This window comes from Ochotona curzoniae, unplaced genomic scaffold (genome assembly GCF_017591425.1).
Source record: "Ochotona curzoniae isolate NIBS_2020 unplaced genomic scaffold, NIBS_Ocur_1.0 contig_3520, whole genome shotgun sequence".
NCBI lineage: Eukaryota > Metazoa > Chordata > Mammalia > Lagomorpha > Ochotonidae > Ochotona > Ochotona curzoniae.
This window is the reverse complement of record NW_024465894.1, coordinates 4,348,604-4,628,791: the sequence shown is the minus strand read 5'-3', so window position 1 is coordinate 4,628,791 and position 280,188 is coordinate 4,348,604. Positions and strand designations below refer to the sequence as shown.

The window sequence follows — 280,188 nt, the reverse complement described above, 5'->3', positions numbered from 1 at the left end:
TGAGCACCTCTAGACATCTCCTGAGGACTTCTCAACAACCTTCCTCCTCCCTGTGTACCACCTCTTCTGCTCCAGGCACTACTGTGGGAGGGTATGATGGGGGTTGGGCTGGTGGTGCCCCAGGGAAGGCTGGGAAAAGTAGAGAGAGCTGCAGTGACCAGTCCTGGCCCAGGAGCTCCAACAGGATCCAGCAGAGGTTGGGACTGGTGGAGGTTCCCCCAAGGCTGAACTTACTCTGACCCATGGGAAGAAGGCTGGGGTACACTGGAGAGTCAAGTTCAAATGTGACTGTTGATGCCTCATTTCCACATAACCCCAAGCAAGTCACTTCATTTTTCTGGGCCTCAGTCATTGCATCTGGGAAAGGGACACATTGCTGGCGGTGGTGATGGGAGGGACACCCGGTGAGGTTCCAATGAGAGTATCTACACCTCCGTTTGGAGAATGGACCCTCACATTGGATAGCCTAATTGGAGAGAGGCTGCTGCTGGAGGATGCTGGGGTATCCAGATGGGTACAGCCCAGCAAAGATAGAATCTGTGGAGCTTGCCCACTCCATCCAACCTCTGCTCCCTCATCAGGGCTGTAGTGGGGTCAGAACCCAGGGATTTGGCCTAGAAAGTGCAGTCCTGTCCACCCCTGCCCTCCAGGGCTCAGGCTGGCTTTGGGTCTTCGTCCCACAGGCTACGGTTGAAAAGCAAGATGTGATGAGTGTTTAAATGTTTTTTTTTTTTTTTTTTGTAATTTTAGCTCTAACTTTAGCTGACAACGTAAACCACTTAGAACTTTATCAGAATAATTTTTAAAATTTGTGCTAAGACTGTAGAATGGGTTTCATATTAGTCCCAGTGGTGAAACTGTGGCCCAGAAAAGGATCAGTAGTTCGCTCGAGGCTCAAGGTCACGAGGCTCTAGGCTGACGCCTGGAATGTGGTATGCCCTTGTGCTACAAGAACATCCAAGCCTGGCTAGGCAGCGGCGTAGACCCCAGGAGGCAGTGGTGATGGCTCAAGGAACTACCCACAACACGGGAGCCCTGAATTGATTGCCAGCTCCGAGTTTTGATGTGGTTCAGCCCCTCGCACCACCAGCCCTTGGGAAGTAAGGCGGTGGATGTAAGTTCTGTCTCTTTCTGTCTCTTCTCTGCCTCTGTCTCTGAAATTGACTTCAACAACATTACTTCTTCCAAAATGAGCCCATTGTAATCAGTGATGTATGATCCTGGGGTTTGATGCACTGGGCATGTGTACAATAGACATGTTACTCTGGTAACCCCTAAGCATTCAGGACAAGCTGCTGCCACAGCAAAGGGTTAGCTCCCCTTGGTTTGCACAGACTTCCCTGGGCTCAGCACCAAAGGTCCCATGACCCAGGAAGGTTGGTCACCCTGTCCAGGCACACCTGCCACCTGCTATGTGCAAGAGGCTGAGGCTGGCCAGAGACTGGATCAGAGCTGGGGGACAGCGAGGGGAGGCTACCCTGTCAGAATCCCACAAGAGTCATGGCTGAGTTGCACGACGCTGTGGGAGGTTGGCTCAGGGTCTCTGATTCCCACGACCCCCTGTAGTGGGACTGGGTGGGGCACTCTGTCACATGACCACAAGGCTGCCCAGCATGGCCAGCAAGTGTCTGCCCAGCACAGCCATGGTAGACAAGGGGATGTTCCTTGATTAGCCTGTGGATCTTGAAGTCATGAACAAATGCCGCGATTGCAAGGGAAGCTCATTGCTGTGGCTTGAACGAATCCTCCGAAGTGCAGATGCTGCCAATGAGGTGGCATCGAGTGGTGGGATCTGCAGGAAGTGCCCAGGTCCCATGGCTCTTCTCGTCCCTAAAGGTTCAAGGCCCTTATCAAGGAGGCTGAGCCTCTCCTGGCTTTCTGCCTTCTGCCACATGGGCACACAGCAAGGAGGTCCTCGCTGGACCCACCTTCCTGGCACCTTGACCTTGGACTCCAGGGCACCCATAACTGTGACGAAGCACATCCCTTGTACTTTGTTAACTTCCGGGTCTCAGGTGTCTGTTCCAACAATACAGAATAGACCAGGAAACAGGTTCCTTGCTGACCCTCTGGGTTTCTACTGTGAGCCCTGATAGAACCTGAACTCCACAGGCAGCCCAGAACAGCCAACCCCACCTGGACCAAGGCCTCAGAGCAGGGAGGATGTGGGTTTAGCAGTTAGGAGCTAAGAGGATGGGGAGAATCTGCTAATGCAGCTGAAACGGCTGGTGGGGAGTCCTTCTGGGCTGGATATACTTTGCACAGGCCAAGGGTGGCACAGGCACAGCCCCCTTCTACTTTGAAAGTCTCAATATTCTCATCTCCTGTGTGAGAGGAGAATGACATGACACCTTGCCCATGGCAACGGGGGGATGGGAAGGCCCAAGAGGTCATGTGCCTAGAACATGCAGTGGACGCTTTTCTCAGCACACTGGCCAGGTACTTCCTTAAGGGTACCGGGCTAACCACTCGGTTGAGGATTTATAAGCAGGAGAAAATAGATAGCGCTTCTCCCTTGGTGACAAGAGCATGCCGGGGTCGGGCAGCGGGGAGCTCCTGGGTGGCCCCAAGGCCTTGGTGCTGCTGTTGGGCTCTGTGCACAGGGACACAGCTGGGTGCTGGGACGGCCAAGAGCTTTCCTGACTGAGGACTTCAGCCACAGCCTCCTCCCAGAAGAGCTGGATTATGCAGGGATTGTGGTCGGCCTGGAGCCCAGAGCCTGGGGCAGCTACCCAAAATGCACACAGGCTTGGGCTGGGCAGCCTTTGGCTCCACTTTTCCAGGCTAATTCCACTCAGGCCAGGCCAGCGGGTGATATGTGGGAGTGCGCTTTCTCCTCTTTCCAGGCTACCTGCCGGGGACGAGGGTGGGGTGGCAGGGTTTGGAACATATAGGAGCTCTGCTAAGTCTCCCTGTCTTGATTTTCCCGGGACTGGAGGTGCCCCAGCTAAAGGGCCCCCAACCAGCTGCCTTGGCACCATGGAGTGGAAAAAATGAGACAGCTGGACCTCAGGCTTCTGAAGTGCCTGCTGTCCCAGCCTGGCACAGAGGGCATGGAGAGAAGAGATCTGTGCCCCAGACAGACTTCGGTGCCCACCTTCCTGTTGCCATGCTGCATCTGAGAACCAAACAGCCACTGTCTTCTTGTGGAAGAAATGAGGGCAAAATGTGCAGGTGATGCAGGTTAGGCCATTGCTTGAGGTGCTGGCATCTCACGTGCATGCTAGTTCAAGTCCCAGCTGTTCTGCTTCTGATTTGGCTCCTTCTAATAATGTGCTTGAGAAGGCAGTGGAAGATGGCGCAAGTGGGAGACCCAGGACGGAGTTCCCGGTTCCTGCCATCAGCCTGGCCCAGCCCTGGCTGTTACAGCATTTTGGGGAGATGAAAGATCTTTTCCTATCTCTCTGTTGGCTGCTTTTTTGGAAAACTTCGTGCCTGTTGTAAAGGCTACACGCCGGCTCGCAAGCCTGGCTTTGTCGACAAGGGATCTGGTGGTTTTCTTCTGCTCCTGGACATCTCTTCTTGGCTTATTTCTAGAAGGATGAGGGCAAAACATTGCCTTCACATCTCTTTCCCTGCCCTTCTTATCTTGGGGGGCTTTCTGCTTCTTTGAGCCCTGAGCAGCTGTTGTTTCCTCTTTTTTATGAAGATTTTTAAAATTAGTTTATTGAAAAGGCAAATGTACAGAGAGAAGGAGATACAGAGAGAAATATGTTCCATCCACTGGTTCGCTCCCTGAGTGGCCGCAATGGCTGCAGCTGAGCCGATTCAAAGCCAGGAGACAGGAGCTTCTTTTGGGTCTTCCAAGCAGATGCAAGGTCCCAAGGCTTTGCACCATCTTCTGCTTTCCCTGGCCACAAGCAGGGAGCTGGATGGAAAGTGGAGCAGCCGGGACACAAAGCGGCACTCCTATGGGATCCCACTGTGTTCAAGGCAAATGAAAATTATAGCTGAATTATCTTTACATGAATTTTTAATTCATGTCATTAAAGAATCACCTCCGTGTAGAAAGGCCATATGGAGTTGGTGTGCAGATTAAGCCACTGTCTGAGATGCCGGGATTGTATAAGCATTCTAGTTCAAGTCCTAGCAGCTCTACTTCTGAACCAGCTCCCTGCTAACACACCTGGGAGAAAGCAGTAGGCGGTGACTCCAAGTATCTGGTCTCCTGCACACGTGGGAGACCCAGTTGGAGTCCCAGGCTTGTATCTACAGCACTGACCGTTGTGGCTGCTGGGGGAGTGAATCAGAGGGTGGAACATCTGTAACTGTGTTTCAAATGAATAAATACTCTTAAAAAAAAAAAAAGAACAGAAATGGAAGAACTTGAACTCTGAAAGAGTGGGAGTCAACAGGAGATAATGAACATGAAATGGTGGCACTTGGGAAGGAAATAGAAGGAAAACAAACAGGCCTGGTGCGTTAGCAAAGTGCCTAAATCCTCACCTTCACGCACTAGAATCCCATAGGGTGCCACTTTGGGTCCCGGCTGCTCCACTTCGCATTCAGCCCCCTGCTTGTGGGCCTGGGAAAGCAGCAGAGGATGGACCAGAACCTTGGGACCCTGCACCCATGTGGGAGACCTGGAGGAAGCTCCTGACTTCAGATTGGCTCAGCTCCAGCCATTGCAGCTACGTGAACCAGCGGATGGAAGATCTTTCTGTCTCTCCTTCCTTCTGTAAATCTGCCTTTCCAATAAAAATAAAATAAATCTTTAACAAACAATAAAAGACATTAGGGGAAAATGATAAGGAGACAAATGTAAAACAATGCATAATTGGAGACCTCAAAAAGAAACACAAAGTTAAAGGAGCAAGTATTCAGAGATAAAGGTCTTTACACTGCACATTTTGTCCTTCTAGATTCAAAGCGCTCCCTAGAGCTGCGTGTTCTTCCAGGCTGCCTCCGCAGCTTCAAATCAGCAGTGGCACAGGTTCGCCTTCTGTGCCTGGAACATGCTTGGCTCCTGCTTCTGCCTTGTCTCGCTTCTGGCCAGAGCAAGGCTCTGCTCTGAAGGATGCATGTGGGGACCTGGACTCACCTTCAGACCCCCCAGGGCAGCATCCCTGCCCACATTCCCACAGCCCCAAGCCCATGGGCTCCGGTCCATGCAATGTTGCACCCTCACAGATGTCCTAGGGCGGTGGACATCTCAGGAGGCATTCTACCCACCAGATTTCCGGGAGCACTGACAACACCTTTAAAACCAAGGCTAGAATGGAGCTGGGCACCGAGGAGTAGCATGTTGCTAGGATATGGTTGGATAGTTGCACAGAGATTATGGAAGCAAGAAAAAACTGGAGGAAGTGGAGAAATGGCGAGGCCCCCAGGATAAATGTATAGGTGAGTGCACCTGCGGTCCCTGGGGGTTAGAGTGCACCATTCCAACCTGACACATCGCGTCATTCAGCTGTCAGCAAAAGCAAACATTGGGGGTGGGGAGAGGGATTGTGTTGTGGCACAGCAGGTTAATCCGCATGCAGCTTGGGACACCTGTATCCCGAGTTGGACGGCTGCTTTAAGTTCAGGCTACTCTACTTCAGAGCCAGCTTCCTGCTACTGTGCCTGGCAGGCAGCGGATGAGGGCTCACCTGCTTGGGTCCCTGCTATCCACGTGGGAGACCCATGTCATGGTGTCCCTGGATCCTGGCTTCAGCCTAGCCCAGCTCGGTCGCTGAGGGAATTGGAAAATGAACTAGTGGATGAAACATGTTTCTCTTCCCATCTCCCGCCCTGTAACTCTCCCTTTCACATAAATAAATCAATCTTCAAACATTTAATTATTTAAAAAAGAAACAAGTACGAATGAATTGCTGATGAAAACTGACATGAGGAAGATGTTAATTCTGTCAAAGGAAAGTAGTCATCATTGTCTGGAGAAATAATGGATTAAAGATGTTACGTGACAGAGATAAAGCAAACCATCAAAACAACACTCCAAACTTTCCTAAGTCCTGGAAGGAATATGCGCAAAAACAGGAGGAAAGAGTAGACGTCATTGTGAAAAAATTTTAACTCTTCCAATGCACACCAAAAAAAATGACATAATTAAGAACAAGCCTGTTATACAAATAGATACAGGGCCTGCTGGCGTATCGGGTGCCGAGTTTGTGAACGCCAGGAGTGGAAGGGCCAGCACAGCCCAAGTTGCCTGGCCCATGGGTACTGGTCCTCCTCAGTGGCAAAGATGAGCAGTGGACGGCTGGCCTAGATACACATGGAGGATATGGCACATGGTTGGATATGGCTGGGGCCTGCAGAGGACAGCTGGTACCAGCTGGGCCTTAGGCAAACTAACTTAGACATTGCACTGTGGAGTGGGCATTGGTCCAGCCATAAGATACTGCTGGAGATGTCCGTGTTCCATATCAGCACACCTGGCTCTACTTCCCATTTACCTTTCAAATAAATAAATGTATCTTTAAAAAAAAAAAAAAAAAGGCCTGGTGTGGTGGCCTCGCAGCTAAAGTCAACAAGCTGGAATCCCATATGGGCACAGGTTCTAATCTCAGAACCCGCTTCCCATCCAACTCCCTGCTTTTGGCCTGGCAAAGCAGGCAAGGACAGCCCAAAGCTTTGGGACTCTGCACCCGTATGGGAGACCTGGAGGACGTTCCTGGCTCCTGGCTTCGGATTGGCGCAGCTCTGGCCATTGTGGTCACTTGGGAAGTGAATCTCCGGACTAAAGATTTTCCTTTCTGTCTCTCCTCCTCTCTGTATATCTGACTTTGCAATAAAAAGTAAAACAAAATCTCTTTCTCTCTCTTTTTTTTAAGATTTATATAGCCTTCACGGTATGGGAGACCTGGAAAAGCTCCTGGTTCCTGGCTTCAGATCAGCTTAGCTCTTTACACTGGGGCCACTTGAAAGTGAACCAGCAGATAGAAGATCTTCCTGTCTCTCCTGCTCTCTGTATATCTGTGTTTCCAATAAAAATAAATAAATCTTCAAAAAAAACATGTATCAGAAATATCTTTGTGGTTACTTAAAAAAAAAGATTTATTTTATTTTTATTACAAAGTCAGATATACAGAGAGGAGGAGAGACAGAGAGGAAGATCTTCCATCCGATGATTCACTCCCCAAGTGACTGCAATGGCCGGTGCTGTGCCAATCCGAAGCCAAGATCCAGGAACTTCTTCCGGGTATCCCACATGGGTGCAGGGTCCCAAAGCCTTGGGCCGTCCTCCACTGCTTTCCCAGGCCACAAGCAGGGAGCTGGATGGGAAGTGGAGCTGCTGGGATTAGAACCTGCGCCCATATGGGATCGTGGCACATTCAAGGCGAGGACACTAGGCCACGCCACCGGGCACCTGTGGTTACTTTTTGATACATGATCTGCTACGTCATCATCATCATTATTATTTATTTGAGAGGCGGGGAGAAAGGGAAAGACACAGTTGGGAAAAACAGACTGCCCTGTACTGCCTCAGGTCCCAATTCCTGCAACAGCCAGGACTGGGCCAGACTGAAGGCAGGAGCCTGGAGCTCCATCCGGGTCTCTCATGGGGGTGTCAGGGATCTGAGCCATCACCCGTAGCAATGCAGGGAGCCCCTGAGTGGGAACCTGGCTCAGGAGCAGAGCCACCGAGGCTTGAACCTGGGATTGCTCTATGGAGCGACAATGCCCCTAGTGGTGGCTTCATCCAAGCATCGCAGCACCGTCCCCAGATGTTCCTCTAGACCCAGGCCCTGGAGGGAAGACTTGGATGAAATGGTGCCACTGAACTTCCAAGGCTAGAGCCAGCGTGGTACCCCCTGCTTTGTGTGTGGCACACCTGCTCAGGGAATCTGCCCACCATTCTGTCGGGAAGCCTGAAGCTTGTGGAGGCAACTTTGTGGGGATGAATCAAAGTCCCTAAACTTCAAGCCCAACGCAGAGCTCAGCCCATCCCCACAACAGGAGTGCGGCAGCTGGCAGCTGGCTTCGTGAGTCATCCTGGGAGTGGCTCCTACAGCCTCAGGGCTCGTGCTGAGTGGCGGGAGACTTGCCACAGACGCCTACACGGAAGAAGGGCTTTTGCTTAGGGTAACTTTGGCGTGGCGGTGTGTAATTGCAACAATTAGCATCTCACATCAGAGATGGGAAACTGTTCTCTAGTTTTTCTATAAATACTATCAGGACTGCTGAGTCGTTGAATGAAAAAAGCCAACAGAAGACGCTCCCTTCACAGCTCCAGTCAAAGAACACACAAGCAGATCAAAACCTCTAAAACACTGGGGAATAACAGCAAAGAAAACTTGGTTGATACGGCAAATGTGTTTCTAGCCATCAAAGACAAGACAGAAATTTGATCACATGAAAGTTAATAATTGGTGCCCGGCCAAAATGATCACAGGCATTAAACGACAAAAAACTAGGGGGAAATATTCACAGCAGGCAAGAAACATAATAATATATAAAGAGCTCCTAGAAATCAATAAGAAAGGGACCGACTGTTGGATTAAATATTGTTGAATGACAAATCACTTGAAGATGTATTGGCTTTGAATAGCAAAAATCGGGGCCACTGCTATGGCATACTTGGCTAAGCCTCTTTCTGCAGTGCCAATGTCCCACACTGACACTCATGCCAAGTTTAGGAGCAAAACTGGTCACCTGACCAGACAAGGTCCTGGGTTTGGGGCAAAGCAAAAACCAACCTTGGCTAATTCAGATCCATGGAGGGTAAGAGCTGGGGACGGCGTCCTCCTTGTAGAGTCTCTTTACTGCCCACAGTCACCTGAGGGTCTTACAGGCTGGGATGCGATTGTGTGCCACCCACTGAGCTTGGTGGACAGCCACGCAAGGTGGGCAGGTCCTAGAGCTGGATTGAGGTTGGCTCAGGAAGGAGTCAGCAGGGTTTGGGAAGGATGGGGGGCTGGGTTCCCAAACTGCAGGAAACTGTCCCAGATGGAGCCGCATTCGGGGTTTCAAACCTGGTCCCCTCTCCCGTTGTTGGTGAGGCCCCCCCTCCACCTCTCGGTTCCAGTCCAGAGCTGTTTAGAGGCGCTGGAGAAAGCGAGGTGGTCCTGGAGGCAACTGGGGCGTGGCTCTCAGAAGGGCCGTGCTGGGCATCGTTTGCCAGGCTGCGGATCCGCTTGAGTGGATTCAGATCTGGGTTCAGTCTCAGCCCCCCTGTCGTGTGGCCTCAGGCCAGTCACTTAACCTCTCTGGGCCCCTTCTCGTTGGAGTGGGCCGGCTGTGGACAGCAATGCCCTCCACTGGGTTGGCTTCCAAGGATCCCAGCAGCCCCTCAGCACCAGGAGGAGCTCCTGTCTTTGCAGGCTTCATTCAAATTCTATGCAAATCGCTCTGCTGATTCCTATAGCCAGGGGAGAGGGTGCTCTTGGCTCCCTGGAGCTCCTGCTCCAGATGGCTTTCCTGCCCTAAGTAGTGACCTCCTTACCCACAAACCCCCTGCCGTGTGGATTTGTTCCCATGAGCTCCATGTCTGGGTGCCTGGGCAGACCGGGGCCCCTGCCCTGGCTATTGGACTGCCAGGGGAGTAGTACTGCACCTGTTCCCAGCCTGGGACGGTTCTCCTCTCAGATGCTGGGCGCCCTGAGAACCGGCCTGAGTTCGTCTCCTGCATGAGGAGAAGCCACCCACATAAAAAGCAGTGGACACTCCAGGACACCCACTGACCACCTGATGCTAGACCCACCTCTGCCCACAGCTGCACGGGGTCGGCCAACCAGAGTCAGTGCCGGGTCCACTGATGTGTGAGCAAAAAGCACTTAGTACTTGACGTCATCAGGGAGGGGGTTGATTTGTTAGGCAGCAAGCGCTGAAAGCTGCAGGTCAACCCTCGTAAACCATGTGACCTGCATGGGGAGGGATGCTCACTCTAACACAAGCTGGGTCCTGTAGCAAGATGGGCACCTGCAGGCTCCATGGCGAGGTGCCCATCAACCCCCATTTTGCAAGAAAGCTCAGAAGCTTCTGCAGCCAGTAAGAGAGAAAAAAAATATGAATCTTGACCCGTGGCACTGAATCTACAAGAACAATGGAAAACTTCGTGTCAGTGACCTCAATCCAGATAAGTATGTCACCATGTACCTGCTGGATGCATAAAGACTTCAGCTGAGCATCCTGGCAGCTATGGTGAAAAGGGAAATGAGTTGAGTTGACTTAAGCTGAAAGAACAAAGAAAGGAACAGAAAAAGAAGATATATTTAAAGTTGTTTCTGGGGACACAGAGGTTTTCCTGGCCTTGACCCTGGAGGATGAAAGCAAAGAAGTCTAATAGAGAAATGGTTGTTGAAATGGGTGCTTCTTAATTCCCTCCCATCATAACTAAGGCTCCTCCTACTCTTCATCCTCCCCTTCCTTCTTCCTAAAGAGCATGCAAGTTCATTGCCATCTTGAACCCACTACTCCAGGGCTGCTAGGACAGCCCAACCACTCCCCATGTGCACCCTCCATCCCCGGGCACAGGTGGCTGCTGTAGCTCCGGCCTTCAGACCTGCCTTCCAGATGGGGAGGAGAAGGGAAAGAGCAGAAGTTTGCGTCTGAGAGCTCTTGTCTACCTTCCAGGGTGGAAATGACGGGCTGTGTCAGTGCCTGCAGCTGGCGTCACAACCTAGCACCCACCGAGCGGCTTCAGACAGCAGAAGCTGGTTCCCTGGTTCTGCAGGCCACAAGGGCAGTGTCCACTGAAGGTTGAAGCCAAGGTGTCAGCTGGCCTGTCCTCCCTCGGCAGGCTGCCTCCTGGAGGAGCCGCCGGCATTCCTTCCCTTGCAGCCACATCTCTGTGGTCTCTTCTGGGTGTCCCCAGGGCCTCTCCTCTGCATGTCCCTCTGACTGTCCTCAGGCTCCCACGTACAGTGACACATGGCTGCCGCTGAGAACTGGCTCCAGAATCCTGCACAGTCACCTCCTTTTGAATCCCTCTGTTGAATCGCGTCCGTGGAGGCTTCCCCTGTGGGCGGCATTCACAGGCTGCAGGGGCAAGAGGCTGATGCGGGGAAGGCCACCGTCCCAACCCCCAACCCCAGCCATGCAGCCCATGCAAGGAGCTCAGCCTATCTGGGCCTAGGCTTCCTTCTCCACAAAGGAAGGCTCAATAAAGACATTGCATCCAGCGCTTGGAGCCAGAAGCCAGCATCTGGGAGAACCGTGTCTGTGGCAGTCTCTTGTGTGTTCCAGAACTCGCCCTCACAGATATCTCAGGGCGGGGCAGGCAGGGCAGGTCCCTTCTCCTTGAGATTGGTCCCTCCTCCCTCCCAGCACCTGCCACAGGACCTTGTGCACAGCAGGCACTTGGCTGTGATTTCATGCACTGCATTGGCTGGTCGTGTGGCTTTAGACAAGCTTTGCAAAGAGCTGCGGGGAGAGAGGGTCCGTCCGTCTTTCCGTCTGGGTGTGTCCCTGGCGGGGTTAGAAGCTCTGCGATGAGCAGCCTTTGCAGCTGTCCTGCCTCTGACTCACCAGATTCCCCGACTCCAAGCCAAGGTCTAAATATTAGGAGTGAGCCAGTTGGAGATAAGGTGGGGGAACATTGGTTTGGCCAAAATAACCACAGCCAAGGCTTTGGGGCTGGGACTTCTCAGCAGCATGAGTTAGCACCCTGCACCTGCCAGGAACACAGGCTGCTGACCCATGGCGCCTCGTTTGCATGACTGCAGCCTGCTCTTGGTGTTCCTGCGCACCAGACGAGCCAGTTGTCACTCAAATTCTCCTGGCCCAGGTGGAGGAGGCAGAGGCCCAAGCAGAGGGGAGCACAGGTCCAAGGTCACGCTGGGAGACCACTGTCTAGCAAGGCTGGACACACCCAGGACCCAAACTCCTGAAACTAGCACTTAAGGGTACCCTCCCTCACAAGCCAGCCCCTGTGCCTCTCCAGAGGCAGGGGGCACTGAACCCAGTCTGTGGAGATGGCATACGCAGGCCACATCGCTCCATCTTATCACCGCCTATTGCAGCCCGAGGGGGCTTTGGACAGCAGGGGAGTGGGCAGGGTCTGTGGGAACAGCCCCTATGTCTCACCTGCCTGGCCTAGGGGGCTCTGTGCATTCCAGGCCCTGGCTCATGGCAGCCTACAGCACGGATGTCACTTTATCCCCAGGTTGCTCACCCTCCTTGAGATTGCTGTTTATTCTGGAAAATTCCTCCCTCTGGGGGTTGCACTGTGTGCTGTCAGATACCTAGCAACTTCCCCGGGCTCTGACCTTCTAGGGTCCCATGGTGTCCCTCTTCCAATTGACAACCCGAGTGGCCCCTGGTTACCAGTGACAGTTTCCGTGTCATTTCACAGAGAAGGAGCTGCGAGGCTGTGAGGCTGCGAGGCTCAGGCCAGATGAGAAATGGCAGGACTGACCTCTGCATGGGAACCCGCATAGCTGTGGCCCAGCCTGTTCACGGGAGAGGGGTTGTCAGACGTTTTGAATGTGTGTTTTTCACTGTATTTGAAAGGTAGAGGCAGAGAGAGGAGCTCTTCCATCTGTGGGCTCACTCAGCCAGTGCATGCAGCAATTAAGGCTGGGCCAAGCCACAGGCAAGGACCTGCTACCCCATCCAGGTGTCCCCCAGTGCGTGGAAGTAGCCCGACTCATCAAGCCATCACTGCTGCCTTGCAGGGAGTGAAGCTGGAAGTGGGAACCGAGTGCAGGCACTACAATATGGGACACCAGTGTCCCCAAGGATGTCCCAGCCACTCTCCAGGTGTCTACCAAGGAGACTCGGAAGATGGAGAGCGGCCGAAAGGACCAAGATGGCGCTGGTGGAAGAAGCCACATGAGGTCAGCTGGGCCTGGCCTCCTGCTACAGGGAGCTTCCCCAGAACACTCTGCAAGCCTGCAGGCTAAATATTTACGCTGTGAGCACTCCTTCCTTCCTGCGTGGCCAGACGTAGAGAGACATCCAAGAAATCTGGGTGGAGTAAATGCAGGGAGAGAAGGGCAGGGCAGAGGTCAGGGTAACCCCCGTACTTTCCACTCGCCACTTACAGCCTGCCAAGGTGGAATTGAATACCCTCAGTCCCTTCAGGGAGGCAGGGGATTCAACATGGTTTTGTTTTCTTAAGAGATGGGTCAGATAAAATGATATGTTTCTGCTGCCCAGTCTTGGCTCTTTTCAGGCGAGGGAGTTGGAGGTGTGGACACAATGAAAGTCAAAAAGCCAAAACACTTGGTTGATGCAAATGGTTGCTATAACGGGCCTGATTTGGAGCTGGCAACCAAGGAGGGTTGGTGATGGGGCAGTGCCCAGGGAGTTTAGGAGAGCAGAGACAGGGCTCCCAGGTTGAACCCTAGGGTGTGCACCCCCAATCCCAGTGACAAGTACCCAGCCTCTTGGGTGAGAGCCCCTTCCCCTGGATAGTGGGAACAAGAGGGGTCTTCACTGCCCCTATCTCACTGCCAAGACCGAGGCCACAGCGTCAGCTGCGTCACCCCAAGAGTCTGGGCCATGGTGACCCCAGAGCTTGCGTGTGGTGGTGGGAGGGCTACAGGAATGCGCTGTTTATCTGGGAGGAAATGATGGGACGCCTGGAAACCATCACTCAGACTGCAAGCCATATCATCCTGGCTGTGTGCTGTCGCAGTTTCTTTCCCGTCTTTGTTCTTCCAGTCAAGTGGAAAGTGCTATAAAGTGCTGGAAATTGCTGGAAAGTGCTGGATGGGGATGTGGAAACAGCAAGAAGCAGCAGCCCAGTTTACCCCTCCCCTGGCAGATGAGCACTCAACTTTGGGTGGTTTTGAGTTGGAGTAGATTCTTCTCCATGTGCAAGCACAAGAGGGTCTCTCTGACAGGCAGGCTGGGACTCGGTGAGTCTGGGGGCTGGCTCGGAAAGCCTGCTTTTCTGGGTCACTTCTGGGCATCGCTGTTGCTGCTCCCTTGAGCACCACCCTTAGGGGCAAGGGTCTTGGGTCTCTGGTCCCTGGAGGCAGAGCCTGTCCTTCTCCTCCTGCACCCTGCTCACCTGTTCCCTGCTCTGAGGAGGCTCTGGACAGCCTTGCATTTGAGGGAGCCAGAACAGAGGGGAGGAGGTGTTGGCCTGGATGACTCTTAGATCAATACAATAGGGACCCAGTAATATCCCTCCAAGATGAGTACGCTCAGGAGTAAACTAATCACCTACTCATCCATCCATCCATACGTCACCTAATATCCATCCATCATCCTCTCTCCTATCCACCTAGCCATCAACTCATGTATCTGTCCATCCATTCATCCACCCTTCCATTCATCCACACATCTTCCATCCTCCCATCCACCCACCCATCTCTCCATCCGCCTGCCCAGCTCATCCCTCTTTCTATGTATCTATCCACCTATCAGCCATCGACTCACCCACCTATCCGTTCATCCACCCATCTATCGAACATTTATCAAGGTCCCACTATGCACCTGCACATGTAGGGGAGGGCCAGACTGGGGACCAGTGGGCCTCTGTCAGCCACACCCTCCCTCATTCTCACTTCCACCCTACCCTGATTGGAGAGCTCTATGACTAAGGGGAGCACAGGGCTGGGGTGAGGGAGAGGAGAGTCAGTCGAGGCACTGGGGACATCTCCGCGCTGGGCTGTGGCTCCTCCTCTGTGCAGCTAGTGGAAAGCTGTGGCTCCCCCGGGGACTGCAGCCGAGGTGCCCACGGCTGGGACCTGACTCCTGGGTATGTAGAAGCAGTGGATAGAGAAAGCATTGCCAGAGGCGTTTGTGCCAGGGAGGCATGGGGGCGGCAGGGTGTGCCTGTCTCAGACAGGCACACAGAAAATTCCATCCATGGGCCTGCCATTTGTCAGAGCGCTCGCTTGGAACTGGCCATGAATCCCTGATCCTCCTGCCAGGAGATCATGGGCTTGACCGTCTCCGCCCTCTCCTCTCCCTTCCTCCTCCTTGAATGCTTACCCTGGGACCCCCAGGCTGCCCGGGGTCAGCCAGCGGGCAGAGGCCACACACCATCCCGGCCTCCTCTTCCTGAAAGTCAACCTGGAACCTTCTGCTGGGTGAACAGTCCCCCCAGGCAGAGGCGGTCACAGGGGCATACAGCGCCCTACACACCTGCCACGTCCTCCGTATTGCCCCCTTTCCGGAACTACCGACTGGGTGTCCCAGGCTGGATGCTCTGTGGGCCATCACCTCCCTCCTCATCATCAGCAGAATTCTGTCCTGATGCCAGTCCCCATGGGCACGCCAGCATGACCCAGCTGAGTCACTCCAGCTCCTAATTCACTTCATCCGTCACAGACACGTGTGCCAGACACGCAGGTGGCTACTCTTTTACAGATCCGGAGACTGTTGAGCTCTGTGTCCAGCACGGCTCAATCTCCCATTTTCTCAACAGAAACCATGAACTTGGGGTTTTACAAGAACGCTCCCGGTGCCGAAGCTTTGGCAGTGGCTATGCTTTTAAGACTTGTGCTAACCACTCAGAACATAGGTAGGGAAGACTGAGCCCCAGAGAGGCTGAGCCACCAGCCCTGGGTGACCCAGCACAGGGCATGGAAAGCAAGTGAAGATCCTTGGGCCCTGGTGGCACGCAGGGGCCTGACCTCAAGGAGGCACTATAGCCTGGCAGCTCTGGGGCAAGAGGGAGGGCATTGATATCAAGTTCGAGCCGGGGGCAGGGCACGCTGTCTCCTCCCTTCAGTGACTTGGGGGGTACTGGTAGAAGGGTGGGGCCAAGCTGAGCAAGGGGCCATTCCTGGCCTGCTTCACGGGAGACATGCCCAGTCATTGCCACCAATACCGACCCTACCCCGCCCCCGGCCCATCTTGGGGCCCTGGGATGCATTCGCTCCAGGACCATCTCCTCTGGGGTCCTGCGGCTTATCGCCCAGCCATCTATGCCTTCAGTCCATCTCACGCACCCTGGCCAGCTGCAGTGGCTGCCCTGCTGGGTCCTAAACACACCAACCAGGCTCCCACCCCAAGCCCTTTGCATTGGCTACTCTTTTCCACCATCATCATTTCCCAGCAACCCCCACCTAGACCTGTGCCTAAATGTCAACTACCCCACGTCACTCCAAACCTCAGAGGAGGCTGTGGCACACAGCCACGGCTCGGCTGCAGACCGTAGCATGGACCTGCTGGGAGTCCACGTGGGTCTCCCTGGGCAGCCATCGGGTGAGGGCTGAACTATGCTGCTTTCTGGAAGTTTCAAGGGCAAATCTACTTTCTGACCTTTGCAGCTCCTAGAAGTTTCTGGCTTTCCTTGGAATGTGGCTCCTGTCTCCACTGCAGAGGCAGTAGTGGCCAGCTGAGCCTCTCATGCAGCCCCTCCTCCTGGCTCTGACTCCCTGTGCTCCTAAGGACCTGGGCCATGACCTTGACCTCTACCCCGAGGCATCATGGTCTCCCCAAGCATCAAGGATCCGGTCACCTCGACCAGGGTGTCTGCCACAAGTACAGGGTGGTTGCAGCACCCAGCACAGTGTGTCCCTGGAAAGAACCACAACTTTTTTTTTAAAGACTTATTTTATCTGCATTGGAAAGGCAGATATACAAAGAGGAGGAGAGACAGAGAAGATCTTCCATCCGATGATTCACTCCCCAAGTGACCACATTGGTCGGAGCTGAGCTGATCCGAACCCAGGAGCCAGGAGCTTCTTCTGGGTCTCCCATGTGGATACAGAATCCCAAGACTTTGGCCCATCCTCGACTGCCTTCCCAGGCCACAAGCAGGGAGCTGGATGGGAAGTGGGGCTGTCAGGATTAGAACCGGCATCCATGTGGGATCCTGACACGTTCAAGGCGAGGACTTTAGCCGCTAGGCCACCATGCTGGGCTGGAACCTCACCCAGGCCCTGAGGGGCTGTGTGTGTGTTGTGGGGGAGGGGGTACCCAGAAGGCAGGCCTGAAACCAGGGCCTTAAGAGAGGCCTGGCCCCTCCCTTTCTCTCTGAGCACTGGCAGGTGGGCAGACAGCTGCCCATGCCGGGCACACAGACAGGCAGCCTGGGCATTGGTCACGGAGCAGCTGATGCCTTCTCGCTCCGGCTCCCCAGCCCCTCACCCATGGCAGCTGACAGGCTCAATGTCAGGTCTTTCTCACCGCTGAAGAATGTGGCTGCCCCAAGTGAGCAGCTGCAGTGTGTAGGACGGGAGGGATGCTATGCAGCATGGTCAGGGCTGCTTGGCACATGCCAAGCACATGCTGCTTGGCACATGCTGCTTGGCACATCCTTGGGACCGGAAGAGCAGGCACAGGCGGAAGCCAGGAGAACTTGGTGGTACTTGAGAGACACCAAGCATCCGATCAGGGGTCTGCACGTAGGAGAGAATAAGACAAAACATGGGATGGCGGCGGCTGAGGGGTGGGGAACATCTGGCACAGGACTAAAGGCACTGCCCGGGACCCTAGGCTGGAATGCCCGTGCCGAGTCCTGGCTCCCTGCTCAGGCACACCCTGGCAGGCAGCAGCGGTCACTCAAGCACCCGGTCCTCCTTGGCACGTGCATGGGAGAACTTGGTGGAGCTCCTGGGGCCTGGCCCGGCCGCAGCTCATGTGGGCTTTTGAGGAAAGAAGCAGTGCACGGAAATCTCCAGCTTTTTGTCTCTTTCTGCCTCTGTCTTTCAAAAAAAAAAAAAAAATTAGACTTTTTTTTTTAAATGCAAACACAATAAAATAAATCAGTGAGAGTGGACACTTAGTGTTGGTTCAGCTGCTTGAATTGCATATGAGAGTACGCAGCCCTGCTGGAAGTGGGAGCAAACTCCACCCCGTCAGTCCTGGGAGTAATGACCCCTGGGAGTTGCCCTTACTTTTCCCTCAAGTTGTCTGCAAGCTGAGCTCAGCGACCAGAAAATGGAATCAGTACACACCAATTTATTCCTGTGTGAAATCCACTCACAAAAAGCTCATTAAAAACATGTGTAATGGACCTGCGTGATGGCTCAGTGGCCAGACCCTCGCCTTGCACATCCTGGGATCCCATATGGGCACTGGTTTGTGTCCTGGCTGCTCTACTTCCCATCTATCTCCCTGCTTGTGGCCTTGGAAAGCAGTGGAGAACGGCCGAAAGCCTTGGGACCCTGCACCCACACGGGAGACTCAGAAGAAGCTCCTGGCTTCAGATCAGCTCAACTCCAGCCATTTGGAACATGAATCAGTAGATGAAAGATCTTTCTCTCTAAAACTGCCTTTCCAATGAAAACAAACTTTTTAATGTAATGAATATTTTAAAAAAGAAAACAGATGCAGAGATGCATAATTGTGTGTCTTAATGGCTTACCAGTAAGGCAACTCGACAGCTTGTGACACCCCAGGTCAAACAACCCACCTTTGCCCTCTGCTGCCTGCCAGCCCCATTTCCATGGAAGTCCTCTTGCCTCACAGCCTCTCCCGCCCTCCAGAACTTGCCACAACTTCACTTCCATGAACTTCGTCTGTGTTCCTCCATCACTGCTGTATTAAATGTTTAAAAAACTCGATGTGTTTTTCAAAAGTCACTTTAAATTTCTGTTGATCAGGGCCAGTGTGATGGATGACTCAATGGCAAAATTCTCACCTTGCAAGCACCAGGATCCTATAAGAGTGCCAGTTCATGTTCCGGCTGCTCAACTCCCTTCCCAGCTCCCTGCTTGTGGCCTGGGAAAGCAGTAGAGGATGGCCCAATGCCTGGGGACCTGGCCAAACCCAAGAACCCAGAGCTCCATCCAGGTGGGAGGCGGGGGCCCTCACTGCTGCCTCCTGGGATCTGCACTGGCCAGAAGCCGAACTCAGGAGCTGGAGCTGGCCTCTGAGCCCCAGTCCTCGATTGTGAGTGGCCTCACAGCTGGGCCAGACACCTGTACCCCGCGTTTTGTTCCTTTTCTGGCTGGCTGGCTGCGCCAGAGCCCCGGTTACAGACTTGCCCTAGCGGCACAGTGTTACTGCCCGCACTGGCAGTGGGATTGGGCCCAGCGGCCCCCAGGGGGCTATTTCTAAGCTCCCACGTGCACAGGCTGTAGGAAAAATGGGATGGGCAAGGAGTTTCTTTTAAGATTTATTTATTTTTATTGGAAAGGTAGATTTATAGAGAGGAGAGTAAGAGAGGAAGATCTTCCGTCAGCTGGTTTACCCTCCAAACGACCACAGTGGTCAGGGTTGAGCCAATCTGAAGGCAGGAGGTCTCCCACACGGGGTGTAGGGCCCTAAGGCCCCAAGGCTTTGGGCCATCCTCCACTGCTTTCCCAAGTACTTTCCCAAGTAGGGAGCTGGATGGGAAGTGGAGCACTCAGGAGACAACGCAGCACACATATGGGATGCCCAGCTTACAAGGGGAGGATTTAGCCACTGAGCCATTGCCCCAGATTGAGTGCTTGACATGGGGGTTAGGGGAAGTTCCTAGCCCCATAGCCAAGTTTGTGAGGGTGAGGGGAGTTGTCACTGCCCGTGTGGCCCAGCTGGGTGGGCTCACCTCTCCGCCCCTCCCCACTTCTCTCCACCACTCAGACTCTGCGCCTGACCTAAGGGAAGTGTCCAGGCCGCCACCACCTTTGCCCCAGTGGGAGCTGGTGGCAGAATGGCCAGTAATTTTAGCTGGTTCTCTACCCTAAAATTATTTCTCATCTGGAAATGGTTCCCAAACCCTGCCCAGGAAAGAGTCAGTGGTGCAAGGAACATTCTGCTACTAAAAACAAAACAAAGTGAACCTAAAAACAAACAAACAAACAAAACCCCAAACCAGCCCCCAAATGCTAAATGTCTGCCACCTAGGCTCCGGAGGCCTGAATGAGCGCCCGCTGTATACCGTGCCTGGGATGGGCAGAGAGGGTGAGAAGGAGCAGTTGGGGCTCGGGGCTGGGGGTCCTCTATGCCACTCCATGCCCAGGCGAGGGGTCTGGATGCCAGGCTGGAGGGCCTGGTGAGGCCTGGGGCACAGGCAGCCCATCGGTCACTGGTGCTGGGGACCAGGATAGCAGTGGCGGGGCAGGCCATTGACCGGTTCCAGCTGCTTCTCCTGCAGCGCTCTGAGCCTCCCAGGAATAGGCACGCCCTTGCTGCCAGCACCTCGGGCTCACCTGCAGCTGGCTGCCGCTCATCTGCCATCCACAGCTGGGGCCAGCCTTGTCTGGCAAGACAACCGACTATTGCGTCCCACCCAGAGTATCTATTCTCCTAGTTGTCTTTGTGATAAAAATCAGATTTTCCTTGTTTTCTGAAGACACTGTTTCAAGTTGGAAACAGATTGAGTTAAAGGAGGAAAAAAAAGGTGAAGAAATCTACAATAGACACGCGGGCTGGGGAGAGCAGATGGCTCAGAGCTCGTGCCCTCCAGGGTGGGGGCATCTCGGGGACCAGACGCTGAAATCTGTGTCTGATGCCTGTTCACTGTGTGGCTTGCACAGCTCGCCCTTTCTGAGCTTCCTTTTCTGTCAAAAGCAATTCCAGTAGCTCCCTCCTTTCCTGTCTCTGGGGAACCCTGGGAAAGCCAGGCTCTCGGGGGACACCTCCCTCCAGATTCCCTCCCTGGGTCAGGGTCCCTGCACAACCCAGCTCCTGGGGTCCTCCTGATGGATGGTGCCTGGGCTGGGTTCGAATCCCAGCCTGACACGACTACTATCAGAGCACCAGTGTCTCCATCAGGAGAAGGGGCACATGGTGGCAAGAGGCGGGGGTGCCTGTGTGTCCTGCCTCCCCCACGCCCTGCATGGTGCTTCAGTCAGACTCAGTACCAGGGGTTCCTCAACGTGCCCCTTAGCCCAGGGCCTTGTATGCAGGCGTGCCCTCTGGCTTCCCCAGGCCAGGTAAGCACAGACGTTGGCGTAGCAGGTGCAGTGCTCCCATCCTGCAGCACAGTATCTGGGTGTGAATCCTAGCTCTGTTTCCAATTCCAGATTCCTGCTTGTGCACCCTGGGAAGTGGCATGACTTCCCCATGACTGTGCAGATCATCACTGAAACAAATCCTCATGCCCAGAGACCCTGCTTTCCCGTCTGTAGTCCACACAGCTCTGCCCAGACAAGACCCTCCCAGGCCTGGCGCCATTACAGCCACTAAGGCATGAGCTCTGCCTCCAAAGCGCGCACCAATGGGCAGTGTTGCCTCTGGCTGCTGATTCCCCCCAACCCCTACCTGGCCAGCCTCGATGACCACTTCCGAGTCCTGGGGCACTGTCTGGCGGTGCTGAAGCCAGCATGGTGCAGAGATGATCAGAAACCCGCGAGGCCAGGTGCTGGGGTTGTCAGGGGGAAAGTGGGGGAGAAGAGGGGCGGGAGCCTCCACCTCAGACCTGGACAGCGGGGTGCTGAAGGTGCTGACTGACTCTGCTGCCCTGGCCAGGTGAGCCAGAGGTCCAGGCGCTGCTTGCCCCCTGCTGGTCACTCTGCAGATGACACTAGAACTAGCCCCAAGGAGGGACTCCCTACGTGGCCAGGGAGAGGAACGCAGAGGAAGGCTCCCAGTTTGCACAGCCCACAGGAGGTATGCTCAGTCAGGCCCCCAAACCTCCCGCCCACGGCCAGCAAAGCCCTGAGTCCTTAGAGGGCAGAGAGGGGAGGGTGAGGCCGGGAACAGCAACGAATGTTAGCTACTGTCTGCAGAGCACCCACTGTTTGCCCCACCACAGTCATGGACTATGTTCAAAGTATGCATTTACTTTTTTTTTCCTTTAAAGATTTATTTATTTTTATTACATACAGAGAGGAGGAGATACAGAGAGAGAGGAAGATCTTCCGTGCTATGATTCACTCCCCAAGTGACTGCAACGGCCGGTGCTGCGCTGATCCAAAGCCAGGAACCAGGAACCTCTTCTGGATCTCCCACATGGGTGCAGGGTCCCAAGGCTTTGGACCGTCCTGGACTGCTTTCCCAGGCCACAAGCAGGAAGCTGGATGGGAAGTGGGGCTGCCGGGATTAGAACCAGCGCCCATATGGGATCCCAGCGTGTCCAAGGTGAGGACTTTAGCCGCTAGGCCACCCACCGCACTGGGCCCTGTATGCATTTACTAAACTCCCATTGTATGTCAGCCTGGACTGAGCTGGAGGCTGTGTGGAGGGATGCGTTTCTCCTATACAACCATCAGGTGTGTACTAATTCTATTCCTGTTAGGACAAAGACCCAAGAGATTAGTTAGTCCCCTGAGGTCATGCAACCTGGGTGGGGTGGGGGGAGGCAGGGCTGGAAACCACCAAGTTCTAGTGCAAGGCCAGGTTGTCCTCTTAAATCTTTGTGCTGTTGTTGTACCTGCCTGCCATACAACCACAAATCCATTCATCTATCCATCCATCCCCACTTAACAAATATTTGCTGTGCACCTACTGTGTGCTTGGCACGGTGCAAGTGTCATCATTACATTTCCTGTGACCGTGACCACCCAGATACCACCACTACACTGGGCGGAGGGATCGGCTCAACTCCACACTCCTCTGGGCGCTGCTGCCATGTCTCACGTAGCCACCAGGTGGCGCGAGCCCACCTGCTCTGAGGTTGACTCTTTCCTGGAGCCTGGGACGGTACCGGGACCCAAGCACTTGTGCTATCCTCCGCTGCTTTCCCAGGGAGCTGGGACCCAAATCAGCATCCACATGGCATGCAGGCATCACAGGCAGCAGCTCCCTTTGGCAGGCTGCATGGCCGGGGAGGCTCTGCGAAGTGGTGACTTCTGCAGCTGCAGAGGCTGCTGAGTATGACAGAACTGGAGGAAAGGCTCCCGCCCTCCCCCCCCCCCAAGAAGCGCAAGTGTGAGGACCCAGGGGCTACTCAAGCCCTGGAGCCCACGTGGAGGGGGTGCTGGGCTTCCTCCCAGCTACACGCAGCTGCTGGCCGGCATTCCTCAGCTCTCAGGAAGCTGAGCTGTTCAGGCAGGGGCTGGGCAAGCACAATGGCCCATTGATGGCCCTAAGGGAAGGGCCCCAGGGCAGTCCAAACATGGCTTCCTTCCTGTCTCCGCTCCCAGGAAGCCCTGGAGGGAGTCACTGAAGGGGCTGGAGCTTCCCAGGGGACTCAAGTTTCCTGGGGTAGGGCTGGGCAGTCTGGAGGCCCCTTGAGGCCCTCTCGTCCCCTCTGTGACCTGAAGTTCCCTCTTGTATAAAATGCGGTGAAGGCAAAAGCGGACTCACAGAGGTGTTGGTAGGCCGTGTGGGCTGGGCAGCCGGAAGCTGCCGGCGCGACACAGCAGGTGTTCTCAGTCACCAGGGGACAGCTGGGGTTTCTGCTTCAGACTGGCCAGCCACAATGGGACGCAATCTCCTGTTCGTGGCTTAGGGCAGGCATGAGTCCTATTGCGTGCCTTGGTTTCCCCATTTGTAAATGGAGATCATAGAAGCTGTACACTGGGTAGTGATGGTTGAAGTGACTGGGGTGTTACAAATGTCCAGGCCATGGCAGGGCAACCCCAGGAGGGCAGACCCCAGAGAACCCAGGCAGAGAGTGCGGGAACTGAGGCCGGGGCTGGACTGCTCCGTGCAGGTGGCTAACAATGTTGGGACAGGTGGAGTTGAATTCTAGGGCTGGGCTGCTGGGCTCAAGTTTCCCAACCCCGGCACCTGTGCCAGCTGGGGGCAGGGCAAGGCCGGCACTGGTGGTGGCGGTAGGTCCAGTGAAGAACCTCGGTGTTTGCTTTTGTGATTCCTGCCTTGCTTGCTTGGCTGGGGGCTGTGAACGCCAGGCCTGACAGCCCACGTGACACCTGGCGGGTCGTGTAGGCAGAGCACTTCTCAGGAAGGAGACCCCTGGTGTCTTAGATAAGTCCACAACTGCCCTATTGCCCACCAGCTTGTACTTTTTGAAAGTCGTTTGCTTCAGACCTGGCGCAATAGCATAACAATTAAAGTCCTCATCTTGAACGCGCCGGGATCCCATATGGGCGCTGATTCTAATCCCGGCAGCTCCACTTCCCCCAGCTCCCTGCTTGTGGCTTGGGAAAGCAGGACGGCCCAAAGCCTTGGGACCCTGAACCCGTGTGGGAGACCCAAAAGAGGTTCCTGGCTCCTGTCCCGGCTCGGCGCAGCACCAGCTGTTGCGATCACTTGGGGAGTGAATCATTGGATGGAAGATCTTCCTCTCTGTCTCTCCTCCTCTCTGTACATCTACCTTTCCAATAAAATAAATCTTAAAAAAAAAAGTTGCTTGCTTCAAACCCACCAATAGGAGCCCACCAACTTGCTCTTTTTGCAAGTTAACAGACCAATCGTAACTGTATAATTATGTGGAATTGGCCTGAAATGTATAAAAACCCTGTGCTGTTCAACCTCGCTCTCTTCTTCTTCCCCTTCTGCTGCAGCTTTTCCTGCTTCGGCCGCCGTGGCGGTGGAAGCTACTGCTCCCCTGTCCTGCTGGGTGGTGGCTGGGAGCCTCGTCTGAATAAACCGCCTTTATGCGTCTGCATCAACTTCTGACTTCTGATGATTTTCTGCAGATTGCAAAATCTGGGCACAACACCAGTACAGGCGAAAGTCAGGGCCCAGGCAGCACTGCGGTGGTCTCTGCAGCTAGTTCCGCCGGTCAGGAACATCAGATTAATACAGAGATGAGTAAGCAGGTGTTTGAGGGAGGGGGAAGTGGCCTCCTGGTAACCCAGGAAACTGGCCACTGAGAAGCTTCACACCCAGAGTTGAACCCGTGAGAGCAACCCCAGTGTTTCAGGTCACTGCTCCTGGACCACTGGCCTCCCAGGAAGCAGAACACGGAGCGTCCTCAGGAGGAGCTGATCTGACTTGACAATGACCCATCCTCCTATTGTAAAAGCCGCATGGTGCCAGACACATCAGTAACAACACTCCCCACGCAGTGTCCACTGAGGGTGTGGTGGCTGCCTGGGCTCCCCGCCCTGCCCACAGGCTTTCTCAAACTCTCGGTTTACAGGTGGGGCAGAGAGAAGCTGGGCCACCTGCTGGCAGCTCTGTGACCTCAGGGTGGGTCCACCTGAGTCATCACTTCTGGTACTTCCTCTGATTGGTCACTGACCTGGGCTGGGTTCTCTGAGAGATCTGTAGAGCGAGCTGTGCACAGGGGGTGCCCAGAGCGAGTGTGGGGCCATGCGTGGGGCCATAGAAACCTCAGCAGAGCTCAGATGCCCTTGGAGCAAGTACACGGGGACTTGAGATGCAGCAGGGGCTGCCCCTGCGGAAGGAGCACTGCCCTTGGTAGTGCAGGGGTGACTCTGGACACCCCCAGGAGTCTGGAGTCCTGCCTGGGTGCTTCAGCTGATCGTCTTGGCCCTCAGCTCAGTCAGGGTTCCAGCCCCTCACCAGCAGCCTGAAGACAGAGTGGCTCTTCCAAGTTAAACCCTCAATGGGCAACCAGAACAGACTCCAGATAAAATCCCCATTCTGCACCACAGCCCACGAGCTGAGTCCACCTCTACCCATGGCACACATTAACCTTGCTTGCTTTCTCCTCAAATGCCTTCAACAGTCAGGCTGGTCTAGATTGAGACCAGGAGCCAGGCACTCGATCGGGGTCTCCCACCTGGGTAACAGGTTTCAGGTGTTTGCCCCATCATTTGCCACCTTCCCAAGGACGTTAGCAGGATGCTGGGTGGGAAGTGGGGTGAGGCCACAGGACTCAAACAGGTACTCAAATATGGTATCCAGGTGTCCCACTCTTTAACCCGCTGTGCCCCAGTGCCCTTCCAGGATTTATTTCTCAGCGTTTCTTCTTTTGAAAGAATCCTTTTTCATTTTATTTCTAAGGAGTTTTTATTTCATCAACTGCAGTTTATTTCATCTACCTTTTTGATGTTTAAATCATGGGATTAAATACTTAATCCTCTTAAAACAGCAAAAAAATTTTTTTTTAAGACTATGAATTTTCCTCTGTGGGCAACATTAGCTGTGTCTCATAGGCTTGGGTATGAATAGAACCTACTTTTTACTGCTCTCTAGCCAAACGTAGCTACAGCTTGACTTTTCTCTAAGTCAGAGACTATCTGAAGGGTGTCTCTTAATTTTTTAGGAATTGGGGTCTTTTTGGATGATTTAGTCTTTATTATGACACAGCATGGCTCAGAGACATCTCTGCCATGAATATTCACTTTGCCACTTAATTGACTCTGCTTTGACTGAGCAACTTGGTCACTGGGGACTGTGTCCTCACCTGTAGGGTAGGCACAGTCAACAGACTCTAGGGAGCTTCTGTCGAACAGGGCCATGGCCCGGTGGCCAAAGGTAGGGGCCTGGGGGACTGGTCGTGGGGCAGGCTCTGGGCGCATTCGAGTTATGAAGTAACTGAGGGTACCTCTCACAGCTGAGGAGGCACAGCACAAAGTCCTCTGCCCGTCACCCTAGGGTGCATCTTTCCTCCTTGCCACAATGTCTCACCTACCTCATCTCCCTCCTTACTATGACCAGACTCAGGACACAACTGATGCCTGGGACTTGGGTGGGAGGCTTAGGGAAGCAGCCATATTAGAAAGAAGCTCCGCTCCTCCTTTGCCACTTTGAGGGGCAGCTAGGGTAAGGAATGGGTGGGAGGAACATGTTTATCTTGTGCTCTAAGTCGTAGGAGGAACAGGGGAGGGTGGTCTGTCCTGGGTTTCATTTTCATATCTGAATCCTCTTGGCTGGGCAGGTATTTGGCCTGGTGGTAAAGAAGCCCACACCCCATGTTGGAGCACCCAGATGGAGGGCTGAGCGCTGGGTTTGCTCCTGATTCCAGCTTTAGGCACATTCTGGGAGGCAGTAGCTGCTAGGTCAGGTACTTTGGTCCCTGTCACCTATGTGGGAGAACTTGACTGCTTCTAGCTCCTGGCTTCAGCATGGCTCAGCTCTGGCTCCTGCAGGCATTTGGGAAGTGAGCTGGTACATGGAAACTCTGTGTATGTATGTCTTTCAAATAAAACATAAAGAAGCAAATCAGCAGAAACTCCACGTTCTGGAAAAGCTACTCCTCATCTCAGGAATCTCATTTCTTCAGTCACGTGGGAGAGTAGAAAGCCAAATTAAAAAGCAGAGAAAGCTGGAGACCACATTTCATTCATTCACCAGAACTTTCAGCCCTGGTTCATAGGGAAAGATGAGATTCCCAAGCCTAAGTTGGTGGGAACTTAGAGGAACAATGGATGTGAAGCCAGTGGCTGGATGAGTGGGCAGGTGTGCCCAGGGGAGAGTGGTGGGAAGGACCAGAGGCTCTGAGCAGGTGATTTCTAAAATCCTAACAGAAGGAAGGACAGTGGAAAGTCCTCCAGAGCTGACATCCCCAGTGACCGACACAGCGTTCAACTTCCTAGCCTGCGCCAGAAGTGTGAGAGTTCAACATAAGCTCTCAGACCTGCCAACTTCCAATCTTGGTGCCACATGAGTTCCCCAACCAATCAAGTTGGAGATAATCTAAATAAAATGGGCTGGGTTGAGCTCTGATATACCTGGTTCTGGCCTAAGTAGAGGATTGCTGACCCCAGCTGGCCAGCTCTGAGTCAGGCAGAGGAGCCACACAGGCAACCCTTGAGGGAAAGAGGATCCCAGAGCCAGGACCAGAGTCTAAGCAGAGAGAGCAAGGCCCCTGGGGCTGTCCCATGGCCAGGCAACCCAGAGGAGCAACCATGCAAAGGCACTGCGCTGTCAGTGCCAGGGAGAAGGAAGGGACCCTGAGGACGACCTTATGGAAAACAGGCAGCAGCAGCAAGCTGCGACAAAGGGGCACACAGAGTGTGGCCACTCACAATGGGAGGCAGCTGGAGACTCCAGAGGACGACTGTCTTAGTGCCTGTCAGTGGCCTGAACAGCAAATCCAAATCCAACCTGAAGCAGCACAGCGCAGGACTGCACCTGTCACTCCGCAGCACACCGTGTGTATGTGAAGGGCCATGGGCCATTGCCCAGCTTTGCCTTTGTTTTTCTCTCTTGCTGGAACAAGGAAGAGGACTTGGTTTTTTTCAGCCCAGCACCTGGGTGTCAGGATAGGTGCCCACATGTCTGCTGAGGGGATGAAAGAATGAGCCTTGGACCCAGTGTGATGAATCAGTGGCTAAATCCTTGCCTTGCACACACAGGGATTCCACGTGGGTGCTGGTTTGTGTCCCAGCTGCTCTGCTCCACTTTCCATCTAGCTTCCTGCTTTATGGCCTGGGAGAGAAGGAGACGATGGCCCAAAGCCTTGGGACCCTGCACCTGTGTGGGCGTGGGAAACCCAGAAGTAGCTTCTGGCTCCTGGTTTTTGGACTGGATCAGCTCCGGCTGTTGTTATCCTTTGGGGAAGTGAGCCAGTAGATGGAAGATGTTTCTCTTGGTTTTCCCTCTTCATAAATCTGATGTGCCTTTCCAATAAAAAATTTTTAAAAATCTTTTAAAAAACTAAGACATTATTTTTAAAAAGCAAACAAAACCTGGTACACAATAGAAAGATGTCTGCCTATCCTTGAGGGATTTTTCAGACTATTTGAGTTGTAAACCCACTGATAAAAGTGGGATTGCATGTTGGGATGGGGGCACTGGACAGCTGTACCCCTTATCAGAAGGTGTGGGTTCACATCCAGGTTGTGCGTCCAGTTCCCACTTCCAGAACGCAGGCCCTAGAAGGTAATGGTGATGGCTCAAGCACGTAGGCTCTGCTACCCCAGTGGAGATCTGCACCTGGCTTTCGCCTGGCCCAGCACTTGGGGCGTGAACCATTTGGACAAATCTCCCTCTGCCTTCCAAAAAGAAAAAAAGCAATGAGCGAAAGTTGACAAACATTTTGAGTAGGGAAGAGGTGCTTCTGCCAGGGACTGACTCTGCTGAACCCCCAGGCTGGTGTCACTGGAGGGGTCCCCATCCTTGGTGGCAGCCTGGGCTCCCCAGCGCTCTGCCAGTTAAGTGGGCACACCAATATTCCCTGCTCCCTCCTGCTGGACATTTCTTTTAACAGCGTCATTCCTACTTCCGGGCCATCTTGCCCTCCGCCTCCCCGACATCCCACTTCCCTCCTGCCACCCTGCACTGCCCACTGCCTGCTCCCCTTCACCACCTGGATTCATCGTGAGTGGTTCTTGGAAGGGGCTGCCTGAACTGTGCACTGGGGTCAGGAAGTGTTCATGTGGGGGACCCTGGGGGTCGGCCAAGTTCTGGAATCTGAACTTCCCTGAGAAACCACATGGGCCTGAACAAACAGAGCCAACCACTGAGGCTTGGTTCTTGAATATGTATTTTTTTACTGAAAAAATCATTCATAAATTAACATACAAAAATGTACAAACATATGAGTAAACAAAGGTAATGACAAAGGACTATTTTTGTGAAAAGTGTTTTTTCTTAAAACCTCTTTAGATTTCAGTGCAAAAATGTACCCCTGGCACCTCTTAAAACTTAAGAGCAAGCTCAGACAGACTTAGTGGTGGGAGCAAGCTGGCCTCCCGCAGGGCCACCAGCCGCCCCAAGGCTCTGACCGGAGTTCCTGTGACGTCACAGCAGAGTTCCTGCGCCTCCCCAGCACGACCCCGACTGATGCGGAAGGAGGAACCATTCTCACAGCACGCAAGGGTGAGCGCCTGGCCAGGTCCAGCAGCCGACAGACATGCAGCTCACCACACACACGCAGCTTGCGTGAGCGCTGAGCCTTCCATGCAGCACGCCCCGCAGCGGGACGAGGGCGCTGGAAGAGACGCCACACCACAAAGAGCAGAGGCCCTTCCCAGCGCCCCCTGCCCCCCTTGCCTGGCACAGCTGGCACATAGTGGAGCTCTGGACAGGATGGTGCTGGAGGACTCCCCCGGTTCTACACGACACAGGGTGGCCCCTCACCAGACCAGTCTGTGCCGGCTGATCCTATCGCCACAAGCTAGCGACTCACAGCCTTCACAGAAGCAGGGTGGGGACAGCCCAGTGCTGGCCCGGGCTGGGCGGCAGGGGAGGGGCCTTTATTGCTCTGTGCACCAAGAAACAGGAGAGCCGAATGGACTTGTGTGTGTCACACACAAAGGCGGGTGTCGCACTCCCGGGAGAGGGCTTCTGAAAGCAAGGAGAGTGCTTCGGCTTGTCTTAAAATGTAGGCTACAGCTTACCAGCACGTTCAAGGGCAGACGCCTGCTCTCTCATATGAGCCGATAAGAGCTTCACAAAAGGCATTTGTTTTCTAAATGCCATTCTACTTTTTCCAAAGAATGAGAATGTGAACAAAAACAAAAACCAAAAACAAACAGGCCTGGCCAATCTCTCCCACAGCGTGTGGGGATCATATGTCCATGGTCCCAATACATGCAACGGGAAAAAACCCACACATACACACCCACACACACACACAGCCATGTAAACCATGAAAAGTAAGGAAGTCGAAGGCAAACAAGGCAATTAAACAAAATACGCAGTCCTCTTCGGAAACCGCTCTGGATCACAAGACCTACGCACGCTCTGTGGGGAGAGGGGTGGGGGCTGCCATTTTCCAGAACTGCGCAGAAGCCCTCAGGGGAACATGATTTTCAGGGCTTCCAGCTCGGGGCAAAACAGGCACACTTTCAAATGCAATTGAGAATGGGCTTCCAGAAGCTGGTGGGGTGGGAGGGAGGCCACTCTGTGTCCCAGGGTTTTATGGTCTCATTAATACCTTTGATTTCTCAGGTGACCTATAATACACTGCGGGTGGCACCTGCTCCCTGGGGGAATCCTTCTGCATCCACCTATTCCGAGGGAACCGCCCCAGACACCAGAGGTGGCCCAGGCACAGCCAAGGTCCCTAAGGGGCACAAGCGGCAGTGCTAAGAGCCAGGGGCCCCCGGCTCGTGCAGGGAGACCCCAGGGGCCTGCTTTGAGCAGGCGGTGGAGGAGGAGGGGTGGATCCACACACACGACACTGATTCCCAGCAGGCCGGTGGGAGCGCAGGCTGGGTGACTTGGGACCCAAGTCAGTTACAGCACAGCACGCCCACTCACTGCCTGCCAGGGCGCCAGATGTTGGGTGAGGAATCTCCTTCAGTCGTGATTTAGTTCCTGAACCTGCTAACCAAGGAAGTGATCTAGGGTATAAAACCTCACTTGGGATTGGAGCCAGCTATAAAATTAAATCTTAAAAAGGCATTTTTCATGGCTTATTTACAATTACACTTCTTCAAGAAGTGACTGTTATATAGTTAGGTTCATTTCCCTTCCCCAGCTCCCACCCCTCCCCCCACAACCCCCACTCAAAGCAGGTAAACCAACAAACAAAAAACCTGAAACCAAACAGAACACCACAGACACAGAGGGTGTGATGTGCAGTGCCACCTGCTCTTCCTGGCTCACACCTGCCTTGTGTGGGGGGCTGCCTCTAGCTTCCAAGGCTGAACGGAGCGGTGCTGAAGGTCATTGGTGAGACAGCTTGCTGTAGACGGACGCTGGAGGAAAAGACGGTGGGGGTTGGAGCAGCAGCAGGACAGGCGTCCGTCTGTCACGTGGGAAGGGGATGCCGGTACCGACACGGGGCCTGGAACCGACTCCCCGGATTCCGGCGGTCAGGACGGCGAAGGCGTTTGTGCGTGTGCTCAGTCATGTGAGCTCCTTGACCCTGTGTGCCTGCGGCGCCCCACTGTGTCTCTGCACTCCTCCTGGGTGGACCCCAGAACGTGTCACCAGGGAGACTTTTGCAGGGCAGGGTCAGTGGGGGAAGCAAACGTGTGTCCCTTCTCCTCATCTCAGTACTCGCTCACCTGAGCCAGCTCAGGTGTCAAGTTGACGGTTATATTTTTATACAAGGCGTCGTATGTGATGTTCGCAAAGTAGTTCAGGTTGTTGAGGCCATCCAGGGCCTGCCGTTCTTTTGACTTCCTCAGTAGTGCGTACCTGTGCAGAGAACAGAGAGCTGGTTTGCAGGAGGACAGCAACTTCCTCCCAGTTTGGAGGGAAGAGCGAGTGACTCCCGAGACAGGGCACAGGGCATAGGGCACAACCCAGCCTGCTGCCTGTGCATCAGGGGCAGGGCAGGTGCTTGGCCAGCCTGCAGGTCCAGGCTACCCAGGGGCTGCTGTTACTAAAAAACACTTGCTGTGTGCCAGGCGCTTTCCTTGTTCTGTCATTCAATGCTCACCCAGCACCCCCTTCCTCTCTCTGCACCTGAGCCAAACAAGGAAACCTAGGCTAAGTGATGCTAAGTATTCTCCTTCTCCAACATTGCTATCCAGGCAAGACAGTAAATCTCTTAGATGAGCAGGTCACAGTCTCGTTCAGGGCCTCTGGCTGCCCAGTGAGCAGTCCTGCCTCCCCACAACCCCTGGACGCCCAAGTAAGGCCACTGCTAAGGCTACACCAATACATCCCTGTGTCCTGGAGCGAAGTAACTGGCTGAAGGACATAGGAAGATGGTGACAGTGACCTCAGGCCAGGGCTTCGCACACCAGCCCTGCAAGATAGCTGCATACAGACAGCGATGCTGCTGGGGCCCCGCAGTCTGGTGTTCAAAAGCACTTGGGAAGGAAAGCAATGGGTGTTCTAGAAATTCCAACGTTTTGTCCCTGCTTCTCCCAGAAAGCTGCTTCCAAGTTCAAGAAGGTGTGTTTGGCAAGGATAGGATGAACCCAGTGTCAGAACAGGATGTGGGCAGGGCTGTGGTGGGGCTGGGGGGCATGTGCCAGCTGGAAACTCAGGAAGGTGGTAGACCTGAGAGAGGACAAACCCAATCACACGTACCTTCCTAGAAACTGGACTTCCCCGCGGTGGTGGTGGGGAATGGACTTGTACTTGCCCGTGTCCCCTTCTGGCCGGCTCACTGAGTAGCCTGCATTCTGTACCCTGTCCAGGAGCAAGAGATAGAAGGGTGGTCACATCTCAGCAGTGACCACAAGTCCGACTCACACCAGGCTTTTTTATTTTTCTTTAAAGATTTATCCATTTTTATTGGAAAGTCAGATTTCCAGAGAGAAAGGTCCTCCATGATGGTGATGGTTCACTCCCCAGGTGGCTGCAATGGCTGCAGCTGAGTTGAACCGAAACCAGGAGCATCTTCTGGGTTTCCCACATAAGTGAATCCCAAAGCTTTGGGCCATCCTCCCAAAGCTTTGGGCCATCCTCTACTGCTTCCCTAGGCCACAAGCAGGGAGCTGGATGGGAAGTGGAACAGCTGGGATATGCTCATATGGGATTCTGGCATGTGCAAGGCGAAAGTGTAGCCACTGCACCATTGCACTGGGCTCATGGCAAGGGCTTCGGCATGCACCTCCATGTAACCCATTTATTGGGTCAGCTTAAAAAAAAAATAAATGAATTTTAAACTCCATTTTAGTTTCTGGCAGGGGATCTCCCAGTAGACATGGCTAGCCATCCCCTTGTTCCACCATTGTTTTTGTAATTCTCTGGATAGCGCTGGTATTGCGGCTTAGTGGCTAAGCCACCAGATGCAACAATGATATTTCACATGAACACTGGTTTAAGCTTTGGCTGCTCTGCACCTGATCCAGCTGCCTGTTAACGTGTTTGGAAAGTGGCAGTAGATGGCCCAAATACTTAGGCCTCTGTCTTCTGCAGAAACTTAATGCAGGAGCGACATGTTCGTTTCTCCTGTAGTTCCTTCTCTTAGCACTCAGGGGTGCTCGCTGCAGCACCCACTGACACAGCTGGATGTCAGATCTCGGCAGCTCAAGGGCACAGCGGCCTGCTGCTCAGCTCCCCGTGACGCACAAGTCCAGGGCCCCAGCAGCAGCCACACACGATTGGGCCACTCCCCCTCACCTTCTGGGTAAGCCAGGGTTGTAGAAAAGGAACCCATGATGCACAGGTCTGAAGACAAAACTGAACTCTCGGCAGTGAGGCCTGACTCCAGGACGGCCTAAAGCCTGGGGCCCCTGAATCCACAGGGAAGACCTAGAAGGAGCTCCTGGCTTCGAACTGGCTCAGCTCCAGCTGCTGCGGCCATTTGGGGAGTGAACCAGTGGATGAAAGATCTTTCTGTCTTTCCTTCTCTCTGTAAACCTGCCTTCTCTGAATCTTCACCAGTAAACTGTCACTGATAACAAACCTTGTGATTTAAGGCTGAGCTAGAAAGTAGATACAGAACGGGATGTTGCCATGGTGTTGCTGGTAAAGCCACCACCCATGAAACCTGCATTCCATATAGAAGAGCCAGTTCAAGCCTGGCTGCTCCACTTCCAATCCAGTTCCCTGCTTAATGCGCCTGAGAAAACGGCAGAGGATGGCCCAAGTGTTGGGCCCCTGCCTACCAGATAGAATTTCTGGCCCCTGCTTTAATCTGGCCCAGCCCTTGGCTGTTGTGCAGCCATCTGCGAATGAACCAGTGTATGGATAATCTCTATCTCTCCTTCTCTGTCACTCGGACTTTTAAATAAAATAAGCTAAAAAGAAAGAAAGGAAGGAATCAAGCAGAGTGGACATTCTCTGCCACTTGTTCTTTCCTAGGTCATGTTTACCTGCTTTACAATCATTTTAATCACTCACACAGATATCCCCAAGAGAGCCTGCCGTACCTCCCACCCCTGGCTTCACTGCCACAGGTGCCTTGGTCACAGGGTGCTGGGATGCACACATTCCTGGCAGAACTGCCTGATGGGGTTCTAGGAATCTGTCCTGAAGAGTAAGAAACAGGCTTATAGACTAGGTCATGTTCTAACTTGTGTTCAAGGAAAACTGAAAAGACTCCTAACACAACAGGAAATAACTATGTAATTTATAGTGCATTTCTGTAATGGAATTAAATGAAGCCATCCCAGTTTCAGAACAGTGTAATGTTGATATAATAAAAGCAAAAAACATTTGTTGAGACCTTATCACATATCAGACACTATGAAAGACCTTTATATCCACGATCTCACTCCATCCTCACAACCTGGAAATGGGCATACCTGGTATGCTGGGATTTTAAATTACTGCCAAGCACTTTCTAAAAATAAACTCACTAAAATAGTAGCACATACTGTTTCTGGGTGTTCAGAGTATGGGTAATTCAATTTTATGCTCATCTAAGTTTATTTTTGCATATCAAAGGAGAAAAAAAAAAGAAAATGGTTGCTTTGGAGGGATACAGACGTTTTAAATGTCTGCTTATTTCATCTACTTGAAAGGCAGGGAGCCAGGGGGACACAGTGAGAGTGAGGGAGGCACCAAGACATCTTCCTACTGCTAGTTGTCCCCAGGTGTCCACATGGCCAGGCTCGGACCAGCCAGAAGCAGGAGGCCAAAACCTCGTCCAGGTCTCCCGACTTCTGGGTCATCGTGCACTGGCAGGAAGCTTGAATGGAAGCCGAGTGCCATAGTGGAGGCAAACATCTCAAGAAGTGGCTTAACCCACAGCACCACAATGCCTGGTCCTAACAGTATACTTTTGAAAAAGAAAAATCATCTTGGGTGACTCCACATAGTCTAATTTTTGTCCTAAAGGAAACCACTGAGGCTGCCTTTAAGTCTCATCAGAGGGAGAAGGGACTGGCATTGCTCCATCCTGCACGGTGGCCACAGTCACAGGCCCAATGTGCGATGTGCTTTACGTACAAATGGAATCCTCCTGATGTCAGAGATCTCCAAGGGAAAGAGGAAGGTGAGCTGTCCCAACACTCGTTTCGTCACAACCTGTTTCACTTGTTCTCTTCCTCTCAACCTTCAGCCCGGCCGCAGCGGCTTACACCATGCCCATCTGCGTTCAGGTGGCTCTGTGACTTAGACAGATGTGTGTTTACATGCATGTACCTGTTCCAGAGGTCGTCGTCCTCTCCACCCCAGCCCCAGAAAGCATTAGGGAAGCCGTTGATCTTCCGGAACTGATCCACCGTTAAGCCGCTCACGCCACCAAAGAACTCTGCATAAGGAAGTCTGCAACAGCATGCGGGATGTTACAGGTCAGTGCGGGGAAAGGGTAACCGTGTTCTAGAACAGGCCCCTCACCAAACAGCCATGAGTGAATCACTCTGTATCCCTGCCCCAGTGTGCTTCCGTGTGCTTCTGTGTGTCAATCAGGGGGGCGGGTCAAATCCTTCCCAACTGACTCCGCCCATTACACTGAGGTCTCAATGAACACACCATGGAATTCCCTCCACGTGTTGCGTGCAGCCCAGTATAACCACAATCTGTATCAGGACACCCCACCATCTCCCCCAGAAGCCTGTGACTGCTCCCTAAGCAACCACCAATCTACTCTCTCTCCGCAGATCTGTCTGCTTGGGACATGCTACCCGTAGGGAACCACACAATGTGAGCCTCACCCCCTGCAGGCGGGGTCTCCTGGGTCCCTCTGTGCCGGGGTGTGTGTCCTTTCTCTCTTTCCCCTTTCCTGCCACGTAGGCCCCACTGTGTGCCAGGCCATGCTCCGTGTGTCTATTCCGGCTCCCACTGACGGGACGTCACCACCTTTCCCTCTGTCGCCCTCCCTACATTGTCCCTCTTTCACAGAGATGACGAGATGACACTCACATATACATGTACTTGTCCAGTTTAGTTGCAAAGTGCCGCGGCATCTGCCCACAGCCGTAATAGTTGCGATCGCTCTCTGGTATGTGATCCACATCATGGAATATCAGGCAGTCCCAATCCATGTCCTTCATGGCTTCTTGAAAGCCGACGTTGAAAAGCATGGCTCGGTTAAAGGGCTGGGTGCCCACCTGAAACGAGTGGAACTTGCTTAGGTTTCTTAATTTAGAAAAAAATATACATGTACAAGAGAAAGAAAAACTTTCCATCTGCTGGTTCACTCCCCAAATGGGCTGGGCCAGGCCAAAGCAGAAAGCCAAGAACCCCATCAGGGTCTCCCAAGTCAGTGGTAGCAGCCCAAGTATTTTATTCACTTCCCAGGTGGATTAACAGGGAGCTGGGTCAGAAATGGAGCAGCAGGGACTTGAACTCAGGTCCATATGGAATGCCAGTGCCAGCAGTGATAGCTTAACCAGCTGAGGCACAGTGCCAACCCTAGAAGTTTATTTTAAAAGGACTGGATACAAAATCTTTAGCACTTCTGACCTGCCCAAAGAGCTTATTAGAATCTACTGAGCTCCCTGTGTTCAACTAAGTCCAGCACCACTCACCAATGACACAGTGTGATCCCTGTCACCTGACCTTCAGCCTTGACTGCTTTAAAAATCAAAGTGAGGCTGGTACAATGGCTCAACTGGCTATTCTTACACCTCCAAGCACAGCATCCCACATGTGCATTGGTTCATGTGTCCACTGTCATACTTCTGATCCAGCTCTCTTCCTATGGCCTGGGAAAGCAGTGGCGGATGGCTCAAGGCCTTGGGACCCTGCACCCACATGGGAGACCTGGAGGAAGTTCCTGGATCCTAGCTTCAGATTGGCTCAGCTGAGCCCATTGTGGCCATTTGGAGAAGTAAATCAGTGGAAGGAAGATCTTTCTCTCTGTCTCTCCTTCTCTCTGTAAAATCTCCCTTTCCAATAAAAATAAATTAATCTTTAAACAAACAAAAAGAAGTCAAAGTGCTAAGGATCCTTAGCCCTTCTCTTCCACAGCTTCTGGAAGCAGAGTCCATCAAGTGTCCTGAGACCAGCCTCTGGCCTAGTGTTCCAATGCTCACTCCCCACACCAATGCTGGGCTTTGCTCCCAGGCTCCTGACTCCAGCTTTCTGCTATGGAAGGGCCTGGGAAAATGCAGAGATGGCTCCACTAATTAGGTTCCTGCCACTCTCAACTTGGTCCAACTTCTGCTCACAGGTGATTGGAAAGAACCAGTACCTGCCAGCACAGTCTCTTTCCTTCCCTCCTCTCTGCCTCTTGAGTAAATGAATTTGACAAGTCCAAGATAAGCATACCCATCTCCATCAAGGTAAAAGAAAATGACTATGATCCTTTGCTTCTTGTCACCAGGCTACTGCCACTGGCTGATCACTGCATTCCAATGGCTGCCCATCTGTAATTATTCTACTTCTGCTTTTGTTGTTCTTGAGTTGTTTGTTTTGAAGAAGCAACTAAGATGAGTCACTTAGCTCACCAGGGACTTATGGTGATAAAGAGTTGGGCAACCCATAGGGACACCAGCTCAAGTCGGTCACAGGCAAGCTTAGTGTGAATGCTGGCGCCGAATCAGCCTCCCAGGCCACCACTCCCAACCTGGGCCAACCTGTGAGCCCCAAAGAACCTTCTGCTCTGCTATTTGATCAACAGAAAGGCCAGGCGGAGATGCAATTTCAGTAAGAAATAGAAATTGTCTTAGAGAGCTCTGGGCTATTTCCTCCAATCCCAGATGCCTCCCCCTGCCCTGCTGAGAAGGGTGGCATCTGGCCCTTGCCCCTTGGTCCTGCAGAAGGCAAGACACACTGTGCCCACAGGGGCTCACCCAGGTTGTGAGTCTCAGAGGGCTCACAAGGCAGGGCTGCTGGTCAAAGTCTTCAGGGTTGAGAACCACTGTCCTGAGGGGAATCAGTCACAGAGCTCTGGTTCAGAGAGGCCCAGGCACTCGAGAGACACTGACAGCAGCCAGGCCAGTGATGTGGATGTGTCATGTGAACCCAGCCAAGCAGGAGCAGGCCATAGCACACACTCATCCCATTCAAAGGCCCCCCCCCAAAAAAAGGCGGGGGGGCTATGCAAGACCAGAAAAAAAAAATCCCACATTCTGAATTTGCTAAATGGTTGCCACTCCCAATCTTTTCATCTGATCTGACGCTGATACTGCTAGAATGAAAACGAATCCAATCTTAGTGGAAGCTCATAGGCACCCTGGGCAACCAACGGCAGAGTGCAAGGCCGCGACCTCTGAGCCTCAGTTTCTGGGGTCTGGAGCTTGAAGATGCTACCCGAGGTGGACAGCAGAGACCTCCACAGAGCAGTGAATACGGTTCCGTGCTGGACTCAGCTTTGCAGGTGCTAGCCAACCTTTCCCTCGAGGGGTGCAGAGTCCAGGCATCCTAGCGGTCCCAGCTTCTCCTGCTCAGGATGGATTGGCTCACAGCACTGTCCACTGCTGTCTCAGAGCAGGGAGAACAAACACTCACTTGTTCAACAACATAGAATGCAAACTGCAGACGCTGGCGTTGAAGCATGGGGATCAGGTGTCTGAGCAGGACCGGCAGGTGCTCGTGGCGGTTCCGGAAGGGGATGAGGATGGCCACCTACAGGGACCACAGCAGAAGAAGCCATCGGTCAGCTCGTACCCAGAACGGGGGTCTTTAAACCAGACCCCTTGCAGAGCAGGTGACTGACCCCTGGAGCACTAGGGGACGCTGGTTGCCCTGTTCTCCACTTTTTCTAAGTACAGAAGGTTGATGAGTCACTTTTGGGTACGGAACGGATCTTATCTTCACTTACATCACACCTAATACACGGAGGACTGCTGCGTCAATGCATCCCGGAGTGCACACACATCCTGCCCTGTGCCAATGTATACAACTACATCTACAGATGCATAAACATGCAGGTAAAATGGGCTTGTTCAGTCTGCACACGGCAGTGCTGACAGGGCTGTCGAATGTGATGTAGTTACACACACTCACACCCATACAAGTACTGAACACTGGTCATGAGACTGCCCACTTCTGGGATGGATGGCAAAGCACAGACGTACGGCTGCTCTGTCACCCACAGGGCCAGCAAGTTAGCTCCTGAGCCCTTCACCACCTGCTGAAAGCATGGACGTGAGCGATGTCCTGAACTGAAGCTCCTGATCGCTCTCCTCTCTTGACAGCAGCCAGGCAGAAAACCACTAAAACCATGTCTCAGGGACTGCACTTTTCACTTCTCACTTTGCTAGGAGACATATGGCACACCAACCCACCAGGTCATTGCTTTGCTAATGCTCCCGCTGAGAAGAGAACAGGGTCTTGCTTGGTCTTTACAAGGACACACATTTCTGTGGCTATGCAAGTGGTAGATGTCTTCCAAAGCATTTCTGTGCAATGGGGGGTGGGGGGGAGAGGGGTGATGTGGACACCATGTCATGTGACGGGGAGCAGGTGCCCCCACGCACGGACACCCTTGGGTCCTACCTTCCACCGGGGCAGGCAGTCAGAAGGCTTCCAGTGACCTCCGAGCTTGATGGTAGGGTCTTGGGAGAAGAGCTCATGGATGTCCTCCATTGCAATTTCACTCATGTTTATGTCTATGGGGCCCTCTGAACAAAGAGGGAAGGAGAGAAAGGATTAAGAGGCCAGGAGATGATGGGCAGAGTCTTTCTTGCTCTATGCTCCACAGACGTCCAACGCTTTTCCAGCTGCCTGCGGTTGTAGCAGCGACGGGACTTCCTCCCCTGCGTGCCATTTCCCTACATGTTAAGTTCCTCATCAATATTTGGGTAAAGGAGCAAATACAGAAGGATGATAGCCTGAGAGGTCTGTTGCAGCCAAGACTGTAGGAAAAATAACATTCAGACTAGGCAGAACAGCAGGTGAACCTGTCAAAGAAGGAGAAGGCACCAAGCGGCTAAAGTTGGACCCAAGTCGCTTTCTCAGTCATTCACCAGTGAGTAGGGGACCCTGACTACCCAGACTCAAATGCAGAAATCTGACCCAAGTCAAGCAGCAGATGGGACTGGTGCTGTGGCTCAGCACATTAAACTACCACTTGCTATACCAGCATCCCATATTAGAGCACTCGTCCAAGTCTGGGCTGCTCCACTTCTGATTCGGTTCCTCGCTAATGTGCCTAGAAACCAGTAGGTAACGGTCCATGTCAGAGACCTGGATGGAGGTCCTGGTTTCTGGCTTCTACCTGGCCCAGTTTTAACTACTGCAGGCATTAGGAGACCTCTTTTTCTGAAACTCTGTTTTTCAAATAAACATATCTTTAATAAAGTCAAGATAGCTTCATTAATAAGTAATCATTTCAATGCAAAGCAATAAAGATAATTTTTAAAAAAATTTTAATGCAGAATATTGGGTCTGCAACTGTGGTATAGTGAGTGAAGTCTCCACCTGCAGTGCCAGAATTCTACGTGGCCACTAGTTTGAGGCCTGGATGCTCCAGCTCTCTGCTAATGTGCTTGGGAAGAGCAGCAGAGTTTGGCCTAATTCTTTATGACTCTGCACCTGCATGGGAGATCTGGAAGAAGCTCCTGACTGCTGCCTTCAGATTGGCCCAGCTCTGGCTGTCGTGCCCACTTGGGGAGTTAACCAGCAGAAATGGAAGATCTCCCCATCTCTTTCTCTCTCTCCCTCTCTGTAGCTCTGCCTTTCAAACAAACAAACAAACAAACAATCAAATCTCTTCTTTAAAGCAGAATATTAACAACTAGTAAATACTGGTTCCCTTTCCCCGCCACACGCACGCCCCCCTCCAAAAGATGGGACATTAGATTCAGGTCTGTCTATAAAAAGCCTGCTTCTTTTGAGCCACAGTCTTGGTCTGCTCCTAACCTTGAGTGTAAACACAGACAAACACAGCTTTTCTTGACCTAAAGGATGAGACACACAAATCGAACCACAAGGTTTCCCACACATCTATAACCCATAATTAATCATGCATGTGTGGATGAAAGTATGTGTAAATATCATGCTTTTTCCAACATGGCTTCTACATCACACTGTTTAAATCAACTGCAAAACTAAGGTTTCCCCTTTGTCTTAAAAACAGCAATTTAAAAAACAAAGGCAGAACCATCTTGGGAGCCCCCAAGTACAGAGTGTGAGAACTGACCACAAGTACTTTAGCTCACACATGGGATTCCAGAAAAAAAATAAAATAACCCGAGGTTTTTAAGCAGTACTTTGTTCAGAAAGTAAGTTCCCCAGTATCAATCAAGCCAGTTATAACTGGTAGGAGAGTCATACTAAAAATAAAACAAAAACTGGCAGCTTCTATTGTCCATGGGACATTTTAACAGATTCCAAGTTAGAAGCATGGGCATATGGCAAGGCAAAGAGAAGGTGCAGAAGACGATAGCCCAGCCACAGGCCCCCTTATGGCAAGCCTGGCTGATGGGAGCCAGGGGCAGCCTCTGCTCCCACAGGTAGGGAGGCTGACACCACAGTGCACAGGGACAGGCAGCAGGAAGGAAGCCAGAGCTCTACTCACTCATGGAAGGGAGCCTTTCAGGGCAGGTGTGGTTTGCAAAGTAGGTGAAGTCTTCGGGAAGAAACGTGGTGGTCTGTAGAAAGGTTTCACTGTGGTTCAAGTCCAGAGGATAATCTGGAGAGGTAAGGAAGACAGGCCACTGAGGCAGGGACACACGAGTCCTGTGACTCAGGCACACTGATCGCAGAAGCCCGCATGGCATCTCAACACGACCAGGATACCTGTGCTAGTTCTTGCTGCAACTAAAACCTTTGGGGAATGAGGGGTGGGCCATGGGGGGTTGCCTGCATCCCAAATCCCACACTGCCTCCACTTTGAATCCAGTTTCCTAATATGCAGCAGGGAGGCAGCAGGTGACGGTTCAAGTCCTTGGGTCCCTGCCACCTGTGTGGGAGACCAAGATGGCTGCAGGCTTTGGCCAGGCCCAGCTCAAGTTAATTCAAGCATTTGGGGAATAAAACAATGAATAGAAGTTCTCTTTCAAAGTTAAAGATTAGAAGACAACACACTGATCAATGAGATGGCAGCTGCATGATACTGTTTCTGCCAGAGTTCCTGGTATGCTTGGACTGCAGGTGTGTGTGCCGTCAGTTCATGGTCAATGGCAATGAAACCAAAGAGCCCTCTCCTCCCATTATTCACTCAAGGAGCTCTTCCAGCCTTTCCCAGTCAGTGTGATGAACACTGCCACTTGCTGTCCACCTCTGGCAGGTCTCCCCACTCCAGCCTCCCACCATGGAGTTTTCATGTCTGCCCACCCTACACCTGCTGGCACAGCAGGGTTAGGACAATCATTGGTGGTGCTATGTTGCTGCTGCTGTGTTAGTCATAGCTGAGAAATGTGGGAAGTCCCGTATGCCTTTACCCTGTTGGCCAACTGCACAGGGGACGACTGCTAATGCCATGACATGCCATGTCCTCCCTACCACTCTCCTCCAAAACACCCCTGGGTACCAGGTGGTCTCTCACAACTTCATCCTTCCTGGAGAGGCTGCAGCCCCCTCTGGCCCCTCCGTCTGCTCCTGTAACTGTTTACTTTTTCCATCCCATTTTCTCTACTTCCTAAGAGCTTTGCTCTGTTCCACCCAGCCCTTCTTTTAATCAGTTGTGCTGCCATATTTCTACATTCTTTGTTTTATTCACTCTTTACAATATAATGCTCTTTAAAACACTTTTATTGAAATTTATTTAGTTTAAAGTTACACATATATACACACATGTAACTGCATGAGCTGACTGTTGATTTCCCCATCAGGCCCATCTGCCCTCCAACCTTCCCAACAGTCTTGCTGTGGTCTCCATGGCTGTTCTCTTTGTTCTTAAGAGTTTATATCCTCACAAAAACACCACATGAGTATCCTGGTGTGGTCACTTCAGTGGGATTTTAACAGTGTGAAGACAGATGCCTCTGCCTAGGGGACTGTAATGGTGTGAAATGTGACCTCACATTTCACACACGGACTCACTGGAGCAGCGCAGACATGAGGCTCGGGGTAGGGACCTTCCTGGGCAGCTGCTCCATCACACCAAGCCATTCTGCGGTTGCTGACTCTACGAAAATCAAAACTGCCCATTCAAATTCACTTTCACCTAAGAATTCTAGAGTCTTCACGTTAGCCATGTTTTTTAAAGCACCATGAGAAGGTTTCCAGGAATCAATGACAAACAGCCTAGATGCCTTTTACAATGGAACATGGCTGCCAACTTGGTGGGCAAAATCCAACAGGAGGCCACTCAGGGAGAACTTTAATAGTTTCTTCAGTCAGGGGAGAAGGCAGCAAATCGCTGTTGTCCTGCTAGTGGCAGTTTCCTGGAAAACATTACACTTCCACTCCCAGAGGCCAGCAGTGATGATTTTCCATCAAAGCCAGCAAAGGAAAAACTGCCCCAAAGAAACCGGCTCCAAGCTTTTACCTTGCTTCCTACAGGCAAACCTGCCTGAAGCAGAACCTTCTTCTAAGCGGAGGAAAACTCTGGGAAGAAGTTCCAATGTTAATTATAACTCCACATTAAATCTCATACACACACATATAAAATGACTGTCTTTGAGAAGACAAATTAAAGGTCCCCCGTGTACGACTTGACCTGTGCCTGTGATCTGCCTGTGTGTGGCAGGAGAAGCTGCTTAAACAGCACAGTAATTACACGGCCTGGAGGCACAAGATTGGTGGTGGGATGAGGAGGTCGTGCTGGGCCTGTTCAAAAGCAAATCAAGGGAATCAGAAGAAAATGATTCTGGACGATGGAAGACACAAGCGTTAGAGCTACAACCTAAGTAGAAAACAGAAAACTTAAAAATTAAACCCAAAAAATCCTATAGAAGAGACAAGACCTTTGCCGCCTTCCTGGTCATACGCTTAGCTTTTTTTTTTTTAAAACGTTTTATTTTTTATTGAAAATGCAGTTATAAAGAGAAAGAGAGACAGAAAGATCTTCCATCTACTAGTTCAACCCAGATGGCCACAACAGCCGGAGCTGAGCTGATCTGAAACCAGGAGTCAGGAGTCTTCGCGGTCTCTCATGTGGGTGCAGGGCCCCAAGGCTTTGGGCTGTCCTCCACTGCTTTCCCAGGCCACAAGCAGGAAGCTGGATGGGAAGTGGAGCATCCAGGACATAAAGCAGTGCCCATATGGGATCCCAGTACTTGCAAGGGGAGGATTAGCCAATTGAGCCATCACGCTGGGCCTCCACTTTCAGGTTTGTTTCACAGTCTGAAAAAAGCCCTGCCCACCGTCTGCACACAGACAGCAAGCATAAGGGTCACCAGCAGCAGACACAGCAAATGGGGCTGATGTTTTCATCTGACTACGAATCAGTAACATGTCGCCACTGAGACCCTCTAGCACTCCAGGGTCCCCTCCAACCCCACGCTATACCTCCAAAACCCCCAACTTCCCCATTTCTAATTTTGAGTTCTTTAAACAGCGACTTAGGTTAAATGAAACCTACTTTCTCGGTGGCTGCAGAAGTCTTTTCAAGAAGTGAAAAGAGCCAGAGGATATTGGTCACCCAGGCCCTGGGGACTCTGCATGGTCACCACAGGGAGTCCTCCCACCTGGCCAGCTGCTCAGGGATGGAGCAAGGTACACCCTGGGGGCTCCAGCGCACCTCCCCCCTCATCCATCACTCAAAACCCACGACAGGAGAGGACTGCTGAGAGCGAAGCAAGTGTTCTGGCTTTCGAAGGTTTCACTTTTCAGTTCACATCTGACCTAGCAGGAGGGTTAGAAGGGCAAGAAGGTGGCAGCCCCCTGTACACCAGAGAGGCCAGCAGCAGACACCCCAACTGCAGGGGCTCAGCCCCGTGCTCTGTCTGCCACCTCCAGCTGTTGCTGACATCTGGAGAGTGAAGCACTGCACAGGAATACACGTCCTACTTTCTCAACCTCCCTCAGAAGAAAAACAAAAAAAGAAGAAGAAAGCCAACGTTAATTGTCACGCTAAGCTTTGACCCAGAGAAAGCTTTTCAAAGTGAGCATATGCCTGAACGTCACATCTGAAGGGAGGTGGGCCGAGTACCAGCTGGGTCCCCATCATGTCTGGTGTCCCAAGAAGGAGTGGCCAGGCAAGGTGGAAGCCTTCCACCTCTAAGGGTATCCTAAGCCCAGCATGATCCCTCCAACACAGATGTAAATGGTTGGTTTTGATTGGCCATGCTGCGATTGAATTTTCAACACAATTACTCTCCCAGAGTGTTGGAAGCAGGTCCTGTGGCACAGGGGGTTAGCTTGCCCCGTGAGATGCCCACACCTGCCGGTTAAAATCCCCAACACTTTGCTCCTGCCCCAGCTTCCTGTTGAAGTGCCTGGATGATGGCTCAAGTACTTGGGTTCCTGGTTTTAGCTCTCACCACCTTTTGGGGAGTGAACCATCAGACAGAACATTCATGTCTCTCTCTGCTGCTCTGCCTTTCAATGGGATAAATAAATCTTAAAAACACAACATTAGGGGCCGGTGCGGTGGCGCAAGTGGTTAAGGTCCTCGCCTTACACACCCGGGATCCCATATGGGCGCCGGTTCTAATCCCGGCAGCCCCGCTTCCCTTCCAGCTCCCTGCTTGTGGCCCGGGAGAGCAGTCGAGGACGGCCCAAAGCTTTGGGACCCTGCACCCGTGTGGGAGACCCGGAAGAGGCTCCTGGCTTCGGATCGGCATAGTATCGGCCGTTGCGCTCACTTGGGGAGTGAATCATTGGACGGAAGATCTTCCTCTCTCTCTGTATCTCCTCTCTGTATATCCGCCTTTCCAATGAAAAAATAATAAAAAAAATAAATCTTTAAAAAAATAATAATAAAAAAACACAACATTAAAATGTCAGTAATAATAATAATAAAATCAAGATAGCAACTTCCTAGAAATGGATCGTAACATAGTAAGTGTTGTCTTGGGCCTGGCACAGTAGCCTAGCGGCTAAAGCCCTTGCCTTGCCTGCGCCAGTTCGTGTCCTGAGAAAGCCTCAAACAGGAACTTGGGAAAGCAGTCAAGCATGACCCAAAGCCTTGAGATCTTGCAGCCACGTGGGAGACCCAGAAGTGGCCACTGGCTCCTGGCTTTGGATCAGCTCAGCTCTGGCTGCTGCAGCCACTTGGGAAGTGAACCAGCAACTGGGAATTGTCCATTTGTTTCTGTGTGTCTGTCTCTTCCTCTAGAAAACCATCCCTTCTTGGACTGTTTAACTAAACCATGTGGAAAATTTATGTTCTAGTAAGAGTCGAGGGAAAAGCAGTACCTTCCAGGTGAAGAACTCCTCACACAGTCTCTGATCAAAACAGCTATTTGGGGACAAGTTGTTACAATGCAGTGTTGGGCAGGCCAGCTAACATCACCCAGTTAGTGCTTTTAAGAGCCATGGGTAAAAGCTGCAAAGACCCAGGAGGCCGGGACATTTGTTCTGGAGTCTGTCATCGCTGTGTTCAGCTGAGCGATCTGAAAAGTTCTCTTCAAAGCCACCAGGCTCAGCCTGGAGCTGGGATTAAAGCACAGGATGGACGCCTGGCAACCTCGGGGGAGACATGGGTGGAGTTTCTGGTTCCAGGCTTACTCTTTGGTTGTTATGGGCAGTTGGGGGAGTAAACCAATGGACAGAAAAACTGTGTGTCTCTACTCCCTTGCTTCCACAACTTTGACTTTTAAATAATTAAATCAGACAAGAAACAAAAAAAGGTTTGCCCAACAAAGTCCTCCTGGGCTGCACACACTCATGTGGAGGATACCTCCCCTAGTGGCGTCAACCAGGACCAGATCATGATGGAATAAAACCTTGTGGCCATAACCCCATCTACAGTGTGTGACTCAATACCAACTTCTTTCTGAGTTGGCTCTCGGTGCTCCCAATCTGCTGCTGTCCCAGGTGTGTACTTCATCTGCTACTGGTGAGACCCTGGCAGCAGCACAACTGATACGGGGTCATCTCACGAAAATATTTTGAAGGATGCTCTTGACTTCCCTGAAAAGTATTACAAGGAAAACACACCCTCCATCCTGCTACCCTGAATAGGTTGTGAGCAAAAGTGAACACAGCGCTTGGTGGCATATTAAGCCACCACCTGGGATACTGGTATCCCATAAAACAGGCACTGGTTCAAGTCCCGGCTGCTCCACTTTGGTTCCCTGCTAATGTCTGGGAAAAGTAGCTAATGTCTGGCCCAAGTTGCTTCAGTCCCTGATATTCACATGGGCAATGCAGATGGAGTTCCAGGCTCCTGGCTTGAGCCTGAGCCCAGCCCCAGCCACTGCAGATATCTGGGGCAGGAACCAGTGGACGGAAGCTCACTATGTTTTCTTGTTAACTCTGCCTTTCCAATAAATACACAACCCTTAAGTGAAAGCAGAGATCTCGATGAAAGATTCTGACCACAACCTTGTGTACCAGAGACATACCTGAGTCATTTACACTGCTGTTCCTCTTGGCATAGGCGCTCCGGACCACCTGCTCATACACTTGAGCACCGATGGTCCTCACGTTGTCACGGATCAGAATGCCTTGCGCTTGCATCATGAAGAGGTAGGTGTTTACTGAAAAGATAGAAAGGGACAGAGAGGTGACTCCACAGGTTGCCAGAGCTTGCGGTCTCTTTTCTGGACTTCAAAACCTGTTTCAGTCCTAAAACGCTATGAGACTCCAACTCCATTCTTTGAATTGCATTCAGTGTTTTAGGGATGCCAACATTCCCCGCCCACAGGCAGCTGGCAGAGCTCCAGGAGACATCTATTCATAGTGAACAGTTTTAGAAAAACTACCAACTTAAACACTGGTACCCCACCTCGTCTCTGAGAACCTGATCAGTGATGTAGCACCAGAAAAGTTCAGAGAGACCTCAAGACTTCAGAAGTAAAACCTTTCTTTATGCCCAACTTTACAACCCCTCACGGCCACACAGAAAGGATGGGACTGACTGCTCTCTTCCTGGGCACACACGGAGCTGGGTCTGCTCCCAGCCACCTTTCCAAGTGCTGGGCTGTGACCACTGTCCTTTGCGAGATTTGCAGTGGGACAAAGCTGATGAAAGAATGCCAGCAGTTCTCACAACCCACCCAGCCCAGATGTCCAGAGCAATGGGGCCACAGCAGCCAGCAAAAGGCCTGTGTTTACCCAGGAACATTGAACAAACGAGTTTTCACAACAACCAGGCCATGGCCATCACCTGTAGAGAATGGGCTCTACCTGGACATCCCGGAAGTCTCTAAGACACAAAGCTAGGGATTGCAAGGGTGCACACGTATACACACTCCCCAGCCTAAGGCCTCACTGCCTTCTATTTTCATGAACTCGTAATGGCTCTTAACCAGCCATCACCATCCATCCCCTCTACTTCGTCCCTGTGAAGGGGATGACCTGTGTCTTACAGAGGTGGCAGGGGGTCACTCATCTCAATTCTGAGCATCTGAGAGGGCTGCCATAAAACAGCTGGCTGATGCCTGCTGAGGCCCAGGCAGTCCTGGAGCTGGTGTGGACCACATTGAGCCCATGACGCCTTGGGCTGGCCATTCTGGCCCTTCAACAAGGCATCCTTTGCTGTCTCTGAGTCATCATCACTTCCACAGTGTCCTGAGCATGATGAGCGGTCAGTGATGACCATATGGAGGAAATGTGGACGTCAGTTCACTCGGCTTCAGGCTCTCGTGTTCAGTGCTTATTCTAGTCTCACAACTGGGACCAAACAAGCCACCCGAGTCTTAATACAGAAAACCCCAGGTGGGTAGTGCTCAGCGGGGACATGGAACCTTTCCCAATAGTTCCAATCACCTCTCAGGTGTATATAATCACAGTAATAAAATGGCAATCAGAACAAGTCAATGACCAGAAATGCTTCCAGAAATGAGGTAACGGTAGGGGGGGCCTTCAGCTTGGGCCTTGCACGGATGGGAAAGATGGCAGTGTTCTAACTTCTGGCAGTGGCAGTGAAGAGCCCAGGACTGTGCATTGTCGTGTAGCTGGAAAAAAACAAACTTAAAAGTCCTTGCCTTGCACGTGCCAGTATCCCATATGGGCACTGGTTCTAATTCTGGCAGCCCTACTTCCCATCCAGCTCCCTGCTTGTGGTCTGGGAAGGCAGTCGAGGACGGCCCAAAGCCTTGGGACCCTGTACCTGTATGGGAGAACCAGAAGAGGCTCTGCTCCTTGCTTCGGATTGGCGCAGCTCTGGCCATTGCAGCCACTTAGGGAGTGAATCATAGAGTGGAAGATCTTTCTCTCTCTGCCTCTCTGTATATCTGACTTTCCAATGCAAATAAAATACATCTTAAAAAAAAAGTGAGCGAGAGAGACACCTTCAGGCACTCTTCAGTGTGGAGTTCTGCAATTCTGTGGGAAGAGCATTTGATTTTCTAATTATTCATTTATTGTTTTTAATGGAAAGGCAGATTTACAAAGAGAAAGATCTCCGTCCACTGGCTTACTTCCCAGTGGCCACAATGACCAGAGCTGAGCAGATCCAAAGCCAAGAGCCAGGTCGCCCATGCAGGTGCAGGGTCCCAAGACTTTGGGTCACCCTCTGCTGCTTTCCCAGGCTACAGCAGGGAGCTAGACGGTAAACAGCAGCCTCGACATGAACTGGAATCCTTACGGAATCCGTGCATTTGCAAGGTGAAGGCTTAGCCACTGAGTCACTGCGTCTGGCCCTTGATTTTTATTTCCAGCACACGGCACAGAGTCAGCTCCCAGAAGGCAGGCAGGTGCGAGACCTCAGCTTTAACGCTCACCCAACCCTCAGGTGCCCAGGCGGCTACAGGTGCTGACTCTGGGCTACATGGCATGTTCCCACTGCCCAGAACTTTTTCCTCTTCAACATCCCCAGAACCAGCTGTCTTCAGTAAATGCAAGAAGACAGGTTCACTGGGTGCTATGTGCACAGTTTTAGTTAATTATGGCTAAGAATCCACCCCCACTCCGTTCTTGTGTGGGGGGAAGAATACAGTTGCTCAGTCCCTCCTTTAAATAGCTTCCTGTTCCCTTGGGGGAATCCCAGTGGAATCCCAACTGCAGGATTCCTCAGGGCTGTCATCTCCCCATCCTGAGGGAACATGGTTCCACTTGGATGGGGGCCTGGGAGGCAGGGGGTGTCGTGAATCTGCACCTGTGACTAGCTCCCAGGGACCCTGATGCTGTTGGTTTGAGAACCACACCGCTGCTCTAGGGAGCTTCAGATAGGCGGTCAGAATAGTAAACCACGTTTTGGGGGGGCACTGGGGTCCAAACCAGGGGTGCCCCTGCTCTGACCTTGACCCCTTCACAGAGGCGGAGCCCCTGGCCAGGCACCTGATGCCACATCCTCTCCCTCAGTTCTCAAGCACCTATGTAGCTTAACTGATTACTCATAAGCAGACAGCTCTCAGCTCTCTCCATTGCACAAAGGTACCACCTGGAGCACTCCTAAGGATAGCTTTGTCCACCCTGGCCCAGCCAGCATCCCTGGGCAGCTACCAACCTGTAGCAGCTGGCCTGTGCTTCTCCCACAAGACCCATCTGATCCTCCCCACACCAGCTCACACCCTCCTCAAGGACACTGGTCTTTCTCTAATTCCCAAGAGGGTCTGATAATCAAACACACTCCAGTGTCATCGAGCATGGCCACCACACCCAAAAACACAGCCACATACAGATAAACTCTACTCTGGGATGGGTCCTAAACATCTCCCAGTCACTTTGGTTCTTGCTCAGCCTCTTCCCTACCCATGCACCTGTGCCTCCCGTCCCCAGCACCAAGCAAGCCCCATTTCTAGGTGTGCGTCCTCCATGGTATAGGCACTTGCCTCCCCACCCAGTTCCTCTTCCAACCTGCACTGGATAAGGGCTGTGCTGGCACCCAGGCAAACAGAGACCCATGTGTGAGCTGGAAAAGGACAGACACAAGCCAGCCCACCAGGAGCCCCAGTCCATGTGTTAGCCAAACACCTGTCACCTGGGAGCCCCTTAGAGAGTCACAACACTCAGTAACTTGAGGCCCAGAAACTTCCAGAATAGAGATGTTGCATCATATAACCTACCCCCTTCCTAAATCAGCACTCTGATTCATCTGCCCCAATAACCAGTAACATCAACTCAATCTCCATAGAGTCCACTCTGGAAAATGCTGTTCTGGACACTTCCATGAATGGACTGTAAAACTTTTACTACCTGGTTAGGTAATGGATCGATATTCGCTGCTCACTGTTGGAAAACAGTGATGACGCTGTACTATTGATTCCTATGAAGCCTGCTGGAAGCTGATCCCCTGATGTCATCAGAGCTTTGCCATGAAACTCTGGGTCCTGTGCTCACACAGCTGGTTCTGCGGATGGCAGGGTCGGGCCCTCTGAGTGTCCCAGTTGAAACTCATTCAGGCAGTGGCCCAAAGCAGGAAGTGTGTATACACACACACAATGAAGTGGGGGAGGGTGCTGCTTAGGGCACCCCCCCCCATCCCATAACTGAGTGCCTGAGCACCAGTCCTGGCACTGCAGCTTCCCGGTAATGTGTCCCCCCTACCCCCAGGCAGCAGTGATGGCAAGTACCCTACCACTCACATGGGAGCCCCAAACTGAGTTCCCTAGTTCTGGCTTTGGCTTGCCTCAGCCCCAGCTGTTATAGGAATCTGGATAAAAGAGTTCTAATGTCTCTAAAAATCAGATGTGGGGCTCATGTTATGGTGTAGCAACTTAAGCCTCAATCTGCAATGCCAGCATCCCATGTGAGTGCCAGTTTGAGTCTCTGCTATTTCACCCTCTCTGCAGCTCTGCCTTTCAAATAAAAATAAATGAACCTCAAAAAAAACAAACAAAAGTGGTGCAAACTATGAAATCTACCACTGTTTAACAAGGATCTGTTGACACCCACTGTGCTGTGTGCAGTGCTGAGCCAAGGATGTACAAAGGCAAGCTGGAAAAGAGGGCACAGGTGCAACCGCCCAGAGATGATATTACGATTCTCCCCCCACTTCAGGGATACCTTCTCAGCCATAATTTGGGAGGAGAACAAGCCCCATTTAAGGTGTGCAGTCAGAAATTTCCACCTAGAGCCAGCATGCAGTAGCCTGGGACAGTGGATTTCAGTGGAAGCTTCCGGGAACTCAGCCCAGGGCATCCCAAGCCTGTGCCTTCTTCCGCTCTGTCCTTCATCCTAATGGACAGACTCTCCTCGCTCCACAGGAATGCCAGCCAGTCTCAGGTCTCCACGAATTCATGTGACCAGGTTTGCAGTTGAATGCCCAGTTTAATGACTGTGACTCACAAAAATCCACCCTGCCCCCATGGGGTACTGAAACCTGACTCCCCAGATGACAGGATGAATCCAGGAGAGGAGAAAGGTGTGGTTCCACCTGCTCAGGAAGGGCTTCACTACCTTCTCTTCCCTTCCCTTCTGGCTTCCAGAGGCAGGGAGGCAGGAGGAAGCAGACCTATAGCCTGAGGTCAGCCCCCTCAACGGCCCTTCCCTGTCTCATTACAGTGCTCAACATCTTTCTGAATGTATTCCCCACCCCAATACCCACCACCACTAGACTGAGCGGCATGAGGACAAGGATGGGGGTCTTAACCCTTCCATGCCTACAGCAGCTGTGGGTCAGGGCAGGTGCAAGGCAAGCATGAAGAAAGCAAGTCCAGAAACCACAGGTGTGGGGGTTCAAGGTTTTCTTGGCATTGTCTGTCCCTCCTCCCTCCCTGACAAGAGCCCCTGAGATGCTGGCAGTTACCCAGCACCTACCTGTCCCCCAGCAAGCCTCAGCAGTGCCCAGTCACCACTTGACCAGACCTGCCAGTTCTGTGGGTTTTTCTTTCAAAACGTGCCGGGTTATTCTCACAGCCCATATGTTTGCCTTTTTGTTTTGCATTATTTTTAAGTTTCACTTATTTATTTGAAAGGCAGAGTGACGAGAGAGGGGGAGGAGAGGCCAGGAAGACCCCAGAGGGCCTCAAACATCACATTGGGGTCAACAAGCAGGAAGTGAAGAGCAAATCAAGCCGATTCACCACATTCTCAGCCCAGGACAATGAATCCTGCAGAAGTGAGCTGCCGGGGTGGAGTGCGGACGCGCATGTCAAGGAGGAAACAACTGTGCAAACCAGGGAGAACCACTGGGGCCTGGGACTCGACAGGAAGCCAAAGCCCTATGTGACAGTCAGGGTGGACCTGGAAGGTCAGGACTCTTGTCCCGGGACCTACCCACAATGTCCACCTTATTCTCAGCACGCCCTATGCTCAGGTAGATCCCAGGAAAACCCTGGACCCAATTTGCGAGTGAGGGTTTTAGCTCATGCCTGTGTCAGGAGAGAAAAAAGAGGAATAAACAGAAAGCAGGAAGTCTCTTCTTCCCTCCTGCTCTTCCTCTCCCCATAGACAAGATGCTTATATAAGATACAGTAGTAAAAATAAAGAAAAATCAAAGAACCAGATGTGCCCAAGGAATGCAGGTTCAATGTTTACCTTGCTATGGCATGACCCGCACCACTCCTTTTGACAAACTGGAAAAATCCAGAACATGAAAAATAACTGCACATCAGTTATCCCAACAATGAGATTACCGTTGTCCAGCTCAGCACAGCACAGCAGGTGTTCTATCAACCATCAACCTGCTTCTTCCTCTTAGGAAGTGAGGGGGGCTAAGGTCTGAATAAGAAACCTAGCCACGAGGAGCCAGGATTTCACAAGAAGCTCTGTCTCCTTAGCCTTAACAAACAGGCCCCCCTCCTCTGGGGCATTCAGCGCTGTGAACACACACAGCTCTTGCCTTCTGCTTTGCTGACGCACGCCTTTGCCTGGATCTTCAGTGTTTCCTATGTAACTACCCGGCTTCCAACATGCCATTGCAACAGCAGGGACCAGTGTTGTTAGCACCCACACTGAGAATTCTGGGCCCTACAAAACCTTAGGGTTCAAAACGGGATGCCTGCTTGATTCCTGTAGCTTCCTACTAATGCACGCCTTGGGAGGTGACAGGTGCTGTGATGGCTCAATCATCGATCCCTGTCACCATGTGGGAGACCCGAAGGCTCCACTGTGAACAGCACGGGAGTGACCCAGTCACAGGAGCTCGCAGTCTGATGGCCTTGCAAATAAACCAAACCTGAAGCCTTCTGCAAGCTCGATGATCCAGTGGTAATTAGTAATTCTTGCATTTTGAATCTACTTAAAACAATGTTGGATATTCATACTATCCAACGTTCTTAAGTCAAAAGGAATGTTTGGCTCACAAAATTTACACCCATTGTCACATATAATTAAACTTTCACACAAACACACACAAAATGTTTTTAAAAACCAGAGTAAAATACACGCAGACAGAATACTGAATCCAAAAAATTATTTTGGGCAAAAAAAAAAAATCTCAATTTGACGAATCTTTTGCTTTTCTAGTTCTGTCCACTTGAGGCAGAAAGCCACCAAGTTGACAACAGGTTATATTTTCAAACCACTCCCCGATAAGTGGTAAAAATTAACAGCTCTTAAGTATGCTATAAACATTTCCGCTGACTTGCTAGTCGGCTATTGGTTAAATGATTAAGCTGTACATGAGATTAGACATGAAAATGTTATCTTAACATATATTAACTAGCTAAGTAGGCTGTGGCGCTTACTTAACTGATAGAAAAACTTCAGCTTTTAGCATCTTCATAGACGAAAGCATAAATTATTTTCTACCATAAAAGCTTACTATGCAACTTTTTTTTAAAAAGAGACTTCTTGATTTGAAAGGTTACAAATACAGAGAGAAGGAGAAAGAAAGACCTTCCATCCACTGGTACACTCCCCCAATGGCCAGGGCTGAACCAAGCAGAAGTCAGGAGTTAGAATTCCGTCCAGGTCTCCCACCAGAGAGCCAGACTGGAAAGTGAAGCAGCTAGGATTCAAAAACCAGAACTCTACACAGGTGGAGGTTTAATCCACAGCTATAATTCTGGACAGTGTGAAGCTCTTCACAGCATAATCAATGATCAACATGAGCACATGCGCACGGACACACACACACTCACTTCCATACGAGGGGCTCAGCAACAACAGCATCCAAATCTGACACCAACGTACCCTGCATCTGGAGAATAACGCACTCAACCCTGGGTCAAGCACACTCAGGCTACACCACAGACAGACATGGGGGCAGGGAGGTAAGAAACTCCCAGTGCAAAAACCATTCTCTTAAAGGAGAGAGGGAATCCCTAGACTTAGGACGCCAATGGCCCCAAAGTGAGTCCTGGGCCTGCCTCCCTGGACCTGGCTTCAATCTGCACAGCAGCAACGTGAACTGGTGAAGGGAAGGAGTCAGCTTTTTCACCCACGCTCTGATGGCACAGGACATCTGCAGGTGCCTGTGGAGCTCACTTGCTGCGTCACAAGACTTATCCTAATTATCCACTTACTGGTTCCTGAACACAAAATCACATGCCAGCGAACAGGCCTTCACACATTTCATCAACTCCCTGGTAACTTGGGCTTGTCTCCCTCTTCCTGGACCTTGACACCCACTAGATGGTCAAGTTCCTTTCAACTCAAAACACCCAGTCAGGCATTGTTTTTACCTCTGTCTTCGTTTTGGGGAAACTGGCTGACACACACTCCAGGTTTGCCATCCCTTGCCTCACTGTCACTCACTGCCGGCCTTCCTACCCAGAGTACTACCATGCCAGGGAGTAGAACCTGAACTGGCCAGATAAGCACCAGCTGGGCGCCACGCCTTCTCCTCCCCCTCTGATCTGGAAGTTGTGTTGGACTCCCTACGGGTGACCAGGGGCTCCTGTTTCTTTTCTTCCTCTCTAAAACTGCATTTGATAGTTTGCCCCAGGTCTAGTTCTAAGTTTGATATCCCCTTAAACTCACAGTGGAGTTATATTTGCACTGTGAGTTACCAAGAGGGTGGAAACTTAATCTGACCATGACTCTGCCTATGGTGCTTGGAGATGGGGCGTCGGCAGGTGATTAGAGTGAAGAAAAGTCATCAGGGCATCGCCTCCAGAATGGAATCCTGGAGGTTTTATAAGAAGAGGGAGAGGGACCAGAACACACAGACACGCGAACGATTCTCAGCATGGATTCAGGACTCTGTCAGCAGGCGTCTTCACCAGCTGCGGAACCTTGCCCTTGGACCAGAACTGTGAGCCAAAACACCTTTCTTTTTAACTTACCCAGTCTGTGCTACTGTGTTATTAGCAACTGAAGTGGACCAAGGCAGCTGCTCTGGTCTCCTGCTCACTTCCTCCTGGTCAGTGACGCAGCAGACAGATGCTGTCTGTACAGCTCAAAACCCTCTGTAAGAGGTAACCGAGCCTCTGGAGAAGGATGCCAGAAGCCGTCTGCCGACACGATTCAAACGGCTGGGGAGGACAGGTGTTGTGGACGGGAAGTAAAATCAGTGTAACTTCTGGCAATATCAAAGATCAAAGGGAATGTTCATACTCTGACCCAGGGCAGGGAATGTCCAGCAGACAGCCCCTGAGAGCACCTGGTCTGGCTGAGGCAAGCAAGGGCAGGACTCAAAATGTGATACACCCTCCGGCAGGGATACTTTGAAATGAATCACTTCACATGACCCTCGAATGATGTTAGAAATATTCAAACGGCTACTGGCAGAAAAATGGTACCTCACCCTGATTGAACCCAATAGCTCCTACCTTCAGGAATTTATCTTAAATAACAGAGTGTGTTCAAGAAGGTTTATCTCAGTACCGGTAAAGGTGACTTACCTAAATGTGCAGGAAAAGGGACTATGAGAAAGAGATGAGGGCAAAGTCATTCTGTGACAAATGAGGTAATCATTTTAAAGGTTACTGTTATAGAAGTTCCAGCCATTTCTTAAATTTAAAAACTCACAATGTACAACAATGTGAAATATCACACTGTCTTAGAGACAGGACAGTCTATGCACAAAGCAGCTTTAGACGGGCACCAAGATGCCCACAGACCTCATCCCTGCTCAGAATCACAATTGTTGGCACTTTCTTTGTTTCCTGTTATAATACAGCATGTTCATCATCAGAAATACTCTTGTATAACAGAGTTCGTTTGATTTATCTGAAAAGCAAAGTTAGAGAGACAGAGGGAGACCAGAGAAACAGACATGCTGCACCCACAGGTCCATTCCTCCAATGGCCACACCGGCTGGAGCTAGGCCAGTCCAAACCAGGAGCTCCTTCTGGGATTCCCGTGTGTGTAGGAGTCCAAGGACTGGGTCCTACTCTGCTACTTTTCCAAGTCTATTATCAGAGAGCTGCATCAGAAGTGGAACATCCAGGACTCGAACTGGTGCCCATATGGGATGCCGCTGCTGTAAGCGAAGGGTTAAACTGCTACACCACAGACCCAGCCCCAGATTAAGGAGTTGTAACAGTAAAAATTATTGTAGTAGCCAAATCTGACTGAACTGACCCAAAAGTCCAGTCTCCAGTGTTACTGAGAATTCTGTTTCACACAGCATCCACATATTTAATATCTATGAGCATACTTCACAAATGATGCCTTTGGGCACAGCCTTTCTCTTGCATATTAAAACCACTATCCTACACAATCCTACATTTTTTTGTGTGTTGGGAGAGACACAAAACACAACAAGGTTTCTATGTTGTTAGAGTCACTGCTGCAAAGCGCCCCTCAACCCCACCAGGATCCCTCCTTTCCCTACCACCTCCCCGTGATGCACAACTGCCCTGGAACCCCCGTCTCGGGCGTCAGCTTCCTGGAGACTGCCCGACACCTCAGCAGGCCCACACTGCACCGCCTGGCCTCCAGTCTCCCTCCTGATCCTCTTTGGGAAAGGAGATTATTTTAATGCTGTGTGGGGATGATATATTATAATCCTATTACTGATAGCCTGGAAGATTGTAACACACTATTGAGGTTATCTCCTTGTTGGGAATTTAAGGATTTCCAAGAAGGCATCGTTCCAGCTGACATGAATACCCCAACTGTCTAATGCGTGCAGTTGGAACCATGTGTTCCCAGAGGAAGCACTTAAACACACACAGGCTGAGAGGCAGACACTCAGCCAGCCCAGACCTTCCCCTGGCCCTGAGAGTGAACAGGACCTAATCCAGGCGGATAGCTGCTCTCTGGTATGCACCACAATGCAGTCCTACAAGACAGGTTTATATCAGCCATGCAGAATACTGAGCCACTTTTCTGTCACTGACTCATACTGTCTTCTACTTGATCTGGAAATATGAAGCATTAACTTTCCATTCTTCTGCTAAGTGAGGATGGTAAACATGTTAAGCAACTGTAGACCCACCAAGTCCTCACTCCACACTAGGAGGGGGAGTGTGGCCGTGTCTGGATGGGTCAGAACTCCTAGGACTGCTCAGCCTGCAATAGCACAACTTCTTCCCACAGACTTTTTCCTTTTTTTCTTTAAAGAGTTATTTATTTGAAAGTCAAAGTTACAGATTATAGCAGAAGAGAGAGAGAGAATCATGCATCTACTAGGTCATGCCAAAATGGCCACAATGCTGGGGCTGGTCCATTCTGAAACCAGCTACCACATGAGAAGCAGGGACCCAAGCACTGAGTTACCTTCTACAGCTTTTCCCAGGCCGTTAGCAGGGAAATGGATGGGAAGTGGAGCAGCTGGGACTCAAAGTGAAGCCCACAGGGCATGCCCAGCATTGTAAGCAGTAGCCTTACCTGCCATATCACAACGCTGGCCCCTCCCAGGGATTACTTGCTTGCAATGGGGAAATTTGTGCATTTACAATGCAGAGATGGGGACTGGGAATCAAACTGGATATCATTAACATTACAAAGAGCTAATATCACCTTCATAGTACTCCTGTCAAAAATTTTTAAACAATTGGGCCCAGCAGCGTGGCCTAGCAGCTAAAGTCCTTGCCTTGAATGCGCCGGAATCCCATATGGGTACCGATTCTAATCCTGGCAGCTCCACTTCCCATCCAGCTCCCTGCTTGTGGCCTGGGAAAGCAGTAGAGGATGGCCGAAAGCCTTGGGACCCTGCACCCGTGTGGGAGACCCGGAAGAAGAGTTCCTGGATCCTGGCTTCGGATCGGCATAGCATTGGCCCTTGCACTCACTTGGGGAGTAAATGATCAGATGGAAGATTTTCCTCTCTGTCTCCTCCTCTCTGTATATCTGACTTCGTAATAAATAAATAAATCTTTAAAAAAAACTTTTTTAAACAATCTAACAGAGCTTGCAAAACTATCTTCCAGTTTATCATGCAACTATACACATAGTATCTTAAGTTATACATAGTTTATAAACCAATAAACTATATATAGTTTGCTACACAGGTATTTATAGTGTTGTACAAACACAGAAAATTTTGGGGGGTTTAAGATCACCAGGGTGAGGCGAAGGTATTCTTCAGCCAAAGAACCACTGGAGACAGGCTGGTGAGGAAAACTTTACAAGTTTTAAAGGTTATAAGGAAGGGGAGGGCAGGAGGCATCTTCTGGCAGACCTGCACCCACCAAAGACACTTAAAATTGGCTATAAGGCACATTTACCTCCCTTGACCTTCTGGTCATGTCAGAGGTCATGTTCCACACCTAGAGCTAGAAGCCGGAAGCCGTGCCTCACATCATGGGCAGGTAAGCAGTGAGCCACTCCCACCCGATAGCAGGCAGGGCCCAGAGGCAACTGCCCACACAGAGTAAGGAACACATTGAACTGACATTAGACAATTCTAGAATGTAGGTGTTTACAATATGAAACTAGTCACCTGGCCTCTTTAGAAAGTTACTGCGATGGAGAGTATGGAGTCAGGGTTGAGGGGCTACTTCTGACTGGGCCAGAGAGACACAATCAAATGCAATACGTGACTTGGCAGGAGCAGGCAGTGGTCAATGACATTTTGAACCCCACTGTAAAAATCTAGATATGGAATAGATATTAGAAGATACTACGAAATTGTAATTAATTTTCAGAGCTGAAGTCGTAGCACTTAGGATACAAAGGAGAACATCATTTTATGAAGACACGCATACTGCTTGATCTGGCAATAATTTCATGTGGCTTAGGGAAAAAGGAGACAGGGTGACAACAGAAGCAAAACGGGAACAATGTTAGTTCTAGATGGAAAGTGGCATGTTCATGATGTCATCCTTTAACTCCTGCTACTGTTTCATAATAAACAGCTGTGGGAGGAGTGTGATTCTGGATGCACCTACATTGCGTAAATCTAACACTGAGAACTCGGTGAGTTGGCTCGGTCATGATATGAGGAATACAGATTCTGGGAATATTCATGTAAGTGAGAGCAGGCAGGCTACTCTATGGTTTTTAAAAAAAATCACTATTTGATTGCCAGAGCCAAAAATGTCATTTACTCTTTCCCTCTAAGCTCACAGGAGAACAAAAGAAAATGACAGACAAATCCTCCTGGCACTCCCTCACTCCATGTCTTTGGCTTTCCAAGGACTTCAAGTCCAAGCTCCTCATCTGTAGTTGGCCTTGCCCATAATTCTGGTTCATGCTCCTCCCCACCCCAGCCACCAGGGGACTACTAGCCGCTTTTGCAATGAGCCAAGGTCTCAGACAGCACAGTACCTACTGTCTCCATGCAAAGATACAAAACCTGGAACAATTTGGGTGGTGTTTGGTACAGCAAAATAAGCTGCCACCTGGGTATGGTTCAGGTCTGGGCTGATCCCAGTCTGACACTTCTCCCTGCTACTGTGTCTAGAAGATGGCAGGTGATTGGTCAAGAAGTTGACACCCTGCTACCCGCATAGGAGGCATCAAATGTAGTTCTTTCGGGGCTCCTGCCTTCAGCCCTTGATTGTGTTGGGCAATTGAAGTACAAACCAGCAGAGGGAAGAGCTGTCTATTCTCTCTCTGTTACTCTGCCTTTCAAATGAATAAACAAACTTTTTTAATGAGCAAGAGCCAGACAGCACAAGTGAGTCCAGGAGGAACTAACAGAAGGGAAGAAATGAGAAGAAAGATGGAAAGATTTCAAGGAAGACCACACCCTAGTGTCTGCACAACTACCTTTCCAGTCACAACAAAGACGAGGCGTAAATTCCTGAGAGATACTCTTGGGCAAAAATAGGGACAGACTGAAAATTAAACTCACCAAGCTCCTATCCTGTGCTACTGCTGCTGCTACTTCGTAGCTCTGAAATGTAACAATTAAATTAGAGTGTTCCGTAATAGATTTAACATTTTATTTTTAAATATTAACAAGATCGCCACAGGGACTAAGTTTATCAAGGGATAACAAACCTAACGGCACCTCCCTAGCTTACTTGGAGGCCAATTAACATTTCCCAGCACACCCAACAACCAGGCTCTCCCGGGTAAAGTTGCTTAACATCCTGCAGATTTCTCAGCAGGCGCCTCTGCCCCAGAATCCATTACAGTGAAGGCACAAGGGCTTCAGGTGTGCAGGTGGCCATCACCTGCACTTTCCTAGCTACCAGAGTAGCTCTGGCAGCTTCTCACTTCACTTTGTTTTGCAGTTTGCAAGATCCAAAATCTAACGTGCTATTTGATTTTTAGTCTCTCTTCTCTCCTTGGTTTTCCTTCTCACAGTTATTTTTAAAACGAGCACATGCCTAATATTTGAAAGCTGTCAGTAGCCATCTGTGCCTTTTCACATTTACATCACTGTTTTAAAAAGAGCCACATTTTGAGTTTGTGACTTTCTTTCATCGATCTGGCAGACCCTTTTCACTGCCAGAGCAGAGGCACTGCACTGTGAGGTCACTCTAAAACACATCTAGCTGGAGTTAAAGCACAGACTGAGTTTTTTTACCGTCATCTCAATTCCAGTCCTGAACCCAAATCCACAATTCCCAAAAGCCAGCCTGGTATCCCCTTGATTCTTCTCCATGACTCAGTTCCCTGATGCAGTAACTGGGAAACCCTAAGGATCAGAATTCTAAAATCAGGTAAAAAATGGACCCTTCAGGTATATGTTCCTATTGTTACAGGAAAGCTTTTAGCTGATGCTAATTCCAAAAGAAGGATGCAAGAAAAAATTCAAACAAATGGCTCAGCATGCAGCCTTCCACCCAAATCTTCCCCCAATTAATCCACAGAGATTTCCTGAAAACCCCTCCTGCTCACTTGCGGTTGCCACAGAACCAACTCCACAAAACTATGCTCATAGCAGGACACTAACACTAAGTAATTGCCTGCATTTGCACTCAATATGCTGGGAGTAGTAATACAAGCAGAGATGAAGTTAAGCTATCAGCAGAAGAGCAACCCCAAGGAGGAGTAAGGAGGGGTGAGCTCCTTCAACCCACACCAGCCAAGAGGGTGCCTCCTTCTTCTAGGGATCAGAGCTGTCCTAGGCTGCTGTGACAGAACAATGCACCTGCAGCCTGAAGCACAGGCTTGGCCTCAATGAGTAGTCCTGGCCTCCAGGCTTGAGCGCTGAGCCTGACAAGGTGTCTACAGCTCCTCCTCCTGAGCACACTGCCCACTCTGGCACTGGCCAAGGCGTACAACTTCTGTTTTCTCTCCCATTTCACACAGTGTAGACAGCAAGCACACCATGCATTAGCGCAGGGCCCCAGTGCTAGGTGCAACTGTGCATTGGAAATAACGTGAAAGCAATATTTCCCGAGAGCAAGACCACTCGATCTATTCCCGAAACATGACTTTGCGCCTTGGAAGAGTACAAACTGTGTCTTCCTATGCAACTGAGCACACAGGAAGTGTCCACCACCGGAGCCACAATATAAAATAAGGGCCATGCTCTCCAGACTAAGCTACATTTGCATTTGGCATACATGACAGATGCAGCATCTCTTAAATCATATACCTGCAGGTGCTGGTCAACCATTTCATGGTAGACAACGGCAAGGTAGACAACTAGAAGACACGGGAGGAAGCCTCAGTTTGTCCCACCCTACCCCCAATCCCAATGTGCCAATCAAATACAGCACACTGGTGCTCAGCAATTCGAAAAGATGAAGGCCAGCTTCATTATAAACTTCCCAAACAGAGCCCGATTACATCAAAACAGAAAAACAAAATCAACCCTGGAAACTCAGGCTCGTGACACCATTTGTAGTCTTAGACAGGTGAGTACCAATAATTCGGCTGGACAAGTGCAGAGGCCTTTTCCTGAGTTTGCTCACCCTCTGTTCCAAGAACACACTTGCTTGCCTAGGGTAGCCATAAGACAGGTCCCCGCTGCTGGCATGCCTGCACCTCTCCTAATCTGTTAGCCAGCAGATCTTGAGAAAAGCCAACCAGGGCTTGCTTTAGACACACAGTCACTGCCCCTGGAAGTCCTCCAGGAGCTCACAAGGACCCTAGGACAAAGTGAGAACAATGATAAAGACCTGGTTTCCTCAAACTTCCTCCATGTGTACGCCTCAGGCCAGAAGAAAATAGAGAATTAGCAGGCTTCAGGAACTTTGATAATAGAAGTACTATGTTCTTCCTATTTTGTAGAAAAGGAAGGTGGGGACTGGCCAAGGCTTTGAGAGTTCAAAGCCGAAGCTTCCTGCACAGACCTTGGACAGCCTTAGCTTCCATTCCCTTCCATGAACACTGGTATCTTTAAGGGTTGGGGTTCCTGGAGTCAACCTCCTGGATGCATTAATCCTTTGATCCCATGAAGCAGGGGTGAGGTGGTAAAGCCAAGATCCAAAGCAACCAATACAAAAGGAGAGAACAGTAGATACTTTCATCTTTTTCAGCTTTTGTCATGGCTGTTACCAGAACGGCTGGCATGGCTCAAAGATTCGAGGTCAATGACCTGGAAATCTACTGAGGCTGCACCTTAAAGGTAACCATGTTCTCTGATTTTCTCCTTCTCCAACCTTTTTAGCATTCAAGGCTTTCTTTGGCCATGGCTAGTGCTAAAACAAACGTAAAAATTTCCGTTCCGTCCTTGGCCATGCTCGGCCTCTGCAGAGCCCTCCCTGCCTGTGATTCTGATGTTGACTCAGTAAGCCATGCCTGTTGGCACATTATCTGAGGTTTCTGTAGACTTGATTCCTGAAACCCAAAGGGAAACCAGGTTTTCCAACGCATGTCACTGCCCACAATCCTGCTGTTATCAGGCCAAAGAGCAACATGTCATTTAGGAGATATGGTCAATAATGTTCTTTCCCAGCATCTGCCCTACAGTAATGGGGAAATGTGCTTAGATCTCAGCCATCCGTCAGTTGAGCAAACTTAAGAGACTACTGTCCAAAACACTTCCCGTTCAAGACATTTCTCCCATTTTCAGAAGAGGAGACCTGTTCTGACTTGATGGCTATCTTCAAGTGGCCACTTTTTGGAACCTTTCTGTTGTAATTGATGAGAGCTGATCTCCCACCTCCCCTGAATAAAAGCACCACATATTTCACACAAAATGCACTAAGTCACATGAGCCAGAAAGTAAACCACCTGGCTGCTTCCTACCATGGCCATTAGTGTACCAGCAGTACAAGGAAAGGGGCCATTCGAACAAATGCTCCCAACTTCCTGCACACCTATCTGGGAACCTAAGCCTGAGTTAAGGAGAAATAAAACTCAGTACAAGAAGGTCTTCTTAGGAGTTCTTAAAATCATACAAAAAACACCAAGACATACCATAACTAAAGATTGCCATTGGAAACCTCTCTGTGCAGCTAGGTACAAAAGCATAAATCTTGTGTGGCCAAGTTCTGGTGGTGGACAGTGGTGAGGGTCATGTGCAACGGCCTGGAAATGCACACTTGGTCTGCTCCAAGTGATGTGTTCTGCGCACTTTGTCATGTAAAGACTAGGATTTTAAAATTTTAGGTGGTGAGGCTGGCATCATGGCACAGTGACTTAAGCCACCACCTGAAACACTGGCATCTGTAGAATCACTAGTTTGAGCCCCAGCTGCTCTGCTTCTAACCCAGCTCCCTGCTGATGTTTCTGGAAATATAAGAGAAGATGGCCCAAGTCCTTGGGCCCCTGCCAGCCATGTGGGAGGCCCGGAAGAGGCTCCTGGCTTCGGACTGGCATAGCATCGGCCCTTGCGCTCACTTGGGGATGGAAGATCTTCCTCTCTGTCTCTCCTCTCTGTATATCCACCTTTCCAATAAAAATAAAATAAATCTTTAAAAAAAAAAGACAAAAAACAAGTCAAATGACCTCCCTCACATCTCTCTGCTTGAAGCCTCCAGGGGACGCCCACCTCACTCAGGAGAAATGTAAAACTACAAGGCTCTAGATCAAGAGCCAGAAATCCGAGGGACTGAATCCTGCCCACAGCCTGTCTGTCCTGTGCCCTTGCCCCTCTGTACTAACAGAACGAGTGCTGAAGTCTCTTCTAAGAAATGGGCTATGGGCAGGCATTGTGGCATAACCGGTTAAGCTGCAGTCTACAGTGCCCACATCTCATACTGGCTGTTCTGCTTCCCATCCAGCTTCCTGCAAATGTACCCTGGGAAGGAGTGATGCTCCAATTACTTGGGCCTCTGCCATTGGTGCGAGAGGAAGAGATGAGGTTCTAAGCACGTGACCCAGTCCTGGTTGTTGCAGCCATTTGGGGAGTGAATCCATGGACACTACTTCCCCAACCCCCATCCCCTGAGACACTTCCATGATCTGCCACACCTCCCCCAAGTCCTCCTTCCACTGTTAGTGAAACCCTCCCTACCCGTATACTAGTTACAAATGCAATGTCTCCTGTCCCCACCACTATCCACACTTCTGCCCCTTCTCTGACCATTATCCACAGTGTGAACCACCTAAGTGATACAGTTTTCATTTTACTTCATAAAATAACAACAGGGAGTCAAGCCCTGTGACACAGCCACAGCTCTGGTCCCAACACAGGTTCGTGACTCCAGCTTCCTGCCAGTGCAGACCCTGGCAGGCAGCCATGCTGGCCGAGGTACCTGGGTCCAGGCTGCATTTCCAGGAGCCCTGGCCTGCAGCCCCATCTCCCAGACTCTGGCCCCAGGCCAGCCCCAGGCTGCAGGCATGGGGAGGAGCTGATCCAACTCTCTCTCTCTGTCCAACACAAGTTTTTCAACAAACCACGACAACCACGAATAGTCATTATCCCAGGGAATGTCTGATTCAAGCATTTGAAATACACTACGGCATGCTAGGTGAAGTAATCCAACAATTTTGTGTTGATGCGTCAGAGCTTCGAGGCAGACATGAATAAGATGTTCCTCACAGACCTAGAAAGACGGTTTTCAGGTCACTGCCTTCAAAAGGAACATTAGCAGGTGCAGGCGGCTCCTCTCAATTCAGGCCACAAACATTCTGCAGGTGAAGGCATATCCCTTCCACGGTCCCCCTCAAGGGCCCACCAGGGAAAACCTCAGGGGCAGACAGAACTGCACTTGAAAAGTATATCTGCCTTTGCAATAAAAATAAACTAATTTCTTTAAATTTTTTTTAATTTGTGTCTATATTTGAGAGCTTGTTTAGAGGTTCTAGCACGAGAGTAGCTACTTGTATACCCTCGACCAAAGACTGGTCTTCCTCTAGCGGGGACGCACATGGAGCGGTGAGGGCATACCTGCCTAGTCAGCCAGATCAACCAAATGAACCCTGGAGATCAATGCAGTGACAGATGTCACAGCCACATCTCCCTTACATTCTATATTTATATTTGAAAGGCAGATTTTTTTTACAGAAAGAGGAGAGACAAAGAGGTCTTCCATCCACTGCTTCGTCGCAATGGCCAGAGCAGAGCTAATCTGAAGCCAGGAGATAGGAGCTTCTTCCAGGTCTCCCATGTGGGTGCAGGGGCCCAAGGATCCAAGACATTGTCCACTGTTTTTCCAGGCCATAAACAGGGAGCTGGATCAGAAGTAGAGTAGCCGGGACACGAACTGGCACCCATATGGGATGCAACCACCACAGGTGAAAGATGAGCTTGCCATGACACTGTGCCGACTCTCCAGGCCCCCTTCAACGGTGCCTCAAAGCTTCATGCCCTGAGGTGGTCTCCAACACTTTGTCAAGTATGATTCTTGAAGTGCGAGGAAAAGGCATCCTCTAAACAGAGGCTGTGAGGCACTTCAGGAGCAAAGCCTGCCAGGAGGCGTGTGCACAAGCAGCTCCTAGTTGGATCTCGGCTGCCGCACTAACAAGCTGTTCTGACTCAGCATCTGGCAGACAGGACGGGAGGGGAGGACCAGAAAAAGCCATGCATTATTAATAAGACCTCTGGCATCACAGCAGAATGACTTGGAAATCCGGAAAATGTCTGCTGACGAGGAGCCAGAGTAGCTAACGGCTCCAGTCACTGTGGTGGTGCCAGCTCCCATAACATGCTCACTCCGCTGCTGTTGCTCCTCCAAGCCTTCTCTTTTTGGATCCTCATCAGTGTCAGCCCTAATTCTGATATATCTCCAGCCTGCCCTACATCCCTAATGGTTCCCCGCATGGTCTAAGCACACTTTTTATATCAATTGCCCCTGCTATCAGGTGACAGTACAGACACCCTGCAACACCCACTCTGCAGAAACCCCAGGAAATGCCATCTACCAGCTGTCACAGCCACCGTCACCTAGAAATCAAAATCAACTTGAGAAGATCCCAACCCTAGAGCCAGCAACCAAGTGACCTAAGCTCCCAATCCACAGCAGGCAAGTCATTTTTCCATCAAGAACAAAGCTGGGGGAAATGCTGGGAGGCAGGGATTAAGCCATGGCCTGCAATGTTAGTGCCCATACTGGAGTATTGGTTCTAGGCCGGGATGCTCTGCTTCCAACCCAGCTGCCTGTGTGCATACCTGGAAAGGCAGCAGATGGTGGCCCAGTACGAGGTTCCCTGCTCCTGGCTCCTAGCTTCAGCCTGGCCCAGCCCTGGCTATTGTTGGCATTTGGGGAGTTAAACAGCAGATAGGAGTCTATCAATCTCACTGCCCTGTGTCCAGTCAACCCCTGTCACTTCTATCTTTCAAATAAATACATGAATATTTTAAAATGAGGACACATTCTGAGAAATGAGTCATTAGGTGATTTTGTATATGTGAACATCATGAAGTACCCACACAAGCTAAGATGGCTATTGCACGGCTTGACGTATCATTGTACAGGACCAAACCTTTAGACCACACTGAGCCAAAATACTATTTATTAGTATTTCCTTCTTTAAACAGACACTTTTTAAAGAAAGATCTATTTTTTTTTAAAGATTTATTTTTATTATTTTTTCATTGGAAAGGTGGATATACAGAGAGGAGAGACAGAGAGGAAGATCTTCCGTCCGATGATTCACTCCCCAAGTGAGCGCAACGGGCCGATACTATGCCGATCCAAAGCCAGGAGCCTCTTCTGGGTCTCCCACGTGGGTGCAGGTTCCCAAGGCTTTGGGCCGTCCTCGACTGCCTTCCCAGGCCACAGGCAGGGAGCTGGAAGGGAAGCGGGGCTGCCGGGATTAGAACCGGCGCCCATATGGGATCCCGGGCGTGCAAGGTGAGGACCTTTAACCACTTGCGCCACCGCGCCGGGCCCAAAGAAAGATCTATTTTTAAAAATTTATTTCAAAGAACATTATAGACAGAAGAGGAGAGACACAGAGGGAGATCTTCCATCTGCCATCTGCTGGTTCTCTCCCCAAATGCCTACAATGGCTGATACTGGGTCTGGTTGGAGCCAGGAACCAGAAGCCTCCTTCAGGTCTCCCATATAGTTCCAAAAGCCCAAGCACTTAAACCACCTCCCATTGCCTTCCCAAGTGCATTAGCAGGGAGCTGGATCAGAAGTGAAGCAGCTGGGACTCAAATTGGGATGCTGGAGTCACGGATGGAAGTGTAACTTGCCTGTGCTATAACACCAACATTGGTCAAAATTCTTTAAAAAAAAAATGATTTATTTTTATTGGAAAAATGGATTTACAGAGAGGAGAGACAGAGAGGAAGGGCTTCCTTCCACTGGTTCATTCCCCAAATGGCCACAATGGCCAGAGCTGAGCCAATTCAAGGCCAGGAGACAGGAGCTTCCTCAGGGCCTCCTACTCGGTGCAGGTTCCGATGCTTTGGACCATCCTCCGCTACTTTATTTGCTTTTTTCTTTTCCTGCTGAAGTCCTAAGATTTATTGAATGCATGATCATGCCCAGCCCCAAACCAGGTCCACCAAAGTGGACGGGACCCAGACAGGATTCCACAATCCTCCACTACTTTCTCAGACCATAAGCAGGAAGCTGGATGGGAAATGGAGTAGCTGGACACGAACCACTGCCCACATGGGATACCGGACGCCTAAACACTTTTACGGAGCATTTGACAGTGCATCAGTGAGGACCAGCCATGCTCCCCAGGGGACATTTCTTGTCGTCACAGCTAGAGGGGGTGTTATTGGCATGCAGATAAGCTATAAGGCACAAAACACAGCAACAACAAAGATTCAGCCCCTGATGTCAACAGTGCCTCACAGTACGTTTAAGTTCTTCTGTTGGCCCTGAGTTTTCAGGCAACCATGGATACCACTGAATTAAAATGGACATAGAGATGCACAAAGTGTACGCTAGCCAGCCCACTTTATAGTAACAAACACCATACTTTTTTTGGATTCTTTATAAATGATTTCTTCCTACACAGAGCACAGACTGACAGCCTTTTCTGCTATATAAGGAAATATATTTTCAAGAACCATGTGAGATCTGCATGAAACAGTTTCAGTTTTGCATTAACAGAAAAGAGTTTGTGGCAGTCCAGAAAATCTTCTGGGAACAACCAGAGAAGGTGGACTGTACAAATAATAATAAAACTCGGACAACTTCTGCAGAGCTGAGGCGCCCAGGACTTGAGAAGGCGCAAGTCTAAATGAGGGTGAATCCTTGGGGGCATACAAACACACTGCAGCTGTGCCACCCTTGCACCTGCCAATTCTAGGCTCCAGGAAGACACTGGGGAATTAGATAAATGAAGCTCCTGGACACAGGCTTGGGGCCAAGCCTGACAGGCAGAGAAACAAGCAGAGCTTACTGCAAACCTATCAACTCTGAGGAAGCAAGAAATGGAGATAAGGGCCAGCATGTAGGCAGCAGGAACTGAGCCTTGGAAACCAAGCAGGAAACCTCTTAGGGGCACACACAGCAGAGTTTTTTTGCCAGTTCCATGTGCTGGGGACCACAGCTGGGAAGAAGGGCCCCAGGAACACCAGGTTCTTGCATAAGACTCCCCCAGGTCCAGATTCAGGGACAGGTGGATGCTGACCCAAACAGCGCCCTGCCTGTGGACACCTCAGTGGCCAGGACAGGAGACGGGATCAGTCCCCACTCTACTTCCTTTGCAAACAGAGCAAGCCCTCTGGAGAAAGACAGAACCTGAGCGCTGTCGCACCTTTTTAAAACACTCAATGCCCAGTTTTCCACCAAAACTACTTTATTCCCCTACCCCTATCAGGCCAAGAGAAACAGGCTAGACAAAATGATTGAACATGGAAAAGAAAAACCAGCTAACAGCACAATTTCCAAAAGGTGATACACATCTAGGGCAGGATCAATCATGGGTCTCAAAAGGAAGATGTGAAAAGGGCATTTCACTTGAAAATTGGAATCTAGTTTAGAAAGCATCAAGTAAAAATTCCAGCGATTAAGAATGGAATAGGTGGATTTGATGTTGGACTAGACACAGCAGAGAGAGGAAAGGAAGAGGGGTAAAGGAGAGAGGAGGGGTGAAGGAGAGAGGGAGAGAGAGAAAAACTAGTGAACTAAATGGAAACCAAGTCAGCAGACACTCCCTAGGCTGGAGCTAGGGCTCGGTGGGTTGGGGACTGAACTCTACTAAGAGGTGGGCTTTAGCAAGCATGTTTAGGGCCTGTTGGCTATGTCGCATGGCAATAACCCAGGAGCGAACTCCTTGACAATTACACAGGGCAGCTGTCACTTCCTTGTTTCCAAGACAGTGCACTGATTGGAAAAACAACCTTTAGATCCTGCAAGGAGGACACTGTGAGATCTTCAAACCTGACAATGCCTGGCTCCTGCTCTTCCAGTCTCCAAGTCAGAAAGTTCAAGGCAGTCTCGGGTTTAAATGGTTCCCCTCCTACCCTGTGATAACTGAAACCTTCAAACACAAAGAGCGTTTGAAACACACGTTATTAGGAACGCTTTCAAGCATAAAGCTGAAAGGATTGCACAGTGAATGGCCACACATCCGCCACTTTGATATCAGTCACGCACTCCTCACAAGTATATTTACCTACTCATCCATCGCTTCATCCTACTTTCTAATGTGCTTCACTGGTTAAGTTTCAGCGTGCCTATTATTAATGAGAAATCAATAGGTGCCTTATTCCCCTTCACTGCAGGATTAGTGAGAAGTCAGTCATCTTCCCCTCTCCTGGTGTAACCTTCACACAACAGACAGGCGCACATCTGCTCGGTGTTGACAAACACATTCACTTGTGTAACCCAAGTTCCTCAACGCACTGTTAAGCCTCTTCCTAATCAATTCCTTCCCTTCCTCCTTCCTAAAGAAGATTTTTTAAAAAGTGATTTTCGTTTTATGTAGAAGAGACATTGAGCTCCCTTCTGCTGGTACACTCCCCAAATGCCTGCAACACCCAGCTAATGCACTCAGAGAAGGCAGCACTTTCCATCACTATCTCATGTCCATCTTCAAAAAGTTTAAAAGCAGTAATATTAAGTGAAAACACAGTTCTGAAACTAAATTTAATATTTATAGATGTAAAGCAGGAAAAAGGCTACGCTCCTAAGTTCCCACCCATCGCTGAACTGATCTAATGCAGCTTACTGTCAGTATCCATTAATAGTGCAGAATTCAGTTATAAACACAACATTCCAATGGACAGTTCACCATAGTTTCCCTTTAGCCAATAACTACTCTTGTTGTCCTTATAAACTTGTGGATGCACAAACTAGGCACAGGCAAGGGGACAGCAGAAGGCAACAGCGCCAAAAAAACACAGTATGCACAATATATATATATATTTTTTTAAAGATTTATTTTATTTTTATTGAAAAGGCGGATATACAGAGAGAAGAGACGGAGAGGAAGATCTTCCATCCAATGATTCACTCCTCAGGCAGCCGCAATGGCTGGAACTGAACCAGTCCGAAGCCAGGAGCCTCTTCCGGGTCTCCCACGCAGGTGCAGGGTCCCAAAGCTTTGGGTCATCCTCAACTGCTTTCCCAGGCCACAGGCAGGGAGGCAGATGGGAAGCAGGGCCGGCGGGATTAGAGCCGGCGCCAATATGGGATCCCGGGTGTGCAAGGTGAGGACCTTAACCACTGTGCCATTGCGCTGGGCCCGCACAATATATTTTTATACTAAGTAAAAGTTACTGGGGAAGAAGCAAAACCTTCAGTAGGAGCTGGCCCACGTGCAATGCTCCCCAAGTGACTAAGCTTGTGATACTCTGATCACACTGTGCTCTTTGCACCTGCCTCATGCTTACTGCTACTCCTGGCCCTCCCAGTAGACAAACCCCTTGCCATCCAACTTGTCCATCAAAACAAATGCACCTGTCTTCAAACTCTGACCACCCCCATCACCCCAGGCTTTCTCACTCTAGCCAGTGCATTCTCACCTGCCAAGCTTTCTTTTTGTTTTAAAGTCATTGTTGTCTGCATTATTAAAACAAAACAAAAAAAAAGGTATGTTGAGTGTGCTGTTTCTATTATTCATATGCAAGCCTCCCTGCTTTATTTCCAACCACCAAAAAAAAAAAAAAAAAACACCCTTATCTCCTCACCCAGATCCAGCACTTGGTATACGAGGCTCTCTGGCAGCACCTTCGCGTACCACCTAGACTATCACTCAGTTCCAGACTTAGAGATGCCTGGGAGGCTAAGTGGACTTTCATTCTCTATGATTCCACTTCCACTTTTGTAAAGCACAGGGGCAGGCTCAGGCACCTTGAGGATCCTCTCCCAGATGATGCCTGCAAGCCCTTTGTCTGAGCAGTGACCCAGAATCCCACAATGTGCTTTAAGCGCTTCTGCAGGCCTGTGAGCCCCACAACTCCGCTTTCTGAACTCTGACCTCTGGACTGCTCGGAGAACAGCCTTCCTGTTATCAAGCTTGACATTACCAAAAAGCAGGCTGATTTCCTCACCGCTTCTTACAGGACTTTTAAAAGGCCTGAATTTGTGCTCAGATCAGATGAGCCAGGCTGTTAGGGCCTAAAGGAGGGCAAGAAGCAGGGTCTGTGGGTTTGCCGCTGGGGCAAGCAGCTCTGCAGAAGAACAACCCTCTGCAGGAGGGATAATCTAACCCAGCAGCCTGGGGACAGACACAAAACTGCTCATCGAGGCACCTGGAAACCCACAGGAGGGCCACTCCACCTGTAACAATTCACCACACTGCACAGGCACACACACCAAAAGGAATACCACTTTCAAGTCAAGGGACTTCCAAAAACAATGTCACTTCTGCAAGCCCTGTAATCTCATTTTCAAACAACTGTCTCAAGGAGCCCTAAGACACAAGTAGATACTAACGGGAAATGCCCAACAAAGGGTCCTGTGCCTGCTGCTACTGCCTCAAGGGAAACAGAAGACAGGCTGGAAGAAAAGAGGTCGGGATGGGGAGAAACGCAAACTCCAGATGGAAATCCTCAGAAAGGAGGTCTCTTTGACTGTAGTGCCCACTTGCCATAGCAAAGACTGCAGTTGCAGAGAGGGAGACTCATGGTAGCAACGGGGACTCAGACTGTCACTCTGCCACCTCTATTAGAAGAAATCAGGACTGTCAAGAGATTTTCAGACAGGTGCAGGGACAACAAGGTTTTTCAAGCTGCAAAGCCAGATGACATGGTCAAGTCAAAAAAAAATTTTTCCCCTAAAATATAAATGTGTTCATTCAAAAGTTTTACGGAGCCTCTTCTACTTTTCTTTTTTCTTCAGCAGTTCAGTCCTACGGTCTTTGAAGCAGGGAGTTGGGGGGACAAGCCAGCTAGCTAGGTGGCAGGGGAGAGGTAGGAGAGAGAGTAAGCAGGCTGGCTGGCCGTAAGGGAGATGCCAGGGTAGGATGTCAGAGCCCAGGTGGGGTGAAGAGGGCACTCGTGTTGGTGAGTGGCCTGGAGTAGGTGTTGGGCCCAAGGAGGAAGAGAGAACAGCCCAGCAGAGAAGACAGAAGCTAGAAAACGGGACCTGGAATTCTAGTTGGCTGATGAAGGATGCAAACACGGGAAGGGAGAGAACTGGAGAGCACAATCAGGTGTTGAATGAAAACTGGATATTGCTGTGGCTTCCTAATCTTCAACATGGAGAAATAAACTCAGGAGTCATGTGTACGTGTGCACGAGCAGACACGCGTCCCACATTCCACAGGCTGAAAAGGGCGAAGCGAAACCATCCCAATAGCAACGAGCACCCCTTCTGCACTGAAAAGCCTCAGTCCTTTGGAGAAACCGGCAATTCCAAGCCTGGGAGAGAAAAAGCAGGAAGTGTTCCGTGTGGCTGCTTTCCCAGCCTCATCAGTAGCAAGCCAGTGCTGCAGGTGATGGCTGTATCAGCTGAGGTATGCCACAGGACTGGCCCGTTATCTAGCTTTTATTGAATGACTGCAAGGCATGGGTGCCTGGGAATGCTGAATACAATCACCTTCACAGGAAAAAAGGGCTTGCATCAGCAATGTTCTTCCCTTTCTATACCTGCAGATATTTAAAAGGAAGATGGAAAAAGAAAGCATGCCATTTAGCTTCACCCTGATCACTGAGAAACACCCCAAGATTTTGTCTAAGACTTCCAGGTGGGATCTTCCAAAGGGCTGAAAGATCCAGGTCATGTTAGTGGAAGCCACACAAATTAACTTCAACTACATATTTATGTCGTATTCCAAGTGCAGACTCAAAGGCTCAGTGTCTCACGCAGCGGTGTGTAGAGAAGCCAAGGACTTAAGGGCAGAAATGCAGGAGTTTAATGCGATGCATGTAATCCAGCCCTTTGCTGGACTTGGTTCATCTCTGGATTGCTTCTCAAGCCTTCAGAGTTTCCTTACTCTTGAAAAACTAGAGAAATAGCACCAGTCTGGGGGAAATAACCCTTGAGCCCAAACAGATCTCTAAGACTTTATCTCTGCTCTATTCCAGTCAAAGGAAGAAACAGAATATCGCACCACCTTGGTAAAAAAAGCCGTAGTGACATCAGAAATTCTACTTCATTTCATCAGTATTATTCAGGAGTGAGATATAAGAGACTTGATCCCCAAGGGGTCAAGAACTTCCTATCAGGCTTTTCACAGATCAGTAAACAGCAAGTAGTCTTCTTTCAAGAATCCCTGGTTAGAAAAAATCTTAAGTCAGGACACTAAGTTTCATTATACTGAGGGGAAACAGAATTACCCAAGACTGTGTGGCCTGGATACTGTAACAGGTGATTCTAGCACAAACAGCACTGATTCAATGGCTCCCTTTCCTTTTTCTATAGCAAGTTCTCAAGGTGCAAAATTTCCAAATATCTGAGTGTAAACATGATAAGAAAACAAAGAAATGAAAGATTATGAGTAAATTCTTACAATTTCTTCTTACCTTAAAGTTGGTTTGGTAGTATTAGCAAAAGCAAGGTGGGTAACATTTGTCAGTTCCTAATTAACATTTCTCATTCTGGAATGTCTCTGAGGACATGGTTTACATGACCAATCAATGCTAAGCGTTCAAAATGCACAGGGAAATCAATGTATCTGTCACCCATACAATACAACCTCCAATCTTTGCAGACTATTTCCACTACTTTAAGTGCAGAAATAACAGTAAAAACAGTAACACTAAGACCAGTGGTGGTGTTTAATTCTTGATACTGGGGAATATTACTAGAATGCAAACTACAAAATTATTGCCAACACAACTCCTAAAATAAGATTATTTTCCCTATTTTTTTTTCTATGCAAGCTCTGTGCTTAGAATTGGTCAAAGCAGACATAAATAGCTGCCAAACTGGCAACAAGAGTCTCAGAAGAAAAATGCCAAGGGAGTAAGGACACAGCTGCCATGCACAAGCCAGAGTAGCCTGCTCCCAGAGCACCTGAAACCCTGGTGCCGCTGCACCTGCTCCTGCAGCACCTCGGGGGAGTGGGGGAGGCAGCCAACTCTACATTCTCCAGGTTCCAGTGAGGATGGGGCAATGGAAAGCAATAAAATCCTCTGGAAGCTTCCCTACAATCATTTCAAAACCCTTTCTGCCAAGTATTGGTTCACTTTCACAGCTGAGTGACAGGCAGTTTTTCTTCGCCAGCCTCTATATTCCAAGCTATCAGCGGAATTGAAAGGATAGAGACATCCACCTGCTGAATACCACACTGCCACAGGCCTTGCCCATGTGTGACAAATCCTCTCTCCTCTCCATCCATGTGGCAATCTGACAGTCTATTTACTGGTTGTTTCCACTACTCACAAATGAATAGTTGCTTCCTTGAGCACCTACATTAGCAAAACATCTGATCAAGAATGAAATCCTATAACCCAACAGCCATTCCAGCGCAGGCTAGCCCTGAGCCTACATCTGAGCCTCTACTCTGTGTCTAATGCAGGGGAAGACACAGCCTTTCGGCTCTTTCACCTTCCTCATTTTCACAAGTCCCTGGTCACATCAAATCATTGCTTTCGTTTGGGGGAGAGGGGCCCATTATATTGCTCACTTTAGTTTGAAACTTTCTATCATAGAAAAGTGATACAGAAAACATGATCTAAACAAGTCAACCCAAACAGTAGCTATGAACCTGCAGTTGGAGTTGTCTCCTAACGCCCAGTGAAATGCGAAGAAGCCTAATGCTTCCAATTCATGCACATCTCAAGATCTTTAATACTGTCCACCGCAAGGAAAAGCCAGCTATGCCGAGAATGGGACAGGGAAGCCGCCTAATCCCAAAGCTGAGATGCTTCATAAACACACACAAGTCAACAGCACAGGAAGAATCGGCTGCCCCTCCCAGACACGGCAACCAAGGGGCAGCGGCTTAGTCTTTATTCAAAAAATTAACAAGTTTAGCAATAGAAGCAAAGCTGTTTCCTCTTTCCCTTCAGTGGTTTGGAGTACGGAAGATCAGCTGATTCACTTTCTGAATCATCTGCATGGACTTCCAACTTCGTGGAGTGGTTTTTTTTCTTTTTTTTTGGAAGTTATTTTATTTTTATTGAAAGAATTACAGAGAGGAGGAGAGACAGAACAGAAGATCCTCTGTCCAATGATTCACTCCCCAAGTGGCTGCAACAGGCAATCTGAAGCCAGGAGCCAGGAACCCTTCCAGGTCTCCCACACAGGTCAGGGTCCCAAGGCTTTGGGCCATCCTCAACTGCTTTCCCAGACCACAAGCATGGAGCTGGATGGGAAGCAGGGCCGCCAGGACCAGAACCAGAGCCCATTTGGGATCCCAGCACATGCAAGGCAAGGACTTTAGCCAGTAGGCTACTGTGCCAGGCCGCCATGGAGTGTTTCTTCCTCATTTCTCCCACCCCCAACCCCAGCCCTTAATGGATATAAAAGACGAACCAATTTCTTACATCCTAAGCAAAATTTACCTCTCAAAGGGAAGACTGGCAAGCATATTTCAGACTTATAGATATATGGGATTAGGGTTTTGGTGTAGCAGTTAAACTACTGTCCAAGATACCAGGTTTCCATCTGGGTGTCAGCTGTGTCCCAGCAGCTCTGCTTCCCATTCAGTTCCTTGCTAATGCATTTGGGAAAGAAGCAGGAAGCCCTGTGCCCAGACTCACGGAGGAGACCTCTGAAGCTACAGTTAACAAGCTTGTAACAGATCCTAAGAGCAATGGCAGTCATCACAGGGTCGGGGACACATTCGCTGTGTCTGCCTATATTTACTGAGCACCTCCTATGCCCGTTTTCTATTCTCACACTCTAGAGGGTGGAAGAAAGAGGTCCCAGTCCAGACAACAGCTGTGGTGTTGAGAAGTGCAGACCACTTGCATTTCCATCACCGCGGTCCTGTCCAGAATTGCTTCCAATAAATACCAACACCAACACCACCACTGGACAGTCAACATGCCCAAGGGGATTAACATAGTCAGTGACTTCTAGAAAAGAATTTAAAATTCTTTGGTCATTGTGGCACCTGTTGGTGTATGTGTGAAGACTGGATCTGTGGCAGGCTGGGTTGGGCTGGACTGAGCATCTGTCAGTTCTGATGAGGGTGGAGGAGAAACTGACCAGGCAGTTTCATCCATCAGATAAGTGTGCTGGCTGGTGTGGGTGATGGACCATACCTGACCCTGCACTGGCTGGTACACACAGTGTGAAGTTTAAGGACTCTACATGTGAGGTTTCTTGGGGGACTCCCCCAATTAGATGGTTGGACTCAAACCCTAGCCACAGGGAAAAAGCACAGTGTACATGGTCCAACCTTCATGTGCATTTGTAAGGACTGGCCTTCCTCAGTTACTGATACCAGTGCAGTGGTCATCGTGCCCAGATGCAGATGGGAGATTTGACAGCCAGCTCTTCTAGGCCTGCAGAGGACATTGAGTGCCTCATCAGATGGAAAGCAGAACAGGTTGGATCACTCTGCTGGCCAAGCTTTGCAACACACTCCTGAGCCTGTGGATGCACTAACATGAACTTCGTCAGACGACAGACTCTGGTAAGATTTTCTCCACCCTGGTGCAACAAAGCTGAGGACATCTCACAACTGTCGAAACCACTTACATAACACCTTGAAACACTCTTCCCCACATCACGGTCTCTACGGCATGCCCCCATCCCCAGGTGCTGATGTGGTGTGACATCAGTGGCCCATTCCCTTCCTTCCCTGTGAACACAGGAGAAGAAAAAAACTGAAACAATTGCCCCACCCACCTTCCTCCAGAGGCCCACAGCGGAGTGTATCCCTCTCAGCTATGTAAACAATGTCAAAAATAAAATGATACAAAAAATCTTAATTCTTTGTTTAACACATGATGTCTCCTATAAGAATAAACTCAAAATTAGTATTCATGGCGATTAAGGAACATTAATCCCAACTGAACATCAGTTGATCTGACTCTCAATGAAAAATAACCGTCCAGGTGTACAAAATCACTCGGGACTCAGAGCTCTGAAAATTTACTCAAGACAATATATGCTGCTTAGCCAAGACCTATTTATTTATTTATTTATTTATTTATTTATTTATTTATTTATTTTAGAGATAATGCAATGCCTCAACTGACTACTCTTCTACCTACAAGGGCTGGCATCTCTTGGCCTAGGAAAGCAGTTAAGAATAGCCCAAAACCTTGGGATCTTGCACCCATGGAGAGACTCGGAAGAAGCTCTTGGCTTTGGATCGGCTCAGCTTCAGTCATTGCAGCCATTTGGAAAGTGGTCTGGCATATGGAAGATCTGTCTCTCTGTAAATTTGCCTTTCCAATATATATATATTGAGAGCAGAGCTACAGAGAGAGGAACACACACACACACGCAGTATGTTCCGTTCACTTGTTCACTCCCTAAATGTCTCAACAGCCAGGGCTGGGGAATCAGGTGCTTCATCCTGGTCTCCCTCATAGGTGCAAAGGCCTAAGCACTTGCACATCTTGCACTGATTTCCCCTGCGCAGGCGTCAACACAGGAGGTGGCACAACCCACATTGTGTGTTCCAATGCCAGGACACACAGCCCAGTCTCTGTTCCCTGAGCCCAGAGATCCTGTTGCTCCAAGGACTCAGAATCCCAGGTTTCTCTGCAACACCAAAGGGCATCAACGGGGTCCCCATCTCCATAGGCTCTCGTCCTCGGGCCCATGGCCTAGTTGTGACCACCCAGGAACCATCAGGGTCCTGCCCTGTCCTTCCCAAACCACCACAGTGCAGTATCATGCAGAGGCCACAGCCTGGTCAGGACCTGTCAGGTCCCCCATCTGCCAAAGGCCATCAGTGTCCCTGTCCCCAAGAGAACCTGGCCTCATGCCCCTGGCCAGTGTTTCACTGAGGATGAGGCCTGCTTAGGACACCACGATCAGGACCCTGGTCTGCCACTCCCACCCCAGTGCTGTGCCGCACTATGGACACAGCCAGTCAGAGCCTTAACCACCAAGATGTAGTATGTGCTTTGTTCATCGCTGTACCCACACACCCCGTGCCCTGAACAGGCCCAACACAGAGAGGGTAAACAGATGAACCTCAATGAGGAAAAAAAAACATTCCAATCAGGCCAAGCTGATTTTCGTTATCATAGATCACAAAACAGAAGACTTGGTTCTAAGTACAGACCTGTCTGGGATCACTCTCATTTTTCTGATGTTTAGATACACACATCAGCAGCTCAGTGGCTACCAGGAAAAACCCAACAAACAGCCACATTCTGCCACGTCAGAGTGTCGGGAGTCTGCCAGGTTTCACATGTAGGATTTTTTCTATTTCCTCATTCTTTAGCACTCTCAGCGGTCTCTGATGATGTGATGACGGAAATGACAAGGGGAAAAACCCTGTGTTTACATCACACTCATTCAGTCATTCAGGGACTGCCCAGACAGGCCTGGTCCCATCACCACCCGCCTCCCCATGCCTGGGTCATGGAAGGCCTGGGGGAAGCAGAACATTCCCATGAATGAAGAATTACTACCGGGCCCAGCACAATCGTGTAATGATTAAAGTCCTCACCTTGCACGTGCCAGGATCCCATGTGGTCGTTGGTTCTAATCCCGGCAGCCCTGCTTCCCATCAGATCCCTGCTTGTGGCCTGGGAAAGCGGTCAAGAACAGTCCAAAGCCTTGGGACCCTGCACCTGCGTTGGAGACCTGGAAGAGCTCCTGGCTCCTGGCTTCGGACTGGCGCAGCTCCAACCATTGTGGTCAATGGGGAGTGAACCATTGGACAGAAGATCTTCCTCTCTATCTCTCCTCCTCCTCTCTGTATTTCTGACTTTATAATAATAATAAATAAATCTTTTATAAAAAAAAAAGAATCCACACTTAATACTGAAATCATGCCTTGGGGTCTTTATTACAACTGACCATGGACTACTAAATCGCAAACTATATAAGGAGGGGGTGCAGGGTAGGCTGATCCTCTGTCTATGGTGCCAGCATCCCATAGAGGCAGCAGTTCGAATCCCAGCTGCTGTACTTCCAACCCAGTTCCATGCTAACAGTCTGGGAAATCAGCAAAGGATGTGTCAAGTGCTTGGAGCCCAGCCAGGAGGAAGACCCCGAAGACACTTCTGCTTCCTGGCTTTGGACTGATTCCACTGCAGCGGTTGCAGCCAACTGGGGAGTGAACCAGCACATGGAAGATCTTCCTCTCTGTCTCTGTTCCTCTCTATATTTGACTTTCCAATAAAAATAAATAAATCTTTTTTTTTTTATTTTTATTATTATTTTTTTTTTATTGGAAAGGCGATATACAGAGAGGAGAGACAGAGAGAAAGATCTTCCGTCCGATGATTCACTCCCCAAGTGAGCGCAACGGGTCGATACTATGCCGATCCGAAGCCAGGAGCCTCTTCTGGGTCTCCCGCACGGGTGCAGGTTCCCAAAGCTTTGGGCCGTCCTCAACTGCTTTCCCAGGCCACAGGCAGGGAGCTGGAAGGGAAGCGGGGCTGCCGGGATTAGAACCGGCGCCCATAAATAAATCTTTTTTAAAAAGTTAGAAACTTTTGGGCCTGGCATGGTAGCTGGAGACTAAAGTCATCATCTTGCACACACCAGAATCCCATATGGGCACCAGTTCGTGTCCTGGTGGCTCAGCTTCCCATCCAGCTCCCCTGCTTGTGGTCTGGGAAAGCAATCAAGGACGGCCCAAAGCCTTGGGACCCTGCACCTGTGTGGGAGACCTGAAAGGGTTCCTGGCTCCTGGCTTCAGATCGGTATAGCTCCAGAATGTGCAGCTGCTTGGGGAGTGAATCAACAGACAGAAGATCTTCTGTTCTGTCTCTCCTCTCTGTATATCTGACTTTCCAGTAAAAATAATAAAATAAATACTTTAAACAAACTAGAAATTTTTGTACATCAAAGGATAACATAAAGAAACTGAGAGGGCCAGCGCAATGGCTCAGGGGCTAAATCCTCACCTTGCATGCACCAAACCCCATATGGGCACTAACCAGTTCATGTCCCAGCTGCTCCACTTCCCATCCAGTTCCCTGGGAGAGCAGTAGAGGATGGCTCAAAGCCTTGGGACCCTGAACCGGCATGTGAGACCCAGAAGAAGCTCCTAGCTTCGGCTCAACTCAAGCCATTGTGACCACTTGGGGAATAAACCAGCAGACAGATCTTTCTCTCTGTCTCTCCTCTCTGTAAATTTACCTTTCCAATAGAAATAAATAAATCAAGAAGAAGAAAAAAGAAAAAGAAGAAAAAGGAAGGAAGGAAGGAATGAACGAACCAACCAGCCAACCAACGAATTGAGAGATGGGACATCAAGCCCAGCAGCCTGGGATGTCACATCCCCTACTGATATCCGGGTTGAGTCCCAGCCCTGCTCCCATCGCCACACACCATCATGGACAGTGAGTGGCAGTTCCATTGGCTGGGTCCCTGTCGCCTGTCCAGAAGACCTGGATCGAGTTCCCCCAGCTTCCAAGTCACTGTGGAGTGAATCCGCGAATGGGAGATCTCTGTTTCTCGAGTAAATGAAATAAATAGGATTTCTGAAAGAAGTCAGAGAAAAAAAAAAGAGAGAGACAACACACAGAATGGAGAAAATCATAACTGACAAGAACATATTATTATTCAAAATACATAAAGAACTCACAACTACTTAAGAACAAAGAGTCAATGGACTCAGTGTGAGGCTGGGCAGAGCAGGGTGGTCACTTCTCCAAATAAGGCACACGAGGGGCCTACAGGCACAGAACAGCGGCCTGGCTGTGTGCCCTGCTCCACGACAAGCCCAATGGACCATGTCCCACCTCCTAGGAATGGCTGACACCCAAGGTACTAAGAAAGTTACAAGCCTTGGGAGCTTTTGCTTAAAGGGAACAAAGTTTCTGCTTGAGGCAATTAAAAATTGTGTAGAAGAGAAACATTACAAAATAAGAGCAAAAAAGAAAATACCTTAAAAAAAAAAAAAGAAAAAGAAGAACTCCAAAGACTGATGAGGACTTTGGTAATAATTAGATGGCAATTAAGGCCACTCAACCATGCCCGGAAATGACCAAAATGCAGGTCATGTTTTATCTTGTATTTTACCAGTTAAGAAAAGTCAATTTGGGCAGAATGAATTCAGTCATTTCAACATCATTAATTGATTCCTTCATCCAGAGTAGAGCAATGCAGCAATGAAGAGACTGGCTTCCCCACACCGGTGTGCATCACTCATTGCACCGCATACTTAAATGCCTCCACCATGCCACACACTTGCAGACACAACAAAATTACAAATCTGATTCTACAGGGAAAATGAGTTTTTCTGGGAAAAAAAAAAAAAGCAAATGCTTTTATTAAAAATACAGCTTCAAAATATCTCTTATCCTTCAAGCCGGACTACCACGTTTGCAGTTTCTCCAGTTTTTCCTGGACAGAAGTACAGGACTTCTCCCCTTAGTTTAATTATGCAACATGACTACAATACAGTATTTCCAAAACTCAACTTTCAGACCTTCACAAGTCCAACATCAATCAACATGTGAGGGTGTACACTCATCTCCCTACACATTACATATCTGTATATCCCAGCAATCCACACATGTATCCCTACATGTTGCATTCACATCACTATGTTACATATTTGTATCCAATAATCCATGCTACGTGTACATCCCAATGTTACATAGTTATAGCCCAGTGATGGACATAATTTAGACTTGGTATCACTCAAAGCAGACTCGTCAGAAAGGGATCATCAGCATTTCTCTGAGGGGAAAAACAAACTCCTGCTTTCTCTTTCGGAGTTTATGGTAAATCCAAAAAGTTCACATATTGCTAATCAAGCTCTGAAGACAACCTACCAATGACAAAAAGTTCTTTCTCTTCCTGACATTTAACTACCTCAGAAGGTTTGCACCAAAAAAAAAAAAAAAATCCCACAGCTGAGCATGCAGACCGCCTTCTGTTTTACCACATAACAGGGTGGTTTCTCTCAACCTTCCTGTCCCTGGACCTCTTGCTGCACCCCATTCTTCATCATCACAGCATCACCAGGTCACCCACCGCCTGGGAGAGAAGGTGGTAACACACAGATCACTGAGGTCTCTCCAAAGCCATGGCCAGGCTCCTCCCGCGGCCTCACAAAGCCTCGGTATCTGTGTCACTTGGAAAGCAGAAGGAACCTGACCCTGGTCACCGCTGACTCAGACTGACAAAAGCCTGGAGAAAGGGAGGAATGCGAGAAGACTCGGGAGCCCTGAATTATTGAACATGGATCCCATGCTTGGGAAAACACCAAGGGCATGTGATCAGCAGGAGGTCGCTGTGCGGCAGAACTGCAGGCCCACTCGTAGGTAACATCTGCCTGCCCAGAGGTTGTGGGTCATAGCCCAGGGCTCTGTTTCATGCCTCAAAGCTGAGTGCAGGGGCAGCACAGTGGCTCATAGGCTAATCCTCCACTTGCAAGTGCCAACATCCCATATGGGTAGCCGTTCCTGTCCTGGCTCTCCACTTCCCAGGCAGCTCCCTGCTTGTGTCCTGGGAAAGTAGCAGAGGATGGTTTAAGTCCTTGGGGTCCTGCACACCTGACTTCAGATTGGCCCAGCTCTGTCTACTGTGGCCATTTGGGTTGTAAACTAGCAAATGGAAGATCAATCTCTCTCTCTCTCTCTGTAAATGTGCCTTTCAGGGCCCAGCTCCATAGCCTAAAAGTGAAGGAACCAGCTGAAGGTCTGCCTCTGCCCCTATGCCTTTTAAATAGATGTCATTTAGATACCATCCTTTTTAAAGAGCATCTTCACTTGACAAGTCATTCTTCCTGAACTCACATCTGCTCAGAACCACATACTCTTGGGTCGCTAAGAGACCTTAGGACCTGCGCTAGACAGTCTGCTCACTCCACGGACAAGAAACCTGCAGTACAGCCTCCTAACCATGTGTTTGTATGCTTGGGCAAGAACCCAACCCTAACCCTCACTTTAATACACACATTACACCCAGAAAACAGCTCTCTCAGCGTGGAAATTTCTATCAAGCTCTGTGCACAAAGGCCCTGCACATTCTACTCCAACAACCCCGAGAACAGTGAAAACAGCTGGTCCATTCGGGGCTGATCCCAACCAAGGTCTCACGAACTAAGTGGGACGGACCATCCTTGGCCTGACCCGCCTCATCTTCCCCACCCCCTTCTCCTCCCCACTCTCCCCTCACTCACAAAAATCTAGCCACACTCATCCTTCCAGATGTGCTGGGAAACCCCCCACACCTGAGTGACAGGTCCTTGAGACAAATATCATCTCTCCAAAGGGGCATTCCTAACAAGCCAATCTCTAACAGACCTCAGCCACCTCTACTGTCCAGATTTCTCTAACACAAGGATGTCTTACAAGCAAATAAAAGCCCAAGAGCAAACCCCATCATCACCAGCAGCAGCACTGAGTGAGCACACCACGAGGGCGGAATGTCTGTGCCCTATGCACCTGTGGATTACCCACAACCCAACAGCCCCTCTGACCAGGTCTCCCCAGGAGATGCTTGTCCAACATACAAACACACACTGCTCTCCTGGGTTTGACCCCACCAATCACCCAGTCACTGCACACTTTTGCTTTCCTCAAATTACATCTTGCAGCCAGTCTTTTGTAACCACGCTATACCTGCCTCAGGCTGTCTTGACGATTCTCAACTTTGGACAAGTTAACCACTCAAGCCAGGATGATTCCATCACAGGCAGTGAATCGCACTCAGCAAAAGTCGCCGAAAGCCTGGAATTCAATGATCCCCCAGAGCCACTTACATGGCAGACACTGAAATGCTAGGTGATTATCAACCCACAAAACTTAAACTTCCCCGATCTTCTCATAGTTTTACACCACTACACAACATGGGTGCAGGGGTGCATGCCATTACGGGACTGCTTCCAGTCCCTAAAGAACTGCGCTTTGACTGACCCTACATGCAGGCCTGCCCCTCCTTTCCAGAGCCCACCCCACATCAGCTGGCCCCCAGTTAACTGTGTCCTTCCCACAGCTCTCACCAACAGGTCACCCCTCATCTCTGCCTTGTTGCGAGGTTTGTGTTTTAGGGCTGGAGCTGCCCAACACACTGTCCTTGGTCTAAAAGCCACAAAATGGAGTGTGTAAGCCAGTCAGCGGCAGCAGCAAGCTGGCCTTCTCCTGCTTTAGAACACATATTCTCTCCAGGAGCTTGACGAGTCCCCGGCAAACCAAGGGCCACCTTCCCGGTGACTGCCACGTTGGGTTCCCACTGTCCTACCTGGCTCAGGAGGGGAATGTCAGGGTCGGAGCAGAATCATCACCTGGCAAGAGCCCCATGTCTGGGTACCATAACTGATATTGCTGGAACAGCAGCCTCCCAAAACAGCCCAGGATGAGCATGTTTTCACGATTAAAAACGAAAGTTCAACTCCAGAACTCACAGCTTTGCTTCTCCAGTCCAGCAGAAGTTCTGCAGAGGCCACGAACACTAGCAGCGTCCTGTCACCTGAGGGGCTTGAGCGGGTTTTGTTTCCTCAACCTGCTCTCCGAAAAAGGACTCTTCCCAAGGAGGAATGCATGATGTTCAAAGAAACATGGTAGGGATTCCGTGTGAGAGGGAAAGAAAGGGTCTTCACTGGGATCAGTCTTTTTCATTTTTAAAAATGTGTAACCCACATCTCCCCATATCTAGAGAAGCTCAGATATGGGCCAGCATTGTGGCACAGTAGCTTAGGCCTCACCTACAATGCCAGCATGCCGTATGGGCACCTGCTGAGTCCTGGCTGCTCCACTTCTGATCTAGCTCCCTGTTACTATACCCAGGAAAGCAGTGCAAGATGAGACCCTGACACTCCTCCGGGGAGATGCAGATACAGCTGCTGCCTTCCGGCTTGGCCCAGCCCCAACTGCTGTAGCCATGTGGGGAATGAGCCAGCAGATGGAAGGTCAATCTCCTTCTCTCCCTATGTAACAACGCCTCAAATACACAAATCTAAAAGGATATTAAGTACACTGAGGCGATGGAGGACATGGAGGACGTTTCCCACGGAGCACAAGGGCTGACTTCATACCATTCTTTCCCTTTGTTTTTCTGGGGTTTTTTGGTTTGTTTAATATGGAACGCTTCACAAATTTGTGTGTCATCCTTGCACAGGGGCCATGCTAATCTTATCTGTATCGTTCCAATTTGAGTATATGTGCTGCTGAAGCAAGCACTCCCTTTATTTTTGCAAGAATTACAGACCAAGCAGGGAGACAGAGAGACCTTCCATCCACTGGTTTTCTTCCCACATGGACACAACTACTGGGCCCAGGCACATTAGCAAGGAGCTGGATGAGAAATGAATCAGCTGGGACTTGAACCAGCACCTCTAAAGGATGCTGCCATTACAGGACGGAAGTTAACCTGCTATACTACAATACTTTCAAATACTGTTCTTGATGAAGGAAATCTGAAAAGTTCTTGTAATGACGATATGAAGCATATACCTCCTCTAAAATCTTAACTATAATATCTGTAAAGAATGCAACTGAATGATTAACTTTTCAAATAACTCACAAGTTTTATTGAGATATAGCTACTTTTTAAAAACATTTTTTCATTTTTATTGGAAAGTCAGATTTACAGAAAGAGAGACAGAAAGATCTTTCATCGGCTAGTTCACTCCCCAGGTGGCTACAACGGCAGGAGCTAAGCCAATCTGAAGCCAGGCGCCAGGAGTTTCTTCTGGGTCTCCTATGTGGGTGCGGGATCCCAAGGCTTCCCCAGGACACAAGCAGGGAGCTGAAAGGAAAGTGGAGCAGCCGGGACATAAACCAGCACCCATATGGGATGCAGCACAGGCAAGGCAAGGACTTCAGCTACTAGGCTACTGTGCCAGGCCCAAATAACTAATTTTTTTAAATTCATTAAAAGTTTAAGTTACAGTTACACTTTTTCAAAGAGCTTTATGCTTTGAAAATTATCAGACCAAAGAAAGCAAGTGACTTGTTCAAGGTCATATGGTCAAATCAGGTGGGAGCTAGAGGTCTGAGAGATGGCTCAACTGGCTAATCCACTACCTGCAAGCGCCGGCATCCTATATGGACACTGATTCAAGTTCTGGCTGCTTTACTTCCCATCCAGCTCCCTGCTGTGGCCTGGGAAAGCAGCAGAGGATGGTCCAAAGTCTTGGGACCCTGTACCCACACTGGAGAACCGGAAGAAGCTCCTGGCTCCAGATCAGTTCAGTTCTGGATGTTGCAATCACATCGGGAGTGAACCAGTGGTTTAAAGATCTTTTTCTCAGTCTCTCCTTCTCTCTGTAAATCTGCCTTTCCAATTAAAAAAATAAATAAATCTTGGGCCCGGCACAATAGTCTAGCAGCTAAAGTCCTTGCCTTGCATGTGCTGGGATCCCATAGGGGCGCTGGTTCTAATCCTGGCAACCCTGCTTCCCATCCAGTTCCCTGCTTATGGCCTGGGAAAGCAGTTCTGGGCAGCTCAAAGCCTTGGGACCCTGCACCTGTGTGGGAGACCCGGAAGAGGCTCCTGGCTATGGATCGGCTAACCTCCAGCCATTGCAGCTGCTTGAGGAGTCAATTATCAGATGGAAGATCTTCCTCTCAGTCTTTCCTCTTCTCTTTATATCTGCTTTGCAATAAAAATAAACAAATCTTTAAATAAATAAATACATCTTTAAAAAAAAGTTGTTCAAGTTTTGAAGAAAACTTGAGTGGGGACACCCCAACACTGCAGAGAGAAATAGTGACTAAGTCAGTGAGCAGTGCATGGTGGGCAAGAGGACAGCCACAGTGTCACCCATAGTCACCACCTTGTCTTCCTGCCTCACCTCCAACCACTTCTCTCACACTTCAGCCCATCCTTTTCACTCCTTTCAGTGGCTGATAAAATACCACTTCTAAGTTCATGACAAAAACATAGCCCTATTTTCTTTCATTTATTGGACAGACAGACAATGAGCACCCATCTACTGGCTTCCTCCCCAGCCCATGGTGGGACTGACCAAAGCCTGGAGCCCAGAATTCCATCCAGGTCTCCACAGAGCCGACAGGAACCCAACTATGTAAGCCATCACTATGACCTGTCGGGGTGCATATTTGTGAGAAGCTGCAGATGGCAACAGTGTTGAGATCCAAGCCCAGACACTTCACAATGGGATGCAGACCTCACAAGCTGCATTTCTATTGCCAAGCTCAACACCTGCCCTGGTCATATTTCTTAAATCTAACTGTATTGGGATAGAGACATCCCAGCAAAGCACCTTTTGTATTTGAAGCAAATGCTTGTATTATGTAAATCTCATCACCCCCACTCCCCTAGGTGGTGCCACTATGCCCAGTCCACAGATGAACCTCAGGAGGGGCTGACTACCAACAGGAACAAGTGGCATTAGAGCTTATTAAAGGTTAGCCTCAACTTTGTTCTTCCTGTTTTTCACCTCTAATATTCTATTTTGTGAAGTTTACTGAAATGGTGAGGCACTCCCACATGGGATAGGGAAGGCCAGGAGACAAGGAAGACAGCACTGCAGCTGCCCTCCATCCTGCCCCTGGGGATAGGCTCCACTTCAAAAGTTCAAGGACAAACAGAGTGAAAAGATAAGCTAACTAATTTGACCTGGTACTTCCGGGGACACCTGCTGCAGGGATCAAAGAGGCAGCCATCTCCCTTGTGTTATGGAATCATAAGCCAATGAGTTTTCTCTTACCACCAACCCAATTTCTGAACATAGTTGAAATACACTCTTGGAGGAATGATTTCTCTTTGGTTCTTGAGAACACAGGACATACAACACCTTCAAAAACCAGGACTGGGGGCAAAAAAAATATCCTGGAAGAAAACACAAGACCAACACTTTCCACTGAGCCAGAATTCTAACAGACATGTCATGCTCTGGGGCTGTATCCGACAGAGGACCACGAAAATCCCTCTGTACAACTGTTTTCGACCCTCAGGAGCAGAAACTTCATCTGGTTCACCTGATAGCATTTTCTAAAATTATTTTAATACCAGCTCCTAAGAAAACTCACATACCCTAAAGCACAGAAAACCTCACCTCTCCCCAGACTGCTTTAGCCTTTGGGAAAACACAAACACTCTACACAGCCTCAAGCCAGGCACATGAAATGTTAAGTTTGCTGAGTGCAACTCTGCCTTAGTGATCCCCAAAACGACTCCACATCCTTTGTTCCCCTCTTCTGGAGAGCAGAATTTGAACTCTTTAGAAGTAGGTGTGCCCCTTAGAACATCTGAGGAAATGCTACCAGAAATGAAAGTTCCCATCCTTTCTCCGCAGGCTCTCAGGCGCCACAGTAAAACATCATTTGACACTGGGTTCCACGGCCCCAAAAACCCACCAGAGAAATGAGGGGTGCAGGCTTGAGGCTGCCTAGAGCCCCAACCCATCCTTCCACATCCACAGGGAGAAGTCTAAGACCTAACCCGCTAATGAATTCCTCTCAGTTAATTCCACTAATTAGCTACCTATTCTTGCTCTGCTATCCTTTCACTATCTACTCATCAAAGCCAGCAGGCCCTGCCCCATGTCCTCCCCAGGGGTAGGCTCTCCCCTCCCCGCCTACACTGCACCCTTAGGAGAGCCTGAACTGGCCAACCTTCCTCCCCAGACACAGGGTGCAGCACCCAACATCAGTGTTGGCCATCAAGGGACAAGCGCCTGAAAATGCACCAGGAGGTAACCTCCTGCACTATCTAGAAATTTCTCTATTCAGCTAGTTCCGTGTGACAAGGCACTAGTTACCACCAGTCCTAAAAGGCAGTTCCCGACAACTAAACCACTCCCCTCCCCCAACTCCCAGATACCCCAGCGGGGTTAGAGCATTAGTTCCTGGCCAGCCCCAGCTCGGTCATCTGGTCATGCCTCATCCGACACTGAGGTTTCCCTCTTAGGGGCCCCATGGTAATGTCAGGTTGGGTTAGACCCAATCCTTAACCTTCTCTTTCTGCATGGAAGTTACAAGTAGCAGTTGCCATTTATTCGGCAAACTGTGCAGCAGGTGTCAACATCAAGGGCTTCCACCATCAAAACCAGAGGCTGGGACTGACACACCCATGTCACAGAGGAGAAAGCTTGAGGTTCAGCAACCTGCCCAAGGTCATACACACGGCAGAACTCAAGTTCCACTCGGACGCCCTCTGCCTTCAGCGCACATCCAGCCGTGTCTTCTCATCTCTGCCCCCCACTCCACCCCATCCCCGTGTCCAGCAACGCCGAGGGCTGCCGCCTGGCTCAGCCAAACCTCGGGCAAGAACCTGTTCCCTTTCCATTTCTTCCCACCCAGGTTCCCCCTTCCACTTGGCACCATTTCCCCAAGTTACCACTCCCAGGCCCTCCTCCAAGGCCAATTTAAACTTCTCCATCCCCAGAGCCCCTTCTGTCCCCAGGGCTCTGGGAGAAGCTCAGTGAGGAAGGAAGCGCCCCTTTCCGGAGGTCTTCCACAAGGGAGGAAACCGGGGGTGCTGGGGAGGGAAGGGGCGGAGCGGACAAGGTGTGCCCTTGAGGGGAGGCAGGGAGCAGGGGGTGTGGGACGCTAAGGCTGGGATGGAGGCTGAATGGAGGCGTGGGGGCGACTATAGGGTGCACTCCGGGAAGCGGAGGGCCACCCGGCCACCTGCCGGGGCGCGCGTGCGGCGAGGAGCTGGAGTGAGGACGTCCCCCGGAGGGGGAAGCTGGGGCCGGGAGAGGGGGCTCCCGGAGCAGGAAACAGCGGAGGCTCCCGGAGGGCAGGATGGATGGGAAGCGGAGGGCGAGGGCGGGGAAGGCCGAGCTCCGGGACTGCAGGAGACCCTGGGGAGGGGACGCGGGAGCTCTCGGCGGGAAGACTGGGCAATGGAGGCAATGGGGGGTGGATCCCAGGTCCCGGAGAGAGAGAAGGGGGCCGCACGCCCGCTGGGCTACAGACGGCGGGAAGGTCTCCGCGCCTCCCCGGTAACCGCGCGAGGAGGCAAGGAGGGGAAGAGGGGGGTCCCCGAAGACCGAGCCGAGCGCCCCCACCCCCACCCCGGGGCATCTCCACAAGGGGCCAGGCTGCGTGGCCTCTGCAGGCCCGAGCGACGGCCGCGGGGGACCCTGAGCCCTACCTATGCCCGGCGCCACATAGACGAAGTAGAGCAGCGAGGACGACAGCGAGAAGAAGAAGAGCGCGGCGAGCAGCGAGCGGCGCGGCAGCCGCAGCAGCCCCCGGCGGGCGCGCATGCTGCAGCCGGACAGCCGCTCCGGGCCCGGGCCTGCTCCCGCCGCCGTCCGCCGCGTCCTGGGCCTCCCGGGCCTCGCGGGCCGCCGCCGCCGCCGCCTCGCCGCTCCCGGCCGCCCGCCGCCTCGCCGCTCCCAGCCGCCCGCCGCCGCGGGCCCGGCCACCACATGCAGCGGGCGGGGGCCCGAGCGGCCCGGCGCGAGCGCGGGCGCGGCGGCGGGGGCGGGGCGGGGGCGGGGCCGGCGCGGCAGGGCACCGTCGCAAAAGACCCGCGTCCGTGCGCTCGCTGCCCACCGCCAGCCGCGCGGCCGAGCAGCCCGCAGGGAGCGTCGCCAAATGGCGACAGCCCCTCTCTCGCGCCCGCTGTTTCAGGGCGCGGCCGCCGCCCAGGCGGCCAGGGGAGCGTCTCTCAAGTGCTAACCGGCTCCGCGCCCCGGCGTGCCCCCCACCGGGTGCCCAGGGGCTATCTGCAAAGTCTGATCCGTCTCTTGGCCCACTGCGGCAGAAGAGCGGAAATCGTAAGGGGGAAGGAGGGTGACGCTCGCTCGGCCTGGCACACACGCTCATTCATTCCTTCGTTCAGGAACTCCTTCATGTGTCGTTTGTCTATTGAATGGCAGACACAGTTTGTTGGCGCTGAGGATGCTAGAAACAATAAAATGGATAAAATCTCCACCTTCATGGAAACTGGCATTTGTGTGGGAGGAGAGAGAAATCAATTGCTTGGATCGCGAGCAAGATACAACAGGAGGGGGACACACTGGAGCGCAGGCCGCGGTGTTCCACAAGGCCTCCCTGGGCAGGGGATGGAGGCTGAGGCTCAAAAAGGAGGTGGGGGAGACCAAGGGCTCCCCTGGGAGAATGGCAGGTGCAGAAGCCCCTGAGATGGGAAAAGATCTGATCTGTACCAGCCAGGGTGGGTACAGGCCAGGACAGTAGGGAGAACGGGTGATGGAGCTCAGGCCAGCTGCACTTCCAGCCCAGGCCCCGCAACAGAAGCAGTTCAATGAGGCTGGTTGGGTGGGAACCTGGGCTTCCCTTGCCTGGTTCAATCCCTTGGGCAGCCCAGAGCCTGGTGCACTTCCTGTTCCTGTGGTGCAGAGGGGAACCGTGAGGTTGCAGCCATTGCCTAGAACAGTGAGGGCTTGCATCTCAGCTGCCCTTCTCCGTGGCAGACCCTGGGCCTCAGCATTCCAGCCGGATTCCCTAATTCTCATCTCCTAGGCAGATGGGTGCCCTAACCCACATGCACCCTGGAGTGCTCAGGGGATCTCAGCGACCAGGGAAGTGAGGTGGGGTGGTGGGGGGCAGCAGCAGACTTCTCCATTGCAGACACATCAAGGAACAAGGGGTGTCGGATACAGTGGGGTGAGCCAGCAGCAGTCCTGCTGTGTCCCTAACATGGTTGGTTCTTTGCAATGTGTTTCTGTCCCTTTATTGGAAGACTGTCTGACTTGCACAGGTCTTCTGTCTTAGTTATGTGGCCTGAAGCAAGCTACTCAGACCCCCTGAGCACCTACCACTGCACTAGGCTGGCCGTCTACCCACAGAGCCAGACACGCACAGTAAATGCACAACGTGGCTGCCAAACCCCTGGGAAGAGGCTCCAATAACATGGCAAGGGAAACAGCCTTTTGACACAGATGCGAGTTCCCATCTCAGCTTTGGCCTCTCCTGGCTGTGTGACCCTGGGCCCATAGCGCACCTCTCTCAGCGGCCTATTCTTTGTCACCTGTGAAATGGGCACAGTGCTGTCCACTCCACAGCAAAATGACACACAGTGGATGAGATCGTGCAGGGAGGGCCCATCCTGGACCAGAACTCCCTGTGAACCAGAAGTTGTGCCCTTCTGCCTTCCACACCGATGGAACCCACACATCTGGCCCTTGCAACCCCACGCTTAGAAAACAGTTTCTGTCACAACGAGAAGTGAAAGAACAGTGCCAAAGTTGTGGCGCAGTGGGTTAAGCCACCACCACCCACGCCAGCATCTCAAATCTAGTGCTGGTACTAGTTTACCCATTCTGCTTCCTGTCCAGCTCTGTGCTTATGCGCCTGGAAAAAGCAGCAGATAGGCTGAGGACCTGGGTATCTGCCACCCACAAAGGGAGACCAGGAAGGAATTCCAAGCTCCTGGTTTCAGCCTGACCAGCCCTGGCTGTCATGGTTATTTGGATTATGAAGTAGCCATGGACAATTTCTTTGTATCTCTTTCTCAGCATTACAATCACAAGAAAGTGAACGTGGTCCTGCGGTCTCTCATGCGTACTGACAGGCAGCAAGGCCTCACCCCGTCCGCAGAGCACTCCGTGATCACTCCTCTCCTCGTGTCCCATCTGAAATAACTAGGCATCAACATGAATCACCTGGTTTTTTTTAAATGACAGGAAACAGAAAGATGTTAGTCCTTACTTGCAAACCTCCGACTCTTTCGTTCCTCCATTCATTCATTCATTCGCCTTTCAGCGCCCCCAGCCAAACAAACTCGCCACATTCTGCCCCTCAAATGTCACTTCCTCCCAACTAACCCTCCCCTGCCCAGTACACCGCCCTCTCCTCCCCTCCCACTCTCTCCCCCAACTCACATTCCATCCACGCCCTTGTATCACACACTTGGGTTATTTGTGCATGTCTCTCCCCTGTGTCACAGTCTATGCTGCAAGAGGACACAGGTTTGGTTTCCCTCCCTGCCATGTCCTTCCTTGCAGGTGGTACAGCAACCAGTAGGTGCTCAATAATTGCTGCAGGAAGAACAGGTGTGTGTGTGTGTAGGTAGCAGGTGCCGGGCATGGTTGAGGCAGAGATGACTCAGTGGAGGTTCTCTCGTAGTCCAGTGTCAGGAACGACAGGAAGATGAGTAACTGTGGGAGCTGGTGACGAGGCTGGCTGTGGCGAAAGGCATTCTGGGAAATTCGGGACAGCCTCTGAAGGGCTATTGAGACACCTGTGCTCAAGAGGCCTATCTGACTGGAGCAGCTAGTCCCTCCAACGGGAGGGATGAGACTGCAGGAGCCCGGGCCGGTGGCTCAGCCACAGCCTGGAGTAAGATGGAGCCGGAACCTCACCAGGCCTGCTTCCTCTGTGCACCTGCATCATGACCATGATCATTGCCTCGCTGTCCTTTGCTTGCACACCTGTGAGCTGGAGATCAGACCGGGCCTTCCCCCTGGCCTGCTGCCAGGGCTCCAGATGGCGTCTGTGTCACACATCCGGCTGTGACAGGCAGGCTCCAACGGCAGGAGCTATTGCTGTCCGGCCCTTTCCTGCCAGTTGTAAAGAGCCCATAGAGGTTACAGAGCAGGGGCGTGGGCTAAAGAGAGGAAGGTTCCTGTGTTGGATTAAGCTGGGCCAGATCCAACACAGAATCCATAGCCTAGAGTTAAAATTCACCAATAATTCAGAGCCCTGCTTACTCTCTCAGAATCTCCTGGAGAATGATCCATGCACCTGCTAGGATGAGGCCATTGTGCAATTGACAAGCAAGGGTCATCTGTAGTGAGATAGCATCTGGGAGCAATGACTATCCCAGATGCTGCTCTCAGAGGGAGGTGTGCAACCACTTACAGAGGTTGGAAGCTCTGGCTTCCAGGGCTTCCAGCAACTCCTGCTCACTGACCCTTATAAGGTTCACCCTGGTGGCCCCCAGCTGAGCTGGAGTTACTCAGTACCTTTCAGGCCTACTTGGGAGTAGAAGCTGGCTGAAGTCACCTCCAGCCACTTTCAGAGCAAGTGCATCCTTCAACACTCCTTTCCCTCTACCAAGAAACCATCAAAGTTTGGCCAGGCAGCTGCTGTACCAGCTCATGGACTCAAGCACTTGAGCCCTCACTTGCTGCCTCCCAGGTGCAAATTAGCAGGAAGCTGGGGGCAGGAGCAGAGCTGAGACACACATCAGTCCCAGAACAAAAGGAAGCTTCCCCAGTGATGAGCATATAGAATTTTTAAGAGAGAAAATTCAGCGTCAAGCCTGAGACACAGGAGATCTTCTCTCAGCATATCCTTCTTACAGCATAACCTAGCTTGACCCAGCTGACCAGGGGTATATTGCAACTGTCTTTCTCTTGGAATTGGCTGCTGTGAGGTGTTTCCTTATGGGATGTGGAACTCAAAGAATTGCAACTTGCTTTCTCCTGCATTGTTTCTAGGTCTCCACATTGCTACACAGAGCTACAGTGTGTTCACTTTTTTCACTGCTATCTAGTGTTTCATCATGGAACTAGTCCACAGTTTAAAAAATTACTTTTCCCTGTGTTTTTTTTTTTCTCTTGCTAGCAGGTCTAACCCTAGCCACAATTCAAAAATCCAGAAAAATCTAAATTGTAACAGATTTTTAATAATTTCTTTAGCAGCAAGACTTGACTTGACCTGAACTTACTTAGTACCAAGAGTAAGAGACAGAATGTTCTTTATGAACTGTATCCTCTTCAGTGGAAATGCTCCACTGAGGAAACATACTGGACAAGCCAGCCCTCTCATGGGGTGTGATACAATATTCAACGGATGTAACCCTTTCTCTAATTTCCCACCCACTGGAATCTGAGTGGGATTGTGACACTATAACCCAGCGGTAAGAAGCAGAAATGACCGTGTGTGCATGGGCTGAGCTATTGCAGGGCATCTGACTTGGTGGTGACGCTCTCCTTTGGGACTGGAGCTCCTCCAGATTGGAAGGAAGCTCAGCCCGCATGGAGAAGCCGGGCAGCCAAGTTCCCATCAACAGAGTCACGGGAGGTCCCAGTGACAGCCCACATCAAGCCCCAGATGTGAGAAGCCACACTTTCAGCTATTCCAGCTGCCAGCTGTCAGTCATCTTGCCCAGCTGAAGGCCCAAGCTGGCCCACTTTATCCTCTCCAACTCTGTGGGCTGAACCTGAAATGGCTGTAGTCTGACAGCACCCAGCATGGGGGTTGTGGAGAGGTGGCGGCAATCAGGGCAACCACAACACCCTTGCACGCTATCTGATGCGGAGGAGCCAGGGTCGCTTCAGAACACAAACACACAAGGGGCTGGGCTGAGCTGTAGAGACAGGCACCTGTGCTGTCAAACTGTTTCTCAAGTGGTCTCCCACCCAAAGTATTGCCCCCGTTTGTATGCTGGGCAGAGATGCTACTTGCGATTGCATCCTCAGTTCCTGGGAATCTAGCAAACATTCCTTGATTCTGCCAAGAGGACAAAGAGCCTCCACCCATGTCTCCAAGGATATACCCAGAAGGGAGATTTGGAAGCAGTTTGTGATTTTAGACAGGAAGGTATTTGGCAAGTGCTTAGTGATTCTAGGGATTAGAGCAGGCATGGGAAATCTGTTCTGATGAAGGAAAGCTGGGGGCTGGCCAGGTTTAGCAGTAGACACTATAGGCCAGAGCCCAGAGCCTAGAAATGCATCAAGTGCATCTGAATATGTTTGAGACCTAAAAACTAATATTCACTCAAAACTAATCAACAATGAAAGAAAGCAGCCATGTAATCTTAGGCCAATTGGTTAACTGCCTCTGAACTTAGGTGATTCTATCTAATAAGACTTAGTGAGTTGCCAGGGGTGGCCTTTTCTTATACCCAATAGGATGCAGAAATGACCATAAAAGTAGTCATTAGAGGCCCATGAAGATCCTCAAATGGCCCTAGGTAGTGGAAGTTGCTGGAAAGTTCCCTTGGGAAGGTGTGAGGACCCACTGTGTCTGATACCTGCTATCCCTGCTCCAGCTCAGCTCCTGTACAAAGTCCTGACACTCCAATGCTGAGCTCAGCTGATTCACTTCTGGGTGAGAAAACCTCCTGATTCTCAAGACAGGGCCAGAGCTCCAAATATTCCTCACCAATTGGGGGCAAAGCCATCCGTGTCAGCAGCAGAGGAAGCCAATTAGCCAAGCACATTATGCTGTGGCAGGTGTCTGATGGAATCAGATATTGTCACGGACTCGGGATGGAACAGCAGCTGTTGCTGCTCCTCTCTCTCCCTCTGTCCACCCCCGAGTCTCCTCCAAGCCCCAGGCGCAGGCTCTGAGCCCACTGGAGCTGGGGTGATGCGAGCCAGAGGGACAAGCTGCAGGATCAAAGGCAAGGGGCAGGGATGCTGATCAAAGCTCAAGTCTGGGGTCTTAACATCCGAGAGCCCAGTCACAATCACTCACCCCCAAGTGACAGTAACTATTTCAGCCTTAGCCGAGTGCCTGCCTGTAGCGACGGAAATTTTTCTTCTTCTACTCATTTTAGGTTCCTCAGCTCGGGCTGTGTAAATTAGATTTGCCAAAAATGGGTTGACAAGAGAAAAGCAAGTGAAAATTTATTTCATGTACCTTGTGCATACCTTTTACAAATGAAAATTTTCATCATGAACCTAAATCTTTACAGAGGAGAAACTTACACCCTGTGGTTTGAGCATTTCTCCTGGTTCTCAATGGGCTTTTAGCTCAAAATAAGCCATACGTCAAAGAGGCGTATTCGAGGGTGGCATGGTCTGGTGTTCTTTGGGTCATGGGCTGTGTTTCTCAATTTTTAAAAATCTAAATCCCCTTTCAAGGAATGAAAGACCCTCTTATAGTCTCCTTTGGCATCCTTTAAGATTACAAAAGTCTTTGTTCTGAGAACTCTCAGATGATTAAAAGAAGGAAAATATGGAGGAAGAGATCAGAGAAAAAGCAATCTTCTGCATCGGGCAAAAAGCACGAACTCCAAAAGAAAAGCCACTAGTATTTGATACAGCAGAATTTTCTAAATATATTTTTATTTATTTTAAAGAGAGAATGAGACACAGAGAGAGAGAGAGGAGATTGAGAGAGAGGTCAGCTATCTGCAGGTTCACTCTCCAAATGAACATAGCATGAGCTGAGCCAAGCTCAAACCAGGAGACCAGAACCCAATCTGGGTATTCCACATGAATGGCAGGGACCCAACTACTTGATATCTCTTAGCATCACCCTAGCAGGAACCTGGAGTCAACATCTGGAGCTAGATATCACACTCCGAAGTAGTACTCCAACATGGACTGCAGATATCCTCACTGCTGGGCCAAGCACCTGCTCCTCACTCACCTGTCCTGTTTACACCCACCTGCTCCTCACTCACCTGTCCTTTCTCAGTACACTTATATTGACCTGATTCTCCCTTCATAGCCACAGTCTATTCAGTTTCATAGAGAAGTTGTTGATTAGCATAACTGGTCCACTGATGGAAATTGACCTTGTTTCAGATCTTTCTATCTTTACAGGGTTACAGTGTATACTTTTTTTTTTTTCAATTTCTGTTAGAAAATCAGATTTGCAGAAAGGAGAGACAGAGAGGAAGAGCTTCCATCTGTTGCTTTACTCCCCAAGTTACTACAATGGCCAGAGATGAGCTGGTCTGAATCCAGGAGCCAGGAGCTTCTTCTCGGTCTCCCACGCAGGTGCAGGGTCCCGTGGCTTTGGGACATCCTCTACTGCTTTCCCAGACCAGAAACAGGGAGCTGGAAAGGAAGTGGAGCAGCCAGGATACGAACAGGTGCACATGTGGGATCCTGGCACTTCAAGGCCATGACTTTAGCCACTAGGCTATAGTGCCAGGCCCTAGTGTACACTTTTGTCTACATCTGAGCAGTTCTGTCTATGGAACAGATGATTAGAAGTTGTCCTTGTGGTGACGCTGGAGGCTTGCCAGTGTGGCCAAGGAACTTGTGCCAGTTTGCATGCCCAGCAGCAGTTGGTAATGGCCCATGGCCCCTGCCAGCCAGCCCAGCAGAGTGGAAGGTTTATTACCACATCATTTAACTTCTATTTCTCCTCTGGTGAGAGTCCAAGCACCTTTGACTCTATTTGTGTTTTTCTGGTTGTTTTCTTTGGTATTTTCCCACGCATGTCTGTTTTGGTAAAGAAAGAACTGGGGGACGTTCATCCTTTATAAAGGCATAGAAGCCCCTGATCTGTCTTCTGATGTGTCATATGGTGCCCTCTTATCCCTGGACTATTCCATGTCTTGGCTGGCTAGGTTTCCCCTGATCTGTTCCCTGCACCTGCTCCTCCCATCCTCTGTCCTCTTCCCACTGCCTCATCTGCAATGAAGAAAGTGACTTCCCGTTGTGGGAGCTGGGAAGTCCCGGATCATGGCGCTGGTAGATCTGGTGTCTAAGGGAGACCTGCATTCTGGTGTGCAGATGGTGCCCTCTGCAGTGCCCCTACATGGTGTGAGAGAAGCAGAAAGCATTCTGGGACCTCTTTTAAGGGTTCACCTATCCCCTCTCAGAGAATTCTGTCCTGGGACCCCATCACTTCCAAGCTTCCAACCTTCTAATGCCATCACCTCCTTTGTCATTAGGTTTTGCTCTGGGCTCGGAAAAGGATGCACCAATCCCCCAGGACTGATGACTTTGAACTAAAGGAGCAACCTCAAGGTCTCTCTGTGCATCTTCCACACCTCACCTGCTTCTCCCGAACTGCAGACAGGGCCGTCCCTGGAGTATACCACGCAGGAGATGCAGTATCCCTCACTGGGGAAGATAAGCCAGAAAGGTGCACAGGGCACCTGATGGAGTATACATCATTTACACTTCTGAAAAAGTCAGGCAGGCCTCACCCACCTAACAAGACAAGCTTAGCCCAAAGCCAAGCCTCCCTGCCCCTCCCACTGCCCCCCAGAAGACCCAGGGCTCTTCCTGGCCATGGCTCAGGGAGTTGTTTAAGCATCTGGAGCCTTGCACGGTGGCCTAGTAGCTAAAGTCCTCATCTTACATGCCTTCCCTGCTTGTGGCTTGGGAAAGCAGTCAAGGATGGCCCAAAGTCTTTGGACCTGGCTTGTCTTCTGCTGCTTTGACTAGGGAGCTGGATTAGAAGTGTATCTGCCAGGACTTGAATTGGTGCCCATATGGAGTACCTGCATTGCAGGTGGCACCTTTACTTGTCACACCACAGTGCCAGGCACTGGTTGCCATACTTCTGAAGTTGTTAGGCTGAGATCCCATGTGGGTGCTAACTTAAATCCTGGCTGCTCCATTTCCAATCCAGCTCTCTGCTAATACCTTTGGAAAAGCAGCAGAAGGTGACTCAAGTGTCTGGTCCCTTACCAGCCTTTTGTGTGGGAGACCTGGATGAAGCTCTTGGCTTCTGACTTCAGGGTAGACATTTGGGGGTTGTCATAGACATTTGGGGGTTGAATCAGTGAAGGAACATTTCTCTCTCACTTGCTCTCTCTCCATACCTCTTTTCTTGCAACCCTGATTTTCAGAGGTGAAGACACTTGACTAAAGGACATGGTGAGTCAGAGTCTGGTTGGATTCCAGTCTGCTCTCTCCCAGGGTGGGGTGCTTTTCTTTCCTTTTATATGTTTTAATTGATGATGAGGAGGTCTCCTCATCTGAGAAAGCAACCCAGGTGAGTGGTGAAATATCTATGGTCGGGCCAACTCCCAGCGTTCTCCAGCCACGCCCTTGCCCTGGTCTTGACCAAGAGCTCCCTTCTTTCTGACGGCCCCACCTCGCATAGGGATTTCTGTTGGCCTTGTGCATGGCTGCAGCTCCAGGGCTGGAGACGGCACTGCTCTAGGGGCCAGCATCATGGCACAGCCACTTAAGCTGCCACTCGCATCCCTATGTGGGTACCACCTGACCCAGCCCTGGCCATCACAGCCATTTGGGGAGTAAACCCATTGATGGAAGAGCTCACTCTGACTCTTGCAGCTCTCTCTGCCTTTCCAACAAAGAAATACGTTTTAGAAAAAGGATAAATTATTTCCTGACAACTTCATTCTCCCCATGACAAGCTTATAATGTGACTTTCTCCAATTCCTAAAACAGTGGCGCCGGACAGAAGCCAGTGCTCTGTTGGAGCCGTTCTCCACCACATGGTCCAATCCAGGTACCACTGGCCACCCTGGAGGCATGGCTGACACCATGCAGGAAATAAACTTTACATTTAATCTCATTCTAATAATATTGCATTAAATATTGATAATTACATGAGGCTAGCAATAGCCATATCAGATGGTGCAGGTGCCGGTTCTAGTTTTTTTTCTGGGTATTTACATGTTACACACAGCTCATGGCTTAGTTTGCATTTTATGTTTTACTTAAATTTTCATGCTCCACGTATCCTTTTGGTACTTGATTTTGTTCCCTGAACACTAAACAGTATACTGGAAGACCTTACAGATTTGTCTTACTTTTCTATTAGCTACACAGAACTCTATCGCATGGAAATGGCATGCTCCATTGAGAGCCAGTCAGGTGGTTTTTAAGGTGCCTCAGGCACATGTGTAGCATTTTTAAAAATTTGTTTCCTTATCTATTTGTAAAGCAAAGTGAGAGAGACAGAAGGAACCAGAGAGAGAGAGAGAATCTTCCACCTGCTGGTTAATTCTCAAAACAGCCACAACACTAGGTCTAGCACAGATCAAAGCCAGGAGTCCAGAAGTGCATCCAGGCCTAAGCGCTTGAGTCATCCCTCAATGCCCCCACTAAGCACAGCAGCAGGGAGCTGGATTGGAAGTGGAGCAGCCAGGATTTGAACCAGCACTTCAATATGGGATGGTGTCGGCATCTCTAAGGCATCGTCAAATAACTCTCCCATCCCTGGTGCTGATGTAGGTTGACAGCCAAGGATTGGTCCCCTCCCCCTTCTCCCCTTTGGACATAGGAGAAAAAAAACCTGAAACGTTTGTCCCACCCCCCATTTCTTCCCTACCTGACCCTCCCCATCCAAATCAGAGGCCCACATGGGCATGCATTCCTCTCAATTATATAAACAATACTAAAAAAGAAAATTTTGTAAGTATTTAAAAAGTTGTGGGATGCTGATATCGCAAGCAGTGGCTTAATCCGTGGCACCGCAATACCCATTCCTTATGTATGATGTATACCATCTGGTGACCACTCAACAGCAATGGCTATGATTTTTAATGATAATAATAAATAGTAATAATAATAGCTTGTGCTTGCTGGGCTATGCTGTATTCTGGCTGTTTCTCTAAGTTCTTACCTAGTATTCTTGTCATGGTCAAATGATGGGGGCTTTCTTTCTGTTTTTTCAGCCCAGGCTCTGCTTCAGAAACTGGCCTCAAATCACTCAGCCAGTGAATAGCAGAGCCAGGATTTGAGCCCAGACATTGGCTTCCATTTCCCTGCTCATGGTGGGATCCTCTGCAGCCGGCTGGGCTGGTGTCAACCGCAGGGCCACATGGCCACCCCAGGTCAGGACTTAGGGGTCAGTGCCTAGTCTGGGTCATCCCCACAGGGCCAGGCAGACCTGCCGTAGGGAACCGTCCTGGAAGCCCCTCAGCCGGCCTGGCATGGGAGCCGCAGGCAGGCAGCCTTATGTAACATAGCGACGTGGGGCGACCTGGACAGAGTCGCTGGCTGAAAGTCAACAGAGGAGCCGACAGGCTGAGCTTCCCGGAATCCAGGTCTGGGAGTGCCGGCCACGCCCCCGGCCACGCCCCCGCGGGAACAATTGAATGTCACTGCTGTAACCCAACACTGCTGGGTCAGGGAGCTGCGCAGAGCCGGGTACGTGAGGCTGGCCAGGCTCCTGACAAGAAAGGACCTGGCTGGGTGCCCCCTGAGAGGCCATCTGAGGCGACTCCCCTTGCTAGGCGACCCACTGCACACAGAGTTGGGCTCCAGGGTTGCATCCCAACCAAGACCCCCAATTCCAACTGAAGTTGTTTTCTTGCTGTGGGACTCTGAGCCTGGCATGTCCTCAGAGGCTGCCTTTCATGAGTAGAAAGAGGATACACCGGGAGAAGAATCTAGCAAGATGGGGCTTGGCCAACCTTCAGCCACACGGGAACGATTTGACCCTCTGTGAGTCACACGGCCTCTGCCACAGTGAGGCAGCCCTGCTGTGCCCAGCCTGTGTGTTTGTGTGCCAATCAAATTTTATTTCTGGACTCTAAAGCTTGAATTCCATGCCCCATAAAATGCTGTTTTCTTCTAATTTTTAAAACTATTTTAAAATGGAAAAAGTATTGTTGGCTGTAGGATTATACAAAAAATAAATGCTCAGAGCCAACATTGAGGTACGGGAGGTAAAATCACTACATGTGCTGCCAGCTTTCCACGTGGGTGCCTCTTCAAGTCATGACTGCTGCACTTCCAATCCAGCTCCCGCTAAAGCCCAAGAAAAGCAGAGGAGGATGGTCCAAGTGCTTGGGCCCCTGCCACCCACGTGGGAGACTTGGATGCAGCCCCTGGCTTCTGCCTGGCCCAGACACAGCTGTTGCAGCCATCTGGGGAGTAATTCAGTGACTGAAAGAGCATGTGCTTTCTCTTTCTCTCTCTCTGTGTTAACGATCAATGATAATAAGTTAATATATTTTAAAAAGCCTATTATCAGAGCGTGGTGCAGTGGCCTAAGGACTAAATCCTTGCCTTGAACTCACCAGTATCCCATATGGGTGCCGATTCATGTACTGGCTCCCTCCCTTCCCATCCAGCTCCCTGCTTGTGGCCTGGGAAAGCAGTTGAGGAAGGCCCAAAGCCTTGGGACCCTGGACCCGTGTGGGAGACCCAGAAGAAACTCCTGGCTTCAGTTTGACTCAGCTTTGGCCGTTGCAGCCACTTGGGGAGTGAATCAGTGGACAGAAGATTTTTCTGCTTCTCTCTGTAAATCTTCCTTCCAAATAGAAATAAATGAATCTTTTTAAATCTTATTATCAGATACATTTTACCAGTGAGGAAAGAAGAGGCACAGTGCTTTTAGAAATATTGATTTACTTGAAAAGCAGAGTGATAGCACAAGAAAGAAAAAGAGAGCTCTTCCATCCACTGATTCACTCCCCCAAACAGTTACAATAGCCAAGGCTGAGCCAGACTGAAGCCAGGAGGTCAGAAACTTGGTGTGGGTCCCCTGCGCAACCAGAAGGGATTTAATTATTCAGATTATCACATGTTGCCTTCCCAGGCACATCAGCAGGAAGTTGAATCAGAAGCATGGTAGCTGGACTCAAACCAAGCACTTTGCTAATCAAGCAGCAGCTTATCCTGTGGCACCAGACAATAGTCCTTTACAGAAACGTGGAGGAAGGGCAAGGCTGGAAGCCAGAGTCGGCTGCTGCAGCTCATTCTTATCACGCTGTGTTTTCACCGCTTGGGTCTTCCCAAGACCCTCATCTTAGAAAAATGAAAACATGGAGCTTCGTGCTTGTGGCCTGGAAATGCAGTAAAAGGATGGCCCAAAGTCCTGGGACCCTGCATCCATGTGGGAGACCCAGAAGAAGCTCCTGGCTCCTCGCTTCGGTTCAGTTCAGTTCAGCTCTGCCCATTGTGGCCACATGAGGAATGAATTTGCAGATGGAAGATCTTCTTCTCTGTCTCTTCTTCTCTCTACAAATTTTCCTTCCAATAAGTATAAATAAATCCTTTTAAAAAATGAAAATGAGACTCTGAAAGGTGAGGTATGTGGGCCAAGGTCCTGTCACAGGTGAAGGACAAGGCTCAGATTTGAAGCTAGACAGTTTTATTCTGCAGCCTAGGGCCTTAACCACGGCCCTACAGTTTGGACAACACTCCCTGCATGGTAGATCATCTTCTTGTTCATGTCTCCTCCAGGCAAGGGTGTGTGGCTTGCCTTTAGGTATTCATACCCAGGGCTGTGAAACGCATTCTCTGTTATCCTTGTTTTATGAGATAAACGCCCAGACCAGGAATTTACAGGTCAAAGAACATGAACTAGGTGCATGCAGTGCGTATTTTCAAGGCCAGTGGTTGGTCATGGGAACGGTCTCATTGCTGGGCACGGTGGCTGGTGGTCAAAGGCCAGGCTTGGAGGCTTGTAAGTCAGGGTTGAAATCCCCACTTGGTGTTTGCTACTGGATGGCCCTGGGCACTTAGCCAACATTGGCCTCACGTCCTTGTCTGTACAGTCCTGCCTTTGCTGACTTTCACACCTCACTCTGGTGATCTGTAGGCCAAGATGAGGCTGGCGATATCTCCCTCATGGGGGTCATAATGATGGAGTGCCCACTTCTTTTTCCCACAGGAAAGTTCTCAATGAGAAAGTCAAGAAAAGGGACACAGAATCCCTGGACCCAGAGTGAATCAAATAGCCAATCAGAGGTTCCAACCCTTGTATAGGGTTTCTGGATACCCTGGAACAGAACCCACTTGAACCAGGTCAAGTGGAAAGAAGAAATTCACTGTAATGAATGTCAGTCAGGAGTGACAAAAGCACAGGAGAAAGTAGCTTTAGCAAGAACAGGTGTTTAGCTCAGCATGTGCTATATCTGAGTGCATAGGTTCAATTCCCAGCTCTGGCTCCTGACCGCACCTTCCCATTACCACACTGGCAGGAAGTAGGAGTCAGGAGCCAGAGTTGGGAAATTAACTCGGGTACTCTGATGTGGGACATGGGTGTCCTCATTTTCAGTGGACATGTTGAACTGTCACAATAACACGTGAGATAGCCATCCTTACCCTCATTTACAGAGCTCTTGGTATGTGAACTGGCATCGACATCACCAAGTCGCTGGATGAGCAACCAGCAAAATGCCACGCATGCATCAAACCCTGCATGCAGTGTGTGTTGGTAGAAAATCGGCCTCCTCTAAGACCCGTGAAGGTGATAGTCAAATGGCACAGGAAAGGAAGGGTGAATCATCACTAGTCACAGTAGAGAGGAGAAAGCTTCCCGGACAGAAGGCACAGCGTGCAGGCCTTGCAGGGCAGGAAGGTGTGGAGTGGGAGTGATGCCGGCGGACTACTGGCCAGGTAGGCAGAGAGCCTGGTAATGGACAGCTGCTGACTCACCAGCCTCTCACAGCTACTGACCAGCTTTATAGGTGTGGATACTGAAACACAGAGAAGGCAAGCCACTGCCTGAGGACACACAGTACCACCAGTGGTGACAGAGTCAAAACCCAGGCCTCCTGCCTGGAATTCCAAGCAGTGCTAGCCTCTAAGGGAATGAAGCAGGATGCATCCATCCACTGGGAGCAGGTGTGCAGTAGTGAAAACATCTAGGGTTGTTTCTCCTACAGCTACAGCCTTGGGCTTTGTGGTCTCTGTAATGGAGGGGGAGAAGTGGGCTTTCCTGACCATGGCCTTTCCTGACTGCGGCCTTTCCTGACCACAGTCAGGGGCTCTCAGGCTCTGACTGGTGCACAGCCCCAGGAGATGCCATAATCACACACAGAGGAGCTAGCCAGGTACGGGTCTTAAAGGGGTCCATTCCCTGACCCAGCTCCATGAACAACAGGGGTCTGCTAGAACAGAAAGAGCTTGAACCTAGGGGCAAGTCCAACGTCACTTCCAATGGCAGCCCTGGGATGGACATTGTGGTACAATGGGTTAGAGCCGCTGCTTGGTTTGCTGGTTTCCCCCTTAAAACAAGATTTATTTATTTTTATCGAAAAAGTAGATTTATAGAGAGAAGGAGAGGCACAGAAAGAAATATCTTCCATCTGCTAGTTCACTCCCCAAGTGACAACAATGGCTGGGGATGAGCTGACCTGAAGCTGGGTTACAGAGAGAGAGGGGGAGACACGGAAAGAGATCTTCCATCCAATTGATTTACTTTCCAAATGGACACAACAGGTGGGGCTGGGCCACCCTGAAGTCAGGAATCAGGACTCCATTCTGGTCTCCCACGTGGGTACAGGAATCCAAGCACTCAAGTGCTTTTTTCTGCTGCCTTCCCAAGTACATTCCTGGGAAGCTGGATCCAGAGAAGAGCAGCCTGGACTTGAACCGTGGTCACCACCACTACCTGGGATGCCCACAACTCAAGCAGTAGGTTAATCTGTTGCTCTGTTCCTCCTTCCCCCTACCCCGCCCAGTGCTCATCATGTGTGAGAACTTCTTGCTATATATTCAAAGAACAAGGTGGGCGAGGCTTGAGCAGTTTAGAACCAGAACCAATTCTGAGAAGCTCACTCACATTGAGCTAGGTTCACTGGGCTGCTTTGGGCTGCAGGTAGCCAGACAAGCATTAAGAAAGCCTAGAGCATGGATGCCTATTAGCTCCAGTAGCGAGCCTCATTTCCAGGAAATGACCCATTTTCCCACCAGACTTGTTCTTGGCAGCGTGCAGGGCTGGGAGCTGCTGGGTGTCATCCTGTTGTCAAGTGGAGACCAAGGCTGGAGCTAAATCCCTGGAGAATGAAGCCAAGAAAAGCCAAGAGAGGTGGCTTCACTGGAGCACCTGGATGCAAGTGGTAAGAAGCCTGAAGTCTCCCGTTACTTCAGGCAATAGGTCACCCTTTCTGCAGAAATGGATGGGGTTGGCACATTTGCAAAGGAAAGAACTCTTCACTTTTCCCTCTGTAGAGAGGCATGTTTGGGACACGAATCCTTGGGTCCTGTCCCCAGAGACTGAGACGGCACCTGGGTTGGGGTTCGCAACTCTGTCTTTGGAACAAGTTCTTTTAGGGTCTCAACACAGGTGGCCTGTCACAACCTGAGTCTGTGTGGCCTTGCTATTGGGAAGGATGATGGGGGGAGGAGAGGGAGGAGAAAGAAGCACAGACCCTTCTGAGCACAAAGCCCCAGAATCTTCTCAGCCAACAGAAAGGCAAATGCCTTGCATTCTTGCCTGGTAGCCTGGAATTGAGAAAACCAAAGGGAGTTGATTCCTCAGTCAGGCTATGCCACCAGCTGACTTTCCAGAACTCTCCTTGGGCCATGGTGTTGGTAAGGCAGTTCACAGAGCTCAGATAAGAGCTGCTTTCCAGCCTGATGGCGAGACAGCAACCCCATTGCTTCAGGGGCCAGGAGTGGAAGGGGAGGCTGTGAGAACCCCAGGGGATGGGGGTGGGAGGGTGGTGGCTGGTGGAGCTCAAGCCCCAGCCTAACATGGAAGTTCAAAATTACTTGTGTCCTGTGATATGATCAGGGTGCCTGGAAAAACTCAATTCCCAGGTGCTCCCCTCCTCCACCCCCTTCCACTACTGCTATGCTCTGATTTGGCTTCACTAGACAGCCTGCCGGTTTAGGAGCCCAACAGGAAAAGTTTCCTCTGTTCAGTCTCCAAAGAGAAAATTCCAGAAGAAGCTGTTTTCTGCCTAGTTTGGGCTCTCTTGACTGGACCAGCACTGTGGCTAGAGATTGGGTGGTGCAGCTGGCCAGACCCTGACTGTGTGCTGTCTCTGGAGCCAGGGGGTCAGGATCAGTCCTACCTCAGCTAAAGACACAGAGCTGGGGATGAGGAGGAGAGCTAATCCTTGGGTTGGAGCATCCCTATAAGCAAGGAACTGTAGTGCAGGTGGATTGTTTGGGAGTTGGGAGATGACCCCAGCAACACCACAGGGATTGAGGCGATGGAACAAGGAAGGAAAGGCAGCCTACGTAGGAGGTGTCACTGAGCCCGTGACTGTTAGAGACACCCAGAACAAGAACCTGTGAGGACCTGTGGATACCAGAGCACGAGTAGAACCACAGGATTCTCCCACTCTAGGGCCAACGGAGCCAAGGTCCTTGTCCACCAACTTCAAATCTGTTGTTGCTCAGGAGTGGTTCTCAGGAGTGCTCACAACCTCGGACTTTGGCCACCGGAGCAAAAGGACCCTGCTCACCTAAGAAAGTCCTCAACAGCACGATGACAACGGCCACACCCATGGAGAACCAAGGTTAGTTAGCATGGTGGCCAGGACACTGACATCTGCTAACATATCCTCGACACGAGGAGAAAAGACTGTATGAGATACACCAAGCAAGTGGCAATCATGGGAGACGCTAACCTGTGGTCCGCTCAGTCTCTGGGTTTGAGCAAAGCAGTGGCAGGCCCACACTCTCCCGAGCAGGCTTGCCCAGCTGTTTCTAGCTCTGAGTGTGGCCTTGTCCCTTGCCCTCTCTGGCCTTTGGATTTCTGGTATGTGAAATGGAAACAATATCTTCCACCTGCCACAGGCATCTGCCAGATAGATAGAAAAGAGCCAGAGAAGAATTGGATCACTCATAGAGCTGGAAGAACATCAGCAAATTCACAGTGGCCACAGGATTCTCAGCCGAGTTTAAAGTTTCTCAAGAGCTAAATGCCTCTTTGTAATGGAAAAGTCCACTGTGTGGAACGCCTTGCACACGCTCGTCACAGTCACACATGGCAGAATTATAGGAGCAAACAACATTAATCACCTTGTATACAGGAGGAGCTCAACAAGCAAGCAACAGTGAATTCTGGCCTGCTCTGCCAGGGACCCACTTTCCCATTCATTATCTTTTCTTTTTTTTTTTTACACCATGAAAAATAAGAATTCCAAGTTTAACTGGGCACTTGGCCACCTGGAACAGACAGAACATTTCTCAACCTGCTTGACAATGGCTGTGACTAGGGTCAAGCCAAAGGTGAGGTAAGCAGAGACAATGGTGTGCATAACCTTTAGGATGTAACCACTGAGGGGCCGTCAGGTAACTATGTCATGTGAGAGAGGAGGAAGAAGCCTTAAATAGCAACAGTGCCTTTGTTACCTCCATAAGGACTCCAGTGGCTGTGGGCTGGGTCACGCATCTGATGGCTCCCTGACTCATCTCTGCTCACCCGAGCTTTTGTGCAATGAGCCTCGGGTCTTTATTCAGTGTTGCCTTGAAATAAGTCATTCTCCAGCAGGAGCCTGATTGGCTCTGATGGATGCCAGAGCTAGCGGCAGGGGTTGGACGATGTCACTCGGGAGGACAAGGTGGACAGTAATGCTACTATGCTGTTTCTGGATTTTTAAGAGGACAATTGGACTGCACATGCTTTGTATCTAATGTCTTACATTGTAGGACACACAAGCTTGGGTCTGTTACTCAAGCTCCAAAATAACTATGACCTTAAAAAAAAGTTGATTTCTCTCTTGCCCAGTCATCTGAGTTAAGGAATCCAGGGATTAAGGTGGCCCTGCTGTGTCAGGGTCTCAGGTTACTTTTAGCAGTGATTTGACCACTTTTAACACACAACCTAAGTCTTTGGATTGCTAATGGCTGCTCTGGCTCCCACCTTCACATCCACATTCCAGCTGGCATGCAGGTCTTAACTGGGACCCATTACAACTGAGGACCATAGATCTAACAGAAACTGCTTCCCAGACAGCAGCAACCAGAAAGGATCCCTCATTCCTGACACCAACCGCCCCACCCCCTCCAGAGAATGCCTGGAGCTCATGGCTTGAGCACTAGGAGGCGAGCCCCCTGTCAGTGGGGACTCCTCATCCCCCCCAGGAATCCCATGAGTCATTCTTCAAGACTCTAAGGGAAAGGCCTCCCAGAAGAGGGACCCAGCCCAAATAGAGAGAAAACCTTGGCCAAAGTCCAGGCTTTCAGAGAACAGCCGCAGGGCTCGAGAGTGAGAAAGTCACCTTGAACCGAGGACACCGAGCAGGAATGCTTTCTTCTCCCATCACTCACTCACCAGCTATTTACAGGTGTGACACTTATTCCTTCCTTTGACAAGCATCTGCCTGTATCAGTTAATTTGTGCTTGTAACTACTGTAGGTCCTCCCTTATCTGCAGTTTTGTTTTGCTTGGTTTCTGTAGTCCGTGGCCAAGTGTGAGCTGGTAAGCTGAACAAACTGCAGAGAGAAATGATTCATACGCTTACTTGTATACCATGGGGTTGGCATTGAAAAGAAGGAAAGCTGCCACCTACAGCACCCTCAAAGGGGTGCCGGTTTGAAACCTGGCTGCTGCACTTTCAATCCAGCTTCCCACTAATGTGCCTGGGATCCACCCACATGGCTCCTAACTTCTGGCTAAGCCCTGGCAGTTACAACCATCAGGGAGCGATCCATTGTATGGAAGATTCTCTCTCTCCATCTCTCTGTAACGCTGATTTTCAAATAAATAAATATTTTAAAATGTTTTCAAACCGTTCTGAGCAGTGTGATATAAACTCGCACTGCCTGGCTCCCATCCTGTTTGGGTCCTGATTTTTCCGTTCCTTCAGTGCATCAGCACGGAGTCGGCTACCCGCCTGTCACTTCCTCAGCTCAGCAGACTGATCACCAAAACAATTGCCACAGCGTCTGTATATTGCTTTTCATTTTTATTGCTTGAATTTTTAAAATTGTGTTGTTATCTGCTTGAAAGGCAGAGTGATGAGAAAGACAGATCTTTCATCTGCTTGTTCATTCCCCAAATACCCTCAACAACCCAGTCTAGGAAGCTGAAGCCAGGAGCCAAGCATTCCATCCAGGTCTCCCACATGGGTGGCAGGGCCCCCAAGCACTTGAACTGCCACCTCCTACCTCCTAACATGCATTAGAAGGAAGCTGGATTGGAAGCGGAGTAGCTGGGACTTGAGAGAGAGACTGGAAGGGGATACAGACCTCGCAAGTGGTGGCCTCACTAGCATTTTTGTTACAATTGTTCCCTTTATCATTAGTTATTGTTGCTAATCTCTCGCTGTGTTTACTTTGTAAACTAAACTTTATCTTGGGTTTGTCTAGGAAACAACATCAGGCCTATAGGCTTCCATATTGTCTTTGGTATGTTGGGAATCTTGAAACTATCCTTCACAGATCATTTTTTCTCAGTGTCACATAGTTTTTCAAAGTCAAAGATTAGGAACTGGCCCCACATATCAGAATGTCAGTGGGAGCTTAATCTTCTTGGCTTTTGATCCAGCTCCCTGTTGACGTTCCTGGGAAGGTAGCAGATGATAGGTGAAGTCTTGGGGCCCCTGCCAACCACCTGGGAAACCTGCATGGAATTCTAGGCCCCTAGCACTGGCCTGGCCCAGCCCCAGCTGGTAAGGCTATTTGGAGAGAGTGAATCAGCAGATGGATGATGTCTCCTTATCTCTCTCTGTGCCTCCTCCCTTTTGTAAATAAATACATCTTCAGAATAAATACAGGTAAATAAATCTTCAGGGGGAAAAAAAAACAGAATGCTGAAGCAGTATTCCAGGCTGAACACTGGAGACAGAGTGGTAAGCAACATACCACTGCTCCAGGGGCCTGGCAGGAGAGCAGCCGATAGCAGAGGAGGCATGGTGGCAATTGGGAGCTACAGCTGTGTGCCAGTCAGCCAGCCCTGGGAGGACTGGAGAGTGGGACCAGGCAGTGCTCATGGTCCAAGCAACAGGACATCAACCAGATTGTAGCATCAGTGAAAGGGGAAGGGAGAATTCCCAAATGGGTATCTGGAGAAATGGAACTAAAGTGCTTTCAAGGTGAGCAGATCAAGGGACACCAACTAGCCCTTCTTTCTACTTAGCTCTCTCAGCTCTGGGTCTTTTGTCTGTAACTGAGTCCCAGCCTTTCTCCCTGGAACCAGCAGTGAGTCTGGGCTGGCGTTATTCATGCACAGAGCAACCTCAGTGCAGGAGAGCCCTGAGCTGTGACAATTTCGAAGCAAGTCCCAGCAGGACATGTCTCCCGGGGCCCAGACCTGGAACCTGGGGCTGGAATCCTGGTGGCTGGAGTGATGGCCTTGCCGATGGGCCAGGCTCCCTGTGGAGCTGGGGGTCTTACCTGAACCTCTCCTGACAGGAATTGGAGAGGCAATAGCTACCCAAAGGGACTAAGATGATTATGTCAGGTCCAGAGAATGCAAGTGTTGCCTAACGAGACGCAGGATCTACACCACACGAAGCTTCCTGGAAGAGCTGCCTTTCAAGCTAAAACCTCAAGGACAATGTGGACCTTGCCAGGTGACAAGCAGGAAATGACCACAAAGGGTGCTCTGGACAAAGGTAACAGCATGTACAAAGCTCTGAAGGCTGTGCCTGGTTCTGGAAAATGGGAGTGATTCAGACTAACCATGTGGGAGGGAGGGAAGAGGAGGAAGTGATGAGTTAGACAGAAAAGCCAACCAGGGGTATGGCAACTTCTCCCAGCCCCTCCCAGGCCTCCCCCACCTCCCCACCCTCACCCTACTCCTGGTCCCGTGACTCAGTCATGAGGTTTCCACACTGGGTGGCCTGCATTTTGGCCAATGTTTCACTCATCAGCAGGTCATGTCACCCTGGGGATACACACCATGCTTCCGAATGTCAGCTGATTCTCAGATTGGTCACTCATCAGCGGGTCTTGTCACCCTGGGGATACACACCATGCTTCCGGATGTCAGCTGATTCTCAGATTGGACCACAGACCTCTCTGAGTCTGTTGAGGTGAAGAAATGCCAACTGGACCATCATGGGAGCATGAACACATACTGCTAGGCATCTGGTCCCCAGATAGTCAGTCTGGTAAGTTGTAAGTGCAAAGAGGGGAAGCACATTACAATTAGGTCTGTGGTCACCATTCCCTATGCCTGGTGTCTGGAAAGCAAGGGTGTTTCCTGAGTAGAGGAAACTTGTAAGGGAAGAGCTCTGACAGGGTTCATTTCACAGACGATGAGTGAGCAAAGGGCAAGCCACTTCCCTTGAAGCCCACTTACATAATCTCTTTATAATCTTGTCTTTAAGGAGGGAGCATTCTCAGAACAGTCTCCATTGTGTAAGGAAAAGCAAAAATAAAATCGAGCACATGACTCTCCTCCTTGTGGGTGTGCTTTAGCCATGTAATGAATAACCTAGGGTGTAACTCTGCAACCAGTCAGTCATTTTACAGACATCTGGAATCTTTATTGTGCCTAAAGGCGGGTTTACCAGTGCTGGGAGATGCTAGCTCTTCCAACATCCATTTGTATTCAAGATATAAGAAGACAGAGTGGAGGCAACTTGCCAAAGACACAGCAGAAGTAAGGATGAGATGAGAGGGGAAATGGTGGCAGAGTAGGTTCAGCTGTAGATTGTGCCACTGGCATCTGCTATCACAGTGACAGTTTAAGTCCCAGCTGTTCCACTTCCAGTCTAGCTCCTTAACACACTGGGGAAAGCAGTAGAAGACCTGAGTGTTTGGGCCGCTGTCACTCAGGTGGCAGTCTTGGATAGAGTGCCTGGCTCCTCTCATCAGCCTGGCCCAAGCCGTGGCACTCATTAGGATGGAAGGTCTCATTTTCAGTTTCTCTGTCACTCTGCCTTGCAAATAAACAAGTAAGTAAAGAAATAAATTTTTACAAATATAAGCAGCTACCCAAGCACTGACGATGGAAACGTGAAGTGGTGCCACTACTTTGGGAAACAACCTAGCAGTTCCTTTACAGTGTAGACATCAGAGTCACATCACCCAGCAGTTCTGCTCCCGGGTGCATAGTCAAGAATGGAACATGTAGAGGTTGGTGTGGCATAGCAGCTCAAGTCAATGCTTGTGTTGCTGGCATTCATTATGGTCACTAGTTCAAGTCCCAGCTTCTCCATTTCTGATCCAGCTCCCTGAAGCTGGGAAAGCAACAGAGGATGGCCTACATGCTTTGGGCTCGTGCACCCACACGGGAGACTGGGAAGAAGCTTCTGGCTTCAGACTAGCCCAGGCCTAGACATTGCAGCCATTTAGGGATTACATCAGTGGATGCAAGATGTCTCTGGCTAGCTCTCTGTTACTCTGCCTTTCAAATAAATTCATCTTAACACTAAAATAAACTAAAGGATGGAAAGCATGGGTGCGCACAAATGAGTGCACACAGGTTTACAGGAATGTTATTCATTGGCACCCAAAGTGGAAACAACCCAAATGTCCCACATATGGCAAGCGAGCAAACAGAATGGGCTCCGTGTAATTTGAGTAAAAACAAAACAAAAAGCCATGAATAGGAAATAGGCAAGAAAGTATTTGTTGAGTGCGCCCGGGATCCCTTATGTGTGCCAGTTCTAATCCCAGCGGCCCCGCTTCCCATCCAGCTCCCTGCTTGTGGCTTGGGAAAGCAGTTCTGGGCAGCTCAAAGCCTTGGGACCCTACACCCACTTGGGAGACCCAGAAGAAGCCCCTTGACTCCTGGCTTTGGAGCGGCCATTGTGGCTACTTGGGGAGTGAATCACCGGATAGATGATCTTTTTTTCTACCTCTCTTCCTCTCTGTATATCTGACTTTGCAATAAAAATAAATAATCTTAAAAAAAAAAAAAGAAAGGAAGTATTTGTTGACCAAGAATTGCTCATGTTAAATTCAGAGAGCAAGAGCTCATTCTGATGAGAGTGTGTAGACAATTTACTGGCCATGCCAACACAGGGGAGTGGCCACCTCACCCTCAGCCCAGAACCCTTGAGAGCTCTCACTACCTCCCAGCACTGATAAATCGTGTTAACTATGTCTGAGAGCCCCATAAGATTTCCAAGTATCTGTTGTGAGAATCTGCCAAATGACTAATGATTTTATGGACTATTCTTTATCACGGACAGTCCACACCCACGAAACTTGGGTTTTGGTGTTTTTGTTATTATTATTTTTAAACAATGTTTTAAGAAAAATTCTTCTTCTGCCAAAAGACAAAAATCCTTCCCAACAGAGTGTAGAAGAGGTCTCTGTGGTGAGATGGGTCAGCACTCTACGGAAGAGGCAGAGTTCCACACTGAGTCCCGTTGTACAGGATCTACCTTCACCCAGCGCCTAGCCCTAGGACCTAACGGATACACTAGTATTTTCCATAGCTTACTTAGCCATTTATTTTGTACTTTGAAAAAGTCCAAAAGGGTTCTTATCTCTGTCCCAGGCTAATCCGCTCCCCAGATGCAGTTCTGCTTTCCCAATTTATAGGAATGCAAGAACTGTTCAGAGAATTTTGGTAATTTGCCCTGAATCACTCATGTTCAATATGTTACCATGCTTCTTCTTCTTCTTTTTTTTCTGTATGTGTGAGACAGACAGAGAGCTTCTATCTGCTGGGTCACTCCCCAAGTGACCACAGCAGCTGGTCAAAACAGGGAGCTGGGCATTCACATGAGTGGCAGGAACCCAAGTTTTTGGGCTTTCACCACAACCACTCTCCTTCCCCGCCTCCCTGCCCAGGGTCTGCATTAGCCGGGTGCTGCAGTCAGGAGCTGGGGTTGGGAATTGAACCCAAGTCCTCCCGTGTGGAAGGCAGTCCGTTTAAGCATTAGGTTCAAAACTTGCCCTGGTCAGTATTACAGAATGAAGCTTGTTCCTTTTTAGCCTTGTGCTTTCGAATGCGCCCTTCTCAGAGGAGCCTTTTCTGAACATACCTGTAAAATCGCAACCTCCTCACTTCCCTCTGCAGTGCTCACAACACTCAACACATTTGTTGATTTATAGCCTGCCCCCTTTACTAGCCAACTCTAGGGGAACAGAGACTGTGCCTGCTGTTGTCTACACAGAGGCCTAGCAGGTGTTTAGTAAACACTCATTGCACAAATGAATGAATGAATGAAACACCTTTGTATCAACCATGAGCCTTGCCGGGGCCGTGCTCACATTAGGTGCCCAAAAAAGTGTTGTCTGAGTTCACAGATAGAAAAAACAGCTACATCCCCACGTGCGAGTTCACTCCAGTTACTCTGAAGTCGCCCTGACAGTCACCTACTAAAATTTCCCTGTCTAAACAAGTCTCTGCCACAAGGTGCCCAGCTGATAACACAGGCAGCCAGGCCGGCTGGCACCAGTCTGGACCCGGATGTGGCATACAGGCCGCATTACTAAGGCAATGGGAACTTTGTGGTCAGAGGCTCCAGGAGCAAGTGCCAAGAGGAATATTTGGAGAGGAAGCTGACGCCTTGGAGCCTGGGTCAAAACAGAAACTGTGGTGGCTGGCGAGAAGAGGTGACCCCACATGGGCCCCACGGCCCCTGAGACACTGCCGGCCTCCACAGACCACAGAGCCTGCTGGGGGGAAGCTTTACCACCGGCGGGTGAACATGCGTGTGGCAAGGTGCACACGGGACAGTTCTGGGAGTATTCACAGGCAGCAGCCCCAAGAACACCAGGACACTCCCAGCCCTTCGCAGGGAGGGCTTTTTTTTTTTTTTTTTTAAAGATTTATTTATTTATTTACCTTTATTGGAAAGGTGGATATACAGAGAGGAGGAGAGACAGAGAGGAAGATCTTCCGTCCGATGATTCACTCCCCAAGTGAGCGCAACGGTCGATGCTATATCGATCCGAAGCCAGGATCCAGGAACTTCTTCCAGGTCTCCCACACGGGTGCAGGGTCCCAAGGCTTTGGGCTGTCCTCGACTGCTTTCCCAGGCCACAGGCAGGGAGCTGGATGGGAAGTGGGGCCACTGGGATTAGAACCGGCACCCAAATGGGATCCCGCACGTGCAAAGCGAGGACCTTAACCACTACACTATCGTGCTGAGCCTGCCGAGAGGGCTTTCTTCCCGTACTTTCTATCTTCAGGGACCCCCGGTATCCTGAGGCCAGGAGCAGGTGTTCTTTCTGCCCACTCTAGAAAAGCCATAGCATAGCATGTTTTCTCCGCAGGAGGACATTTTTTGCTGCAAACTTGGGATGTTTGTAGCAACAGCCTCTTCTCCCTACTCATCCTCCCTGAAGTCCAGGAGGGACTGGAGCCCACCTGGTTTCAAAGAGCAGCTGGTTTCAAAGAGCAGCTGTTCCTCCCGGCCTCAGCCTTCCGGGGGCTGCTGCTCTGCTGCACTCATGTCGCAGATGGAAGTGCCAAGAGGTCCAGGGAGGATCGAGAGTTCACCCAGCCAGGAGGTGCGAGGGCTGTAATTGAATGTGGTGTCTGATTCTCCCAGTTCATGCTGTGCTCCAGCAGCGAAGTGACCATTTACCAAACTTCCTCCCCTCGCCTGAGCTTTCTGCTCATCCTCTCATTTGTGTTTTCTACTCCTTATGAGAATAACACACCAGGACCTCTGCTCAGCCAACAGTGAAAGCACCCCACGCAGGGGCACACAGCACAGGCGTTTGGCACAGCCATTGAGCCACTTGGGAAGGCTGCATCCATCAAAGGGCCTGGTTTCAGTTCCAGCTCCGCTTCCAATCGCAGTCTCTCATGAACACGAACACTGGGAAGCAGCAAGACATGGCTCAAACACTTGGGTCCCTGTCGCCCATGTGATTAAATTCTGGGTTCCTAACTTTGGCCTGGCCTAGTGCCTGCTCTGATAAGCACTTGCAAGAAGAGCCAGCAAAAGGAAGACCTCTCTAGCTCTCTACCTTTCAAATAAAATAAAATAAAAAATAGAAGCAAATAAAATATGAAGCCTGTTGTATCAATCACCAAATGAGTGTGGGATGGCGCTAGTGGCTGGCAGTTATATGTATCTGCCAGCTATGTTTCCACAGCTTTCCAAAGAAGAGACAGTAAGGCCCTGTGTAATGGCTCAATTGGCTAAAATCCCCGTGCAAGGGCCAGAACCCCATATCAATGCTTGTTTGTGTCCTGGCTGCTCCACTTCCCATCCAGCTCTCTGCATGTAACCTGGGCAAGCAGGAGAGGACAGCCCAAAGCCTTGGGACCCTGCACCCACGTGGGAGACCTGGGCCTGGTATGGTAGCCTACTGGCTAAAGTCCTCACCTTGCATGTGCTGGGATCCCATATAGGCGCCCGTTCTAAGCTCTGCTGTCCCACTTCTCTTCTAGCTCCCTACCTGTGGCTTGGAAAAGCAGTGGAGGATGGGCCAAAGTCTTGGGACCCTGTACCCAAGTGGGAGACCCAGAAGAGGCTCCTGGCTTCTGGCTTTGGATCAGCTCCGTTCTGGCTGTTGCGACTACTTGGAGAGTGAATCAGCATATGGAAGATATTTCTCTCTATATAGCCTTCCCTCTGTAAATCTACCTTTACAAAATAAATAAATAAATATTAAAAAAAAAAAAAAGCTTCAGGAACCTGCGCCACATGGAAGACCCAGAAGAGCCTCCCAGCTCCTAGCTTCAGATCAGCTCAGCCATTACGGCCATTATGGCCATCTGGGGAGTAAACAAGCAGATGGAAGATCTTTGTCTCTACTTCTTTCTGTAAATCTGCCTTTTTTTTAAGATTATTTATTTTTATTGGAAATGTGGAAATGCAGATATACCAATAGGAAGAGAGACAGAGAGGAAGATCTTCCATCTCATGATTCACTCCGCAAGCAGCCACAATGGCTAGAGCTGAGCCAATTCAAAGCTAGGAGCCAGGAGTTTCTTCTAGGTCTCCCACATGGGTGCAGGGTCCCAAGGCTTTGGGCTGTCCTTGACTGATTTCCCAGGCCAGAAACAGGGAGCTGGATGAGAAGAAGAGCAGTTGGGACATGTACTGGCTCTCATGTAGGTCTCCCAGGTACAAGGTGAGAACTTCAGCCACTAGGCCACCATGCGGGCACAGATGTTTCGCTGATTTTTCTAAAATTATTTTTTTACATAATTTTTTACATTATTTTTTCCATATATGGGAGTACTGGTTTAAGTCCCGCTGTTGTACTTTCTATCCACCTCCTTGGTGATGCATCTGGGAGAGCAGTGGAAGATGGCCTGAGTACTTCAGCCCCTGCCACCCGTATGAGACCCAGATGATGAATTTCTGACTCGTGGTTTTTGCCTGGCCCTGTCCTGCATATTGTGGCCATTCGACAAGTAAGCCAGCTGGCAGGTTCCAGGATCCCATATGGGTACCAGTTCATGTCTGGCTCTACCAGTTCCCATCCAGCTTGCTGTATGTGACCTGGGAAAGCAGCAAAGGATGGCCCAAAGCCTTGGAAACCTACACGCACAGGGAAGATTCAGAAGAAGCTCCTGACTCCTGGCTTTAGAGTGAACCAGTGGAAGAAAGGTATTATGTCTCTTTCTCTTTGTAAATCTTCCTTTCCAAGAAAAATAAATCTTTTAAAATAATAGTCCCTGAAAGGGGGGTATCAGTGTTCTGGGGCTCCCCAGGAAGGCTGTTTAGGTTCCCTCGCTCTTGTCTCTGTTCCATCTCTGGAGAGGTATCTTTGTCCATGTGGTCCAGGACAGCTTGTAGCATCATGTCTGCCATTTTAGTCAGCAGGAAGGAGAACAGGACCAAGCAGTAGCTTATGGGGGAAGAGTTTTCCATTGGTTACAGTTTACTCACAGGGCTATGCTCAGCTGCAAGGGATGCTGGGATACATATAACACCCATGGGGAACCATAGGCCAAGATAAACATAAGTGAAGGCAAGTACAGAAACTGGAGCAGGTAGGCCACCTGCCACCTGCAAGGCTGGCATCCCATGTGGGCACTTGTTTGAGTCCCAGCTGCTCTGTTTCTGATCCAGCTCCCTGCTACTGACCTGAGCAAAGAGCAGAAGATCCCCTTACGTGGGAAACCTAGAAGAAATTCCCGGCTTTTGTCTCTCTCAGCCCTTAACCTTGCTGCCACCTGGGGAGCGAACCAGCAGATGAAAGATCTCTTTCTCTCTGTTTGCAACTCTGACTGTTCGGGATTAATAAGCAAAGGGCATGAGGTTGTGCAGAACTGAATGTTTTATTATGGCAGCATGGCAGCCATCATCTCACAGGATGACGTACTGGAACAAAGAAAATGAAGGTTTTTGTACTTTTACGAAAGCATAGTGCAAGTGGTGGGAAAGCAGGTGTGCAAAGTACAGACTAGTTTGGTTTACACAAGGTCAGAATAACCCATAACAGTTCCAAGCACAGGGTAGACAAGTAACTCCACTGTGGGAAAAAAGGAATGAGGCAACATTCCAAGGGACAACAAGTCATCAAACACCAGGGTCAGGCTTTCCACCATTCCAGACCTATGCACAGCTCTTGCACATTCACAGAAGGTCCTCTGCTTTATGTCTCTCTTGGAATGTCTGCCAGGCATCCGCATCACTGACTTTCAAATAGATTACGTTGGCTCAACTGGCTAATGCTCTACCTGGCTAATCCTAACACACTACACCAGAATGCCAGCCCCAACAGCAGCGACTCCTGGAGAAAGACCCTGCCCGGACACAGAAAGGTGGGTAGCTGATGTCGGATGGGTGGCCAGAGTTCTCCTGTGCGGAGTTTGGATACATCTGTCTTCTCAGTCTTGTCTATGCAGTGGAGTTCTCCTATCCTCTCATCATGGCACCCCAGTTTTCCCCAGGAGTCCCCTTCTTGATGGCCTGTGCATGTGAGGCAGGTAAGGCTGTGAGGCCAATCCCTCATGCTGGCCAATCAGCACACCTCATCCTTCTGTCCACAGAACTTGGACAGGCATGGGCACGTAGTTCATGTGCCCAGTGACTCTGCCCTGGGTTCTTACTGCAATGATTGGGGAAACACAGTTTTCTTTCTGTTGTGCTAGGCCGGTGTGCTTGGGACCTTAAACTCACAGGGGGCAGCTATTGGGAGAGTGAGAGAAGTCCCAGGCCCAGGAGTACTTGACCCTAGCTGTACTGGAAGCCCACAGTGGATTCCTGAACACGTGGGTCTCCATGGGCCAAGGTGACCTCTTGTTTGGTAGCAGTCAGTAGCAGATTATGGTGACTGGCCATCTGTATATCCCACCGGGTCTTCGTCATGGTCGTGCACAGTGACTTGATGGCTCCCAACTCCCAGCCTTGGGCCTCCCTGCCTGCTGGCTCACTTCCCCTGTAGAGTAAGAATCCATACAGACCAAGAGCAGGTGGAGGGCATGGCCCTCTGCTAGTAGCAGCCTGTAACCAATGACTGACTGGGGTGGGGCCCAAAAACCCCTTTCCACAATGAGCCCCCATCGCCCAGAGTGAGAACCTGCTCGGTGGCTTCCCTCATCCTGGCTTCTTTCCCTTCCTTGTCTCACTTTCTGCTTCCCCACCGTAGCTGCTTAGGATCGACTTCCAAACAAACCCCGTGCTCTCTAAGCCTGGTTTGCTGCAGGAAGCCAGCCTGGCTGTGCTCTAAGACTGGTCGTCTGTCATGCACAGGGAAAACTGCTCTGGCAACACCCAGTCCATGCATGTTCCAAAGACTTGCCTCACAGGGTGGTACAGCGGGTAAAGCCACCACTTACAATGCTGGCATCCCAAGTGGGTGCTGATTCTTGAACCAGCAGCTCCACTTCTGATCCAGCTCTCTGCTAATGTGCCTGGCAAAGCAACAGCAGATGGCCCAAATGCTTGAGTTCCTATACCCACATAGGAGACCTGGATGAAGCTCCTGGCTTTGGCCTGGTTCAATCCTGGCTGCTGCTGCCATTTGGGGAGTGAAGCCGCAGGGGGAAGACCTGCCTCTCTGTCTCTCCCTTTCTTTCTGTAACTCACTACCTTTGAAGTAAGTAAATAAATCTTTCAGAAAATATTTGCCTCACATTTTCCCAACCTGCTTTTCAGTAGACAAGCAGGGTATGCACTCTGCAAGATAACTTACTGGGGTGCTCAGCAGCAAGGGATGTCCCAAGGTGATCCACCCCTACCCCGTCACTTCCTTTTTCTCACACATCAGCTCTCCCCAAGTGCGTGCAGCCCGCGGCCCCACCAGCCCTGGGAGACAGCGGCAGGATTTGCCTCAGACTCTCTTTCATCTGCAAGATGTCCTGCCTGTGCTAAAGGCATCCACGTGGTCTTCCTGTCCCTGACCTTTGAAAGAACCCCTCCCACCCCCAGCTCGTGATACAGGCTCAGACCTACATGTTTCTTCTTGTGGGGTGAACACAGTGAAAACAGAGAGGTTCCTACGAGGTCACTGTTCACTCATCCCACAAATATGCGTCCAGTGCTTGGGCAAGGCCTGCTAACCAGTGCACAACAGCATCACCAAGAGGAAGCTGAAGCATACGGGGGTTTCTTAAAGGTATCAGGTGCAGCCCAGAGCATCCAGGCCAGGAGGCATGCTTGATGCCGCTTCTCAGCTGTTCCAACAGAAGCGTCCCTGTAACGCCACTGTCTGCCAAGGACCTACACAACCAGGGACCAATTGCTGGACCTTCCCAGCCTGCTCCCAGGAAGGACAAGTCGCTGCCACCATGGTGCTGGCTCATCAAGGCAGCCAGAGTCAGATTAGGCATGCATGTTGCAATGGAGTCTGGGAAATGTTTTTTTTCTTTCTTTCTAGCCTTATAGTAGAGGAAGCTCCCACTGAAGGGGTAGGCATCAAGCGAGCCCATGTGTGGTGCCTGCTGCAGGCTCACTTCAGTGATAGAGACGGGACAGTCCCCTGCTTCTTGAGATTTGACCATCGAGAGTGGGGAGAGCAGAGGCCTCTGCCGGACTTGGTGCATTCCATTGGGCCTGCAGAGGCCTCTGCACATGGCTTGCTAGTGTAGGTATGGAGAGGCCAGCAGGCTAAAGAAGAGCAGCAGGGAACAGCACTCCAGACTAGGGGAAATATCACACGCAAATAAGGTGTGCAGGAGGCATGGGCAGAAAGCAGGTTGGCTGCAGGAACAGGGGATCTGGGGAATAGGCAGCAGACAAGTGGGGAGGGCATAGGTCACAACCCTACAGTCTGTGTTGATGCAAGCTGTCTCCTACAAGCAATGGTGAACTACGGTTGGCTTGTACGTGGGGCAGTGACGTCACAGGAACTATCTGCGCTTATCAGGTACTCTGCACCTTGGTCTTGTCCTGTGGACTGTGGGAGTGACTCTAGAGGATAACTGTGTCATCTCGAGGACTGAAATGTGTGTGGTGAGCTTTGCTACCATCAGCCCCATCTTACAGAGGAGAAAGTTGAAATTCAGAGAGACAAACCAACTAGGCCAATGTCACCCAGCGAGAAACAACAAAAGGAGGCATGAACCCCAAGTAGACAGCTCCAGAGCCTGGGCTGTTAACCACTCTTTCTTTTTCTTTTTCTTTTAAAAATTTATTTTTGCTCTCTTGGCTTTAGCGCCACCATCGTGGACACCTCCATGCCATGAGAGCCAAGTGGAGAAAGAAGTGGATGCACAGGCTGAAGCGCAAGCAGAGGAAGATGCGACAGAGGTCCATGTAGATGGCCGCGACAGGAGGGAGCCGTCCCCGAGACCCCGGAGGCTCCGCCCGACCGAGACCCTGGAGACTGCCCAGCCGGCCCGTGACCCGCGGCACCCCCGCCCCGACCTGCTGTCCCGCCTGGTCCAGCCTAGCGCGTGTACAATAAAGCCTCCCAGCTGCTGTGTCGGACGGAGAAAAAAAAAGTTATTTATTTTTATTGTAAAGTCTCATATGCAGAGAGGAGAAGAGACAGAGAGGAAGATCTTTCATCCAATGAATGGTTCACTCCCCAAGTGGCTGCAACAGCTAGAGCTGAACTGATCCAAAGCCAGGAACCAAAAGCCTCTTCCAGGTCTCCCACGCAGGTGCAGGGTCCCAAGGCTTTGGGCCGTCCTCGACTGCTTTCCTAGGCCACAAGCAGGGAGCTGGATGGGAAGTGGAGCTGCCAGGGTTAGAACCGGCACCCATATGGAATCCCAGCGTGTTCAAGACGAGGACTTTAGCTGCTAGGCCACTGAGCCAGGCCCTAGCCACTCTTTTAGACCTTGACATTTTATGATTTTTAAGCCAACTCAGTGCTGGGAAACGTCTTCAAGGGCATTGCCTCTCAGTAGGGGCCTTGGGACTCTTCCCATCGTCAGCAGGTCAGGTGTCTGCTTTGGAAAAATGCGTCTTTGTCATCTTGACTGGCCCTGAACTTCTGATATTCAAAGCAAACACTACTAGAGGCCTAGGACCTGGGCCAGGGCCTGGCACAGAATGGACAGTTGGTCAAAACGAACCAGCCTGATGGGCAGTGTCTCACTTTCCCTTCCTTTCAAGAGCCTGAATCAGCTTAACAATCTGCTTACGGCTTGATCATCACACACAGCAGCTCCCTGGCTTCAGATCGGCCTTCCCCTCCAAAGTCTGCCTCACTGACCTGTCTCCCTCAAAGCCTTCTACCCGTCCTCCAGCACCCCCACTGCAGGGCTGTTGCATATGCGGTTCCCACTGCCTGGAGCATGCTTCCTGTGGTGGCTTCGACACTTTTTTGGGGGGGAAGTAACTCAAATGCCACATTCTCCAAAAGGCTTTCCTGGATGCTCTGGCTACAGGAAACAGGAAGAAAGAGACAGAGCATGAACGTCAAAAGTTCTGCAGTGAGCGGTGGTGATGGTGGTGGTAGGGGGTGTTGAAGATGTTATTTTGTTATGTTTCTATAGCTTGTTTTTTCTATACTGATGATGTAATCCCTTTGGAATTTCCTCTTTTTTTTTTCATTGTTTTAGAAGTATATTTCACAGAGCAGGGGGTGGTGAGGAGGAAGAAGGGGGAGAGAAAGGGAGAAAAATCACATCCACAAGTTCACCACCCAAATTCCCACATCAGCTGGGAACACAATCTGAATCTCCCATGTTGGAGACAATAACTCATGTATATATGAGTCACCATCGCTGCTTGCCGGGGCTGCACTAACAGGAAGCTGGAGCCAGAAATTGAACTTTGGATTCAGTGGTGAGACAACAGTGTCCCAATTGCTGAGCCAAACGCATGTCCCAGTGCTATGTTTAACAATTCAAACTTGAATTAGGAGCCAGCCCTGAGAAAGCACCAAGTGTGTATGTCTGTTTCTGGTTCTCCCAGGGTCAGGATAAGACCACAACATTTTGCAACCTCTAGGACTGTGCTGCCACCTCTCTCCCAAGCCCTTTCCAGCCACCGAACATCCACTCTGGGTTCTGAGTCTCTAGCCTGATGAACAGTCCACACAGCCACCACTGCCCACAAGTGTTCTCTGCAAAATGGGGACAATAGGGCCTGGCACGGTGGCCTGCCAGCTAAAAGTCCTTGCTTTGGACATGCTGGGATCCCATATGGGCACCAGTTCTAACCCCAGCTGCTCCACTTCCCATCCAGCTTCGTGCTTCTGGCCTGGGAAAGCAGTCAAGGACGGTCCAAAGCCTTGGACCTGTGTGGGAGACCTGGAGGAGATTCCTGGCTCCTGGCTTTGGATAGGCGCAGCACTGGTCGTTGCGCTCACTTGGGGAGTGAATCACCAGACAGAAGATCTTCCTGTCTGTCTCTTCTCCTCTCTGCATATGAGACTTTGCAATAAAAATAAATAAATCTTTAAAAAAAATTGGGACAACAAAAGATCTGCTTCCTGTAAGTCCAGTATCATGTCCGGCATCATGGATGCCTACAGAAGAAATCTGCTCCCTGTGGATGTGTAGGGAGTTTGTTGTGAAATCCAGTTCACATGCGGATCTATAGCAAATCACTTGGTCTCTCTGGGCCTCAGTTTCCCCAAGTGTGAAACAAACACCCTGGCCTCTACCAGGCTCTCTTATGTAGTTACACTTCACATCCCTAAACGAACTTATTTTCTTTTCTCCTGTGCCTTCTCTTCTACCAGACAGTCAGCTTGCCATGGATAGGAATTTTTCTTTGTTGTGTCTCAGTACCTTCAACAGACTGGCTAAACATTCCAGATGTATTTGTTGAATAAACACCATTCTGTTATTGGTTTGTTCTTTGAAGGGAGGGAGATCTTCCAACTGCTGGCTTACTTCCCAAATGCCTGCAACAGACAGGCTGAAGCCATGACCCTGAAACCCAATCTAGGTTTCTCCAGTAGGTGGCAAGGACCCAAGTACTTGGGCTGTAACACACCACCCCCTTAGATATGCAGTAGCAGAAAGTTGAATGGGAAGTGGAGCCAGGACTCAAATCCTGGCAGTCCCATGTGGACGGCAGGTGCTGCAGGCCATGACTTCATGGCACCGTGCATGGCTTGTTCTAACTGAACAGTGATCCAAGAACTCTTTCCAGGGTGCTGGATACGAATCTGCCTTGATCTTTGAGACAAATGAATGGAAATCTACTGCTTTGCGCAAGGCAGGTTTGGTTCCCCAACCTTCTTGCCTGACTATGGGTGCAGTATGTGGTCACACAAGCCAGGCCAAGAATGAGTCACACTTCCTCCCCCAAGACACAGGCCAGGATGGTGGGGAGCAGAACCTGCAGGGCAGCGGAGCTTTCCGGAAGGCTGCTACTCCTGATTGGAATCAGCTTAGGTTTCACCCATTATAAAAGTAACATTGGCTCTTTCTGATGGATCTTTTGCCTAATATGAAAGACACAGAAAAAAAGCCACAATTTTAGAGGACTTTGTAAACGAGTCCAGTTTCTTTCTCCCAATGTACAGGCATATATTTAAACTCAAAAGTGAATCTATACTCTAGTTTACAGTAACAGTTAAGATTCACTGAGTGTTGGTGTTGGCTATGTGGCATAGTGAGTTAATCCTCCACCTGCAATGCCAAACTCCCATATGGGTGCTGCTGGTACAAATTTTGGCTGCTCTACTTCTGATTCAGCTCCCTGCTAATGGCTTAGGAGAGAAGTGGAGATGGTCCAAGAATTGAGGCATCTGCACCCACCTGGGTGACCTGATTCAGCTCCTGGCTTTGGCCTGGCCCAACGCTGGCCATGTGGCCATTTGGGGAGTGGACCAGCTGATTGGAAAGTCTCTCTTTCTCTCTGTAATGGCCTTTCAATAAATAAATAAATCTTTAATAAAAATTCACTGAATACTTAAATGCATATACTAGTTATTTTCCATGTCTTACCAGAGTCTTGATTGATAAGTACTATAATTAACCCAGATTTTCTTTCTTTTTCCCTTAAAGATGTATTTTACTTGAATGGCAGAGTTACAAAAAGAGACAGAGATCTTCCAATGGCTGCAATGACCAGTGCTGGACCATACTCGAGCCAGGAGCTTCATCTAGGTCTCCCACATAGGTGCAGAGGCCAAAGGACTTGGGCCATTTTCTGCTGCTTTTCCCAGGCACATTAGCAGGGGGCTGATTTGGAAGTGGAACAGCTGGGTCTCAAACTGGTGGTGCCATTTGCAGGTGGTGGCTTAACCTAATGTGCCACAATGGTGTAACAGCAGCTTTTCTTTTTTCCCTTTCAGACATTTCCATTTACTATTTCTACAGGTCCTAAGTTCATGCAGACTTTGCTGAGCATGCCAAAGCAGCGGAGATCAGCCAATCAGAGTACTCATCCACAAGCTGTGGGAGGAGTCCACTTCCGCCTCATCCAGACCAAGGCAGCACTGTGTTCCCCACAGTTGTGGAAACATCCTTCCCTTGCTTACTTTCCAGGCCCTGGGGGCTGGGTGCTCTGCAACCAGAGGCTTCTGTCGCCCTTTCTTACTTTTTTAAAAAAATGAAGATTTGTAGAGTTGAAATAAAAATGAAGTAAACAGGCTGGAGTCCCAGACAGAGAAGAGCCAGGCAGGGGCTGCCCAGCCGAGATAAGCAGGGAGTGTGTGGCCTTTCCTTCCTTACCCTACAAGCTGTTGTAAATTGCCCTTTTGGAGCTATTTTAAACGACCCCTATAAAAACCCTGTGAATGTGCCGTTTGGGCTGCATTCTGGTAAGGGTTGTCGGTCCTGGCCCGCCAGTCAACCACCAATCAGTTGTCTTGCCTCTCGTTGTAATAAAACTTGGTTGTGACTATCACTGGTGAATGTTACACTCTGTTTTCGTCGTCAAGTAGATGCACCAGGTTCTTGTCTTAACTGTTCTACAGATTCATCTTGATTCAGAACCAATGGAGAGTGAGCATTCAGTGCAGTAGTTAAGACCCCCAGTTTCCCACACTGGAGTGTCTGCCTTAGATCCCTATGGCACCTTACCCCAGCTTCTTGCAAATGCAGCCCTTGGGAGGTTGGAAGAAATGGCTCAAGTCATGGGTGCCTTTCATCCTCCTGGGGGACCTGGACTGAGTTCCTGGCTCCCAGCTTCAGCACAGCCTGGTTCCACCTGAGACCAGCAGGCATTGGAAGAGGGAGGGATGAACCAGCATACGGCAGCTATGTTTGTCTCTCGAAGTGACACAGAAACGATGACAGAGGTAAAAGTACCCCACTGAGCATCTCTTTGGGTTCAGTTTTGCCTGAGGCCCCATGCTGGAGAACTGCTCTTTGTAGAGAAAGCTGGTGTGTGTCTACTGGTGCTGGAAAGGGGAAGCCTTCCCTATCACGCAGCCTGCTAACCTTCAGCCCAGCACTTGCGTGAGGGCAGGAACAAGAAACTGAAAGATGACAGGAGGAAGCACAGGTACCCTTTCCTTGGAGATAAGCCTTCTTCGGCTGCAGCTTGCACGGTACGGTGTTTCAGCTGAGTATGTGTTCAGCGCCCTCTGCAGGCACTATTCCAGGTACCAAAGGCCCTGAGGGTTTAAGGGAATGACACCCAACGGCAAGGGAGTCCAAAACCACACGGTAGGGTGGGAAGTTAGCATTATGCTTATGCTTTCCGTATTAAAGCACCTGAGTTGAGTCCCAGTTCCTCAGCTTCCAGTTGAGCTTCTTGCTAATATGCACCACCAGCAGGTGATGGTTCAAGTGCCTGGCCCTCTGTCACTCACATGAGGATCCTGGATTGAGTTCCCAGTTCTCAGCTTCGGCTAGGCCCAGCCTTGGTTGGCGCAAGTATTCAGGGAGTAAACCAGTGGCTGAAAGATTTCTTCTTTTACCTCTCTCTTCCCCTTTATGTGAAAATAACTAAATAACTAAATTTTTAACTTTTAAATAGGAAATAAATTAACAACCAAAAAAGAACCCCTCAAAACAAAACAAAAAGGAAGACTTTGTATTTGTCACGCAAAGAAGTGTGCAGACCAGACAAGAAACGTGAACTAAGTCTTCCCTTTGATATTGCGTCTGTAAATAGCAACACTCGGTACTGCCAATCACTCTTTATAAACCAGGAGCATGCCAACTTGTATTTATTTAAACACAGGAAGTCAAGGCTGTGGGTACTCTGATATTTCTGTCTTGACATGCATCTCCCTGATGGTGAGTCAGCAAGTCCTGCCAACCTTTGTTCTCCCCACGCCCACAAGTTTGTCCCCTTCCCACTGTCCCCATCGGAAGGCCTGAACCCAGAAGGAAACACAGGCTAGCTACCCTTTTCTTTTTGCTTTGAATAAAATAAGACCCTTTACTATCGCAAACTGGAGTGTCATTTGCAGATAGATTATTCAAACAGATAAGCCAAAGGAAGAACGCAGGCATGATGCACAAGCAAGAGCTAAGCCCGGTTGTGACACTGGTACACTCCTTGTGGCTTCTCGGTTTGAGGTTTGATCTGTATTTAGGTTATATGTGCATAGAAATTGAAGAGTCAGAATTTCTAAAAACATAAATTCCTACTCTCATCCCCTTCCTGTTCTAACACAACCATTCTGACCCCTTTGAGCTAGCACTTTTAGTATTTAATTCTGCATTTCTACATAACAGGCTTTTCTCACCTCTTCATACTTAGCTGTTGGGCAGTGCGGATCCCACTCTGATACACCTCCCTGCCCCAGCACAGACCCTCCCCCTTTGTCCCACCCCTCAGGGTAGTTCCGGGTAAGCCTGCAATGCTACCACATTCTGTTTACATATTTATATGCTTCTGACTGCCTAGACAACACTGACGGGAAAGCACAGTGACCTCTGCTAGTCTGCACGGTTAGTTCTATTTTTCTCTGAGTTAATGATTGTCCTGCTCCCCAAGGCTTAGGATTCCCAACATTTGTAATCAGATTCAACTAGGACCTCTCTGCCACTGACCAAGGTCTCTTATCCCTTTCCAACGCCTCAGTTCGTGCCTTCCCCTGCTGAAGATACTTCCCAGGAGTCGCAGACCTGCTCCCACTGGGACTGGTGAACTGCTGGAGCAAGCTGCCTCTACCATCCTCCAGGGAACACTTCTAATTCTCTCCTTGCTGCATTTCTGCTTCTTGGGTAACATATCTTGCCAGGCTTGCTACTTTTGATGTAGCAAACTCATGGAGAAGGGCAGGATGGAGGGTAAAATGTTTCAGACTTTCTGTATCTGAAGAGACTTCTAGAATTCTCTCTGCTTCCTTGCTGATACTTTGGCTGGGCATAGAGTTCTCTGTTGGAAAGAGCTTTCCCTCAGAACTTCAGAGCCATGACTTGATGGCCTTCTTGTACCAGAATTTTCACTGAGAAGCCCGAAGTTGTGCTGAGGTTTTAAATGGGGCATGCTTTCACCCTTTGCCTTCCGGAAGCTGGCAGGATTCTGTGGTGTGTTTTGCCTGATTCCTTCCCAATCTGACCTGCAGTTTCCCTTAATTTCCATCTCTGCTCCTCAGTGTCCCCTCCCCATTCTGACTTTGCTTCCAGAGGTAGCTGGTGCCACCAGTCCCCAGGCCTTTGGGAATTTGAGGAGATGAACCAACTGGTTTGGCCTTGGCTGTCCTCATCACTGCCTAGGTTCAGTTTTCCCAGATCTGACAAGTTGTCTTTCTACTTTTTATTTGCCTTTTATTTTCCCAAAAGGTCCTATCGTCTCCTCTGTTCTCCAGTCTTTGAAGGCTTATGCCTTTCAAAACAGGTGTTTGGGGAAGTGCTTACTGGTGTCCCATACTGGAGTCTTAGCTCCTTCACTTTCACCCGGTTTCCTATTAATGTGCACTCTATGGAAGAGTGAGGATGGCTCAAGTGCTTGGGTCCCTGCCACACACGTGGGAGACCTGAATTGAGTTTCTGGCTTCTGGCTTTTGTCTGGCCCAGTCCCTGTTGCCAGACATTTGGGGAATGAACTAGCTAATGGGGGATCTTTCTCTTTCTCCTACCACCCACTAAGTTTTATTTATTTTTTTGAAAGTTAGAGTTACGGGGAGAGACAGAGAAAGAGAGAGAGAGATATCTTCCATTAATTGATTACTACCCAGATGACCACAATAGCTGGAACTAAGCCAGACAGAAGGCAGCATTTTCTTCTGGGCCTTCCACCTGGGTGCAGGGGCCCAAGGACTTCCACTGCTTTTCCCAGGCCACTAGCAGGGTGGTTAATTGAAAGTGAAGCAATCATAGGCCTGGCTCAGTAGCCTAGTGGCTTAAGTCCTCTCCTTGCATGTGCCAGGATCCCACTGGGCACCGGTTCTAATCCCAGCAGCCCCGCTTCCCATCCAACTCCCTGCTTATGGCCTGGGAAAGCAGTCAAAGACAGCCCAAAGCCTTGGGACCCTGCACCCATGTGGGAGACCGGGAAGAAGCTCCTGGCTCCTGGCTCCAGATTGGCTCAGCTGCAGCTAAATTCAGTGGCTAAATTCTTGCTTTGCATGCACCAGGATTTCATATGGGTTCCAATTGGTATCCTGGCTACTCAATTTCCCATCCAGCTCCCTGCTTGTGGCCTGGGAAAGCAGCAGAGGATGACCTAAAGCTTTGGGACCCTGCACATGTGTGGGAGACCCAGAAGAGGCTCCTGACTCCTGGCTTAGGATGAGCTCACCTCCAGCCATTGTGGCCACTTGCAGAGTGAACAAGTAGATGGAAGATTTTTCTCTCCTTCTCTTTCTCTCTGTAAATCTGACTTCCCAATGAAAAACAAGTAAATAAATAAATAATCTTTAAAAAAGAAAGAAGAAACGGAGCACCAGAGGGTGGCTCAAATACTTGGGCCACTGCCAGCCCCCCATGGCTGCTTTTTATACCGGGGGTTAAGGTGATGCCCCCTAGACCCCAGGTCCAGCAGAGCCAAAGTCTTTACAGAAGAGTGTCATCAGTGACCTTTGGTTTAGACTAAATAGTCAGGGAGAACCTCCATGAAGAGGTGGCATCTAAACTGAGGCCTGAAGAGTCAGACAGAGGAAGAACAGGATGAGAGGGCACAGCAGTCACAGCAGAGAGCAAACAAAGGCAGGAACTTGTGGGTCCTAACGCTCAAAAGAGGGGCTCTGATGGGACATGTGAGGTGCTCTGGGGTGCTGAGGGTGCCATGGCCCATTCAGGTTGGCAGCAGGACTGCCCAGGGCCAAGGTTTGCTTTGTGGGTCCTGCCTTTGCTTGGCACAAAACAGGTCTGTGTTGAATGGCTCTATTTGCCTTCCTGGGGCAATGACCTGGGATTTGAGACTCGAACCCAGGAGGTGAGAAGAGCCTGGGACTTACCCACAGTTCTGGGAGCAGATGCCCTGGAAGCCAAGAATGGGAGCCCAGGGCCATCTGAGTCCTGAACGGACTTTGCTAACGGGGTCAGGTGCAACAGCCATGAGTGGGCACAGAGGAGCAGCCCTTAGGGAATTCCCAGCCAGAGGAATTCTCAGACTGGGGTTAGAGTAGGGGTGTCAAGCCTCCACTGCACAGGTTTAACTAAACAGAAGCTAGCTGTTGGCGTCTTATGGGCCAGTTCTGTGCTGAGGGAAAGTGGTGGGCTGTTGGCACCATGTCAGAACCTGAGCAATCAGGGCCGATGAGCCACAGGCTGCTGGGTAGAGTCAGGCTCTGTGCCTGGAGGCTGGCTGTGCCATCTGTAAGAAGGGTGAACTACAGGCCAGTGGCCTGGCCTCTGTGGTCTTCACTATGTGGATTTCAACATTATCTGCCACAAAGACAGGTAAAGCATGAGGGAACAGTGGCCTCGCATCACACCCACAGGGAGGAGTCAAGGCACCTTGGCAGAGCCTAACCATGGTAGGATTTGTGGCTGGCTGGCTGGCTTCGGCAACCATCCTCCCAGGTCTGCAATGGTAGAGAACAGTCAGGGTTGGAGGACTAAAACCCTGATGCCCCAGACGCTTCCTTCAAACCTGCCAGTCCATCAGCAAATCCTGCCTCTACTGCACCAGAGAACACACAGCCCTGCCACTTCACCCTGTCACCAGCTTGCACCTCCAATATGGCACAGACCTGCCCTGCAACCACCCCACACACACAAGCTTCCCCATCCCCAGTCAGTCGTCTCTCTCCACAAACAGTGAAGTTCACGTCTCTCCTATATTTCAGATCCTACTGTAACTCCCTAACTGACTGATATGTTTATTCATTCTGCATGATTACTGATCATTGAAGGGATGCTTGGGGGCCAGGTCCTGTTCCAGAAGACAGTGGTAAAACAGGGACCAAAACAAACACTTCCACGAAGCTTCCAGAGTGAGACAGACCATGCGCATCAGTGAAACACTGGCTGTGTCAGGCGTCAGGTGGGGAGGTCATTCAGGGGCGGTGCGGTTCTTGGGTTTTACGTGGGAGAGCGCAGGGTCGGTAGAAGCCTCCCATACAAGGTAAAGGTTAAACAAAAATGTGAAGGCTGGCAAGGTGGTGTCAAAGGGGCCCAGCTCCATTCTGCTGCCCATCGGGGCCTGTGGATGTTCTAAGCTAGGAAGGCAGAGGGAGGGAAGTTTTGAGAACCACTCTGACTAACTGAGTGAGGTGAGGCCCCTCAGACGAGTGGCCAACCAACCACACCAAAGGCTTGCCTACTGGTACCAGCCCTCACCGTGGGAACCACTCAACCCTCTGGCCCCACTTAACGTCCACTGCGCCCCAAGTCCTGCTAGGCACGCACGGGGTTTCTATCATAAGGGGCAGGAGATTCAGGAAACACAGAAAAGAATGAAAGAAACGTCCTCTAGGGATCAGCGGCTCTTTTAATGCCAGGCACACAGTCGACACTCAATAAAAGGCCACAGATGGAAGAGAGAACAAGCGGACCAAATCCACGTGGTTATGGGCCCCTAGAGCCGAGGGACATCCAAGCATAGGGAAAACGCCTCCCCCAACTTTAAGTGTCCGGCCTCAACCCAGCCCAGCGCATTACCAGATGTTGGATGAAGAGCAGCGACCTTACAGGAGTTTCTCCCGAACTGCCCGCACCTTAAGATGGGCCAAAGCCAGGATTTCTAGGGGATCACTCCATCATGTGGCCCCAGCCGGTCACGCGGGAGGGTCCTCCCACGCGCTTCCTCCCACCCTCAGGCCATGGAGACGAAGGGACAGAGGGTCACCCACGCAGGGCGGAGGCCCCGCCCCCTGCTAGCCGGCCCGCCCGCGCCTCCAGCGGAAGCCGGAAGCAAAAGCAGGTCCTGCTAGCCCCGCGGCTCCGAACTCGGTGGTCTTGGAGGCTCGGCAGGCTGGGGGAGAAGATGGCGGAAGAGGAGTGAGTGGGCTTTTCCTGGGCGGCGGAGGCGAAGGCAGGGCTGGGCCCTGGCGGGTGACACTTAGTTCCTCAGGTCGCCCTCTGGCCTCAGAAGGCGGGGTTCCTGTGCCAATTGGCCAGGACTGATCGTGCTAGCGCCTACGAGGAGGGTGGGATGGGCGGGCCTGGGCCCTGCAGTGTCCCCGAGATCGGACGGCCCTGGGGCTGGGGGAATGTGTCACTCCGCCCAGACCCCGGAGCCCGTGTTGCAAAACCGTAACCCTCTTCCCCAGTGCCCCAGCTTCCGGTCATCTGAAGGTTACTCAACCCTGCCTCCTCCTCCTGGAAGTCTTCCCGGTTTCCCCTTCACTCCCATCCCTTCCTTGGCCAGGCGCCTCGTGCTCTGTAACAAGCAGTTTTCGTGTCTGTCGCCTCCACGGTTTCATTCATTCATTGGCTGTTGGCCATCCACTCATTCACGGCACAGTGCAGAGGAGGAGGCCGACCCGGGAGCCCCCTCCACACCCCCGGGGAGCTTGCATGATGGTGGGGGAGAGAAGCTCACAGATGGGGAGGATTTGAGGAGTGCTGTGGGGGGAGTGGGAAGGTGTTAGGGCAGGGAGCCCGAACTTGCATTCACGGGAGGGTTGGTGTCTAGAGTGGAGGAGGGCTTGGAGGGCGGGAGCTTTGGCAGCGAACTGGCCTCGGGAGGGTGGGCATTCCGGCAGGGAACCGTGGGCGTGGCCAGCATGCCCTGTGTGTGTATTGAATGTTTAACAAGGAATCTCTAAAACGACACTGGACTCCCTCCCTGCAACTTTCGGATGTGGCTCTCGGCCTCTTGAGAGCCGTGTCATTAAAGGCAGCTTCCATCACCCAACGGGGTCCCTGTCTGAGACAGATCAGAGCCCAGCAAGGGGAGACAACCCAGCGGTTCTTAGGTTCGAGGCTTGAGTCTGCCCTGTGACTGAGATCTTAGGCAAGTTACACAATATCTCCAAGCCTGGGTGACTCACAGGTAAACAGTGACCTCACTCACGTGATGCCTGGTTCAAGGAATGGAGCAGAGGGCATGATGATTAACTTACAGTCACAGCTCACCATCCCACCTCAGAGTGTAAACTGTAAATAGAGATGGGGTGGAGGGAGCTATTGCAGAAGAGTAAACAGCTTTTAAAGTTTGAGAGGGAGTTTTGTAGGGTGGGTTGAGCCAGCTGAACAGACCCTGAACGCAGCTGGCCATGTGTTGCCTGGCATCTTCAGCTTGCAGACATAACCTGTAAACTGGAGAAGCGAAGGTGCTAAATAAAAAATATGGGACCTTGGACCACGAGGAGAGCAGCAGGTGCCATGTAACAGGCCACCCTTCCTTTCCACAGCAGTCCTGATCCCCTTTGCACCTGTCCCCCGATGCCCAGATCCCCAAGTGCCTTCTCCTTTGGGCCTTGTGAGTCCCACAGAACTCTTTTGCAGCTTCTTTCTGGTTTGGGGGCAGAGGCGGGGAGACTGAGGCTTCAGGGTTCTTTGTTTTTATTCTGCTCTGCTTTCCGTCTTCTGGCAGGTTCCCCAATGCAACGCACGAGGGTTTCAACGTCACCCTGCACAGCACCCTGGGTGTCACGACAAGACTGGTGCTTCCGACCCCCGCCAAGCCCATCCTCCCCGTGCAGACTGGGGAGCAGGCTCAGCAGGAGGAGCAGTCGAGTGGCATGACCATTTTCTTCAGCCTGCTCGTCTTAGGTGAATGCGGAGACGGTCTTGCCACCGTGTGTGTGCCCGGGCTCTGTCCAAATGGGCAGCCCCGTCCCTGCCCTTTGCCCAGTCCTTCTGTTCTGTTTCCACTTGAGTTCCTGCCACCACAATGGGAGGCTCCTTTTTCTGTGCAAAGGCAGCGCTTGGCCAGTCTCTTAGGGAAAGGAAAGTTTGGCACAGCCAGGCTCTGGTTTCCTTTATGCATACTTCAACCACGTGTCTTGTTAGATTGAATCTTTCAGAAAAGTGAAAGGTAGAACTGGGCTTTTCTTATCTATTTCAGTGAAGGCTGGTAGAACCATTCTAAGGAAAAGTGCGACTTGTTCCACATTTATATTTAGGTGCTGGGAAATGGTCAGAGAATTGCTAGAGAAAGTCACTGTGTTTGAAATCATAGCATCTATCTGTGTAGTGCCATTTCTAAAACTTTTTTTTTAAGATTTATTTACTTTTATTGGAAAGGCGGAGATACAGAGAGGAAGATCTTCCGTCTGATGATTCATTCCCCAAGTGAGTGCAACGGCCGGTGCTGTGCCGATCCGAAGCCAGGAGCCAGGAATTTCCTCCAGGTCTCCGACGTGGGTGCAGGGTCCCAAGGCTTTGGGCCGTCCTCGACTGCTTTCCTAGGCCACAAGCAGGGAGCTGGATGGGAAGTGGAGCCGCTGGGGTTAGAACTGGTGCCCATATGGGATCCCGGTGTGTCCAAAGCAAGGACTTTTAGCTGGTAGGCCATCGTGACAGGCCCTGTTGTATCGCAGGGTGTTCAAGGCGAGGACTTTAGCCACTAGGCCACTGCGCTGGGCCTGACACTTCTTTTCTTAAATCTTTAGACCGGGAAGCCTTCCTTCAGGCTTAAAGAGTAGGACAAGTCCATTTATGTTGCTGTTAGCTTGATACTTGAGAGCACATAAAAGGCAGGTAAAACTTTCTGAGTAACTTTCGGGGTGTGGACCATTTAAGTTTGACCTGTGTTAGAGACTGTAGAACAGGTTTTAACAATGCACTTTTTAATTCTGACAAAACCCTTCCTGCTGTTCAGGGGTCAGAAAGCGATGGTCTGTGTTTAACAGAGATGCATGTTTCTCTTGGATTGTCTGCTCTCCAAAGATCATAAACCCAGTGTCTGCAGGAACATTCAGGATTTTGATTGTGATTCATGGTTTTGTTTTATTCTTGTGAGTCCCTCAGCAGTGTATGAGTTGGTGTCTCCGCTTACAGGTCAGTGTGCGTTAGCGGAATGAAATGAAGTGTTCTTTCTTCTTCTCTTTTCTTTTTAAAGATTTATTTGTTTTTATTGGAAAGCCAGATATACAGAGAGGAGGAGAAAGAAAGAAAGATCTTCCATCCTATGATTCCCTCCCCAAGTGGCTGCAATGGCCAGAGCTGAGCCGATCTGAAGCCAGGAGCCAGGGCTCCCACACAGGTGCAGCGTCCCAAGGACTTAGAGCAACTTCCATTGCTTTCCCAGGCTGTAAACAGGGAGTGGGATGGGAATTAGAGCAGCTGGGATGTGAACTGGTACCCATATGGGTTGCTGGTGCTTGGAAGACAAGGATTAGCTGGCTGAGCCAATGTGCCGGCCTCGATATTTGCTTTCTTTACATTCCTATTTATTTACTTGATTAGAGAGAGCTGTGATCCCCAAAGTGCCTGCAACAGCTAGAAGCTAGCAGCTCAGAGCAAGTCTCTGATATGGGTGGCAGGGACGTAGCTGCTGGAGCTGTCAGATGTGGGAGGACTCTCAGGCTGCACGCACAGGAACAGGGATCAGGAGCAGACCCTGGGCTGGAACCCAAGCCCTCCAGCATGCCAGGTGGGCATCCAAAGCAGCTTCTTGGCCACTGGGCTTTTTAGGTAGATTTAAAGGCATTTTTCTTTAACTGTTCTAATATATTTGTATTACTGTATGATTGTATGTCCACACAGTGTAAATCTGATGAATACAATCAATTGCTGTTAATAGGTCACTTGTTAATTCGCCGAGTAGTCTGTATGAACTATGGTTAAATGTAGTGATGTCATTGCATCAGTTAGTCCAGAGCCAGGCCTCAGAAACTCCTGACCTGGAAGAATTTTAGTGAAACACAGGGAAATTCTGTGTTGTTGTTGTTGTTTTTTTTTAATTGCAAAGTCAGATATTCAGACAGGAGGAAAGAGAGGAATATCTTCTGTCTGTTGATTTGCTCCCCAAATGGCTGCAATGGCGAGAGCTTAGCTGATTCAAAGCCAAGAGCCCAGAGCCTCTTCTGGGTCTCCCACGTGGGTGCAGGGTCCCAAGGCTTTGGGCTGTCCTCGACTGCTTTCCCAGGCCACAAGCAGACCCATATGAGATCCTAGGCATGCAAGGTGAATTTAGCCACTAGGCTACCATGCCGGACCCACCCAGGAAAAATCTGACTTCCGTGTCACGAGCATGTCACGGCACCAGGGCGTGTTCTTTGCTGAGAGGGTTTGCCAGCACTCAAGCCATTTGACGTGTAGAAGCTTGAAACCTGTTGACGTGTTTAGTCCTTGCTGATCTTGGGCTACGCAAGCAATTGTGGTGAATCATTGTTAGTGACAGAAAGCATAGTTAACAATTAACATCACTTGGCTTGTGTATTTTATGTAGTGTTAAAGTAATGGAGTTATTACAGTTGGCATGTCTGAGCTTTTCATGCATTGTGCATAATTATTGCTGCAGACATGAACAATTAGAAGCACATGATTTATGGGAGTCTGTGTGTCTCTCCCATCCATGCCAGACAGGCGTGTTGGTTTCTTCTTACTCTGTTTCCGTTCGAAGTGTTCGTGAAGCCGTGTGCTTGTACGTGCATGCGGTATTCATAAACATATATACCTTGATGGATACATATGGTTTGGAGTTTGATCATAGATGGGATTTCTTTATTTATTTGAATAATAATAATAGTTACAGGGTGAGACAGAGTTTCCATCCGCTGCTTCACTCCCAAATAGCTGCAGTGGCCAGAGCTGGGCTGGTTCAAAACCAGGAGCCAGGAGCTTCTTCAGTTTCTCCCACATCTGCTGCTGTTCCAGGAAGGAGCTGGATTGGAATCGAGTCAGCCAGGACTGGAATTGATGCTCACCTGGGATGCTAGCACCATAGGCAGTGGCTTTACTCACAGTGACACAGCATTGGCCCCTGAAAGGAAAATGTGGGTAGCGGCAGGCATTGGGCTAACATTTGCGTTGCCCATATCCTGTATCAGAGTGTCTGGCTTCAAGTGCTGGCACTGCTCCCCAGTCTAACTCCCTGGGAAGCAGCAGGTGGTGGCTCAAGTCCCTTGGTCCCTGCCCTGGGTTGAGTTACTTCCTCCTGTGCTTGTCTAGATGAAAACGCTCTCTCTACATCTTAAACAAACAAACAAACAAACAAAACAAAACATAGTGAAAACCATTGAAAGCCATCGTTCCTCATTTCCCTCTTTCTCTGGAAACCGTATTCTGCTTTCTGTCTCAGAATTAACCTCTGTATTATTTCATAAAAGGAAGCATGTGGCATGTGGCCTTTTGTGGCTGGTGTGTCCTTAACAGGTCTTCAAGTGCCATGTGCGGGGAAGCCTGTGTGTGGCCGCCATTCCACCATTCGCTCCTGTGGCTAGACTGCTTTATGTTTTTTTCAAACATCATTTGATGAGCGTTTGAGTTGTTTGCAATGCTGTAGTAAATAGTGCTGTGATGAACTTTTTATTTTGTTAAAGACTTACTTATTTTTATTGGAAAGTCACATTTACAGAGGAGAGACAATGAGAAAAAGAGATTTCCACATGCTGGTTTACTTCCCAAGAGGCCTTAGCGGCCACAACTGAGCTAATCCAAAGCCAGGAGCTTCTTCCAAGTTTCCCATGTGGGCCCAGAGTCCCAGGGCTTTGGCCCGTCCTCGACTGCTTTCCCAGGCAACAACCAGAGCTGGAAGGGAACTGGGACTGCCGGGACACAGACCAGCACCCATATGGGATCCTGGCGTGTGGCCATTTAGTTAGGAATGGAATTCTGGCATCTAGTAGTTATTCTGTATTTAACTTTCTCCAGAGCTGATAAGCTGCGTTTCCATATATCTAAAGCATCTTACTAGGCCTTCAGTGTCTTCACCTTCTTGCCATTGTTGTTTTAAATGATGGCCAACAGGGAGTGGGTGTGAGGTCACAGCTCCTAGCGATGACCACTCTTCTCACTAGTGATGCTGAGCTGCCATTGATCCTGCCCGGGGGAATGTCTGGTTCGGTTTCAATGGTCTGATTTGTCTCTTTGTTGTTGAATTGTTAAGAGTTCTGGGCACTAGACCTTTATCAGCTCGAGGATTTGCACATACATTCCGCTCTAAGAGTTGTTTTACTGCCTTGTTCTCTGCCTTGTTCTGATGGTTGAAGGCCGCTCCCCAGCTCGGATGAGCCTTACGCCTGTTTGCTCTGAATGCCGCTGTAGGTGTTGGACTAGGAAAGTAGGCATTCTAATGGAGCTGGTGCACCCCGGCTGCCCCAGAGGGGAAGCACACGTGGACTCGGTTCCCTGCTCTGTGGTGTCGGCCTCTACCTGCCTCTTGTTGTCCCCAGACACTGGCAGTGCCTGGAGCCCAGGCCGGGCTTCTACCCTGAGTGATGTTTCTCACCCTACGTGTTTGAAGCATGATTTTCTAACTTGGTTAAATGTTTATATGAAAATAAGACCACAGATTGACAGTTTAGAGCTCAGAGTGAAAGGAGGACAGAATCTTCTATATTTACAACTGTTTCCTTTCTCTGGCCACCTGCTGTTTTCTGGTGGGACTGAAAAAAATCTAGTCTGTCAGTGAGGGCTCTGAGGGTGGCCAGCTGACAACCATGCAAGTTGTTTAAATTTCCTTTAAGGGCCTGGCTCAGTGGCCAGTCCTCACCTTGAATGCACTGGGATCCCTTATGGGCGCTGGTTCTAATCCCGGCACCCCTGCTTCCCCCAGCTCCCTGCTTGTGGCCTGGGAAAGCAGTGGAAGACAACCCAAAGCCTTGGGACCCTGCACCCACGTGAGAGACCCGGAAAAAGCTCCTGGCTTCGGATTGACGCAATACCAGCTGTTGGGGCCACTTGGGGAGTGAATCATCGGACGGAAGATCTTCTCTGTCTCTCCTCCTCTCTGTATATCTGACTTTGCAATGAAAATAAATCTTTTTAAATTTTTTCCTTTAAAAAAGAATCACAAGAGTATTTTTAGAGTATTTTCTTTCTCCACCTTAGCCTTGTCCCCTCTTGGAGGTAAGCAGTGACAGCAGACAGCTGGGGCGGGGCAGAGTGAGTGAGGGGGTGCCCTGTGGTGAAGGGCCTAGGGGGCTCACTTCGTGGTGTGACGTCTGCCACCAGGGCATTACTGTCATGCTAAGCTTCCTGCTCCATCGTCACAGGAGTGGGTGGTGATCACGGCTGACGCAGAGGGTACTCTGGTGGGTTCAGTAAAACAGCCTTGGACACAGTCCTGACTCCCAGGTGCCCTCCTGAGAAGGCAGTACGCAGGCGTACCCTGTTAGCAAGAGCGTTGGTCTCCTGCTCTGTTCACCAAACTGCAGTATTGACCTTTGCTGTTGGTAAAATGCCTTTACTTGAAAATCCTCCCTGTCAGCTCGGTCTGTTGCAGTTATGCTCGTGTAAGTGATTGATTCCGTTGACTTGCTCCGTACCTTGGAGAATCTTTCAGCTGATCCTTGCTTCAAAAAAGTTGAGAACCTTTAGCCAAATCAGGGTATTGTGAATAATTCTAAATGTTTTTAAAAGGATTTCAGTTAAAATTTAAAAATTGATTGGTACTGCCATTGTAATGCATCAGGTTAAGCCACTGCCTGTGATGTGAGCATCCCATGTGAATGCTGGTTCAAGTCCTGGCTGCTGTACTTCTGATATACCTGTTGGGAAAGTAGCCAAAGATGGCCCAAGTCCTTGGGTCCCTGCCACTCACGTGAGAGGCTTGGATGGAGTTCCTGGCTCTTGGCTTTGGCCTGGCCCAGCCTCAGCCATTTTTAACTGTGCCTATCAAATAAATAAATAAGTATTTTTAAAAATTTTGCTTATTTATGAGAGAGAGAGATATCCCCCATCTGCTACTTCACTCCCCACTTGCTTAGTGTGACACTGCCTGACCAGAACCTGTATTAGATTTCTGTTCCTCTTCCAGGAGCCACTAGAAAGTGAACTGTAGTTAAGGCACGTAGAGAAATGTTTAGAGAAAGTGTAATTACCCCGCTACTTATACCTCCAGGCTAAGAAGTAAGACATTCAAACTACAACTGAAATCCTTTGGGTCCTTTCCACCTGTGCATTTCTCTGACGGCCCCTGAAACAACCACTGCCTTGAACTTAGCTCTTATTATTCGTAACTGAACTTTTTTTAATGGTGTCTTTTTTCCCCCTGCAGCGATCTGCATCATACTGGTGCATCTTCTCATCAGGTACAGACTGCATTTCTTGCCAGAGAGCGTTGCTGTTGTTTCTCTAGGTAAGTGCTTAGGCCTGCTCCCCATTAGAAAAGCCGCCACGATGACGTCCAGCTTTTGAGTGCCTTCCCCATGTGAGGAACCACAGGGCTCCACAAGGTTCTGACCTCCCTGAACCTTGCTGGGACCTGCTCTAAGGGGGTCAGGATGCCACTCCACAGGAGAGGACGCTGGACCCAAGAAGGGTGGGTGCCCATGTGGAAGTCCATCTGTGAGCTCACCTTTCCTCAGCCCCTGCTCCTCCGGGAACCCCGCTGGGCATACACTGGCCTCTGCTGTGAGGCAAGGCTCACATTCATCATCTGCTATGGGTTGTCGAGCCCCTCGCTGCCTCTTGAATGTCTGCATAATTGCAGCTCACTGAGTTCCAGTGTTTGTGTTCAGACCTACAGCAGATATCACTGCTTCCCTATTCAAGAAGTGTTTATTTTGCCCATCTTTCTTGAAGATGCAATCGCTTTTTGAGAAGCAGAGAGATGGAGAGGGAGATGAAGAGCTCCTGTCTGCTGTTTCAACTCTTCAAATGCCTGCAGGGGCTGCTGCTGGGCCAGGCCGGATTTAGGAGCTAGGAAGCCAGTATGGATACTTGCATGGGAGCCAGGAGCCCCATTGCTTGAGCTACCATCTCTCCTTCCAGCATCTGTGAAGCCTAACAGTTAGGAGCCAGGGCCAGGAATCTACTCCTGTGCTGTGGGCCAGGGCAGCGGCCTCCAGACTGCCGGGAAGAAGGCTGCCTCCCGCATTCCTGGGCTCAGTCAGGTGTCTTCTCCCAGCATGTTCAAGAAGGCAGAGCACCTATGAGCCAACTCTGATCTTAGTCAGCCTGTTGTGATTGGTTGGAACAAGTAAGGGAGGCAAGGCAGGACCCACTCAGGAGAAACGTGCCGAGATGGTGGGTCCTCTGATAGATTGAGTGCGCCCTCATGCCTTGGGTGCTGCTGAACTGGAATGTGGTGCCTGGAGCATTGGTTAGTCATCTGGAAGCCACTGTGACTTAGAGACAGATGCCAGAACGCTAAGAATTACCAGGGGGTGGATGGAAGCTTGGAGTCTTTATAGCATCACCATTTCTGGTGGATTGATAGCGCTGGAGCTGCCTGTTGGTGCTGCGCTGGTTACCTAATAAGCAGCTCTCACTTAGTCACCTCTGCTTGCAGCTTAAAGCATCTTTGCTAATCTAGAACTCAAGGGAGGACAAAAATGCAGTTCAGATTGAATCAAAGAAAACAGGTTGGTGGGAGTGGAGTGCCCCCACCAGTGGCTCATGTAACCCAAGTCCTTTAGGTAGGCCTTGCTTCAGACCTAGCCAGATTATTAATACCTGACGTTTCCCAGGTTCTTAGGGGTGCCTCCTCTGTTACTTCTTCCCATACTTTTTTGCTAACTCAGGTGCTGTAGCAGCATTGAGGAATGTACTGGAATCCAGAAAGTATTTTCTGTTATATTAGGGGATATCTGGCTAGAACTTAGGAATGCTGGAAAAACTATCTAAATACTTCCTTATCAGAGCAAGAAAAATTGGAAGAATGTTTTTGTCTAAATAAAGTGTAATAAAATATTGAGATATGGGTCCAGTGCGGTAGCCCAGCACTAAATCCTTGTCTTGCATGCAACAGGATCTCAAATGGGCACTGGTTCATGTCCTGGCTGCTCCATTTCCAATTTAGCTCCCTGCTTGTGGCCTGGGAAAGCAGGAGAGGACAGCCCAAAGCCTTGGGACCCTGCACCCACGTGGAGGGCCCAGAGGAGGCTTCATCAACTCAGTTCTGATTGTGTGGCCACTTGGGGAGTGAACCAGTGGACAGAGATCTTTCTCTCTGATTCTCCTTCTCTCTAAAATTTGCCTTTCTAAGAAAAATGAATTAATCCTAAAAAATATTGAGATATCCACTGTTTTGAGAATTTACAACTCTTGTGTATAAAAAGAATCCAGATGAAACTGCCAGAAAAAAGTGAAACTTTTCCTTTTTTTAGGAATAAACGCCTGGTTCATCTTCTGCTGCTTTCCCAGACCTTTAGTAGGGAGTTAGATCGGAAATGGAGGAGCCAGGACGTGAACCCATATCCATAAGAATGCCAGCATCAGGTTAACCGGGTGCATTGCAGCACCGGCCCCCGAAGTTCCTTCTGAGCGTGTAGTCCTCTAGCGATGGGGTTGGCACCGGGAGAGCATGTTTCCTGTTGGAATTTGCTGTAATTCCAAATGACCATCAGCTGTCTTTCACGTCATCAGGGTGGGCTTTCTGTGCAGTGGTTTAATTAAGATGCCATTTGGCACGCCTGCGTCCCACGTTAGAATCCTTGGGTTTGTTCTCAGTTCCACTTGTGATCCAACTTCCTGCTCTCCCAGGGGATTGACACATTAGCAGGAAGGGTTTTAAGTGGAATATTGTGGGGGGAAAGTCACTCAGTTCCTGAATTACTGACTGAAAGTAATTCTGGGAAAAACAGATACAGCAATTGTGTTCTAATGGCACTTAAGTTCTGCGGAAAAAAAAAAAAACAAAAACAACTTTTGAAAGCTTACCAAAGGAAAATCGCAATGTGTTATAGCTTTCATTGCTTTTAAGACTATCGGAGTCTAACTAAGGTTGGTGCAGCTTAAAATGCTCCTGGGGTACTTTGGTTTTGGTTGGAGAGGAGCCTGTCTTGGTGTTGGAGTAGCTGCCTTAGTGCCGAAGTGCAGTCAGCTATCAGGTTAAGATAGCTGCAGGAGCCTCTGAGGATTTTCTAGGCTGCCAGATCCAAGAAAGAGTTGTAAGAATGGTTCTAATTTTTAGTAACTGAATATATTCATTTGAAAGGGAAAGAGAGAGAGATATGTTCTATCTGCTGGTTAATTCCCCAAATGCCTGCAAAAGTCAAGTCCAGGTAAGGCCAAAACCAGCAGCCTGGACTCAGTCTACATGGCCAGCAGGGACTCGAGTACCTGACCCATCCCCTGCCACCTCCCAGGGTGCACACTGCAGCAAGCTGCTTCAGAAGCAATGCTGGGACTTGAACCCAGGGACCCTGATAGATTGTGAGTGTCCCAGCCAGCAATTTAAGCACTGCATCCTTCCTACCCTGCAAGCCAGCCCAGTCTCTTGGCCTCAGTGGTTGTGCAAACAGGAACCAGAGGGACCATTTATTCTGTGATGTCTTGTTGCTGTTTGGCTACCATCGGCCAAACATGTGCTCTGGGGGTGATAAGTGTACACTTTCACCTGGAGCCTTGCGTTACCATCTTGGTTTTATAGTCATAACCTCATGACTTGGCATTTTTATCATGTATAATTTGTATTTTATACATCAGTCTCTCGGAGATGCCAGCATAGTGAAGACATCTTTATTTCAAAAGGAAGTTGTGAAGCTGTTAATTTAAAACTGTTTTCAAAAAGTTATTTGTGATTGGTTACAAGGTATTATATATATATTATATATGTAATATATATGTATTATATACATATATATTATATAATCTACCACAGGCTTGGGTTTGGTTCTTTGCACTGAGTGTGGCTCACTGCCCCTGTGTTCTCCAGTGCTCGAGGGCCGTGGTAGTCTCCACCCTTCAATGGGTGCTGTGTTGGTTTTCATTCACTGGCCTGGCCAGAGAGTTAGGGAACAGCTTGAGGCCTGTGGACTTGACCTTCCCTACTACAGTGACTGGGTAGGTCAGGGAGTTGACGTGAGAACTCTGCCAACTGTGGAGTATGACCCTGCAACTGAGGAACTGACTGTGGGGTGGGTGAATGGACGTGGACCCACTGCTGTTGATAGCTGTCAGTTGGGTGTCCAGTGTTTGCTGGCCCCATGGGCTCCTCCTCAAGAGGGCGGGGCTTTGGGTTCTGGGTCTGAGACCTGGCTGTGGTCTAGGAATGGGGCAGTGGATTGTGATTTCCCATCTCCTCATGCGTTCCCGTTATGCATGTTTCCAATTATGTGTATTATGGTCCTTGCCCATTATGTGTACTTAAGCAAGGATCCCTCCCTCTGGTCCTGCAAGTCAGGCTCCACTGGGCTTTGCACCTTTGCCCTTAAATGTTTCCATTTGCCTCTGCCTTCCCAGAATTCTGTTGCCATTCCTCCCTGACTCCCCAGTCCTCCCTGCTGCCCAGTGCTGCTGGGAAGCCTGTGTCCTCTCAACCCCTGGGGAGAAGGGTGTCCCTTGGCCATTGCTTCCTGGTGATTGCTCCTGCAGGCCCTCTCCAGGAACCTAGTTACTGTAGGAGTCTTCCAGTCCTGTGCAGAGGTCTTTCTTTGCATACTCACATCTCTGAACCTCCAAACATTTTGTTTTAAAGATTTATTTATATATTTGAAAGGCAGAGTTACAAAGAGAGTGAGACAGTTGGAGATCTCCCATCCTCTGGGTCATTTCCTAGATGGCCGCAATAACCAAGCCTGGTTCAGGCTGAAGCCAGGAGCCAGGAGTCCATCCAGGCCTCCTGTGTGGGTACAAGGGCTTATTTATCAGAAGCTGGGAATCCAGGCCTGGCACCCAGACCCTCCACTGTGGAATGTGTCTATCTCAAGTGGTGGCTTTACTGCTGTGCCAAATGCCTACCCTTCTCTGAACCTCTCAGTCCCTCCCTGGAACCTCTGCTTCAGTTAATATGGCCATTACTTCTTCCGGGAACCCTGTCAGCACTGAGTTTCTACTGTGGGCCTTGGCAGGTATCAAATCCAACCCCAAGTATGCAAATGAACAGACCTTCCCGCCTTCTGCTGTGCCCCACTCCGTCTGTGGTCCAGGACCTCAGCATCTCCTCCTGGGCACACCCCTTGGGCCAGCTGCTATGGGTGGGAAAGCTGACCCTAGTTAAAGTAAGGGACTGGCTTCTGAGCCCTGCCCACCTCTGCCCCGGTCAGTCAGCCATTGGCTACCAGCATGTGTGCAGCTTCCACCATAAGGTGCTCTGCAGCTGCTAAGGACACTGCTGGGGAAGGGGCCAGTGGGGAGCTATAGCAGCCAGTGCTCAGCGGCATCTGGGTTGGGGCAATGGCCCACGGAAGGCAAACTTTACAAAATGAAAAATGCCTCCACCCCAGACCTCACCCCTCAGCTATTCATGGGGATGTCACACAGGTGAAATGCTTGTTTACTCAGATGACAATGGTGACAATAGCGAAAAGCTGGGAACAATCTGAGTGCCCCTTACAGGCTGTCGGGTGGTGCATGAATGTCATGGAGTGCCATAGCCATTAGCACAACAGCAGGATGGGAGTGCTTCCTAGCTCGCTGTGGAATGGCTTTCCAGAGAGTGATGTTCAAAAAAAAAAATCAGTCAAGTGTGGGAACTCTCCTCCTGTTTGTCTTAGGAACGGCTGGATGTGCACATGCATGCTTGCAGTGTAAATAAAGTGAGGGAGGACCAGGGGCTGGTCACAGAAGAAATGTGCAGTTACCCAGGAGCTGGCGACACTGGGGACCTGGGAAGGAGATGAGCAGACAGGGATGAGGGAGACGAGTCTTCACTGTGTGCTGTTTGTATGTTGGTCTGTTTGCTTGTGAGAGTAAGATTCCGTCTACTGGTTCACTCGCTGTGTGCCTGCCACCCAAGCTCGGGAGTCAGATACTCGATCCAGGTCTCCCGTGTGGGTGACGGGGACCCAGCCCCAAGAAGACCTTGCTGCTACTTCGCAGGCTCTGCATTAGCAGGAAGCCAAAATCACAAGTGGAACCAGGTCATCCGCATAAGCACTCAGATGTGGATGCAGGAGTTTAACCAGCATCTTAACCAGGAGGCCAAACACCCACCCTTCCACAGGCTTTTTATACTCCTCTCTACCTTTTAAGTTTTGTACCATATGCATCTGTTACATAATGAAGTAAAAATATAATACTTCCTCTTTAACACAATTCTGGATCTGTTGAATACTACCTAAGTGATCCTGGGCCACAGCCTCAGTTTCCTCACCTGTGAAACCCAGATGAACTCACAGAATTAGACGTTAAGCAGGTGACATTTGGAAACCACTTGTTGTAATGCCTACCTCCCAGCAATCAATAATTGTTGCTGCTAGTAATATTATCTGGGATTGGCACTGTAGTACCTCCGAATAAGCTGCCACATGCAGCATTTCAGTGGGCACTGGTGCAAGTTCCAGATGCTCCACTTCTGAGCCAGTTGCCCTCCAATGCACATGGGAAAATAACAGAAAATAGCCCAAGTTCCTGGGCACCTGCAGCCACATGCAGAGACCTGAATGGAGCTCCTGGCTCATGGCTTCAGTCTGGTGCAGCCATGGTTATTGTGACCATCTGCAGAGTGAACCAACAGGTGGAAGATCTCTGATTCTCTTCCTCTCTGTGTAACAACTTTCAAATAAATAAATAAGTAAACTTTTAATTAGCAATTATCTGTGTGGCCTGGGTTTTGTAGGGTTGTGAAAATGAACTCAAATAGTGCTGATCTTACCTTTTAGTGTAGTGCTTGATGCCCAGCCTCAATGTGTGTTTAGTGCAGTGCAAATTTACGAGTATGAGTGTGTGTACTTTTACTGGGGTTAGGAGGGTGGTGCTCTACACAGTTTGTGCAGCCTTGCTGTTCATACACTTGAAGCCTTGCCCCTGGAGCTAGAAGGATCAGGAAGACTTGTCTGCTGTGATGCTGAGGGTCCCACAGTGTCCTTTGGGTGGGAGATGAGCACTAGCCTTTCAGAGCAGCTAGGCTGTCTCGCATCCGTAGAGTCTTGCCATCATGAGGTGTGCTTGGGAGCTGGCAGACCTGTGCCACGGCTGGCCCTGAGCTCCTGGCTAAGCTGCTTCAGCTGCCGGAGCCCTCCTCCCTGCAGGATTCCCTTGGGGATTAGAAGTGATTGAAAGTGACAAATCCTGGGCCTAGAGGCTCTACACACCCCTTTAGCAATCCCCAGTGCTCTGAATCCAGAGGCGTCTGTGGTGACGTGTGCCTGACATCCCCTGGAGACAAAAGAAAATGCCAGAATTGTGCTTCTATTTCTTTTTAATCTCACTACTTTATGGTGGTATGGTTTTGATTTTCTTTTTCTTTTCTTTTTTTGATATATATTTTTAAATGTATCGTGACACTTTCATGGAATTAGTAATACATGCAAGTTTGTAACTTGAGGATCAGTGTCCAGTGTTATATTTTAGATAGAATTTCCCCCCAGTGGCCAATTGTGTGACATAAATTACTTTCTCCTACAGAACAAATGGATGAGATTTAACTTTGAACGTCACTCTTAACTAATTACTTTCCAGCTGTATTTATTTAATGAAAGGCAGTCAGAGAGGAGGCGAGACCTAGAGAGGGGACTTCTATCTGTTGGTTCACTCCCCAAATGCCTGCAATAGGCCAGGCTACCCCACACCAAAACCAGAAACTCCATCCAGATCTCCCGAATGACAGCGCCCCAAGGCCTTGGGCCATCTTCTGCTCTTTTCCAGGTGCTTTAACAGAGAGCTGAATCACAATGCCCGTCCCTCCCTCTGGTCTGAATTGAATGCTGCCCATAGGTTGTCCTAGGATCACTCTCACAGGATGACTTGCGGCCAGATTGTGGTATCGAGAGTTAAGCTGCATCCCATGTAGCTCCAATTCAAGTCCTGGCCACTGCACATCGGATCCACTTCCCTACTAACGGCCTGGGAGAAGCAGCAGAAAATGTCCCAAGTACTTGGGCTCCTGCCACCCCTGAAGCAGTCGCAGAAGAGGCTCCTGGCTTTGGGTTGCCCAAGCCCCAGCCGCAGCCATTGCAGCCATCTGGAGAGTGAGTCATTGGGTGGAAGAGCACTCCCTTCCTCCTTCTCTTTGTGAACTCTGACATGGTGTTTTACAAAGCTTGCCAGAGACTCTGGAAGAGCAGCACAGTGACTGTCATGTGTAACTGCTGTGCTGCATGTGTAACATTGTCATACTCAAGTTTGTTTTACCCAGGAAAAGATTTAAGCTTTAGTAGGACAGAAAGACACTTTAAAAATGAAATCTGCCAGGCTCAGCACAATAGCCTAGTGGCTAAAGCCCGCTTTGCATGTGCCAGGATCACAGTGAGTGCAGGTTCTAATCCCAGCTGCTCCACTTCCCATCCAGCTCCCTGCTTGTGGCCTGGGAAAGCAGTCGAGGACGGCCCAAAGCCTTGGGACCCTGCACCTGCGTGGGAGACCTGGAAGAAGCTCTTGACTCCTGGCTTTGGATTGGATGTACTCTGGCCATTGTGGCCATTTGCAGAGTGACCCAGCAGATGAAAGATCTTTGTCTCTGTCTCTCCTTCTCTCTGTAACTACCTTTCCAATAAAGATAAATTTTAAAAGAAAGAAAGGAAACCTATTACTATGGAAGGAAGTTTCACTTGTGAAGTAATCAGAAATGATCACAGAATATACATTGAAGCCAAATTAAAATTAAATGAGTTTTTAATTTATTTGTTTTTCAGCTGGGAGTTGGGGGACTTCCTCCAGGCCTCCCATGTGGGTGGCAGAGAGCCAAACACTTGAGCCATCCTTTGCTGCTTTCCCAGGCTCGTTAGCAGGGAGCTGGATTGGAAGTGGAGCAGCCGGGACTCAGAGCAGTGCTATATGGGATGCCGATGTCGCAAGCAGTGGTTTTACCCACTGCACTGCGGCGCTGGCTCTCAGTGGGTACTCTTACAGTGGCATAGGTCAACAGATTTGTTTCAAGCCCCATTAAGAGCAAACAGTCAGAGGACTGTCAGTGCGGGAAGGGTTAAAAATTGAAATACAAGTTCAGCCATGGGCCTTAGGAAATTGAACTTATGTGCTTTTAGGCCATTCGTGTATCTTCTTTTGAGAAAAATCGAGTCAAGTTGTAGCATTTTTGTGGAGCTGTTGAAAGAATAAGGCTTCTGGGGCTGGCATTGTGGTGAAATAAGCTAAGTCTCTGCTTATGGCACCAGCATCCTGCATGGGTGCCAGATGCTCCACTTCCCATCTTGATCCCTGCCCATGGCCTGGAGAAAATAGCAGAGGATGGCTCAGCCCCTTGGGCCCTTTCACCCATGTGGGAGACCCAGAAGAAGCTCCTGGCTCCTGGTTTTGGATTGGCTCATCACAAACACTTGCGGAGTGAACCAGCATTTGGAAACTCTCTCATCCACCCATCCCCTCCCCACCTCCTTTCTCTGTCTCCCCTCTGTAACTCTGCCCTTCAAGCCAGGTCTTGTAGTCCTTGGAGTGTGCTGTGGTGTGCTGGTGCTGGCTGGCTTTGGGTTGTCCTCAGAAGGTGTGCCATTCTGCTTGAGGGTTTGTGCTAGCACAGGCTCCGAGCTATTGAGAGGCCCGGGCAGTTGGCTTTGTGAATCTGGGGCTTGATAGAGCCCTCAGAGGGTACCCCAAGGCGTTGCTCCCAAGGTTCTGGGCAGTGGATCTGTCACAAGAGAGCAGTGCCTGGATGGGAAATGGAGCAGCTAGTATACACACTGGCACCGATGTGGGATGCTGGTATCATTTCTGGGTAACCAGGCCTGAGCCAAGAGGGTCTGTTTTCTTCCAGGAATTCCAAACAACTTTTACTTCAGGTTATTCTCAGCATTTGTGTTTTGTCTTTAACTAAACATTTAATGTAGAGCTGCCATCTGAGGCTGAGAACAAAATTTTGGATTCTTTTTGAAAATGGTGCCTACAGACTTAGCTTGTAAACTTCCTGCCGTTCCACATGGAAGATGGGTAGAAGTTGTAAGAATGACAGGTGTTAGATCTTCCATGCCAAGGCTGGGCAATTTGGCACAGTGACTAGGACAAGACATCCTTTATTGGAGTACCAGGGTTAAAGCCCCAGTCCCACTTCCAATTTGAACTCAGTGCAGGTAGTGCTGATGGCTCCAGTGGTCTCTGCCACCCACGTAGGAGACCCCAGTGCAGTGTCCAGCCCTGACTGGTAGGGACATGAAGAAGAGTAAATCAACTGATGAAAGATGACTCTGTCCCTCTCTCTGCCTTTATCACTCTGATTTTGAAATAAATATTTTAAGTTAAAAAAAGAGTATCTCTTCCATGCCAGACCAAGGTCCTTTGGAGTTGCCTATTAGTGCTTTTTCTCCCTGCCCTTAGAATTTTGTTGACTTCATTATAGTGTGTTTGTCTGAGATGCACATGAGAAACACATGTGGCTGATAAAACTTCATACTCATTTTAATTCTTGTATTTTTAGACAGAGCTTGTAAAACTTTGTGAAAACCGGCTGGAGACGTAGTGGATGATATTTAGCGTCTCTAGAAAAATAAGCCTGTGCTTTGTTTTCTATATCTTAAGTTTATGTTAAACTTCATGTTTTCTCTTCTAGGTATTCTTATGGGAGCAGTTATAAAAATTATAGAGTTTAAAAAGCTGGCAAATTGGAAGGTAGGTCTGTTCAGCTGCATTTTTGGTGTAATTGTAAGTTTTGGTTGTCTATGCTGATGATTATGCTGGCTTTCTTAACATTTCTTGAGTGTCACTGAAACTATTTCTATTGTCCCATTGATGTTGTCTTAAGATTTAGTAAAAGCATGAATATCATACTTAATGTTGTTTTATTGTTGTTTGCATTTTTATAATCTTTATTCACTTGATAGAAAAGGCAAACTAGCAGTAAAGATTAAGCAGTGTTTACTGCTCCCAATTCCATTCAGACAGGTTAAGATAACACCTGTTTGTCTGTGCTGAGGAGCTAAAGCACTTGAGACATTTTAGCTGATCCTGTCTTCCAGACAACCTGGGGAGGTAGATCCGCCAGGTAGATCCACTGCATCTTTCCAGATGAAGGAAGTGACATGGCCAGTGTCCCCAAGCTAGAGAGCAAGCACTGGGGTTTCACCCCTGGCCCTGCATGGTTTTTCCCAGCGTCAGTTGCTAATGGAAAGACCACTGTAGGTTTTTTTTTTTTCCTAAAGATTAATTTGTTTTTATTGGAAAGTCAGATATACAGACAGAAGGAGAGACAGAGAGGAAGATCTTCCATCCGCTGGTTCACTCTCTAAGACTAGACATACTGCCTGGGTAGTTATTACCCACTCATCTGTTGGATTTGATTTCAAGTCGCTTGATCAAAATGTGATGCAAAAGCAATTCAAATTTTTAATTTGCTTTTAAGATATTATTATTTAAAAGATTTTTTTAATTTTTATTGAAAAGTCAGATATACAGAGAGAGAAGAGACCGAGAGAAAGATCTTGAATCTGTTGATTCATTCCCCAAGCGGCCGCAACAGCTGGAGCTGTGCCAATTCGGAGCCAGGAGTCTCCCATACAGGTGCAGGATCCCAAGGCTTTGGGCCATACTCTGCTGCTTTCCCAGGCCACAAGCAGGGAGCTGGATGGGAAGCGGGGCAGCCAGGATTAGAACTGGTGCCCGTATGGGATCCTGGCACGCGCAAAGCGAGGATTTTAACCACTAGACTGCTGCGCCAGGCCCAGATATTATCACCCTGTATAAAATTCTGTCAGTTTCACATAGAAATATGAACTTGTTGCTTTTCTGGAGAAAGCAGAAGCTGTCTTAACATCAGGCCTGTTAGTGATCTGCAGTCCCGCACGTTGGCTGGCTTCCTGCATCTGGCTGTGTGGTAGGGAAGCCTGGCATTGGTGACCTCATGCTGAGCAATCAGAGCTGATGGAGATTGGCTCTCACCTCCGGTCCAATGTGCTTCAGTGTCACTGATTCCCTACCCACTACCCGCTGCAGTGTTCTCTTTCAAAATGAAGTGGGTGATGCTGTGATTAAGTGCTGAAAGAGTTGTTCAGGCAGCCAGCTCCTGACCTGCGGAAAAGACGAACTGTCTAGGCCATGCTGGCCAGTGACCTCCTGGAGGAGCTGACACCAGTGGGAAACAGGACACCTTCCTGGCAGCTGGTGTGCAGGGAGCAGCAGAAGACAGGAGAGCCATGAAGGAGCCTGGCATCGTCCCACGAAGCTCTGCCTGCAGGTTGCCCTGCTGGGTCTGCCTTCTGCCTTCACTGTCTGTGTGCAATGCATTTCTTCATAGGAATTTTTAAATTTGTGTACATTTTAGCAGTTTGTTTTTAGGATTTTATGTCTCTGAGAGACAACGAGGCTACGAGAGAACTTTGATCTGCTGTTCCACTTCCCAGATGCTCACAAAAGCCCAGAGTTGGTACAGGGACCCAGCTGCTGGACCCATTGCCTGTGCATTAGCAGGACGCTGGAATTAGGTGTGGAACTGGGACTGAGTCCTCCAGGCCGAGTTGTAGGTTTCCCTGTCCAAGATCCTAACGGCTAGCTGCCCCTATTTTTTATTATGGGAAAATACACATAATATAAAATTCCCCAGTTGAGCCATTTTGTAAATGTACCATTCAGTAACATTAATCATTTCACAATGTTGAACCACTGTCTATTTCCAGAATTTTCTCCATCTCAAACTGAGAAGTCACTGCCCCTGCCGCACTCCCCCCATCACCTGTAACCTGCTTTCCGCCCCTTCTCCCTGCTTGTTACCATATGCAAGTAGAATCATGTGGAATTTATCCTGGTGTATTTTAGTAGCAGAATGTTCCCATGGTTCATGGTATCAGGCATCAGAATTTAGTTTCTTTTTGTGGGTGGATAATCCTCTTTTTGATGTATCTACCCCAATTTGCTTCCTTGTATCTTGATTGGAGTGATGATGTACACATGGGTATATCGTATAATCTTAGTTTATGTCAGAAACCAATGCCGTTTGCATAAATAGCAGTGGTGGAATAAAACAAAGCTGCAAGGACTCCTGCCACTGCCCCAGGCCGGGCTTTGCTGTCTTGCCTAGTGGACTGGCACACTGGAAAGGGCTTTAGCCGGAGGCAGTGCTGGCCTGAGTTGTCCTGCTTTCACAGCATTGGGTGCACACTGCTAAGTGCCACCTGGAATCCCTTCCACCCACTGGGGAGATGTTGCCAGAAGGGGCTGGGCCTTTGACCATTTCCCTGAAGGCAGAGGACATGGCTGCCTGAGGCTGCAGTGAGGGATGACCTCCAGCTGGGTGCGTCCAGCCATGCACTCATTCCCACACAGTCCTGAGAGCCCCAAGTCAGGATCCTGTGTCCTCATGGGACTCCTCCCCACCCCCCCAGCTCTGGGGAGGCTGCCACCCTGCCTTGCCCAGGTGCTCGTCCCCATCTCCCTGTGGCCTCCTTCTGCTAGTCACCATGTATCCTTTTCTGTCCCTTACAGTTGCACTGCTGGATGTAGGGCCCACCTGACTCTTACCTTCATTGCAGCTACAGACACATGCGCCGTGCAAGACCACAGTCTAAGGGGCCTGTTCTCCCAGGGGATTTGGTGTTGGACATTCTGAAAGGATCTGTGCAGTGGTCCCACCACACAGACCCTGAAAACAGACCTACAAAACACAGCCCTCAGCCTGTTCCTTTTTGTGTCGCCCCAGTCTGCATCATGAGCTTGTAATGCTGTTATTTTAAGAGTTAGTAAGGCATTTTTCAGAAATCATCACTTGCTTCTATTCTGAGCCTTTTTTTGAATGTTATTTTAGTCTTTATGGTAGCAGCTGTACATGTGTGAGGATACATTTAATCCTTCTTTTGAATAAGGATTTTGATAAGAAATCAAGCATAAGCTTGTGACATGGAGCTATTCACATGAAAAGGGGCCTGATTTTGCAATTGTAAGGAGCCTATTATATGTCAATGTTTGGGGTTTAAAGACTAGTAGCTTTTCCCCAGTGTCACCAGCAACTAAAGAGATGGGTTAATTAGGAACATGAAATTCCACATTAAGAATACGTTTCAGGCCTAGCAAGATAGCCTAGTGGCTGAAGTCTTCACCTTACATCTGCCAGGATCCCATATGGCCACCAGTTCTAATCCCAGCTATTTCACTTCCCTTCTAGCTCCCTGCTTGTGGGCTAGGAAAGCAGTAGAGGACAGCTCAAAGCCTTGGGACCCTGCACCCATGCAGGAGACCAATAAGAAGCTCCTGACTGTTGGTTTCAGATCAGCTCAGCTCTAGCCATTGTGGCTACTTGAGGAGTGAGCCAGTGGATGGAAGATCTTTCTCTGTTTCTTCTCTCTATAAATCTGACTTTTCAGTAATAATAATTTAAAAAAAAGAATACCTTTTCATAATGGCACTAAACATTCGAATCAAAGGCGTGGCAATGAGTCAGCTTCATGGACCACAGCCCGGGTCACTAGATGCCAGTTTAGGGACTGTCTCATTAGGAAGGCAGCATGGTGAGTGTCAGGCAGAAGCCTGGAGGGTCTGTATGAAGTGTGTGTAGGACTGACTTCCCAAAGGGATCCTGCAGGATTCTGATTTGTGTACTTGTTTTTCAAACTTTTCATTTTGAATAAAAAATTTCTATATGAATTTCCTTTCCTTCCTACAGGACAGAAATCAGTGCTATGTGTTTGAAAGTAATTCGTCGTGCTCTTTCTTCTGCTGGTCACTTAAAAACGTCTCATCCTACATTTTAGAAAGCAGTTTTATTTGAGGGCTGGAGTGGGAGGGTCTCTACTGAGAGACCCTTCATTACAAATCCATTTCTACTACCAAAATTCCAACTCTCTGAAGCTGCCCATTTTGTATTTGCAGGAAGAAGAAATGTTTCGTCCCAATATGTTTTTCCTCCTCTTACTGCCACCTATCATCTTTGAGTCCGGGTACTCGTTGCACAAGGTAAGGCTCAGATGCACGCGTGGCTTCTCATGCTGTGGGGACGCAGGGTCTTTCCAAACTCGGCTGCTCACTTAGCAGGGCTGAGTCTGTTCTCCCAGGGAGCACAGCCAAGTCCCAACTGTAAGTTTAGACTTCCCAAGAAAGCAGACACAGTTCATTGGCTGCCTCGGTTCCAGGTTCCGGGCCATGTGACCCATCGACCCAGTGTGTTCTGTAGAGGAAGTTGGCCAGGGTGATTTTATGTGGGCCACAGATGAAATGGCTCCTCTTCTTGCACACAGACTAACACACATGAACAGGACAGACTTCCTTGGGACGATAGTGATGTGTGCCTCTATCAGCTCCTGTCTGGTGCCCTCTCTGTGCCCTGGCCTGGGCCCCAGTCTACTCACTGTCTTACCATCCCCCTGCCCTGCTGCCTGCCAGTCCTGAGCCTCATCCTTGCCCTGGTCCTTAAATCCCAAAGCAGCTCCCTGGCCTGGAGGGGCAGCTGTGTCACAGACCCTGCCAGTTTCTCTTCTGCCTTGGGCTTGCCAGGTCACTGTCTCATCATTCACTCTGCCAGCCTGGGGACTTCACTGTTCAAACGTGTGTGTGTGTGTACAGAATTTTCTTTGTCTTATAAATGTCCTGGAATATAAATGGTTTAACATAAAATACTAATAGTAACACATTTCTTCTGTGTACGTAATAAAACACCCAGAAGGGTGTCAGTGGCTGTCCTTCTGGTCACATGCTGCCCCCTGCAGGTTCCGTGTTAGTAGAGTAGGAATTAAATACAAAAGAAATACCCCAAACCCTGCTTGCTGGGCTACTTTGGGGTGGAAGGATGTGGGCAAAATGCCACTCACCACATTAAGTAAAGGGAGGGCCTCTTGTTGCTGTTGTTAATAGTTTCCTAAGATGGAAGTTGCATTTATCACTTAAGTTTTGGTGGAAAATTACAAATTAAATGTTCCTAGGCAATTTATTCAAAGAAAATGTGAAAAAGTAACCTAATGCAAAAAAAAAAAAAAAAAAAATTCCCAAGTCCTACAGTAAAGGATGTGTCAGATAAAATTTTTTTAAAGATTTATTTATTTTTACTGCAAAGTCAGATATATATAGAGAGGAGCAGAGACAGACAGAAATATCTTCCATCTGATGATTCACTCCCCAAGTGACTGCAACAACCAGAGCTGAGCCTGTCCAAAACCAGGAACTCTTCCAGGTCTCCCCATGCAGGTGCAGGGTCCCAAGGCTTTGGGCCATCCTCCACTGCTTTCTCAGGCCATAAGCAGGGAGCTGGATGGGAAGCGGGTCTTCTGGGATATGAACCTGTGCCTGTATGGGATCCTGGCATGTTCAAGGCAAAGACTTTAGCTGCTAGGCAATGGCACTGGGCCCCAGATAAATATTTTTTAAAAAGAAATTAAAAGGAATTGAAGGCAAAGGTCAGCATCTTTTCATTTTTATTTTATAAGCAAATCTTAAAAGCAGGTTTTGAAAGCATTACAAAATAAATGTGACAGTTTATGTAAAAGGGACAGATGTCAATTGGAAATCCCAATTGAGAAATTTTTGTTTCTTTCCTGCCCATCCTTAAAGAAGATAAGAAATGGGGAGTGGGGCCAGCATTGATAGCTCACCTGGCTGGTCCTTATCCAGCAAGTTGGGTATCCGAAATGGACACCAGTTCATGTCCCAGCTGTTCCACTTCCCATCCAGCTCCCTGCTATTGGCTGAGGAAAGCAGTAGAGGATGGGCCAAAGCCTTGGTACTCTGTACCCAGGTGGGAGACCCAGAGGAGGCTCCTGGCTCCTGACTTTGGATTAACTCAACTCTGACCATTGTGGACATTTGGGAGTGAGTCAGTGGATGGAAGATCCTTCTGTAAATCTGACCTGCCTTTCCAATAAATATAATTTTTGTAATGAAAAAACTTTGAATTAAATGCATTACTGTAATATCTCATATAGTTACTTACACAAATGCAAATGCATTTCAGGAACATGATCATAAATTAGTGAGCATGAAGTAGGGAGCTCCTGGTTCTTTAGATGGCAAATGTCACATAAAGAATAGAGAGACACAGGGAAATATGCTCTCTGTGGCTAAGGGATGTGCTTCTAGTATGCTAACTGAAATGTGGGGAAATTTTTAGTATCAAAATTTGTGTTAACCACCTGCATAATTGTGACCAGTCCAGGTAGCCTAATGTGTTCTTAAATAACAAAGCAGCCATTTGTAGAGAAAATTCATAGATCAGAGCCCTGAATTTAAGGGGAAAAAACAAGTCACTGTGTTTGCCCTGAGTTATTTTAAGATCCTTTGTGCATTGCAGATTGATAGACCAAACAATAGAGTTGGACGTCAGATTATGGAACAGCCAAACTAGTACTACAGAGAAACTTCCTGAAGGAGGCTGACTTTGGGAGGGCTGTCACTTCCTAGCCAGACACACTCACTGCTTTGAAGTGAGCGATGGGACAGCAGTTCGTGTGCGTGCTCACACTCCAGGCTATCGCAGCTCCTTTGTGTTGCTTCCTGAGTGGCTCAGTAAGATCAAGTAAGCTTGATCTCCCTAACCTTAGGGAAATTTGAAAGCTGTAGCCATGTTCCTTGGACTCAGATATTTTCTCTTAATTAATATGAAATATGGATAGAAACATAATGTATCCATTCTACTTCACGAAACCAATAGTTTGAAATGAATTATTAAAAAGTTTTGGACACTGGGGCTGTGGTGTTGCAAGTAAAGCTGCTGTCTGCCATGCTGGCATCCTAACTGGGTGCCAGTGTGCATCCCAGCTGCTCTGCCTCTGATCCTGCTCCCACTAATGTGCTTGGGAAAGCAACAGGGGAGGGCTGAGTGCTTAGGACCCTACACCTACATGGGAGACCAGGAGGAAACTCCTGGCTCATGGCTTTAGACTGGCCCCAGTTTAGCCATTGCGGCCATCTGAGTAGTGAAACCAGCAGATGAAAGAGCGCTTTCTCTCTCTATTTCTGTTTATCCCCTTTTCTTTCTATAACTCTACCTTTCAAATAAATAAATAAATCCTTTTTTTAAAAAAAAGAGACATCAAAAAGGAATTATTGATAATACAACCTATTTTCTAGATATTGTTTGTAATGATTATTGTGCTTTTTATTAATTAAGTGAAAAGTTATATAGATTTGGAAGTTTTTAATTTTTACTTATTTGAAAGAGTACCGCAAATGCATGCCTGTAGCAGCAGAGGCTGGGACAGGCCAATGTCTGGAGTTGTTGACTGTGTCTGGGTCTCCCACGTGCGCTGCTGGGACACAAGTACAAGAGCCGTCACCTGCTGCCTTCTGGAGTGCACATTAGCAGGAAGATGGAATCAGAAGTAGATCTAGACTTGAACCAAGGCCTGATTCATGGTACCGGAAGTGACATGTCAACCACTGCACCAATGTCCACCCCGGATTCGGGGATTTGATTAGTGCCTGCTCCTTGGTCATCTGCCATCTGACAGGCACTATGATAGTGACCGATGTGCAAAGACCAACATGGATCGTTGCTCCCACCAAGCCTGAAGTCTCAGTGGGCAGACTGTAATCCATCAGTCAGAGAAGTAAGTCAGATGTCACCCACACATGATCACTGTAGCTTAAGAGCACAGAGCGAAAGCTGAGTGGGGAGCTGTCTCACTGATCAGGCAGGTGGGAAATGTCCTGAGATCTTGGGCTATTCTGAGTTCACCCTGCAGGACGAAAGGCAGCAGAGTGCCAGGGGGAGAGGGCTCCCCAGGGGTCACGCCATTCAGGGAAATGGGGTCTGAGTGAAGCAGCACAAGCCGGTGGATCTCCATTGGAGGCAGAAGGGAAGGGTGCAGGAAGAGGAGCTCACTGGAGGCTGCTGCCATGGTCCAGGTGAGAGATGAGCGTGAGTGACACGGGCGCTGCAGTCGGGGGCAGCTGCTGGCACCTTCACTGAGAATCAAGCCTGAGCCCAGGGCTGGCTTTTCTGATCCTTTCTCTGATTTCTGTCCTTTCTAACAGGGTAACTTTTTTCAAAACATTGGTTCCATCACTCTGTTTGCTGTTTTTGGGACGGCGATCTCCGCTTTTGTAGTAGGTGGAGGAATTTATTTCCTAGGTCAGGTAAGAGAAACATTTTTAAACCCTTTGAAATCATGTACTTGGAGCTAGTGCAGGGAGGTGGGGCGGGGCCCCTCATGCGCCCTGGGTTTCACTTTCGGAGTGAACACCACCCACATCCCCCTCTCAGGAGGAGACCCTATCCTGTGGGAGGCATAGGAAACTGCAGGTACCCCCCAGAGCTTTGGAACTGAGTCAATGTAATTCCCCAAAGTAGCTGATTTTACTTGCAAGCCATTACTGTCTTGACATTGGATTGCCTAAAAATACGTAGTATCGGGGTCTGCAGGTTATATTCTACTGTGTTGTCAGGTAGACCGAATCAGGGTTGAAGAGTGTTTAAATTGAGATTTGAATTTTAACATCAAAGATAATTCCAGATCTGATTCCTCAATTCTAAGCTGCCTGTCTGTAGAACTGTACACCCTGGGTTCTGGCCCACAGCTCACTTACCTCCCAGGGGTGTCGGTGGAATGTCCTGTACTTTGGACTTCACGTGAATTTAAATGGCTTTAGACCCCACGGAGCCAGAGAGGTCCCATCAGTAGCTTTGCAGCATGCTTTTCCATGCCTGTCCCAGTTCTTCCCCATCTGTGTCAGTTGCAGAAAGCTCGCTGCCCCAGTTCTGACAGCTAAGTTGAGGTTAAGCTCGCTGGACAGCCGGCAGAGCTTCTCTCGTGGGCTGGCAGTTTTCTTCTCTTGCTGGTTGAAGCCCACCCCAGCCGATTCTCAGACGTAGTGCCACCGCCTTGGCACCAGAGTCCCGCTGCCATGCAGCTTCATGTGTTGTTCAGCTCTGTCAGACACAGACTCGAGAGAAGAAAACTCCAGTTCAGCGGGCCTGGAAAAGGCGGCCTTGTTAGTCATACTGTTGCTGTCTGCTGGCTGGTGCGTGCTTAGTAAACTCCGGAGTCTCTATTTATCAAGAGGTTTGGAAACAGAAGATGAATGTCCTTATTAGCTTGTAATGAAACGCTAATGGACATTTTAATCTTCTTGGCTGTTCTCCAGGGGTTTTTTTGTGTGTGTGTCTGTGTGTTTGTGTGTTTTATTTTACAGGCTGATGTAATCTCTAAACTCAACATGACAGACAGGTAAATCCTCCTTCTTGTAACATTCACGAGATGGCTGCTCAGAACAGGAAAAATTCCCTCCACATTGCTTATTGGGTGTGGTTCTCTGTGTGTGTGCTGCTGCTGCTGCCTTCTGTACGCTGGATCAAATTGTGCCTCTGAAATTAATAAAAATTTGATTGAGGCATTTTGAAGACCCTTAGAGCTTCTTTGGTTGAAATGGTTGATTTGATTGAAGCTTTGGAGGGAATAATTCCACTTGGTTTTTGTTACGCCTTTCTCCACACGTACATCGTCACCATCCTTGTATTAGGAATCAGCCTCCACAGATTTCTAGCTCTTTCCCACAGCCGTGATGAAAGGCTGTCTAGTCTTGGTAAATTTGGATTGGAAATGGGGGCGAGGTGGAACTGCATTCTGGGATCCTTGCCGTACCTGGCTGGGGCAACAGGCTGGGCCAAGAGTGACCTGGACAGCTGTGTCTGAGGAGGGCCCAGTTGAGTGTGGGGCAGTGTGTGCAGGCCTAGTACAGCTGGCTCGCCTTCATGACTAGTGTCTCTTGCAGCTCTGCCCAGAGCACCCGTGTACACCCAGCACCAGATGTGTTCTGGGGAACAGCTTCGATGGGGCTGGGAAGTGGGGCCAAGGGCTTAGCCCCAGGTACACCAATGGGGCCAGCCAGCCAGAGCTCTGAGTCCTTAGCAGCAACTCAGCAACCAGAGAGGAGACTCTTAGAATGCTGCCCTGCAAGATGTGCTTTTGGTAACAGGTGCAGTCCCATTTCCTCCACCTCCCCACCGGGACATAGATTTTGTAGCTTTTAATGAGGTAGTTTTGATAGGACAGTCCATTCTCCAACTCTGGTTCCACATTGAGGTATTCAGCCAATCGTAGATCAAAAATACTGGAGGGAAAAAAACCAACACGTGTCTGCACTGGATGTTTGCAAGCTTCATTTTTTCTTGTCATTATTCCCGCAACAGTTAAGTGTAACATCGTGCACGTAGCACTTGCATTGTGTTAGGTACTACGAGCAATCTAGGATGCTGTACAATCTATGCAGATCTAAGGAGCTTGAGTTCAGAGAATTCGGGTATCCACGGGGGGCGGGGTCTGGAACGATCCCCAACCAGAGGGACACACACAAAGCCTGCAAAGCCACTTCCTGTTCTGTGGGACCTGGAAGTGAAGCCAGACTAGGCCCCCATGTGTTGTCACTGTTTTCAAGTGAAGGGAAATGCCCCTCAACACGAGGATGATATCCTCGCCTGCAGCGCCTCTGGGCTCAGCTTGCTAGAGATTCAGGCAGTGCTAGAAAATTCTATTAACTTATTTTATTTTGTGAGACAGAGAACACTTTTTTAAAAAAATATTTATTTATTTATTTATTTATTACAAAGTCAGATATACAGAGAGGAGGAGAGATAGAGAGGAAGATCTTCCATCCGATGATTCACTCCCCAAGTGATCGCAACGGCTGATGCTGCGCTGATCCAAAGCTGGGAACCAGGAAACTTTTCAGGGTCTCTTACGTGGGTGCAGGGTCCTAAGGCTTTGGGCCATCCTCGACTGCTTTCCCAGGCCACAAGCAGGGAGCTGGATGGGAAGTTGAGCTGCTGGGATTAGATTAGCTGCTAGGCCACGGCGCCAGGCCCGAGACAGAGAGCTCTCATTTCCTGGCTTACTCCCCCAGATGCTTGCAATGACCAGGAGGGGACTAGGTTCCAGGCGGGAGCCACAAACTCAGTCCAGGTGTCCCACACGGGTGGCGGGAACCCTGTCACTTACCTATACTTGCCTTTCAGGGTCTTCATTTGCAAATCAGGTGAAGTCAAAAGCCAGAGCTGAAATGTGGATGCTATGATGTGGGAGCTGGGTATCCTAGCTGGTATTGTAACTGTGAGGTCAGGTGCCCATGCAAACATTGCTTGATTTGTTTTTGGGAGAGTGAACATTCCTGTACACTGACCCCAGCACATCTGTGCAGTGGCAGGGGCTGGCAGGGCTGGGAGCTGGAAACCTTGTCCACGACTCCTGTGTGGGTGACAAGAGCCCAGTTATTTGAACTACCTGCCAGAACTGCAGTGGTAGAAGGGTGGTGTCAGGAACTGGAGCTAGAAATTAAAGTCAGGCACTCCAGGGGTTAGGACAAGTTATCCTAACCCCTAAGTTAAACACTGGCTCCTTCCCCTTCCCCTGCCTTTTTTTTTTTTTAAACAAATCTTAGATGAATTTTTATGAAATTAAACTAATTTGGGCCTGGAGCAGTAGCCTAGTGGCTAAGGTCTTTGTCTTGCATGTGCTGGTATCTCATACAGGTGTCGGTTCTAATCCCGGCAGCTCCGCTTCTCATCCAGCTCCCTGCTTGTGGCCTGGGAAACCAGTCAAGGACAGCCCAAAGCCTTGGGACCCTGCACCCATGTGGGAGACCCAGAGGCCTGGCTCCTGGCTTCGGAGTGGCACAGCTCTGACCATTGCGGCCACTTGAGGAGTGAATCATCGGACGAAAGATCTTCCTCTCTGTCTCTCCTCCTTTCTGTACATCAGACTTTCCAATAAAAATAAAATAAATCTTAAAAAAAAAAAGTTGAACTGACCTGATGGAGACTAGACTTGGAAGAGAGGATCGGGCCAAGCTGAGTGTACACAGGTTGGATTTCCTTCTCCTTCTCCACATGCAGGTGCTACCTGTGCCTCATTTCTTGTTAGAAAGTGCCTGTCCGGGCCTGGCGCGGTAGCCTAGTGGGTGAAGGCCTTACCTGGCGTGTGCTGGGATCCCATATGGGCGCCGGCTCGTATCCCAGCTGCTCCACTTCCCATCCAGCTCCCTGCTTATGGCCTGGGAAAGCAGTAAAGGATGGCCCAAAGCCTTGGGACTTTGTATCCATGTGGGAGACCTGGAAGAAGCTCCTGGCTCCTGGCTTTGGGTTGTCTCAACTCTGGCCATTGTGGCCACTTAGAGAGTGAGCCAGCTGACGGAAGATCTTTCTGTCTCCTTCTCTCTGTAAATCTGACTTTCCAGTAGAAAGAAATAGATCTTAAAAAAAAAAGAAGAAAGAAAAAGAAATCTGCCAGGGCTGTTCCCTGGATGAGGACTCCTTTGGGGACCCAGAGCCACACAGCTAAGGGGCCAGCAGAGCTCCTGGCCAAGCAGAAAGGACAAGGCAGGGACGGGGAGGTGGGGAGCAGGCAAGCACAGCTGTCGGACGGGGCTGCCACACCCCACAGTCCCCGCTAGTTACCACGTGGAGGTAGAAGCCCCAATTATCAGATGTTTAATTTTTTTCAAAAGAGCCGTAGATTTCTATATGGAATTTTCCAGATGTTAAATGTTGATAAGTTGATTGATATTCCTGAAACCCTGTAGAGGCCAAGCATGAGACTCAGCCCACTTACTGCAGCTCTGTGCTATGGAGAACGTAGGCACGACTTTGAGGTATAGCTTTCTGCTGGAGAGAAGTTGCACTTAGACACCCTGAAGTACCTTTTCACCCCTGTTTACTTTTCCTGTATTAAGGTATTGCAATGAAGAAAGCATCTTTCTTTTTAAAAAAAAAATCTAATGTTTTTACTGAAAAGACAGATATGCAGAGACAAGAAGGAGAGGCAAAGAGAAAGATCTTCTGTCCATGATTCAAGTGGCTGCAACGGCCAGAGTTGAGTCAATCCAAAGCCAGGAGCCAGGAGCCTCTTCTGGGTCTCCCATGTGAGTGCAGGGTCCCAAGGCTTTGGGCCGTCCTCGACTGCTTTCCCAGGTCACAAGCAGGGAGCTGGATGGGAAGTGGAGCAGCTGGGATACGCACCACTGCCCTTATGGGATCCCAGCACATACAGGTGAGGACTTTTGCCACTAGGCTATCATGCCCGGCCCAAAGAAAGCACCTATTAAGTCGAATGTAGCTGTGTCCTGCCGGAAGGCTGGGTCAGGGAGCTGTGAAGTGGAACAGCTGCCGGCCAGGTCTAGCGGTCTCTTAGATGCCCTCCTGGGGTACAGATAGTTCCCGTTTCAAACTTTACAGATTCACTCTTAGAAATTCTCTGCCGTGATTGGGCCTCTGCTCATATGACATGCGCATAGTTCTCCCCCCAGCTTTTTGTTATGAAATTTGTCAAACATCCACAAAAGATAAAGAGAAAACCAGTGCACACCCAAGTAACCAAGCCCTGGACTGCAGTCACCATTTGTGGGGGCCTTCCACGATCCCTCCCTTTCCAGCGTCAGTTAATCCTACAGCTGCAGGCCCCTGGTTTTCTGCTCTAGGTGCCCCAGGGATGATAGTGAAACATGCTAACCAGGCCTCTGAGTTTTAGAGTGACTCAAACTCAGCTTGTTTTTTTTTTTTTTTTTTTTTTACTATTGGGCCCAGCACAGTAGCCTAGCAGCTAACGTCCTCACCTTGTACACACTGGGATCCCATATGGGTGCCGGTTCTAATCCCGGAGGTCTTGCTTCCCATCCAGCTCTCTGCTTGTGGCCTAGGAGGGCAGTGGAAGATGGCCCAAAGCCTAGGTACCCTACGCTCAAGTAGGAGACCCCAGGGAGGCTCTGGGATCCTGGCTTTGGATCGGCGCAGCTCTGGCCATTATGGTCATTTGGGGAGTGAATCAGTAGACTGAAGATCTTCCTCTCTGCCTCTCATCCTGTCTGTATACCTGACTTTCCAATAAAAAATTAAATAAATTGATTGGCTCTCAGAACCACAGTGGCCCCAGGTGGGGTGTGGGGTACTTCCTGCTTGGCAGCTTCCAGGGCTCTGCCCTGATCGGCTCATCCTTGGCACGCCCGCTCCACATGGCAGCACTGATAGCTCCCAGCACGTGTCGCCCTCACTTCAGCCTTCCCTGCCCCGAGGGCCAGCCTGCGCCTAGTGACCCTCGTCGGGCCAGGATCGAGAGCCCCTTGTGCTTATGACTGCAAGGGTGGAGGAGGTTATGCCCCCTGGAGCAAAACTGGACGCTGCCAAGCAGGGAGAAGCACAGCGGCCATCTCCTGCACTCCCCTTGGGAGTGGAAGGCCAGTTAAGGCCAGCACAGGCAGCACACAGCCCGTCCTAGCTCCCGCCACTGCCCCCACCCCTGCAGACACCTGCCTCTGCAGCCCTTGTGACATTGTGGCATGAGCTTCCAGGGCCAGTTCCAGCTAGGGGCTTTCAAGTAGGGTCCTTCTCCCCACAACCCCACCACCTTCCCTGGGGTCTCTGATCGCTCTCAGCACAGATCCTGGGGACAGCAGAGGTGAAAGTGCTGGCTCTGCCCCTGGCCCTTGGAGCTGGGGTGTGAGGCAGCTCCTGTGCACGTGCACCCACGAGAGGACAGCTGGCATGGACAGCGATCACTGGTGGGGTCCACAGGCTCTCCTGGGGAGTTCCCATCACCCCACCCCAGGGAGCTCCCATAGAAACCAGGACACCCCAGTTACCGACTCTCAGAGAGTACCTTACTGGCAGGACAGCCAGGTATGTGCTGTGCCCAGTCCTCCCCAGGCTCCAGAGCCGAGCTCACTGCCTGCAGGACCGCTGCACTGCCTGGCATTTTGTCTTGAGCCCAGGTGATTCTGCTGAAGAAAGCCAAGCCTGGCAGAAAGCCTGAAGGAGGAGGAGGGACGGTGTCTCGGGGTGTTTTCAACTGTCACACCTGCTGCCACCAGGACACCTCTGTCAGGCAGCCGAGCTTGCTGCCACATTGGGTCGCTTGCTGTTGCTTCTGCTCCCAGCTCTCAGGCTGGCTGGCTGCTTCCTGCCACGGGGGTCCTTGCTCAGACAAAGGTCATCTCCTTAGAGAGGCCTTCCCTCACCCTGTCTCCCAAATGAAAGTGACCCAGCTGCTGTTTGTCATGCGCCTGGATTGACTCCCCCAGGTTTCTCTTGCATTTTCTGAATCCTCTGAATCTCTGGGTATTGCTGTGGCCCCATCATGCTGGAGTGCCAGCTCGAGCCTGTCTTGCCCTGGCTCTGCCACTCGCTGCTTGACTGGCCTTGGTGTTGCCACCGTTTTGCAGTGTCACTGGGGCAGTGGCAGTGCTCAGCCCTGTGGTTGCTGTGTGGGTTGTTGTGCTCTGTGTGAGTGCTGGGCCAGCGCCTAGGGTGGTGTGAGTGCCGTGGGAAGGCTCACAGTTTGCCTCCACGCCCGAGATGCAGTGGGAAGCTGACAGAGTTCTGGGGTGTTCTCAGCAAAACCCTCAGGCCTGCCTAGGAGCTGGTGCTGGTGCTACCCAGGCCGTCCACTGCTTCCCTTGTGCCCACTGGTGGTGCTCCTGCCCTTGGGCACTCCCCTTGATGATTCTGATCAGGGTGGAAACTGGACTTGGTCGCAGTTGACACTCTGACGGAGCAAGGGGCAGAGCCATCATCAGATCCTACAGCTCTTGCGCTCCAGTTGCTCTGACCAAGAGGTCTGGCTTCAGCTGTTGTATCTAAGCAAGCATCTTCCATCCATCTTTGGTACCATAGAGTCTTCTTGCTGCTGGTGGAAGGCTGTTTCTGGCAGCTCGATCTAGAGTGGGCTCTGTGCAGTGCTATGCACAGTGTCGACCAGCAGACAAGTGGGGGAAACGCACTGTCTTCTGTCGCTGCTCTGGCTCTGGCGTGTACTATACGTTAGATTTCATAGAGGCTTTGATTTTAGTGCTTCAGTGTGCAGACCGGCCAATGCGTGTTACAGAATCGCCCCTGCCTTCTCTCTCCTTGTAGTTTTGCCTTTGGCTCCCTCATATCTGCGGTCGACCCGGTGGCTACCATCGCTATTTTCAATGCCTTGCATGTGGACCCTGTGCTCAACATGCTGGTGTTCGGAGAGAGCATCCTCAACGACGCCGTCTCCATTGTCCTGACCAAGTAAGTGTGGGGAGGGAGGGAGAGCAGACCGCCCTCCAGGACAGAGTGAAGGCTCAGCGTTGCCCTTGACTGCAGGTGCAGTGGGTAGTTCTCCGGGTGAGGCGCTGTCCCCGTCTGTCTGCCCAGGCAAGCCGTGTTGTGCTGCAAGAGTGTTGTCAGGGCCTAGGTTGATGAGGAGAGGACAGTTCGATGCTTAGCACTTACAGATTAGTGTCGCCAAGCCCTGTTGTCGTCAGCATTGAGTGAGGCACTTACTAGATGTGGCTTTCCGGCCCCGCCCTCAGGGCTTGTGATTCCAGGGCATCCAGGAAGAGTCCCAAGGCCTTGGGTTCTAACAAGGTGCCCCAGATGACATGATGCAGCAGCCTGTGGCTGGGCGGCCATGGAGTCCCCACTGTCACACGCCACCTTCATTTCAGGGCTGAGCCTCCACGAGGTGCTGCTGTGCGGGAGCTCCCAGGCAGGCTGTAGGTCTCTCCCACATGCTGCCGGGCCTGCCAGCCTCTGAGACATGAGAGGTGATCGTAGAGTGTCAAGAGGTTCCTGGGAAGTGGAAGTAGAGCTGAGATCCTCTCTGATGCAGTCTGCATTTCGTGGTGGCCAGTAACACGTGGGAGACCTAGGGACCTGGAGACTTTTACCAAAAACAGAAAGCATGGTCAGCTCCAGCAGGTGGACAGTAGAGCCCCTGCGCCGACCTGAGACTGCTGGGGACTCAGGCCCGGCTGTGTCCTGTAGGTGGCGCTTGCCCCGCCGTGAAGACTGACTTCTTTCTCTTGAGGGCTTCCTTGCTCCGCACAACCACCCTGTGGTAGTCCACTCTGTGGTAGTTCACGTTTTCCTAAAAGCACCATTGTAGATGGTGCAGTGACATTCTGTAAGGGAAAGAGCCCCGACTTTGGAGTCGGGTTGCCTGGATTTGGGTCCCAGTGGTGTCCCTCCCTGGGCCACCTCTGATTCTAGCTCTCTGGGCCAAGGTTCCTCAACCATTAAGTGAGGCTGATGATGCCTCAGCCTGGGATTGGACATGGCAACTGGTGCTGCAGCCCCGCTCCCAGGTCCAGTTGGACCACCTTGGCCCTGGCGTCGCCCTGTCTCTGCAGGAAGCACTTACAGACTGCGTGGGGCGGGAGGTACTCCCTAGACCTTAGAGAAAACCCAAACCAAACAAGTGACATTTGGAATATTCTGATCACTCTAAGGGTAATCCATATACTGCTGATGTAAATTTAGAAAAAATGTGGGAAGACAGGGAAGGTGGAGCCCATATGCTTCTAAATCTATATTGTGAAAAATGAGAAGCTGATCCATTTCAAGTAAATAAAGAAAAGCGACACGCAAGGGAGTGTTCATACATTGCTACCACCCAGAGGGATTATGGGTAATAGTTTGGTGCATGAATGCCTATATTTTATTTAAGTAAACTTGTACCCCCATGTGTTGCTGCAATGATCTTCTGTAACACCGTTTTATTGGTTGTAAAGTGTCCCTTTCTTTGTTTCACTCTGACCTACTTCGCCAGCTCCCTTTCACTGGGTTTTTCATGTTTCTCTTGGCAGAAATTTCTGTAACTTTAATAGGAAATTATCATACATCGTGCTGCAAGACCACTGAAACAACTGATGGCAATATTTTTCGTATTGGAAGTGTGCTCGGAAGCCTGTCGAGCCTTCTGCTTTTAACTTTTATCTCGTATCCTGGCTACACATACTGAACATGTGCGATAGGGAATTTTGCCCAAGTTGGAGGTGACATCATGAGTTATTTTTATACATCAGGAGCTAAGCTCAAATGCTTTGTCTCTGATTTATTTAAAGAAAAAAAAAATCTGTCAGGAATAGGCCTGTTTCTGAGCTTCTCCACACTTTGCTTCAAAAAGATGAGGTTTTTTTGTTTGTTTGTTTTGTTTTTTTTCTTTTTAGGATTTACTTATTTATTTGGAAGGCAAAGAGAGATATGGGTGTGCTTCCATCCTCTGGTTTGCTTACCAAATGGGCTCAAAGCCGGCCCTGGGCCAGGCTGCCCGAGAGATCCCTGCAGGACTCTTACACGGCTGCTCTGCCCCACTGTGTTGTTTCAAGAACAAAACAAACCACGAGTCTATCTCCAGAGTGTAGCCTCCCCCTGCCCGGGGTGCCCAGGCACGGTCACGTCCTCCCCCTGCCCGGGGTGCCCAGGCACGGTCACGTCCTCCCCTGCCCGGGGTGCCCAGGCACGGTCACGTCCTCCCCTGCCCGGGGTGCCCAGGCACGGTCACGTCCTCCCCTGCCCGGGGTGCCCAGGCACGGTCACGTCCTCCCCTGCCCGGGGTGCCCAGGCACGGTCACATCCTCTCCCTGCCCGAGGTGCTCAGACAGGGTCACATCCTGTGAGTGCCATGTTCTCTGTTCTGGTGAGCTGAGAGCTAAAGCATCTGTCTCTGTCCTTGACACTGAGCATGTGTATAAATGACCCCTTTTTAAATGTCACCTTTTTTTTTTTTAAAGATTTATTTATTTTTATTGGAAAGTCAGATATACAGAGAGGAGGAGAGGCAGAGAAGATCTTCTGCCCACTGGTACACTTCCCAAGTGTTTGGGCCTTCCTAAACAGCTTTTCCATGCCACAGGCACAGAGCTGGATAGGAAGTGGAGCCGCTGGGATTAGAACTGGTGCTCATGCAGGATCCTGGTGTGTGCTAGGTGAGGACTTTAGCCACAAGGCTACCGCACCAGGCCCTAAGTATCACCTTCTTAAATGCCTCAGCTTTTTTTTTTTAGGACTTATTTATTTTTATTGGAAAGTCAGATATACAGAGAGGAGGAGAGACAGAGAGGAAGATCTTTCATTCTCTGATTCACTCCCCAAGTGGCCACAATGGCCGGAGCTGAGCCGATCCAAAGCCAGGAGCCCAGAGCTTCTTCAGGGTCTCCCACATGGGTGCAGGGTCCCACGGCTTTGAGCCGTCGTTGACTGCTTTCCCAAGCCACAAGCAGGAAGCTTAATGGGAAGCAGGACTGCTGGGATTGGAACCGGTGCCAATATGGGATCCTGGTGCATGCAAGGCAAGGACTTTAGCCACTAAGCTACCATGCCAGGCCCAAATACCTCAGCTTTAATTAAGTTATCAGTAACTTTGAATTGTTGCTATGACAATTTTTACACTCACTCCTATGGAGGAGACCTTTTGCTTGCTCTAGATACTATTTAAGTGCATGAAATGGATCCTGAAGCCACATTGTCTTTTATTTATATATATATTTTAAGATGCATTTTTTTACTTGAATGAGTTATGGAGGAGATGGGGAGGGGGAGACAGTGAGAAATCTTCCGTCTGCTGGGTAACTCCCTAAATAGTCACAGCAGCTAGAGCTGGGCTAGTCTGAACAAAGCTGGAAGCCACATGGGTACAGGAATTCAAGGCCTTGGGCCATCCTCCGCTGCTTTCCCAGGCCACCAGCAGGGAGCTAGAACCAGGATTAAAACCAGTGCTCATGTGAGGTGCCAGTGCCACAGGTGGAGGGTTGGCGTGCTGTGCCACTGTGCCAGCCCCTGTCCTTTGCTTCTTAGAATGTGAGAACAAAATAAGAAATGACATGGGGTGAAGCATGATCCGCGTCAGAGAGCGTGTGTCTGAGTGCCACCTGTGCTTGCAGTGTCGCTCCTGCTAAGGTGCTTGGGAGGTCCAAGTACTGGGGCCCCTGCTACCGCATGGAGATGCAGATGGAGCTGCTGGGTCCGGCCTGGCCCAGCCCTGGCTGTGCAGGAAGCTGGGGAGGGAACCTGTGCAAGGGGACTCTTCACTTGATGTGTCCCTTTGCCTCTCTCACTCTGCTTGTAGTCAGTCGCTGGTCCAGAAAGAGTCTGGACTCTGTTCATTCTCCTCGTGCCAACCCTGAATCCACCGCTCACCCCTTAGGACCTCACCGCGTTGCTCACCCTCTCCGGGCCTCAGCTTCCTCGTGGGGAGAAGGAGGAAGTGACCCAGACAGGGTCCCAGCTGCACACTGTGGGGCGCTGGTGTGGCTGAGGCCTCCCTTGCCGGCTCCCGCCTGGGGTCTCCTGGGAAGGCCTGGGGTGGGGTGACTGTATGTTCAGGTGGGTCTGGAAAACAGCTGTGTGGGAACGTCAGGGGTCTTCTCTGCAGGACTTGTCAGGGCATTTGCTGCAGAGTAAACTTCCTAGGTGTTTGGAGAAGTGGGCTCACGATGCGTAGTATTAGCAGACACTTTTCGTCGTTTCAGTGAATGAGTAAGCAGAAATGTTGTGTTTTTTAAGTGCCGGGTTCTGCTTTAGGCTCTAGCCACAGGTCATGAATAGGAGGGCAACAGACTTGATTCTCACGTGCCTTGACTAAATAGGAGCCATGAGAACCTGTCAGTGGGCTGGCCTGGTGAGGAGCAGGTGCCCAGAATTAGCTGGGCCCAGGCAGGGGTGAAAGAGGACCCTGTAGGGAGGGACCAGTGATGAGCGGCCCTGCCCCAGGTGAGGGGGAGAGGCCAGGATGGTGGTACGGGGAGAGGACACGCTGAGGACTGGTGGCCTCAGCAGGCGTGTCCTGCTTTAGGGCACAGCCTAGGCGTTGCATGGAGGCAAGGACGTATGCTGAGACCCCTGCGGCCCGGTCCTGGGAGGGAAGCGGGGGAGGTGGAGCTGTGGGTGGATTTAGAGTTGGACGGTAGAAGTCACAGCTACAGGTGTGTAGGGGAGAGCTCCCGGTTAACGGAGTCCTCACATTTCCCTTTGAGGTTGAAACCAACACTTCTGCTCAGTGACTGCTGACATTCATTTTGTTCTGTTACGGTGAAAGGAGAATTCTACCACTGAACCACCCATGCACTGCTGTTACAGTGAAAGGAAAGTCCTTGCAGGTCTTCCTCCTTCATCCTGCCCTCTCGGCATAAAGCCTCTGACACTTCCCTAACCTGCCATCTTGCACAGCCTCCAGCTCAGGTTTCATTGCAGGAGTCCAAGCTGAAAACACGTCCCATGGAGTAGTCCTGTCTGCAGGACACACTGCCAGCGCGTCTCCAGACCCTGTGCCCTGGCGCTGTTACTCCACCAGGCCGCCCCCAGTTCAGCCTGCTCCCTGCCTGTGTGTTGGCCCCGGAAATCTACAGTTGAGTGTCCCCAGGGTCCCTGCCTTTACATGTAGTTCCCCACCCTGTGGGGGCTTCCATGCATTTCTTCCTGTAGTTAACTATTTGTTCCAAACCCATGCACAGCCCAGGAAGCTTCCTTGGCCACCCAGGCTGTTACTGCCCCTCCTCTGCGCCATCTGCCAGGGTATCGGTAGTTCCCTTGCCATGCTTCTTCCTCAGTGCACTGAGGGCACCTGCCCAAGGCCAGGGCCTTTGCTGTCCTTTCCAAATGCCCAGCAACCAGGACAGCCCCCAGGTGAGAGTAGGTGAACGGTCAGCATTGGCTTGGCTCAGTGGTGGGTGAGTGGATGAGAGCATAAGCAAGACAGAAGTTTAAAGCCCTAAGTGAATTTCCAAGAACTTTTGTCAATAACATTTTTTTTTTTAGATTTTTTATTTTATTTTATTGGAAAGTCAGATATACAGAGAGGAGGAGAGACAGAGAGGAAAATCTTTCATCCGATGATTCACGCCCCAAGTGAGTGCAACGGCACTCATGCTCTGCTGATCCAAAGCCAGGATCCAGGAACTTCTTCCGGGTCTCCCACACGGGTGCAGGGTCCCAAAGCTTTGGGCTGTCCTCGACTGCTTTCCCAGGCCACAGGCAGGGAGCTGGAAGGGAAGTGGAGCTGCCGGGATTAGAACCGGTGCCCATATGGGATCTCGACGCGTTCAAGGCGAGGACTTTAGCCGCTGAGCCACGCCGCCGGGCCCTGTCAATAACATTTCAATTTGTTTCCTTTTTCATTTCTTAGCACAGCTGAAGGTTTAACAAGAAAAAATATGTCCGATGTCAGTGGGTGGCAAACCTTTCTGCAAGCCCTTGGCTACTTCCTCAAAATGTTCTTCGGCTCTGCGGCGCTGGGCACCCTGACCGGCTTGATTTCAGCATTGATATCCTTTGCCAGGAAGCACACACGGAGCAGTGTACGTGGCTGGCAGTTCCTTCCAGTTCTGACCATTTTCTTCCAGTCCCTCGGGAGCCAATAAAGGAGGACCATCAGCTAAGGTTTTGGGTTGAAAAATCACTGGTTTCAATTCCTTGATTTAAAATATACCATATAAAGTTGACGATGCCACTTTCTTTTTTTTTTTTTTGAAAGATTTATTTTTATTATTTTGTTATTGGAAAGGCGGATGTACAGAGAGGAGAGACAGAGAGGAAGATCTTCCATCCGATGATTCACTCCCCAAGTGAGTGCAATGGCCGATACTACGCCGATCCGAAGCCAGGAGCCTCCTCCAGGTCTCCCACTCAGGTGCAGGTTCCCAAAGCTTTGGGCCGTCCTCGACTGCTTTCCCAGGCCACAAGCAGGGAGCTGGAAGGGAAGCGGGGCTGCCGGGATTAGAACCGGCGCCCATATGGGATCCCGGGCGTGCAAGGCGAGGACCTTTAACCACTTGCGCCACCGCGCCAGGCCCAACGATGCCACTTTCAAAGCTTATAAAAGCTTGTTCACTGGTGGACATCAGATGGGATTTGGGAGCTGTCCTGTTCTGAGAGTGTAGTGACCACAGCCAGGGATTTTCATTCTTTCTCTTTTTTTTTCAGGTTTATTTGTTTTTGTTAGAAAGGCAGACTTTCAGAGAGACAGAGAGGTCTTCTGTCCACTGGTTCATTCCCCAAATGGCTGCAGCAGCTGGAGCTGAGCTGATCTGAAGCTAGGCCAGGAACTTCCTCCAGGTCTCCCACGCAGGTGCAGGGTCCTAAGGCTTTGAACCATCCTCAACCAAGCCACAAGCAGGGAGCTGGATGGGAAGTGGAATAGTTAGCACTCAAACTTGTGCCATATGGTAGGTTTAGCTTCTAATACCACTGCACCATTTTCCACTGCCTCAGTCCTCACATTCAGAAAATTAGAAACTGATTTTCATTGAAAATGTCGATTTGAGAAAATCTTTACTCCACAGAACGTGTTTATCTGGAAGGATCAAGAAGGGTGTTTCCCAGGGAGCTCCACCCAAGCCGTGTGCTCTGCCTGGCGCCTCGCGGCCCATGAGCTTGCCCAGCAGCTAAGAAAGAGGCTTGCTAAGGCCTAGGACGCCGTTGTTGATGGAGAAAACACAGCATGTGTGAACAGGAGCGGGCCCTTTCCATCACTGCTGCGCCCAAGCCTGTGGCTCAGCGAGGCCAGCTGGCCTCCTCCACGCTCAGTTTGCTGCACAGATGGCCCGAAGAGATGCCTGCCTGGCTACCGGTCTGTTTTCCTGCCATGCTGTTGGCTCCTCCTGCCATCCACTCCTTTGTCCAGAAGCGTAAAGACTCTGTGTTGGTGGCTGACAGCTTCTCATACTGCACCCATAAACAGAAGGAGAGAAGAGAAAACTGAATTTCTGTTGCGCTTTTCCCCTGTGTTTTGTCACAGAGCAGAGGGAGTCCCCTGAGCTTCCCCAGGCACCATGAGCCGTGTTGGAGCAAAATGAGTGCCCTGGGCGTGCGCATGGGCGCCGTGGACAGACCCGAGGATCTGGCTAACTCTGTGAAGAGGCAGGAGCTGGACACCAGCAGGGCTAGGGTAGATTGACCCCCGTGCGAGGACAGGAGGAGGGCAGGTGCCCATTCAGGATCTCACCTGAGCACCTCGGGTGGAGGGTGACAGGCCCCACAGGGACCTGGTGGTGGCAGCTGTCCCCAGTGTTTAATCTCCACAGCAGTCCCCTTGGTAATGGGAGAAATGCACAGAGCTAAGGTTGCCTGTGACCCCAGGCACCTGGAACATTCCCAGTTCTTCCAAACTTCATTTGAAAAGCAGGAGAGTGAGAGAGAGATTTTCCATCCTGTGGTTCACTCCCCAAGTGGCTACAATGTCCAGGGCTTACAGCTGAAGCCAAGAGCCAGAAACTTCTTCCAGATATTCCACGTAGGTGGCAGGGGTCCAAGTACTTAGGTCATCATCTACTGATTTCTCAGGTACATTAGGGAACTGGGTTGGAAATGGAACAGCCGGGACTCAAACTGGTGCTCATATGGGATGTCAGGACTGCTGGAAGCAACTTAACCTACTGTGCCACAGCAGCAGCAGCCTAGAATTTTTAAAAAATACAGTTATTTATTGATCGCTTTTATCTGAAAGGAGAGTGAGAGAGCTCTGCCTCAAATGCCTACGAGAGGCAGAACTGGGCCAGGCCCAAGCCAGGGTCATGGTGGCAGGGACCCAACTACTGGAGCCGTCACTTGCTGCCTGCCAGTGTGCACACTGGCTGGATGCTGGAATGCAAAGTGGAACCGTGACTTGCACCCAGGCTGTGATCCAGGATGTAGGATCCCACACAGGTTGATAACCACTACACCATATGGCTGCTCCGAGTCAGCGTTTTTAAACGAGTCAACTCAATTTTCCCTGCCATTTGTCTCAGGACTTTACATTTCTTAGTCTTTTGTGAGATCCCCTAGCTTATGATGAGAGTCTCTTTGCAAAGGAAAATTCCAGAAGGACAGGTTCTCAGTTGTACCCTTAGAATGTTCCCAAATCCTTCCTCTCCCATGTTTGGAACACTGGCAGTTCTGACTGCACTGTGTCTCACGTCAGCTGTCCCTTGAGTCTCTTTCCTTGACCTTGGTCGCTTACGTGCTGAAGCATATTGACCTGAGGAAGACACCGTCCTTGGAATTCGGCATGATGATCATTTTTGCGTACCTGCCATACGGGCTCGCAGAAGGGATCTCCCTCTCGGGTAAGTGAGAGTGAGCCGGAGCCACAAAGGCGGTCCTTGGCTCCCTGCGCCACAGTTGGTGCAGGCCGGCCGGATCTGCTGTGAGTCTGTGGGTGTCGTGGTCACATTTTGTGTGTGCCCACTTTCTCTCATTTCTCCTGCTCAGTCCGTTGCAGCCCATGTGAGGTGGACACAGGGAGGTCCCCAGCAGATGAGATGACTCTGGCCAAGAGAGAGAAAATACATTGCACAGGGTCTCAGCGGAGTTGGAACTCGATTCATATTGAGTTGTTTGACTTGAGAACTGATGCCTGCAAGCTCCTCTTCTAACAAAAACACCTTCTGTGGCCACTCGGGGTCAAGCAGAGGCTGGCTATGGCCTGAGGATGTGAAGGTAGCATTTATTGGTTACACCTGACCTGTATTCATCTTGTTAACACTCCTATGTGGAAAGAGGTGCTCCGAGGGTGTCACAAGCACACATTGTGGGGTCGGTGCCTCGTGCTGCACCCTGGGAGGAGGTGTGCGGTACCCTGCAGCAGAGCCAGCGCCAGGGAGGACGGTGTGCACCAGCTGTGGGCAGCCCTGCTGCCAGGCTGACCACTCAGCCCCTTCCCTGCTTTTACTCAGTTGGCAGCCCTGAGCTGCCAGGCTGAGCTTGATTGGTGTTCCCACCCACAGGCGGGCAGCTGGTCTTCATCCGTAGTTTTTGTAATTATGGGGATGGTAGCCTGGGCATGGAGGCCTGGGAGCAGGTCAGGAGCCCGACTCACTTCCCCTGTGAAGGAGAAGTGAGGCAGCAGCTGCCTTTGGTCTGATCCTGGCCTTGGAAAGAAGGCCCTTTGGAAACCTGCTGTGGAAAAGGGACGCTGTGGCAGGGGATACCATGAGCCCGGCTAACGGATGGCTAACTTTGCCCTAACTTTGTTGAGGCATAGATTACCCAGGGTAAACTGGGTAGATGGCCCCATGGGCCTTGATCAATGGATCGCAGCTGCCCTGGTGCCCTCTGCCTGTCCCTGAGCCCCCTGATATGCATCGTGTCGCTCTGGTAAATGAGGCCATGTGGTGTGTACTCAGTGTATTGTCATAATGACATTTTAGGAGGAAGTTGAGCCATCCCGATGGATGTGTAGCACCTGGATTTGGGGGTGTCTTGGTGCCCTTTGGTTTATATTCTGCTTAGGGTTCACTAGGCTTTTTGGGCTTATACTTTGTAGAAGTTCATAGCTTTCATTAAATTTTGTAAAATTTTTGCTTATTTCTTTAAATAGTGTTCTGCTCCTCGCTCTCCTTCCCTGCTGGGACCTCAGTGACACCAGTTTTGTGGCCAGCATGTCATTGGCCTCCTGTGGGCTCTGTTTTGGTTAGTGTCCATTGCTCTGATCCAAGTTCATTGTTCTTTTCCTGTGCCATGCGGGAGCTCCTGTTAACCCCACCAGGCATGTGGACACTGTCCATCCACACACATTCCCTGCAGGTCGTTCCTGCATCTTCCATGTCTCATTTCATTGTTTCTGCTCACTTCTGAATCCTTGCGCCCGTGAGGCATGCTTCATAGCACCTGCCCTGGTATCCTGTCCCCTGATGCCTTCTGTACCCTGATGGCAGCCCTTGGAGTGTTGAGTCTATTCATTTTTTCTTCTTCTCTTGCCCTTTGCCATCTGAGTCCCCCAGAACCAGCTCAGTCCTGTGGAGATTTGCCTGTGGGCTGTCAGAAGGTGGGCACAGAGCCGCAAGGCTGAGGCAGTGCCCACCGAGGGCCCGCCTGGCTCTGGGTAATGTGGTCTCTGCGCTAGCGGAGGGAAGCACACCCCCCAGCCCCACATCTCTCTGAGGGGTGCTTGGTCCCCTCCTGCTGGAGGTTTGTCCCTCATGTATGCAGCTCAGGATTTAAAGGCGCCTCGCTGTTGCTCTCCAGAGCTTTCCTGCAGCTTCCCACGCAGGTGAAGGGGGGGCCCGAGTAGGAGAGGCCTGACAACTTCACTAATGTACTTCAGTTCAGCAGTCCCGTGCAGAGCGTGGCTGAAGGAAGGTCCTGAGGGTTAACCTCATCAGAGGGCAAAGGGGCTGGAGAGAGTGGGTGCCTTTCAAGAAAGCAAATGGTTGCTGGTGGAGTGAACAGACCTCAAGGCAGGAATCTGCTCCTAAAGTGATTCCCTGGAACTTGGCAAGGCTGCGGGGCGTATGTTGTCTGAGTAAGTCCATGCGGGTGTCTCTTCTGCAGGAGTTGCTGAGACTTTGAGGGGGATGGAAGTGTCCTCTGGGGCTGGCCACTAGGTTAAGGCCGACACTGGGGCAGCCAAGGCCTTCCCCACCCCTGGGTGAGAAAGGACCAAGAGGGGAGGGAGGGGGTCAGAGACCCATTGATTCTCAGATGATTTCTGCACTCAGCACATGAGGTACCGCCAGTTGGGGTGTCATTTTTCTGAGCCCCAGCATTTCATGCCCCTCTGGCTAATGGGAACCCAAACTGCTCTTGTCCTGAGCCATCTTCACGAAGTGTCTGGCTGCTGCCTTCCTGTGTCCCTGCATCGTCTTGGTGTATGCAGTCTGGAATCAGCTGAGTGCCAGACTCAGAAGGCCCTAGAGTTGGGCAGCAGCCCAGCACCACACCCCGGGTGCAGCCATGTGGACACTGGTGCCCCTAGGCCACCCTGTTTGCTCCCCTGTACTCCAGTTGGAGAACTTTTGGAGAGCTTCTACCAGCTTTTCTTGCTGTTTGGGGAAGCATGGTGATTTGCATTGCAGCCGTTGCTACAGGGCACCATGGAAGTCCCGGGGATTTTTATGACTCAGCTGAGCAGAGTTCTCTTGGGCTTTGCTCCGTCTGGGGTTACCGGGGGCATCTGTAAGCAGATCCTGCTGAGGAGGAAGCTGGGAGGTCCTCCTCATGGGAGGAGCCCCTGTGACCTCCAGGCTCTGCTGCTGAGCCTACGCCCGCTCCCCCGAGATGGTCTCATCCGGGACCTGCCATCAGCTTCCTGCTAACCTTGACTGATTTAGGCAGTTAAATGGGCCTTACTGTGAGTCATCCGCCCAGTGCACCCACTTCACGATGTCTTCCAGGTTGTTCTCCCACCCCCTTGAGATGATCATCACTCAAAGATGCAATTCGGGCCCCAGTTGGAATTAGTGATGGAAACAGGAGGTGGGTTTTCTTGGTTTTCCTTTCAGAGTAGTCACACTTTCTGTAGACTTGGGGACCTTGCTACACACACACAGTGAGGACAAAGCCGTGCAGGCCAGCAGCAGGTGTGGGAAGTGGCTGCGAACCTCTTGGCCTTTGGGTGATTTTCAGGCAAGGTCTTCAGAGCAGACGGGCTGGCCCTCATGTGCTGCAGGGGCCCCCCAGTGGCAAGCAGGGCGCACATGAGAAGGGGGAGGTTTTGCTCTTTTTTTCCTTTGTAAGCCCCTTTTCCTGCGCATCACAAAGGACTAACCATGTGTGGTTCCATGCAGGACTTCCTCATCCTGGGAGTCATGAACCCTGGGCCTGTTACGGACACAGTGTTTGGGTCTGACTCTGAGCTCGATCTCTCGTTAGCCATGTAAAAGTGCCCACTTCCTTGGTCCTAGACTCAGCACCACAGGCGGGCCCGCCCAGTCAGCCCTGCGGGGGAGCATCGTTGAGGCTGTGCCTCCTGCTTTGGTCTTGGCCCAGTGCCCTGTGGTCCCGGCAGGATGAGTGGAGAGCGCCTTCTCACCCTCAGCACAGCGAGGCGTGAAGTCGCTCTGGTTACTCCTCAGTAAAAGCAAACAATTCTTGGAATCTTTGGTTTTAAGTTTGTTTGTTTTAAAAGTATTTATTTAAAAAGTAAAACAAGAGCAAGCAGGAGAGAGAGGTCTTCCATCTACTGTTTCGTTCATACAGAACTGAGCCGGGCCAGGCCAAAGCCTGGCACCACAAACTCCATTCTGGGTCTCGCTGTGGTGGCAGGGACCAGGCATGCAGGCTGCATTTGATGCTTTCCCAGGTGCAGTGGCAGGGAGGACTCCGAAGCAGAGCAGCTGGGTCTGGGACTTGCATACCTAAAAGGGCTGGCAGCTGCAACACACTCCAGCCAAGTGGTTTTTAAGATGAACGTACCTACTTGAAAGGCAGAGTGGGCAAGGGCAAGGGGCTGGTGAAAGACCCCCTGAGGAGTCATGGTCTAATGCCTGGGCATGAACTGCTTTCCTCCCTCACTGCAGTTGATGTGAGGCTGGCTGCTGGGCCATCGGCTCTGAAGGATCAAGGATGAGAGCAGAGCCCACTGCGGCCCTACACAAGCCCAGGCTCACAAACACGGGGGAGCTTGGGCGGAGCCACAGAAGATGAACTGCAGAGCAGGGACTTTGGGGCTAATAAATGAGGGCAGCGTGGATCAGGGCCTCACACCTCCTGCCAAGTGGCAGCCTAAGCCCAGCTGCAGGTGGAACACCTCCATGGGCAGAGGTGTGGATCCATGGCCTTCCATGGCCTGCTGCTAGGAGAAAGAGTGGACGTGATGACCTGGTCATCCACTAATAGGAAAGATCAAGTTCCAAAACAAACTGTTAAATTTTAAGAAAGGAAATGGAAAACATGATTTGTTGAGCTGCTCAGTGAGCATTGGTTAGATGCCTGCCCCTGTGCCAGGAACTGTCCCAGCTGTCTGCATCGTGGCGGACCAGACAAGGCCAGTTCCTGCCTGCAGCAGAAAGGAAGTATGTATGTTCAGTTAGCATGTGATGTTATTTCAGTGGATTCTATGAAGTAAAATAAGTGAAATATTGAAGAAAGTTTATTTTTCATAATATGTGTGGAATGGAGTGACTCCTGTCTGAATTTTAGGTTTTAATTGTTTGCTTTCTTGTTTTTATTTTGGGGAGGTGTATTGTCACTTGCTTGGAGGGAGATTCGCTCTTGAGTTTATCAGAAGAAAGGCACTGGGGACACAGAGTGAGGCAGAGCTTTAGTGATGCTGGTAGCCGTTCTCTGCTGTGTGTGGCTTCTTGTTCTTTGCTCCTTGTCTTAAGCCCATCTTCTGCTGCAGTCACTCCCGAACAAGGACAAGGGCAGCGTCCACTTCCTGATGAAGTTCTTGTCCTTCTACCTGGTTAAATAGGAATATGTAGGTTGTATTTTATTAACTGTGTATCCCTTTTAATGTCATGAAAGCCTATTTACTGTTTTTTTTAATTCATTGTTGATAACATGAAACATACTTATGATTTAAAAAAAAAAGAAGGAAGTATGCATGTCAGCCAACACGTGTGCTGCAGAGGAGCGATAGGGACCTGGGGGCCACGCAGAGTGACAGGATGGAGAGCAGCCCAGTGTGGTGCCTGTGAGGGAAGGAGGCCACTGGCCTGGTTAGGTTGGTCTCCCCGAGGAGGTGGCACTGGCCCGGGCTGCGGGGAAGAGCTGAGGAAGGAGGGCTGGGGAACAGTAGATGCCAGGGGGCTTCTGGGCCCGTCTTATCAGGCTCCAAGAAAGCAGGGAAGTCAGCATGGCTGGGCGAGAGCAGGTCCAGGCCCCACCAGCCCAGTAAGGGACTGGGCTCCTCCTGTCCGTGCAGAGGTAAGAGTTGGCAGTCTCTAAACAAAGCACCTGCCATAAAGGTCCCATGTGCCTGTCTGTCTGATGACCTTCACGCATCTGTGTCATCATATGGTACTTTACAATCACTCCCTGCCTGCAAGCTGTTCCTAGGAGTTCCCTTTGCACCAGCGCTGTGCTTAAGATTTACTTATGCAGACCAGGCAGGGGCAAGCAAACCTAAGCCTACTGGCAAGTGTGGAAACCAGGCTGGAGTGGCTGTCTCACCTGCTGGTTTGCATGAGCCAGGGATGGAAGCAGACGAAGCAGGGCCAGGTCCCAGCACCAGCCAGTGAGTTGTGGGACTAGGGGCAGGCCGGGTCATGCCAGGATATAGCATCCAAAAGCAAAAATCATGACAGGAGAGGAACTAGGCCAAGTTGGGTCAGAGCAACCACTGGCACACACAAATCTGTGGCTGGGGACAGGCCTGGTTGCGGAGCAAAGGGGATGCTCTGGTTGGGTTGTGGTTCCCACTTGTGAATACAAAGGCCAGAGTGGGGAATGTTGTGTGGTCTGGACATGGCTGCAGTGTCCCTCAGCACAAGTATGGACTGGGTCTGGGGTTGGCCAGACTGGGCCAGACTCCAGCACCCACTGGTACTCATGAGAACCATGATATAGATGTAGGACAGGCTAGGCTAAGTCTCTCCCTGTGCTGAGCCATGTGGGAGCTGTGGACCAGGCTTGGCTGGGCTGTAACACCCAACAGTAAAAACCAGAATGGGTGAAGGCCAGTCAGGAAAGGCCACTGTTCCTGCTAGGACAGGAGGTAGACTAAGTAGGGCTGACCCATGGACCCACTGTGTGCGCAAGATCTGGCATTGGGAGAGGTTCTAATGAAGGAGCTTGGGTAACTCCTCTGTCAAGACACAGTCCCTGCAGGTGAGTGCAAGAACCACAATAGGGAGCAGCCTAGACCAGGCCAGGGAGTAGTACCCACCGGCATACATTTGGTGCAGGTCTGGAGGTTGGGGGGACCAGGCTGGGCCAGTTCATATTACCCGCTGGCGAATCTGAGAACCAGAATGGTGTGTGGGCTGGGCCAGTTTACATGAGGGCCAGGACTGGGGGCCAGCTGGACTGGGCTAGGCTGTAATCCCCACCGGCGGGAGTTGAAATTGGAGGTGAGCTGGGCCCGGCCAGGCTATAGCATCCACTGGCAAATGCCGAGGTGAGGCGGGCCATGCCAGACTGAGCCACAGCACCCAACCAGCACACCTGAGACCAAGTGGGGAGGGGGCAAAGCTGGTAGAGGAATATTGAGGGCTCCCCTGCTGGACCACCAGTCCCACTGGAGAGCGTGGGTTGGGATGGGGGCAGACCAGACCAGGCAGGGCTACAATGTCTGTTGGCCTTGTGTGAGCTGGACTAGGGGAAAGCCAGGTTGGGTTGACTGTTCTACTGGTGCAAACATAAGTCAGAGTGGGTGTGGGTTGGTTGGGCTCTGCTGCAGTATCAGCTGGCAGATTCTGACATGGGGGGGCACATTCTGTCAAGTTAAACTGCAGAACCACCTGGAGAGTGCATGATAGGAGAGTGGGAATAGGCCCAGTAGGGAAACAGTAGACACCTCCCTCCTGGGTTGCCACTCCAACTGGTGAGCATGAGAACCAGGACTGGGACAGATATAGAGTGGCACCCGCCAACACATGTGTGGGCTGGATAGTGGGGCTGGTTGGGTTGAACAAGGCTTCAATGCCCATTTCATGTATGAGAGCCATCTTCTTTCCCAGGTGCATTAGCACAGTTCTCGATTGAAAAGGGCAGCACCCAAATGGGATGCAGGTGGTACAGGCAGGGACTTAACCTGTAACGTCACAATGCCGCCCTAGGTGGCCCATTTTCCACATAAGTAGATGAAGTGCACAGGTGGCAGGAACACTCAGAACCCAACCTCCAACTGGGGTTTATGCAGAAAAATTTTTAATTCTTGAGCAGTTGCTGTCATTTGAATTCTGAGATTTCCCATAAGAAGCTGAGTGCAGGTATCTCTCAGGAACCAGGGTTAGAAGAGAGAGACATTGTTCTGGCACCTTGGAAGGCCTCAGCCCTCTCTTAGTCTGGGCCACAGGGACAGCAAGCGGTGTGAGGCGTGGCGTGGCTGTCACATGGCAGATCCACTCACAGCTGCGCTCTGCCCCCTCTTGCTGCAGGCATCATGGCCATCCTCTTCTCGGGCATCGTGATGTCGCACTACACGCACCACAACCTCTCCCCGGTCACCCAGATCCTCATGCAGCAGACCCTGCGGACCGTGGCCTTCCTGTGCGGTGAGTCCCGCCTCGGCGGTCGTGGTTCATCATCGCCTCTCCTCCCGCTGCCCTGGGCGTCAGCTGAGATTCTCCCTGGCAGCAAGTTCCGCAGAGCCCAACACTGCCGCCTCTTCTGTTGATTCCTCTGGCTTCATGAGCCAGTAAAGCAAACTGAACACCTCGTAAATGGAACGTTAAATAAATACACAATTTTAAGACGCCAAATAATGTGAACAACTGATGGTGAACATTTCTGAAAATGTATTTCTTGAAAATGACATTGGTGAGGGTTGGATGAAAGAGGCTCCACAATTTAAATAAATAAAAAAAAGTTTAAAATCCCAGGTTAAATCAAGTTTAACAAGTTCATCAGCTGCCAGACTTTCCAGTGACTGTGCACTGTCAACGTTCTAACAAGAGATGTAGTTCCAGCTTTCCTAGGCGTTGTGGCCCCAGAGCTCTTTGTTCACAAAGCATCCTTGTGAACTTGAACTTGGGGGGGTTCTCTTGGAGCACAAGTAGACCATCATGCATTTTGCTTTTAAGCAATTTTTCTTTGAGCTCTTACTGGTCCCACACTCACCCCCACACCCCCATCCTTATTTCAACCTAGGGGTGAAGGAGCTACTCAGACTGTCCCTTTAAGCCAGCCCCATGTGGCTGGGTCCCAGCCTCACCCCCAGCATCTACCCTGCATTTCAAGGGGGCTTACCTGATTTTGAGGGCTCTGCTCTAGGCCAGGAGGCGGGGCCGGCCTTGCAGAGCCTTAAGGCACAAGAGGTCAGGTGACCTGCCCACAGTGCCATGGTCAGGAATCAGGCTTGCAGCTAGGGCTTCATTCCTGGACCATGGGTCATTTTCCCATACCTCTCTCAGGAAGGCGAGCCTGCAAATTCTAATAATGACTCTTCCCTTAAGGGAACATACAATAAAACAGCCATTAAATCCCGTTTAATATCCATTGGATTGGCCAAGTTGAACTTTGGGAATCCTCACTTGTGGCCTGGGTATCTGGAAACCAGGCCTTGGTGACAGGCTCACACACCGACACATTCTCATTTGGAGAGTGTTTGTGCCCTTCAACACAACAGTCAGCCACTGGGAATTCAGCTGTGTTTGAGAAGTTCATCGGTTCAGTGAGCGATGCTGCGTCCGTGTTGCTAGGGTTTGTGCTGCCAGCGAAAAGCAAAACGTAGGACTGCATGTGTCCCACGTGGGAAGAGCACAAAAATATTCACTGGATAAAAGCAAAATTCTACAGAAGGAAACAGGGAATATGTCGTCCAGCTTGTGGCTGTGCCTTTTTTTTTTAAATTGGAATGTCAGATAAACAGAGAGGACAGTCAGAAAGGAAAATCCAGCTGAATATTTATTCCCCCAGTGACCGCAACGACCAGAGCTGAGCTGATCCAAAGCCAGGAGCCTCCTCTGGGTCTCCCAGGCAGGCGCAGGGTCCTAAGGCTTTGGGCCGTCCTCGACTGCTTTCCCAAACCACAAGCAGGGAGCTGGATGGGAAATGGGGCTGCCCATGGCTGTTTTTAAAAAGACCCTGGGACCTAGCGCAGTAACCTAGTGGCTGAAGTCCTTGCCTTGCATGCGCTGGGATCCCATATGGGTGTAAGTTCTAATCCCGGCAGAGTGAATCATCGGATGGAAGATCTTCCTCTCTGTCTCTCCTCCTCTCTGTATATCTGACTTTCCAATTAAAAAAAAAAAAAAAAAAAAACACCTCAATTGAAGGAAAAGCACCCTGGAGTGTCTTTAAACAGCTAAACAGCCTTGCTGCTTACACTGCTCAGCTACTGGCCTGTGCAGGCATTGTCTCCAGAATTCTAAGGCTATTGTGGGGACGTCACGGTCTAAGCAGAGAGCCTGGAGATTTATAAGGTGCTTTTTCTTAGAATACCTGGGCAACTGTTTAGTTCTTTCTGGCTTTGGAAGCAGAGCCAGGAATTGACAGTGAGTCTCTTCCTGTGGTCCTGCTGGTGTTTTACGCCTGCTCCAAACTTTGAAGTCAGTCACTTGATTTGCCCTCTGGCAGGAACGTGACCCAGAGGCCCCTGCGGTTGCCCTGTGGCGGCTCTGCCAGCTGTTCCGTCAGGCGTCCTCACTGATGACGATGTTAGCCACTGGACAGATCCTTGGCCTACGGTTCGCCCGGCAGGATTTGCCGGTTGACCCGTCACTCTGGGAGACTCCGCAGCAGAGTTGTGTCGCTGGTGTGGAAGGGAAGGATGAGGGTAGTACAAGGCTGACCAAAACATGCAGCGTTTCCCCGAGAAGGGCAGGGTGTTATGTTGGCTTCTGTCTGCTGAGTGTCTGCTTGCTTCATAGTTCGGGGCTCCACTGGAAGAAGACTGTCGGGGCTAAATAATCCATTCTTTGGTTCGTTTCAGAAACATGCGTGTTTGCATTTCTTGGCCTGTCCATTTTTAGTTTCCCTCACAAGTTTGAAATTTCCTTTGTCATCTGGTGCATAGTAAGTATTTACCTTGTTTTTTATCTGTTCACTTATTTGTAGATCAATAATCATATGTTCTTGATTCATTTATGCAACTGTTAATTGTCCCAAGTTAACAAACAGCTGTATAGAGGACACCCTTATGTTGAATGTTTCTTTTTAAATAAAAGTCACAAATAGAAAGGGAGAAAGGTAATTTTCCTATCTGTAGATGTTATGACCTTCTTTCAGAAGTACATGTTTTTGTGTGTTTGTGGTCTGTGGTAAATGCAGACTTCAAAATTGAGTATTCAATTGTCCATGACCATGTAAAAGTATCAATGTACAGGAAAAGGAAAATGTATAAAGAACAAAATTGCCAACTGTTTGCAATTAAATGTATTACTGCAGAATCACCTCCCTTTGGGACATCGAGGGAGGCGACATGCAGCCCCTCAGGGCTCCTCTTGGCTCCTCCTCCTGTACCGGGAGGTTCCTGCTGGCACCTGCTCCTCTCCCTCATGGATCCCTTGTCATTTTAGCTCCTTTGTTCCTTTAAGTCACTTCCGAGGCACAGCTCCCTCCTCTCTCGGGTCCTAATTTGTCTCCTGGAGTTTTTATTGCTGGCACTGACCCCTGAGCCGGCACAGTTTGGGGAAGCCAGCAACCAAGACTGGGGAGGAAGCTCTCCCAGCGGCCAGGATGGACTGACATCTGTCACAGCAAGGTAGAGGAGGCCCAGCCCTGGGAGTGGCAGGTTAGATGTCCATGGCTGGCAGGGAGGTGGGGGTGCCCTGCACGAGCACCTGAGCAGGCCGGCCTGCCATGGCAGCAGCTAATCAGGACAGATGTCACAGGCAACCCCTCCAGGTGCAGTCTGGCTTTGGATTTTGAACCAGGTTGAAAGACAGATCTGCCACTTCCTTCCTAATTCATTGAAATTTTTATGCTTCAGTTTCCTTGATCGTAACATAGAGCCCGAAACATAGCACCTACTTTGTCAGATCGTTTTTGGAATGTAAATGTATCGAGACTGAACCTGTGAGATGCTTAGCCAAGATGAAGATGAAAGTAAATGAGCAAACGGGCCCGAGAAGCCACCAGGGCTCCATTTAAACCACATACTGTGGTGGTTGTTAGGACTTGCCACACCCTTGCAGACAGCTGGCAACCAGAAACCATGGCAGATACCAGCCAGGCCCGGCAGTTGAGCTCCTTGTGGAGCGGCCTGGGCGCTCCCTTCAGGTGGGGCGTTACTGGGCCCAGCCTCCCCTCCTATCGACAGGGGGGCCACCTGAAATCAGTCTCTGGGTGTTTGGGCATGGCCTCTTGGCATTTGTCGATGTTCTCCATCTTGTCCTAAGCCCTCATTGATACCTCATTAGTCCTCTTTTCCAACTGCTTAAGTGTGAGGTACAAAGGTTTGTCCCCACACAAGGACTCTGGTCGGCCATGGGTCAGGATAGTGCTGTAAGGACACTGGGTGTGGCATGTGGGCTGCTCCAGCTCTAGCTGTCACTCCCAGACGTTTTGGTCTGAGATCAAATCTGTTGCCCTTCACAGGTGCTTGTGCTGTTCGGCAGAGCTGTGAACATCTTCCCACTTTCCTATCTCCTGAATTTCTTCCGTGATCACAAAATCACCCCAAAGATGATGTTCATCATGTGGTTCAGTGGTAAGCCGACTCATGAATGTCTAGGCAGAGGGCCGGTCCTGGAGAAGGATCCTAGAGAAAGGATCCCCAATACAGAGAGAGCATGCGGTCTTCTCCACTGTCCTGAACGCCTGCCCTGCGGTGGGCAATGCCCCGCTGGCTGTGAGCTGGGTGGGGCCGGGTCCCCAGGCGGTCTGGCCTCTGCCCTCCCCCTGCTTGGCTCATCCCAGCCCTTCCCTGTGCACCGCCCCTCCCGCGCCCCCAGGCCTGCGGGGAGCCATCCCCTATGCCTTGAGCCTGCACCTGGACTTGGAGCCCATGGAGAAGCGGCAGCTCATCGGCACAACCACCATCATCATTGTGCTCTTCACCATCCTGCTGCTGGGTGGCAGCACCATGCCCCTCATCCGCCTGATGGACATCGAGGACGCCAAGGCGCGCCGCAGGAGCAAGAAGGACGTGAACCTCAGCAAGACGGAGAAGATGGTCAGTGCCCTGGGGCAGAGCTGCTGCCCGCCACGGCCGGCAGCGGACACATGGCACTGGGGTTTTTCTTGCACAGACCTATGCTTGTGCCTGTTTGAAAAGTAGAGCAACAGAGAGCTCTTCCATCCACTGGTTCACTCCCCAACTGCTCACAACAGCCAGGGCTGGGCTAGGCTGAAGCCAGGAGCCAGGAGCCAGGAAATCCTTCCGGGTCATCTGCATGGGTGCAAGGGCCCAAGTAGGTATTTTTTGTTTTTTAAGATTCTGGAGAGAGAAGGAGAGAAGAAAGAAAGATCTTCTATCTGATGGTTCACTCCCCAAATGACCACAGTGGCCGGAGCTGAGCCGATCCAAAGCTGAGAGCCAGGAGCGAGTACAGGGATGGCCTAAGGCTTTGAGCCATCCCCCACTGCTGCTTTCCCAGGCCATACGCAGAGAGCTGGGTCAGAAGTAGAGCAGCCATGACACGAACTGGTGCCCACACAGGATGTTGGCACTTACAGGTAGAGGATTAGCCTGTTGAGCCACCATGTCAGCCCCAACTTGGGCCATTCCCTGCTGCTTTCCCAGACATTACCAGGAGCTGGATCAGAAGTGGAGCCTCCAGACCACCCAGTACCTGGGGTCTTCCCTTCACCCCTCTCCAGTGCCAGCTGGGATTTGTTCCCGCCTATACTGCTTGACTGTCAAACTCCTGCCCACAATGGAACAATAGCTTCTGTTGCAAAATACAACAAAAGGAGCTGCCATGGTTCAGTTTGTTGGCAACAAGATAACAGAGTGGCAGTTCCCAGTCATGGCTGCACATCAGGGTCACGTGATGAACTTGGACACCGAGCCCAGCCTGGGCCCGAGGCAGTATCACTAGGCAGGCTCTCGCCACACCCACCCTGCTCTCACGACCTTCCCAGGGGCTCCTTGGTGCTCCAGTGGCATGCACTGGTTGTCCAGTGCAGTTAAGGTTGGGGCCACTGGCTGCCAGGTATGCCTGGGTGCTATGGGCACTTAGGGGAGCTGCCAGTGCCAGCTGACAAAATCCTGGCCCTTCCCCCCATGCCAGGGCAACACCATCGAGTCGGAGCACTTGTCAGAGCTCACCGAGGAGGAGTATGAAGCCCACTACATCAAGCGGCAGGACCTCAAAGGCTTCATGTGGCTGGATGCCAAGTACCTGAACCCCTTCTTCACACGGAGGCTGACACAGGAGGTAGGATGGGGCTGGTACCCACAGCAGCCAAGAGGGCAGAGTGGGGAAGCTTGTGTGGGTATACCTTGGAGTCCCGCCTCTGCTTGGCCTGGCCTGTGCTGCTGTAGTAGCGGGAGCCGTGCTGCAGTGTGCTGTTCCGGGTGATACACTTGGGACCCATCAGCTGCTGAGACTGGGTAGAGCTGCAGCTGCACCATGCAGTTTCCCGACCACGCCTCTCTCGTGCCCTTCCTCCGAACACCAGTACTGCCCTGTAGCCACATGCCTGGGCCCCAGATGATCACAGTAGCAGTCAGTATGCATGATCCAGCAAGATGTCAGGCACTGCACACAGGAGCTGCCCTTATCTTCAGCAGCGGAAGCAGTGGCTGCAGTGGGCACCTCCCTGGGTAGACTGAGGCCCAGGTAGCGAAGGAGTCCTCCAGGTCACACAGGTGGGAGTGGCAGCTGGGAGCAGAGACTGTGGTTCCAACATGTGCTACTTCCAATGGCACCTGTGCTTATCTGCACCCCACAAAAACTACACCCTACCCGGCCATAGTCTTCACACTGCAATTGCCTGTGGCCCTTCACCTTGCCATCCTCCCCCCCCACACACACACACACGGTGCTGCCAGCAACATCCGCCTTGACCCTGCCCACTAAGCAAAGCTTGCTTGTGTCTCCCGCCCCAGGACCTCCACCATGGGCGCATCCAGATGAAAACACTCACCAACAAGTGGTACGAGGAGGTGCGCCAGGGCCCCTCGGGCTCCGAGGATGACGAGCAGGAGCTGCTGTGACGGTGCCAAGGCTGCCCGTGGTACCCACAGTGCCTTCAGAGGCGCATGCACCAGGCACCCTCTGAGGAGATGAGATGGCAAGTGACGTCAGGGCCCTGGAGCCTTCTGAACTTGGACCTTTCTAGGCTTTTGGAGCCAAACAACCTCTTTGGAAACGTGCATCTTCTGCCCAGGGAGCCAGGCAGAGTGGCTGCCCATGGTGTGGAAGCCAGGGAAGCAGCTGCCGGCCTGAGAGAGGAGCAGCCTGCTGGGGAGCCTGTTGAGAGCCGTGGCCCAGGATGGATGTCGAGGCAAGGCAGGCCTGGCTGAGGTCAGCCGCAGCTGCAGGCCCTTGTCCTGGAGTGAGGGGCAGCTGCTATTGCCTGGAGTCTTACCGGAGCCTGGGCCTCAGTGGGAGGGCCCAGGAAGGCCTCCTTCTGCCCTCTGGGGGAGCCATCCTGTACCCCGCATGCAACCGTGAAGTCCTTCAGGGGAAGGCCAGCCTGTTCTGTAAGGTCTGAGTGCCTGAGAGAGAGAGAGAAACGAGAGGGCATGGACTAAGCCGGCAGCCAGGGCTGTCCTGATATGGTTGGAATTCAAGCATTTTATGAAGCAGGGAGAGCCTGCTCCTCGCTAGTCCCCTTCCTGCATGGTCCTGCCCGTTCCACTAGACCCCTTTCCTGCTCCAGGTTCCCTGCAGTCTTGTTCCGTTGGTCCCTGTGCTGGGACCCTGGGGGTCAGGCACGTGTGCTCTTGTGTGTGTACATACACACCTGTATATACACACAGCCCCCTGCCAGTCGTGTGCTAGTGAAGTGAGGGCCGCCTACATCCTCCTGTGCCGTTCCCCGGGCCTCTGACCTTGCCTGCCTGGGCCACTGGAGCCTTGGGACCTGCAGGACCAGGCCATGCTCTCTCCTGTCTGTCCCGCCTCCAGCCGTGGGGCTCTGGGTGTCAGGAATGGCTCAGCTCAGGACTGGCCTGAGGGCTTAGGCTCCGCCTCCTACACACCCCCAGTTAACCAGAAGTAAACTTGGACTTGAGAGGTTTGCTTTCATGTCCCCCTGACCCCTCCATGACTCCATCACTGGATTCCTCAGAAGAAAGAAGGCCAGGGCCAGACTTCCTCTGAACCTCGGGCTGGGGGCAGGCTCTGGAGCAGCCTTGCGAAGCCCCGTGGCTTGCACGATTTCTTCCTGTTTCTAAACCTTCAGTTCACAGCCGAAATGCTGAGAACTTTCTCATTCAGGCCACCCGTCACACGGCACTGCAGCAGCACACCTGCCTCCTGCTGCTAGCTGAAGCGAGAGCTTGTGAAGGGCTTGGGGACCCTGCCCAGGAGGTACCCACACCCGCAGGATCTGCCATGAGCCGGCCCTGCTCCCTGTTGGCCGAGCATGGGCCCAGCCCCTGGTCACTGCCCTGTCCCTGGCAGCTCGTTGCCAGCAAGGACATGGAGGGACCCGTTTAGCTCATGCGTTGTTTCAGTTGTCTTCACCTGAGAATCTAAAATTACCGCTTTCTAGTCTCCAGCGCACTCTGTCCTCCCGTGTGGAGGCAGGAAGGCGCCCGTTTCACCATCTCTTCTGGCCTTGGTTTTCTTTCAGGTCTAGACTATGGCCAGGAGCCCCACACTGAGATCAGACCTGGCAAGGTGAACTTGGTGCCTTTGGGATGCTGGTTCTGAGCCAGGAACCGTGATGTGCCACACAGGCGTGTGAGCTGGACACCCTTCCTAGGCTAATTCAGCCCCCCCCCCCCCATGGTCGAAGGAGCCCTTGGAGCAAGGGTTATGTTGGGCAGGAAAGGAGCCGGCTTTTCCGGCTGCCCAGGCCCAAATGGCTCAGCCCAACATCTGGCACTCCGATCCTCAGGGGCAGAACCACAGCTTCCCGCTGCCCGTGTTAAGCCCTCTGCTCTCGTGGGCAAGGCTGCAGGGTGGCCGCAGGTTCAGGTGCCCTGCTCCCTGGCTGCTGTGTCTGGAGGAATCAGGCCATCCTCTGCCGCTCGGGGGTGGGGAGGGAGTTTAGGAGCAGAGATGAAGTGAAGCCTCCTGCCCCCAGCCCACATTCCCCTGAAGTACCGGCTGTGTCTCCCCCACTGCTGAGAGGCTGGAAACTGACTGGGAGCTTCCCCAAAGCAGCCGAGTGTGTAAGAGGCTGTTGTTGTGGGAAGCCTGGCTGCAAGCCGGCAGCAGGGCGTGTGTGCACTGAGCACAGCCTGGGCTGCGCAGGTAGCTGCTGAGGGACACCAGCGGGCCTCGACAGCCCAGCCCTCATCCTCTCCCTCTCTGGCCAGCCCCACAGGAGGATACCCTGGCCTCCGACCAGAGGAGCTGGGCTCCTGGCTGTGCGTTAGTCGCACTGACCTGTGGATAAGGGCTGTGCCTCATGGCTGCACAGGGACCTACACGCTGAGCAAAAGGAGAATGACACCTGTCTGTCCCACGGGTCCCACGTGCTGGCCATGGCTCATGGCGAGGGCTTCCCCGTTTGGTTGGACTCGCATATCGTTTCTCATCGTGTTGCCAGCAAGGGGGGCCGTGTAAAGGGCTGGCTGCTTGTGAGGACCACCAAGGGGACAGGCAGGTTGTGTGGAGCCCCCAGCGAGCTGAGAAGTGGCTTGCCACTGTTCAGGGTGGGGTCCGGGTGCCCCACAAAGACCCCCTCGCTTCATCTCCCCAGCCTCTACGGGACTCACAGCTGGGCAGAGAACAGCCGCGCCACTCAGTTCTCACAGAGAAATAAACACAAAAGCTGCTGACTCTGTGCTGGCTCCTGTGTCACGTTCACATGGGTTCTGTCACAGCACAGGCCAGGCACTCCTGAGTCCCAACCCCCCCAGCCTTGCACACAGCACCCTAAGCACAGTGCTTAGGGTGTGGACTTTGGGTCAGGCACTCCTGGGTCTGGCTCCTGCCTTTGGTTCTCTGTGAGGAGCAGATGAGGCCATGGGCTGGGCTCAGCACCAGCACTGTCAGGAGCTCTTCCCTTCAGGCATAGGAGCCCATCTCTCACTGGTTCTGTTCTCCCAGCTGAGCCATGGCAGGGCTGCAGCTACTGCTGACACAGGAAGCTCATCCCGTTAACCTGCCCCCAACACACACCGGGAGGCTGTGCGTGGTGACAGCACCAACAGAGTGCACATGTCACAGGCAGTCAGGCAGGGGAGACTGGCTCTAGTTCCTTCTAACCCTGTGACTCAGCTCAACCCTGCCACCAGCTGGGAAGGAAGGAGGCAAGGGCACTGCAGCTGGACCAGGGCTGGCGCCATGCCAGCAGCCACAGGCAGAGCCAACTGGAAAGGCTATACATCGCCCACTTCCAACAGGGGCCTGCAGCTATAGAAAATGCTGCTCTCTCAGGAGGAGGCCCACAGGGGGATAGGGAGTGGTAACAGGCACGTGACTGCAGGGCAGGGGGAACCCCAGGTGGGCTGAGTGCCCAGCAGGCCTTGGGTACCCACCAGGGTACTGGATGTTTTTCACAATTTCAGCCTCAGCTCTGGTGTGGAGGGGAGCATCGGAGCATCTGCCAGAAGTGTTCTTAGAGGCCAGCAAGCTGGGGGTCAGGGAAGTGAGGGTCACACTCCCAAGCTGGGGGCCACCGGGTCCCCACCCAGGCCACAGGGGAGCTAAGGGGAGGTGGGCACAGGAGACAGCTCACTCCTTTCTGCTCTAGCCCAGAGAAGGCTGGGTGGGCAGGAAGGGCAGTGGGTATCACAGGCCAGGGACATGATCTGGGACCAACGACAGGAAGTGCCCTGCAAGCATTTTCAGATACTTGTGGCCCCACCAGGGAGCAGGTAGGCATCACATGCACTCTGTCCAGGGGGGACCAGGTTTGGGGAACCAGGGCCTAGGACCCCTTGCCACAGCCAGGCAACTGCTGGCCAGGGACTGATGCAGCCAGGGAGGGGACAGACTCAGGTGTGGCTTGTTCATTCTGTGCCAAGGATGAACCAGGTGCACCTGTCTGCCAGCAGGAGGGTCCACTGGCTCAGACCTTCGGAAGCCACTGTGTTGAGTTTATCAAAACCCCAGAAATGCCTGCAGCAGGTGCACATTGCCCGAGACAGTGCCCACCAATGTGGTTCCAGGCAGCCACCCTGGAATGTCTGTGTGGCACACTGCAGGGGCCTGCCGAACTGTATGATGACACTGAGTTCTGAGGCTGTGGGATGCTACAGGTCAGTAGCTGTCAATGTCAGCAAGACAGTCACCCTTCACCCTCTCGGTGTGACTGCCAATGAGAGAGCTTAGCACCTGCTTTTAACACACAAACCTCCCCACCGGAACACAGGAACTTCAGCTAACCCGTGAGCCAATGCCTCAGCCCCACGGCTTCTGTGGATCCGGCATCCCGAGTATGTGCTCACACTGGCCATGACATGCTTCTGGGGATGGCCCATTCCCTTGCTAGTGGTTCACTGGACTTCCCCAAGGCCACCTGAGATGGGCCTGTGACCTGTTCTGGCAGGAGAATGAGGCAATACCTTGGGAAATTTCTAGAATTGTCTCTTGCTGTCAGAGGCACTTGGGCGGGAAGGCTTCCCCAATGGCCCCTAGCTTTGGCCTCCCACTCCTGCCTGAACTGCTGCAGCTGTTCTGAGCCCCAGGACTCAGGGTGACACCACAGGACCAGTGAGAGCAGCAATACGGGCACTGACCTCCTGTGTGGTCCTGAGTAGGAGAGCAGGAAGAGGCTCCTGGCTTCTGATCGGCTTACCTTCGGCTGCTGTGGCCACTTGGGGAGTGAATCATCAGACGGAAGATCTTTCTCTGTATATCTGACTTTCCAATAAAAATTAAATCTTTAAAAAAAAAAAAAAAAGCTTATAAGACATCTCCCAACATTATTTAATGCCTCTCCTCCCCCACCAACAGTCTCTGGATCAGCATTGGCTCCACCTGTGTGTGCCTTGGTTTTGCTATTTTGGAGATTGGCTTCCCAACTGGTCTTCCAGGAAGAGACTCACTCTAAGCGCTCCAGCCCCTGGTTGGGTCTGGAACCTGCTATTCAGGCTCACGGCAACACCTAGATGCTACCTGCAGCCAGCTCTGACTCCTTGCCTTAGCAAGATTACTTGAGAAAAAAAAAAAAAAAAAAAAAAAACCAAGCAACCAAACCTCAAAGAAGCAGAGACAGGAGACACAAAACTCAAACACGGCATTTAACAATGGAAGACACTTTTATTATTATTTTTGCAATCACCTCTGAACATTTCAACTCTTGGTAGAAATCAAAGGCAAAACATGAGCATACAGTTAACTGTTTCAGTCGCAACAGCCTCGTACAGTAGGTACACAGCAAGGGGGGCAGGTCCCCCACCTCCCTCCAGTCTAGGACCACAGAGGAGTCTGTCCTGTGATGGACTCTTTCCTCCTTGGACAAGTTGCTGGTTCAGGTTTCCATCCACTGCGTGTTCCGTGGCATCACGGTTAGTTGGTTAGTTGAAAGTCTCAGTCGCTATAATGCTGGAGCAATCTAGAAATGGGAAACTAGAAAACCAGAGCTCCCAAGGAAGCCCAGCAAGGAAGGGCCGGGCCAGGTCTGTCTAGGTGGTAACTGAGCCGGCTGGAATTTGGCTGTATGTACACAGTAGGTATCCACAGGCATCTGCCAGATAGATAGAAAAGAGCCAGAGAAGAATTGGAAAACTTTAAGATCATTCATAGAGCTGGAAGAACATCAGCAAATTCACAGTGGCCACAGGATTCAGCTGAGTTTAAAGTTTCTCAAGAGCTAAATGCCTCTTTGTACTGGAAAAGTCCACTGTGTGGAGCCCCGCACACCCTCGTCACAGTCACACATGGCCGACGGGCGTCTCCAGGCCCTGGCAATGACACTCGCCTGCTCTGCACTGCTGCGGGGTACTCCTGGGGTCAGCAGGTGGCAGGCTGAGGGGCCTTGGAATACCCAGGGAGGGGGGGCACTCCTGCCCACTTGTAGTGCAAAAATTTCGCACATGTTGGCACCAACAAGTCCTTGGAAACGCAGTGCCAGGAGAACTGGGATGGAGGCAGGATGGAAATCCCAAGGGCTTTTCCTTCCAATTTTGCTCCAGGAGTCAGGAGTACAGGGGGACGCTGGAGGGCGGGGCACCTGAATCCCAAGCAGGCTGTCCCAGCCTGTGGGCACACAGACCTCGCGGCCGCACCCTGCTAAGTGCACGCTGGAGGTAGGTGTAGACAGAGCGAGCCTGAGGGGAGACCCACGCTCCACGCGCCCCCCCCAACCAGGGTGGTGTCCTGCTTGCCCTGCCCTCACTCTCCACCCTTGGGCGAGGCGGAGACCCTTCCCTGGAAGACTGAAGTACCCTGGGCGGGTGTTTTATAAATAGCTACATAATTCATTTCTTACCCACTTTGAAATACACAGCAAGTTGAATATTTATTTAAAAATAAATCTCAAAAATTTCTATTTACAGTGCTATAAGGGGGAAGTGCAAACAGAAGAGGAGTCGGGCCTGCCATACGAGGCCACACTCAGTGCCCCCATGCCACTCGCTCACAGACTCCGAGACGCCGGGCAGGGCGGGAGGCTGAGGGCGAAGGGATCCTTAGCTGGGAGGGGCGGCCCAGGGATGAGGCGGGGGAGAGGCCCCATGTGGCAGGAGGGCTCATTTCACAAGCCAGCAGGCCTCTAGCTCACCGCCGGGGCACCGGGGTGACCTGAGGGCCCCTCTCGGGCCCAGTCAGCTCTGAGTGCAGTGGGAGGGGCGGCACAGGAGGCTCCCACGGACAGACGTTCTTGCCAAAGAAGAGCTAACAGCAAAACCAACTCAACAGGGAGTGGAGAGGCAGAGCCAAGACACATGTGAACACAAGTGCCTCTCTCTCACACTCAAGTGACAAAACAGCCATCAATGCAACAGCCACATCACTCCATCAAGTGGCCTGCGGGCCCAGGCGGCCCACAACCCCGCCACCTGCAGGGTCAAGGGCAGGCTCTGCTCCCAACCAAGGCGCCATCCTCCTCCACCAGGAAGCCAGGAAGGTCCGTGGGGTAGCCCTTGTAGCGGGAAGATGCCCAGCTGAGTCTATCGGTACACGAGGTGGGTGAAAGGGGCGGACTTGTAGTTCAGCTGGTTGTTGGGTATGAACTTGTGCAGCTCGCTCTTCTTGCAACATGGGTCGTAAGGATAGGCGCTGAGGCAGGCGTCGCAGGAGACTTTGGAACACTGGGTGCAGGTGTTGGTGGCTCCAGTCCGGTTGCAGAAGCCACAGCGGGAGGTGGCTGTGATGGAGGGCTTGGCCTTCAAGTGGCCATGGGACAGACCCTGGGCCTGGCCCGAGTACTTCTCCCTCAGGGAGGTCCCATGGGCCAGGCTGTCGTGGGCGGAAGCTTTGCCAGGCAAGGGGCCGGGCTTGGAGGCAGAAGGACAGGCGGCGAGCAGGCTGTCGCAACGCTGGCAAAGGGACGCGTTGCACGAGAGACCACAGTTCTGGCACTTGGAGAGGGCTGACTCCTTGGCAGGGGGCGTACGCCTGTGGTAGGCGGGGTGGGCGTCATTGCGGAGCAGCCACACCTCCGGCCGCAGGGCGTCCTGCCTGCGGTACGTGGCCCTGGGCTCGGAGTCTGTGTACAGGTCCACATCCTCCTGGGAGGAGAAGCAAGTGCTGCGCAGCAGGCCAAGGCCGTTGTTGGGGGAGGCGGGGGGCAGGTCATCGGGGCTGCCGTGGGGGGAGCTGGACATGGCCAGGAGTGAGGGGGACGGCCGGATGATCTCGTCCTTCAGGTCGTCCCCCGAGTCCACGGCCGGCGGCTCCTTTCGCAGGCTCAGCGAGGCCTTCAGGGGCGGCTTCCTGCTCTCCCAGTAGCTGTCGTAGGCATCCACTGACCTCGAGGGCTTGGTCACGCGGGGCTTGTAGTAGTCCTTGGCGGCCCGCTCGCTGGCCGACTTCTGGAGAGCTACACGGGCCATGGAGGTCGTGAGGTGCTCCCTGCCCTCGGCCCGCCGGCGTAGGGCATCAGAGCAGCCGCGTGCATCCTCAGCGCTGCTCCTACGCTCACTCACCACGTCCAGCTCCGAGTAGCCCTTGTCCTTCACCTGCGAATGGATTTCCAGCATCTGCTCACACTCTACCTTGGCCAGGAAGAGCTCAAAGGAGACCATCTTCACCTGCAGAGTCTCCACCAGCTCCTTGAGTTTGTACACAGTCCCCAGCTCAGACACGTAGCCCATGCACTTCAGGATGGTTCGGATGTCCTCTTCCAGCAGTGTGGACTTGACGTAGTACACGAAGGGGCCCGTGTACGTCTGAGGGAGGAAGCAGGTGGAGAACAGGCCGTCAGGGCAAAGGGCGTGAGGGCAGGGCGATGGAGAGGGGGCTCAGCGACCTCTCACAGCCAAGGTGGAGGTGATGCACTAGGAGCTCAGCTCGGGCCAAGGACCAGACAGCCAGCGTTTCCTGCAGCCCAGGGACAGGACCCCTGGCTTTCTCACGGAAGGCAGAGCCTGCTGCACACGGAGGGGAGGCTGGGGTGGCAGCCATGCAGATGGGATGGGATTATAGGTAGGACCACCTGTGCACCACTCCTGTGCCCTCATCCCAATCCGGGCATGGCGATCTAGGCTGGGTCATGGGACACCCAAGAGCCTGCCGGGGGAATCTCTCCTGAGCCCCGGAAGGCTTCAGGTGCCTACCCGTGTCCTTCATCCACCATCTCCACTTGGTCCCACCAGCCCAGCTCATGCACACATACATCTGCAAGAGCCTGCAAGTCAGCATCTCTCCACCTGAGCTGGGCCACCTCGGCTCTGCTCCCCTTACACCAGACAGTGTGTAGCCCTCTCCCAAGGTGACCCCACATCCTGGCCCCGCTTTCTCCCGAGTCTACACATGACAAACCAGAGCCTTCTGCCGGAGCTGCAACACCCTGCATGACCTGGCCGCTGCATTTCTAACCTCTAGGGTCAGCATGCGGCAGCCTGGAGTGGGGAACCAGTCAGCAGAGGCTGCCAGAGACAGGCAAGATGGGAGCCCCGGAGGTAACTTGGCTTGGTACTCCCCAGGAAAGTATGAAAGGCAAGGAAGGAGGCGCCTGGTGGTGGACGGGCAAGGCCTCACCGAGGAATGGACCCGACCTCACCTTGATGCTTCTGAACTCCTTCCTCCACGGGTACAGGAAGAGGTTGACGCCCACCGTCTCCAGCACGCTGAAGGCGCCATGCAAGGTCTGCAGGCTCGAGGAGCTCAGCGAGCGCAGAGAGCTCTCCACCACCTCATAGAACTGGATCAGCCGGAATCGATAAAAGGGATCCACCTTGTGCAAGCTGAGCAGTGTCGAGGCTGCCACCCGCAGGGACTCGTCGCTGCCAGGCCGCTGCTGGCTGGGGGTGGGGTCCACCTTGCCCTCGTGGAACTGCACATACTTGCGAAATAAGTCATCCCTGTATTTTAAATCCATTGAACTGGGCTTCCCCATCCCAGAGGGTGGCTACCTTATCTCCTCCATGGCTTCCGGGTTAGAGGCAGCAACATGGTGAAGACCACGGACATGCTGCCCACCGGGCCTGGCAGAGTGCCCTGCAAAGGGAGGAAGGACAGCTGCTCACACCTTGGACAGCCGCACCAGCTCCCACCCTAGGAAGCGGGACTGACCCAGGCCACCGCCAGCCAGGGGCCCCTCCCTGTGGTCAGGTCACTCAGCACACTGCCAGTGCACTCAGCACAGAAGGGATCAAGTCATTCTGGGAGGCCAAGGTGAGGGTGGGTATGGCAGAGGCACCGAGGCTGCCTCCATGGAGAGGGCAGGGAGTACAGTAATGTCCCCTGATGGTGACAATCAGGTCTAAAGGACAAGTGCTGGCCAGGAGGGGGCAGTGGGAGAGCAGAGGCATCAGCAGAAAGGCTTGCATGATGTCTCCCAGAAAAAGGCCAGAGCCAACGCAGGAAATCCCTTACACAGCCCTCAGCCTTTCTGGCTACTGCCATCCCCTGGTCCCAGTGAGACAATTGCGGCATACAGACATTAAGAAACGTGCTCAGGGCCGGCACGGCAGCCTTCTCCATCGCCCTGCCCTCACGCCCTTTGCCCTGACGGCCTGTTCTCCACCTGCTTCCTCCCTCAGACATACACGGCCCCTTCGTGTACTACGTCAGGTCCACACTGCTGGAAGAGGACATCCGAACCATCCTCAAGTGGCTAAAGTCCGTTCCTTCAATGTGCCAGGATCCCATGTGGGTGTTAGTTCTAATCCCAGCATCCGCACTTCCCATCCGGCTCCCTGCTTGTGCCCTGGGAAAGCAGTCAAGGATGGCCCAAAACCTTGGGACCCTGCACCCACATGGGAGACCTGGAAGAAGCTCCTGGCTCCTGACTTCGGAATGGCTTAGCATCGGCTGTTGCGCTCACTTGGGGAGTAAATCATCAAACGGAAGAGCTTCCTCTCTGTCTCTCCTCTGTATATCTGACTTTCTAATAAAAATAAATACCCCCCCCCCCAAAAAAAAAAGAAAAAGAAAAGAAACAGAAATGTGCTCAGAGTGGAAGGAGTGGGTGAAGCTGCACCTGGGACGCAGCATTCCATGTCAGAGTGCTTGGCTCAAGTCCCGGTTCTGCTGACCCCAAATCAGTTTCCTACGACTGTGCCCAGGGAGCCATGAAGCTGGCCAACTCGCTGGGCTCCTGCCAACCACTGGTACAAGCCGGATGAGGTCCTGGCTCCTGACTCCAGCCCTGTCCTGGCTCAGGGCGGCTGGGGAGGGGCTGAGTGAGTGGAAGACTTCCTGGCTCTGTCTCCTCCGAACCTGTGCATTTACTCTGCCTTTTTTTTTAAAAAATTTTTTATTATATTTTAACAATCTTTACATATACTCTGCCTTTTCAATCAGCCAGCCTTTGGAGGGCGGGGGTGACCCTGCAGGCGAGCACCCGTCTAGGGTTAAAACATAGCTGGGTCACCCATGTGCCATGTGAGAGGGTCTGGGTGTCAGTCCTGGTCCCTGTTCCACTCAGATCCCGGCCTCCTGCACACATGCACCCTGGGAAGCAGCAGGCGACAGCTCACACAGTGGGGTTCCTGCCACCTCCCATCCACTGGTTTACTCCCCAAATGCCAGCAATGGCCTAGGCTGGGCTAGGTCAAAGCCAACAGCCTGAAACTTCCTCACTCTCTCCATACAAAGGCAAGGGCCCTTCTAGGACACACTTTAGCAGGGAGTGGGATTGGGGGTGGAGCGAAGACACACCCAGCACCTGTCACCCCAACAGTGCCCAGAAGACAGTTCCAAGCTCAGGCCTTGCCCAGCCCCAGCTACTGGGGCATCTGGGAACTGAATCAGAGGATTTACAGTCTTCTATTCTGCCTTTTAAATAAGTGGGAAAACGAACCACTGTATACAACAGAACTCCTGGGGGCAGGATCCAGGTGGTTTGGCCCTCAAACCCATGCCCACACATGGAGGCTGGTGAGGCTGAAGGCACAAGCGGCCTCCCACTCCAGAGGCCTTGGGGAGCGTGCAGGAGTTCTGTGCGCTACGCCAGGAGCCGCGAAACCAGCTCAGCACGGGAGACACGGCAAGTCCACTGGGACGCCATGTCCACCTCTCCCAGCAGCCTTCCTCTCTTCCCGACCTCAGCATCTTTGAGCAGGATGCTCCCCTGGCAGCATCTCTGGCTGTGCCCTCGTGCTGCTGGCTCTGCCATCACCCAGGCCTCAGCTTAGAGGCCACACACACTCCCATCCAGGAACCACCACCTTCCCACTCCCCGCCTGCCTGGCTGGCTTGAGAGCTGGATTGCTTTTCTTTTTGTGAGTGTGTGTGCTAAATTATTTTCAACTTTTGAATTTTATGGTACAATTTTGTATAGACTGAGATTCTCCCCAAACTTCCACCCGACAGATTTTCCCCATGTTGCCACAATAGTATAGTCCCTCATGGATTTTGTTTCTTCGCTTAGCAGCTTCCTAGCTCTGTCCTGCCCTCCCCCTCCCCCCTCCCCCAGTAAGGTCAAGTCTGAGTAGTTCACACAGCACCTAACGGAGATCCTGACACACAGGAGGTATTTACAGTGAGGGACACAAAGGTGGGTGCACCAGATGCCATCTCCCATTAGCTTCTCACTGGTCCCTCCCACAATCCCTGGGAGAAGAACAGGACAGAGGAAGAGCTCCAAGCCACACGTGAGGGCAGCAGGAAGTGGGCCCAAGACGTCAGCTCTGGCCTCGAACTTGACTCCCACAGACCTCCAGCTAGCCCATGATGTCACATCTGTTCATGTAGCACCCGCCTCTGCCTGACCACAGACTGGACACAGTGCTAGGACAGTGTGACAGCCGGGGAGGAAGAGGACAGGGAGGCAGACGAAGCCTGCCCTCGAGGCCAGCTGGGAGAGCACCCGGGCAGCAGCAAAGCAGGTGCACGGGCAGTTAGGAGCATCCTGCAGCCGGGAGCAGCTCGCGGCTGCCTCGCTGCACCTGCCGGCACATGCACCATTTCTGATGTTAACAGAAACTTCGTCCTTCCCCGCCCTCAGGAACGGTCAGAACTGTCTCAACGGAGGGTCATCAGGCCTGCTCCAGTACCCACGCTGGATTCTCCTCCCAGGCAGCCGGCCCTGAGCTTCCTGAAGTCACACTTCCCACAGCCTTGTTTGCTGCTGGCACACAATAAGCGTGGAAAAGAGGACTCTGCACAGCCCAGCTGGTGCTCAAGATCCTGTAAACACGGAGGGGAGACGCAGCTATGGACCCTGAACCAGGGCCAGTGCTATGGCGCATACGATAAGGCTTCCACCTGTGGTGCCAGCACCTCCTACAGGCATTGATCTGAGTCCCAGCTTGGTTACTTTTGATCCAGTACCCTGCTATTGTGCCTGGGAAGGAAGCAAAATATGGTCCAAGTCCCTGAGACCCCATGAACCCACAAGGGAGATTGGGAAGAAGCTCCAGGCTCCTGAGTGCGGACTGATCCAGCTCCAGCCACTGCAGCCGTTCGACACCGAAAGAGTGACGGAAGATACCTCTCTGTCTCTCCCTCTCTCCTAACTCTGCTTTCAAATGAAATTCACAATAAAAAAGAAAAAGAAGAAAATAAAAGGGGAAAGGGGCTGGGGCAGTAGCCTAGTGGCTAAAGTCCTCCCTTGCACGTGCTGGGATCCCAAACAGGCGCCAGTTCATGTCAAGCAGCCCTGCTTCCCATCCAGCTCCCTGCTTGTGGCCTGGGAAAGCAGCTGAGGACGGCCCAAAGCCTTGGGATGCCATACCCATACGGGACAGCCAGAAGGAGCTCCTGGCTCCTAGCTACCTGTGGGCTCAGCCCCGCCACTGCGGCCATTTAGGGAACAAACTAGCAGATGGAAGATCTTTTCCTATTATCCTTTTGTAAATCTGCCTTTTAAATTAAATATTTTCTTTAAGATTTATTTATTTTTCATTACAAAGTCAGATGTACAGAGAGGAGGAGAGACAGAGAGGAAGATCTTCCGTCCAATGATTCACTCCCCAAGTGATTGCAACGATTGGTACTGCGCCAATCCGAAGCTAGAAGCCAGGAACCTCTTCTTTCTGGGTCTCCCACATGGGTGCAGGGTCCCAAGGCTTTGGGCTATCCTCAACTGCTTTTCCAGGCCACAAGCAGGGAGCTGGACGGGAAGTGGAGCAGCCAGGACATGAATCAGCACCCACATGGGATCCCGGCATATGCAAGGAGAGGACTTTAACCACTACCCTATCGCGCCACACCCTAAAAAAAGTTTTTAAAGATATGTTGGCAACCCGGTGCATGCAAGCCAAGGATTTAGCCAATTAACCATCACTCAATTAACCAGACTCAATAAATAAATGTTTTTTAAGAAATTACTTCTAGGGCCCAGCTAAATAGCCTAGTGGCTAAAGTCCTCACCTTGCATGCACTGGAATCCCATATGGACACCAGTTCAAATCCTGGCTGTCCACTTCCCATCCAGCTCCCTGCTTGTGGCCTGGGAAAGCAACAGACCCAAAGCCTTGGTACCCTGCACCATGTGGGAGACCCAGAAGAAGCTCCTGGCTCCTGGCTTTGGATTGGCACAGCTCCAGCCACTGCGCCACTTGGCCAGGAAGGAGTGGGTCTGCGCTCTGCGCCTCATCGGCCAGCAGACCCCCACTCGTGAGGCGGCGCTGGGTGCAGGGTGAAGGTGCCGCCTGGATGCCCACAGCCCGGCCTCACCAGGGCCTGGCTCATGTTCCTGCCGCGCCCCGCTCAGGTGCAAGCTGGAAGACAGCAGGTGACAGCACTCTGATTTGGGTCCCTGCCACCCCGAGGGGAGCAGAGGGAACTGTGGGCTCCAGGCGCTGCCAGCATTCGGGAGCGCTCTGCCAGCATTGGAGAGCGCCAGCCGAGGGAGGACACCTTGTTTCCTTTGTGTCCCTCTGCCTTCCAGATAAAATGTTAAATATTTTTTTAAATCACTCTAAAACGGATTCTTAGGCAAAGCCAGGAGGCTCCATCAGCTCTTCAACTCCTCGACATGGCTCTTAGAACGCTGCTGTTGGAAGACACGCAGAACTGAGGTCTACAAATTCCTATCTTCCCACTCAGAATGGGATCCGGAGAGCCACACATCCAGGATGTAAGGAGAATGGCTGGCCTGACCCTGGCGGGTGGCGGTGCAGTTCCATCACCTCAGCTGCAAGCGTCCGGCCTTGGGGCTGAGCACCCAGCACGGAGCCAGCACCCACAACCACCACCCAAAGCACTAATCTGTGAAAACAGGGGGCCGTTTCCCCAAGCAACCCGGACTCCAACGCCAAGCCATGTCAGTCTGGTAAATGGAGGGGAGAAAGCACCTCACACACCCCAGAGTTAACTGCCGCGTTGCACCCACAATCTGGGTCAGGGAGAGGGCTGGCGAATGGCACGGGCGACAGCAAGGCAAGGGTTTTTTTTTTCCCCTTTCTTTCTTTCTTTCTTTTTCTCGACCTCTGAAAGCCTCAGAGGATAGCTACTGGATCAATTTAAAATCCCACTGCAAGGAGCCCAGAGGACTCAGCAGAGCCTGGGCTTGGCTGCACCTCAGCTGGCCCATTCGAGCAGAAAACACTCCCCAAGCAGCAGCAGCAGCAGGCGAAGGCGCCCCCTCCTGCAAAGACAGCCGCTATTTTTGGTCCCAGCGCTGCCGGAGCCCGCAGGTTTACACATCCCGGGAGCCCAACCCGAGCAGAGGAAAGTCGGCTCCACGCCCTCCGCCTCCCGCCCCTCTCCTGTGCACCCCCTTTCACCGCACGCGGGCTCACCTGGCCCTGGCTGGGGGACCCCGGAGGGCTTGCCTACCTCCCTAACTAGATCCCGGAGACATCCACACACACACATCGGAAAATAACCGGAGCGGCAGGTGCCAGAAGCGGACGCCTCCCTCGGCAGCCTTCCCGCCCCGAGGCCCCCCGGCGAGCAGGCTCGCTTCCCCCTGACCACACCGAGTAACTCGGCCAAGGTCACACGGCCCGCGAGAGCCTGAGGTGGACGGAGACCCCTGCGGGGCAGACTCGGGGAATCCTCCTGCCTAGCAAGTGACCCCAAGAGGGTTGGGGTGTCCCTCCCGAGGCGCCCCGAACCAGCTTCGGCCGGAAAAATGCAGCGCCTGAAGGTCCTGAGGCTGTTACCCCCCGTAAAAGCGGGCCTGCCCGCCGCCCCCAGGGACGTCAGGGACCCCCGTTTCCAGAACCAGCAGAACCCGCCCGGGTCGGGTGCTCCCTCCGCCTGGGGAAGCCCCAGAAGCAGCTTCCGCTCGCGGCCGCCCTTCACTCACCTCAACACTGCCGCGCGGACACCCCGGCCGAGGGAAAGGAACGGGAAGCGCGGCCGCCGCTCGAGCCGGACCCCGCAAAGGGCTAGCGCCGCCCCGGCCGGCTGCGGGGTACCAAGCACCAGTACCCGGGGACCAGAGCCGACCCGGAAGCACTCAGCCCGGAAGTGACGGCCTTGAGGGGCTCGCCCAAAGGAGGTCAGGACCACGGCTGCGCCCCGGACACGATCTCCGGACCGGCGGACACTATAGGAGAGCGGCGGTGGGAAGAGCGGGGTGACAGAAGAAGCGAGCCCAGGACCCGCGGGTCTCTGCGTGGCTGCACAATGGCCCGGGGCTGGGACCCGGAAACAAACGAGCCGGAAGTGACGCACGCCACCTGGCCGCGGGAGGATGGCTGTCGGGGTTGTCATGGAAACGGTCCGGGACCGGGGAAGGAAGTGGAGTCTCGGGGACGCTGGCCGGGGCGACGACTGGAAGGCGCAAATACTCGGGCTACGGAAGACCCGGGGAAGCCAGGATCACGGACGCAGGGGAGACTGCAGCTTTCCTGAAGAGAGGGCCGGCCGAGACGGAGAGGACGGGCCTGCGTGCCCCGGGACATCGCACCACGCACCTGCAGCACCTGTGCGGGCTACTCAGGCCCGGCCCCCCAGGGCTGCGGGGCGTCCCTGTCCTGCTCCCCCAGGGCTGCGGGGTGTCTCTGCTCCCCCACGGCTGCGGGGCGTCCCTGTCCTGCTCCCCCACGGCTGCGGGGTGTCTCTGCTCCCCCACGGCTGCGGGGCGTCCCTACCCTGCTCCCCGAGAATTCTGCGCCCACCGTGTGCCAGCCCAGGGGCCCGGCGAACGCACCTGCTGGGCAGCTCTCCCGACTCCACAGCGCGCTCTGGACATCCGAGGGCCGACCCGGCACCACTTGCCCACCCGCCCTATCAGCCCGAGCCCGGCCCTCCCTTCCGACTTGTCCTTTCCGTGGCCCCTACAGCGCCATGGTCCTCAGCTCTCACAGTTGCACCCCGGGTTCGTGACCCCTTCCGTCTCCTCTCAGCTCGCAGGATTCTCCTTCCGTGCTGGAGCGGAGGGGTCTGGGATGGCTCCCTTCAGCAGCCCAGCAGCCCGTTTCTCCAGCCAGGCCCCGGAGTCGCGCAAGGTCTCTGGGTGCTTTCCGCCACGTTGATTGAGGGACTCCTGTCAGTCACCTGCAGGGCGATTCCAGCTCAGCAAGACCCCTGCTGGGAAGGCCTCGGTCTTTCCCACGACCAGAGAGCCTGCTCCACGAGACTGCTGGGGAAAAAATCCCTTCCAGCTCTGTGGTTTGGGGATAGCCTAAAACGGAGAGAGACTTTGGAGAAGGGCTTTCGCGGTAGGAAATCCTGGGTGCTGAGGTGCGGGGACATCTCCCGCCAGAGACACTCCAGGTCACACCCTGCTGGGAGGGCGCCTTTCTCAAACTGAAGGATCTAGGATTAGCAAGTGATGGAGTGGTCACGTGACAGCAACCCCTGCTGCTCCCCAAGAGCCAGCGACCACGTCATTGTGTTTTCTAAGGTCGCTTTAAAAAAAATACAAATGTAACAGGTGATTCCAGCAACACAGGAGCATAGAGAATAAAAAGTGAAAGAGCAAAAACTACCCCATGACCTGGCGATTGGGCTTCTTAAAATCTTCCAGACACAGGAGTGCCTGGAGAGACCCGTTGCATCACCGAGTGTATTAAAAAAAAAAAAAAAAAAAAAAAGCCAGAAGCCTTTGAAAGGGGTTCCTGAATTCTAAGCGCTGGGGTTGTTTAGGACCAGTGGATTGAAGCTCTGACTCCCATACTTTCCTATCGCTCTGCCTTTCAAATAAATAAAAACTAATAAAGTACCAGGAGCGTCCCTGGTGTAGCAAGCTTAGCCTCTGCCTTTAACGCCAGTATCCCTCCCCATATGGTTACCAGTTCTAATCCGAGCTGCTGTACTTCCAACTTAGCTAACGTGCCTGGGCCCATGTCCTTGGGCCTCTTCATGCATGTGGGAGACCCAAAAGAAGCTCTGACACCACAGCCAGCCATTGCAGGCATTGGAGGAGTGAATCAGTGGATGGAAGATCTCTCTCTGCTCTCCTCTGAAAGCTGCCTTATAAATAAGTAAAAAGAATCTTAAAAGTTTATTTGAAAGAGTTACTCGAAAGGAGAAACAGATCTTCCATGCACTGGTTCATCCCCAGATGGTTTCAGTGACCCTGGATGGGAGCTTATCCCACTATGCCACAACTGCAAGCGGTTTTGCAGATGGAATAGGCAGGAAATGCCACCCCCAGAGCCTGGAAGGGAGTGAGGCTGCAGTCGGGTGAGGGCTGTGGCAGTTAGGCTGCATGAATCTCTGGGAGTAAGGAGTCTGTCTGCCTCTCCCCACCTCCAAGTTCCGAATTCATTTCAACCCCCTGTGCCTGGAGGCAGAGCCTAGGAAGGCTGGGAGCCCTGAAAGAAGCACAGGTTAGCCCCGAAGCAGGCGCCGTCAGGGGCTTCCCCATCCAGAAGGAAGGCTCAAACAGAAACCCAAATGCCCGTGGCCTCAGGGAGTGCAAAGGTGACCCTGGCAGCTGAGGCACTTAGGACCCACCCTGCCCAACCTAGCCCAGCCCAGGAGACATAGCTCGCCAAGGGGCAGCTGAAGATGGAGGGCAAGGTCAGAAGCTCCTGGTGTGCCAGCCATGTGCTGATCGCAGGGCGTTGAGCTACCAGGTGTGTCTCTGGAAGATTTGTCCATGTCCCTGAAGCAAGCCAGGGAAAGCCACACCCTAGCCAACTTAGTCAAAAAGCCACTTTGTCCCTGGGCCAACAAGGCAAAGGAGACTCCAGGAAGACAAAATCTGGGGTCAGCACCAACTCTGTCACCACTGGGATCCGTGTCTGGTTTGCATGTCAGCTGATGGAGTGTGGTCCTCAGGGCAGCTATGTGGGCGACTGGGCAACTTCTGCACTGGGCCAGCGGAAGATGGTTCCTGTCCTCCCCGTCTGTCAAGATTGTGATATAGTCTGACAAGAAGCCTTCACCAGAGCTGAGCTGAGCCAGTGAGTGACAGGCCTGGGCCCATGATCTGCCAACCTTTGTGGGGTTTTTTTCTTTTTTTAAGATTTATTTTATTTTTATTGCAAAGTCAGATACATAGAGAGGACGGGAGACAGAGAGGAAGGTCTTCTGTCTGATGATTCACTCCCTAAGTGACTGCAACGGCCGGTGCTGTGCTGACTGAAGCCAGGAGCCAGGAGCTTCTTCCAGGTCTCCCACCTGGGTGCAGGGACCTAAGGCCTTGGGCCATCCTTGACTACCCTCTCCCAGGCCACAAGCACAGAGCTGGATGGGAAGTGGGGGCTGTCAGGATTAGAACCAGCGCCCATATGGGATCCTGGCATGTGCAAGGCAAGGACTTTAGCTGCTAGGCTACCATGCCAGGCCCTAAAGACTTTTTTTTTTTTCAAAGATGTATTTATTTGTATTGGAAAGGCAGATTTACAGAGAGAAGGAGAGATAAAAAAAAAATCCTCTATCCACTGGTTCATTCTCCCAAGTGGCCAGTACAGCCAGAGCTGTGCTCCCTGCTTGTGATTTGGGAAAGCACTCAAGAGTGGCCCAAACCTTGGGACCCTGCACCTGTGTGGGAGACCCGGAGGAAACTCCTGGCTCTTGGATTTGGATCAGTTAGGCTCTAGCCATTGTGGCCATTTGGGGAGTGAACCAGTGGATGGCAGATCTTTGTCTCTGCTGCTCTCTGTAAATCTCATCTGCCTTCCCAACAACAACAACAACAAATCTCCATGGCTAAAAGATGTGTCTTTGCATTCCCTGTGTTTTAGGGATTTTATTGTGGACATCTCTCCGTGGTTGCTTTTTTAAGTTATTTATTGTAAAGAGACACAGATCTCCCATTCACTGGTTCACTTCCCAAATGTCCACAGTGGCCCAGTCTGGGCAGGGTCAAAGCCAGGAATCAGGAGCACCATGGAGGTCTCCCACATGGGTGGAAGTGACCTCACTACTTGAGCCACCACCTGCTGCCTCCCAGAGTGACCATCAGCAGGAAGCTGGAAAGGGAGCAGAGCTAGGATTTGAACCCTGGCATTCCAGCGTGGGATGCAGGCGTCCCAAGCAGAACTATAAGCAGCAGATGGGAGGCCTGCTCTTGGAAGCAGCATTTTTCTGTGACCACCCTGTTGTGTTTTTCCCTTTTGTGACGGAGTCCTTCACTGTCATGTCTCCCACATCTCGCAACAGGCTGGACACACACAAGTTACGGATTCAGTGAGGAGTCCCGCTCCAGTGTCTCCGCCGTGAAAACTCTCGTAAGCCAAGATGCTAACCACATACACGCAGAAGAGGTGCAACAGTCTTTGTGGGCCAGGCTAGTGCCTTCGGGGAATCCGAAGTGGACTGGAGGGCCAGGTGAGTCCCTGCGGTCCTCGAGCGCTCTCTAGTGGCGTAGTTGGGAATTCCTCCTAGCTCTTCACTAGCAAGGAAATCGTAGACGAAAAGATTTGCCCCTTAGATATGAGGCTGCATCCGCCCCCCCCCCCCCCGCCGTGCCTGTGGTGCCACGGTTTAATTTTTACCCAGAAAAAAAAAAAAGAATGAACTTGATAACAAAAGTTTAGACAACGCAAGAGGGAAATTAGTGACCAGGGAAGTCTTCCGTGTCTAAGTGCCAGGCCCCGAATTCCCCTTCCTAGTGGAAGCTGCTTGCTCAGGATTCCCAGAACGGCTCCAAGGGAGAAATGGACTCAATGCTGATCTTGGGACTTTCCCAGCACCCTGGGGACTCCCTCAGCCCCGGTCAGCCCTGGTCAGCCCCGGTCAGCCCCGGTCAGCCCCGGCTGTTGCAGATTCCACTTCCAGAAACATGTTCTTGCCGGATGTGAGCTGCAAGGGGGCTGCCCCCTAAGCCAGCCAGGGAGGCGGAAAAGGCTGGTAAGCAGAATGGAACTGCCATCTTTGCCACATCTGTGGCTTGGAACTGGTCACAGGGGAAGACAGCAATGCTGGGGAGTGGAGGGGGCTGTTCAAGAACAATACTCAAGGAACCAGGGGCCCCTGTGGAGACCCAGCAGTAGCCCCAAGGGGGCCAGTTCAAGTCTCACGGGGTACTCTTCTGATCATATGGCTGGGAAAGCAACAGAGGATGGTATCCAAACCCTTAACTCCGCACACACACACACACACACACTGCAGGAAACCCAGAAGAAACTCTTGGCTGCTGTTGGGGCATAGTGGATTAAGCTGTCACCTGTAATGCTGGCATCCCAGGTGGGTACTGGTTCATGTCTCTGCTGCTCCACTTACGATCCCGTTCGCTGCTCATGTGCCTGAGAAAGCAGCAGAAAATGGCTCAACTGCCTTGGCTCCCATACCCATATGGAAAACCAGAAAGAAGCTTCTGGCTCCTTGATTCAACCCTGACAGATCTGGTGGATGGAAGATCTCTATCTCTTTTTCTGCCTGCCTTTGAAATAAGTAAATCTTTGAAAAATATTTATTATGTGATAAGAGAAAAAGACAGGGGCCCGTCACAGTGGCCTAATAGCTAAAGTTGTTGCCTTAAATACGCCAGGATCACATATGGGCGCTGGTTCTAATCCCGGCAGCCCCACTTCCCATCCAGCTCCCTGCCTGTAGCCCGGGAAAGCAGTTGAGGACGGCCCAAGGCTTTGGGACCCTGCACCTGCGTGGAAGACCCAGAAGAGGCTCCTGGCTTCAGATCGGCATAGCATTGGCCGTTGCGCTCACTTGGGGAGTGAATCATGGGACGGAAGATCTTCCTCTGTCTCTCTTCTCTGTATATCCGCCTTTCCAATAAAAAATAAAATAAATATTTTAAAAAATTATTTATTTTTGTTGGAAAGACAGATTTTACAGAGAGAAGGGGAGACAGAGAAAGATTTTTCCCTCCACTGGTTCACTCTCCAAGTGGCCACAGTAGCTGAGCCAATGCAAAGCCAGGAGCCAGGAGCTTCTTCCAAGTCTTCCACATGGGTACCGGGTCCTAAGGTTTTGAACCATCCTGTGCTGCTTTGCCAGGACACAGGCAGAGAGCTGGATGGGAAGTGGAGCAGCTATGACACAATCTGGTGCACATGTAGGATTCTGGCGTGTGCAAGGCAAGGATTTTAGCCACTAGGCAATCACACCAAACCCAAATCTGGGGAAAAAGAAAAAAAAAAAGAGTACACAGTGGCCAGTGGCAGTACCAAGAGACAGAAACTCCCCCCAAAAAAGAAACCCAGAAGAAATTCTGGAACTGAAAATTGTAATAACAACCAGGTCCAAAGGCTGGTTTGAATAGAAAGAAGCAGGAAGCAGGAAACAGAAGCAGTCTGCTAGTTGGTTGTTCACTGGGACTCCAAGATGCCAGGAGCTGAGTGAAATTAGCCGTCAGCAAGTCAAGCAAAATCAGCCGAAGGAACTGAGTGGCCTCTGCACCTTTCACGGCACGCGCCTAATTGATCATTGACCAGGACTTGCAGCCCAGCATGCGTCTTAAAAAGGTGCACCTGCTGTTAAAGAGGCCACAGCCAAGGGGCAACTTGAAGCAAGGGAAGACAAGAAAGCTTACATCCCAAACACTTGGATTCTCACCCAGCTCCTTCCCCGTGAAACTGACATTTAGTCTCTTCAGTTCCCTTTTAGAGAGAGTGAGAGCTGGACCAGATGACCTGGAGGCTCATAAACACAAGATTAAATGCTGCTGGCTAGGTGTTGTGGTGCAGCATATTAAATGACCGCTTGTCACAGCAGCATCCAATATGGGTGCTGGCTGAAGGCCCGGCTGCTCCACTTCCCATGCAGCTCCCGGCTCATGTGCCTGAGAGAGAGCAGCAGCCGGTGGTTCTGGGCCTTGGGCTCCTGCTACGCTAATGGGAGATGCCATCGAGGTAGTTGTAGGCTCCAGGCTCCTGAACTTCACCCTGCTGTGACCTCAGCCGTTTGGGGAGTGACCCAGCAGGTGGAAGCTCTCTTTCTGCTTCTCTCTCTGTAAACTCTTTCAAATTAATAATAATAATAATAAAAATTATTACTGTTGCCAGTTCCTACCCTTTCCTTAAGGAGGTTCAGCACCTTGCTTTTGACACCTCAGTGTCACTGGCCAATTCCCCCTTGACCGTTAACAGCATCTTGCTTCCACTGTATTTCGTCTTAGAGTTCCTTCGTATACACAAGCGATTGCTGATATTCTAGCGCAGTTCAGGAGCGATATCACATCTTCCTTTCAAATGTATTTAAGTTCAGGTGTTTTGTTGTTTTTAAATATGGGATTCTGGCGCACGCAAGGCAAAGACTTTAGCCCCTATGTTACCGCACCAGGCACTCTGTGGAGTATTTGCACAGCAGTTAAGCCAGGTACAGCTGCAGCCTATTTCAGCGTGCCTGGTTCAAGCCCCAGCTCCTCCACTTTCGAGCGGCCCAGGAGGCAGCAGGTGAGGGCTCAAGTACTCCCTGCCCCCAGGTGGGAAAAACTGGGACTGAATTCCCAGATCCTGGTTCTGCCTGTGTCGGCCCTGGCTGTTGCAGTCGTATGAAGAATGAACCAAGATTTGTCTCTCTGGAACTTCGATAAAATGAAATATATATACATATTTAAATGTCATTTGCGCTTACATAAACCTAAATAATAACGCAGGTGTTGCGAAGCTAACCATTTAAATTCGGGCACCAGCGGCCGGTGCTCAGCAGTGGCGAGCCCGCCCCCAACCGCGTGCACCTGCAAGCCCCGCCTGCGCGCGTCCCGCGCCCCACGCGCGCGCCCGGACCCGCCCCTGCCCCGGGCTCCTCCTTCCCGCCGCCGCGCCGAGCTGAGCCGAGCGGCTGCAAGATGGCGGCGCAGCAGCAGGAGCGCGGGGCCCCCTCGCAGCCGGCAGGACCCCCGGCGGAGACCGACCCCTTGAGCCGCTTCACCTGTCCCGTGTGCTTAGAGGTGTACGACAAACCCATGCAGGTGCCCTGCGGACACGTGTAAGCCACAAGCTCGCGCCGGGTGGGGACGGGGCGTGGGGGTAGGGGGGGTGGCGCGAGGGGCCTCCATGGGGAGCGTCTTGGGGTGGATCTTAAGGAAGGCCTTGGGGTCCCCACGGGATAGGGTCTCCTGTAAATCGGTGGAGGCTAGAGGGGCCCGGACAGCCGCAGTTCGCCCCCGCGCCTTCGCGGACGGGGCTGGGTATAGGGCTAAAGTCCGCCTTTGGAGGCCAGAATTCTCCCCCTGGAGTAGCCTGTAGCTCGCTCCTGAAGACTGAGACTTTGGGCCTGGAAACTGTACCGCGCCCTGAAATTGACGAGACGCTGAACCAGAGGAAAATAACAAACGGGAAGTCCTGTTGGAGCAGACCTGGCTGCCTCTCTCGGAGCAGGGGGAGGGGCTCGGTGCCCTGCGCACACGCTGGTCGCCCCTCGGCCCCGGGGCCAAGGTCGCTCCCCTCCGAAGGACTAATCTGGGGTTTGGGTGTGACAAGTAAAGGAGATGTGGGTGAAATTACCCCACCTAGGCCCCTGGCTGTTGGGTCGACAGGGTTCGACTCAAGCCTCGCTCCAGCAGACGCACACTTGAGCTAAAAACAACAAAAATAAATTAGAGACACATGGCCACCCCACCTGTGTCTTCCCCCAAAAGTTTTGAGTTCTTGCGGCTTCCCTCTCTGATTAACCATAGGTGTTGCCCTGGCATTGGTACGGGACAGTGGGCATGTGTTGGCACTTAACAGGCATCAGTCTACTGGCAGGGGGCTGGCAGCTCATTTCCCATGAGAAGGCATCGCCGGAACCGAAGCTCACGCCTGTCTGCGGAGCCGTGCTTGTCCCCTGGAAAACAACCTTGGTTTCTTTCTTCAAGTGCACTAAGCTTGTCTCGGCCTCTGGCCGTCCCTCTCAGCACCTTCCCTTTCTCCACCTTCAAATCTTCGTTATTGCCCTGTTCGTCCTTTCGGGCATTGCTTGTTTCTTCCTTGCCGAGAGCAAGGGATCCTGGAGGCAGTAACCACAGCTTTTCTGCCCCTTCCCGGGGTGCCCGTCTTGGGTTCTAGTGCAGTAACTGCCCTCAGAGTTTGTAGTTGGCGAGATTGCAAACTGAACATCCACAGTGAGGTGGGAGGGGGTTGCAGGGCGAAGCCACTACATGTGTGTCCTGGGGGCCTGGTGAGCTCAGAAGGGAGAGGGAAGTTGGAGTCTCCGGCAGCTTTCACTTTGAGGCCGCTCGTCTTTGGCCCAGGATTGCCCAGGTTGTGTCTCACAATAATCAGCATTTCTCCGGAGGCTTGACCCAGCAGAGTCCAGCTGGAGAGCGGCTCGTTTGCAGATGTCTGCGAGCCCCTTGACTCTTTCCGAGGTCACAAGGCCACTGGCAGCCACCCTGGGATTCAGGCACTGCTCTCCTCTGTGCCATAGCAGCTGCACACGGGCAGCATCTGGCCGAGGCGGGAGCGGAGGGCAGTTGGTGTCCCTGAGCCCCAGCCTAGTGGCTCCTAGGGGGTCATTGGCTGGGGTGTTGGGTTTTTAGGAGATCTGTTTAAGTTCTGAAGGACAACCTTGCCCTCCAGGCTACTGGAATACAACTGGAGAAGGGGGTTTTGACCTGGCCACGGCAGAAAGGGCAGAGCATCTGGAAGGCAGAACCAAAAAGGGGGCTGGGGGGGGAGAATGGAAACTGAAAGTTAACTTGGGTTGCACCATCCAGTTTAGCAGCATGCTGTTCTAAAGGCCTGCCTCGGGCTGCCGGCCAGCCGTGCCTGCCAGGAGACAGCTGCTCTGCCCATGGCCTGGGCTGCCTCCCGGGGTCTTCTGGGACCCTGTGTGTTCTTTTGGGTTACTCTTGTGGTCTACCTCTGCCAAGCAACAGCCCAGCAGGTGGCGGGGCCGCCTACCCAAGCTGCCATGACTTTCCTCTTGGGTCTGCCCTCTGGGATGACCCCCTGCAGTTGGTGTCATCTCTGCCACCAGTTCTGGGAGGGGGAACTCGTAGTCAGGTCTAGCCCCAATGTAGCCTTCTCAGATGCTTTCTGCAATGGCCCTGCTGATCTCATTGGCTTGCTTGCCTTCCTTCATACCTGTCATCATATTTGTGTCTTCCTCCACTTTTTTTTTTAAAGATTTACTTTTATTGGAAAAGCAGATATACAGAGAGGAAGAGAGACAGAGAGGAAGATCTTCTGTCCAATGATTTACTCCCCAAGTGAGTGCAATGGCTGGTGCTGCGCCGATCTGAAGCCAGGAACCAGGAACTTCTTTCTGGGTCTCCCACATGGGTGCAGGGTCCCAAAGCTTTGGGCTGTCTTCAACTGCTTTCCCAGGCCACAAGCAGGGAGCTGGATGGGAAGCGGGGTTGCCGACATTAGAACCGGCACGCATATGGGATCCCAGCACGTTCAAGGCAAGGATCTTAGCCACTATGCTATCGTGCTGGGCCCGTCTTCTTCCACTGTAAAGAGCAGGTGTTTTCTTGTGTTCTCTACCTGTGGTGAGGAACTGAGATCCCCTTGCTTCCCAGCCTGGCCTGGGATTGTACCCAGTAGCTTTAACAGAATGAGCATTTGGGACATCCTCTGCTGTTTTCCCAGGCTGTTAGAAGGAAGCTGGATCCGCAGTGAAGCGGCTGGGAGATGAACCAGTGTCCATATGGGATGCCAGCACTGTAAGAGGAGGCTTTACTGGTGAGCAGTAGTGCTGGCCCCAGAACTAACTTTTCTTAAGATTTATTTATTTTTATTGGAAAGTCAGATATAGAGAGAAGAAGAGACAGGAAGATCTTCCGTCTGGTGATTCACTCCCCAAGTGGCCGCAATGGCTGGTGCTGTGTTGATCTGAAGCCAGGAGCCAGGAGCTTCTTTCCAGGTCTCCCACGTGGGTGCAGGGTCCCAGTGTTTTGGGCCATCCTCGACTGCTTTCTTAGGCCACAAGCAGGGAGCTGGATGGGAAGTGGAGCGGCCAGGATTAGAACTGGTGCCCATATAGGATCCTGGTGTGTTCAAGGCGAGGACCTTAACGGTTACGCTGCTGCGCCGGGCCCTCCAGAACTTTCATCTTTGACTTTTCTCTGAATTCAATAAGTTACCAAATCCTGTTGCTTCTGCCTTTGAATCATTTCCCAACTCCATCCTCTCCCTTCAGCAAGGCCTTCATTATCCCTTGCCTGTCTCTATCCTTATCTCACCCAGACCCAAAACAGCCGAAACCACTGTTGTCCAAAACACAGCCGGGTTATTGTCCTTGACTTGAACTTACTCTTGCCTTGCTTTAACACCTCTGGCTCCCGTGCTTGTGAGCAGTCTATTAGACTCTGTTTCCTTGGTTGCATCATCCGTGGATTCTGGGATAGCCTTGTCTTTCTCAGCCCACTGAAGTGAAGGCTGCCTCTGTACCCTTCCCAGCCAGGCCCTTCTTGGGGCACAACTGGGTGTACCTACTGGTGTGCTTCCCCTGGCACTTTGCCTTCACACCTAACGCTAGCAGCGCCCATTTATCAGACAGTTCCTGTGAGCCCGACACTGTCCTAGGATGCTGTCAGCAGTAATGTCACAGAGGAGGGTCAGAGTCCTGAAGTTCAAAAACCCTTCCCCATGCTCCTCATGCCAGGGGTCAGGTTCAAAGCCATGGCCAACGCTGCTTGGCCTTGGGTGATGATGGTGATTCACATCTGTGTCTGTTCCCTGCCTCCTATCCTCGACCACAATTGCTTGGGCCTGGAAGGACTTGGGATTTGAGTGAGTGTTGGAAGCAGGCTGTTCATAATCCATTGTCAGTTGATCCCTGCCTGTCATCCCATCGCTGCGATGCATGACAGAGGCCCTCTGTGTGTCTTGTTCCAGCTTTTGCTCTGCATGCCTGCAGGAGTGCCTGAAGCCCAAGAAGCCTGTCTGTGGGGTGTGTCGCAACGCTCTGGCCCCTGGCGTCGCAGCTGTGGAGCTTGAGCGACAGATCGAGAGCACAGAGACTTCCTGCCATGGCTGCCATAAGAACGTATGTGGAAGTCCCGTGGAGGCGGCCGGGTGTGTCCGGGATGCGCCAGGGTAAAGTGTAGAGCTGTTGCCACGGCGTTTCCGCACTTAGCGAGACTAGGTGACTAACGGCACGTGTGCATGCCCGTTCTCTGTGGTGACGCTGTGCTGGCTTCCTTTCCCAAGCAGACGAGGTTTTGCTTTTGGATTTTTATTTATTTACTTTTATGAGTTACTTTAGCATCACATGTGTTAGCTCTGAAAACCATAGAAGTCACTCGTCCCAGTTGATTTCCTGTTAAGACCCAGTTTTCCAGGTACTGTCCATGATTTTTAGTTAGACCATGATGACAGTGCTATCTATCATATGATTGAGTTTTTAAAATAGCAGGTGAAGTCGGGTAGCCTTGTAATCTAGAAGGTTTGAGGTAGAGTACCTAGCACCCGACAAGGAGGAGTCGTGGTGGTGAGGGTCAGTGTGAAGCCCTGTGTGTGCGCGGGTTCCCTGAGCAGCCCGAGTTGCTCACGCTCATTTTCACAGCTGATACAAACTGCCTCAAAAGTACTGTGACCCAGTTTTCCAGGAGACGGGCCTGCTTTATTCAAGCACACGTAGAGTTGTTTTCCCCACCAGGTAACGAGCATAGTAAGCCATGAGATGAGCCCACTCTGTGCCTTTTTTTTCCACTTTTGAACATTTGTTTATTGATTGACTGGATGGCCTTGCATGTTGATTTCATCATGCTTAACATTCTCGGTTTGGGTGGCCGTGGTGTGGTACCTAACCATCTCTTCTTCAGGGTGATGTACTCTGTCGGGATGCATGGCAGGGCTCATGCGGTGTTGAATGGAGCTCTTTTCCTTCTTGTTTGTTTTTTTAATAGGGGGCTCCTGTTTCTTTCACCTTCGTGCATGTGTAGTGGGGCGTTTTTTCCTGCAAGCTTTTCTTTTAGTCTACTTTAGGATTAGTGAAGGTGGGTTAAGCTGCTGCTAGCGATTCCTGCATCCTGTATTGGGGTGCCTGAAGCGGGTCCCCCTCTGCTTCCAGCTCAGCTGCTTGCTGACATGCATGCTGGCAGACGCGAGGCAATGGCTCAAGGTCATGGGTCGCCGATCCCCTTTGGAGGTTCTGGTGGAGTTTCTGGTTTCAGCTGGCCTAGTGCTGGCTGCTGTGGGCATCGAGGAGCCAACCAGCATGGAAACCAGAATGGTTTCCTTCCTTTCTCTTCCCCTCCCTTCCTCCTTTTCAAACAAAATGGCCTAAGTATTTGGGTTCCCACCACCCACACGTGCAGCCGGGAGGAAGGTGCAGGCCCTTGGCTGCAGCCTGGCCTGGCCCCACTGTTGCAGGCATTTGGGGAGTGAACGGGCAAACGAAAGATGCTTCTGTTTTTCTTCCTCACCTGCCATTCCCCATTACTCTGCTTTTCAAATAGGTAACTTTTTCCAAAAAATTTGTTCCCTCCCTCCTTGCTTAATTTTTTGTACCATTTCTTTAGAAATATCTGTGGCAAAGCACTCCTTGAAACTTTTCTTTCTTTTTTTTTTTTTAAGATTATTTATTGAAAAGGCAAAGTTAGAGACACAGAGTTTCCATCTGCTGATATCCTCCCCAAATGGCCACAGCAGCTAGGGCTGGGCCAGGCTGGGGCCAGGAGCCTGGAGTTCCATCCAGGTCACCCATGGTGTGACGGGGGCCCAGGAACTCAGGTCATCTGCTTTCTGTAGTTTGTGTTAGCAGGGAACTGGATTGGAAGTAGAGCAGCCAGGATTCAGACCAGCATTCACATGAAATGCTGGCGTCACAAGCTGCAGTTTAACTTGCTGTGCCACCTACATCTATCCTACCGTTACACAGCCTAGCTTGTTTAGCAAAAATAGAATTTGAATTTCATTTTTTAAAAAAGATTTATTATCAGAAAGCCAGATTTCTACAGAGAGGAGGAGAGACAAAGATCTTCCATCCCCAAATGGCTGCAGTGGCTGGAGCTGAGCTGATCCCGAAACCAGGAGCCAGGAGCTTCTTCCAGGTCTCCCTTGTGGGTGCAGGGTCCCAATGATTTGAGCCGTCCTCTACTGCTTTCCCAGACCATAAGCAGGGAGCTGAATGGGAAGTAGAGCAGCTGGGGCACAAACCAGCGCCTATATGGGATGCTGGCGTTTTTAGGTGGAGGATTAGCCCCAGCCACCGTGCCAGCCCCTGAATTTCATTTTTTACAGATCCTGGCCTGGTGATAAGCAGTTTGACCAGTCACTTGCCTTTATCCCTTTACTTACAGGTTTGCTTTTCTCAGCAGTGCATGATAGAGTGGGATTCTTGCCTTGCTTTAAGGAAACTGGTTGAAATGCCAGTGTGGACACTTCAGATACTCGCCAACAGGGTGTGCATCTGGTGGTGCGTTATCCCATACTGAAATGGCAAGTCCTGACATCTCCACGTGTAGCTTTCTGCCGCTGCACGCCCCGGGAGGAAGCAATTGATGGCTCAGGGATATCCGTTCCTGGGAGATCTGAGTTGAGTTCCAGGTGGATGACTTTGGCCTGGCCCAGCTCCAGCAGTGTGGACATCTGTCGGCCGCTAACTGGGAGATACCTCACTTTGCTTCTCTGTCTCTCTACCTTTCAAGGAAATGAATAGAATGTCACTGGGTTTGTAGCAAGTTTGTGAGCAGCAAGCATATGATGAATAAAGCAGACCTCTAGGAGCCTGATTTTGGAGTGTTAGCAGCTATAGTTTGGACCAGTAAAGAAGGCTTTGATGGCAATGGGGAGGCTGCGGTAGTCATGCCTCGTCCCTGCTGAGGTAGCTGCAGCAGCGTGGGTCTTGCTCGTTTCCCTCTTGCCTTTGATGGGGAACCCTCTGGCCTGGTGCAAGGTCCTCACTCACCTGTGGGCTTGGTTCTCCCTGTTCAAGTTCTTCCTTTCCAAGATCCGGGCCCACGTGGCTACCTGTTCCAAATACCAGAGTTACATCATGGAAGGCGTGAAGGCCAGCACCAAGGACACGTCCCTGCAGCAAAGGTGAGTGACTGCATCAGCCCCCAGGGGAGGCTGTCTGCCACAGAGAGGCAGCTGAGTGGCATGAGTTTGGGAAAGTGGAGCACTAAATTTTGATCTGGCTGAAGTTTACACTGAGGACGGTGCCCTGCCTGGTGGGCACCTGGGATGTCAACTGTGCTTGCCAGGCCATCAGACACAGGCTCTGTACAGGATGGCTTTACCCCACACCCAGTGCAATGGACAGGGGCCAAAGTTGTGTGGAGGAGATCTCACAGGGCATTTTCTGATTTGTCCCTGTCTTCCAGGAACGTCCCAAACCGGTACACCTTCCCATGTCCTTACTGTCCGGAAAGAAACTTTGATCAGGAAGGACTTGTGGAGCACTGCAAATTATCCCACAGCATGGACACCAGATCTGTGGTAGGAAGGACTTTTTTTTTTTAATGATAGGAAAAAATTGCAAACTTACTGAAGAGTTACAGGATTCACACAGTGAATGCCTGTATGCCTTTCACAGATTCATGAATTATCATCAGTGTCTCACAGCCCTTCTTTGGTGTCCTCACACCCCTGATTTGTCTGTCAAAGCCTCCCCTTGCTGTCCCCTGGGAGCTCTCTGCCCTCTGCTTTAGCATGACACCCAACCCGTGCTAGCACCACAACTGCTGCCCACCTCCTCTGTAACCCCTATACTTGAGGAGGGGTCTACTGCTCAGCCGAGCACAGACACACCCCCTACCCCTGCACGAGGCTGCCGTGGGCCCGCCTGGCTGTTTGTCTTTCATCTTGGCACCTGCCTGTCTTCTGGAGCACTCCTGTAGCTTCTCCTTGCCTTTCTAGCTTGTGCCCCGTCCTCCACACCCCACGTCATGTATTGTCAGTGGAGTTTGGCCTAACCCTCCTCTTCCAAGCCTTTATTCTGTCAGAACACTCAGGCGCCCATGTGATACATCTCGGTACATTGCTGGCCAGGTCATTTATGTAGTCTTCCTCATGCTTCCAGAGCTGCTTGTGTACTGTATTGTAAAGCCACAGGTCCATCTCCCCACAGGAGGGAGGACCTGATGGACTCGGAGGACCTGGGCAGGGGCTGAGGTGCCAGGGTTGCTGCTGTGGAGGAAAGGCCAGACAGAGCCTGGGGGGACTGGTGTCAGCTTGGATGGCGGGTGCCTCAGCTCTCGCTTCCTTGTTGAAAGGTATGTCCCATCTGCGCCTCAATGCCCTGGGGAGACCCCAACTACCGCAGTGCCAACTTCATGCAGCACATTCAGCGCCGGCACCAGTTTTCTTACGACACTTTTGTGGTGAGTCTGGAGCGCAGACCTGGTCCCTCCCCTGGGGGTAGCAGGAAAACCTCCCTTTTCTCAAACAGGGTCTTTGGGGGCCCGAAGCTGAGCAGCATCTCTAGTGTGCTGCCATCTCTGCTCCTGGTCAGCGAGGTATTGAAGATGTGGCCAGTCACCTGCCGGGGCAGAGTGATACATACTCCCTCTTTGCCCCCCACCCCCACCCTGTGTTGCACACTTTTCTTTAGGTAAGGATAGTTTCCACCTGCCAGGGAGCCTGAGGTGGGACCCTCAAGCTCGGGTCCCATGAGGACTAGGCAGGCAACAGGAATCATCCTGGAAGGGGTACGGTTTGTATAGGACAAGCCTTGGGACACACAGACGCCAGCTTCAGCTGACCTTGTGTGGAAGGAAGCCACAGTATTGCCAGGCTCTGTAGACGCACGGACACTGAGGTGGTGGGGAGGAGGGGGCGGCAAAGAGTTTTATATGAAGTATCACAGATTGTATTTTAAAAATACTTCATGTATATGGGGCTGGTACTGTGGAATTGCAGTTTAAACCACTCCCTGTATCCCATATGGGTGCTGGTTCTCATCCCAGCCGCCCCACTTCCAATCTGGCTCCCTGCTAATGGGCCTGGAAAAGCCACTGAGGATGGCCCAAACGCTTGAGCCCTTGCACCCATGTGGGAGACCCCGAAGTTCTGACTCCTGGCCCAGCCCCAGCTGTTGCAGCATTTGAAGTGGTGAACTACAAAGGATAGAAGATTTCTTTTTCTAACTCTGCCTTTCAAATAAAATCTTTAGAAACACACACACACACATGCACACACTTCAAGGAGCACTCACCTACTAGCCAGATGTGGCTGCGGGTTATTGTCCGTGTCGTGGAACGTGGTGGTTCTGACTCTGTGCACTGTTGTCTTGGTGTCATGACAGATACATTTAGCTAACTGCTTGAAGTCATTTTTTTGGTTTATCTGAAAAGCAGAGTTAGACATCTGTCATCTGGGCCTCCCATGTGGGTGGCAAGGGCCCAAACACTTGGCCATCTTCTCTGCATTTTCCCAGGCCATTCGGGAGCAGCTGGGATATGAACTGGTGCCCACATGGGATGTGGGATCACAGTGGCTTTCCTGGCCACAGCTCCGCCCCTTCCCTCCAGTAGATCTCTAATCGCACATGTTGGGACTGTAGAGCAGTACTGATGTTCATGACTGTTTCAGGACCTGAGTAAGAAAGCTCCTTCCCAATTGTCCCAGAGTTTTTATTCTAATAACTGTGAGATGCCCCCAAGATGAGTGTCCTTCCTGAGATGGCCCTTGTAGGTGTTGCTGCTTTACCTTAATGGCTGTGAATTGGGGCATGGGCGCTGGCACCGAGGGCCCCTGAGCGTGTTTGCCTGTTGCTCCGGGAACCTGAGTGAAACATGCCAGCCCCTTTGGTGTGAAGTGGAACTTCAAGCTCCCAACTGAGGGGCGAGGCACGGGGAGCAGCAGGGGTTGGGGGAAGATGGCACTGGCCCGGTGACATAGCCAGCTCTGCAGGCTGGGTGGGATCCATCTCGGGCCGCCCGGCTTCTCTGCTGGCATGAGTCTCCGTGAACAGTCTGCAAGCCCCCTGTCTGATCTGCCCTCAGGACTACGATGTGGATGAAGAGGACATGATGAACCAAGTGTTGCAGCGCTCCATCATCGACCAGTGAGCAGAGGCTGCCGGCCCTCATTCCAGAGCTGCTGTGTGTTCAGCTCCTCCATTTGACTTGTATGGCAGACCCAGAAGTGAGCTGCCACATTGGCTCACGGCCATCTCTGGTGGGGTTACGGGTCTCAGGGGCAGAGCCCTCCTTTCCCCTGGGCTCTTGCCAAGCTGTCTTCTGCTAATCCCCTTGTGTGGTGTTTGGTCTGCCCCTCATTGCTCCTCCAACTGTCTGCTCACTCTTGGGTCCTCTCAGCCAGCCAGGGCCATTCCTGGGTCACAGATAGCATAATGCACTGGGTACTGCCTCTCTGGCCCCAAACCATGCAGGCTCTGCCAGGCTTGTGTGGGCAGGGCTGAGGCTACCTGGCTGGGTGGTTGGCACTGCAGCTGCCAGCCGCTGGACTTGCCACCCCAGGAAACATCTCATGAGTCCCCCTGGAGTGGATGCTCTGGCTTTAGCGTGACTGATTCTGGCAGTTTTGATTAGTGATGTTTTCTCACTCCTCATGCATACCCTTAAATTGACTGGTTTGGTCTTAAATGCTTGGCATGGTACCTTTTTAGGATAAGGGGAGACCCTGTAGCTTTAGTGGTGGTGTTTCTAAGCCAGGCAAATTAGCATCCATTTATCTATATGTGGAGGTCAACTGAGAAGTGGGAAAGCTGTGGCTTGTTGGTCCTGACCTTTGCGTTGATCAGAATTTTCCAGTGATGGGTTGTTTTCACCCCCCTCTCTCTCTTGAGAACTTGCTTACACTGCTGTCTGTGAAACTGGAGAAGGTGTCCTTCAGTGAGAGAGAAGGGGGATGGAGCTCCGGTGGACACCAGCTCTTTCCTTCCAGCTTGGTAACCGAGATCCAGCCAAGCCTTGTGCTGCTTCTGCAGCCTGGGCTCTCAGGACACTGGCTTTGCACACGTCCACCTCTCGCATGTGGAGAGGCTGCAGGAACACCTGTGTCCTGACAGCAGCCCTGTCCTGAGACACACGGCTGTCTGTCTCATGGACGCCGTCTCCCGGAAGCCTGCTTCGGTGGTAGCTCGTGGAGCTGGAAGTGCAGCATAACTCATGTGGACAGACCCAGCTCATCGCTGGCCACCTCATCTGGAGGAGCAGAACCCAGGGCTGAACAAGGGGCACCTGGGTTTAGGTCCAGTCTTTGAAGTCCCACATCTAGTTGAACAGGGAAGTGGTCCAGTGGCTAGGGTTGCAGGGGACAGTAGACTTTGGCCCTCCACAGCCAGGAACGAGCCAAGATGTTCAGCAAAGTCATGTTTTTGGATGTGCTATTACCTAGGAGGAGCTGAATGTTAAGATTATTTTCTTTGCTATAATTTCGGGGGGAATGTTTGCCCAGCCTGAGATGGTCTGGGTTGCAGTTCAGAAAGGGGGTTGGTAGGCTTTGTGGGCCCTGGAGAGAGCACCCTGCATCAGTGGAACCTAGAAACTTCTTTTCCTATATTAAGTGCACTTCACATATTTCTAATACAATGGCTTCCCAGAAAGTGACATTTGTCATGTTCTGGCTTTTAAAAGGTGATATATAAATAAATAAATTTCATAATTTATCCAGCTGGTAAGCTGTGATGCCTGGTGTCATTGCACGTCCTGGGCTGGGCCTGGGAAGCCGCCTGATGCTTGGCCAGCTGGGCCACATGTGTGTCCTGGAAAATGAATGCGACCCCCTCCTCAAATGGGGAGGTGAGAGAGACAGCACTGTGCATGGCGCTGTGGTCATGCGAGGTATGTAGGGGCAGTGCTGAGGCATCACAAGGGCTTCTGCGAGTCACTCAGCCTAGGTGTGCCTGCCTCTCCTGCCTACAGGACATCTTGACCTGTACCTGCTGTCAGGACAGCAGCAGCTAAGGAGCATCGTGTGCACAACGTGGGCCTTCTGCTGCCAGGGTACCCCTGTGGTGATGGCACTTCATACTCAGGCCACATGGGAGCCCAGGGCTTTGTACAGCTGCAGATGGTCCCCAATCTTGCCCTATCCTGTGTTCGTCTACCTTGGCAGTAGTCTCCAGCCACGCCCTCCCTGTGCTGGGTTGGTCCATATTGCAGTGCCCTCCCTGTCCTATTGGTGCACCTCGCAGTAGTCTCCAGCCATGCCCTCCCTATCCCGTGTCAGTCTGCCTTGCAGTGGTCCCCAGCCACATCCTCCCTGTCCTGTGTCAGTCTATCTTGCAGTGGTCCCGAGACGTTGCTCCCTAGCCAGGAGCCTGGGAGTCATTTCCTCACACTCATGCTGACCACCTCTGTCTCACTTCTGGACTTGGCAAATCAGAAATGTGTTCCATTTGTGCCTCTGTTTTCTTGAAGTCAATGCCCCGGAAGTGAAATACCCATTCACTATAACTAGTTAGAAAACCAAAAAAAATGGTCCTGCTTGCAGACCAGCTGGTTAAGCCACCACTTGTGGCTCCATCCCACATCAGAGTGCCGGTTGGAGCCCTTTGTGATCCAGCTTCCTGCTGATGTGTCTGGGGAAGTACTCGGACCCCTGCCATCCATGTGGGAAAGCCAGAGACCGAGTTCTGCTCTTGGCTTCAGCCTGGCCATTAGTGGCTATTTGGGAAGTGAGCCAGCAGTCTCTCCCTCTTTGCTCTCCCTTTCAAATATACAAATAATCTTACGTATATGGAAAGCACAAAATATGTATAGGGCCCAGCGGCGTGGCCTAGCGGCTAAAGTCCTCACCTTGGACACGCCGGGATCCCATATGGGCGCTGGTTCTGGTCCCGGCAGCTCCACTTCCCATCCAGCTCCCTGCTTGTGGCCTGGGAAAGCAGTCGAGGACGGCCCAAAGCCTTGGGACCCTGCACCCATGTGGGATACCCAGAAGAAGTTCCTGGATCCTGGCTTCAGATTGGCATAGCATTGGCCGTTGCACTCACTTGGGAAGTGAATCATCGGACGGAAGATCTTCCTCTCTGTCTCTCCTCCTCTCTATATATCTGACTTTGTAATAAAAATCTTAAAAAAGACCATCAGTGAGCCCAGTAGAAGTCTGTCCTTTTCCCACCTGGCCTCAGGGTGCTTTAGTGCCCAGCCCTTCCTGCCCTTGCACGAATTGCTCCAGTTGGCTTTACTGTTGCTGTGCCCCTGTCCTGTTTCCCTTGCGGCCTTTCCCTCCTGGCTCCCTTCTGTTCACTATCGGACTTCCTCAGTTCTCCTTCTAGTCCTCCTACCCACCAGCCTTGGCAGACTGACCCACTCTCCACTCTTAGTTTCACTACCATCCATGGTCGTTGCATCCATTACAGTTCCTCTTAGAGCCAGCCACCTGTCCAGCTACAGGACTTAAGATATCCCAAGTTCTGCACAGCTCAGACCATTTCATTCACCTCTTGACTACCTGACATGTGCTGGGGTTCTCTCCATGCCCGCAGTTGGTCAAGAATTAACCCGGGGTCGGGGGGTGTGAGCAACACAATGGCCCAACTGGCTGAGCCTCCGTCTGTAAGTGCCAGTATCCCATGTAGCGCCAGCTCATGTCCTGGATTTTCCACCTCCAATCCAGTTCCCTGCTTATGGCTTGGGAAAGCAGCAGGGGATGGCACTTGGGCCACTGCACCCTGCAGGAGACCCAGAAGAAGCTTCTGGCTCCTGGCTTCAGTTCAGCCCCAGCTATTGGAACCATTTGGAGAGTGAACCAGCAGATGGAGAATCTGTCTCTCCTCTCTGTAAATGTGATTTTCCAATAAAAATCTTTAAAAAAAAAAATTAACCCAGGACTGGCTTTATAGTACATTAAGTTTGTCTCCACCTACAATGCCAGCATCCCATACGGATGCCAGTTCAAGTCCCTGCTGTGTTCCAGTCCCACTCATGGCTCATGTGCCTGGGAGAGCAGCAGACCAACATCCTTTGTGAAAGACCTGGAAGAAGCTCCAGATTCCCGGCTTTGGAGCAGCCCAGTCATTGCGGCCACCTGGGGAGAGAACCAGTGGGGGAAACATTTTTTCTCTATTATCTACATGTAAATCTACCTTTCAAATAAAATGAAAAAAAAATTTAAGATTTATTTTATTGCAAAGGCAGATGTATAGAGAGGAAGAGAGACAGGAAGATCTTCCACCCGATGATTCACTCCCTAAGTGACCACAACGGCCGGGGCTGTGCTGAACTGAAGCCAGGAGCCAGGAGCTCTTTCGGGTCTCCCACGTGGGTGCAGGGTCCCAAGGCTTTGGGCTTGGGTCCCTGCTTTCCCAGGCCACAAGCAGGGAGCTGGATGGGAAGCGGGGCCACCGGGATTAGAACCAGCGAGCATATGGGATCCCGGCGTGCAAGGTGAGAACTTTAACCACTAGGCTATCGTGCCGGGCCCTGCAATGGGAACTTGTAACCTCAGGTCATCATATATTCCCTCGCCTGAGTCAGGAAGTGAATGCCAGAAATATTCACACTGAAAACCTGTATGTTTATGTACTGTAACTCGGACCTCAGCAGAATAGATGCTCTGAGTGCTTGCGTGCTTGAACAGTCTTCTCCCACAGAAGCTCCTCAGGGCAGGGAGCATGTCTGGTGCATTGCTGCTCTCATGCTTGACCCAGAGTAGGGTTGAAATCGAGACCTTTCCAATTAGTGACTTCCTCTCCACAACACTTGTCTGGTGCAGCTTTGCAGAGAGCCTGCAGGGGGCAGTGTCTCCCAGGGTCCAATGTCAAGTGGCTTGGAAGATGAGGGAAGCAAGAAGAGGTGGCCATCACTGCCAGGGGAGTTCCTGCCCGGCCCAGGTCCTCGACGTCAGCCCTGGGTTCTGTCCTGCCACTTTTCCTGTGTTGCTGTCCCCTGGCCTCCCCACCCCTCGAACTCTGCAGGCACCACGACCATGACAACTCCACTCCTCCTTTCTCCGACCCCCAAAAGGTGAACGAAACCAGACGCTTAAGTCACACAGGAAGTTGGGCTCCTGTAATCCTTCCAGCAAGCCTTGCAGGAGGGCCCTGATAACATCTTCGGAGGCCAGAGGGGCTGAGTAATGCGCCAAAGCCAGGAAGAGCAGGATTTGGTGTTCCAGTGCAGAGGTGTGCCTGGCAGTTGCATGGCGTGTCCTCTTCCCAGCACCCATGCTCACTGGCGCTGTGACCTTGGACAAGTGAGTCTGATTAATGTGTCTGGCGTCCTCACCTGTAAATGGAACTAACAGAAGTGTCCCCCTCGGGTGGGCATCGTGCAGCAGGCAAAGGCACCGCCTGGGACACCTGCTCTATTTTCCACCCAGCTTCCTGTGTCTCTTCTCGTCACTTCACTTTTCAAAATAATACACCTTTACAAAGCAAGTCACAGTGTCTTCCTCATAAAGCTGTGGGAGGCTAATGAAACAAGCCAAGCACAGCATTAGTGCAGGCCTGGCAGGAACAAGTGAGAGGGAAAGTTCTTCCATGCATTGGTTCACTCTTCAGATGACCAGCGCTGGGCTACACTGAAGGGCCCCTTCCACACATGTGGGAGACCTGGATGAAGCTCCTGACTCCTTCTCCACGTCCCGTCCAACTCCTTGCCTGTGCCTGAGAAAGCAGCAGAGGACGGCCCAAAGCCTTGGGACCCAGCACCCATGTGGGAGACCCGGAAAAGATCTTTTGCCCCCCCAGCTTCAAATCAGTCTAGCTCTGGCCATTGCGGCTATTTGGGGGTAAACTAGAAGGTGGAAGATCTGTGTGTCTCCTCTGTAGCTCTGACTTTCAAGTAAAAATATGTATGGGGTTTAACATATGATCCTCGGACCCGGCAGCGTGGCCTAGCAGCTAAAGTTCTCACCTTGAACGCGCCAGGATCCCATATGGGTGCCGCTTCTAATCCCAGCAGCCCCACTTCCTGTCCAGCTCCCTGCTTGTGGCCTGGGAAAGCAGTCGAGGACAGCCCAAAGCCTTGAGACCCTGCACTTGTGTGGGAGATCTGAAAGAAGTTCCTGGATCCTGGCTTCAGATTGGCTCAGTTCCAGCTGTTGTGCTCACTTGGGGAGTGAATCATCGGGCGGAAGATCTTCTCTATCTCTCCTCTCTGTGCATCTGATTTTCCAATTAAAAATAAATAAATCTTTAAAAATAAATAAATCTTTTTTAAAAGTTTTGATTGATTTAATATACAGCCAAAAGGCAGGTAAAGCCTTCAGCTGCCCAAGCCAAAGCCTGAAGCCTGGAATCCCACAGGCCTCCCAGGTGGGCCGCAAGGCTCCATCATTTGAGCCTTCACCTGCTGCCTCCCAGGAAGCACATGAGCAGGAAGCTAGAACTGGGAGAGAAAACTCGGACACAAACCCAGGACCACTGACACTGGCTTCCTGGCCATGGGCTAACTCGCTGTGTCCAGCCCTTGTAGCTGTTTGGAAAATAAATCAACAGATAGAAGAATCTCTGTGACTCTCCTTCCTCTCTTACTACTCCTTTCAAATAAATAAATCTACTTCCAGAAATAAACAAACAAATAAATAAGGCTAAGGGAAACAAAGAGTGTAGGGAGATACAGTCACCTCACACTCACCAGAGGAGAGACAGAGAAGATCTGCATGGATCCAGAGGGATCCGGTCCAAGGCGTGGGGTCCCCAGCAGGCCTCTGGAATCCAGGCAGAAGAGTGACTAAGGAGCCTTTAGAAACACACCCTGCAGATAGGATTGTGGCACTATTGTTCCAGGAAAGTGGAAGATGGGAAGCAGCATGACGGCCTATCAGTAGGGGGCTGGTTAGGGATTGAGCTGATATGGGTGGGGCTGGGGGGGGGGCGGGTCTCAGCAGGAGGTCCAGTTAAATTTAAATTTCTGATAAAGTACAAGCACGTCCCATGGCAGTTTGATGCTGAAAGCATCTTCGCTGTTTAACTTGAGATTCAAATTTTTAATTACTTATCAGTATTTTATCTGATGGCCTTATCTCCAAGATAACTGAGAGGAGCAAGGTGAAATGAGACTAGGGTTCATAGAGGGGGTGTATGTGTGATGAGCACACACGCGCCCACACGTGTGTACACGGAGGACAGCTCCTGACGTGGTGAGGACTTATCTAGGGTCACTTGGTCAGCAGTGGGGCTCGGCTCCCCCACCAGTCATTGAACTGTGCTGGGGAGTTCCAGGTGTTATTGCACTGAGTATATAAACACCGTCCAGTTTCCTAAACCTCACTTGAACAATTCTGGTTTAAGAAAAAAAATACCATCTAGGTGGGCATTGGTTGCCATTGGAACGTGTGCATTGCACATCATTGCTGAGCTTTGGGTCCTGTCTATTGCACTTCCAGCTGAAGTACATTCTGGAGGCAGCATATGGCTCAAGGCCACCCACTTGCGAGTCCCTGGATGGAGTTCCTGGCTTCTGACGCATCCCTGGCTGATGCAGGATTTGGGGAGTGTACCAGCAGGTAGAAGATCTCATCTCTTCCTCTTTGTATGTCACTCTGCTTTTCAAATAAAAATAAACACCTGGTTTTTAAGAAGCTGCCAGGAAAGGGAGAGAGAGGGGAAAGGGAGATGACACCAGCATCTCATCTTGGAGGTGATGCTTAAGCTTCAGGGCAGCGCTGGAAGGGTCAGGGAAAGGCGTTCCAGGCAGAGGGGCCAGCAGGGACAAGGTAACACAATGGGCATGGCCCGTGTAGACAGCAAGTAGACCAGTAAGGCAGGGTGTGGGGCATCTTGGCAACTGCCAGCAGAGTTTGGCTGTTGAGAACGAAACAAGGAGCTAACTTTGACCAAAGAAAACACCGGCTCTCTCGTGTGTTCTTCCTTGCATTTGTACCTCAGCAATGCAAAAGGTCCAGGGGTGAGAGAGGTGAGAGCAGAGGAGAGGGGCAGAGCCAGCCTCTTGCCAGCAAGTGCTAACAGGGCTCCGGCAATGCAGGCTGAGTGCTGGGGCTGCCCAGGCTGAGACAGGGCACAAGATAAGCCAGCAGCAGATGGCTGTGGGAACATGGACCCCTTGCACTGCCCACTGGGGAAGGTGCACTCCACGGGAGCCCAGCAAAGCAGCCTCTCTGCAGCCTAGAGCCACAGAGGCGGGGCCCTCCCAGGCATGACGCTGGGCCCTGGCAGGTGCACGGGGCAGGTGCGCAGACCTGGCTTTGTGCCCTGCTCAGCCCACACCTGTTCCCCATCAACTTCCTTTTTCCAAGGGCATCAGATCGCTTTTCCACGTTTGCCCAGGACTGTTCCCACAGCCTGCCTCCTCCCTACATCCCAGGCCAGCAGGTTCCCCCAACTTACTCTTTCATTGGACACAGGAAGAAAAGCAGATCTCAGACGCTGTCTCTCTGTGCCTCATTTACGTGGTTGTGTCTCTTTCTCAGGCACAAGCATTTCACTGGGAATGGCGACACACACAAGCATCTGCAAGAGTGTATCCGGTCCTTTCACAGAAGGTCTTTGTGACCCGGAAGTGTCCTCCCTCTTCACCCTGTGTGGCTCCCCTGCTCAGATACAACCAGACTTTGCCTCGGCTGCCCCAGGAGCTGTAATCTTACTGATTTATTGTTGTTCGCTTGATACATCTCACTTAGCAACAGATCAGCTCAATCCCTGTTTCAGCTACCATTCACCAAGCACCAGCTATACACCAGGCCCTGATCTAGGTGCACAGGACAGGTGGCTGCTGAGCGGGACCATCAGTAGTACAGAGTGCTCATTCAGGCTTTGCAGACATGAACAGCAAAGATATGTGAGCGGCTAGCGAACAGAGAAAGTAAACTCAAAAGACAACGCTTTTGGTGCACAACCTGCCTTACAGTGGAGATACAGTAAAGACAGGCATTGCTCCTCGTTGAAGGTTAGCACTAATGGGGTTAATCAGGTTATTTTCTCTTCAAGATTTATTTTCATTGGAAAGGCAGATTTACAGAGAGAAGGAGAGACAGAGAGAAAGATCTGTCTGCTGATTTACTCCCCAAATGGCCACAATGGCTGCAGCTGAGCTGATCCGAAGCCAGGAGCCAAGGGCCTCCTCCAGGTCTCCCATGCAGAGCAGGGTCCCAAGGACTTAGGCCATCTTCTGCTGCTATTTTAGGCTAGAAGCAGGGAGTGGGAGGAGAAATGGAACAGCTGACACCAACCTGGTAGGGGGCATGAAAGACAGACAGCAAGCTCCAAGGGGCCTGTGGCTTTCCCTAGATGAGACAGGAGTCAGGGAAGCATCAGACCACAAAGAGCTGCACCATTTATTTATTTTTTTAAAGATTGAGTTGAAAGGCAGTTACAGAATGAAAAGGAGAGGCAGAGAGAGAGAGAGAATTGACCATCCACTAGTTCACTCTTCAAATGGCTACAACAGCCAGGGCTGGTCCAGGCCACAGCCAGGATCCAGGAATTCTTATCCAAATCTCCCATAAACACTGGGACCATCATCCGCTGCTTTCCTAGACCAAAAGCAGGAAGCTGGATCAGCAGCAGAGCAGCTGGGACTCAAACCAGTAGTGAAGCGGGCAGTGGCTTACCACCTAGTCCTCCGCACTGGTCCCTTCATGCGTTCAGGGCTGTAAAAGATACCCCTGCCTGACTGCACTGTTACAGAGAGAGTCCTCCTGCACGGCTGTTTGCACACCTGGGCTAGTAAAGGATGAAGGCAAGATGTCAGCAGGAGAGGGCATGCACTAGGCAAAGACCTGCCCCCTGCCCCTGTGGCAGCTATCAGCCCGCTGCTGAGGGACAGCCACAGGGCTGCCCTTGCATCTCTCTCCAGATATGGCTTCTGAGGCTGTGAGAAATGTCTGTATACTTCTTCCCTCCTCTGTCTTCACAGATAGCACACTAACCATGCCATTTCCACCAGCTTCTCAGTACTTACTGTAAAAAAGTTATTTATTTGAAAGGCAGAGCCACAGAGAGGCCAGGTAGGGGAGAGTCAGACAGAGATTTTCTACCTGCTGGTTCTTCCCCCGAATAGCCGCAACAGCCTGGGCTGGGCCAGGCTGAAGCCAGGAGCCAGGAACCCCATCCTGATCTCTTAAGGCCCTTGGGCCATCTTCCCCTGCCTTCCCAGGAACATCTGCAGGAAGCTGGATCAGGAAGAGCATGGCCAATACTGGAACCTGCTGGGCCACAGCACTAGTCTGCAGACAGGGTTCCACGTTCATGGCACCTCCAGTTTTCTCCTTTCTCTTTGGCACATGGGTAACATGACCTCTCAGTACTGTAGTGGCTGCTCCCAGGGGCATTGGCCACATGTAGGAGCATGGAATACTCCTCGGGGATGCCACAGGGGCAACCTTGAGGGTAAGCCTATTACACAAAGCCTGCCTCAGCCCTCGGCAGGTGCTCTGCAAAGGAGAGGGAAAAGGGCTGTGCATATTATCTCAAGCCCCCAGCTTTGGGCCATGCCCAGCAGACTTGGACTCTGACCTAGAAACTTCCCTTGAGGCCAAGGTATTCTGGGGCAGTGGACCACTGGGGGCCTGTAGGGGAAGGTTGAATCACTGTTCTCTGGGAAGTGTGTGGGACTCTGTGAGCCGAGCATTCTGTGTTTTAAATCAAAGGCCAGGGAGGAAGTGGAGCCCTCTAGCACTCCTAGAACTCTCCTTTCTGACTGGTGATCTCATTACCGGGGGTCAGTTTAGCCTAATGGAGGCAGAACATCCTCCTCATGGCCGCAGGAGACCCGAAGGAGCACTCCTGGCTCAGGACCCACAGAAAAAGCTCCGCCCCTTCACCTGACATGCAAATCACAGCCAGGTGGGCCTACTCTCCCTTATCAGTTAGAAAAAGATAAAACAGGCTTCCACCACACCCTGGGGTGGCTGTGTTGCGGATGGGAGTGCAAGGTGGTTGAGCCTCTTAGCGGGTCAGCGTTTGAAGCAACACACCATTTGACCCCAGGTGCAAGGGGGTGTGTCAAAGGCATTCATTGACCGGCTTTGTGGTCAAAAGGAATGGTTGTCCTCCAAGGCCCTGCGTGAGGTCAGCTCTGAGACTGGGGCTACATCTTTTTACAAGGAAGGGATCTACGTTGCTGATGTGGGACTGAATGTTAAGCCAGGTGTCCTGCCTCTGAGTGTATTGCCCACACATACATATGCACCTCCCTGTGTACATAAAGGTGGCCTCTGGAAGGTCATGCAAGGCAACTGAAAGCCATCTCTGAGATGGAGGGAGATTCCTGTACCTGAGGACCTGAGGACTGTGAATGACCTTTTTTTTTTTTTTTGGTTGTTGCTTTTGTTTTAGTGAGGGACACACACCTGTTCGCATTTCCCAGCCCTGGTGACACCAGGTGTTCCCCCAGTGCTTCCAAAGCCATCGTACCAGTTACCTACAAGGTTAGTGTGTGCCTGGGAGGCACTATGGCCAGCAGAGGGCACCCCAGGACTATGCCCAGGGAAGGGAAGGGGCCTCCAGGTGTGGGGGGCCACTTCTGGGAAGCTCTGTATCAAAGTGTCTTCTCCTGCTAGGTGGCCAGCACCTTTAGGCCGCCTAAGGCCACATCTCCACGACCCAGTGCACAACCCCAAAGCCACCTCATGGTCTCCTCCGCCGGCTCTGCCAGGCAGGAAGGCAAGGGGTGGCCACAAAGATTTCTGGGGTAACTGAATCAAATCCAAGTATGCAGAGAGATCCCCTACACTTAAATCTCTGCTGGACCCTTCCCAGGCTCAGGTGGCCTATCTAGGGTAAGCAAATGGAAAGTTGCACCTGTGGTCTTAGACACCAAGAGTCTGGGACTCCTTGACCCATCAAGGCAGCTCCAGGATGTGACCCCACGGGAAAAGTTATCTTAAAAGACTGCACGTAAGGCCCAGCGGAGTGGCCTAGTGGCTAAAGTTCTCGCCTTGAATGCGCCGGGATCCCATATGGGTGCCGGTTCTGGTCCTGGCAGCTCCACTTCCCATCCAGCTCCCTGCCTGTGGCCTGGGAAAGCAGTCGAGGACGGCCCAAAGCTTTGGGACCCTGCACCCATGTGGGAGACCTGGAAGAAGTTCTTGGATCCTGGCTTCGGATCGGCATAGCATCAGCCGTTGCGCTCACTTGGGGAGTGAGTCATCGGACGGAAGACTTTCCAATAAAATAAATCTTAAAAAAAAAGATTGCACTTAAAAAGAAGTAAAATTAAAAAAAATAAATAAAAGACTGCACTTGGTGCCAGCATCATGACATAAGAGGTCGAGACTCCACCTGCCAGAATCCCAAATAGGCACTGGTTCCTGTCTGCACTGCTTCACTTCTGCTCCAACACCATGCTCGTCACTTGGGAAAGCAGTAGAGGATGGCCCAAATCCTTGGGCCCCTGCACCCACGTGGGAGACCCAGAAGAATCTCCTGGCTCCTGGCTTCAGACCAGCCCAGCTTCACCAGCCATCTCTTGCTCTCCTTTCTTTGTAAATTTGCCTTTCAAATAAAAATAAATAAATCTTTTTTTTTTCTTTTTTTTTTTTTTTATTATTTTTGTTTTATTGGAGAGGCGGATATACAGAGAGGAGAGACAGAGAGGAAGATCTTCCGTCCGATGATTCACTCCCCAAGTGAGCGCAACGGGCCGATACTATGCCGATCCGAAGCCAGGAGCCTCTTCTGGGTCTCCCACGCGGGTGCAGGTTCCCAAAGCTTTGGGCCGTCCTCGACTGCTTTCCCAGGCCACAGGCAGGGAGCTGGAAGGGAAGCGGGGCTGCCGGGATTAGAACCGGCGCCCATATGGGATCCCGGGCGTGCAAGGCGAGGACCTTTAACCACTTGCGCCACCGCGCCGGGCCCAATAAATCTTTTTAAAAAGAAGACTGCAGGGGGCCCTCAAGATAAAGAGGATGGTGCTGGCAGGTGGCAGAGCAGGTTAAACACAATTGCCATCGCATATGGAGCACCCGTCCCAGGCCGTCCCCGGGTGGGATGGCCACAATAACCAAGTAGGGCTGCCTTGAGGCTGTTTTGTGGGGCACACATAGGTGTTAAATGAATCATTAATACCAAATCTAGATTTCCCAGAATTCCAGAGACTCTGCCCCTGTCCTTTAGCTAGATGACATTTGAAATTTCACATTAAACATCTCCCCATTCTTCCCAGTTTTCCTGGGTCTGTATAGTCTTAAGAGGGTTTCACTGGCCAGCCTGACCTTGTGCTAAATCTCATTCCCTGAAGGCACCTGTTTCTGACTGCACCTGCTTCTGACTTCTCTCGTTCAACCTCACGAGCTCTGAGCTGTAGTACAGTTGTAATGATACATTGTCCGTAATAGAGTTTGCACCCTGACTATGCTACTGACAAACCAGGGTGACTGTTCCCATGGGTGTTGCCTGGGGCCACAGTCAGGAGTGTTGGCCGTTGATTAGATTCACTAGGGAGGAGATTTAGACCCACTCCAGGGACCCCACCCAGACTAACTGGATCAGGGTGTGTGGGGAAGGGGGGTGGGGAGAGCAAGGGGCAAGGTGATGGACCCAGCTTTGGGATTTTTAGCGTTCCCCTAGCGACATCTGATGTTGGGTTAGGGTTGCGAATCCCTGGGATGCAGCTGGCCAGCTGTGGGGAGGGGCGGGGGGTGAACAGGTGGACCTGAGTTAACTCACCTGTTGGTAACCGGTGACAATTCTTCCAAGGCGGCTGTGTCAGCCGACACGTCCTCAGCAGGTTGATAACAGCGACCTCTGTGTCCCTCTGGTGGATGTGAACGGCCACAGCTCACCACGGTCTGAATTTGGCTCTCTTGTCACTACGGAGGTGGAGCTGCTAGGGAGAAGGAAAAGATGCGCGGGGGCGAGAGTTAGCAGAGGGAAAGGAGGGCTGGGACGGCAGGTGCCAAGGGGTAAAGGTTGGGCTGCTGCAGGACCAGAAGGAAGGCTCAGGAAGGACTGGGGGTTCCAGACAGGTCAGCGGGGCTGGGGCGGACAGACGCAGCCCCGGCTCACTTCCACCTCCCACGGTCCTCCACAACTCCCGCCAGGCGGAATTTACGGGGGGGTTCCTCAGGTGCACCCCGCCTGGCTGCAGGAGGGCCGGCCGCTTTGGTCTTTTCTGCTCGAGCCCGCCCACCTCGCCCGGGGGGGCCTGGAATGCGTGGGTGTGAGTGTTGGGGTGGGGAACCCCCCTCAGCCCTGCCCGTCTCCCGCGGTGCCCGTTCTTCAGCAGGTGCCTCCTCACCTGAAAACCCTTCCCGACTCCTCCGAGGCGCAGCCCCCGCCCCGGGAGCGGCTCTGGAGTGGCACTCGGGGTCTTCCTCTCCCCCTTGATGTTTGCTCACTTCCTTGGGAAGCTGCCCCGACACCCCCCCCCCCAGGTGCGCCACGTCTCCCTCACCGTGCCCCCTTCAAAGCGCTCTTCCCCTGTGCGTTCTTCTGCTTATCTCGTCTGCCTCCTCTCGCCCCACCGGGAGCTACCCGCGGCTAGAGACCCCGCCCGGGCGGCCGAGGGGCCGCGGTCCCGGAGCCCGGCAAGCCGCTGAGGGGGTGAAGGCAACGAAAGCACGTCGCGAAAGACTGCTGCCATTTCGGGGCGCCCGGCGTCCCGCGAGGGATGTCCCCTGGCCTCGCTCCCACCGCCACCCAGCCAGGTGTCCTGTCACCGCGCCCCCCGTGCCACCACGCTCTCCGCTCGCCGGAGGAAGTTTCCGGCCTCCTCAGCGAGCTCCAAGCCCCGCAAGGTCAGGGACGCGCGGCGCCAGGGGGCGCCCGAAACGTGGCGGCCGCGGCCCCGGGGCGCTGAGCTGGCGGAGCGCCGCGCGTCCCGCCTCACGGGGGTTCCCGGCGCCCGGCGCTCCGCCCTCGGCAGCGCGCGAGGCCGCCAGCCCAGCTGCCTCAGCCCCGGCCCCCGCCCGAGCGCTCAGCGCCACGCGGCGCAGGCCCCGCCAGACCCCGGCGCACCTGCTTGGGGCGTGGCCTTCGGGCCGAGGGACGCCTCCGATTGGCGGGGAGGTGACAAAAGGGCGTGGCCGCAGCGGCCCCGCCCCGCCCGCCCGCCTGAGGATTTAAGGCGGCGGCGGCGGATTCCACTTAGAGCGCCGTGGTTGGGTCTTGCGACGGGGAGGTTTTTCTGTGGTCGCCACGCGAACCTGCCGCCCGTTCCCTCGAGCACCATGCCGCGCTCTTTTCTCGTCAGGAAGCAGTTCGTGCCCCGCAGGAAGCCGAACTACAGCGAGCTGCAAGACTCTAGTTTGGGTGTGTGGTAGGGCGGGTCCCGGGAGGAGAGGTGGGCGAAAAGGCTGTGCTGACGGGATGGACTTGGCGCCCAAGGGGCGTCCCAGGAGTTCGGTGGGGATATGAGGAGGAGGGGGCCCTGCGTCCCGGGTCTCAGTTGTGAGGAGAGAGGGCTGGAGAGGGGTCCGGGGCCGCGGCGGGACAGGAGGCAGCTCGTGCCCGGGCTCTGGTGTTCCGGAGTCCGGGGCTTTGAGGGGGCAGTAGCTGGGAAGAGCAAGTGTCGCCGCCTGCCCTGGAGTGACTGGGGTCTTGGCCCAGGACGGGACTAAAGGAACAGATCTGGGAAGGGCCACACAGAGCTGGGGCTGGGTGACCGGCCAGGGGGCCGTCGTGCCAGGGCAGGGCTCTTTGTGCACAGGTTCCTGGTGTGTGTTGACTGACTGACCGATGGATTGACGCCTTCCCTTTTTCTCTCTCCCTTCAGAGTTCACCTTCCAGCAGCCTTACGACCAGGCCCACCTGCTGGCCACCATCCCGCCTCCCGAGGTCCTCAAGCCCACGGCCTCGCTGCCCACACTCATCTGGGACTCCCTGCTGGTGCCTCCCGTCCCGCGGGGGCCCGTGGTGGCCTGGGCCGCCCTGCAGGTGGCCGAGCTGACTGTGCTGTCCGAGGACAGTGGCCAGGGCTCACAGCCACCCAGCCCGCCCTCACCGGCGCCCTCCTCCTTCTCCTCGGCCTCACTCTCCTCCCTGGAGGCAGAGGTGTGTACCACCTGCCCGGCCTTGGGCCCACTGCCCAGGCCGCTGAGCCAGCTGTGCGGGACCAAGGAGCCCCAGGCCCGCAAGGCCTTCACCTGCAAATATTGCGACAAGGAGTACCTCAGCCTGGGCGCCCTCAAGATGCACATCCGCAGCCACACGCTGCCCTGCGTGTGCGCCACCTGTGGCAAGGCCTTCTCCAGGCCCTGGCTGCTGCAGGGCCACGTGCGGACCCACACAGGTGAGTGCACCCCACAGCCCTGCCTCTCCCAGCTAGCCTGGGGACCACAGCATTCATGGTGGACCAGGCCAACTACTCCCTGGGCCCCCCTGTGCAGCCAAATGGACAAGGGGCGGCCGAGATGACACCTGGCTGTCAGGGCCAGGTGTGAAGGGAGCTGTCGGCTCCGCCCTCCCCTGCCCGGCCCCGCCCTGGGCAGACAGGATGTTGTCAGACCCCCCACCTGGCCCTGAAGCCTGCCCCGGGGACTTGCTCAGGCTGTGGGCAATTGGAAGCTTTGTTTCCTCACCTTGCAGGGTGTAAGCACGCGTCCCCGAAGCACTAGCTGAGGCACTTGAGATGCTTGGGACTAGGCCAAACTCTCACGAAAAAAAAAAAAAAAAAAGGCAGTAACTGGCGTTCATTGGGCTTCTCTGCTGTGTCACCTTGGGCAGGCAGGTTCACCTCTCTGAGCCTCTGAGGGTGATGGTAGTCCCTGGCACCCGGGTGGGGCGCTGATCACATCATGTCACCTCCCTTCTCCCGTCCAAGTCCGTCACCCTGGCCGGGAGCAGGTACGGAGGCAGCTGCATCGCAGGAGCTGGGAAAGGTGGCCACCGACTGTATAGTGAAGGCCCAGACCCGGAGTCTGTTGAAGGAGAAGGTTCAAGGGTCATAACCATTGGCCTTTGGGTCAAGCTGGCCAGGTGGCTGACCTTGAAGTGGTGCGGGTCAGAGAAGTGGCCTGGCATCCAGCAGGTCCTTTTGGCATCACTGTCATGCCGCTGTAAAGCGACACAGTAGCCCTGGCGCAACCTGGAAGGTCATGTGGCCTAGCGCCTCTCCTGGGTGCCTGCCTAGCTAACCAGGGGCTGTATGTTGGGCTTCGAGACCCTCTGGTTCTCTCCTCCCGGCCCCCAGCTCCCATTATTTTAATGTAAAGGCACGGCTCAGCCCCAAACACACACACACACACACAAAAACCCGTTGAAATGCACTGTGGCTGTCCTCATTGACTCCCATTGTGCGCTTAATGGTGGGCCCAGTGGGTGGGGGCTGGGAGGGGTAGAGCAGGTGCACGGGCAGTGGTGCCCAGCACCTGTTCCAGGCTGCAGCTGCTGGCCCATGGCGGGGCTGGCCGCTTTAATCCGGGAGGTATCGCATGTCCAGTGCCCCTCTTGGCGGCCTTTGTCCCCGCCGGCCCGGTGCCGATTTCACACTTGCCAGGAGTGTCATAAAGGCGTCTGGGGAGGCAGGGGACGGGGAAGGCAGGAGGGCTGTGCGGCCTCCCTCTCCATCACATCTCCTTCCCGCTCTGAGCAGGTTTATGTCCAGTCATACTGGGGTACTCCCCTGCTGGGAGGCAGTTCTCACAGCTTTGCTCAAGGCCTGAGGAAGTGGTGCTGTCCTTATCTTGGAAGTCGCCAAGCCCTCCAGGCCCTGCCACTCAGTGGCAGAGCCAGACCCCTGATGGGTGCTCCCAGCCTTCTGCCCAGCTCCATGAGAGCCTGTGCACACCCTCCCACCCTAGCTGTCCGGCACAGCCCTGGGCACCAGGAGGGGTGTGGAGTCCCGTCTCAGCCCTCCTGAGTTCCTGCCCTGGGAGTTAGTGAACTGTGGGAAGATAGCCTGGTGTATGCTACGTGTCTGTTAATTTGGGGTTATTCTTTTGTTCCTTCAGGTACAGAATATATATTCTTAATTATTCATTGTAGACATTTATTGATTTACTTAGTAAAAAGCAGAATTAGGGAGGTAGAAACAAGAAATCTTCCAGTTATTGGTTCACATGGCACTAACTGCCAGGGCTGAGCCAGGCCAGAGCCAGGAGCCTGTAACACCATCCAGGTCTCCCACATAGGTGTAAGGTCTAAGAACGTGGGCCATCTGCCACTGCTTTCCCAAGTGCACCAGTAAAGAACTGAATCAGAAGTTGAGCAGCTGGAACTTGCACTAGTTCTCATACGGGATGCTGGTATTAGCAGGGACTTAGCTGGAGGTGGAGCAGCCAGGGCTCCAGGCAGCACTGATGGGATGAGGGCTTCCCAGGCTGCAGCTTAACCCACTGCATCTCAGCACCTGTGCCCATCTGCACATTGACATGGACAGTTGGGCCGCAGGAATAGCTCCTGATACGTGGGAACAGCTTGATAGGCATTAGTTAAATATGTTTGAATGGACTTTTAAGTTGAAAAATACTACACTCCACAAGAAAAATCCAATGCACTTTGAGTGGGGCAGGAGCATAAAAGGGTATTGCCTGGTGAAGGAAAATCAGGGTCCTTTTTTTGTTTTTTAAGATTTACTAGAAAGGCAGATTTACAGAGAGGAGAGACAAAGAAAGATCTTTATCTTCTGGTTCATTTCCCAAATGGCCACAGTAGCCAGAGCTGAGCCAATCTGAAGCCAGGAGCCTCTTCCAGATCTCCCACATGCATACAGAGCCCCAAGACTTTGAGCCATCTTCTGTTGCTTTTCCAGGCCATTGGCAGGGAACTGGATGGGAAGTGGAGCAACTGGGACAGAACCAGCACCCATATGGGATGCTGGTGCTTGCAGGTGAAGGATTAGCCAATTGAGCCATCATGCCAGCCTCCATCAGGGTCCCTTTTAAGACTGGCTCATTTTGCAAGCACTTATTGAGCACTTACTGTGTACTCAGTCCCACATACGCTTCCTAACCTGGCCTTGGCTAGGCAGATGGTGTGTCAAAGCCACCAAATCCTGGGTTGAACCTTGGGGGTGTCCCAGACCCTGGGCTAGGAATGGATTCAAGGGAGGCCCTCCCCTTACCTAGTCAGGTTGGTGGACAGCCCTGGAGACTTGGGGTTATGACGCAGCAGGTGCTGTGACCAGGGAAGCAGGCTGCTCGGGCTGGGTGGGCAGCCAGACACTAAGCTTTGTCTCTAGACAGAGGTACGGTGAGCAGTGTACACAGTGCAGGGTTGCTGGGTGACCCTGAACCTGCTCCTTGACCTTAATGCCTCAGTTTCCACCATCTCTAAGCTGAGGACTTGGGTCAAATGGCCATAGGATTAGTCAGGATCCAGCAGTTGTTGGAGGGAGCAAATGTGTAGCCCTTTTCTGGGGTACCAACCCCCTGCTAGGCAGGTGGACAAATGAGAAAATGCAGGCTCCTAGAAGGCAATTTGCTCAAGGTTGCACAGTGGGAAGTCCTGGTCAGTTCCAAGCTTAGTCTTTCTGGGCTCACGGGTTCTTTCTCAGGCTGTTTGGGAGGCTCACTCAACACCCCACCCTCGTCCCCTGCTCTCTGTCGGCAGGCGAGAAGCCCTTCTCCTGCTCTCACTGCAACCGCGCCTTTGCCGACCGCTCTAACCTGCGCGCGCACCTGCAGACGCATTCAGACGTGAAAAAGTACCAGTGCGCGGTGTGCGCTCGGACCTTCTCCCGCATGTCCTTGCTCCACAAGCACCAGGAATCGGGCTGCACGGCGGGCCCACGCTGACCCAGCGCCTCTTCCCGCCACTCCCTCCCTGGCCCAGGGCAGCCTCTGCCTGCTCCTGGAGGCTGGAGCCCGCCTCCTCTCACTGCCCAGGAATTCCTTCACAGCAGCGGCTGCAGCGGCCCCCGCAGGACTTCGTGAAGACAGATTTCTGCTTTCTAACACTCCGTTCTGGGCATCCCGGCGTGCTCCGCAAGAGGCCTTTCCGCAGCCCACCTTCAGTTGTGGGCTTGTGTATCTAGAGAGGTTTAGATACAGCTGCTGCAAGACTGCCACAGACTGACAGGAAGCTCTCACCCCACGCCCCAGCCCTCCCCGCCTCAGGCCACCCTCCACGAGGTGTGACTAACTATGCAGTAATCCGCCCCCAGGTGCAGCTTCAGGTCCCGCGGGGGTGGGCGCCTGACAGGAGGCCATGTCTAGACCCCAAGGTGCCCCTGGGCTTGGGCAGCTGTGTCAGCCTCGTGTTTGTCACTGCGGCACCTGTTTCACGGACAGTTTAACAGTGTCTCAGAAGAGACTGGGTGGTGGCCCTCGGCCTGACCCCTGTGTCTCCCGGAACTATTTTGGGGCCCAACAGGTGGGCCTGCAAGAAAGATGTTTACATTTTAAAAGGTACACTGGTATTTATATTGCAAGCAACCTTTTGAATTATGTTTTGTACAGTTATGTGTACAGTTTATTGATATTCAATAAAGCAGTTAATTTATATATAACAAATAACAAAGCATCTGCCTGGTCTTAGAGAAGAGAGGGTATTTTTTTTTTTTAAAGATTTATTTTTATTATTTTTTATTGGAAAGGCAGATATACAGAGAGGAGAGACAGAGAGGAAGATCTTCCGTCCGATGATTCACTCCCCAAGTGAGCGCAACGGGCCGATACTATGCCGATCCGAAGCCAGGAGCCTCTTCTGGGTCTCCCACACGGGTGCAGGGTCCCAAAGCCTTGGGCCGTCCTCGACTGCTTTCCGGGGCCACAGGCAGGGAGCTGGAAGGGAAGCGGGGCTGCCGGGATTAGAACCGGCGCCCATATGGGATCCCGGGCGTGCAAGGCGAGGACTTAACCACTTGCGCCACCGCGCCGGGCCCGAGAGGGTATTTTAAAAGGAAATGGGGCAGGAACTCCTAGCGCCTCGAGATTTCTGATGCAGCCGTTTAAATCTCACCCTCGGAAGTACCACGTGGCATTGGCGCCCTGGCTGTGAACAGCAGGGACTTGGTGCCGGCGGTCACCCGCTGCGCACAGCCCTGTCTGAGGCAGGCTTGTGGACACTTGGCTGGCTGAGCAAGATCCTGGTGCTCTAAACACTGCAGCTCTCAACATTCTTCAAAGAATGATTTCTTGCTAATCCTTCACCTGCTAACATAGACATCCCATACGGGTGCCAGTTTGTGTCTCAGCTGCTCTGCTGCCAATCTTGCTCCCTGTTCATAGCCCGGGAAAGCCTTGGGTCCCCTGTGCTCACTGAGAGACCAGGAGAAAGCTAAGAGCTTCTTCAGGTCTCCGCCATGAGTGGTAGGCACCGAGACACTTGGACCAGCTTGTGCTGTTTCTCCCAGTCTGTTAGCAGGGAGCTGGATCAGAAATGGAGCAGCTAGGACTGGAGCCAGAACCCCACGGGTGCTGGCGGCTTTGCTGGTGACTTCAGCTGTTGCTATACCGTGGCGTCGGCCCCTGTTTGTAAGTTTTCTTTCTTTAAAGGACAAGGAGGCAGAGATTTTTCATCCAGTGGTTCACTCTAATTTCCCAGGCATCAGCCACAGTGGGCCAGGCTGAAGCCTGGAATTTAGAATTTAATTTAGGTCTTACTGTGTGGGCAACAGGAGCCCAACTATTGGAGTGATCACCAACAGCCTCCTGATGTGTGGGCATTAGCAGCAGGAGATTGGCCTAGGAAGCAGGACATGAATCAGAAACTTAGATGTGGGTGTCCAAGCCCCATCCTAACCACTATACCAAACACCTGCCCCTGTTCTTACGCTCTTGCTTAAACAAAAACAACAACAAAAATGGGAACCAGGAATGCAAAATCTGGGTCTCCCATGTGGGTGGTAGGGACCCGGTTGCTGGAACCACCTGCTGCCTCCCAGACAGCCCAGTGTGGCTCTGGGTCATCCTAGCTGGTGTCTAAGCTGGCCCCTCACCCTTACATGTTGAATCTAGCCAGGCCTGAAGTACGCCAAGCTGGCTCCCTGGGTCTTATCAATGAGACAGCCTACAGGCCTTGGCCCTAACTCTGCAGGTCCCAGGCTGGGCCTGGCCGCTCCTCCCACACCAAGAGTTGAGGATGTCCTTCCTGTCAGAGGGCCCTGGGCCGCCCCAACGGCTTCCCTGGTGGGCAGGCCCACACCTCCGTCTAGCTGCTGGGTACCAAATGGCCTTTGATGCAAGGAAATTGGCTGACTGGAGCCAGGAGGGTGAGAAGCCAGGCCAAAGGGTAGGGGTCATTGAGCTTCCTGCTCTGAGGATGGGAAGAGTGGGGGACGGTCAGCTTGCAATTCACTCCCGATTGGCGGTAGCCAGGACAGAGCAGGCAGTGGTGACCTCACCTCTGGGGGCCTCCCGGGGGCCGGGAGAAAATGAGTGTCTTTGCTAAGCACAAAAGGTGCTCGAGGTGCTAGTTTCCTGCGGGGAGCAGAGCAGAGGCCCCAGGAGCTTCAGGGTCCTGGAGCCAGGCTGGGGATGGGGGTGGAGCTGCTGTGTTCCAGCCAGAGATGATTCTTTCTTCTAAACAGGAAATGGTGACCCGCAGGCCGGGAGCAGCTCTTAATGACTTGCAGCTTTCCTCTCAAAAGGGAAAAAAAATTCTCTGGAACAATCGCCAAATTGTGGCCAGCCTCCTTGAAGGGAAGTTAGGGAGCTGGAGTGGATAGGGGGCTGGGCACCGATTTGCTGAAGGCCTAGGTCCCCCTAGGTCACTCCACGCACCCACGCTAGATGCTGACAGTGGTGATGTGATGGCCACCCCACCCCTGAGCCACAGCCTCCAGAAACAGCTGACGCCAAGGGCTTGCTGCAGTCACCAAGCCTCGAACTTGAGTCTACTTGGCTACCATGAACCCAGGAGACAGGTGGGCCTGCCTCCTGCCCTTGACCCAAGGTCCCTGGAGCCCCGCTGGAGTCCTCTCAGATCTCCAGTTTCTGGCTTTCCTCTTGAGGACTGTAAAGAACCATCAACCATCCATGCGTCCACTCATTCCTTCCTTCCTCCTTCTGCAAACCTGGATGAGTCGTGTGTGTGCCGGATGCCGGACAGCTGTGAGTAAGCCAGACAGTCCCTGCATGCCTGAAACTCTGTTTTAGCAGAGGAGACAGAAAAACAAACAAGCAGGCTTCCTGCAGAGATAGAGACCCACATAAAGAGAGTGAGATGCTAGAGACGGAGGGTGGGGCTCCCCGAGCCAGGGAAGCTCCAGAACCCACAACAGGCAGGGTCGGGAGCTAAAGTGGGACAGGTGGCAGCTAGGACAAGTGGAGCCCCATGGGAGAGACGGGAGAACTGGTAGCAGGGGAGTCCACCCTGGCTCTGCAGAGCTCTGGGTTACTGGGAGTTGGGATTGTGTCCAAATTTTGAGGGCAAGTGGGCAGTGGATGAAGCCCTCTTGACCTTGGACTCCAAAGCCCACTGGAAGAGGGTCAGGAGAGGAGAGGGAAAGGAACTGATAGTGCCAGACATGAAGTGAGAGAGAGCAGGTGATAGTGGCACAGGGTAGGGGTGGCCTTGGGGATGGAGACTGGATTTAAGAATCCCCCCTGGGGGTGGGTGTGTGGCCTGGCAGTTGTGGTTGGGACAACCATAGTCCCTATCTGAGCACCTGTTCGAGTCCCTATTTCTCTGCTTCTGATCCAGCAGGAGATGGCTAGAGTGCTTGGCTCCTTGCTACCCACGTGAGAGACCCTGGTGGAGCTCCTGGCTCCTGGCTCCACCTGACCTGGCCCAGCCCTGGCTATGGCTATGAACCAGGTCTCAGTGCCTCTCCTAGTCTGTCCCTCTGCCTTCCAAATAAATAAACTAAAAACAAAAACAAACAAACACACATTTTTAAAATTGGAGCCAGCATCGTGACACAGTGGATTAAGCTGCCACCTATGGTGCCAACATTCCATGTGGCCTTTTGTTCATTTCCAATCCAACTCTCTGCTTACGGCCTGGGCCTGGGAAAGCAGTAGAGGATGACCTAAAGCCTTGGGACCCTGTACCCATATGGGAGACCCAGAGGAAGCATCTGGCTCCTGGCTTCAGATCGACTCAGCTCTGGCTGTTGTGGCCACTTGGGGAATGAACCAGTGGTTGGAAGATCTTCCTCTCTGTCTCTCCTCTCTTTAAATCTGACTTTCCAATTAAAAATAAATAGATCTTTTAATTAAAAAAAAAAAACCTTAGTTAAAATGAACTACAAGTGGTTTCTTGGAGGGTGCAACAGGTGGAAATGGGGCAGATGGGGAGAGACTTCTGTAAGCTTTCCATGGGGAAAGAACTTCAACCTGTGGCAATGCCACGGGCCCGGTCGTCAGACCCTCAAGATGCTGACATGTCCTCACACTTGCCTCGTTTTCTCTGCCAACCCCCATACCTGTCACCACAGCCCCTTTTCAGACACAGGGGTGTGAGTCTCCTTGCAAGAAGCTCCCACAGGCACAACTCCATGTTCAAACTCTAAGATGTTAGCTGTGAGCACAGCCGTTGTCTCTGCTCTGTCCACCATGCCCACCCACCGTCTGCCCCAGGGCACTCCCTGGGCCTGTCCTGCAATCTTCTGTCTCCCAGGACGATGCCTTCCCATCCGAATTGTTCAGAAATCTCCTGAAATTCCATCCGGCTCCTGTATTTGGCATGCGTCCCTCTGCTTACAGGATGTGGCCCACACTGGCATCTGCAGTGGCCATGTGGGGAAGGAGATGCCCGTGGAGATTCTGGCTGCACTTCCTCCTTCCCTACCACCGCATCCCGCAGCTGAGACCACGTGGGGGTTTGATTACTCCTCCCTCTGTCCCACCTGCTTCAGCAACTGTATTTGCCTAAATCCTTGTCTTCAGAAGCCTGTCTCCTGCATACTCTGTCCTCGTCCTCTCCTTGGCCTAGCTGGTCTTTTCTTGGGTTCCCACAGCAATGGCTCCAGAGCTCAGAGGTTGAAGGAGACACATGGCAGCCGCAGAATCTGGCCAGGCCATTAGCTCCTCCCCCAGGACCTTCTTTAAAAAAAAAAAAAAAAAGTCCAGGAAATAAACTGTAAAGCCAAGCTCCCGAGAGTGTCCAGGCAGGCGGGATTGGGGCCAGAACCGCCTCTGGGCACATCTGGGCCCCATTAGTGGCTGGAGACTGCCTGTGGTGTCCTCTGAACTAGCACTGGGGCATCCTGGCAGGCAGGGCCTGGCTTTCAAAACTGTCAACTTCACAAATGTTATGGGAATCATTCCTTCATTTAGGAAAAAATAAAATTAGATGAAACACGAGGCCGCAGCTGGCCTGTGACCAACACACACAGGCTTTTACTGCTCCTTGTGTGATGCCCTGGAAAGATCTGTTTATGCCTTTCCTTGTTAACAAGTCCATAAAGCGGGGTATCTGCACACACGGTTCCACCTCCCTCACCCTTACCCAGAAGGGCCCTTGTGAGCAGGCTCCAGGGCCTCCCCAAATTTAATACCACTCCAGGGCCTTTGCACCTCTAACTGTTGCTGCTCTATGAAAGCCACAGGGCTGGCTCCTCCACACCTGTCACAAATCAACATACAGGAATCATGTGGCTAATGGTGCCTTCCCAATGGTGCCTCCTCAATTGTCACATGCACCAGCTATGCCCTCAGCAGCACGTGGCTGAATGGGTGGTGGATGAACACGCAGGCGCTTGTGGGAAGCCCAGCGCATGTCCTGCTTGTCCAGGTACTGTGCTGAGGTCTCGCACTTATGATTCACCCCAATTCTCATGACTGACTTCAGAAAGAGGAACCCTGGTTTCAGAGAGGTTAAGCAGTCCTACTGGAATCACACAGCTGGTAAGAGTCAGAACTGGGGCTTGAACCCTGAGCCCTTTTGTAGCTGTCATTGAGCCTTCATCGCCTTGGAGGTGAGACTGCAGTTGCAACTTTCTCCCATGGGTAGGACAGAGTCCAGGACTTTTTTTTTTTTTTAAGATTTATTTTTTAAGACTTCTTCCTTTATAGCAAGAAGAAGAGACAGAAAGATTTTTCATCTTGGTTTATTCCCAGATGGCCCCAACAGCTGTGGCTGAGCTGATCTGAAGCCAGGAGCTAAGAGTCTGCTCCGTTCTCTTTCACTGAGTGCAAGGACATCCCTTCTCTACTTTTCCAGGTCACTAGCAGGCAGCTGATCAGAAATGGAGTAGCTGGAACATGAACTGGCACCCATATGCAATGTCAGCTCCGGAGGCAGAAGCTTAACTTATTACAGCATGACACTAGCCCCAAGGGCTTTTTTTCCCCCCAGTTGTTGTTTTGTTTTGTTTTCAAATAGCTACAGAAGAGGAGAAAGAGAAAGAAAGAGAACAAGCTTCCATCAACAGTTTTACTCCCCAAATGGCTAGAACAGCTGGGGTTGGGTTGGGCCAGGCTAAAACCAGGAACCTGACACTCCTTTCAAGTCTTATGTGAGTAGCAGGGGTCTAAATGCTTGGACCATCTTCCACTGCCTGCCCAGACGCATCAGCAGGCAGCTAGATGGAAAGGGGAACAGCTGGGACTCATGGGAATCTGCACCTGGGATGTGTGCGTCACAGGTGGCGGCTGAATTAGCAGCACCCCAAGTGCTGAGCTTCAGAGTCTGGGCTCTTAAACCACAGCTCTCGCTAGCTGAGTTCAGGATCTCTGGAGATGGGAGCAGCCAGGGCAAAGAGGGCTCAGGCACCATGGGAATCTGGGTGAGGTAGAAGGTATCCTGCAGGCTGGGAGAAGCTTCCCAGAAGGGGCAAGACCACCCACTCAGCAAGTTTGGCTAGACCTCCCACTGCTCGCTGTCCCAGGCCTGGGCACCTAAAAAGGGCTGCTGATTTCCTACTGCATTTCTAGGAAAAGCCCACAGCAAGGTGTCAGCAGGGCAGCACCCCTTCCCATGCTCCCATCTCGGTCTCTTCCCACAACACCAAAATCACCCTAATCCAGTGTGATCTAGTCTTATCCAAATAAGGTTGTGTCCACCAGTGCTGGCGAACTGGGGCTCTGCATACAGCAGATGGCCCCCTGCACACAGCAGGTGGCACGTGTCAAGGGCTTTGGGAGGACCCTCTTAGCACCTGGAAGCCATCCCAGAGCTTCATACTCTCCAGCCAGCAAAGTGCAGGAGGCTCCGGAGGGCGGCGTGGAGGAGAGGACCTGAGTGAGTCAGCCTTTGCCCATGTGGCCCTAGGAGGGAGGGGGGGTCTCCGACCAAAGCTTCAGGGACCCTGGCCTCTGCTGTGGCCAACCGGGGAAGGCAGCAGGTCATGGACAAGAGGCCCCTGGAAAGCAGGGCTGGGGTCACCCGGCCAGGGTAGGGAAGTGCATGGATCCTCAGGGCTTTGGGAAGTCAGAGAGTCTGAGCAGATTTGTTCCGAGAAAGATCCCCGTTGGGCGTCTGGGCAGGTGAGGAGGTCACACCCTTGTTCCCCCGCAGGTGAGGCAGAGGGTGGGGCTGGGAAGAGGTAGGGAGGAGCCAGGGCTGGGTCTAAGCCATCAGGGCCTTTCAGCCAGGGAGGCCAAGAGCCACCAGTCAGGCAAACAACAATGACAGCAATAGTAATAATGTCTGGTGACAACTGCACATTTTGCAAATAGATGTGTCTGACTCCATCCACACTACAGCTCTAGGCAGAAGCTCTGACTTTCAAATAAATATGTCTTTTTACATTTTTAATTTGCAAGGTATATAGGTAGAGATCTCTAATCCAGCCCCTGTTCACTACCCAGTGCCCACAACAGCCAGGTCTGGGTTCTGCTGAAGCCATGAGCCAGAACTCCACCTATGCAGGTGGCAGGACCCAAGTATACAAGCTAACACCTGCTTCTTCCCAGGGAGCCTTCCCCAGGATGTGACCACAGGTGTCCAAAGTAATGGCTTACTTACCTGCTCCACCAAACTGTTCCCATTTTACAGATGTTGAAGGAAGTGCTGAAGGAGCAAGGAACTTGTTCAAGGCCTGGAAGAAGGCAACCCTAAGCTCTAAGGTATTTCGTGTCTATTCTCTCAGTCAGTAGGGGGATGGGCGGGACCAGGCCCTCCCCACCCCCCAGCACTGTCCATAGCTCCCAGCCTTCAGCTGGGACGGCCTTGGGCTGGGGCCTCTGGGTTTCCAAACCCAGCTCTGCCTGGCAGGGGCTGCAGCCTGAGACAGAAGCCTCGGTGGAGGCTGAAAGGGCAGCGCCAAAGGGAAATGAAACCCTGTGTCACTCCGCGGAGCGCTTGGGGTGGGGATGCCCCAAGGAAACAGACTTCACCCCGGGGATGTGGCCCGGGCTGGGCAGGGGGCTTTCCCATGGCCCTCGGTCCCTCCTTTCCATGACCATCATTGCTCACCTTGCGGCTGACCCTGATGAGTCCCCGGCTTCTCCCGTGCGGGAGGAGGAGCTGTCCACCTTTGAGCCGGTCATGCCGCCGGAACCTCACACGCGAAGCCCCCGCCCCCACCTTCCTGCAGCAGGAACCTCAGGCCCAGCTTGTGGGGCAGCAGGGTGTTGCCTCCGACTGCAACAGCACGGATGCCCGCGCCCCACGGGAGCGGAGAGCAGAGCTTCCCGTGCTGCGGGTGGCACACACAACTTGTGTAACAGTGACTTACAGACGCCTGGGCTCCCGCTGCGTTGTGAGAGGGAGGAAGGGAGAGAAGGCGGGGCCTGTTTTTCCTAGTAATTCTTTGTTTTCAAGATTTGGGTTACTTATTTGAAAGGCAGCGTTACAGAGAGGAGAGAGAATAGAGAGGAAAGAGAAAATCTTGCACCTGTTAATTCACTCCCCCAAATACCTGCAACAGCTGGGGCTGGGCCAAGCTGAGGTTAGGAGCCTGCAGCCCTCTTCCTCAGCCTTCCTGGGGCCTTAGCCAGGAGTTGGATCGGAAATGGAGCAGCTAGGACTGGGACCGCCACTCACATGGAATAAGCTGGAATACCCCTTGTATTTCTGTGAAGGCAGAGTGAGGGGTGCCTTCCATTTTATGTGTTTGTTTCCCCACCACCACCACCAATCTTAATGGAGAGGAGGTCTGAGTTGTGATGTGGGAGACCCGGACAGGGTTCCTGGCTCTTGGTTCCAGCCCGCCCAAGCTCCTGCGGGGAGAAGAATCTCTTTTTGTCACTGTGCCTTTTGAATAACTGTGATAAATACAGAATCATATTCAGTATGAAACAGTATGAAACTTTTTTATTTTAAATGTTACTTCTTTGAGAGACAGAGAGAAAGCTCTGATCCATTTGTCCACTCCCCCAATGCTCAGAGTGGCTGGTCTCTCACCTGGTGGCAGGAACCTGTCATCTGGCCATCACCACTGCTTGCCTTCGGGGTTCTGCATTAGCAGGAAGTTGGAGTCAGGGACCTGGGGCAGGAGCTGACCCCCAGGTACAAGGATGTGGGATGTGGGTGTCTTCACTCCTTCGCTAAACACCAGCTCCGCTGTTTTGTGCAGTGTAGACCCCTCCCATGTCTGTGTCACCCCCGATTCTCTCTCTCCCTGGGGAGCACCCTCAGGTCACAGTCAGTGCCGTCCTATCCATTCTCTCCTGGTGCTAACGTGGGCTGCAAGTGTGGGTAGGTGCACAGGATGGTCTGGGAGGCAGCATCTCTACGCAGCTACCTTCACAGCGGGGGCTGGGCACACGGGGGTCAGCAGCAGGGCTCTCTGTGAGTTGGGAGGGGTGTTGGAATCTGCTCCAGTAGGGCTCACAGGCCTGAGGATGCTGGGAGTCACAGACATCCCCCACTTAGTCTGTCTCTAGGGCTGGGGTGGCGTCTGGGTCCTGTTCGGTGCCCACCCCAGGCAGTGCCACTGCCTTGAGCACTCCGTGGGCAGCTTGTTCCCCACCGCTGTGACTTGGTCACTGGCAGGAAGGAGGCTGGCATTGCACTCTGGAAGGACCCAGCCTCTGCTGAATGGTGGCACCAGCATTTAGCCTTACTGAATTTTAAAGATTGATTTGCTTGTTTTTTTTTTAAAGATTTATTTTTATATTTTTTTATTGGAAAGGCGGTATATAAAGGATATACAGAGAGAAGAGACAGAGAGGAAGATCTTCCGTCCCATGATTCACTCCCCAAGTGAGCGCAACGGCTGATGATATGCCGATCTGAAGCCAGGAGCCTCTTCCGGGTCTCCCACACGGGTGCAGGGTCCCAAAGCTTTGGGCCGTCCTCTGCTGCTTTCCCAGGCCACAGGCAGGGAGCTGGAAGGGAAGCGGGGCCGCTGGGATAGAACCGGTGCCCATATGGGATCCCGGGCGTGCAAGGCGAGGACCTTAACCACTGTGCCACCGCGCCGGGCCCGATTGATTTGCTTGTAAGCCTGAGTTATAGAATAAGAGAAAGTACGTGTGTTTCTATCCTCTGGTTCACTCCCCATGTGCCTGCACCAGGATTTTGAAAATGGCTTTGGAGGCTGGCCAGCATTGTGATATAGTAGGGTAAGCCACTATATAGAGATCTGGCATCCCGCATGTGCCCTGGGCTCAAGTCCTGGCTCTGCCACTTCCAATTCAGCTCTAATGCACCTGAGAAAGCAGTGGAGGGTGGTACAAGTGCTTGAGCCTCTGCAACCATGTGGGAGACCCAGAAGAAGCCCCAGGCTCTTGGCTTTGGCCTGGCCCAGCCCTGGCCAGCCACTGTGGCTATTTGGGGAGTAAACCAGCTGATAGAAGATCTGAGTGTGTTGTTGTGCACAGAGCAAGAGCTGAGGAGGAATAGGATAGTAAAATCCCTCACGCCCTGTCCACAGTGCTCATGGCAGGAGGGGAAAGAGCCATCTTCCGCTTCTTTCCCAGGAATATCAGCAGGGAGCTGGATCAGAAGTGGAGCTGCCCCTGGGACTCAAACAGGTGCTCCTATATAGGATGCTGACATGACAGGCAGCAGCTTAACATACTGCACCCATCCTACCTGGTGCTACTATTCCTTTTCAGCTTTTAAGCATTTTAGTAGACAAGTGTGAGAAATTTTCTAAAGGTGTAATCAATATAGGACAAACTCACCTACAAAATACAGCCTTCAATTCTCTTGGGAAATAAAGACCTGGCATTTCTGGGCCTATACCAACTCTGTTCAGGCACTGGCATTTGACCAAGGGTCTTCTCCCTCCACTGCCTTGGGTCTGCAGCTCCAGCTCAGAGCGTCCAGCCGCCTGGAGCCCTACTGGGCACAAGCGACATCCAGGAGCAGATAAATCCCAGCTGTCTGTATGGCAGCAGTCCTGGGCTGCAAGGACGCAGTCTGGGATCTTGGCTAAGACCAAGCAGCTGGCCACGCAGATCAACAGCAGCCGTGGGACAAGCCTGACCCATGGGGTGATGCCAGCAGAGTGTGGGGTGCCATGGTGGGGCCTCACATGACGGTACCTGCTCAGCCAGGGTGAGGACAACAAGGGAATCCTCCCAGAGGGGGATGGGGCAGGACATCTGAGAGGACTGGAGGGAGGGGGAGGAAGTCACAGGTGGAGAGTAGAGCAAAGACAATGGCCAGGATGGCACAGGGCTTGGCAAACTCAGGATGCAGCAGGAGGTCCGGGTGACTGGTGGGAGAGGGGAGCAGGGGTCACCCGCCTGGTCTGCTGGGGATCCGGGCCCAGGACCAGGTGTTTGGATTTGATTCTGCGCCACGGGAAGCCACCTGGGGTAGGGTGGGGGATTTCACGCAGAGCAGGGAGTTTGACTTCCCTCTGGCTGCCTGTGGGAAATAGAGAGGACAAAAAGGAAGTGGGAGACTGAGAGGAGGCACCTGCAGGCCCGGTGGCTTCCGCAGCAGCAGCAAAGCAGTCAGTGGGAGGAAGGCCCTGTGAGACATCTATGTGGATGGGCTGGGCTGGACCTGAGCGGGGTCCTCCTACACAGATGTGCTGGCCAGGCAGAGGAAGGGCTCTGGCTACAAGCTCTCGCCTTGAGCCCAGAAGCGTGGCTGTGGAGGGCACAGTCAGGTGGGCACTTTTCTGGAGAGTCTGTTTCTGTATTTCTCTGTGCTAGCGTTGCCCCCATTGCCTCCAGTTTCTGTGCCTGCTTAGTGCACACAGCCACACCTCCATGTGCAGCTCTGATCTCTGACCCTGCACATGAACAATCGCATGGCAGAACCCTGGGCTCTGGTGTCCCCTCAGTCCCAGACACCCTTCAACCTGTTGTCCCCACTTCAGCAAATCCTTCCCCCTGCAGAATATGAGATGGGAGAGGGAAGAGGCGGTGTTGGCAGCCCGGCATGTACTGGGTCCTCAGGAAGCGGGGATGGCCTTGGCCGGAGGGAGTATGGGGTACTAGGGAGACATGGGGGAGCTTGGAGGAAGGGTCACCTCACCTCACGCTCTCCTCTCTGTCCTGCCTTATGGAAGGGTACCACCTGAGACCGGGACCAAGGTGGAGCACTGGCTGAGGATTCAGGGATGTGGATGACCTTAGCAGCCTTGGGAGGAACTGGCTACTCTTACCCCATGGTGTGGATAAGGGCTTTTGTCTGAGTTCAGGGCTTTTGTCGCATTTTCTTTCTTGAAGGGTCTGGACTGTTTCTTAGTCTTCAGTATGTCACGTCACCATATTTGGCTGGCGTGGGCGTTAGGAGCTGCTATCATGCTATGCCGTGGCAGGCCGGCATTCCGCACAGGCATGCCTGGGACTCCTCTCCAGCTCTGCCCCCAATTCCAGCTGTCTGGAAGCGCAGAAATGGCAGAAACAGGTGTCAGCTGCAATGGTCAGTTCCCTGCTGCCTGGTGCCCAGCTTTGGCCTGGCTACTTGTTGGCATCTGCAGAGTAAGTAGGGCTGCCCCTGCAACACCACATTCCATTTGGGTGCTGGTTCAAGATCTGGCCGTGTCCCTTCTAATCCAGATCCTTGCTGATGTACCTGGGAAAGCAGCAGAGAATGATCTAAGGGCTTTGGGCACTGCAACCTTCGTGGGAGACCCGGATGAAGCTCCTGGCTTGTTTCTGCCTGGCCCAGCAATGCCGTTGCAGCCATTTGGGGAGTAAACCATTGGATGGAAGATCTGTCTCTCTGCCTTACAAATGTATATATCTTATATGTATTTCAAATATACATGTGAAATACATATATATTTTTTGGGCCGTCCTCGACTGCTTTCCTAGGCCACAAGCAGGGAGCTAGATGGAAAGCGGGGCCACCGGGATTAGAACTGGTGCTCATATGGGATCCTGGAACATATAAGGCAAGAACTTTAGCCACTAGGCTATGGGCGCCGGGCCCTGTGCCTGATCTTCTACAGGGTCACTGAAGTCTGAGATGGCTTCCTGTTTGTTATGCATCCTCAGTCTAACTTAGGAGGCTGAGCTGGGGCGTGGGTCACGCACCACTGTCTAATTCCAGAGCAAATCCTGCCTCTGCCTGCAACAGTCCCTCCCAGCCCCAGCACTCCCACTCCTCTGTTAGGAACACCAGAATTCCTTTGCTTCCTGAGTGTCAGACACACCGCCCTCATCACTGCTAGGTCTGCATGTGGGAAGGGCAAGTCAGAGGTTCCATCCCAGTTCATGCCCATGGGAGGGCTGGATGCACTGATGCATGCAAAACCCTCCCCATAAAAGAGAAGCCTCCCTGGGCCATGCTAATAGCAGGTGCAGGAATGTCAGACATGGCCCCTCTCTGCTGTGCTGGACAGTCCTGCGGCTGAAACACAGGGGGAATCGCAGGCACATCACATGACGGTTTTACTCATCATGTCAGTGTACCAATACCAGAGAGGATGGTCCCCAGCCCAGCTTGGCATCCACCTGCTAAGGGGACCCCATCTGAGCCTCAGTCAGCTAGGCTGCAAAAAGGGATGGTAGAACGGCTGTGGAAAGCAGTCACCCACACAGACGGCCAGGAGGCTCTCGCCTTGCTGGTTGTTTGCATGCACGACTCTGCTTCTGGGACCACCACATACACACAACCAGAACTTTCCAGGAACCCTTCCTGACTGTCCTGGGTACCCGTGTTGCCTTCCGACTCCTCCGGGCACTGTCTTCCTCAGCATTGTCTCAGCCCCACCTGCCACTTCACTCCAGGTGTTTATTTGCCCATGTCTGGCTCCCCAACCGGACCAGAAGCCACAGGAGGGCCAGGGCTGGGGTCCCGCGAGCAGAACATCCCACCTCCTTTGCAAACGGGGTTTTGGTGGAGCAACCGAGCTCAAGCCTGGTGCCTCCTGCAGGCCCCGAGGGGGTGGTCACTGCACACCCCGGGGGGCCTCCTGGCAGCAGTGGTAGCTCCTCCAGGCCGCAGCCCCTCCCGGCCAGCGAGACGAATGCAGCACACTGCTGCCTTTATGGGGCCCGCAGACAGCGCGCCGCCAGCCTAACCCTGCGTGGAAAATTTGGAGGTGGATGGCGCGGCGCCTTCAGGAGCGGCCGCCAGCAGCGGCGCGGGGGCGGTGGGGGCTGTAGGCCGGGCCGGAAACGTGAGCTGGCGGTTGCGGGGCGGGGGGGAGGGGGCGCGTGTGAAGGGGTCGTGAGCCGATGTGGAGAAGTGGAGGGGGGCGTGGGCTGCAAAGGAGGGGGCACCATCGCCCCGGTGCATTCTCGGGTGGAGCCCCAGACCGCGGACTGTTCCCTGGCGGCAGGTGGAGGGCGCAGGAGGTGCCTGGCCTCGCCTCACTTCCCCTTGTTCCTGCCCAGCCTGGCAGCTCAGTCCGCTGGCTGTGCTCTACAAAGCGGGCTCAGGGCAGGATGGGGGGGGGAGGGCAACAGAGCCAGGACGTGGGAGGTGCTGGGCCACTCCCTGGCGGACTTCGTTAGCTTGAGGTTGCGTCAGCCCCAAGCTAGGGAATCCAAGAGACCCTGGCCAGATGAGCATGGTATCGTGTTTCCCACCAGCTGGGGGTAACCCCCAGCCACAGCTGGAGTCGGGACGTCCCTGAAGGCGAAGGTGGAAAGCATTAGGCCACAGTTGGGGGTTGAAAGTCAGGACCTGCAGTTGGGCAGGTCCTGGCGCCCAGCCCCACCGTGAGCTTCCTGCCACCAGTCATGGAGTGCCCAACATCAGGTCTCCATCTATGCAGTGGGGATGAGCCAGCCCCAGTCCCTGAATGCCCACACTGGTTCTTGTGTCCTGGGAGATGTCCACAGAACAGAGTGGCTCTTGGCTGGTGGTTACAGAGGCTGCGGAAGTTCAGTGGGAGGGCTCTGACCTTCATGGTGAAGGGCAGGAGGACCAGAAGGGCATGGCTGACCTGACCCCATCACCTGTTGTGGGGAGTGATTGGCTGATGGTTGAGGAATGAAGGGGGGTTGGGGAGGGCTAAGGAGGGGAAGTTGATGCTTTCCGGCTGTTGCACTGCCCCTTCTGTTTCCAGCACTGGAAATAGGGGCCCACCTTCGCTGGGGTCAGGTGACCCTGCAGGTGCACACCTAGCTCAGGCTTCAGCTGGAAGCAGAGGCAAGCTGGAGGGGTGGGATGCGGAAGGAAGGGAAGGCAGGGAACTCTCCAATGGAGATGGGGGTTGGGAAGGAGACTCAGTTTTAGATGCTGCTTCAAAGAGGGCAAACAAGGAGCTCCAGGCACCTAGCAGCCATCCTTGCTCTCACAGGTCCCGCTACCTGGACCACACTCCTCCTGACACCACTGGCTTCCTCCAGGCCATCTCAGAGGAGCCTTCTCAGACACCCCCTTTCCTGATTGATTTACCTCCCCTCCCCGCGTGTCTGTCTCCTCTACCTGCCTGTAAGCTCCACGTGGCTGCTCTCAGTCCAGCACACAGCAGGTGCTTAATAGATGGCTGAGGAATGAACACATAAGTGGATAGAGCTGGGTCAGGCAGAGACAAGCTCAGGGCTTCCCTTCCAGCTGGCAGGAGGACAGATTTCCTGGCTACACACCCCAACTGCAGACAGGGAGATGGGGAACGGCTATTTCTCTCTCTCTCTCTCTCTCTCTCTCTCTCTCTCACACACACACACACACACACACACACACACACACAGAGCCTGCTGAGGGAAGCTCATTTTCAGCTCTCTGCAGAATAACTGGCTGGACAGGGGCTTCGGGAGCTGGAGCCTGCTGCTGCTGAGCTGCCTGACAGTTCTCACACCTCATAAATGCACTCCTGGCAGTGTAGCCGGCTGGACCCGCCCCTGGCTGGTTGGGGGAGGGGGGAGGGCGGTATTTGGTCATTTAAAGCTGTGTGGCCTTGCATGGCTCCCTCACCTCCCTGCAGCCTCACCTTAAAACAAACAATAGTAGAAGTGTCTTAGAGTACAGCACCTGGGGCTGGTGCTGTGGCACAGTGGATTGAGCCTCTGCCTGTGATGCTGGCATCCCTCAAGGACACTGATTCCAGCCCTGGCTGTTTCACTTCAGGTCCAGTGTCCTGATGATACCGGAAAGTAGTAGAGGATGGCCCAAGTGCTTGAATCCCTGCAACCCATATGGGAGTCCCAGATGGAGTTCCTGGTTCCTGACTTTGGCTTGGCCCAACTCTGGCTGGGGAGGAAACCAGCAGATGGGAATTCTGTCTCTCTCTGTAACTCTGTGTTTCAATTCAAAGAATAAATATCTATCTATCTAGAGAGCTTGCAGCATTTGGACTTCCCTCAGCGGTTCTTCCCTTCTCTATTTAAACTTAGATTTGAACTTGTAAATGACTGCAAAGAATTACCAGGAACCAGAGCCATTAGAGTGTTTAAGAGCCAAACATTTGGTGACAAGTGTGCTTCCTTGTGGACACAGTTAATAACAAGATCTGGCAATGGGTCACAATGGCCAGGAGCTGAAGGTGGGAATGAAACTGAGATAAACACACATTGTAGACCCTGGAGAGATAGGGATGTGAGTGGGATTTCTGGTGACAAAGTCACCATCTGTTACTGCCCTTGTGGCTCATTCTGGGCTCTGCCCATTAAAGAAGGAAATACCAGACCCCAGCTGGAAGTTGGAGGAAGTCAGGATTCCACTGGGCAGTGTTGGAGTGCCTCTGGGCTTGGGGAGACCCTGAGGGCAGAGTCAGCCTTCCCTGGGCAGCCTCGGGCAGGGCTGTTGTGCCGGCCTGGGTGGGGTAGGGAGCGAAGAGGAGGCAGGATGGAAGGGCCTGGGTCCCTGCCAGCTGGGATCAACTTAGGGGGCGCAGTGATATGGGAGCAGCCATCATGGGCTTGGGGGTGGGGAGAGCAAAGGCGCCTCCTTCACTGAGGCTGTGTGGTTCGTCATGCTGTGTAATCTGGGAAAGCATGTGTATATGTTCACCTGCGTGCAGGCTGTGAAGTGCGTGTGTCAGAAGTCTCTGGTGGGTGTGCATGCACGCATGCCTGTCCCAGGGCTGGTTGGGGGGAGGTATCTGGTGTGTGTCTGTGCATGTGTGTGGCCTTGTCAGTGCCAGCTTCAGCCTCGGTCGCATACACTTCACACCCCTGCTGGCGGGCTCTGGCAGCCTTGCAGCACATGAGCCAAGCAATGGGAAGCAGATGGGCCCGGATGGAGACCATATGGGGTTGGGGGTGGAGGTACATTCCTGCCTCACAGAGCCCCCTGCCTCCCGGCCCCCACCCATCACGCCATCACGGTGGGAGCCGGAGCTGACAGTGCAACAAATGTCTGCAGCCTGTGTGGAGCCAGCAGGAGGGAGGCAGCCCTTGCCCTAGGGAGCGTGTGTACACACGTGTGAGCATGCATGTAGTGTGCAGGAGATGCTGGCCCAGCAGGAGCCACCTTGAGAAACTGTAGTTGACCCCAGGCTGTGTGACCGTGGACCATCCACACATCTGGTCTGGGCCTCAGTTTCCCCCAGGGTGACTGTTGAGGGGGAGCAAGGGAACGTGTGGGTCTGTGATTCCAGAGAGCAAGGCAGACAGTTTCAGCCAGCACTGATGGCAGGAATGGTGCTAACCTTGGTGGCCTGCAGGGCCTGAGGTCTGGGTCAAGGGGCAGCCTTAGGTCATGGCTCCCTGGACCCCAGCTGCTTCCCTGTGAACTAGAATGAACACTCACAGCACCTGCTGGCATCAGTGGCAATGAGAAGGGAGTTCCTGGAGTGGGCCGTGGCTTGCTGTGGGGGTATTGGGCCATTAGGCCTAGCCCTGTAGCAAGGGCGGAGCTGGGCTCCTGTTTGAGTGCCTGCCCCTGGAGCCTGTCTCCTCATGGTTTTCAGGGGTTGCCTGAGATGAGCTGCCTGGATTCCTTCCTTCACGCAGCCCTACTGCAGCAGACGCTGGAGTTCCATTCCTGGGCCCATCGGATGGCTGGTGGGAGGTGGCCTAGCCAGAGTCTCAGCTTCCCTGGCCCTGCATGGGGAACAGGGAGCTCCAGGTGCACACCCTGGCTCCTGAATCCCTGCTGGGAGACCCTGGGTGAGGGCCAAGCAGCTGGTTGCCTCTCCATCTGCCAGGTGTGAGGGCACAGGCCCAAGCAATGGAAAGAATGGTTGCTCTGGCATCCCTGGAGGCTGAGATTACAGACACAGGGTATGGGGCAGCAGCCACTCTGGGTGACCTTGAGCCAAGTCTTTTTACCTTCATTTTGTTTCTTCAGAGAACATTATTAGGGCTGACACTATAGTGCAGCGGATTAAACTGCCGTCTGAAACACTAGCATTGCATATGGGTGCCAGTTCAATCCCCAGCTGCACTGCTTCCCCTCCAGCTCCCTGCTAATGCACCTGGGAAAGCAGTGCAGAACAACCTGAGTACCTGGAGCCCTTGTCCCTCATGTGAAAGACCTGGATGGAATTCCAGGCCTAGCCCTGGCTGTTGTGACCTTTTGGGGTGTGAATCCACAGCAAGAGAATCCTTTTTTCTCTCTGGCATTCAAATGAGTAAGTGCTGCTAAGCCTGGAGCTTACCAGGATTATGCAGATAGAGTGTTTAGCACAGGCTAAGTGTTCAACCAGTGCTAACGTGTCCTCGTGTCCTCGCCTGGTCTTGTCCCTCGGTGGCTCCTGTAGAGGTGCCCTTCCCTCCGTTCTCTGTTCCAGGGTGTGGGGTCCGGTCAGCTAGCTCCCTGTCTTAAGACTAGGGCATGCAACCTAGGATTGGCCAATCAGAACACTGCCTCCTCTCAGCCAATGAGAGCCAGGCCTGGAATTTTAGTGGGATCCAAGTAGATAAGGTCTGGTGGGATCACTGAGGCGCTGGGAGGGGGTGGATCCCTCCACAAAGGGCTCTTGCTTGCATGTGGGAAGCCTGGCTAAAAGTGAGGAATGGTGGGCTGGAGTCCTGAGGACTTCCATCTGCACAGGTGTAGCCACACCTTGGGCCATTGGTGACCCCAGCTTTATGGGCGAAAGGCTGAGGGCACGGCAAGGCAGGAACAGAGTAGAGGGGCTGCCTGTGGCCTGCGGCCTCCGTTGAGCTGTCTAGTGCCAGTTCCTGCAGCGGCCCAGGCAGACCCCTCCTCACCCTGCCCCGCAGATCTCTGAGCTCAGCCATCCCTGCCTTCCCCAGGCAGGGAGGTTTCCTGCCTTTGGCAGAACACTCAGGGAGGAAAATGACAGCCCTGTGGCCTGGCTCAGAACTTCGCTTGGGCAAGCTTGGGCAGCCAAGTCTCCCCCTCCTGTACTTCCTGGCCCTCCCTCCTGGTTTCTTTCTTCTTTCCCCTGTCTTCTTGTTTCTTTCTCTTTCTCTCCCTCCCTCTCCCTCTCCTGTTTCCCCTCCCCCTTCACTCCTTCAGGTGTGAAAGAAAAAGCCAGAGCAGCTCACCTCTGCCTGCCTGGCCTGCGTCTTCATCTCTGCCTCCATTCGGCCAGGCCCCAGCACAGCCAGGGCAGTAACAGCCATTAGAGTGTGGGTCCCACGGCCTGCACCAGCAGGTGCATGAGTGTGTCTCTAGGGTGATGGGAGAACATTCCTAGGGGAGCTCCCAGGGGACCCTTTCTGGGGGCAGGGCTGAGGCATTACAAGGCCATGAAGATGGTTTTGGTCAGGCTCAGCAGGGCAGCCTAGTTGCTAAAGTCCTCGTCTTGAATACGCCGGAATCCCATATGGGTGCCCGTTCTAATCCTAGTGGCTAAAATCCTCTCCTTGCATGTGCCAGTTCTAATCCCAGCTGCTCTATTTCCCATCCAGCTCCCTGCTTGTGGCCTGAGTGAAGGCAGCGCTGTGGTGTCACTGGGGCAGCTGCCCACCACCCACTGTGCCAACTCAGAGACATCCTGAATTTGTCCACTTGCTGGTGCTGCCAGCAGGTTAGGGCCTCAGGGGAGGTTGTTCCCGGCTATGGAGCCCGGACAAGCAGGGAAGTGTTTGGGGGCAGGAATTTCCCTTATGCACTTAAGCACAGGCTGGGTCATTCCTTTTCCTCCCCACCTCACCCACACCTCCTTGTCCTGAGATAGCTTGGACAGGCGGGCAAGCCTGAGGCCATGGGACTTGCTGGCCTACCACAGAGCCTGGCGCTCTGCCAACTGTGGCTCCCAGGCCCCGGGCCAGATGCAGGGTCCAGTCTGCTTGGATGGCCCACACTACCTCTTGGAGCCTCGGTCCTAGCTTCCTGAGGTTCTTCTGGGTCCTCCAGGGTCATGGTTGGAGCTGGGGTGGGGCTGGTGATGGCTGCGTGGATGGGGGGAGGTCAGTGAGGCCAGAGGCAGCTGCAGACAGGCCTGGAGGGCCCTGCATGAGTCACTTCCTCCTGCAAGCCTCAGCTTCCCTGTGGCTCTGGGAGCCTGAGATTGGGAAAAGAATTTTTGTGGGCAGCAGGAACTTGTGAACCTTAAATGAGAACACCATATTAACAGGAGACATACCTGTACAAGCGGCCTTCACCTGCTCTTTCATTCATTAATGCCTCCAGCTGACCCTTGGTTACTTCATTCATTCAGGAAACATCATGGAACATTTCTTTCATGCCAGGTGAGGCGAGTGAAAATGGGCAAACACTAAAACAAGACCCTGAGCCATGAAAATCAGAGTGTCTGATTATATTTGAATTTCAGATAAACAATAAAGACATCTATAGATTTCGATTTGAAAGGCAGTGCCAGCCAGCCAGCCAGCCAGCCAGTCAGGCAGGTGAGTCATACACTCTCCAGTGCTGGCAATGGCTGGGGAAGGGGCGGGGAAGGGAGAAGTGAGAGTCAAGAACTTGACCAGGTCTCCCATAGAGCTATAGCAGTGGGTGTGGGTGCCCTCCCACCAGGTTAGAAGCTGGAGCTGGGGCTTGAACCTAGACCCTCAGTGAGGCTGCAGGCATCCATGGGTAAATGCCCATTCCGCTCTCATACACTTGAGCCTAAGTACGACCCAGGCAGTACCTGTTGGCCTAAGTGCATCCCATGCCCTGTGAGGTGGGAGCTTTTGCCCAGGAAGGACCCGAGACTCAGAGAGCTGCATCTACCCAGCCTGGAGCCCTCGGGCAGGTGTTCTGGTTATGGGCCAGAGGCCCCATGGCACGAGCTCTCGGTCACCCCTGCTCACTTCCTGGAGGGCACTTGTGGGAACGCTGACCTGTCTGGGCAGCTGTGCTCTCACTTGTCGGGGAAAGTCCCTGTGGGTTACCCCAGGCTGGAGGCTGGCACAGCCCAGGTGTGGCCACAGCAAGAGGACTGGATGAGGAGCATCATGAGGGAAGGAGATGGGAAGTTGACAAGGGTCCTACGTGGCTCCCGCCTGGCCCCCAGCCCCTCCTCAGCCAGCAGGTCCCCACCTGCTCCCCAGTGTGCATGCTGCACTGTGGGGTCCTTGAAATCGCCTCCCCTCTCCCTGTGTGTGTTTGGCCCCTCTTATCTGTACAAAGACACTCATGCATGAGTTTACACACATGCTCTCTCATTTGAGTTCTCCTTCTTGAGCACCTGCTAGGTACCGGCTCTTGTTCAAGGCACAGAATGTGGGAGAGACATGAGAGGGTGAGCCACTTGGAAAGTCTGCTTTTCTGGAGCTGATGGTCTTGTGAGGTAGGCAGGTAACAGATACATAAGGAAGACCATTTGGGGTGAAGCATGACAAAGATGGATGCTAGAGGGGGAGTGTGAGGACCTCACAAGCTGGTAAAATTCAGAAAGGCCTCCTTGAGGAGGTGATGTTTCAGTAGAGATCCCAATAATGTGAAGGAACTGGTCCAGGGGACACTGCGGGGGTGGGGGGAGGCAGGGAAAAGTCTAACTGGTAACCTCAAGGGCAAGTGCAGAGGCACTGGGAGCCTGGGCAGGCTGGTGCTTGTGAGAGGAGGAATTGCCAAAGTACAGACGGGAGCAAGAACTTGGTGCGACTGGGTGGGCAGGGGTCCCAGCCAGAGATCTCCCCGCTCCACGGCATCCCTCACTGTGTCCCCTGCTCCAAGGAACCTTCCTGATGACCCCGGCCACGCTAGCCCCTGCTTTACCCCAACACTCACCGCTACGTGGCACCGCAGTCTCTGTTTAGTGGGTGTGTGGGGCTAGAACGGCCGCCTTTCCCACAATTACAGTGTCAGCAGGCGGGGTCACTATGAGATAGTTACCTGGCCACTCCTGCAGGGTGCAGAAAACCCCGAGGAGGGGCGCGGTCTCTGGTGTCCTGAGGACCACAGCCCCAATCCCCTGTGTCCAACCAGATTGGCCTGAGAGAACCACAACGGCCTTGGCTAATGTCCTGCATTCCGTGGATACCTGCTGTGTGCCAGGCAGTGTGCTAAGCACGCTTCGCCTATTGTGGCCAAATCCATGGAAATTTCTCCATTTGAACTAAGGTAAAGTGTGTACTTCCCTGGTTTATAGTTAACATCTGCAGTGCTGAGCAACTGTCAGGGCTAGCTGGTTCCAGAAGCTTCCATTGACCACTGAGCAGTCACGTCCCATTCCTTTCCCTCTGGCCTGGCAGCTACAAGTCCACTCTGCCTTCCTCTTGCTTTTCCTATGTAGATAGAACTGTGTGACATGTGGCCTCCTATGTCTGCATGACACTCCATGGAATGGGTGAGGCCACGCTGGCTCAGCCCCTCAGTCCTTTGCAGGTCCTGGGGCTGCTCACACTTTTGTGGCTCATGCTACTGTGGGGACATTCATGCACGTGTTCATGGGAATTTCAATTTTCAGTTGTGTTGAGATAAACCTAGGCGTGGCTGAGTCTGTTTCACTGATTGAAGAACGGCCAATATTTTATTACAGGCTGATACCATGGTATAGTAGGCCATGCCTTTGCCTGCAGTGCCAGCACCCTATGTGGGGTATGGGTTTGAGTCCCAGCTGCTCCACTTCCCATCCGGCTCTCTGCTTATGGCCTGGGAAAGCAGCAGAGGGTGGCCCAAGCACTTGGGCCCTTGCTACCCATGTTCCTGGCTTCAGCCTGGCTGAGCCCCAACTGTTTTGGCCATTTGGGAACTGGACCAATACACAGAAGATTGTGTATGTGGTGTGTGTATGTGTGTGTTACTCTGCCTTTCAAATAAATTAAATAAAATCTTGGGGAAGAAAAAAAGCATGGTCAGGCTGAGGCCAACATCCAGAGGGTCAGGACCAGACAGAGCCCTTAGCATGGCATGTCTCACAGAGAAAACACCACTTGGTGTTTGGTGACAAGGACTAGCTGGTATCACTGGCCCATGAGAGAATGAGGGAAAAGGTACAGGGAAGCACCCCAAGCCCCCGGCTGTGTTTTTGTTCCCACACCTTGTCCTGCTGAGCATGTGGGCTGGCAGGAGTTGTGGGGGGGCGCCCAGCACTGGGGCTGGAGCGGCTGTTAGGACCCAAAGCCAAGTGTGCAGGCCTGGGCTCCTCTTGCCTTGCAGGGAGCTGGGGAAGCACGTGGTCTGTCTACACTGGCAGGTGCTGTGCCTTTCCAAGCGAGCCAATCAAGCAGAGCCCACAACAGCGCTGTGTCCTGTGGTGCCAGTGTTGCTGGGTGACAGAGGTCCTTGCCTCTCCAAGCCTCAGTTTCTCCTAGAAGTAGAGGATGACCAGAAGCCACCACTGGGGACAGCCTGTGCAGCTGCTGCTCCTCCTCCCACCCCGCCTCTGCCTGCAGGAGTCTGCAAGGAATGTCTACAAGCCTGCCAGGCCTGGGGAGGTGCCCGAGGCTGGAGCCGGCTGCAGCCAGGCCAGCGGGATGTGGAGTAAGTAAGTGAGCAAGTTGGGGCCTGAGTCACAGCTTCTCTTCCCTGCCAAGCCTGGCGGGAAAGCAGGGCTGAGGGTGCTGGGTTGTGGGTGGGGGGACAGGGTGAGGGACAGGGTGAGACCAGGCATGAGATCCCACCAGCCATGATCTGCCAGGAGGAGCATCGGAGCAGTTTGGTGGGTCCTTGTAGGCAGCAGCAAAATCTGATTCCCCGGGCAGCCAACCTCGCCCCTACCACCCACCCCTTCCCGCTCCGCCCCGCCCCGCCCCGCCCCGCCCCATAACTCAGCCTCACAGCCAGCCCCCTGCTTCCTGCTTGTGCTAGTCAGCTTCCAGCTCAGAGCCTTTGCGCTGTGGTGTCCCCTGCCTGGGACACGTAGAGGAATGGCTCTTTGTCAAGTTCAGGCTTCATCTTCAAGGAAAGAAGAGATGGAGGCCAACATCGGGGGAGGGGACTTGGCTTTGCTCTGGGGGAAGCCAGAGTCCCAAGTCCAGCAGAGGCACTGAGAAGACGGCGGGTCCCTGATTGATCTAGGGGGACAAGGTGTCCATCCCAGTTAGCGGAAAGCGGGCCACCAGGAGAGCAATTAGGGCCCTCCTATCTGGCCCTGCCCTGAGATGAGGCCCCAACCTTGGTCCAGACCCTGCCTGCAGGTGGAGTGGGGCTCCCAAGGTTGGGGCTAAGTCTAGGCTGCACAGGGGGCAATTTCTCCCTGGTCAGCCCATCCCATGGAGAGCTTCTTGGGAGAGGTGGCCCCTAATTCTTTCCTCTTTCTCTTTCTCCCTCTTTTGTAACTATCAGCCTACTCAGGGTCTTGGTCAGATTAGGAAAGGGGGAGGGGAAGCTCTCTGTCACCTGCTGATTGTAGAACAGGTGAAACCAAAGCTGCCAGCAGGGTGGGGGCGGTGAGGGACAGAAGCCTGTGGGAAGCCCAGCACCCCACCACCACTAACACAGGTAGTGGCTCATTCCCCCACCCCACGCGACTCCTGCCCCACTGATGAGGCCAGTGGACTCCCGGACAGAGCCACAGTCAGTGACTCAGCAGGAATGTTTCCAGACTGGAGCCAGACCCTGGGCCCTGACCAGCAGCTGCCTCTGACCTGTCCAGCGGGCAGGCGTAGGGATGGAGTGGGCGGAAGACAGTGGGGCCACTCCTGAAGGGGGCGGGGCATGGAAGACTTCCAGCCCTAACACAGCCCTCACCCCCATGCCCCCGTGCTGCCTGCTGGCCCTGGGTGCTTCCCTTCGTGGGACATTCTTGGCTGTTCCATCCAATTTTATTCCCGTCAGCCCGGCTTTGCTGGCTCGTGTGAGGTTGTTTCTGTGAACTGCACCCAAGTCTGCCATTGGCTGGTTTCTGTTCTAGTATGTTCCAGTGTGCTCTAGGGCCTTCCATTCCTATTTTGGTATATTTATTTATCCATAAAACAGATATTAATTCAATGCCTACTACGTACTGGACAGAGCTCTGAAATATTTTCTTTGTTTTATCTGAAAGGCAGAAGGAGAGAGAGGTCTACCATATGCTGGTTCACTTCCCACACAGTCACAGCAGCCAAGGCTGTGGCAGGCCAAAGCCAGGAGCCTAGAAGTCTATCCAGGTCTCCCACTTGAGTCTTTGGGCCATCATTTGCTGCTTTCCCAGGTACATTGGCAGGGAACTGGATTGGAATAGCCAGAACTTGAACCAGTGCTCCTACCAGATGCTGGACTCACAGGTGACAGCTTAACCCATTGTGCCACAATGCCGGCCCTGAAGCAGTTTTCTCTCTTTAAGAAGATTATTTATTTATTCGAATGTCAGACAGAGAGAGAGGAAAAGACAGAGATCTTCTAACCACTGGTTCCTTCACTCTCCAGAAGCTTATAATAAACAGGGATGAGTCAGATAAAGCCAGGAACTCCATCGGGGCCTCTCCCGTGGGTGGCAGGAACCCAAATACTTGGGCTGTCAACAGGACAGGCGCCTTAGCAAGGAGCTGGACAGGAAGCAGGGCAGCTGGGACTAGATCTGATGGTCTGATATGGGCCGCTGGCATTGCAGGTGGCGGCTTTACTCGCTACGCCACATGTGGGCCTCCAAAGTTCTACTTTTTATGTTTATCTACTTCAAAGAGAGATGGAGGCAGAGCTCCCTTCCCTTGGCTCAGTCTTCAAAGGCCTGCGGCAGCTGGGGCTGACTCGGGCCAACACCAACAGCTTAGAATGCCGTGCGGGTGTCCCCCTGGGTGTCAGAGACCTGGCTGCCAGCACCACCACCTGTTGCCTTCCTGGGTGCACACTGGAGGGAAGCTGGAACTGAGCATAGAGGCAGGACTCAAACCCAGGCAAGACAGGATGGCCAGGCCTACCCCAGGTCCAAGACTAATGTTCTCCAAAACTCCTCTGTGCCTTCACACACATGCATGGTGTACATAATACACCTGTGCCTGACGGGAAACCCAAAGGCTGGAGAAGGACCCCAGGAAGGGCAGAGGGACAATGCCCTTGCTGGTTCCCCTTCCCAGGGGCTGCAAATTCTGATGCACACTTGTCCTGAAATCTCACCACATAGTCTTCCTTCTCTTGCTTAAAGCAAAGCCAGGTGACTCCGATAGCTGCAGATCCAGGGCAAGTACCTAACTGAACATGGGGTGGGGCAATAGGGCTTGGTGGAGACTGTGGTGTCTGCAAGAAAGCAGAGCCTTTCCTGTGGGAACTAAGACATCTGAGTTTTGCTGGAAACCTTGTGGACAAGGATGTTGTAATCAAACCCTGTGTAATTAAACAACACTCCCATTTCCTGCAGCAGATCTGGCTTGGCCGAGGGTCCCCAGTTGGTTGGGCTGTATGACCTGGAGAAGTCTCTGGATCCATGTGCAGTTTCCATGGGTGGGCCCAGGGAGGATGCAAGCTGGGACTGTCCAGGAGAGGGACAAACAGGACAGAGGGGAGGGACACTTTTGTCTCTCCACCCTTGCCTTCTCTCTGCCTGTCTCCCCATGTCTGCCAGGTACTAAGCCCTACCCTATACCTTGAGGTGGGCACCAGTCTGACAGGCAGCTCTGGGTACCCATGGGAGGAAAAGAAAAGTGTCAGAGTAAGAGACAGAGAGACAGAGAGCGAGGCAGGTCCTGGCAGCCCAGAGTCATCATGGATGGCTTCCTGGAGCGGGAAGACGGGGCCTGGAAGCAGTTCTGTGGCTTCTGGCTGGGAGTCAGCCCACTAGGGCAGATTGGCCAGGGTGGTATCCCATGAGGGCTGCGGCCCTGTCATCTCCGTCACTTTTGTGTCCCCACTTTCCAGACCTGAGCAAATGATAGTACAAATGGTCTCGTGAGGGGGTACTTAGATTGATTTCCAGATGCACAGAGAGGTTAAGTCATTTGTCCAAGACCACACAGCAAGTGACACCAGGATCTACTTGAGCATGGTATATTTCACTTCTCAAATGAGTCTACCACGTCTGTCTCTCCCACAGGTCTGTGAGGGTCATGAACTTTGTCTACTGTGGTCCTGGTCATATTTTTTGGCCTGGTGCATAATAGGTGCTTGATCAATATCTGATGCATAAATTGCCAAAGCCACACCTTTGGGTCCTCAGGTTAGCCCCTCCTCCCTCACGGGAGTGCCCCCTCCCAGCAATGGTAGCTCTAAGGCCCCACTTTCTGGGGCTGTGGGGACAATGAACCGGAAGTGGATGGGAGAGGTCACTGCAAGTGGGTGGGAAAAGTTCCAGAATTTGCTGGGAACAGGGCTCAGGGTTAAGCTGCCTGCCTTGCCCGCTGTGTGACCTCAGCCAAGTGTCTCATCCTCTCGGAACCTCCCTTTCCTCGTCTGTGCAGTAGGGAAATTTGGATGCTGGGAATCTAGCCTCTCTCAGACCCACATCTGGGCGGCGGTGGCCCCGGCACCACCCACACTCGGGATTTAGGAATGCCACAGCTTCCCTTGTGTGGCCCTGGCAGCCAGGGAGGCAGAGGACAAATCTGGCTGTCTGGGCTAAGGGCTGAGAATCTGGGATAGGTCTGAGCCCATGGAGACTCAGCCCCTGCAGCCCCGAGGCTCTGAATAGGTTGGGAGGGGGAGGGACACCGAAGACCTCCCATGGGCAGCACGGGACCTGAGCCCCCATCGTGGGCAGCCATGGCAGCCTTGGGGCCCTGAGTAATCCTCTTCTGCTCCACCCTCTTCTGCTTCCCTCTCCTCTCGCTGCACCTGCTGCTTCCTGGCACTGGTCCCTCCCCTACCCACCAGGACAGCCCTCTGCTCCTCCCTCCCCGCCCGGGGGCGGGGGGGGGAGGTGCTCCTTCTGTTCCAGCTGCAGCTTGGACCTGAACCCCTGACAGCCCGACCTTGGCCTCCAAGGTCCATCCCTACAGCTCACTGCCCTTGCTTCAGTGGCAGCTAACTGCTCCTCCCTCCATCCCCATCCTGCTGGAAGCTTCCTGTCCTGCTGCGTCCCCGGAGCTAGAATGGCGTTCGGCCAGGTCCCAGCTGCATTAATGTCTCTGTTGTCGGCGTTTATGGGATCTCCTGCCCACCTAGTCGTCCACAGCCTGTCCCCATCCCCCTCTTACTACTTGCTGGGTCTCTTTCCTTTCTCCTGAGGGCTACCTGTGTTTGAGTTCATTTTGCCTCCTGCAATCCATGGAACTGCAAATGGGACCCAAGTCCCTTGTCTGGCTCCCTACAGAAATGGGTTCTGAGCCCAGATGCCCTGAGCTCGCTTGCTGCTTTGGCCACTGTCCCTGAATTCCTTCTCGGGAGCCTCAGTGCCTTCCCAGGATGGAAGATGTTGGTAGCCATAGGTTCCCTCCAAAGCAATCGATCGGTCGTGAACTTCCTGAAGGGGACATGGTGCAGGCTGCTGGTCAGTGATCAGAGCTGGGAGAAATTGCACTTGGGCCTAGTTAGATACCTAGCACACAGTAGGTGTTCAGCCAAAACTATGGTGCCACCACCTCCTCAAGGAAGGAATGGGAAAAGCCTGTGATCTTGAACAACTGCTCTGTGAGGTCTCTGAACTTTCACAGCCACAGCAATGAGGAGGGGTGACTGGGTGACAGTCTGCAGGAAGGCTGGGAGGAGGCCCTGAAGATGGGAACTGGTCCACCCTCAGCAGGTGCCCTCACTGGGTTTCCCCTCCTCCACCCTCCTGCAGGGCCAGTGCAGTTACCCAGCAGGCAGGGCCTGCTGCGGGGGGGGGGGGGGGGGTGCCGCCTGTGCGGGGAGGAGGCTAGGCCCCTCCTCCCAGGCCAGTGCACCTGCCCCAGGTCACAGAGCACACAGCAGGGAGCTGAGGGGGTGGAGAGCCCGTGTCCAGGACAAAACAGCCCTTTGTGACCTTAGGGGTGCTGGGCCTGAAAGGCAGTGGGGAGGCAAGGGCAGGTGTGGTAGCAGGTGTCTCCAGTGGTCCCAAGGCATGGCCCCTGGGGGAAGTGCCCCCTCCCGGTGTCCCAGAACCAGCCTGGCTGGTCAGACATCTGAAGGGAGCCTGCATGATGGTGGGATGGTAAGGAGAGGGATAGGGCCGGGGGAAAGGAGGGAGAGGGAGGGGTCTGGGCTGAGGGTCTTGGGACAGAACCCCAGTTCTGCTCCTTCTGGCTGGGGACACGAGGTTCCATCCAGAAAGTGGGGCTGAGCCTCAGCGAATTCTCCAAAGAAAGTTGCGGACAGAGCTTGGGTAGGGGAGGGGAGGGCCCACTGTGTGTGCCTGAACCCTTGTGGTTCAGAAAGGTGGGAGTGGGGCACGCCAGGTGGCTTTGTGACTAGAGGACGGGTGCAAGCATGAACTCCCGCCCTGATAGAGGCACTGCAGACAGCGTGGAGGGCGAGGGGAGGAGAGGGGCTTCAGGTGAGCTGAGTTCCATTCGCCCCCACCCCCTAGCTGGGTCAGGAAGGGGGGTGCCCTCCCTCTGCCCAGGGGCCGAGGCCAAGGGGCAGGGCGCGCAGGCCAGGCGGGAGGAAGTGGGGCCGTGACCCTTGCCGGCAGACTCTGGGGACTGCTAATATCCCGAGTGCTGGTGACAAGACACAGCCCCGATGGCAGGGGTGGGGGGCCAGGGCTGGGTAAACAGCAGCACAGATCAAAGCCGCCGGACTCCACACCCCCACCTTCAGCCCTGGCAGTTTCCTGCAGAGCCTGCCCTGCCTGAGCAGCTAGCTCTGGGGGTCCCTGTGTCTGTTAAGGACTCAGTTGCCCCAGAGGGGACTTCAGATAAGACTGTCCCACAGCCTATCTGCATCAGGCGCTGTTGCCCTTTGCACACAAGGGCCGGAGCATGGGTCTGAGATCTCGGGCAGCTGGGCTGCGGGGGGGTCAGGGCTCCAATAGCCCAGGCTGAGGTGTGCGGTACACCTGCTAAGTGTCAGGCACTGCTGTGGGGCTGGAAGAGCAGCCAAAGAAAAGGTTAAGGAACCTAGGGGACCCCTCTGGAGTCCTCTGCGGGACCCTCCGTGACAGATCTCTACTTTGGCAGAGGCAGGAAACAGCTTCCTAAAGGGGAAATGAGTGTCCAAGGTCACAATCCTGGGCTCTCCTGACGGCCTGGGACTGACTTTGTCCATCGAGTATGAACTCCAGCGTGGGGGATGCGACAACATGGGCAGAAGCCAAGGACGCCGGGTGAGCAAGCGCGGGTCTCCGGGAAGGCTCCCCAGTCCTGCTCCCACTGCACCGGGCCAGTTCCTGAGAGAGGGAAGCCACCTGAGACCCAGGTCCCTCACAAGAGCAGCTCTGGCAGCAGCCACCCCCTTTTTTTGCACAGTGCCTCTTACCAACCCATGTCTTCCAGCCCAGCCTCTGCCCAGCTGTTGGTCAATACCCATTTCCTGCAGGCTTCTCCCTGGGACTTGCATGGCATTAGGGTATGGACAGGACCATACAGAAGCCTTCTGCACCCTGGGTGCTGGGTCCCCCAAGGCTCTCTGGGACCCGAGACCCGTCCTGCCCCAGTCACAGGGATTCTCACACTCCTGAGGAGGGCAGCCATCCTGCTGTGTGGCCTTGGGCAGGCTGCTGTGCCCCGCTGGTCTCCTGAGCTCAGCCTGCTCCATTAGCTCTGGGCTGGGTCCTGTGGGCTGGGGCTGGACCTGGGGGACAGTGAGGGCCATGCATGCTCCCAGAGCACCTGCTTCCTGCCTGTCACTCTGTCTTAGGCCTGTCCACCTGTGTCCCCTGCCAGGGGCTGACCTGCCCCCCTCACTCTCAGGAAAGGAAAGCAAATGACTGGAAACCGGCTCCCCAGCTGCCCAAACACTCACCCTGGAGCCACTCCTGAGCTTACCTTGTCACACCGCTGGGATCTGGCTCTTGTCCATCAGTCCCAACAAGGCCCCAGATGCAATCAGGGTCACAGCTCTTTTTTTCTTTTAAGGTTTATTTATTTTTCTTAGGAAGTTAGATTTTAAGAGAGAAAGAGAGACAGAAAGAAAGATCTTCTGTCCACTGTTTCACTCCCCAAGTGGCCACAGTGGCTAGAGCTGAGCTGATATAAAGCCAGGAGCCAGGAGCTTCTTTGGGTTCTCCCATGCGGGTGCAAGGGCCATCTTCTACTGCTTTCCCAGGCCACAGGCATGGAGCTGGATGGGAACTGGAGCAGTTGGGACGGGATTTTGGTACATACAAGGTGAGGATTTAGCCACTGAGCCAACACACTAGGCCCACAGCTCTGCTGTCTTTTACAGATGCAGTCTGAGCCTCAGAGTGGTCCCCGGCAGCAGAGGGGAGGGATCCTTGAGTCCAGGGGAGGCCTGGCCATTGTCCCCACAGGACCTCTGTGATCTTTCCAGCCCTTGCTGGGTGACAGTGGCGCCCCTGGGGTAGATGTTTTGGCCAAATGCTGGTTTAAGACACCTGCATTCCAGACCACAGCACTGGGCATGGAGTACCACCTAGCTCCTGCTGCCTGTTAGCGACTACAAGCTGATGATTCTGCCAACTGGGCCCCTGTCACCCACATGGGAGACCCTGCCTTCAGCTTGGTGCAGCCCTAGCTTGTTGTAGGCTTGCAGGGTGAACCAGTTAGGGAGTGAACTTAATTTCTCTCTGCCTTTCTCTAAATACATCAAAGTTTCCAAGAGTCAGTTGATAACATGCATGCCATGCAGTGTCTCTAATTAAAAAAAAAAAAGAGTGATTTATTTATTTTACTTGGAAGTCAGAGTTATAACAAAAGAGAGACTAAGTGAGAGAAAGAGATTTTCCATTAGGTGGTTTGCTCCCCAGGTGGCTGTGATGGCCAGAACTGAACTGATTAAAACTGGGTGTCAAGAGCCAGGAGCTTTCTCCAGAATTCCCAAGTGGGTGCGGGGGGCCCAAGCACTTGGACTATCCTCTGTTGTTTTGCTAGACCATGGAGCTGGATGGCAAGTGGATCAGCTGGACTTGAACTGGCTGCTATCTGCAGAGGATTAGCCTGCTGTGCCACCACGCTGGTGGCACTGTCCTGCATCTTACAAGAGAAATCTGAGGAATCCAGGCTTTGGCACAGGAGCATATCCAGGCCTGTGGGAGGTGGCACAGCCTGCCTGGCCCATAGCTTGTGACTGCAGAAAGGGAACTGGGGCCAGAGGGGCTGGGGCTTGGATCCCGGAGAGGCTGGGCTGGGTTGGAAGACTGCAGACCTCTGGAGGGCGGAACGGCCAGGATAGGATAGCCTGGCATTTCCTGTTTGTTGGGACAGGACCAAGGGCACAGCCTGAGTGGGGCTGGGATGGAGGCTGGGCGACTTCCTATGGCTTCACTCCTTCAGGAACTGGCCCGGTGCAGTGGGAGCAGGACCGGGGAGCCTTCCCGGAGACCCGCGCTTGCTCACCCGGCGTCCTTGGCTTCTGCCCATGTTGTCGCATCCCCCACGCTGGAGTTCATACTCGATGGACAAAGTCAGTCCCAGGCCGTCAGGAGAGCCCAGGATTGTGACCTTGGACACTCATTTCCCCTTTAGGAAGCTGTTTCCTCCTCTCAGGTGGGAACATTGTGAGAGCAAAGGCAGCCTAGCACCCGGTGAGCTGCCGCCTTGAGGCTGCCAGAAGGCCTGGCCTCACCTCATGGGATCTTTCCCAGACAGAAAAAAAAAGACTGTGAGGTCTGGGGGGTGGGGTGGGTGGAGAAGACATAACCAATTGACATCACGCCAGTACCTTCTTAAGAGATGGGGTATGGTGCCATGTGGGTACCAAGCTTGGTCCATGGACTGCCTCTGTAGCCTCCACTTTCTCTCTGCACCATAGGCAGCAAGCTAACTCGGCAGCAGGACATACACTGTGGCCTGGCATTCTGTGATCAGGTAGGACTTGTGCCTGCAGAGGGGAGGCCCAGGTTGGCCTTGTTG

At 52.0% G+C, this 280,188-nt stretch overlaps 5 protein-coding genes and 1 non-coding gene across 9 annotated transcripts; 3 read left to right on the top strand and 3 right to left on the bottom strand.

Moving 5' to 3' along the window:
* Window positions 1-29,943: 29,943 nt before the first annotated feature.
* B4GALT5 (beta-1,4-galactosyltransferase 5) lies at window positions 29,944-92,255 on the bottom strand. The gene is made up of 9 exons (XM_040981334.1): window positions 92,082-92,255; window positions 47,568-47,702; window positions 41,690-41,803; window positions 39,667-39,791; window positions 38,677-38,793; window positions 36,145-36,332; window positions 35,425-35,547; window positions 32,419-32,520; window positions 29,944-31,575 (listed from the first exon to the last, which is right to left on the bottom strand). Exons 1-9 carry the CDS (start codon window positions 92,194-92,196, stop codon window positions 31,428-31,430), a joined length of 1,167 nt encoding a protein of 388 aa, XP_040837268.1. The 5' UTR covers window positions 92,197-92,255; the 3' UTR covers window positions 29,944-31,427.
* On the bottom strand, window positions 87,087-87,193 carry LOC121157519. Its single transcript, XR_005884042.1, has one exon. It is a non-coding gene; the product is annotated as a U6 spliceosomal RNA (small nuclear RNA).
* A 43,325-nt stretch (window positions 92,256-135,580) lies between the features above and the next one.
* On the top strand, window positions 135,581-194,477 carry SLC9A8 (solute carrier family 9 member A8). Of its 4 annotated transcripts, none has more exons than XM_040981328.1 (16): window positions 135,581-135,664; window positions 137,205-137,383; window positions 143,778-143,858; window positions 154,104-154,162; window positions 158,348-158,431; window positions 162,440-162,541; window positions 163,598-163,632; window positions 170,301-170,444; window positions 176,320-176,458; window positions 179,134-179,239; window positions 186,938-187,054; window positions 189,433-189,515; window positions 191,040-191,151; window positions 191,396-191,616; window positions 192,677-192,823; window positions 193,498-194,477. In XM_040981328.1, the coding sequence occupies exons 1-16, from the start codon at window positions 135,651-135,653 to the stop codon at window positions 193,603-193,605; spliced, it is 1,731 nt and encodes a 576-aa protein (XP_040837262.1). In that variant the 5' UTR covers window positions 135,581-135,650; the 3' UTR covers window positions 193,606-194,477. The 4 variants fall into 4 exon arrangements, with proteins under 4 accessions (XP_040837262.1, XP_040837266.1, XP_040837264.1 ...); XM_040981332.1 differs by having other exon boundaries at window positions 163,550-163,632; XM_040981330.1 differs by lacking the exon at window positions 143,778-143,858.
* A 4,278-nt stretch (window positions 194,478-198,755) lies between these two features.
* On the bottom strand, window positions 198,756-209,606 carry SPATA2 (spermatogenesis associated 2). Its single transcript, XM_040981333.1, has 3 exons — window positions 209,322-209,606; window positions 202,680-203,116; window positions 198,756-201,846 (listed from the first exon to the last, which is right to left on the bottom strand). The coding sequence occupies exons 2-3, from the start codon at window positions 203,013-203,015 to the stop codon at window positions 200,626-200,628; spliced, it is 1,557 nt and encodes a 518-aa protein (XP_040837267.1). The 5' UTR covers window positions 203,016-203,116; window positions 209,322-209,606; the 3' UTR covers window positions 198,756-200,625.
* Window positions 209,607-217,142: 7,536 nt separating this feature from the next.
* RNF114 (ring finger protein 114) lies at window positions 217,143-228,845 on the top strand. The gene is made up of 6 exons (XM_040981327.1): window positions 217,143-217,303; window positions 221,143-221,293; window positions 224,186-224,292; window positions 224,577-224,691; window positions 225,468-225,575; window positions 227,199-228,845. The coding sequence occupies exons 1-6, from the start codon at window positions 217,164-217,166 to the stop codon at window positions 227,262-227,264; spliced, it is 687 nt and encodes a 228-aa protein (XP_040837261.1). The 5' UTR covers window positions 217,143-217,163; the 3' UTR covers window positions 227,265-228,845.
* Window positions 228,846-242,238: 13,393 nt separating this feature from the next.
* SNAI1 (snail family transcriptional repressor 1) lies at window positions 242,239-246,744 on the top strand. The gene is made up of 3 exons (XM_040981058.1): window positions 242,239-242,320; window positions 242,784-243,299; window positions 246,560-246,744. The coding sequence occupies exons 1-3, from the start codon at window positions 242,239-242,241 to the stop codon at window positions 246,742-246,744; spliced, it is 783 nt and encodes a 260-aa protein (XP_040836992.1).
* Window positions 246,745-280,188: the final 33,444 nt, after the last annotated feature.

Coding starts and splice junctions, on each gene's coding strand:
- SNAI1 (XM_040981058.1), top strand. CDS start 242,239: ATGCCGCGCTCTTTTCTCGTCAGGAAGCAGTTCGTGCCCCGCAGGAAG. Junction 242,321..242,783: donor GCTGCAAGACTCTAGTTTGG/GTGTGTGGTAGG, acceptor CTCTCCCTTCAG/AGTTCACCTTCCAGCAGCCT. Junction 243,300..246,559: donor CCACGTGCGGACCCACACAG/GTGAGTGCACCC, acceptor CTCTGTCGGCAG/GCGAGAAGCCCTTCTCCTGC.
- B4GALT5 (XM_040981334.1), bottom strand. CDS start 92,196: ATGCGCGCCCGCCGGGGGCTGCTGCGGCTGCCGCGCCGCTCGCTGCTC. Junction 36,333..38,676: donor CATTCTATGTTGTTGAACAA/GTGAGTGTTTGT, acceptor CACTCGTTTCAG/GTGGGCACCCAGCCCTTTAA. Junction 35,548..36,144: donor CTGGACAAGTACATGTATAT/GTGAGTGTCATC, acceptor ATGCTGTTGCAG/ACTTCCTTATGCAGAGTTCT.
- SPATA2 (XM_040981333.1), bottom strand. CDS start 203,015: ATGGGGAAGCCCAGTTCAATGGATTTAAAATACAGGGATGACTTATTT. Junction 201,847..202,679: donor AGGAGTTCAGAAGCATCAAG/GTGAGGTCGGGT, acceptor TTCCTCCCTCAG/ACGTACACGGGCCCCTTCGT.
- RNF114 (XM_040981327.1), top strand. CDS start 217,164: ATGGCGGCGCAGCAGCAGGAGCGCGGGGCCCCCTCGCAGCCGGCAGGA. Junction 217,304..221,142: donor CAGGTGCCCTGCGGACACGT/GTAAGCCACAAG, acceptor GTCTTGTTCCAG/CTTTTGCTCTGCATGCCTGC. Junction 225,576..227,198: donor TTTCTTACGACACTTTTGTG/GTGAGTCTGGAG, acceptor ATCTGCCCTCAG/GACTACGATGTGGATGAAGA.
- SLC9A8 (XM_040981332.1), top strand. Junction 137,384..143,777: donor CTTCAGCCTGCTCGTCTTAG/GTGAATGCGGAG, acceptor TTCCCCCTGCAG/CGATCTGCATCATACTGGTG. Junction 189,516..191,039: donor CCTTTGTCATCTGGTGCATA/GTAAGTATTTAC, acceptor TGCCCTTCACAG/GTGCTTGTGCTGTTCGGCAG.